Source organism: Camarhynchus parvulus, chromosome 2 (genome assembly GCF_901933205.1).
Source record: "Camarhynchus parvulus chromosome 2, STF_HiC, whole genome shotgun sequence".
Classification (NCBI taxonomy): domain Eukaryota; kingdom Metazoa; phylum Chordata; class Aves; order Passeriformes; family Thraupidae; genus Camarhynchus; species Camarhynchus parvulus.
This window is the reverse complement of record NC_044572.1, coordinates 57,789,534-57,999,243: the sequence shown is the minus strand read 5'-3', so window position 1 is coordinate 57,999,243 and position 209,710 is coordinate 57,789,534. Positions and strand designations below refer to the sequence as shown.

The following is a 209,710-nucleotide window of genomic DNA, read 5'->3' as shown; positions in this document are numbered from 1 at the left end:
CTGGGCCTTCCTCCTCCTCTCCTCCTCCTCCTCCTCCTCCTCCTCCTCCTCCTCCTCCTCCTCCTCCTCGGCCCGCCACCGGGCTCACTGCGGGCGCCCGTTCTGTGCTGCCAGGGCCGCAGGCATCCCACAGCCTTCATTCCCCCCGGCCCGTGGAGAGGCAGGGCCGTGCCCGGAGGGAGGACTCGGGCTCGGTCTGAAAAGAGGACTAAGGAGAGGAGAAGGGGGCACAGACTCGGTTAAATTAGTTTATTTCTATTTTTATATAGAACTTGAATTATTAGCATAATTCTAGACACCACTTTTAAAGCATTGGTTGCAGCCTTACAGTACTTAAGGGAGGCTTATGAAGAGAAGGGAGAGTGACTTCTTATTCAGGCAGATAGAGACAGGACAAAGCAGAACAATTTATCACTGAAAGAGCAGATATTTAGATTAGATATTCGGCAGAAATTCTTTACTCAGAGGGTGGTGCATTACTGGCACAGGTTGCCCAGAGGAGCTGTGGATGCCCCATCCCTGGCAGTGCTTGAGGCCAGGTTGGATGGGACTCCCAGCAACCTGGTCTAGTGAAAGGTGTCCCTGCCTGTGGCAGGGGGTTTGGAACAACACGGTCTGTAAGGTCCTTTCCAACCTAAGCCATTCTGTGATTTCTATGGCTGTAAAGCAACTTTATGGCAGCGTTTTCTGCTTGAAATTCCTTTGTATATCCAGTGGCTGTGAGGGAGAAGTGGTCTCACTGGCCCCAAGCACGGGCTGTGAAGGGGGACGGCCCCTGGGCTGGGAGGACAGAGGTGAGGAGGCTGTTGTGGCTACACCATGATGCTGATCCATCATTGGTGTCAGATTCAGTCCGCAGGGCGTACAATTAAAGAGTCTGTAACTGAAGAAGCCTCTGTACAGTAGGGCCACCACTGCAGTTTATTTTCCATGTAGAGATTAAGCTACTCGCCCCACCTTTTTTTTTTATTAAGTAAGAATTAAAGGGAATTGAAATGTAAGCTATCCAATGAAGTTAAAATGAATTTAAGTTACTGCTCGTGCAACTGCTTTACCTTGGTCATTCCAAGGTGAATGGATCAGCTTCTGACAACTCCAGGCTTTTTGGGTGAGCACCTAGCATCCCACTATCAGATTTTCTGGCAATAGTAAAACAGGAAAATTTTTAAGAATCCATGGAATTCAGTGTCCTACAAACTGCTTTTTCTTTTTCCAATCTAATATCCCAGTGAGCTCCTTCTCCAAAGACAAGCTACCAAGCTGTTAATGACTCCATCATCTTATATAGCCTGGACAACCCGTAGAAACCCTTTAATTCTAATATTAAGTTATAAATGGTCCAAAAAACAAACCAATGCAATACAGGAGAACAGCCCAATAAGTTGAAAAAGTTTTCTCTCTCTCTCTCTCTACACCAGTATAGAGTCATTAAAATGTATTACTTCTTTGTCGGCCAAAGCTGTAAAAAATAACAGTACAGTTAGTTCTACTTTAATTTGAAGTATTTTATTGCTATAATTCTTCAATTCAAGAAAGTGAAGTCTCGACTGTAACCTGATTACACAAAAATCTTTTCACACCAGGACAGAAATGATGCTGGTATGTAAGTGAGGTTACATGTCAATTAAATATCTGGGCTTTTCCCCAGCAATCCAAGGTTAACTTCTGCTGATTTTCTATCTTGGGACTTAAAATTCACGGCGAGTCCACGAGGCGGCAGCAGATCCCAAAGGAAAATCAGTACGACGGCTGAATTTGTGGGCTGGTTTAGATTCTCTGAAAATACCGGGGGCCTGAACAGTTTAGATGCGTTCTTCCCAGTAATGCTAAATGGTTTAATCTGGCTTGATTCTGGATGAGGGCGAACTGCTGTGCATCCCGCTTCCCTTGAGTGCCACTTATGTGCCAAGGCATTAGCAGCAGTAATTTCTCCCCCAGGCTAATAGGCAGGGAGAAGATGCGGGTGGGTCTGACAATTCAAAGGTCCTTCGTTGTCACTCCAAGTCACCTCTTCAGTTCCAGATGAAATATTTGAGACCACTGAAAGTATTTCCTTCACTTTAGAGCAGCAAACTGAACTTTGAAATAATATAAGCTTCTAATATTTGGCTTTCTGTAAGGGTGGTATGCAGTTTAAACTAATTGTTCTAGAAAGCAAAGACTTTTGTCCTTGAGAGTTTGGATGCTGAATCTGCAGGCTACTGTTTTCCACTTAAACCATGTGCATTGGCCTTTTCAAAGCAGCATCTGTTTGGAATTGAGTCCTACCCAGTATTTAAGAATGAGAAATGGAATTCTGGGGCTTGAAATAATTAAATGCCTCAGTGTAAAGCAGTTTGCTACAAGTATGCTGACAGCATAATTTTAAAGTCTGGTGGTAAGACAGAAATCGGTTTTCAGGTGTTATCTTGGTTTTTGATGCTCCTGTCAACTCCTAAGGGAGAAGGAATACTTTATTCTGTATTCTGTATTTCCTCTTGTCTAGAATAATGTCTGCTCATTCAGCTACACTTTTAGTATTACCTTGAATAATTAGTTCATTATATTTTGTGCTGAGTAGCATTTGGTCCTGCCTTCTTATCTAAAAATTGCTGAATGTTGCTCCATAGTTTATGTTGAAGTCTCCCTCAGCAATAGGTGAAGATTCTGATAGTCACTGTCTGAGTTACTGGTCCAAAACCACATTCTGCTGAAAAAGCTCTGACATGGTCAGGATCCTCCTCAGAACGTAAAATGATGCCACATTTTTCTTAAATCCAAATTGTCGGTGCGGCAAATCTCCGTGTGTTTGGGCAGAGCCCTTTGTGGACCGAAGAGAGCGTGCTGTGTTTGAACACACGTTGTGTCTCATTTGAGATGTGCCGCGTTGCTTTGCGGCAATTCTCAGCGTATCTACACCTTGCAATTGGAGAGGTGCTTACAACACTTGCGAGTTTACCCTAATTAGCATTAATTTGCCTAATCGGTGTATCAACAGCTAGATACCTGCATGATAAGCTAGTGCCAGCTCCCTAGCGGGAGTTGAATCGTTTTCCTGTGCTGGGGCTTGATGGGTTTCACCTCCAGGCTGTAACCAAGGCAGGGCTTTACAGCCGCCTCCGACGTGTCTCCGGGCAAACCGAGAGGAACCGTAGGAGCAGTCCTGGGGCTGTCCCGAACAAGCTGCTAGCTAGTAAGTCAGGCTGTTGGCTGTTTCTTCGGCCTAAGCACGGATTTCCACAACAAAGCCTCTTTCAAAGACATTTTTTGCTTAAACAGGCAAACCTTCTTGTTCAGGCAAAGCTTAGCGATTTTATATTTTCTCTGTTAGATCTCAGCCAGCATTTTCCACCTGACTTTCCAAATAATTAATATGAATAAGAAGATTATTTTCAAATTGCTGTTTTTTTGTTTTGATTTTTTTAACCCAGAAAACTAGATTTATATTAAGAGGAAAAATGTTAATATAAAAGGTGGGTTTGATGGCTGCTATTACACACATCAGAAGCAGTGTGAATTTATGCTGATAAAGACTGCTGTATATAAAGCAACACAGATGTGAAATTAAAGCCAGTTAAAGATGTACATCAATGCCAAATACAATGTCTGCAATTAATTTTGAGAAAGTTGAACATGTGGTGCATATTAGAGTTCATAAAATCTTGCCATAGGCAAATAATTAATGTTGCATACATCAAGTCTGGAAGGATAGTCAACTGAAAGCGATTAAATAATTGAAGAATATATAATTAATTAAAATTGCTGTGAAGGTAATAAAGAAGTAAATAAGATTGTGTCATCATCCGTGAGCGCAAGTTGAGAAACAATTCTATTGTTTCAGAAAGAAATTTGAAATGGATCTCATGTTTGCTCAGAGACAGTTTTGATGTTCATAAAGGTACTATAAGAAATCTGGCTCTGCTTCACGTTGTATAACTTGTCTCAGCAGAGCAAACCACCTGAAACTGAAGTTACCTGTCAGTCTAAATTTTAACCTGAAATCAGTTACACGGTTAGAGCCGTATCTGCTTCTCTTCAAATGAGAATGCTGAGTGAAGTAAAATACACTTCTTGGTAAGAGAACTTATGAAACGGATAATTTAAAACCAGGTTGTGCGCTGGTGGGAGCATCAAGACCATTCATTCTCTTTGACAGAGAAGAACTTCATCAGTGAAGTGTAATTACTATGTCCTTCCACGCTCTGTTTTTGAAAATGCTCTGTCACTTCTAAGTGTACGAGATGTAAGTACCGCTTGATAAAGAGCACTTCCCTCCTCCCCAGGTTTCATTTCATTAATGTATCTAGAAGGTGATGCTAAAAATAATGCCCAAAGAAATCACGAAGATACATGTCTGCTATTTGGTCAGATGCTTTTATCTCTCTATGCTGCTTTGTATGCTCTGCAGTCTCTGTGCTGTATACTCTTTGTAATGGAAATATGTATTAATGGATCTGTATTAATCTGCTGCCTTCCAGACCACTTCATTAGGGCCAGCGTTGCTAAAAAGTGTCTGGCGTACCTTAATGTAAAAGACCCTCTAACTGGACAGATAATTTCAAAATTATTTCTAGAATAACATTGAGGGATTGATAGGAAAAAAAAAAGCTGATTTTCAGTTTGAGAAGTTGGAAATGAGGGAGATTACACTGGCAGATCCTGGAGTTTGGAAGTGTGGGAAAAGAGTGTTTCGAATGGAATCATGTTCAGTTCAGTCAAATCCTTCAGCCATCCTAATTATCTAAATTTGAATCTAAACTCAAGCCTGGCACACCTGTACCATAGCAGAGATGGGCTGTTCTTATGCCAGTTGAAATTCTATCTTCTTGCTGGCCTTGGTTCACCATCCAAGGGGACAAATAACAGCATTTAGCTGGTGATGACACATCCATGTGTCATCTGTGTCTTTGGATACAGATAAAATGGATATTCATTTTGCTTTTCAACTCAGGCTTCTGTAGCAGCAATGCATCTGCCAGCATTTCATAAGCATGGGCTGGAGATAGAAAAGGATGTGTTGAAGAACACTGAGAATGCCATATGGAAATTCTTCTGTGGATTATCCCACTGAATCATCTAGTTGTGTATAGGATTAGTTACTTCTCCATATGGTGTTTAAGGACCAAATTGCTTCTGGAATGTTTTCCAAAGGTTATTTTTATATTTTTCTGTACTATGGAATTGAGTTCAAAATTACATCATAACCTGCACCTACAGTGAGATATTTTAAAGAATCCAAAGAGCCTTATTCATTTTATTCCATGTTTTAACAGCTATAATTCTCTCTCAAGTAGTAACCTTTGAAGGACTGTATATAATTCATTCGCTGCTATACATTTATTTCTATGTGAACAGTCTGTAAGCTTTGCAGAAAGGGGTGTGGGCGGTATGAGATCATTTATGCTGCTAATTGACAATTGTGCAGTTGCTTCTACTTTCAAACAGGAAAAAAATCAATGCAGACTGGCAGGTTAAATAAAAAAGGAAGGGGAAGGCAGAAAATTCCATTTTTTGCAACCAGTTTGTGTCATACTATTTAAATCAGTCTTAGTTAAACTTGCTAAAACTAATCAGTTTAGCTACAATGAAATTGTTTTATTCTTGCTATTCCATAAATTAGCTATCAAGTTCTGTCAAGATGACATTATAATTACATGAATTACAGATCAGTGCCTTTTCCCATTTCTACCTATGCTTGAGTGACATGAGTGAATTAGGGTAGAACTTTGGTAGTATGCATTAATCCTGAATACTTCTCAAAATGCTTTCATAAAAATGTTGAAAGGTGCTTTATTTATCCCATCTTATGTAGCTGTTTGTAATAAAAATATATATAGAGATGGGTAATTTACATATTAAGAGTGAAGGAAGTTATTTAGAGAACTCTGATGTCTTTGCTAGGAAAGGAGAAGCAACGTGTCTCTGAGAAGAGCGGAGAGAGGGAGTCGAGCATAGGGACAAGGCAGTGAGAGCAAGAGCTGTATAAGGAAACATAAAATTGAAACTGACTACTTGGAAACACTGCATATACTTCATGCTTCAGCTGCCTGAGTTCCTTCACCAGACACTTCTTCCTACATTCTTAGCTGTGCTGGTGGATTGCCATCCTCCAAAGCTCAGCTCTTCCAGTGGAGCTGAGGCAGATGTGGCTATCAACATACCAAAAGCTGTGAGCTCTCATCCTTCTGTGTGGCCACATTCTTCTCATGGAAAGCCTAAGAATAAGCAGCCTCTCAAAAAAATTATGAAGTCCATCACATAGCATCTTAAAATAGTAAAATTAAAGAGTAGCTTAGTTTAAAATTGTTCTTACTAGTGTCAAAAAGGAAAATCAAGTAATAACTTATTGATGTCGCCAATTAAATAAGTAATGTCCTTTGTGCATACCTGTATACCTTACATGCACTATTTGTTATGTTTTAATTCAGTAGGCAGCACATATGGAAGATACATTAATGAAATGAAACCTGGGGAGGAGGGAAGTGTTCTTTATCAAGCGGTACTTACATCTTGTACAATTAGAAGTGACAGAGCATTTTCAAAAACAGAACCAAAATTTTATCTTTAAAACCACTTACAGGGTCTGGAAGCTCTCTGGTGTGTTTTTTGCTGTTCTGTACCTCCTAGATTTGAAGATATGGGAAAAGTAGTGAAACACAATCCTAAGTGGTACTTAAAATTCTTCTGCAATTCCTAAAGAAAGAGCTGTTGTTAAATGAAAGTGTATTTATAGTAGCTAGAAATGGAGTTTCATGATGGAACAGAACAGAATGTGGGAGTGCAGCAGAGGGTGCAGCCTTAATGTAATGACCAAAGTATAATGATCTTAAGTGTAATGGCAGCCACCTGTTCTCACACAAGCAGCCCCTTTTATCCCCTTTCCCCTCTCTTTTCCTATGCTTGTTCCTTCCCTTCATCCCTTTCCCCACCTTTGGTTCCTCCCCTAAATGTGCTGTGGCAAGTCCAGCCGGAGGCCAGATGCAGAGATCCTCTCCAGCAGCATGGTCATCCACAGGGACTCACAGCTGGACAGCAAGGCTGGTGGCTTTCCCAGGGAAGCTTTGGGACAAGGGCTTCATTCCTGTTACTGGGCTACAAGGATTCCCCATCCTGCCTGTGTGCTTCTTGTATTTGTGGGGATGAACTGTTCCTCACAGCAGCCAACATTGGACCAAATAATACAATCCCCTCTTTGATCTCTCAAAGAGTTACCTGTAGGCCCAAGAAAACCAGGACACACAATCAGGTGGTTGTCTCTGCTTCACCAGCCTTTTGGTAACCAGGCTGACATCCTCTTCTTTTGTAAAGGACATGGGGGACTTTATAGTTATGCTGGAAAACCAAAATGGGGAAAAAATTATCATACTCATTAAAAGCTGCTCAGAGTATAACTTGAAGGACATATGCAACAATGGAAGTAAAACAAGTTAAGACCCCCAGTGAACAGAAAAAAACCCAACAACTGAAAGCAGACCACATGTCTAGAGCTAGTACACTTGCAGGGATTTTGCATTCCTTAACCTTCCTCCTGCATTCCCTGAATTTTTCTCTAAGGAGCGTATTATCAGTCATGTATCCCTGTGAAGCATGTGCAGTTTCTGAATATCTTACCTATGAGCAGAACACTGTGTGTTAAAGAACAATGTGAGACTTTGAAGGTACTATTTCTACAAAAGGCCTAAAGACTCCATCTTAGTCCTAAAGAGATGCAAAAGCAGCAAACAAAGCAAACTTACTCTTTCCAGAAGGCACCAAGGGCATGCTTCCAGGTGCAGTGCAGGTAAGAGAACAGAGGACTCAGGCACATGGGTTTTCTGGCTGGTTAAGTTAATGTTTGTTATTTTTATCCTGTTTATTATTGTGACACACAATTTTTGTATTAGTACTGCAATTCTAGTATTGCTACTTAGTCACTAGAGCACTGACAAGTGGCAAGGCATCCCTAGTTCTACTTACAGATTTAGAAAAGCTCAAATTTTCCTTTTTCTTTTTGACTCACCATTACTAAATGTTCTTGTTACTGCACATAGAATAAGAGCAAGTGCTCACATGCCAATGCGCTCACGTGCATTAAAGTCATCAGCCAAAACTGAGTTGTCCAGAAGTTTTGCCATGTACCATTTCCTGCCAAGTCTAGGATTGTTTCCAACATCTGATCAGTTCTTTGTACAGGAATGTGTAAATGCAAGGCCTGAAATTAAGGTAAATGTACTTCAAAATGAAAGTTTAATTCACATATATTTGAAGTAAGCATTATCACATTCAGTTGATCAGTATTATCTGTTTAATAGCAAATCAGAGACGTAGAAAGGCTGAAGTGCTACAGCAAAGCAGAAATGCTCTCACAGGAAGTGGCAGATTATTTCATCTGTGACATTATCACAGATTGGCTTTGGCTGAAAAGGACCACAAAAATTATGTAGCTCCAACTCCCAAATTCCTGGAAGTAATTAATTCCAAACTGTTGAAAGTAATTAATTCCAAACTTCTAGAAGTTGATAGCTATCTGACTGTATCACTCAGTGAGAAAAAATGAGACAAGTAGAGTGCTGTCTTCAGATTAGTTCAGGGTGGGTTGCTCATCACAGGAATTAAAAAGCCCAGCTGACGCAATGTTGGGACTTGATGTTATTTTGGTAGCTTCTGAATGATTGGGAATATACTGAAAGATTGGGATGGTGGGCAGTGATTCTTTTGAAGAGGAGCAAAGGAAAGAAATAAGAGTTTTTATACCAGTCATTTTATTTTGTTGTTAGGGGAAAAAAAATCCACCTTGAATCAGTCATCTGACATTATTTTTGATTAGCACCATGACAGCAAGCAAGAGTCAACAAGTATTTTGTTGCAGACGGGTTGTGGCATACATATGTTATTTTCCTTCACCAGAACAGAGGCAAAGAAAATCTGAGTTGGACAAAAAAGACTTTTCTAAAGATAAGGCTAGTGAAGTTTTGGAATGTATTGCCTAGGGAAGTTGAAGAATATCCACCAGAAACAATCTGGCAAATCTTTCAGAAATAGTCTATGTAAATGTTTACCAAGCACATGGGTATGGATTCTCTCCCCTGGGAGGAGTGTGAAAGCTTTGATGATTTCCAGAATTTTTTTCAGGCCTTTTTTCCTCCTGAATCTCCACACAGTCCTACAGGCTTTATATGGGGTCTTCACAAACAGGGCAGAGACTGCTGTAAGGGGCTTTTGTTTGGAGTCTGAAGTGCTCATGGACAAATCTGGAGCAGCTGGAAGCACCCTTCTTCTGGCTGGTCCTTTGCCAGTGACCACTTGTAAGTGTCTGCTGGAAGAGAAACCTAACAAATCGAGCTGCTAGATTTTTCAGCCTTTCTGGGCAAAAACCCAAAAGTTTAATTTTCAATCTCTGTATAAGACCTGATCACCTCAAAAGACAGCACAGACAAAACTGTTTCACCTCTAGTAAGTGGTCTTCATTTGAAGACATTTTCTAAATGTCAAGACCCATCTCCCACATTCAAAACCTCCTAGTTTTCATCCCTTTCTAGACAAAGTTCAAACTCCTTACCGCCTATCCAATTTTCTGTGTGACAACTTCTTGTATTTTAAGATGTAGTAGAAACAAACTGGGATTACATATCATAGGTGTTATGGCCTCAAATGCTTCCAAGGACACAGAAATTGAGGATGGTTTTTACCATGTATTTGCAGGAGAAATTCTGTTTGCTCTTGCCTTGGGCAGGCCCCCCATATGCTGCAGTGCTGTATCTACAACCACTGCTGCAACCTCTGACATCACCACTCTGCTCCACAAGGGTTTTTTTCAAGAAGAGCTAATGAAAACAGTCTGTTCTAGTAATCAGACACAGAGGAATTAGAGATACTATGAAAGAAGTGACAAATAACAGCAGATAATTAATTTCAAGAAAATTAGTTATATATCCCTTCCTTTCTCTGTTGCTGCTGCAGCTGCTTGAGTGTATGACTGACAAGAGTAAATCTTGGCAAAAATCTGTGCTTTGAGTATAGTTAAAGAGCTGTTTTCTTCAGAAGAACATATAACACAGGTCTGAGAAAGCACAGTGCAGAAAATACATAGTTGAATAAAATTATCTCAGTCTCAGAAAATATAATCTAATTAGAATTCCACACTTATGCAGTGGTTTATGTGTTTTAATGTAGGACATCACAAAATTAAATAATATTCCTTACTAATAATTACTACTACTATTGTACTATAGTAATAATTCCTTATTAGTAGTAGTAATTATTACTATAGTAATAATTCCTTACTAATATTTACTACTTACATTAATTATTTTATACAACTATTAAATTGTTTAAATTAAATAAAATAAATTTAAATACTTTTGTAACAATTTAAATTATTCTTAAAATGATTGTTCAATGATTTTATTATGTAGTCTTAAATGGCAAGAGGTGAAAATCAGGAAGGTTTTGAAAAAGCATCATGACTAAAGGCAGTTTAGGTTAAGAGTCTTTTCTAGTAATATTTATTATTTACTGAGAAGTTATCCTTGCTGGGTTTCTGCCTTGTTTCTGCATCATGGTTTTTATAATCAGCTCAGCCATCAGCACTTGTAATTAAAAAACTTACATTCTTTTGGGAAGTACAATGCAACAGAACAGACATTGAGGATTTCATCACAGTCTTTTTATTCTGTTTGGCCTTTTCCATGTACAAGGGAATTAATCATTAGCCACGTCTTATCAATTGTGAGGTGTTAGAGTTAAGGTGGTAGGACTCCTGATGAGATTGCTCTGTTATTCCTGAAATGAAATACCATTGAGTGTTTTGTACACAACGTGAGATGTCCAATAAATGTTACATATTCCTCACAGCAGATTTATTAACTTTGAGAGGAACAGGTTATTTTTAATTCAGAATTTGTCATTAAAATGATTATTTTTCAAGCAATCAACATTCCTTACTGAGGTCAGCAATGCAGTGGCACAATTAGGGAAGATATTTTTATTTTTAGCGCCTATGTGCTGTTGCCAGTTTACCCTCTGGTCCAAATAATTTAATATGTGGATAGACAAGACCACTAGCAACAAAAAGTAAAAAACTTAAAGAGTTATAAATTACCAACTGCATATACTTGAACAGTGACTCAGTTTTGTAGTAGTAAGGCTGAATTTCTACTGAAATTTCTTGATTCATTAACTTGTGTTACTATGCTTGAATTTGAAAATAATTTGATATAGCAGGGGTGGATTGGTAAACCTACCAGTAGAGCTACTAACTAACTCTTGTATTTTTTTAAGAAAAAAAAATCAAAGCACATTCCTTGTTCCGTGTGAAATGGTCTTTTTTAGGCCAATGACTGTGACTCATTGATCAGTAAGAGTTGCATTCTATGAAACAAATTCCTTCTTGGCGTTATTGTAAAGAGCACTTTTCTGTTTCAACAACTCTCTTGGTTTAGCCCCAGCCAGCAGCCACGCCCTACGGAGCCGCTTTCTCACTGCCCTACCAGCAGAACTGGGGAGAGACTTGGAAGGGTAAAAGCTGGAAAACTCATGGGTTGAAAGGATGACAGTTAAATAGGAACACCAAAAACCATGTGCTCAAACAAAGCAAAACAAGGAATTGATTCATTTCCCATGGGCGGGGAGGTGTTCAGCCATTCCCAGGAGAGCGGGGCCCCATCCCATGTCACAAGTTGGGAATACAAACACCATCGCTCCAAATGTCTCCCCTTCCTCATTCCTCCCTCCGCTTTATTTACTGACCATGATATCGTGTGGTCTGGAATATTCCTCTGGTCAGTTATGGTCACTTCACCTTTCCGGCTGTGTCTCCTCCCAAGCACCCCCACATTCATTGCCAGCATGGCAGTATGGAAAGCAGAAAAGGCCTTGGCTCTGTGCAAGTCCTGCTCAGCAAAAAAAAAACATCACTAAATTATCGACCCTGTGCTCAGCACAAATCCAAAACAGCCACACACCAGCCACTGTGAAGAAAATGAACTCTATCCCAGCCAAGCCAGCACAACAACTTATTAGGTAAAATTTGGTTTAATTAGGATTTAAGTAAGTGAATAAACAATGTAAATAATATTAGACAGCTTTGTAATGGATACTTTTCTCCAGTTCCATAACATATAAGGTAACCTGAATGTTTGTTGTTTTAATTTGAAAAAAAGAAAATTAAAAGCCTCTGTATCATATCACATGTTCTTTTCTAGCCTCTCCTTAAGCAACAGCAAGCAAAACCAGAGATAACTGTCTGAAAAGTTACAGACATGTAAGAAAAAATGTTTCAAAGCCATATAATTCAGATACTTCAAAAGTTATTTTCTCTATCAAAAATATCAAGTGAATTATAAACCTGAACAAAAATGAAGTACAACTGAACTCCCTTTCCCCCCTAGAGAGAACCTTAAAAGGACATGACTAAGATTTTCTCATTAAGAGATAAATATCTGAAAAATCAGCCCTTTTAACTTGGAATTAATGATACCAGGATACGCTCATGTTGAAGTAGTCTGGCACTAAAAATATCAACTTCTTTAAATTATGAGTTTTTGGATCTCTTGTAGAAAAGAATCTCACAGCAGCATTCTTCACTTGCCACTGAGCTTTTCAGCTTCTGCATTGTGGCCTCTTCTTAAAAAAGAAAAATAAAAGGAAAAAAAAGTGTTAAATGATGACAAATATTTCTTTTCAGGCCTGGGCACATTTTAAGTAGATATGTATTAAGGGCTTTGTTTATTATTGTCTACATTTTTTTAGCATTTTTAACAAGATTAAAGGCAGGAGATATTGTCAGGATTTTAAAATGAGTGTTCTGGACAGTAGATCATCTGGCTGCAGAACTGCAAGGGATTTTATAAACAAATTTACTGCTGTTCAGTTCTTAAGAAACAACATCTCTTTGATGCCTAAAGCAAAAACGTTTAGTTTTGGGGAAGAATAAGACTCATAAAAGGTATAGTTCCACTCTCAGTTAAAAGATTTATTGCTATCTGGTGTCTTTGATCTTCAGAATGGAAAGTAGAGCTGGCAACTGTTTTTTCTCATTCTCTCTTCCAACAGTGTTGATCTTATCCAAAAGATTTAATTCAATTGCAACAGAATAATTAATTAAAGTTGTTGGAAATATTGTTTTCATAGGTCTGAACAGGAAGCTCATAGAGTTGAGTGGTTCCCTAAACTGACTAGTAAGAATGCAAAAATGCAATGTGGTGTTTGTTATTGAGAAAAGCAAGCAAAAAACCTGAAAGTCCAACAGAAAAACTCTTTCTTTCTGTGGAAAGCATAGTATCACTCAGACTAGGGCCACCTTCTACTTCCATGAATTAAGTACAATAAATCAATCACACAATTATGTTCAGTAATCCCCTCTAGTCTGTTGGCAGCAATACATTGCTAAATACTTGAAAATTGAAGATGACTTGAGAAACTGAGATGGCCTCTAATACTGAACTGCAATTGTACATCATCTGTGGTATAGATGCAGGCAATATGAAAGACAGGAGACCTTACAGCACCTTCCATTACCTGAAGGGAACCTCCCTGGAGAGGGACTTTTTAGAAGGGCATGTAGTGACAGGACAAGGGGGAAATGGATTTAAGGTGAAAGAGAACAGGTTTAGTTCCGGTGTTGGGAAGAAAATACTTCCTGTCAGGGTGGTGAGGCACTGGCACAGGTTGTCCAGAGAAGCTTGTCCAGGATGCTCCATCCCTGGGAGTGTTCATGGGCAGGCTAGGTGGGGCTCTGAGCAACCTGGTCCAGTGCAAGGTGTCCGTGCCCATGGCAGGGGTTGGAACAAGGTGATCCTTAGGGTTCCTTCCAACCCAAGCCATGCTGACACTAACTACAAATACATGTAAGTGTGTACTGGCATGGCTGTTTTGGTGCCATACATAGGCAGATCGCTAAAACCAGCTGAGGAATTATCAAATCCAACCTTCCTTTCAGCAGAGTAAAAGAATAAAAGCATTTAAAGGCAGAATGATCTCACGTAACAAGATTTGTAAAATTTATAAATTCAGGTGTGAATGCTTCAGAAGTATAATGTAAGTTTTGACAACGTGTTTTGATTTGATGCTTTTACATTTTGCTGTAAGACATGATTAACTCTCAACCTATCTACATCTACTAGCATTTTGCAGTAGAAATAGCAGTGCTGAGCCACTTCCTGAGGTGCAAGAACAATCCTACAGTTCCTAAATGCAAGGGGAGATTTTTTCCCTCCATTTAAAACAAAGAAATCATTGAAATAAAGAGCAGCCTTTAAAAATTCTTGACTGGTAGCTCTTAAAATTGCTCTCTCCTCCCCTCTCAGTATTAAGAAAATCTTATTTTCCAAAAATCAATGAGATTTTGCAGTGAGTATTAAATGCAATATTTAGAAAAGAAATACCTTATTTTAGATGTTCAGCATTAATGTGTACATGTAATTGATGCATTTGAGTTTGATCCATTTTGTGACAGGCTTTGACAGCCAAAAATGACAGAATTAGCAGAGCTACAATAGGGCTTATGACAAATAAGAAAAGCATCAGTAGTGGATTGTATTGTATCACAGACAGAAATAAAAGAAAGCATATGGTCCGCTTCCATACCTGCTTTTACTTCACCTAACTTAAATTTCCTCCAGCTCCATAGAGGTATTGAAGTTTTAGAAGCTTGAGGATTTATTGCAAAGAAATTAATTGCCTCTGGTTGCAGCTTACCATGAAGCAGCCACATAAAATGGAGACAGACATCATTACATAGCGGCCTGTCTTGTTTCTTCCAGGTATCTGGAAGAATCTACCAGTGTGACTGTCAAGCTCATGACTTTGAAACTAAGGAAATAGAAAAATATGAGGACAGAGTCAACAAATAAATGTTGCCTGAACATGGCAGTCAAAGAAGAAAATTAAAATTGTGCCAATCTTTTACTATGTACATTGACAGAAAATTTCAGGTATTGCAGCCAGGAGAATAAAGCCATTTCAAAAAAAAAAAAGTTCAGCTACGACCTGATTTCTTGATCTGTTCTTCTTCTCTATAAACTTTTTAATTTATCAGTAAATAAGACACATACAAAACCAAGTGTGGGAGATGCCGAACTTCAAGCTTGTAAAGTGCAATAAAGAACTGGACTGAGACTAATAAAAATATTTTACAAGAAATGAATGCTTGTTATCACCTGCACAGAATGGTACTGTGTCTTTGTAGATAAGGAGATTTTTTGGCAAGGAAATATTCCATTTAGATCTAAATAGCACTGTCAGTTGTAATAAAACCAGAATTGAAATACCGAAAAACCTCGAGAGCATGAAGACAGCAAATCGTATGGCAGCCATGCCAAAAGACTTGCTGCATCCAGACAAGTTTGTAATTACACAACAAACATATGGAAAGTAGTTTCATATTTATTAGTTTGTATATTAATTACATTAACAAGAATAATAGAAATTAAAACACCTGTACTTGAAAATAGGGGCTTTTCACTGTTCTTCCCATTATGGTGGTGGCCATTACAAAATGCAACAACCTGACTTATGGAGAATGCAGTCCTGGACGGCATTTGTCCACTGGACAGGAGAGGACTGCGCCGTAAACCCAGGGAAAACACCAGTAGTGAGAGACCTCCTGGCAGAACAAGCTTCCCCTTCCCAAGAGATCCAAGTGTACTTTGCTGCGTTGCAGCCATGGTAAGACCGTGCATGCACAAAAATGTACCCGAATGGAAACCCACTTTTTCCAGCCTGAAACACATAAATGTTGCAGTGGGGAGTCTGGAATCATTAGCAATGCTGGAATTTTCCTGACTGCAGCAAATCTTTGTCCTACCTGCAGTGAGGGTCCTCACATTCCCTGATACACTACTTGGCTACATTTTCCCTGTGCATTTGTCCCACATGAATTAATGTGGTCCTTTCCTGAGTAACCGCAGGGCTAATCAGAGCATGCAGTGGGAGGCTAAAACGTGGACTGTATCTGCAGACAGAAAGGTTAACGCTGCCCAGCATTACTTGCTACAAGATAAAGTTATCTGTGGTGTGCTGTGAAAGCAAGGGAAGAAGCCCCGTCACAGACCAGGATGCCAAAGCTCACTGCTTTTTCTGGCTCCCATAAGCCATCAGCAAGATGCCTTTCACAGAATGGAATAATCTGGAGTAACTTTTCCCCCACATTCACAGCAGAAACATAATCTGCTACATCACTCTTCCAGTTCTATGTCCTTTCACTATAGATGTCTGACATATAGAAGGAGTCGTGGCATTCCTCCTGGATATGGAGTATGTTCTCCTTCAGTGGCTATCGTGTCACTCTTCTGTACTGGAGAGCTGAACTTGCTCTGTATCTCCGTGTTCCAACTGTCCAGATTACAACAAGCCATGTTTTCATGTGGTTTTGTTGCTGTAGTTCAAAGTCCATATAAAAACAAACTGATTCTGGGTTGATTTTCTGTATGAAAGATCAAAAATTACAGTACAGACAATGCACTACTTGTGTTATCTTCAACATTGCTTTCAAAATAGGATGTGTCAGCAAAATTCTGTCTAGCACCTCCTCGTATGCACAGATGGCATGAGAACTGTAGTGATACAGCTTTGTTTCTTTCTTTCTCACTTTCTTAGCCTTGAATTTTCATCCTTGATTTGTCATATCCATGTCTTTTAAATTTTTATTTCATCAGACCATGTCTGTGTGTTTGCATGGCTGTTTCTTTCTTAGACCTTTAAAAATACCTGTCTTATGTTCCTTGCTATTATGACTTTCTCTCTATAATTATTTTTATCTTGTCAGGTGACTCCCAAGCTTTCCTTAAGGAAGAGAGATGAGTCTTTTTCTCAGAGTGTGTGTTTCACTGTCTCACCTGTGAATACATGGATATTTGTCTACTTGAGTGGAGGTACTGGACCAGGTAAAAAGCCATCAATCCACACTAAATTGTGCCTAAGCAACACCAAGTGATGGAAAACTATGTCATCTCTTGTCTTCTCTGTGATCACCTCTGACTTCAGACAAGCCCTCCTTGCTTTTTAGGAAATTTTCCAATGCATTTCTTTGAGAACAGCTTGACATGAAAATCTTTGCTTAAGAATCAGCTTTGTTTTCTTCTCTCAATCTTGCAAAGTCCGAGAAAACTTTGAGAAAACTGAGATAAGCAGTGTCCCTTCAGCCTGACCACCTTTTTCAGGCCCACAGTCACCTACTTTGCAAGGACTTGTAGTTCCTACTTTCCAAATGTCAGGATTCATCTAGGGAGATAGTTTGAAAGAGGCTGACAGGGAGCCAGAAAAAGCACACAGGTCCGTATTTGAGGGATTGATTCACAAACTCATCAGTCACTCATAAGTAAAACGTCTGTAATAATTCATATAGTTCCTGCACTCCAGCTGAGACACAGTAAACAAGTCACTGGAGAGATGACACCTTCCTGAACTTTGGCCTATATACATCACCTCCAATTGTGCTCAAGACTTTAAGGAAAAACAACCACATGAAAACACACACCGCCCCCCTCAGTGACCAGACCCCTGCCAGAGCAGTTTTGCCTCAGGAATCAGTCACTCAGAGCTAGTCTTGGAAGCTCCTTAAACACCACTGCTTTTTCAGAAGTATGTCCTTGCCTTGAGCAGACCAGCTAATTTTTCCAGTATCACTTAGATAAGGCATGTGGCTGCAACTAAAACCTTCAAGAGTGCAGAAAAAAAAATTCAAATTTCTTCTAAATCTCTTTGCTTCCTGATCAAATATGAATCTTCAGGAGCTCAGTCACTATGTGTAAGAATTGTCATAACTCAGGACTGTATGAACCTCTAAATGAGAAATTCAAACCAACCCAGATCTATAAATATTTGAGTTTCTCATAAGTTTTATATTTATCCCAGGGTGTAGCTGCCTTAGTAATCATGTCTAACAGATGGACACTGAAGGAAACATGTTGGTATATATTGAAGTTGATGAGCTTCAAAGTGACATCACTGGTCTTTTGATTTGATTCTATTTTTACCTCTGTTCTTTTGGTTTCCCTAAGGGCTGTTGTAAACAAAGAATTCTTTAAAGCACAGATTTTAAGAATTCCAACCAGAACAGCTGTCTATCTTTTTACAGTTAAAATAGGGATAACATGGTAATGATCCTTTCACCCCAGATAACACCAAATGGTCTTTAGTCTTCTCTCTCCTTCCTTTTCCACTGAAGCAATTTCATTGGAAATGAAATTTTATCTAGGAATTTCATCTAGCTTGAGTTCAGATATTTTCCAGGATGGTATCATAAACAATACAGAGGTCTACTTCTGTAAGTCACCCCATGAATCTTGCAATCACAACTTATTTTGAACAGAAAATTATACAGAAGAAACAGAGCATTACAGTTTGCTGTATTTTACTGTACACTTTAGAACTGCTTAATGTGTAAAATTCTTGCAGAGGCTTTGAACATTAAGGATACTGGAGTCACAGTCCATACCAATAGAGATGTTTTATTCTGCAAACTTCAAGCACACAACAGAGATGTTTCACCCTGTAAACCTGGAGGAGTAAGAGGACAAAGCAAAAGCAAAACAACCTCGTGTGAAGTATTCTGTGTGCAGGGGTGCACAAGTTAGGCAGCTCATGTCAAGAGAGGTCTGTGAGAATTCTTCTCCCTTCATCCACAATCATGGTAGGAATTCAAGGAAGGGGAGATCCACTGCTGGGTAACATTTCTCAGTAAAGTCTCCAGTAAAGAGCCAGGCTGTACAAAAAGCAAGAAAACCTTGAGAAATTTCAGAAAAAAAGACCCTTTTCAAATCAACTAAACCAAAGCAACTGCCTCCAGCTTTCCAAGTGGCTTTCTGACATGGAGTAGGAAATGGAACTGTGGGGATAGAGGGAGAACTGAGTGCCAGTGACTCGGACCACATGACAGCAGGAAGAATTTTGCATTAGCTAAAACAGAGGGGTGAAGTAAGCAAGTCAGCAAGATGAGTGCTGGAATTGTCTTTCTCCATACAATAACACTAAATACACAGAAAGTGCAACACAGAAATACCAAGATAATTATTCCCAACAGAGAAGATCCACTGGATGAAAAAAATCCTCAAGCTGTCATTCAGCTTCTACAAATGAGCAGCATGATGTGAAAAACAGTGATATCTAAACATTTATCAGTTGAACCACAAATAAGTTTCTTTAACTTCATCCAGGTTTCAAATGGTCTAAAGAAAACATCTGTTCTTAATTTAAAGGGTATCAAAAATATACTGCCTTAGCATAAATTATTTCTTTTAAAAACAATTTAAAAGTATTTTCAGCTGCTGAATGCAACATCATTGGAAGAGGAAACAACAAAACACATCTGGCTACATGAAACTGCAAAAATGGCTGCAGCAACACATGATTTCGAAGGAAGACATCATTAAGAACCTAACCATTGCTTCTGAGCTAGAACTCAAAGACTAGCAGAATGATCAACAGAGACAAGTTACTTTCCTGGAAATGGTCTTTAAAATGGCTTACCTGTTTGTACATTTACACTGAGATTATCTGTATGCAAGCTCTCAGGTAAATTTTACCATATGAGTTTCCTCAGTATTGTACTTCAAGCCTCCTGCGACTGCAGCGACAGTAAAGGCAGCAAAGCATCCACCTCTCCTTCTCAAGTGCACTCTTATTTGAAGAACCAGAAGTGATGGACTTCAGGAGAGAGGCTGTGAGCATACTGCACATACTAATAACACAGCCTGAAGAAGTTAAAAAAATTGTAATATGCTTTTCTTTGCAATATTCCCTTCTTCTTCTTGAAGTTCACAGAATCACAGAATTCTTAGGGTTGAAAGGGACCTCTGAGATCTCCTAGCCCAAGCCCCCCACCAAGGCAGGGTCACTTAGAGCAGGTTACACAGGAATGTGTCCAGGTGGGTTTTGAGTGTCTCCAGTGAGGGAGAAGTTCAACAATCTTCCAAGGGTTTTGAGAAAGGGCCATGTTTATCAGCATGCTCTACCAGAAAAGATATGAGGCTTAGGAGGCTGCATGTCTGCAATCATGAGAGCCTCTGCACAAGGAGCCTTTGCAACAGATGGCAATAAGCAGTTTGACAATATTACTGCAGTGAAGAGACCAACAGTCCATGGACCTTTCAGACTTGGACAGATGGAAATGAAGATCTCTGCATGGGCTCAGGTCTCACAATACAAAAATTTAAAGCCTTCTATCATCTAGCGTGGGAAAGAGTTATCTTTGTGAAAAAAAGCATAGGCAAAGCTGTTTCCTGAACAAAGGTAAGAAAAAGGTAGCTCACTGCCATGAAGAATTGTCCAGAGACGTTCAGAACTGAGTCTCACTGGCCCTTCTGGTAACAGCAACAAAACTCTCTTCATGGAATATGTAGGTCAGAGAGTCCAAGCCACAGGAGGGCAAAACTGAAAGAAACACAGCTTGATTCCACTCTTTGGAAACACATAAGAATTAGCAACTGTAGTGTCACAGAATTCTTGCCATTCTTTACCCCATTCCTGTATTAATTAAGAATCTGAACAGTGGGACTACACACATATATTTCCCACGCCCAAAGCACAGAAGGAAATGGGAAAATTTCATTAATGCAAATTAGCAATAGTCCAGAGCAATAGATAAGTTATTACAACACAGAGTCAACTTGGAATTTATCACTAACTCTTGTTCTACACCTTTTCTTAAGACTTATTGCCTTTGCTTTCTAGGTTTTTAGATACTTAATTTAATACTGCAATAAAGTAGATGTTTTCTAGTCCCTGTGGGTTGATGACCAATGCCAAGAATCAAAACAGTGACGCCCAGTTCTGGATGTACAAACTTCTGTTGCCCAAGCTATAAGAGCCAGGCAAGCAATCTCAGGACTGGCCCAGTGCACTGGGCCACAAATCCTCATGGAAAACAAGTAACTGCTTGTCCACATTAGCAAGTAATGCAGAGCCACCAGAATATAAGTATAGATCAGAGCAGCCAACACTAAGGACCCCCACGTCTTCAGAGGCACAGACGTACACCCTGCAAGCAGCTGCCCCAATCCCAGTCTCACTGGCTCCAGTCCTGGGGCTCAGTCCCACTCCAGCCGCTGGTGCCTGGACCCACACCGCTGGCACTATGGACACGTGGGCATCTGTGACCTATGGTCACACTCCTGCTGCTGACACTCAAGTTTGCTCACTCTGGTCTTTCCCATTGCTTCTCCACAGACCCACAGGACCTCCCTGCTGTGCTCTGGCTCCAGCTGCTGTGCTCAGACAGCCCTGCAGCCCCAGAACTGAGTTCCTCAGGCAGGAAGGGATTTAAAAATAAAGGAAGAGGCTGTGCTGGGCACAGACAGACTGGCACACTAATTGGTCTGCTATTTATATATGACCCACTCTTTTTATCTCTTTATTCCTCTATTTTCCCATGCTCACTCCTCTCCAGGTCACCTAAACCTCTCCCTTTCCCTGTCCTTTTTCCTCCACTGTGCATCCCACAAGTCCTGCATCCTGCTTGGATTTAAAGGCATATTCCTATCTTCTTCACCCCTCATTTAAAAATCTACATAAATATATTTGATATTCTATAAAATTGAGTATCATGTGCCTGATTCTTCAACTGTTTACACAGATTTTCTGCTACTGGCAGGTGGGAGAGCTCTTCTCATTTTCCTAATTGAGCTAATTAGAAACACACTGTGAGGATGCAGACTCTTCATCTCTAGTGAGAAATCTTTTAATACCAATAAAACACTGCAATCATGCATAGGAACATATCACTATGGCTTTCTCTGGCTTTTTTTCTTCTTCTTCTCAAGAGAGGTAATGATTTCGGGTACCAATTCAGCTCAGAGACTGGGGATTTAAATCTTATTTTCAAGAAACTCTGAGGAAGACTTAAGGGGGTGGGTTTCTTGAGCACTACTGGATTTTATTTGCAGTCCAGGCAAGTTGACAATGGAAATGCTATGCCAACGTTTCTATTTTTTTCAAACCTAGAAAACATGGAACAACTCCAGCCACTCCAAGACAGAACTACGAGACTCAAAACCCCAGCAGCCCATCATGTTGGTAAGGGGGTTTGCAGTGTGAGATTCCAGTTACTCTTCTTCAGCAAAAAAATGAACACTGTTTGTTCAAGTTAAAACATTATGGCTTAGCTGGATAGATAAAAAAAGCTAGTAAGAGCACTGAGTGAGAGATTTGGAATTTCTGATTTCCAATTTAAAAGGAATATATTTTCTGCCAGGACCACACTTATGCTATACTACAAATTACTGGGTACACGAATGTGCATCAGTTACCAATGTCACAAAAATTGACAGAAGGAAATTTCTAGAACGTACTTGGTACTGCATAGAAGTGGTTTGTTTATATACTCTTAGTTATGCTGCACCTATAGAAAGTAGGTTTTGGATGCAGTGGGTATTAAAAACAATTTCTTTCAAAAGTCCCACACTTTAAAAATTAAAGATCAATTATACTGTGCAAAACAGCCAGCTGAAAGTCTGCCACTCTCTATGCTGACTTGCAATCCAAACCAGCACGCAGATCTCCCGAATTCAGTGTCTCCTCTAAAATGATCCTAACACATCCTCACATTTAAGTTACTTGTGGTAATTGTTTGTGGTTTATGAATTTTCAGTTGTTAGGCTCAGGCCCTCAAAGCTTGAAACAGAGAAAACTATGTCATGAAAACTAAGTTTGGTAGACAGCAACATTGCTATGTTAGTTCCAGGCCACCCATTTCCTCTACTACCAAATGCAGTAGAGGGATTCAGGATTTTACTGAGTTTGGGTTGCTTGCAGGGGTAGCAAAGGCTTTCCTTTAGCCACTCATGGGAGAGGGATGTGTTTTCACCAAAATAATCATAGCTCTTGTAAAAGCATTTGAAAGGAATGCAGTATTTTGGTGTAGCCATAAGCTTTATCTGGACACCCTATGGCTTCCCATTGTGGAGAAAATTTGCTGAAAGTAGTAATTTTTGGTAGTTCGGTCTGAGCCAAAACTGAAGGATGAAACTAAACTCAGACGAGGGCTAGATGTTCTATTTTTGTTTTGTCTAAATATCCACTTTCCTTCAGAAATGTAACACCAGCCTGAAACTGAGTTTTGCACAGAACCACTCCACTCCAACACAAGCAGATTTTACTTTCAGTTTTGGGATGCACTGAGGTGCTGAGCTGCCTAAACAGACTAAAATAGACTAAATGTTATTTTTATGCAAATATAGAGAGGGAACAATTTGTCATTACTAATTTTGTCCAGGAGATGAGAGAAGCAATGTTCCTGCACCAACATTACTGTAGGAGACAAGGAAGAGCAGGCACTTTAGCATTATGTACATATTGCACAGATGAGGTGGATTGCCTCAGCAGTAGCAAATCCTTTTAGCATTTTTGTACTAGAAGAAATTCCTTCTGAGGAAAGGAACTCACAATAAACACACATATTAGCAGGTAAGAACATCACACACAAACCTGTATCTACCTGCAACTTCTTGTTCTGAAAGACAACTCATGCATTTTGAAAAAAGTTATTTATTTTCACTGCTTTAATCTCTCTACTGTAGTGTTAGAACTTAACACAAGCATCCACTCTTCTACTGTCCTATTTACAATCAATTGAAATGTATACTCTACAAATACAATACATATTTTCAGAAATGTAAGGGAAATGCACAATTTGGTAAGGTTTAAAAAAGTGACACTCATCTGTACAGGATCCTCAAATTATCCAAAAAGTAAAATTTACAAGGCAGTATCCACACAGCTATGTAAGGGCATGTGCTACAGTGACAAAGCAGCAAACTTGCTAATACAATAAAATACAGAAAATAAAGAGTTTTGGGGCACCAGATAATACACTTAGTACCACTGAAGTTGTAAATTTAGCGATAACCATATTTCTAGAAACATGTAACTGCAAACCTGGAGAACATTCTGAAAAACATTAAACATTATATACACATGAGGTAAATGTACCTTGGTCTTTTAAGAGGTAATTTGAGTTTAAAGCAACGGATATGGTGAAGGGATTTTTTGTTTGCTTGTTTTTTAAACACAAAATGATTAACATCTTGCAATCATTTCAATGGCACAATATAAACAAGGAACTAACTAAAAAGTGAATTTCATGGCAATCACACTCAGAGCCATTACTGAAAAAATAAAATAGCCTCTTACTTCATTTGACACCTTCATGTCCCCATACAGTCGATACCAACGTCTTTACTTATATACAAAGTCTTTCTTAGGATTATAAGCAGAACCATAGGAGGGTGACAGTGTGTCATACTTGGAGAGTCTGCTTGAGAAACATCCCAGAATTCCAGCTTTTAAGGTTGGAGGGTCCCTGAAGAATTCCAGCATTTCAAAAATGACATTTCAGGCTTTTCAGCATCAGACTATTTCCAATGCTCCTTGTTCTCCATGTCCATATCCATCTGGTCACAAGTCTGTAAACCAAACTGAGGCTTCAATGCTACTAAAATGTAAAGTTGATTAAATCCACAAAACTTAAGTGAATGTGTAATGTATGTAATATTTACAATAAACATTTGCATCAATATTAATCAGAAACTGTTTTGGTATATACTTGAAATGATACAAAATTAATATTTTGAATGCTAAAATATTTTGGTCCCCCTGGATTTCCAAGAGCAGATCTGGTGATATTACAATCTTAGTTTAAAAAATACTTATGTGTACCTGTGTCCATCTATATAAGATATGATCTTACACAGGTAACATTTAAAGTTACATAATATATACAGACACAGCCTTTGTAAAAGGTGTTCAGTTCATATAATGGAAAAGAAGAACAAAGCTTGAAGTTGTGGTGTCAGAACTGAGGATACATATAGCTCTATTCAGAACTTTCCTGTTCTGCAGCCCAATAGGAATTATAAGGTTGTTCTAAAACACTGCTCCTTAGGTCATAACAGAGTATCAAGCATCCTTCTGTGCTTTGTTTTTGCAAGCTTCTATTACAAAGCTCAATCTTGAACAAAGTAAGAGCAATTCAGGAGAGTGAAGATTTGCAGGTGGTTGATACAATACAGCACATGGGTATATTGTTGACAGAATCATCTGCATGCCACGAGGCTGTCAGTTGCTGTACATGCTCTTTAAAATGCAACAGAACTGTTCTGTATAATTTAGGAAATTAAATGTTTTGCTGATAAGGTTTTGTGGGTGCTAAAAAGAGCCACTAAAAATTATTTGATTAATTATACTGTAAACACTTCTGTTACTACCAAAATTACTATAGAGATCTGAGGCACAACAGGAGCCTGATATTTCTGAAGTAGGAGCTATACCATTCGTATATGTGGTAAGGACCCCAGGACATCTATGAAAACTTGAAATGTAACAAAGTTACAAAACAGTAAAAGTTGAATAGCTAACTAGGAAGCCTTTGAAATTAGATGGAGACCCTGATCTATTTTCATGATGACCTGTTTTTTTAAAGTACCTGTACAGATACACAGAACTTGCTAGAGAGGCTGCCAAGAAGAAAGGCTTGGGAATTATGTTATATTAAATTTTTTTTTAACAGTTAATTGAAAAACTCTGTGGTGCACAACTGTCCATGCACACAAAGGCATATTTTATTTAAAATACCTACATGAAGTAATTTTTAATCCGGCTTTGATTGACAGAGGCCTGAAGACATAAGCCTCACTTGTCAGATAATGCCAAATATAAGCGTGACAGCTGCATGTATGTTTAAGCCTAATTGGTTTCTAAGAACCTCTCTTATTTTTCCCTTTTCTCCTGAATACTGTCTTCCAGTAAGAATAAACTAATCCATTTTGTTGTTGACAAAAGAATTTCATTATTTGCAGTTTGACCGCTGAAGGTCTGTAATTCTGACATAGTTTAAAGTCATCTCCAAGCAAGCAGTAAGAATACAGAAATAAACAAAACTTAATGGTTAAGGCTTTTCTTGGGTAAGGCTCGTGTCACCTGTGTAGCATCTTCTTCCTGGGCCTCATTCCTCTTTCTGCTTGAACTGCCACACATCACCATGGCACAGAACTCGACTGTGCTGCTGCCAGCAACCGCCCTGCCACTGCCACCCTCTTGGTAACAAACTCTCAGTGGGCTCTATGCCAAGGGATGAACGGGAAGCTGAGTTAAAGGTTGCCATGTGTGCTGTGTAATGACATGGGCACTATGTGTTCTGAAGAGTGGCAGGTTAGGCAGCATATTAATTACCAGACACATTTACATACTGAAATACTACTTTTTTGGACATTAACGAATCCAAAGGCCAACCAGACTCTTGCTAAAATTGCAATTAAAAAAACATCCTGGTAACAGCAAGTTTTTGTTGTACATTTGGGCAGGAAGCAATTTAATTTCTAAACAAGTTTGTGAAAATACTATGATACTCTTAAAAACTCAGGGAAATCTTGACTAAAGCCATGCATATTCTTCTGTGTTCTTATGACAACACAAGTCACCATAAGCTTTGTTCTTCTAACAATGAAGAGGATTGCTGGAATCCCCTGATATTTGTATCCAAAGACCTGCAGCTCACCACCTTCTCTAGCTCACCATTTTGTGTATGAGGCACACACAACATACATGCCCATAAAACATATAAGCAGCTTTGAACTGTCTAGTACAAAAGCCCAAATAACTTTTCTCTAATGACAGGTGCATTTAATCATTGTGTAATTGCAAATATTGTTCTTTGAGCCTTAAGACTCAGCAGAACTGCACAGAAAATATGGTTTTCATACTTATTTAATGAAGCAAAATCTCCCTTAACATTTTACTTTTCTTGCTACTTTTCTGAAGTAGATAGGTACTTCAAGCATTTTAGAAGTACCACTTGATAAAAAAAAATCTCCTACATAATTATGACTCATAACTTGACAATTACAAAATATGACAGTGAATTTACTAGCTTACACTATTTAAAACACCTACAGTGGTTTCAAGAGTCAGATTTCGGTAAAATTGAAGATATTTTATCAATTATGTACTCACTGCTGCAATGAGTGAGATTTAGCACTTAGCTAGGCAAAGGAACAACTTTTAACTTGTATTTTTGAAACCAAAAGTACCATAGGCTTTGTACATCCCTACTATTTTGCATTAAAAGACTCAAAAGTGGCACTTACTGGTGTAATACAATCTATTTTGAAGGCAATGTAATGTTCTGAAAAAGTGGAAAAAACCCAGTAATCACGTATAAAGTATAGTTGCATAAGTTATGTTCCCACAACTGAATGAGGTCAATTTGTAAGTCAAGGTAAGAGTCCAAAAGATGCACTACCTTAATAGCTAGCAAGGTATACTCCAATAGTACATTCACAATCTGAATCAAGGAATTGAGACAGTGGTTCAGAGTAGTCAATGTACCAGGCAGGAATAAAGTTGCTTTAAGAGCCATCAATGCACTGTAGAACAATATAGCGAACCAGTTTCATTTTAGAAGTGACCTCCTACTTTTAGCACAGTTAAGCGAAGACCAGCTATCAACTTCCCAAATGAAAAAATTATAGATTAATGAAACTAGAGTACATGATGTTTTGTAAATAACCTGGGAAAGAGGTTCATAGTGCACAGAAAGACCCAACACAATTGTTTAGCACATCCACAAAAATTCTAAGAAGTGACGTTCCTATGAAGTACTAAAAGGCAGCAATATCCTTCTGTTCCCCCAGTGAGGTAGAACAATTAACCTTCTTAGCACGCCACTCTGGTGCAGATAGGGATTTTTACAGTGCTCTTCGGTAGCAAAGCCAGGATTACATCTTGATCCCCTCCTGTTGACTAAGTTGTGATAATGTTTTCTTAATGCGCAAAGCTGTCAGCCGAGCGGCTCCGTTGGCATACCAGCATTCCCGCATAATTTTTGCCATCACTCGTAATGCCTGCAAAGGAAACACAAGTCATTAGATGCACTGCTGTTCCAGTGTAGCGCATGTAACTGCTGCTTGATCTTAGACTCTTCAGGCATTTTGGAAATCCATTACTAGTACTACAGGTGCATAGGAGAGTGTACTGTTTAAAAAAAAAAACAACAAAAAACTTACTTTATTTACAGAAAAGTAAAATTCTCTAAACACTGGAGAGCAAACCTGATGTTTTTCAGTAGACTTTGGCCCATGAAAATAATATTTTAATGAAAAATTATTAGCTTGTCTGTAACTGTTTTCTGAATTTTCACACCAGACAAAAATACACTCTTTTAAATTGTACTTGCAGTTCAAGAGTTACTTCAATGCACAGCAATTAAGTTCATGAGCTGTCTTCCTCAGATTGAAGCTCTGCAAGGATTCTAAAAATTTTTGAAGTATTTTTATCCTTCAGAGAGGCAGTCTTTGAAATCTGAGTCCTTCTACATGTTATTTGTAACAAGGCAAATAACAAAAACGGCAGATTAAATAAAGTAACAGCTCCAAAGTACCATGAAAGCTGTATTACCTTAGTCATTTTAATCCCAATAACTAGCTGTCTCACAGTTTGTAGGTGCATTCACCACCTTTCTCTCTTTCCTGTGCACTCTTGCCCAACTCTTAGCCATGCATTCATTCCACATCTGCCACAACCCAGGTTCCCTCCTCTATCCAAAGCACCCCATCCTTATCAGTCCCCCACTGCTCCTGCAGCACACTGAAGCTGTTGCCCCAAGCTGTGAGTCACTGGTTGTGACAGAGCAATGCTATGGAATATTCCCTCTGACTAGTTTGGGTCAGCTGTCCTGGCTCTGCTCCCTCTCATGCTCTTGTCCACACCCAACCTACCTGAGAAATGGAAAATGCCTTAAAGCTGGTAAGCACTGCTCAGCAACAGCTAAACCATCAGTGTGCTATCAGACTGTTTTGGCCACAAATCCAAAACACAGCATTATGCAGCCTGCTATGAAGGACGCTGACTCAATCCCAGCCAGACACAGTACAATTTATTTACAATGATGCTTCCAGCATAATGTAATTCAGACTAGCTGTAATTTATATTAGCATCATCTATGCTTCACAGGAAGGGATCCTAGAATCCCCCATGCAGAGTTAGCTATTAACTTTTATGAAATTACATTTAAATACTTATGTATAACCAAGGAACAATGCTTTTAATAAAACCATAATGATCAGAATGAAATTAATTAAGTTCTCCTAAAAGCAGCTCTTCTCCTTTCAACAATAAGCATGATTTTTAAGCCACTGAAATCACTAAAAGCTCTAGTGTCCATTAAAGCAGCTTTAGCAAGGTTAGTTAATACCTCACAGCTCTGCCATCTGTTTGGAATATTGGGCCTTAACTTCTGTTCACACACAACTTTCCTCATTTCTTCAACAGAAGGATCTGAAGGAACGAGGTCATAGTATGGCAACTGGTAATCTTCGTGGATTCCTGTAACAGGTTGAAAATAGCTTCATTTTAGCTAACACTGGATTATGTATTCTTCACTTTTTACTGTGTTCCTTATCAGTACCCTACCAGGTCTTGGTTTTCATTTTTAAAAGTTACATCACAACAACTGACAAATAAATAAATAAAAATCCTTAACCACACCTTAGAAGTGTTTAGATTACCCTTCAAGGATCTAAAATTTATAAAATTGGAAGAGATAGAAGCTACATCAAATCTTTCACATGCCATACTAAAAACATGCTTCTTCAGAGCACATGATAGATAACAGGATGCCTCATTTTAAATAAGATATAGATTTATCTGAACACATTATAGCTAGGTCTTGTGGTGTTTGCCTCTTGCTCGTAAGAGTATTAAATTTAACCCTTTTCTTCCCTCTATGTAAATATTTGGAAAAAAAGAAGAATATTTCCTATTTTCTTCAACAAGTATGGTCTGTCCATTTAGAAAGAGGTTGAATAGACCAGTTATCATTTACAGGATTAACAACTAGAAAGTCTGAGATCAACTGGCTATTACTTTGCACTGTTTTTTGAGCAAACTGTTTTCAGAACCTGAATAAGTGCCTCATATTTCCCTAATATGTCCCATTTTATAAAGATTGCCACATACCACCAATTGAACACCGCCGAGCTATTTCCCAAAACACTAATCCCATTGCATAGATGTCTGCTCGTTTGAATGACTCAAAATGTTTCATATTTATGGAATCATCTAGGACTTCAGGAGCCATGTACCTGTGTGGAAAAAAAAATATTTCATAAACACTTAAGAATATAAAAAATTCAGCACTACTGATCAGCTCAAATACAAAATAATGTATTTTTGTGGAAAAGGAGATAAAAGAAAACTCTGCTTCATTAAGATTATCCAATCAGAGACAATGCAATGTAAAGGGATAAGTAAACTGAGAGAAACAAGCAGAGAAATAGGGGGAATAAGTAAAACGTGAAACAATAAACTAGAGCTATAAATCTGATAGAAGAAGGCACAACTGAGACAGTGACAAAGACCAGAAGTCTCCAGTTCTTCACTGAGAGGCTATTAAGAAACTCCAGGCCTAACTTTATAGAGGTGCAGTCTGGACCTTGTGAGTGCTAATATGTGGGAAAGAAGAACACCACGAGGATTGAGGATATTGAAGGAAGGCCTGTGCAACTACACAATGCTTATCAAGGAATGTTCAGGACACAGGGAACAGAAATGTGGCAACAGATAGGAAAGGGTAGCAAAAGGGCCTGCTGCATAAAAGGTTGCCGGTCTGCACATGCTCATCAGCATATCCTATTTAATTAAATCTTAACTATTCTGTGCAATCTCACTGTCAAGCCCATGTGCACATGCTCTCTAAGAGCTGTGTGTCAACAGCTGGAGGCAGGCATGGGTCTGTTCAGGTCTAGCAACTGCAGCAGCATAAGGGATGAAGCTGAAACTACAGAGAAGGAATGGTCCAACATCAGTAGCTGGAAGGGGAACTACAGGTCCTAGGAGCACATCTGCATGTGGTAAGAGCACCTATCTGGAGCTAGTGGTCATTCTGTGAATGAATTCTGGGCCAGCAACTGTAGTCTGATAGAAGGTGAAGGAAACCCTGGTACCAGCAACTGGAACGAGTGGGTCTGCTTCAGCTACTGAAATAAAACCATGGATCACAGGCTTCAGGGTCACAGCTTACAGGCACCAGCTACAGCGGAGAAAGGGGATGAGAAAAACAGAGTAAGGGTCTCTCATCACCAGCAACTGGAGCAGGAGTCACAGGCTGCAAGGTCTGTGCGCCTGGGCACCAGCTGCTGGGCTAAGCAAAAAGATTTGCATTTCTCCAACCTTGCACAGCTGGTGTGCAGGACTGTAATTAACTAGCAACCTTCAAGCTGGTCTAGCCAGCATCCAGGCAGCCCAGGCAGGGATATTTGCCAGGACAAGAGCCCATGCTGATATTTGAGGGAATCCATGCAGGTAGGCATGCTTACAAATACATCAGCTGTTTGCTGCTGTGCATTAACCCAGCTGGTGAGTAGGAGATCCATGGAGGTCAGAGCATTAGACACAGCAAGCCTTGGATGGATGGTTGAGGGGCTCATAAACATGGAGTTTATGAGCCCCGCATGGAGTTGTGAGGCTGCAGAAGGGAGTATGTACTTTCATTAACGAAGTTCAATCCTGATCAGCTGAAGAGAAGGCAGGAGACTTGGCTGTCTATAGTTATGTTTTATACAAGTTCTGACAGTGTTTCACGTGGGTGTTGAAGACAGCACATGGTGCACAGCAATCTGTATAATCAGCCCTATCAGTACAATATGTGTCTGTGTATGACTGGTTGGATCCCAAGGAAGAAAGCAGCAGCCACATCCATGGGCCTCAGATGAACAGAGCCCTAGCCCTTTGGAACACACCAGCTGGGCTCCAAGGGTCAGGCTAGAGGAAGTCCCACTTCCTGTAATCTGAAAAAGTATAGCAGCCACTTAAAATATCCCCTAACAAGCCTAGAGCAGGAGTAGACAAGAAGTGCCGGTTAAGAAACTAGCACTGTTAAAAATTTCTTGACAAAGGCCCACTATCATTGCAGTACCCAATTTTTCATCATACAGTTTGCAAATCCCACCCTATACCATGCTTTTTTTAAAATTAGAAAGTTATGTGGGTTACAAATTAACAACTCTTCTCATCAATTTGGTTTACCCACATTTCCTGCAAGGAGAAACATCTGTAACAAAGTTTCTCTTAAGAAACAAGGCCTGAAACCCATCATGGCATCCAAGTGATTGTTACCTCGTTTAGTGAGTAAGTCTGAGGTGGGAACACCAAGCAAAACATCAGTGCAGACCTTACTGCAAGAGCTACTGACAGCAGCATCCCTGCTGGCTGCTGGAAAGAGTGAATGTTATTTGCTGCATCAAGTCAACATCAGTGGTAGCACTGCTCTCTCATTCTGATTGGGTTCTGGCAGCTAAATCCAGTATGTGATGTTTAGCAGAGTTCAGTGTGTTTCTCCACATCACCACCCCAGCAGTCTCAAGCTGACATACCAATGAAGCAGGCCAACAGTGGCACCTGGGCTTTGAAGAGCAGAAGTGAGTGGTAAAAAAGCAACAAGTGCAGAATACTGGAGGGGAATACAGTGCCAGGCAATAGGTCTACCTCTGGAACAGCCACAGAGGCCTAGACATGGTTTCATTTAATCAACAGCATTGTAGGATTTTCTTTTCCAGTATCAGGGATGGTAGGTAGAATGCAAGACACACTGCTTAAAAGAAATTTCAGGACTCCCTCAGTACTACAGAAATTCCTACAGAAATGACATAGATATAAGAAAGCAAGGGCTATCAAGATATGTAAAAAAATGCAACAAATAATTGCATTTGTTCTGAATTACCCAGAACTTCAACAAAATTTGCTGAGATCAGAGTTCTCCTAAGGCATACAAATTCCTCACAAGTAATAAACACAGCACAAGCAGAAGACAACTGTCTGAGTTGAGTGTAAGGTTTACTTTGACAGTATTTATTGAATGGAAGTGGAGTATTAAGTATTGTTGCAATCTTTGATATGCAGGCTCAAATTGTTCTGGTCCACCCATATCAAAGATGTTTTAATCAAGAATGGAAGATTGTGGTGAACACCTTAATGCTCTCCAAGGATTCTGCATTACAGGATACTCTTATGGTACTTCATGTGCTTGACACTAAGTGATTATCTTGGAGCCTAGCAGAAAGAATATTTGATCTATCTTAAGATGCCATGAGGATGAAAAGAGTGATGGACCTGAAAAAACAGTAACTAGGAACCCCAACCATGGTGCAAGATGTCAGCCGGAAACGCTAAACAAGCAGTAAAGGAGATTCTCTTGACTTCCGTGAACCATCCAAAGAACAAGGTTTTTAACAGGAAAGTCCACAAGAGGCCTGAATGTGGCAAAAAATCCCCCCCACCATGTGAGTTCCATTGGCAAATTGACCTCTTACCGTGGTCCTCCATCAATGCATTTAGATTGGCTTTGGCTTCCATGACACAGAATGGTGAATGACTGCTGAGAGATTATTGCTGGAACAAGCAAGGCAAAAGGCAAGGAGGTCACGTAGTGAGGTCAGCAGCTCAGCCATTTCATGGCTGTTACACAAAAGGGAGAGAAGCAGGCATTTCCTTGTCAGATTATGTGTTGGAAATGCATTGCCTGGCAGAAATGGTACCTTAGGTTCTGGAGAGAGCAACTCTGTTTCATAGAGTAACTCTGACCTGAGCAAGGTCTGCAGCTCAATATCATCCAAGAACAAAAGGATAAGTCTACAAAGAAGGGTATGAAGTGTGTTGAGCATGGTCTTGCCAAACTTTGGGTGCCTGCTGACCTCTTTCTCCCATCTCTTTTAGTCCAAAAGCCCAGTACTAGTTGTCTAAATTTCTTGTACAACATAAAGGGAGTTTTGTGTCATGAACTAGACCCATACACAAAATGTTGTGTGGCATCTCCTTTCATCAAGCCTATACTCTACAAGGTAGAATTCTGCCCATATTTTGTTTAGGTAAACTTCTAAGAAACACCCATGGTAAGAATTTGCTGCCAAACTTCTTTTAAAATGCAATGTATCTGAACTATCAAAAGTAATAGCTGAGCCACACTTCTAAAAAAATAGGAGGAGAATAAGGGTTTTTTACTTGCCTCAGGGAGTGAGAGAGAGATTCTATTTCCTTCTCAGTTTAAAGCTCACATTCCCTGTTTTATGTTGCAGGCTGAGCTGTGAAAGCACACAGTTCACCCCTCTGGTAAAGCTAAGCCTCTGAACAGAAAAGAAATAAAGTCAGAGAATTCAGTCAGAAAGAGGGATCATCAGTTTGACTCAACACCCCGATCACTCACACAAGAGTAAGTCTGCTTGCTCCCTAGACATACATTTTTACAACAATCATTAGAAAAACAGACTTCATCAAATCTCCCTGAACTTGTACACAAAGCTTCCATGTGCAGAAGAGGTACCAGCAGCGGCAATCAGTGGGAGTTAAAACTGTCACTAAACAGGTAAGACTTGAACTGTACTATGAAAAATTAATCAGAGGTGAAGTTACTTACCTAAGAATGCACAAAAGGAAGAAGGGTCTAAGCCTTTTACAAGAATGAGCAATTTTCAGAGAGGTAGAAATAAAAGGGGAAACAAATTTAGCCGTCCTGCTGCCCACTGCAGCAAGCAAGAGCTCCTACAGCTTTACCCTTGTGAAGAAGCATAAGACAGATGAACAAGCAAATTAATAATGCCTGTGCAAGAAAAGATCCGGTAAGTGGGATCCACAAACACAGCTGAAAGGATGCTTTCTCCACTGCCGAGACTAAAGAAAGTAACTGATTTGTATGTCATTTTCCTTTGCATGTAGGTGTAGTAGAAAATTCAAAAATCACACGTGGCATGCGCCCTGCATGCAGTCAAATTTGTAATGACGAATTCTGAAATAAGCCTGCTACCGGACACTTTGAGAAGGAATAATACTCAGATCCTTATAATTTAGAACTAGTTCAGAAAATAAATCTTGCCTGACCATTTGTGTGGTATTTTTAAAATTGGCAAAGGACTAGTAGAGCAGAGCTTTAGAACAAAGTAACTTCAGCAATGTACATGTCAGTAAAATAAATTTTCAGTACATGTTGTAAAAGCTTTAGTTAACTGAGCCTTAAAATAATGTTTAAGTGTTTTTTTTCCCTTCCACAAAGATACAGCTCAAGGGGCATCCTAGTTCACTGTAAAAACTCAATCAACCCCCCACCCCGCAGTATCGCTTGCTAAAGGGATATAGAAATAAAAGTGGTTTTGATGTATAAACTGGAGATTGGAGAACCTCAACACAATTTTTTCAAACACTGCTAAGCCATATGGGCTTGCTTAGCTGTCACATATTCAGTGCTGTGTCATACTCCAGCTTGACACAGCACTGAACCTATAGGCATTAGAAGAATGAAAAGCTGCCCACATCCAAAATGCTTGCTGTGGTTCACTGTTAGTGCTGCTACCTCTGTATGCTGTATAGCTGCATGGATTACTACAGGAAATTTATTTATAGCTTCCAGTTATTATTGCCTGAAGGTTCACCAATGATAAATTACTGACAGCAAGTTTTATTGCACTTGTGCTGACTCAGTTAAACAGCTCTCAATTCTTCTAGGGCAAGAAAAACCTGTATTTCCAAATTCAGAAAAAGTTTTTAAGAGAGACTATACTGACTCATCCACTTAAGATTCTATTTATGCATTAATGACAAAGATGACTGTTTTAACTTCTTGCATTTCTTTAAAAAATGTGATTCCAAGACAGCCCCATGTCCAAGACTTTGCACCTTGTATGTTCTTCCACACAGGCTTCACACTGACAACTGCAGCTTTTTACTGTCACTACCAATATCCTGTTTTACACTCCTGATTTCCATGCAATACATGGCAAGAAGGAGAAAGAGAGCACTGAAGTCTCTAAAATCATCAGTCATGAAATCTCTTAATTGTTTGAATTAATATTTGTGCCCTACAATACCTTAGCAAGTTTTCAGCATTTTACACAAGCCAACATTGAATGTGCCTTTTACGCGCCTACCATCTAGCTAAAATACCAGCTGACAAGGAAGTGACTAAGAACTCTATCTGCCATTACATGTTCTTGCTGCTTATATTTCTATCAACACAAATTTATATGGGACAAGAAAAACCAAAGCATTTTATCACAAAAGTCACCTGATACATTACATAAATGATTTTACCTTTTTGTTCCCACTCTGTGGTTTGGGGCAATGTCAATTGTGTCTGTAGCTGAATCGTGCCTAACCGCCAATCCTAGGTCTGCAATGCAGCATGTTCCATTCTTTTTCACCAATATGTTTTTTGATTTTAAATCTCTGTGGGCAATTGCTGGTTTGCCTGTAAAGGAAAAAAAATAGAATTTGTAAAAAAAACTCCAAACCAACCTCCTTTTATTCTAAGACTGGTGCAAGCTTCTGTTAGAAGGAACAGAATTCCTTCCAGTTCTGACACTTTATGTGCACCAGGGTACCTCCTGAAATCATTCACTGTAGATTGTCTGGCTGTTCAGGAAAGTGCCTTTCATGTTTACTGTATTACACCCCACTTGCTCCTTTCCCTCTTCCTGCAAGTATTTATTGCACACACATCCTACTCAAACATTGTCTCAACTCAAAGTTAAGAAGATGCTACATGCACCATTTCTTGGTGCCTTTTAACAGGTATTTTGTAGGAAGGATTGTTACATCACAATACCAGAGAAAAGAAGGCAAAAAGCCTTTCAAATTAAGAAGTTCTGTGAATTTGGAAATCATCACAGAGTAGAACGAGTTACTTATGTGTCATTAAAAAGCAACCAAAAAACCAACTAGCATTATCCACATGACAAGCAGAAGAGTTGTAAGATTACCTTGTGTGCCAACAATTTCCATGTGCAGATGAGCAAGACCACTGGCAGTGGACAAAGCTAATTTTATCATTCCTTCCACTGTTACTGTATACCTGTTCAGGTAATCAAAGAGTGATCCATGCTCATGATAGTCTGACACTAACCACAGCTGAGTCCATGTACCATTGTCTGCAAAATAAAACTGGCATGAATACCACACATACACACACATATATGACAAATAAACAATATGTTCCACTTCTATACAACACTTACGAAGTACAAATTATGGTCTGCAAGTAAACTCTGTAAATTAGACTCTTACTATTAGTCTTGTTTTTGAAAAGCTTAGTGAGTATTCTTGTATTTAAATTAAAACACAAACCATAGAAAACTGATGTCACTGTAATTCTGAGGTGTATATTCAGGGTGAACTGTTCAGGATATTAGCCAGGCCTTGCCTTTCCCTAGGTTTCCTACTAGAGTGGGACACAGAACAGTGCTGAATGCATCATCCAAGACGAATCCCATCACTATCAGTCTAGCACAATATTGTCCAGGCTAATCATAAAAAAAAAAAGTGTTTCAAACTTTGCTCCCTGATTCCTTCAGTCTTCCCATAACCTATCAGCTTGGGGGACAATTCCCACAGTGGATTTTTCCTCCTGGAGTAGAAGCTTACAAGCAGCAATCAGACACAAAGTTAAATCCCACCTCCAATGACCTCTAAATTGCTGGCCAAAATTGAGGTTTCCAGGAGGCACAAAGGTAAAGAAAGCAAAAAACACCGAGGAAATCAGTTTGTTTTGACTTTTGATTAACTATGACAAACAAGATGGGCCACAATACATTTGTAGCTATCTCAAGGCATACAAATGACATATAAGAACTTAATGGTTCACATTACTAAAGCAGTGACACAAAATACCTTAAAGTTTAAGCCACAGAAAGAAGACTGTCAAAGGAATTCAAATCAAGATGGGAGCAAAAGTATTTTTTACCTAAGAAGTAGAAATATACCTAGGAAAGAACAATCCTGCCACAGAATAGGTTTCCCAATTTTGTTGTGTTATAAAATCACCTCTCCTGTGGCAGACTTGAAAGTGTTTTTATAGCTGGCTAGTTTTACAGAAGAATCTTTCATCTCTTTAGAAGAGCAGTTATCCCATAAAAGACATCTGTCGGACTCCTAGCTTGAATTATATAGCCCCTATTCTCTCAGAACAAGTGAGAGCACTCAGCACAAATCAAAAAGATGTCTCATTATGTGATAGTCCCTAAAGATTGCTCAAGAATATGAAGAACATGAAAAAGGGAAAAAAGTTCAGAACTGATTTCCTATTGCAAGCATACTGAAAAAAATTTACTTTCTAAAGAACAGTCTTGTCTAGAAAAGCCAGAAGTACAAAATGCCTGCTCTAAAGATTGACAGAAACTACCTTTATAGAAACACTTGTGCTTATCTTTAACTTAACACTTTGGTGGGGGTGGGAAAACTTGCAAACATCCCTTTTATTTGGATGTTTTTAGGGAAGTCAGTGATGCCATTAAAAAGATCTAAAAATAAAATATAAAAATAAAAAAAAATCCACCAAAATTAAAAAGCCTCCAAATACTTCAGGGTAAGAAAAATACATTCAAACAATTCCCATAATGGAAAGAGAACTCTGGCTTGCCACATTTACAGAATAGTCTCAATGAAGTTGTTTAAACAGGTTAAAAAAAAAAAAATCAGTCACATACTCCAACCTGTACAAGAATGGTAAAGTGCACTACTGCTGCAGGAAGAGTCTTTGGGGATGCCTAAGTGCTGTTTTTTAAAAAGGAACACGGAAATTAAAGATTAAAAAGAAAATAAAATCTTAAGTTATTTTTTAGTTAGAACTGCTGCATCTCTTGCTACTTGGCAATATCCAAGCACAAACTCATAGAACTCAGCACAGTACTAAATGTGACTTTTTCCTAAGAGAACTGTGGTCTCTGAGGAATCAATCCAAGAGTATTGGCTTCACTAAACTAGCCTTAGAGAACCATTAGGAACAGGTATGAGTTCACAGGCACAGAAAAGATGCTCTTAAATACACAAAGAGCTGCAGAAGTGTTGCAGACATCTCTTTGTGAAAATCCTTTCTTAGGATTTTTCCTGCTGAAACTGAGAAGTTTCAGCAACAAGATGTAAACAATGGGTATCTGCTGCCGTGGAATGCAACAGGTCCATCTGGATTGGCCCATCTTGGATGTTTTTAATTAATGGCCAATCAAGGACCGAGCTATCTCGAACAGAGTCTGAGAGAGCTGCTTTTGTTATCATTCTTTCTTTTCTATTCTTAGCTTAGCCTTCTGAGGAAACCTTTTCTTCTTTTCTTTTTAGTATAGTTATAATGTAATATATATATCATAAAATAATAAATCAAGCCTTCTGAACATGGAGCCAACATTCTCATCTCTTCCCTCACCTGACAACCCCAGTGACCACTGTCACACAGAAGTTCCAAGTAAACTAACCTTATCATGTGAGAATATTTTCTTCACTCAGTTTTATTCTACTGCTTCATCAGTTATGACCCTACATTGCCTGAAATAATCCTCTCCTGGGCATTAACATCATACACATTCATTACTTAGTCCTGTATTTTATTTCTTCTCCTGTTTCTTAGGAGTGGGATACCTCAGCAGGTGTCTGTACTAGCCACCTAGCTGTAAGGAGGGAAATAAAACTAATTTATTTAGTCTACCAGACCTATTGTGTTTAAAAAGCTCTATAAAAGATGTCAGTTTCTGAAGAATTATCACAGCTTTGATTCAAGACTATAGCGCCTTTGCATAAAGCTCCTCCCCCCTTAACACTACATTTCCTCCTAAAAGGGGAATATGCTGCTGGTTACAGACTCTTCTATTCAGCTTTATCTTATGTATTACCTGCAAGTTTTAATATTCAAGCTCTAACTTCCTTCCAAAGAAGAAATATAAACTGGGCTTACCATCCAGTCTGAGAAGAATCATGATTCTTTCCTATTATGTGCCATATTTGTGACCCTTCAACCAGATTTTAAGAAGGGACAGTGCTACATCAAAATCAATTATATAAATAATTACAGGCAAGCTGCAATGCAGCAATAGGTCCAGTGTCCAGCTATCAGAAGGGACCTACTATGTTTGCCTTGCCTTGCTATATTTGACAAGCCATACATTTGTTTAGCACTCTAAGCAGAACATGTTACAATAAACTTAAGTCTTCTTATTCTGTTGACAGTAGTTGATTATTACCAAGTAATAATTGACCTGACCTGTAAAATACCTGAGTATTTTTAGCTGCACAGTAAACAGCATCTGCCATGAAGCTTTCAATCACAGGATTTGCATTATCAGGTAGGAAAAAGTGATTACACTCAATAGTAATTACATACAGTAGCCCAGCTTTCCATGACTAGGCAATCTAACTTATTTTATGAACTCACAATGATCAAGAATCTCAAATAATTTCAGAATATTCAAAATTTATAAAAAATTTACATGTGTTATTGGAAACATATCTAAGATTAATTATGGTTATTTCAGCTATTTCAGGACACCTGAAAGTATTTTATACCACCAAGGACACTCAGAAGTAAAAGATTTTAATTTTAAACTCCAAATAAACATTGAAATTCTGAGAAAAGAAGCTTTCAGATTTGTTGTCAGGAGACTGATTACAGTTTGGGAAAAACATTACTAATGTTCAAGCAAAATCCATCTTAGTAGAGCTGACTCATGAAGAAAGGAATTTATACAATTGCTATATCAAACATATAATCAAGTTTCAATTAAAATTCAATTGACTGGAATCACTTAAGTGAAAAATGTTTTTTTTTTTCCACATCAACACTAGCGAAACAAAAATGTTTTCTGTGGTGTTATGTAGCTAAGTGTTTCAAAGCAGATATTTAGTCTTTTTTGGCACATCGATAATGTAATATTAGAAAAAAAACCCAGGAAAAAGCAGTGAAAAAATCAGATTCAGATGGGATCTCCCACTAGAAGTCTCTTAGAAAGGAGATATTCAGGGAGATAGCACTTTTGTCAGTGACTAGAGCATGACTGGTGTCTTGTTAGCATAACAGCTTGACTCTATCGTGTTGACACAGTCATCTGACTCAATGATGAAAAGCACTTGAGCTGTGCAGATTCCCTCTCCTCAGGGTAAGGCCAGAGCTTCAAAAAGAATAAATGTCTGAAATATTACTTCTCAAGAGTCAGGAATTCTGCTCATTTCTTTGCAGCATATTGTTAAACATCACTTTTGGGCATCTACTTACCATGAAAGGTGTTCTGACTGAACCAAACTATCATACTGGGGAGTGTGCTTTCAGTTAAGGGGAAGGAATGGAGAAGTCAAGGTATTTTAGTGCATAAAGTTATCTGGAAGTGTGCAGTGCAAGACTTCATCTTATTTTAATCTGCCTACAGACAGTTAAGATTACAGTCAGCTAATGCAGAGAAACCTTTAGTACTGTGAACTGCTGTGACAGTGGTCACAAGGGTTCTTGAATTGGGGAAGAGACGAGAACGTTGACTCCATGTTCAGAAGGCTTGATTTATTATTTTATGATATGTATATTACATTATAACTATACTAAAAAGAAATAGAAGGAAAGATTTCCAGAAGCTGCTAAGCTAAGAATAGGAAAAAAAAGAATGATAACAAAAGCCGCTCTCTCGGCCTCTGGATTGGCCATTAATTAAAAACATCGAAGATGGGCCAATCCAGATGGAACTGTTGCATTCCACAGCAACAGATAACCTATTGTTTACGTTTGTTTCTGAGGCCACAGCTTCTCAGAAGGAAAAATCTTAAAGCAAAGATTTTTCACAAAGAGATGTCTGTGACAAACTGTGGTTGCTGACGCTACTCTTTTGCTACTAGAATAGTACAGTTAAGTAGTCCCCGATACTTTACCTTGAAGTAACTGGGTTAGAAAAAACAATACAAAAGACCATGCACAAAAACTGTGTGTTTAGATGGCACAAAACAAGACAACACATGGCCCTGAAAGTAACTTCCCTGACCCAGCAGAATTTGGAAGTTAGCACACACTTGCTATGCAAAGAGCTACCCAGAACACAGAAGTTGTCAGGCAGATCACAACTGCAGTTAAAACCATTCATTGCTTCTCAGCCCTCAAGCTGCATTAACTGTAGCGCTTATTTCCCAGTGAATTACAGGATGGGAAGCAGACAGATTGGACCAGCTCCTGTAGCCTTCTGAACATGATGCAGGTCTGGGGAAGCAGAAAAGAAGAATGTGCCATTAAGGCACATGGACAGTCTAAAGAGTGTAGTAGAAAAAGTAGTGAAAACAGCAGTTCAGTCACAAGCTCTAATCCAAACACACCCTCCTACCCAAAGGAACCCCTTCCACCAATTTTACACTAAACAGACAGCCAGATGTTCCTCAGCAGTTGTGAAAAACTGCAGTTGAGGTAAGAGGAAAGACCTCATTAATGCCTTCAGCAGCAGCAAGAACTGAAGCATGCCTTGGTTCTACAGCTCTTTTACTAGTCCTTTGCTAATTTTAAAATTACTAGTACTCCTGTATCCCGGCAGTCATCTTTGCAGTACCTCAGACACACAGATTCTTGCAGTCTAATGACTTTGCGCATTCCAGCCAGACTGTAGTAACTCCTGAATACATTCAAAAGTCAGCCCCACAGAGAAATGGATGCAAACTCTCCACAGACATTGCTGCTGTGAACGAATACATAATCTTGCACCTGGCACCACATGAACATTCATCAGTTAGCATCAGCATCTACAATGGAGGACTGTTCCTTAAGCCACTGCAACACTTAGGTGTTCTTAAGCCATTGTTCTCTGAAGCCATGCTGTGATACACCTTCTCCTTTTGGAGTACCATGATGGTGCACCTGCTAAACTGGGAGAGCTATCCCCATAATGGTCCCTCTATGTTCTCTCATTTAACGGGATACAGGTGGCCTGAAGTATTCTAAACAAGAGTTGAAGTTTTAACCTCCTTCAATATTCAGAACTGAATTCTTAGTCCAGGGAGCAAATTGTGTGTACATATTTCCTCACTGAGAGAATGCAGAAGGTAATACTATGAATTAATTCTGCACTGATGGGTTAAAAACAACAACACAGATTTCTGCATCTGCTCAGACAGCAATACTGTTAGAAAACACAGTCAAGAATAGTGGCATTTTCAAAACACATTTTTTATCTACTTTTCAAAAACCAGATACCAACCAGTTCTCATTAAAGTACAAGAGCCTTACTCTGAAGGCCCAAAACCTCAAACAGTGACATGACCTATCAGTTAAGGATTTCTTCTTTGTACATAAAGCATATTAACAGAAAAAAAATTCATATCACATTATGAGGAAACTAAAGATGACCAAGTCAAATGCTATAGCATCTGCAACACAAACCAGCAAGCAAGAAATTATCTAAAAAACCCACCCATTTAGGAAACCTTTCTCATACCTCCTCTTCACAGCAGTCAAATGTATTTTTGGGACAAACTACCTGGAGGTTTCAGGCAAAATGAGACACTGGTATACTTACAGAGGATTTTGTGAAAAGTTACATCTAAGGTATTGCAATATATCCTTTATGCTTTTAAATGAGAAATAGAAGCTAAAGCTTCTGCAGAGATAGCTCTTCATTTATGGCTTTAATGCAGCTGATCTAATTTTAAACCCAGGCTCCAGATACTCACTCCCCTAGGCCAATCAGAGCAAACTCCAACTCTTGCAGGTGCTGGTAATACCAAATACAATTATAGGCATGAAAATAAGACAGTTTCTCATGGTAAGCATAGTAAGCTGCAGGAAAAAGTTGCCTGGTATTGTGTTGATCTGCAAGCTCTTGGAGGATAAGAAGTTGCACAAACATCTGTTAGGAGCAAGTTAACTTACACAACCCTTTCCTGGAGAAGTGCTCTGCACAATCTCTTGGATTCTCTTCCTATTCTACAGATTTATATAGAAACTTGAAATTCATCTAATGGTAATTAAAAAGAACTTTACACATATACTTGACCCTCACTAAAACCATTTAGGAATTTCCCACAAAACTGAGAGCCTTTTAAAAATCCAGCATGTGTGTGAATTATTGACTCCTCGCTAATGTAACAGAATTTTCTGTTAATGCTTTCTCCACAAAGAAGTCAAATGCCATTTGTGGTGAAACATGCAATTTCAGATGAAAATAACTGAATGAAACAGCATCTTAATATTTTAGCTCCCCTTAATGAAAGAAACCCAAAACTTAGTTTTGTCAGATTCTTGGCTCTTTACTGGAATTGCAGGAAAATCCAAGAAACTTTAATCTGTCCAAAAATCACAGCAAATCAAAGTTGAAAAAATGGTTCCTCTAACTGGATGATTAAAGGCTTATCAGGAGAGCTTCAGGAAGCAGGTATAGTTTTTTACTACTAGAAACAAATAATTCCATTTTTGCAATAGATTTTCTAGTTGGATGTCTAAAAGAATAACATCTCATAACTCAGCCTTAAGAATAAATCTTCTACCTCCTACTTTATATGAGGACAACAGGATGAGACATGATCTCTTTCAGTCCCACACATCTATATTATTAGGCTATGAGGTACAAGTATTCAGCAGATGTGTGGGCTCACATGATAAGGCATCCCCTTTTTGATACCAAAGCATTTTAAACAAATTTAAACAAAGCATATTCTTCTGAAAAAAGAGACAATGTACTTTTTCCTTCATTAAACCTATGAAAAATGTGCCAAACCCTGAACTCCTGCAGTAACAAAACTATTTTTTGTTACTATTAAATGGATCCTCACATTTTTTTCCTTCATGCACTGCTTATTCTGACCAGATGCAGAATCAGCAAAACAAATTCATAGTGTCACCAACCTTTGTTGTCTGCAGCTATAAATCCAAGAATGTTTTCATGGCGTAGCATAACTGTCTGATAAATTTCTGCTTCTCGAAACCATGACCGTTCCTCTCTTGAAGAGAAGATCTTCACAGCAACCTCTTCTCCTCTCCATTTCCCCCGCCAGACTTCTCCAAAGCGACCCTTACCAATGCTTTCTTGAAGTACTATAGTTCTTGCGATTGTTCTTTGCACAAGTAAAGGTAAACCTAAAAAAAAGATTTTACACTTGCTTTAAATATGACTCTACAGAATTAGTACTTATCCCACACACTGAATATGAGACCTTATTTCTATTAGGGTATTTCTCTTAAAATCTTAGAGAGTATGTTCATTCTAACTGCTTGTTGAGGACTGCTAGCAAGCACATAGGTAAGATTCTGCCTTCACCCTTAAAAGGCCAGCTAACAAGTAAGTACTCATGGAGATTATGCTACAAACTACTTCTATAGTTGTCAAAAGCACAACACAAACTTCCTTTCAGTTGGGAATGCTGTCACTTGCTGAGCCATAAAGTTTTATTTAAATGCAGAAAAGAAGCAATGATGAGGCAGTCAGGACCAGGTTTAGGGGTTTTTTGGGGTTGCTTGTTAGTGATGAAAGTGTGTTTTTTTCTTTATTTTTGGAAAAAGGATCTGCCCATAACTCTGCTGGCAAAGTAATTTAAAAGCACTTCTGCTACTGGTTAATTTACTTGGCTTATCACTATATAGTCCATTTCTAAGTTAGTTAAACCACACTTATCAGCAACACCAACTGCTGAAAATCCACACTCATTTGGATTTTGGTGTGCCAATAGCATCTTAGTAATCCCAAGTCACTGTAAAATATGAAAACATCCTTGTAATGCAAGCTTCCTGATTTACAGGCCATTCTTCTGCATCTCACTGTAATTACAATAGAGAAAAATGTTTAGATTCATCAAGGTTTTATAGCTTTGGAACATTTACATGCTTTCAGCACAGAGTACCTCCTCAGTACACTTCTGTAATTTTATACAACAAGCAGCACTGGCATCCCTCAACCAGGCTGGATTTTTTGTTTATTTTAAATCTTTCCTGTTGTAACCGCAGGTCTTGTCACTGGATTCCACACTGATACCACACTGCAGGATGAAAACATCAGCCAGGTTATCTGCTTATGATAAGCTCTTTTGGTATAGGATTATTTCACTTTAACCAAACACTTTACAAAGTAATCTTTTATTCCATAATTGCTGCTCCAATATCTGACAGAACACCTGCATTTCCTTATGTTATAGAAAACAAATCCCAACTAATAGCTCAGATAATTAATTCTTGTCCACCTTTGGACAGTCTTTGCTAACAGCAGCACTAGAAGAACATCAGATCTGGTTGGAAGCATTGCCACACTTGTTTCTCAGTCTGAGTAGAGCAAATTAAAACACTGCAGTGTTCAGAACAGCCCCTCAAAAATTCTAGACCTACATGAATTCTCTGCATGGTCTATGCTGACCACATACCTACATGAAGACAGGAAGGAAAAAAAATGTACACTGTACCAGCAATTTAATCATTGTCAGGTGTTGTGATAATATCTATTGAGAAAGTTAAAACTTTTGCTGTAATAGTCCTCAGGTGAATTGTGCTGCATGCCCAAACTATAGAAGCTCTTCTGAAAAGCCTAACCTTCATTCCTTATGGACAGACTTTTGAAATGCATAAGAGGCCAGACGAAAACAACCACAGGACCAAACTGAACCCTGATAATGTAAAATTTTACTTGATTGGCCAGAGAAAGTTTCTTCCTTGGAATTTATGCACTACTGCAAAATCTACAGGCATATGTCAAGTACAAGCTGATTTTGTGTACCTGAAATGGGTGATAGGTCATAGAGTTGTATCAGAAAACTGTCTGTATATTCCCACTTTCAGATGCACTGCTTTCAACTTGCTGCACCTTCTATAGACATATCTTCTTATTTAACATATATGTCCAAGGATATCAGCTAAACATATACTAACCTCTAAACCTAGACAGAATGCATTTCAATTTAACATTACAAACTCCCATTCAGCACAGTAACATGTCACTGTAGGATAAAAACCTTACTGTGATCTATCCACTTACTCCTATATTTATTTTTACAATATTTACAAGATCCAACTTGCTTCTGTATGTCTGAAACTAATCTTTCCCTTACTACTGCTTCTTCTAGAAGACGGGAATACATATTTATCTTGCATTCATAGCAATTCATTACAGACTTTCTGTTGGAACTGAGCAATTTTCTCATTTTGCTATAGAAGACACACAGTTCTATATCACCAGGAACTTGAGCAACTGCTGTACTGTAAACCAGACTGCCTGAAAAGCATCTCACAGGGGACAGCTACAGCCTCAGGCTTTCACATACACATTGGGCACAACTGTACTCCATGCTCTTGGATACACCTCCTTTTAACTGTGCATGAAGAAAGATGATAGCCAGTTTGCTAAGCAGGAGAACAAGAAAATTTGAGCCTATATTAAATTAAACAGCAGCTCAGTGTCTGACACCTTGTATTTAGGTCATCGTCGACACCATGGCCACCCGACTTATTCCTGAAACCTTCATCATAATTTTCTTATATCATACAGTATCCTCAATCCTTCTAGAAATCTAACAAAAAAAGAAAGTTAATTTTCTTTTTCATATATTAAGCGCACTCTGATATGGTTTAGTGACTTTCTAATGCATAAGGAGTTTGTAACTAAATTGGATAATTGAGGAAGTAAATTCCAGAGCACTACAGCTAGCCAACAAAAGTAGCAGCTAGAATTTTGCTCTTATTCATAAGTCTCTACACATAAGACTTCCTCTGATGAGTAATAAAAAAAACAACATTCCATGAACTGTGAAAAATCTTATTCCCTTCAAGTTTGTATGAATTGCAAAATAGTTTTTAAGGAGTTTTATATTCACTTCAGCTGACTCAACTTTGCATTGATTTCTGTGACCCTTTAGATTTCTAAATAGCTTAAGTTCCTGCTGGAAGTCACCTACCAATACTATCCAGAGCTTCTCCTTGTTGTAGGCAATTCTTCCTACTCCCTTGTAACTAAGTGACTTCGTCATTTGTGAGTTAAGACAGTAACAGATGGGCGTCCCCATCTGTCTATACAATATGTAGTTGATATTTAGAGATCTGCATCATGATCTGAAAATCATTCTCAGCTCCAAGAGGCTTTCAAATCCTTCTCTTAGAAGCTGTAGCTTTGCCAGAAGGGTCTATTTCAGATGTTTCATTAATGCCTTTCATGGAGTATCTCCTTATTTCAGGTCTTGTTTGTCATGGAACAGGATGGCAACACTAATGTTAAGTCAAGACCGAATAATTAATAGCAGCTTACTCTTCATCATTGCAGCAAGTGAATCCTCCTCCCTTTTGGTCTGAATAGGAAGCTCATTTTTAGAGCTCTGATTATTTCTCTCTTTTATGCACTTCTCATCAGAGAATACTGAATTAACAAAATTGGTAGAATCCTTTTTATTTTACTATGAGCTCTTCTGGTCTCTCAGCATGAATTTAAGAGTAGAACATGGCTTTTGCATCACCAAACAAAACACTTCCTTAGCTGTGCCTCTTGGGTCCTTATTTTGCCTGTTTTGTACATTTCCATTGCGTTTTGGCAACCTCTTGTCCCAACACCATCCCTTTCAGACAGTTCAGTTTCTGACAGGGCTAAGCACCGTTTTAACTAGCAGTTCTGACTCTTCTCCCTTTGGAGACCCTTTTCTCTACCCCCAGTTTATTCCATAAAGATACAGTCTTCTCAACTTTAAATGTGCTATACCCAAAGTCTGGATTAAAATACACATTTAAATGAGATTCAAATGCTGTAGGCATACTTCAGGACACAGAAAAGTTATCAATTCAAGTACTAGGGCACTATGAATTTGTATAGTAATTGATTGACTAATTCTGAGGCAAAGTGACACAATTGATTGCAAATACTTTCTGTACTGTTTGTTAGCATTGTGGGCAAGTACCTGAAGCCTCTTCTATTTCACTGTCATAATCAAAGTGAAGTAGAGAACACTAAATAAGGCTAATACTGGTCTTACAAACAGCTCAATAACATGGAACTCACTGCAGCTGAAGTTAAAAGATTCCTTTTAAGGAAACATTCAGCCTGGTTTTACAGCCTTTCAAGCATAAAAGCAAATTAGTGAAGAGGCTCCCTTAGGGATAAGTCAAATTCAACCACATTTGCTGGTTTTGCCCCTTGGATGCATTCACCAGTAGCCAATGCTCAAATACCATAGTAGGTCAGATGCTCTGGGAGTCTAGACCAGCCTGAGTGCCCTGAATTCATCTGCGAAAGCTTAGCAATTCCCTAGCATGCTCCTTTTACTTAAAGAGTAATTTGCACATAGGCAAGGGAAGGGTCAGTAGTTTCTAGCCGTGTGCTCCAGAGGAATAATCATAAGTTTCTTCTAACTTGGATTCTCTGCTTTCCAAGAGCTTATTCTGAAGGAGTACTTCTAGAGTTCTCAAACAAAAAGAGAGGTTCAGAATCACCACAGGTAAGAAGGCCAAAAGAAAAAACAGAGGATTATTCCTGATAATGAATGAAAAGACCAATTAACAACTAAGTTTGAATTTTAATTAGAAATTGTTTTCAGCCTTCCTTAGGAAAAGTCTAGATCTGCAGACATTAAGTAAGAGTGTCACACTTCTAATAGTGTAACAATTATATATATCACATCTTTCTGGATTCCACAATATGTAAATCTGTCTCCTCCATATTATCTATATCTCTGACTACTGCCTATCCTTCCTAGAACAAACAAAACTGGAGACCTAAGTCCAGCATTTGCATTTATCAAGCTCTAGCCCAATATATTGGAAGTTCTATTAACCACTTTCATTATCTGACTTAGCTACTTCTGAAAGTAAATGAGAAAATTGATATGAACACAAATTACTAAAACTTCAGTTCTAACCAGAAAACAACTTACCCTTAACAGGATCAAATCTTATTGAACACACAAAAGCTTCCTCAGATGAAACATAATGACCTACACACCTAGCGCAAACCCACCTTCTTTAGAAAAGATATTACTAAAATGAGCTTTTGATCTAGATTTTAAACATGTTCACAAAGTTACAATAATTTTAGTTGACAAAACAATGGACTCTAAACAGTTGTACCAGTTACTGTCCTTGGAAAAGAAAAACAACCTAGATACTTGGGTTTTGTTGTTTAATTTTTTTCCAGTTCTGAGGAAAAAAAAGATGCAGCAATTGAGAATTGGAGTCTTTCTTTGTAGAAATGTTCTGAAAGGGCATCGTTGTTTCAACACATAGGTTTGAAGGTAGTAGGAAATATTTCAGTATTAAGTTACATAAATTTTATATAGTAGAAAGTTGGTAAAAGGTTGCAGTACACAAACTGCTGTCCTTCTCCCTAACATGGACCAAAGATCCATTAATTTATGCAATGATTTACCTGGCATATCATCCCCTAACAACACTAATTAAACTACAGTTTCATGTCAGAGACCACCATAATCCTGTAGGCAATTAATGGTCAGAGTTATAATAGCTGAAACGCTATGCAGTGAACAGACTAATGCTTCATCTTCCCAGAGCAACACCTCTTCAAGTCAGAATTAAAACAAAAAACCGCAAAATAAAGGGACAGACATTCATCAGACATGGTCTGCATACTGCATCCATTCTATATAGAGAAATGCTATTTGCAATTGAAAAATATCTTCTGTAAGGAAAGAACTGGCTAAAATATTAACTCAGAATATTCTTCATACACCAATAGCTACAATTTTTGTTTTCAATTTAAAGCTAAAAAATACCCTTCATAAAATTATCCAAAAACCACAGAAAATGGTTGTGTAGATAGGCTGTACAGAAAAAAAAAGGTAAGTGACAGCCTTACAGAACACAAAACATTTACGATAGATGACTGCGATATTCCCTGAATTATATAACATACAAATCAGATGTTGACTGAATGTACAGGAAGTTGCTTTTCTAGCATTTTCTCCAGTTAATTAGAAGTTTAAATAGATTTGACAATATTAAAAAAACTGAATGCCTTACAAGGCTCTTAAGCACAAAGTAATTACTACTAGAAGTGTCACATTACCTGACCCAGAACCTGAAGTTGTCATATCATAAATTAAATCCTTTAAAGTGGTTCCTTCTGATATAAAGGGACGATCCAATGAAGGGTCTTCTTCGCTTGGCACACGATGATGAATTACAGTACGATTATGACAAAGGTATAGAATCAACATCAGTGAAATGCAGACAAAACAGACAGGTCCAGCAATGACAGCAGCCAGTTCCACAGGTCCTAGGTTAGAAGCTGGTTTTTCTGGAGTAGGGCCTGAAAGTTAAAATAAAAGAAAATTATAAAAGCCATTAATTTCCATTTTTTTCTACTAAAGTTATAGTATCCCACGGTAATATTCCAATTATTTTAATGCATTTGTTAAAACTTTTGCACAGTAACTTTTTTCAGAATCAAAGTACTAAAAAGGACAAAAGCAATGTGCTTATTTACACTTTTTATTTAAGTCTTCAAAACTGTCCCTAACATCCGTATCCAGAAGATAACAACTCTTGCTCAAATATCATGAAATTGTCTTTACCGAATCTAAGGTGTACTTTAGGCCTTCAAATTTACCTACACTTCCACTCTTACAGAATTTTGTTTGAAAAAATTAAAAAAAATCAAACAAACAAAAAAGCAAAAATCCCAAATCCCTTACCTGGTGTTGGAATTGGAAGTTCTACTTTATTGCAGAGAGGCGTATTACAGCAATGAGACACAGTATGGACTCCATCTCTGGTGGAGGGGGAGCAAACAAATGGCCTGTCTCGGGGAATCAGATCAATTTCTGCTATACACATACTGTTGCGCATTATTTTGTCTGCAGTTCGTGTTACTGAGGCAAAACATACTCCATCTGTCATACATGTAAAGTTGTCTTTTGTACATAGCTGGCAGTAACACTCCAATTCTGTATTGAGAAAAAAGCATTAATGTTAGTATTGGTACACGTTCCGAGCTGAGAAGCAATTTGAATGACTAAAGAAATACAAATTCAGAGTGCTAGGAGGCTCTTTTGGTTACATAAACGCAGAACAGCAACACTAAACAACAATGCTACAAGGCCTTTTAGTGGGACAATAAAATTGGGAGATGAGCAGAAGAAAGTAAAATTTAGATCTGAAGTCATCTCTCTTTACATAGTAATGTATTAAAAGACAAAGGCTAAAATCCTAGCTGTTCCTCCAAGGTAAAGAAGCACCACTACAGTTTCTCCTACAAAAATTCTAGACTTTCAAAACAACACTGCATGAAAGTCTGCTATTTTCAAACCAAATACAAATAAATGCCATTTTTTTCGACAATAACCACAGGTACAGCTCAAGTAATTAACAAATCAGATGCTGCTAGTTACCCAGGATTAGTATGTTATGTATTACTTGATGGTTTCCATTTTGTGCTAAAAGGGCAAATACCAGCTTAATCCTCATTAAAAACCAAACCCTGCATGATCCTTTCACAGAAGCAGAGTGTGGTTTAGATTTGTTATTTATGAAGCCACAGGAAAACACTCTCTTACATTACTGAAGGTGGTGATAAAGCTATCAATTGCACTAGTAAAGGAGAGGGCATGGGGAAGGAAGCAGGAATGACAGGCTAATCCCCCTATGATGATCAGGTTTCATTCTTCACATTGCAGAAGTTCTTGGAGAAGGAAGACTACTACTTCTAAGCTCTTTCTGCACTCCTTCCTACATTTACAGCACCAAAGCCATGCAGAAAATAGTGCAGGAGCAACAACGAAAGTATCAATACATCCTGAGTCCACATGTTCAACCATGAAGAGCAAAAGCTGGCGTAGAACTTGTGTACATGCACACAGAAACATTAAAATAGAGAACTTAGACAAATTTAAAATCTTCAACATTTATGACTGAAAACCAAAAAATGTCCTGAGCCATAAAAATAGACTCTTTCAAGGCTACATACAAAAACTCACATCAAAAGAATGAGGATTAACAGGTGTCAATCAAAAGGTCCCCCAAATCTGAATTCTGGCATTTCACCTAAATTCAAGAGTTTAATATAATCACATGGATTGCCTTAGATTTTACAGCCCTCTCTGTCACTGGTTATCATGGATTTAAATAAATGGCAGTCTGATCTCAAACACATATGTATGTGATCTCAAAGTTTGAACCCCGAGAAACATTCTCGTAAAACATCCCCTTTCCCCAAGATTTTGAATCAAACCATATCACTGCCTATCATCTTCTACTATTACTGAAGAGATTTGATCAAATTCTCAGGACCCACTATAGAAAGATAACCCTGTTCCAGGGAGATTCACCAGCACACAGACCAGTCAGAAAAAGGGAGGAGGAAAACCCTACAAATGGGATTAGAATTTTTTTTTTTTTACTATGAAGACTATTGAAAAAAATAATTAGAAGCTAGATGAAATGAAAACTGGCATTCAGGAAGCTAAAGCTTAACAGCACCACTTTTTGCACATCTTTCCCTGCCTCATGAGGGAAGTAAGGAAAGTCTTATTATTCAGAGTTTAACTATAAGGAAATATAACATTTTCATATTGCTGGCCCTTTGGTAATTTTTGCCTGACAAATGTTCTTCAATCTATCCAAACCATTAAAGATTTCCTAAAATGTTTACACATAGTATTTCTTTCAACTTTTAAAGTGAGCACACCTTTATCTCACTTGCTTAATCCATGACTTTTTTCAACTTAAACAGTAATTGTTGCTCATCACAACAACACATGCATCTGAATGCCTACAGCAAGAGACCGATATTTGGTCAGATATATTTACATTGAGTCACTGTGCAGAGGCCAAGTTACTTGAAGTGAAAAATTACATTTGGGTTGCCCTTGTTACACTTATTCATCTTCCTCATCTTGTGAAGCTGTAGAGACGCACTGTTCCAACCATGACTAAAGAAAGCATTTTGTGCCCTATCTTCCTCATTCACTTTGTTCCCACCTCTCTCTTGCTAGAGAATTCCCACTTAGTAGCATCAAACCAGAACAAAAGTGTAAATTTTATCAAATTGCACTATCTTCTCGTCTCCTGACAAGACACAATTCACTGTCACACATATCGGAATGATTTCCTCGGCATAAATAAATCACTACTCCCTTCTGAAGCTACTCTCCCCCTCCCATAAGAGGGGAAAACAATGCCTAATCAGCTGAATAGCAAAGCTTCTAGCGACACAGGTTTTTGCTGCTCTCTAGTGGACACACTCTTAAAAAAAACCAAAAAACCAACTCGTTAAAAATGCTAAAGGCCCCTTCCTACTCTGGCCACTTAACTTTTCCTCATGCCTTCCAACTCGAGCAACTAACAGTAGAATTTCCACGTTTTAGTAAAAGGCAGACTAATTCAGCATCTTCAGCAACAATCCATACCAGGAGGCAAAAATAAGGAGTTGGAATATCCTTGCCCATGTCTCATTCTTCAGTTGTCTGTGTGTAAAGAACATAAACTACAACTACATGAACACATTATAGATGTTATTAAACATCAGCATGAGGAGTCAATGACCAACTACAGTTAAATCACTTAATTCCTATAAAGAAGTGTTTTCACTTATAACTGATATAAAAGAAAAAAGAATCCCATATTATTGTCCTCTTGGAGATAGAAAGTTTTGCTTTTCGACCAAGCAGTCTCTGATATTCTCAAAGAAATGTTACAGTAACTTTAAAAACTCAGATAGAAACCAGTCAGATCTCCACACTCACTTTAATGAATACAAACATTTCTAGTATGGAATGATAACAGAAAGGGATGAGAAACTGAGAACTGATATAAGCTAATCTTCCAGAGCCAGTAATCTCTCAGGTAAAACACATTTCAATGCATTTGGTAAACACCGTTTAAATCTACTACCACAAAGAGCACTTTCACAACTACTGAAGAAGCATAAAAAAGTTTTTAATCAAGCCTGTCCTCAGCAGAGAACTAATTTTTTTTTAATTATTGTAACAGTTTTTGGATGGAACTACTAGCATGAAACTCCACTACCAACTAGTGAAAGTTCATGTTTATTTAAATGATACAAGGTTGGGGAAATGACAGTACAAACAGCTAAACAAATGCACTGGAAGTCATACAGACAGTCAGGGACAGCCAAGAGCAGAAATTGGGTCAACACAGCAATGTAGTTCCTTGTGCATTGCATTTTGTCACTGCACCATTACCACTCTACATAGTAATGTCTGCTTTTTGAGACTAAATACCCTAAAAGAAACAGTGAGACAACACTGTTCTGAAAGTGGGGGTGTGTGCATTATGACATTATCATGTCATTCAAGTTATCAACAGCATATTTCTCATATCTCATACCACAAGATTAATATCTTGTGTTGAATGCCATTACCTGTGTAGTTGCTCAGACTCTGAGTTTGACAGTTTTGCCTTCCCTTTACCAAGGCTCTCTTACATGACTGTTGCAGTCTGGAAAGCCCCCAGTGAGGGTAAAGCAAGCTGGCTGCGTAAATGAAACCCTGAAATTATGCAGCTTGACAAGACTGAAAATCAGCTGGCTCTGAGCTCAGGTATTAATACTATATAGAAAATGTGAACAGAGAATTAAGTACACTCTAATCACTTAACTTTTACAAATCTGTATCAAAACCAGACTGTTACCTACTGAAACAGTCTTTTTTAGTATCTGCTGCCTTTCTGAAGACAGAAAATTGCAGAAAGACTTTTTTTAGTTACATAAAATGCTAAGAATCCCTATGCAACACTTGTTTACATCCTGCATCACTACTTCAACCAGACAGTTTAGCACAGAATAGCACCTTCAGCCAAAGAATTTTTAGTTGGAAATTGTAAGTTGAGACATCGTCTTCCAAAGGATGCTAACATGGAGGAGTACAGAAGTTAAAACTTGTGAGGTGCTCTAAAACCCCTCAAACTCACATCTTATTGCAAAAAATCAACAATTTCACAGTTAATACTTTAATAATATATATCTTTGCTTTACAAATTTAAAAAAACATAAATAGTCGCAACATCCAAAAGCAACATTTTGCTGAAAAGTCACTTCTCTTGGGATATTATAAATGTTCCTACATGGAAAATACAAATTTTGAAGAAAAATTTCACCAGAAAGTAGAACTTCATCAGAACAGCAATCACAATTCTTGGTTCCACAAGATGCAGAGGCTCAAGGGATAAAGGAGCAAGGCTATGATATGCAAGAGACAAAACCAGATTTTTAGGGATATGAGCAAGAGGGCTGTAATGCTCACTGGTAGTTCTTTCCCTGTCCAATAAAACATGCCAAAGGAAAAAAAGCATAATACATAACAGTGCAACAGTCAGCTTCTGAGTCTGTAATTCAGACAATCCCATCAAACAATACACCTGACTCATCTGTGAACTCTTTTAGCTCAAGATACAAAAAGGTTTGGTTCTTAAAATATCTGAGACATAGGTACAGTTTTCAAAACCACAATAGTTCATGACCTTCACTAACACATTCTTCCCACAAAGGCACTAAGTTTCACTGTTGTAAAGTAACAGCACTGGGTACCAAGTTTTCAGGAAAACTTTCATATAGATTTCATCCATGTTTTAAACAAAACTTCCTTCCTGCAAACAGCAGGTCTTGTCAAACAAAGTGATGCACTCAAGAAAACAGACAAACTACTATTAAGTACCCACAACTCACAAGTAATGATAGAACCTTGCGTAAAATCCCAACTTCAAAAAAGTGGTATTTTATTCCCTGCAAAAATGTAGGTGCCAAATGGCACTTTTAGTTTTCTTGCCCTCTCTCCAAAATACTACCGAGAGATATGTTCATCCCTCTTAGAGCATGACACGGTAACAATTTGTTTCCTCTTTGGTAGAAGAATACACTTAAAAAAAAAACAAACAACAAACTAACTGGAGAAAACTAAAATTAAAAGCCCAGAAAATAATTTCACAAGCATTATGAAAACAGAAAGATCTTTACTTGGACTTTTAAATTTATTCTACCATATCAAATCAGATTGCTATCTTTGTTTGCAGTTAGAAGCAATCGTCTGAATACAAGAGTTTCCAAGCGGCGACCTCCCAGAACTTCAGAAGACTAAAGACTATGGCCTACACAGCGAAAACCAGAAAGCTTATTTTCAGACTGTCTTAAAAATGAAGGCTGCTCTACTGTTCAGCTAGCTGCTGGGATTCACTACATGCCTGACCTCTGTATAAACCGTTTCGCAAGTCAACTCATCCACACAGTAACATCAGCACATTGCAGAACAGCCCCAGCAGAGGCAATCAGAAAATGCCCAACTTCTGTCAACCCACATTAAGAAGTGCCAGTAGCCAAATCATACCCTGAATTATTTTATCAACTTAGACCACAATGTTCAGGCAAATTAACTGCCTTACCCATACCAGGGCCTCTAGATGAGTTTTGGATCAGGAACCCTGGATTTCTCTCAATTCCATTGAACATACAGGATTTCTCTTTTTTTTAAACAAAAGGTAGTACACCATCACTTCCACCCATAAGGTTTTGTATGGAACTCTGTTGCCTTGTTTTCACACAAAGCTTTTAGACCTAAATTTCATGCCTCAGATTAAGGGAAAACTGTTGATTGATGGGAGGCATTAAAAGGGAAAAAGTTCAAAGCTCAAATGGAGCTAAAATTTCCTTCAACATCTAAACTGAATGCGTTATGTAAGAAAGCTTCAAATTATTAAAGCCTGCCACACCTTTTCAAGAATACAAGAGCAACCCATGGGTAACTTAAGCTTATTTCACTGCTTCCACATCAGAGAACTTGCACTGCCTTCAGTAAGAATATGGGTGATTAACACTACATCTTAGTATAGCAAGTGTTGCTTTAAGTAACTTTTTTTTTCAGCATGAGTACCATTTTAGATTGAATTATGTACAGCATGGTATAGATCCAGACTGAGGGATGTCTCAAAACTGTGACTGAAAAAGCTGTGGTGCTTCTCCACTTCCTCTTTAAAACCCAAAGCAATATACAATCCATTAGGCCATATGTCCCAAACTGCTAACCGCAGAATAACCTGAACATTTAAAAAAACCAAAACTAAAAAAGAAAACTACCAAAATCTTGCATTTATGAATGCTGTTAAGCACTCCAATATTTCATGCATTAGCTCTACAACAACACAGCTCTGATATCAAATCCCTCTCGCAAAAAAACACAGGTACAGGAGACTGGAGGAACACAACCGTTTCGCCGTCAATATTCACCCGAAGATTTAATTTCCACACGACTCGATCCTCGCCAAGCACACAGGCGAGGGAGTGCTGGACCAAAAGTTCACCTGTCCCCCCACCACCGCGACAGCGGCACACGCTGCTGCGGCGTGCAGCACAGCGGGGGCAGCCCCTTGTCACCTCCTCCGCGACGTGGGACACTCAAAGCGTCTCTGCGCCGGCCGCTCCTCCCGGGCACGGCTGCGAGCGCCCTGCGGCGGCCCGGGGGCTGCCGCTCCTGCCGCTACACCTCGCCCGGGAGCCGGGGCCTCTCAGGGGCTGGCGGACAGACAAACGGGGGAGCTCCACCAGCTCCAGGTACTTAAGTTGCCTTCGCGGGCCAAGGCCACACGCACCCACCCGCGAAGACATCGGGATAGAAAGTTACGCAGGGCAGACACCGCCCGAAGCGCTGCTCGGCGGGGGCGAAGAAGTAGCGGCGGGGGCCGAGGGAGCCCTCCCCGCCGCCCCTCCCGCGGAGCCGCCGCCGCTCTCGGCCAACAAAGGGCCGACCGGTCCCCGCCGGGCTCGGACACCGGGGGTGGGGGGGAGGTGACTCCGCCCCAGCCGGCCCCTCCGCCATGTTGTTGAAAGGAACCGGCGGGGACCCGCCGCCCCCCGCCGCTCTCCTCACGCACCCCCACACCCACCCCGGGCGCCACCGCCGCGCCCGCTGCCTCCCTCCGCTCCCGCGCCCCCCCGCGCACTCACCGCCCGCCGCGGAGCAGAGCAGCGCGGCCACAGCCAGGTACAGCAGGGCCCAGGGACGCCGCCGCGGCCGCTGAGCGGCCGCCGCCATGTCCCGGCCGCGACTCCCTGGAGCCGGGATCCGCCTCGCGAAGCGCGCCCGCTCCGCTCCGCCCGCCCAGGGACCGGCGCGGCGCTGGCGCTGCGTGCGCCCTCCCGGCCCGCTCCGGCCGGGAATGCCGCCGACGCGGCGGCGGCGGCGCCGCCTGATTGGTCGTCGCGCCCCGGCCCCGCCCCCCGGCGGCCGTGGGCAGCCCCGACAACAACAGGCGGCGGGAGTGGGGCGCGACCCGCGTGGCCACGGGGCAGCGGCGCCCCCTCCCGGCGGGGCGGGGCCGGGGGCGTCGCGGCGGGAGAGCGGCTGCTCCGTCTCCTCGGCGCGGATCCCGAAGGGACTCGGGTGGCGGGCTTGGAGCTGCCCTGTCTCTGGGCTTTCCGAGAGCGCTCGGGCGAGCGGCTGAGGCGCTGCCAGCAGCGGTGAGGGACCCGCTGGCAACCCTGCCTTGCGGAGCCCTGGGGGCACCGGCCCCGTTGGAGGGCAGGTGGAAGGAGGGTGCCTGTGGGCAGCCCTCGAGTTGTCTCCGGAGCGGAGGAGAGGAGCGGTAGCGGAGGAATTTCTCCTCTCGGGAGACACTACGGATGCGCAGGCGGAGCGCGCGGAGCCCCGGGCCGGTCGCTGCGGGGCCGCGGCACAGGGGCAGCGGCCGCTCCTTCCTTCCCCGCGCTCCCGGCTCCTTCCCCGCGCTCCCGGCTCCTTCCCCGCGCTCCCGGCGGCTCCCGGCGGCACGGGACAGCCCGACACTCCCGCGGCCAGTCCTGCGGCCGGTCCGCCATCCCGGAGCGGAGGGTTTGCCCTACCGCAGCAGCGGGCGCCTCAGCGCTGAGCCCACAGGCTTTGTCCCCGTGTGAGGGGGGAGCGGTGCCGGGCGACAGATGTAGCTGCCAGATTATGGCACAGTCTGCACGTAACTTCAGGAGTTAACTGGGAATTGGAAGCAAACTCGCGCAGTCCAAATACCTAAATACAGAGTTACACCTTGAATCTTGAAACATAGGGCAACTAGGATGTACCTCGTGAAGAAAACGACCGTGACTGATGTTGGTATTTCTACCCACAGCTTTATTAGCTTTGCATGGGTGGCAGAGCAGGAGGAGAGGCTTTCCACTTCCCTCTAGGGACCAGGTAACCACTCTCCCAGCAGTTACCTCTTGCTCTGCGAATCCACCCGCCGTGCCAGCTCCAATATCTGACTGTGGTGTCCAGATCCTGAATCAGTGTAGAGTCTCTCAGCATAAGCTTTTATACTCCCTTTGTGGCTTGTTTTGCATGCAGTGTGACCCTCCCGTCATAGGTCAATTCACGAAGATCAGAGAGATGTTTTTCCACGTTACTTGCAGTTGCTGTTGCAAGCCCTGTGCACTATCTCTGCCCGATGGTGCCTTCCCAGCTCACAGTGTTCAGGACAGCACTCTCCCTGCTCTCTAGAGCCATATTCACTGCCGTGGCACTCTGATCTCCTGCCTCTGTTTTACTAGCAGTTGTTCAGCCAACACTCCTTTTAGAAGAAGCCTTGTTTCTCCCACAGTACACTTCACCTGGATAAGAATCTTGATAATGTCATAGCTCAAAGTGAGGTAAATATTTTTTAAATAATTCTCTTCCCCTTTCTCTCCCAACAACGACCAGTGTCATACATAAACACATCCTAGTTATATTTTCTCTCACAAAATAACATTTTAATGACATGCACTTCATGACAGATGAACCAAATGTCTGGATTTGATATAGATTCATGCTGTAATGAACTACTGAAGCTGACAATACCAGGCAAACATGTTCTTAGTTATCCATATGTAGAAATACTTAGAGGGCTAATCCTCAAATAAATATATTAGCATCAGAAACACTGAAGCACTCAGTTAAATTGCTCAAATCCCAAGACACCTTTTAAATTCATGTAGAGCATTGAAACTATAAATTAAGGAAGTTATATGTTCAGGGGGAAAAAAATTCCACGATTCATTTCCCCATTGCAGATCTCCTGGATTTAAGAACAGGTCACAGACTATATCTCTGAAGGAAGGCAGGGAGCAGTAAGCAGAACATGGTGAAGGATTTTTTTTCAGGGCTCCAAGTTCAGTCCTATGGGGAACATTTTGAATTAACATCCTGAGTGACATTTGGCTGACAGACACAGAAAAATTAAAATAAATCAATAACTTGCAGGTAGCAACTCACCAGCTAAGATGGATTCAGGTCACTTCCAATACTGCCATTACAAAGGAAATGTTTTTTGCCAGGCCTCACTCTTTCTTTCATGTCACTCACGAGGTAAAGACAACTACAGAAGAAATATCTAAAATTATGTCATCCCCTGTCCTGATCCCTCAGTACCTCCCTCTGATCTTATGTAAGTTAGATTTAAAAGCCAAAGTAAATGTGGGCCAGAAGCAAAGCTACCGGAATGGGTTCTGCATGTCCAGAACCTCCCCTTTTCTTGCTATGCTTTCACGTGTCCAGATTCTTAGGACTGCAGCTTCTGGTCTTGATTAAAGTGGGGTCTAAGAACTTCTGATTATGATACAGACTCTTGATATTCATTGGGCTCCAGCAGACATCTGGGTCTTGTTCTTGTTGGCACCTTCCCCTATTAGCTCTCCCTTATCACTGTAAGATTCATCCTGGTGTTTTTCCATCATCTTTCTTCCACTGTTCTTCTGCTGTCAGTTCCCCTTTTCAACATTTAGTCCTTCCCCTTCCTTCTTATGAGCTTCATAACTGCATTTGGTGCAGCAGGGCATTTGCTCATCTGGGCAGTACCTGGCATCTTTAGGAGGGCTATAGGAGAGGTTGGATTCATTGGCTGAGGGGCAAAGTAATTCATGTTGCATGTCCTGTTTGGTAACAACAAAATCTGCCTTTGTTTTTGCTATACAAAATGGAGCAGTTAAATAAAGATTACAAAATAAAAATTATGGCCTGAAAATATTTAAATCATTATTTCTGCATACAAATTGAATGCCAATCCAAAGAAAGTGAGGAGATCTTGATGCTTGCATCTGATTATTTTCATCCTCTAAACATGCTAGTTAGTCAAGTGAGGCTAAGTCAGACAATGACACAGTCAGTAAAACAGTTTCCAAGATATGCCCTTCTCTACAGTGACATTTTGTTTAAGAAGAAAATAAGTGTTCTGTGATCACAGATTCTTCAAAATTGCAATAATTGCTTGGCCTTTTCCTGCAAAAATAGCATGAAAAAACAATTTCACAGTACAAATTTGCCAAGTTCAATAGAAAACAATGCATGACCATTGTATGTTTTTGACATTTTAACTGGATGAATGAAATATAATTTTTCAGTATTTCCTGTAAAGGAACCCTTAAAAGCACTTCTTACGGACTGCTCACTGAGGATGGAAATAATGTCATCAGTGGACATAAATGTAAAAGAACAGGCAACCCCCCCATTTTTCCTAGCTTCACTTTTCTAATAAACTAACGGATTTATGACATAATTATATTCCAATTATAGAAATATGCAACAAAAGCAATATTTTTTAATGCAAGGTAGAGAACAAAACAAGATGACACAGAAAAGCCAAACAATCTGGATTTATGAGATTTGTTTAAATCATCAAATTGGTTGGACAGATTTGAAAAATCCTTGCCTTTTAGATTGAGTAAATCAGGTTATTACACAGGGAATATCTGCAATTTAAACAATGATTAATTTCTTTCTTCTGTACTAGAATATGGCAGTCATACACATGTGCAGCACCCACAGGGAGAGAGAATGAAATAATTAATCTTTACCTAGTGCTACTTTTATTTCCTGCAAGAATTATTGTCAGTGTATGAACGCTACTTATGCCTTTCTTTTCTCTTCTGGAAGATGTAAAACAAAAGAATTGCAACTGCATGAAAATTTCAAATGGAATTCTGTACTACTAGAACTCTGTGCTCCACAAAGTAAGAAACTATGTAGGGCATTGAAATAAAAGACATTTTGGAAAGGGACAAGTGGATAGAGAGACAATTATATAAACCAATTTGTTCTATAGGTTAGTCTTTGAGACAGATCAAGGATATGAATATTCTTGTATTATAAGCTGATTTAGTTCCAAAAATGGAAACAAAAAATATTTTTCCTTAGGTTTTAAATTAAAAATATATGAAGTGTGATAGGAAATAGTATTAATGGTGATGACTAGAAGTTTTATTTGTCTTTCAGTGTAAGAGGTACTGTATCAGGGTAATAAAGAATCTTTCTCTCACAAACAGCATACGCACAATTAGTGCTAAAGCAATAAAAATAAAACCACCTTTATTTCTATTGCTTTAGCACTCATTGCTTTAGCACTAAACTCAGTTTTTACAGTTTTCTATCCATGCTGAGTAGCTAAATGTTATGCTTGTTTGGAAGAAGTGGACATGAGTCCATCAGTGCATCATGATACTTACAAATTACTTTCACCAAGGAACTCAGCAAGAGGAAAAATACTGAATGTAACATTTACTAAAACAGAGTAAGTTATTGAGAAAACCCCAACATTGTCCTCCCCACCTAGCCCTTGATTTTTCCAAACAGTTTTACTCAAACTGGGACAGAAAATATCAAAGTGCTTATTAGTGTGCAGTTTCTGTATGTACACAAACCAGACAGTTTCACAAAGACCTGTGATCTTTCTAAATCAGAGACAAGCAAAAGGAATCACTTTTTTGAAGTCACTGCTTTATAAAACATTCAGAATTACTCATTTTATAACCTTTATAAACATTGCCTGATTTGACTCATCAATGTTTCCAGAACTAAATGCTGTGAGATCTTAGTTATTGAACACCCAGTTAATCATCTCCTTTAACTGAAGGCCAGTTACAGCTTAAGATATATGAAGCCCTTTTTGCTTTTAATTCACTGTGGAACACTTTTTGTCCCAGAGCTATGAGCTGGGCAGCCCAGCAATGCACCATATAGGGAGGCAGCTGCTTGATCCCTGCAGCTAACACCCACCTTATTTCACAGGTAATGGATGTGTGGACATGGCATAGTGTCGTAAGTTCTTTAAGCAGATCTCAGTGACAACAATTAAACCCCTTAAACTTGGTGTTTCATTCCAGCTTGTAGAGTCCATCAGCTGCTGAGCTGATTTATTACATGTGTCCTAGTGCAGCTTCACTTGAAATATGTATGATCTATTCAAAGTGAGTGGTGTTGACTGTAAGTGTCCTTACAGAGAGGTCTGATTTATGCTGGAAGTAGGGAAGAAGTGTATAGTCTAAGACATGCTGCTAAACACAGCAGTGACTGGGGAGACTGGTAGCTTAGGGAGTGGTTGCCAGAAGCAAAAAGGCTGACATCAACCATGTCTGGAAATTACTTGAGACTGTTTGTTGTTATCTGTTTGAAGGCCTTACATTGCTGAAGTAACTCTGTAACTCTGGTAGCTCTGAAATGGCAGGGGCATCTCGCCTACAACTGCAGCAAAAGATACACGTGTTAAAGTAGCTTGCCTCTAATTAACAAAGGATATTTCCTTTCCTGGGGAGGTACAGCTGTTGCCTGCTTGGACACTACCCATTCCAGTTTGATGGTGCAAGTAATAATGCACATCATTCTGCTTATCAAGGAAAGTAATTTTCCTCCAGAGAATGGACTCAATTTTGCCTAGAGTGGGGAAGGAGCACCCTTTGTAACCTACCAAAAGTTAATGTCTTTCTGGCAATGCACAGATCATGATGTTTTCTTACTGTAATTCTCTGTGTACCCATTAGCAGGCTGGCATACTGTGGTGTTGACAAGCTTGATTTCTTCTTCCATGGAACAAAGGCTCATAGCAGACAAGACATTTCCTAGAGTAGGAAGTGGGAATTGTGGTGACAAGCTGCTAAGACCTCAAAATTAGTTTTGGGGATCTAGATCACAACTTGGATTAAATTTCAGTTATCCTGAAAAAAAATTTCAAGAAATGAAGTTTTTAAATAAATCTTTCACTTTGTTGTTCAAACAACATTTTGTTCAGTAGAGTATAAACTCAGAATAAAAATGAAATAAAAAAGAAAGAGATGAGAAAATAACAATTAATTAACTAGTTAAAATTAATAAAATAATATGTAATTCCTGACACTGATTTATTAACTCTGCAAACTGAAAATCAGAGAAAAGAGAGGTTCTTCTATAATGTGCTATAGGAACTGTTTACTTTGCTGCAGCTTTTCTAGGCTTGATACATGTTCCCCATCCACTCTCATTCTTCAGTGCATGTGGCTGTAGGCTGCCTGAGGTGATAGCATTAAACTTTCTATCACAGTTCAGGTTATACAAGGTTGTTTCAAAATCCTCTTGCTGTAGGCTCTCTAAGCAGTATTTTCTGTAAGTTTTCACTTGGTTATTTGCAATCAATAGCTAGAGTTCACTCTAAAGGTGCTGCACCTTGAGCAGTCCCAAGAAAATTGTAGGCAATTTTTTTTGTAATGTGTTCTAAAAAGCTGCTTTTTCCTTTAAATCAGGTAATGGAGTTTATACATACTCAGAAATAAAAACTGAAGAAAACAAAAATAGGCTAAAGGTTTATTTGAATAAAATGACAAATTATGCAGTGATGAGAAAGATGGTGGAAATAATTTGTAGAACTTCATTCTTTACCAGCTATTAAGTTTCTAACTATTTTCCAAGAATATGTAGTTTTGAGACTGTGCAAGTCTTTGGTTATTTTTACATTTCCAAGTGACATTATTAAGAGGGAAGATTTTGACACTGGACTGATATAAAAAAATAATTCATACTGTTTACAGGTCTGAATTAGCATGGGAATTCTGCTGAACAACATTTTTCTGGTTGCAGATAACAGTCACTTCATTCTGTTTCTCAGAATTCTGCTTCTCTAGTACAGTGATCATTTTCCATCAGCCATATCCCTTGAGTGTAATTCTAAAGGCTGACTTTTACCCAAGAAGTCTTAGCAGTCTGGATGCTAGCCTGCTGAAGAAACTCTCTCTCTTGAGAGTTTAAGCATGTTAAATTGAGATCCTAGATAAATTAATATCCTAGAACTTCTGCAGTAGTAGTGGCAAAAATACTTTCATCACACCCACACAACACAACTGCCTGTTGTCAGTGATATTTAAAAGCAACCGCTGCCAGAAAACAAGAGAAATGCATTCCTAATTTAAAGACAGGATAATATTAAAGGGAAAAAAAAGAGAACATTTTAAATGAAGATCACGAGGATGTCCATCATGGCACTGGTAGTTAGTATATATATTTATTTGATCTAAAGAAGAATAAAAGATGGGAAAGGAAAAGCCCTCTTTGGCAAGGGGATAGTTTCGGTTCAACTAACTGGTCATGGGACTATTCTGTCAATATTAGTGATTGTATTAAAGACAGAAAATGCAGAGCCCAAATAATGTTCAAAATTCAGTAGAGCAAAAGACTAGAGTGTATCTGTGTATCATTCTGTTGCTGTTTAGTTTTTTAGAGGGGGTTACTCCTTCTGTAGCTGTAGTTGAAGCCATGAGAAGTACAGATTTTCCTGAGAAGCTGAACACTATGTCTTTTTCCAGGATACATATTTTCTCAGAACTTTGCTGAAGGTCAAAGGACTGCATAAATTTACATTTTAGAGACTGGCTGGGACTCTTTTTTAATACAGTTTTAGTTTCCACTTGAATCAACTCTCAGAAATGGCTTGGCCCACAAACACACCAGTTTGTTCTTACAGCCTGGCTAAGAAGAGATGCATCCTAGCATTTGTAGGACAACTGTTCTCTGAGCCTGAGAGGCTGTGGGATTCTGCCCTCCCTTCTGCTGATGCTTGCCCATGTCTTAGCCACAGGAACCAAATCAAAGAGCAAAATCGGAAAGGAACAAGTATATTTTAGTTTGCAGGGTGTTTTTGATATACTGTGCTCTCATGATTTTCATGAGTTTCATGATTTTGAGGGTGGGCATAAGGAAGCACGCAGAACATGGAACATAAAGATGTTTGTGTCTGGTTGAATTGTCTTTAGTATATTTTAGCCTGGTACTGCATGTTGATCTACTCCACACTATCTGTCATCTACTCTAAAATGGACACATTTATGTGGAGCTTTTCCTCCATGAGTGAATCAGGGACGGAATTGCATTCCTTTGGGCACTGTTCTGTTGCCACAAACATGAGATCATCTTTTCTCTTGGGCCACACCATGCCTTAGTCATGCCTTGATGAGTAATCCTAATTCTCTGGATATTGCTTTCCTGTGAGCAAAATGAGGAAGAAAGCCTGTGAAGAGGAAACTGCCATAGACCACTTGAGCCTGAAATGTAGTGGGTGTTTGAACATTGCTATCAAAAACTGTAAAGGAATAATTGGGTCTCATCAGGCTCCTGTCCTGTTCTGTACTGTTCTAACTTCATCCTGTAGTTAACTTCTCAGTATGGTTCCAAGTTGGCTTGAAAGGGACAGTCACACTGCCACTGCATTTTACTGATAATAATGAAGGACGCTGACATATTTTCCTAGAAGTAGTGGAGTAGGTGGGTTGTTATCCTATTCTTCTCTTGCTTATGAACTAGGACTAACTTTGAAGCAGGCTCTAATTTTGTAAAAACAAAAGTCACTGCTCTACTTCTTATCTTGACCGGCCTTTGATTAAAATTCATTTCAGTAGTTTAGAAGTAACTTAATTTAGATTAAGCAGCTAAAGCTTGCCACTGCAGCTTTTTTATGGTTGAGTGCTTAAGTTCTCTGCACAATGTAGAGAGAGATACTTAAAAATTAACAGAACATTTTGAAACAAGGCTGCCTAAACTTCAATCCCTCCACATAGTTAACAGATTCTATCTAGAATCAGGGTATTCCTGCAGAAGTATTCCTGGGAGCTGTTACATTTTGGCACATTATTCTAGTGGAAAATCCAGGTTTAATGCCCATGTAATTTGTGCTCACAGACCTTATTTGCAAGACTAAGGATATTTGGAGTGCTACTCAGGGTCTTTTCTACTGGAGCTACTTCGACAGCTCTGGATTCCTGTTCATGAACTACGGAAAGATTCTTGCTCTTTAATAGCCTGATGTGTCAATGGCAGCACAGTTGCCCATGGATACCTTACCTGTGGCCAAGGAGAAATTAGAGGACCGCGAATCTTGGACATGGATACATAAATCCTTTTCATCACTGTGTATGACATCTATCAGATTCAATTGGGCTGCCCTTCACAACCACCTCCTCCTAGTTCAGTCTCCCCTTTATAGCTCTGACTGTAGCCAGTGTTGGTTACTGCCTTCATATTTGCTTTAATAGAGCCTATACAGAGCTGATAATTCCATATCTTCTTCTAGCTTCTCATTCATAGAGTTGACCACAACTTCAGGATATTATTATTCCTCCTCCCCATTCCTTTTGACTTGTCTTACCCTGCTCCCTTCCCACCTTATGTCTTACTGAGTGTACCAGTACAACAGGACACAGCTGTGACTATATTGATCCCTCCTCTAGATTATTCATCAGTTTCCCTGAGCTTTTCTCCTGGTGATGAGCAACTGGGTTTTTGTAAGAAAGATAACGTGATTCAGTAGCTTTGATGGAATGAGTAGCTTATTACCTGTCATTATATAGCCCTCAATTGAGAACAGGACTTTGCAAAGGTGTGCCCAAGGCTTGCAGTACCTTCTGATACATCATCAATAGCTAGGCTGGGAGAGTTGACATTCTTTAAAAAAAAAAAGCATGCACATTAGGAGGTGACTGAGTTAGATGCTGCTAACTCATCTTGCTTCTCTCCCTCAACCTTTCCTTTGTCAGAACAGAAATCTTCCATCAGGAGATAAATTTTGAGAGGCCCAGCCACAAATTTATTCTGACTTTGGTAGCAGTTACCTCTATCCATCAGCTGGCCACTTTCCTGACCTAACAGAAAAGAATCATGGCACAAAATACTGACTTGTGGCCTTCTCAAGATGGAGGCGTAGACATCTGAGCACCCTGCTGCACCTTCAGTTTGTTTGCTTGCAATTTGAGAAGAACAAGCTTTGAAGTTAGTTTAGCTGTACTTGGAGCAGGCGGTTGGATTAGATGACCTGCTGAGACCGTTTCCAATCTAAATTATTCTACTAGTCTCAGACATATCAAGCTACAGTAAAGTGAGGAGAGAGATAGTGAATAAACATTTAACTCGATGAATCTCGATGAATTCTGACTTTTAATAAGTATTTTTTAAGACTTCTGAATAGCTGCCTGTATGTCCATTTCTGATTCAGGTGGATTAATGCATAGCATCAGTTTTGGCTGGATTTTAAGCCTTTGCACAAATAGCAGTCCTATGTCTGCTCTTTTGAATTTCTGTAAGCTTTATTTGGATGAAAATGGAGATTGAGATGGGTATTCTGCATGATGATAACCCTCTTAAACCACCCCCTAAAGTTTAAGCTGTGTCAGTGGTTAATGTCTTAATTACTCAGATCATCTCTGCCATAGCAAATTGTAGTGTGCTCTTCCAAACTCTTGAGGCAATTAGCTTCTTATATTGGTTTTGGCTCCAGATATCTCAGCAAAAGAGGCAAACAGTCTCAGGATATGTTTAAAAGACCTTGGCTTATGAGTGTATGATGTCAAAATTGATGTGTCTTCCTGCTATAGACTACCTGCAAATCCTGAATGTTTGAGATCAAGAACAGAAAATGTCCAATATAAATTTGTGGTTTAAGAACAGCTTTGCTATAATGATAGAGAAACTTTGCCAAGTAATAGTATGGGAAAAAGCTGCTGAGAGCAAGTCAGTTTCTTACTCTGTAGGCAGAACTAATGGCAATGAAATACAGTAGTGAATATTTCAGAAACAATTTGTTCACAGATGTACCCTAGGGGCTTCCCAAACCCAGGAACTTGTGAAGGTTCAGAGCCCACTGGGTTAAACCTTCTTGGAAGGAAACTTCAACTTCAAAATAATGGGATTAACAAATTGGAAATTTCTTTGATGAAGCTGATGAACAATTCCCAATTCACTCAGCTGAAAAAAGGAAATGTAATATGACTTTGGCCTTGGTTTTGGTCAACATAACAATATGAATTTAGTCAACACAGGAGTTCAAACACACCTCTCACCCTATCCTAATATGGTGTAGGATCAAGGGATGCAGCCTCAACATTTCAAACTGTCAGGGGGGCTTCTCATAGGCTGGCTGAAAGGTTGTTGGGATGATTCTAGGAAGTCATGTTTTGTGTCTGAGGCAAACATAAGCACACCTCCAGACTCTGGGAAGTCACTGAGAGGACACTGCTGACCCTAGAATGGGAAGCTGTTCAGTAGTGCTAACAGGCAGGCTGTACACACAAACATGATGGCTGATCCACCAGCTGGGGTAAAGCACATAAACAAATGTCTTGTGTTGCCCTGTTTGCTATTGAAGGCATCATGGTAGTAGTTATCAGTCGTACAGGTTGACTCTATCAGTAGCCTTTAATTCTCAGGTATTTGAAACATCCCAGCTCTGTGAACAGCTAATCCATGCTCTAATCGATGTGCTCATCAGTGTTGAAAGAGATAATGGAATGGCACAATATATCTATATACAGCTTGAGAACGTTTGTGTAGGATAATGATGGCTTTAGGGGGTACCCTGAATGAGCAGTCTGGACATGGGGTTTACATGAGTGGAGAATGTTTGCGGAAGGAATATATATTATTAAATTTGGCAAGAAGACATAAAGAGCCATTGATGTGTGTTCTGTGGGCAATCAGACGTGCGTCCTGCAGTCCCTCTACAGGCTTTCAGTGGCATGAGGGCTCCAGTTAGCCCTGAGACCAAGCACAATGCTTAAGCACCTGTGAGTACAATTAAATCTTTCTATTCCAAAATAGGGTGGCTCTTTCAAACTATCTACAAGAGTAGCTCTTGGCCCATGCTCTCCCTGCAAAGTATCCCCTAAAGAAGTGGCTGGAAGGATTACAAATGACACTGACCAGAACTGTGCCAGGGGACAGTTCAGCTGTCAGTCAGATGTGATATTTCTGCTAATAGCTCTGCCTTGACTGTGATAATTTTCTAGTACAGTATTAGCCTTGGGGATGAGACTAGCCTTAGTCGAAACCTTGAGGCCTTCAATGTGAAAATATAAAGTAGAGGAAAGCTAAATACTGGCAAATCATTTTTTGGATGTTAAAACCAGCCCATCTAACTCAGTGGGGAGATAATGTTTTTCCTACAGTGAACACATTCAAAGTGCTTGTTACAAATTGTATCTTTCTTGCAGAGGCAATGTCATCATCATCCTGGCTTGAATTTGAATGTGATCTTAGGTACTTCTTGTAAGGTCCAGCAGGGCTGTCACCCCCTTTTCTGCTGAAGCATTACTAGTATCCTTGAGACAGACTGAGGGAAGGTCACCTCTGATCAACACCAGGGTGTGATGCTGAATTGATTTTGTATGTATGTTGTGGCTTAACCCTGACTGGCAGCTCAGCCCCACTCAGCTACTCACTTACTTCCCTCAGGGTGGCACAGGGGAGAGAACTGAAAGAGTAAAGATGAAACTCATGGGTTGGGTTTGATAGATAAACCAAACCACTCACGCAAGCAAAGCAAAACAAGGAATTAATTCACTGCTTCTCCCATTTTTGGGCACTGTTAAGCCATACCCAGGAAAGCAAGGCTGGAATGGAGTGATGACTTGGGATGACAAATGCCCTCGCTGGAATGATTCCCCTTTCCTGCTTTTCCCCCCCATTTTATAAGCAGAGCATGATGCCATCTGATATGGGATAGCCCTGTGGTGAGCTATCCCAGCTGCATCCACTCTCAACTTCTTGTGCACCCCCAGCTGCCTCGCTGGTAAGAGGCAGAAAAGGCCTTGGCTCTGTGTAAGCCCTGATGAGTAAGAACGAAAACAACTCTGTGTTAACAGCACTGTTGTCAGCATACAGCCAAAACAAAGCCCCATACCAGCTGCTGTGATGAAAATGAACTCTATCCCAGGCAAACTGGCACAATGTAGAAATTCCCACTGCCTCTGCTGACTGTAATTCCATTACTATCTTTTGCCCACCCAGGATGTAGAGATGGTCTGACTTTGTGTTCCCTCTCCCCCACACAAAGTCTACTGCTGGAGCTGAGACATCCACTCGAGGTACACTTCCAGGTTAGGTTGTGTGTACATAGAGCCATTAATTAGGAACATTAGGAGTAGAACAGGGTGGAGTTATGGTGTTTTGTGGTTTGTTATAATATAGATACACTGGAACGAATATGATAGGAAAAATTTTAGATTAACTAGTAACAGTGGAAATTGCACCAAGGTGCAGAATAGGCTTTTTAAGATGCAGCAAATAGCAGCCCTCTGACTGGTTAAAAAAAGAGAGGCCAGGTTCAGGTTAAAGTATCAAAGGAGTTAAGTAGATGTCCATCTAGAAGTATTTCTACCTCTGGGCAGCTACTGATTATGCATAAAGGAGAGACAGCAGGGAGGAACTATTAGAGTGCAGGCTTAAACTATGTATCAGATCAGCAAATAAAAGCTAAACCCCAATCAGATGTGTTTTCAAGATGCATACAAGGCATTAATTCCAGTATTTGAACACCAAAATGAAATTGCAATTCTAGTATCTAATTTTTTAAAAATCTAGAAGACAGGTTCTTTTCTCCAGGAGAGTACTGGAGTGAAAACAAGACTTGCAAGTATTAACACAGAAGTAATACCTAAATCTCAATGCCAAAGAAGAGGAACTGTGGAATCTTCCAGCCAGGACATACTGCAAGTCATTCTGTTTTCTTTCACTGCACAGCTCAGGAGCAAGGCTGGCAGTCTGTGGTTACACCAAAATGAGTTTTGTTAATTGCCAGTCCCTTGAGATGTATATGCTGCACAGCAGAAACTCACAGGTTTGCCTTGATTATAACAGCAATGGGAGGAGAAATTGCTCCTCTTGCTGCAGTTCCTCTGGGCAGAGCAGCATGCTACTGATAGATGGAAACATGACATGGTTTGTGATTGCCCAGAGAAAAGATCCCTGAACTGAGAAGGGTGAAAGACTGGCTGGTTACCTACTGCTACCAAAACCAATGGGCCAGATCAGGATATTGGAGTATTTACAATTCAGTACAATTCAGTCTGCCACATTGATTTCTTGTGCAGTTCCTGTTTTCAGTCTTTCTCTACGTGCTCTCTTGGCGATTACTTTGCCTTATACACAGTTTCTTACCTGAATTAGAAGAGGTTCTTCCTCAAGTGCAGCTGACCTTTGTATTCTAACTGTGCCGACAAAAGTACTCTCCTTTGATAGAGAAAGCTAATTTATTCTTAAGTACTGGGCTAATTTTTTTTCTCTGTTATATCCTTGATGAATATCATTTTTTCTTTTCACTTTTACTAGGGAATCTAAAGAACATCACTGCTTTTGAAAAAAAAGTGTGTGGTGTTGTTGTTTTCCCCAAGGGAAACATCATATTTCTAACAGGCCTCTCATGCCATTCTCCAGTAAAGGTGTCTCCCTTGGCGTGTGAGCAAGCCTGTGACCTCAGCACCACAGCAGCCCAGCTGGTGCACAGTTCATGATCTGTATTCAGTTAAATGGTGTGCAGTAAATTGCTGGAGCCTGCAGATTAATCTTAGAGGTGGGAAGCAAACATGGAGAGGTTTTTAGCAGCTTATTGATTGTGCTTAACCATTTCAGTTTCTTGTTAAGCTCTGTTCAGGATACAGAGATGGGTCAGCTCTGTGGAAGGACTGGTGCAAAGACCTCTGGATGCATTTTGCTGGACCCAACTTAAACTCTAGCTTAGTATCTCCTAAAACCTGCATGTTTTTATTAGTCTTCTCTCATCCCCCTTCACAGAGCTCTTCTGTGTGACCCCACGCCCCCCCTATCTCTTGTCACTGGAATTCCAGGCAAAGGGACAGCCAGCTTCCCGAGGGCTGCTTGAGCTCAGGAGAGGAAGGGCGGGGACTGATGTGAATGAGTGGCTGCAAGCAGAGACCCCACTGCCTGTAAAGGATTAAAAGTAGATGGCTCCTGCTTGAAGCAGGTAAAAACACTTTATTTTTCTCCCTTGATCCTTCGGTGACTCAGAGCAAAACCCTGCTGTACATAAATAACTCTTCCAGATCTGTGAACTGGAGGAATTTGGCCCAAGAATGGCTCAGTATTTTGGGAAGGCTGACCATAAATGAGTGCAGTGAATTGTTATGCATACATTTTAAATGTAACACAAATGGCTTTTGCCTTATTACCATGTTGTAATAATGGAGTAATTTACATTTTTGCTTTTCCAGAAAAAAAATGAAGATATCTTTCAGCTGATCATGGGAAATAAGTTTTTATAATAATTTGGAAAAATAAAGCTGCATTTCAAAATATTTAGTTGTATAATTATATAATTTTAGTATTGTACGTGTAGTTTGCTTTTGTCTGTTAACAAAAGCTGTGTAGTTATTTAGTACTCTATTTGTCAGCAAATGAACATGTATTTCCAACATGGATTCTCATTAAAATCTTAAAAATAGATAATGTGGAGTTTGACCTCCATAGTCACTGCCTGGTAAAACATAAGTAAATATGTTGTGAAAAGTATGCAGTAGACAAATATATCAGCAAAAGACTTCAGATATTATGGTGATACTGTTAGTGAAGAATATTACAATTTCCTGATCATGCCTATAATTGTTTCAGTTATTTTATATTAACAATTCTTTAATTATGTAAATGCCAGAAAGGTAAATTCACAAACAGGAAAATCACTTTACATATAACTTAGTGGGATAACAATGTGTAGGACCTATTTTAAAGAAACCACGAGAGATATATTTCATTCATCAGTCTGACACAAAAGGAAACTACTTCCTCTGACATGCAATGAAATAAATAAACGTCAGATGGTTCATTTGTCTGCATTTGCTTTGTTCAGTTCTACCAGTTAAACAGGATGTTTTCTATTAACATTGCTTTCAGGTTTCCTGGTAACAATAGCACCAAAATAAAGACCAGATTTTGTCAATGTGAAATTTACTCCTCCTGAATAAAGTCTTATGCCTAGAATCTGCAAAGAGAAAAGCTGAAATAAGATGTGGGAGCTGCTATATTTCTGTGTAAGCACCATGCTGAGATCCAAACAAGCTTACAGGAGTCAAGCACTCGGCTTCCACCAAAACTCAGAGGAGGAGAGTACCTTTGCTCTTAAAGCTTTGCTTTGCAAATGTGAGCTCTGTAAGGTAAAAAATGTCTCTCAGTATTCACTGTATACATGAGTATATATGAACGGTGCCTTGGGTGTCCAAAATCTATGCGAGTGAAAAGGAGAGCATGGAGCATGCAGCTTCTCAGCAGTGAAGCAGCAGCAGCAGCCTTGCTGAGCCACATCGCTTACGAGGCAGGCTACTGGATCTTCCTCACAGACCACACTTGGCTCATGCCTTTAGGTGACCTCCAGCTCAGGCAGAACATGAGTTAACTGCTGGCAAGCTTCAAACTGCATGGGGTTCAAGGGGAAGTAAAGGCTTTAAGCCAGTTGTGTGCACTGGATGTTCCACCTAGCTGGAATGTGGTTTGTGTTGAGGTATGTCTTCTTTGTCTATTTTTTTCCTGAAATGTGTAATTACAAAAATTAAAATATTTACATCATTACAAATGAAATTTCAATGTCAGTTTTTTCTGTCGTCAAATGGAATATTCCTATGTGCAGCAGGTGAATTATTGTCCTTGGGGATCAGAGACAAAACTGTTTTCAATACAGAGAACAATAAACTGATTATTACAGCTGTATACTTTCTGGTCAAGAAGTTTCCCTGTGTTCAGAGGCGATGCTTGTCCCATAGCTCCCATATCAGCTGTGTGCCAGGCTTCACAGTAGTTGCTAACCAGTCGGATCCCATTTGCAGTTGAACCATGCCATATTATTTTTTGAGGCCTGAAAGGTAATGTTAAGAAGTTATTTACTGGAAAAGTCTCTTTTGCTTTATTCAACTGCACACCTGTATGTGTGGTGATCTGCATTCCTTGTGCTTGAAACAAGGAGCAGTTAGGTAAAGATGAAGGCAGAAAGGAGAGAAAGAAAGGAGAACACAATCTGATATCCCATTTCTAGACTATCAGAAAAGAGAAAGAAAAATGGCATAAAAAAAGAGAAATTTGTATCACACGGCTAGTAGCTCAAGATACTGCTACTATTTCTTTTACTATCTGGCAAACGTAGAAAAAAATCCCTTACATGTAACATATAAATGGTAATGTCAACTCACCAAGATGAATCAGTCATGACATTCCTGCCATCAAAGGAGTATATTGGAACATGAATGTTGAATTGTCCACCATTTCCATCAAATATAGATTCCCAGTTACGGAAAAGGGTTTGTCCCTGTAAAAATTTCAAAGCCACTTTTACAAACAAACAAATCCCTTATCTACCTTCATAGACTTATCTGGAAATTGAAAATTTAATTTGCATTTAAGGACCCTTGTGATTTCATCTTTCACACAAGTTTCTGCATAATGTTCCTGAACAAACTTGTCTTGTCTGTCAACTCTATGCAAATAACAGTCTGGTCCATGCCTTTGCCTCAAAGTTGTCTCTCTGTTCTGCTGTCACTTCAAAAATTCAGCTTGATTATCCCCTGTCCTTTCCCTCCTAAGGCATTGTTTGAAAAATTGCTTATAACTACTGTAGCTGTAGAGAAAATATAGACATAAATTGTAGTGGAACTTCTGTTAAGGTCACAGTTTTGTGAAAATTTTTGCAAACATTCAGGGCAAAACCTTTGCATTTGGCTTCCTCTCAAATTGCTTTTGAGTTTTTCCAGTCAAGGTTGAAACAATATTGTCTTCACAAATTTCTCTCAAGGCTCTGTGTTTGCAGGCACTTCAGAACAGCATCTGTTCAACGTGTTCCAAGCATCATGTGTTATTCCTGTAGGTTTCTTTGGCCGCCTGTCCTGGGAGCCAGCCAATGCTACAAAGACATGGTTGGTTTTCCTCAGTTTTAGAGTGTGTCTGTTTATGTGAGACCACAAAATGACTCATGCTCTAGACTCTCCTCTCAGTTCCATTGGGGTATATCCAACATCATGCCTAAGCACAGAATTTGCATTTTTCTTTGACATGAGAAAAATAGGCATTTTATCCTATGATCACCCTAAAAGGTAGAACATAATAACTTCATCACTGCTTCTTTGTTTCTTGAGTCTGGCTGTGAAATATGAAGCAAAGCTGCTTCTTTATAAAATGCAGTTTGGGCTGAAACTTAGTGCTTTTGCTATTTTCCAAGATTTTTGGGGAACCTATGGCCTATCCTAAAAAAACAAGCACTAAGTACCCATTTATACCTGAAGGTTGACTACTGGCATATGGTGTCGGTCTGTTTTTCTGACAACTGTCACCAGATCTTGCAGGTGTGATGAGAGGAAGGCTCTGTAGGTGGATGTCAAACCAGCAAGCTGGGCCTGCCGAAAGCACTGAAAATCTGCTCGCATGTCACCAGACAATGGGAAGTTCAAAGCCACCAGATGCAACTGGAAGAAAAAAGAAGAAAGGGAACCATTTTTTAAAAGTTTATGACACAAGGAAGATACATCTTGGAAACAAAACAGTACCCTCTCCTCCTGCCAGCACAGAACACGTACCCTTCATAAAAAGTATGAAAGTTATTTGTTGCCATAACATTACATTTCTCAGAGCCATGGCACCCTTAGCAGAAATATCAATTCATCTTTCGATGTTAAGGAAACTATGAATATTATGTACTCCTAAAAATAAAAATCTTTTAGAAGCAGCTAATATTTTCAACTGAAAATCTTGGAGTTTTCACATTAACAAAATCACAAATCCTGCAAACATGGAAAAAAGTAGTAAGAAGTGACTAGGTACCATTTAAAAATAGAAGAAATAGCATTCTTAAGTCAAGCAGCACAGATGCAAGAAATAATCCACATTCTTCCTTTTCTTTTCTTTCTTTTTTAGATATGTCAGTTACCTTGCTTTTTTTGTCTAAACATTTTAAAGTCTTTTAAAGTCTTTTTAAATAGAGGCTTAAGTTCTAAAGTGTCCATCTAAGCCAAGCAGCACCACGAAGATTGAAAATATTGTAACAAATATTTTAATTATTTGTAGCACTATTGTTAGTTTAGAAGTTACTCTGTATTGCAGGTACAATCACTAAGTGAAGAGGTATTACCAACTCAGTAGTTTTTTTTTCCTTTGAGATGGGGAAGGGTTTGGGATGATGAAAACAGATCTGGAGGGAACAATTTCAACTTGTGTTTGAGATGTCTGAATAAATTAAAGAAGTGTATTTGTAAATTTCTGAAGTAAAATCTCTGAGTTTGAAGAGCAAATATCACAACTGTCCCTAAAGATGCAAACTGTCACATTACAAAGCATGGCTCTGCAGCTGCAATACAGATCTCATACTTACTGCTGGTTTTCCATTGTTCACATTTGATATTGGTCTCAGTGCTGGAATAGACTGAAATCCCTATATTCAAGCACAAGCAAAAAAAAAAAAGTTAAATATCAGAATTGTGCACACTCAGTAATTTTTTAAATAAAAATTTAATCACACGTGGAGTCCTGCATGAAAGCAGCCTGCTCTTGGTAGGAGCAGAAGAGCAGATGAGGAAAATCAAAACTGAAAGGGTAAGGAGGATGTGAAAACAGAAAATGTAATGGGTGGAAACACTTCTCAACCCTGTTAATTGTTTCAGGAGCAGCAAAGTTTTCTTCTCTAGTTATGGCAAATATGAGTAACAAACCACCAACTGGAGCAGATGGGAAACTAAGGTGGTGTCAGCTGGAGGCTGCAGAAAATTTCTTATAACTTGAGATCTAGACATTTTTCCAGTGTGCTAGGTGAATTCTCCCTGACCTTTTTTATTTGTTTCTGTCCATCTTCCTTCTTACTGCTCCCTCCTAGCACTCTCTTGCCCTTTCATTTTCTCAGCAGATCAATTACCTTGTCATCAAAAAACCTTCTCTCTTCCCTTTGCCATTTCTTGGTTTTCATCCTCCCACAATTTTTTGGGACAGACAGCATGTTCCCATGCAAGGTGGTACAATAACTTGCAGAATGGGGTCAGGCCCAAACTAACAATTGAGGCTTTAAAGAGCACCCTCTGTGGGATAAGCTACATTCAGGTGATGATTATGGTACACTGAATACAGGACTATAACCTTTCAAAGAAAATCTGCTTTTCAGAAACCCTTTTCGGACCTTCCTTGAAGGGGATGAGGGCTTGATATGACTGATTCCAGGCTTATGAAATAGTATTCTGTGGGTTTGTGGGTTTTTGTTTGGTTTTTCTTCTGTTTGTTTTTCGGTCTCTTTTGTTTTGTTTTGGGGGTTTTGTTTGTTTGTTTTGGTTGGTTGGTTTTTTGTTTGGTTTTTTTGGGATTTTTTTTTTGGTGGGCTGCTTACTTTATTCTGCTTTTTGTAAATGTTGCTTTGTGTCTTTAGTGTTTGGAATCTCAAAAGATACTGGAAACAGATTACTGTCCAAGCAAATAAATTTGCAAGCTTATGTAGTGGTAGGATGCTTATTTTGAACTGACAAATCTTGGTGGAAAATCACATTGTGCAGAGATCTGCATACTACTTCTGCCAAGTGTATCACACATCTAGACTCAGTTTTCCACAGTCCAGTATTTTGTACTTACATGGCTTGATATGGCTGGAGGAGGAAGGCTGTCAGCAGGGATAGGAATTAGCTCACCAAGCTGAAAGGACCAAAAAGGAGATTAGAACAAAAATGTATCATCAGGAGCTTCTGAACTAAAAATAAGGAGTCTTTGCACCCACACTTCTCTCCCTCTGTAAAAATATGTCCCTCACCTTCATTGTGAGGAAGGGAGTTGGAAAACATTAGAGTGTAGTGCAATAGTACCTGCAATTTTCTCCATCCTTTCTGAACACGGATAAAAACCTCACTGGTTTCCCTCAGATAGATTAGTGTACCTTCTGCTACATAATGAACTTTTTCCAACATGCCTTCAATGTTTTGGAATGTTGTAACCTGTCAAATGGGAAAGTGAAACATACTTCATCAGACACAAAAAACATTTTGCAAGTTAAATAGTCTCATTTGGATACATAAATGTCAAGGCTTCTTCTGCAGAAAAGGCTCAGTTTTATGTAATTTAATCCATAAAGTAATATGAATATCTTGCTACTTTGGCATACCAGCATCCTCATTCTGTGGATTGTAGTAGAATGACAGCAATTTTGTACTAATTTTGTGCAGAGTGAAGATTGTTGCGCTCCTACCATTTAGCATCCTGGATCAAAATGGCAGAGTTCAGAAGAGAACTGCAGTAGTTTTAAACATTTTTTTTCCCTCATTTCCTCATTGACAGAAGGCATATGAATGCTTTATAAATAATGCAGACCCTACTCCAGATTGTATTTTTTTATTAATCTTAAGTAAGCTCAGACCTTATTAATCTTAAATAATCTTAAATAAGCTCAGACCTTCTATCTGAGACAGTAGCTCCCAGCCTGCAACTACAGTCTTCTATCTTGGGGCATCAGTCTTTGAACAGTCTTTGTTTCTCCCCTGAGAATTGCAATGAATGCCCTCTGCTAGCTTGAGCAGGGCTTTTGGGGGTGGTTTTCTCAGGCTTTTTTGGTGTTTGTTTGTTTGTTTGTTTGTTTATTGGCTTTTTTTTTTACAGAAACGATGAGTTCTTAATTTAGAACCTACTGAGAATTCTGCCTTAGCTGGTTTTTTTCTTCATGGATATCTTACACCCAATTTTGATTAATTTAATAATATAAGAAAAGGACACAAATTTACATGTAGTCTCTGGCACAACAATTTTTAGAATTGCTGGGGAAATCTGCAGTTTGCATCTTAAAATTATGTGATTTATAAAATATTCTACTAAATAAAAACACAGGATGGAACTTTCACTCCTCTTTCAGTGCTACCAGTAACCACCAAAAGTTTTGAAGAAAATGTTCTATAGCAAACGTCCTTATTTTGCTCTCTTACCAGATTCCTGGTGGCAGGTGACCCTGGCTCTCCAGAAGGACCTGGTGGCCCAGGCATTGCAGCTGCTAAAAAAATAAGCATACAATACATGCTGAAGGTCATCTTTTTTGAGAGAAAGAAAGGACTTAGTGATGGTGTCCAGGAGCAGCAGAAGTTTTAAATAGCTGTAGTCATGTCCTTAATAGCTCAAGTCAACTACAGAAAATATATTCTAAGGATTTTTTTAGAAGCAATGATGGAACAGTCCTTTCTCTGTTTTTTTGGGAGGTTAGGGCCAAAAGATTGCAGTCTGTTGTAGAAACTGCAAATGAAGAACAAAACCCACTTAAATTGACCAGAATAATTGACAGAACCAGCTGTTCTGTCAGCTAGTGCACATGGAAGAGGAAGAACTTTTTGCTCCTGCCCATATAGATTTCGAGGGACCCATAACATCTTTTGCTCTAAAGACAAAGAAAAATTTACTTTTCCTTAGATGAAATATTCATGTGTGTAAGCTCAGCTTGTGTTACAAAGCAAAAAAGAAATTCTTCAGGAGTATGAACTTGGACTACTAAGGCTGCAGTCCACACCACCTGGTACCCAGAATCTGTCTATTCCAAACGTGAATTTCTTCATCTTGAGCTGTTTTCTGGAGTAAAAACTTCTTTCTTTTAAGATTGAAAGATATGGAAGACTAAAAGCATGCATTTTGTGCAAACGCATGTCATGATAATGGAACTTTGAAGTTGTTTGTAAGAGCTTCTACACAAGGATCTTGCTTGTTTGGTCTTGTGACTCCCAGAGGAACCTCGAAATCACCTTTTGCAAGAAGAATCTATGCACTGAGGCATTTGCAAGGATACTCCAGAGCAGGTCCTTCATGCCAATGGCAGGGGAAGGAGGTCAGCTCTCAGAAGTGTTTATAGCTATTTACCTACAGATAAGCTATTCCTCTTTCCCCATATTGCAATATGTGAACTTCATACTACAGTATGTGAACTCCATAATTACAGATAGTAATAGCTTTAAAAGAGAAAACTGAACCTCGAAGATAGGGAATAAATAAACATCTGTTCCGAACATTATTAAAATGTGTGCTGCCTAAAGAACCCTTTTACAAAGCAAAGAGGAAAATGTGTAGGAGGATGATGAAGACTAATGGCAGAGAGCATAAATATAGGGATGGAATACTAATAATAATTTGTTTTGTCTGACTGGGTCTCTTAGTTAATATCCAGAAGTACTTACTCCAAATTACACAGGAAAAGGCCTGAAGACCTTTATGGGCTTCATGGATGCTGCGGGTCTGTCTGTATCGTGATGGTCAGGGGCTGATTCACATGAAGCCCTTGTTCCAATGCTAAACATATTAAGGATTTTTTCTTTCTCAAATATTATTCAGAGGATGAATACTTCTGATAGACACTAAATTAATAGTAGCGACTGGATGAGAGATCGGAAGTCTCCCCTGCTGTATAAATGAGGCTGACCAGGTTTAAGAAATACCTGGAGAGAACAAACTGAAGAGAGGTATGTCTTCTCCCCAAACTAGCATACTGGAAGAACAGGTCTTGTGGGAAAACAGGCAAATTGTTTGTTCTCAGGAATGGAGAACTGTATTTGTTAGACCTGTCAAAACTTCAGGAAGAACAGATCTCTGTTACAGCATCTCTATTCAGGTAAAATCTCCCTTTCCACTAGTACACCATCTTCAGCTGAGGTTAAGGAATGCTCTGCTCAGGTTTCACCTGGCTGAATTCCCATCCTGGTCACAGATCCTAGAGGAAGGAATCAGTCATTTTCTCAGGCTTATCTGTCAAGTAATGTCAGAGGAGCCCAAGAACCCATCCACCAGAACCCAAGGCTGGATATTAACAGTATGAGGCTTGTCACTAAAAAATCTGTGACTCAAAAGGAGTCAAAAGCACAAATATCTTGTACTGTGACACCTGATTTCTAGCTACATACTCCCTTTGTTGTCACCTTGTTTGCAAAATTCCTCTCTTGATGTGACTAATTGTGGCACATTTTGCTCCTTTTCTAACCCAGTTGAAAACCATTAAAGGCAGAGTAAGCAATCTGAAGTTCCAATTCTATTCAGCATTTGCATAGCAACTAGTTTTTAGAAGCAGTTCTCCAGCAGTCTGATTCTAGACCTAAACTCTGCTATGGGTACTGCCTTTTCCCCAGAAAATCAGAGAAGAACTTCGGCTGGAAAAGACCCTTAAGATCATCACCTACACCTGCAACACCCAGAACTCCAAAGTCCGCTACTAAAACGTGCCTAAGTGCCATGGCTGTGCTTCCAGAGATGATGACTCAACCACTTTCCTGGGCAGCCTGTTCCAGTGGCAATCCTTTAGGTGAAAAAAAATTTCCTAATATCCAATTTAAACCTCCTCTGGTACAACTTGGGGCCATTTCCTCTTGTCCTGTTGCTTGTAACCTGGGAGAAGAGACTGCCCCTCCTGGCTACATCCACCTTTCAGGCAGTTGTAGAGTGATAAGGTCACCCCTGAGCCTCCTTTTCTCCAGGCTAAACACCCCCAGCTCCTTCAGCTGCTCCTCATTGGACTTGTGCTCCCGATCCTTCCCCAGCTCGACTGCCCTTCTCTGGACACGCTCCAGCACCTCAGTGTGCTGCATTCTTGTAGTGAGAGGCTCAAAACTGCTCACAGGATTCAAGGTGTGGCCTGACCAGTGCTGAGTACAGTGGGACAATCACTGCCCTGGTCCTGCTGGCCCCACTGTTGCTGATATAGACCAGGGCCATTGGCCTTCTTGGCTACCTGGGTACTGCTGGCTCAGGTTCAACAACTGCCAGCCAGCATCCCCCAGGTCCTTTTCTGCTGGGCAGCTTTCCAGCCAGTCTGCATGGGGTTGTTGTGACGCAAATGCAAATGCAGGACCTGGCACCTGGCCTTACTGACCCTCATACAGCTGACCTTGGCCCATTGGCTCAGTCTGTCCAGACCCATCTGTAGAACATTTCAGCAGATCAACCTTCCCAGCCAGTTTGGGGGCAAACTCACTAAAATGTGCATTTGATCCCCTAGCCCAGATAATTGATTGATATTAGATAGGTCTGGACTCAATACTGAGCCCTGGGAAAACCCCCTTGTGTTGGCCACCAGTTGGATTTAATTCCATTCCCCACAAGAGGAGGGTTTTGTCCCAAATTTAGCCAGCTGGTCAATTTGATGGATTTTGCACAGCTGTCAAGGTAACCTATCTCCACTATGCAGATTTCCTCCCAGCCACGTCCACAGCAAGATCCTTCGCACAATAGCACTTCCATGGTACTAGTCAGTGAAAACTGTCTGCAGAGAAATTGTCCCTTTTGTGCTCTCAGTTCCAACTTCTCCCCATGAGAAACTGGTGGAGGGCAGGGGGAGAGTGGGGAACAACCCGCTCAGGTATGCAGAGAGGGTGGGCAGGTGGGACAACCTGCCAGGTGTGAAAGAATTGGTCATGTGTGGGTTGTGAGCGTGTGGGTTGTGAGCATGTGGCTGTACACTTGCACGTACACTGAAAAGCTCACCTGAGCCATATATTGCAGGGGGGCCTGGTGGTCCAGGTGGTCCAGGTGGGCCAGGAGGTCCAATTTTTCCATAACCTGGTAAGCCAGGTAGGCCAGGTAACCCTGGAGGTCCTCTGGGTCCAACAACTGAGTCTCCTTTTGGTCCCTGTCAGTGATGAAAAGTATTTCCTTGAATGTATTTGTTTCACTGCTGCAGGGCCATCATCTCTGGTGGCAACATTTACCAGGTGCCTGCCACTACACCACCATTTAGACATGAGTCTGTATGTAATTTTCCCCAAGGAGGCATTTTCATTTTCATAATGGAAAATGAAAATTTTAACCATATACTGAAATAAAGTCAAGAATTTAAATTTCGGAAAGCTTTCTGAATAATCTCATACCTACCCCTGTGCAGCTGATACCTGAAAAACTCTCAACAGTGCTCTCAAAATCCTGGATCTCTACTCTGTTCATGCTGAGACTGCTTGCTTTGATGGGCTCAGAGAGTTTGTGGAAAACTTTAATGTAAAGTGTGTCTATGCAAGGTGTACACCTCATGATGAGTGCTGTCTTCTCCCTCCTGTGATCAAATGTTAGCCCTTAACCTCTCCAGCTGCCAGACTTGCAGAATAAAGAAGCTTCAACTCCCTTCATTTTCAGTTTAGCTGTGTGTCCTCAGCCTGACTGAGGAGGACTTCTGCTCCCTGTGCTCACACCATCCTGCAGACATGGAACACATTGGACCCTGGACAAGGAGAGCTCAGCTGTGCCAGTAGAACAGTTTCTAAACAGGGAGATGGTTCTCAGCAATGTGGAATAGAACTAGGGGGATTTTTAAGGGTGGTCTTGCTAACTTAGCACTTAACTCTCAGCTGTTTCATTCATGGTTCCTGACACAGACATGGAAACAGAGGAATGCAATGCATGTATTTGTTGCCAGATCCCAGGGATAAACTAGGTTCCAAAGAACTGGTGCATTTTATTCCAAAGCAGCTGTGGTGGCAATTGCCAGAAGATAAAATTTAAAGGTAGACAGTAGGCACTGGTTGAATTTTATAGAAATGGTCTAGATGGTTACACACTGGTCTTTTCAGTCGTGTTTTTGGATTACTAGGAAATTAGGATTAATTATTTAGATAGCCAGTAATTTTCAAGTCAGCCTCTAACTAACTTTATATGGCTTATTTTGGTATTATGGGGGTATAAGTAGTAGTATCACAAATTATACACATTGCTTTGATTTGTAATGCTGTTAATAGCATGATCTACATACTGGGGTAGCTATAAGAGGCGGCTGAGCACAACATTATGTCAGTAATTCTGTGCACAACAGTGAAGTGTCTGTGTTTACACTTAATGGCATTTTCTCCTATTCACCTAATGCTCAGCATGTAAGTTTTTATATAGTTCTAGCAATCCTGATGCTTGTCTCTTTTTAGTGCCTTCTAAATTCATTCTAAATGGGTAGTCACAAATATTGCCATTCTACAACTTGCATGACTTACAATTAATCCTGGTCTTCCTGGGGGTCCAGGAGGTCCTGTCAGGAAAAAGCCTCCATTTGGTTCTCCTTTTTCTCCTTTTACACCAGTGACTCCATTGTCTCCTTTTTCACCCTATGAAGAAAATGTATTTTAAAATGTTGAGCTGAAGTGAGACCAGAACACCATGCACTGACCTTTTAAATTTACCTGAAATCTCTGAGTTTGGTAAAGGAAAGCACTTGTTTGAATTTTTTTAACATCACTTTCTTTTGTCTTTTGTGATATGGGATGAAAAGGAATGGTTTCGCTATTGAGGCTGCAAGGCTCATGCAGGGCAAGGGCTAGGGGAGTTGGGGTTTGGTGGAGGCAGAGAAAATGCCTCTGTTTCTGTTTCCTGCTATTCTGCCCAGCAAAACCTTGTTCAGTGCTGTAGCTGGAGGCGAAGAGAGAGTTGGAGGAAGCATAAAAGCATGGCTTTGTGCTTTCCTCCATCACCAAGGAAAAACCAAAGCAAGATTGACATTGAATGGACAGCTATTTCAAAGTATTTGACAAAGTGAGCAGAGCATGGTGGGAGTGTGTACCAGGATAACAGAAGAGACACCACACAAAATTGCGGACACTTGAAACAGTGTGTCTTCTGTTCTGCATGGCTGATTATTAGTTAGTTTGGGAAACAAAGCAATAGGTAAGAAGCAGCATTTAATTACTACATTATTATATATCTGTGCAAGATGAGCCACAGCATTTATACATCCTCCTCACATTATTTTTTTCTGTTTGTCTGCTATTTTTCCCTTCAAGTTTTTTTTTGTTGACTTTTTCAGGTTTCTGAGAAATAAACCTGTGGATAGAAGAGGTAAATGGCAAAGCAAAAATGGCAGGTATCTGCAGACAGCCAGAGGACATGGCTATGTACAGCTCCTCCTCTGACTTTTAGTCTTTGTAGATTCCCAATAAATACGACTCAGAAGGTTTCTTTATTCCAGGCCATTTTGGGGAGTAGAAGGACTAGATGAAAAATGAATTCTTGGCAGCTAAATCTGTAAAGCTACAGACATTACACTGTAAAGTCAAAGAAACCCTACCAGCTTTGCCACATACATGGGACACCTTATACCATAGGAATAACTTGGGTGTACTCAGCCGAGCAGAAATAAAGTCCTAAAACCAGGCAGCATTAAGAGTCCTTACAAGAGTCTGTCAGCACAACACTTTTGATAGCATCATTAAATGATGATTTGATTTACATTTTATAAGTTCTTCTACTGATAAAGTCCTATTCACCTAAAAACATTTAAAAAAATATCATATTTTCATTAATTTTAGTCACTTGAAACAGTCAAGAGAATAATGGAACAGAGAGAGGCTAAACAAATTAAGATATGGGTATACTTTGCTGTAAGAGCTTCCAGGAAAAGTAGTTTTCATAATTTAATTTTATTCAGCATGCTTAAAAGATAAATAACATGACATGCAAGTGATTTCTACCCCCTTTCCCCTCACCCAGTGTTCTAGAAGCCCTTTAGGTAATGGATGTCTTTTACCTGAGCTGACATGGAAACAAAAGCATTCATTTAAGGCAGATATGTTAGGTAACAGTGAATTATGACTCACTTTAATACCACTGGGAAGGTAAAAAGCCTCAGTAATAAAGTTTCTTTCAAAAGTAATCTTTATAGACCTCTGACAACCACTATCTCTATAGCTGTAATACACTTGCCTACATAGCTAGAGTTTAAGAAATGAATATAATTTGCAATTGCTGATGCCTTTATATTTCTATATTTCACCATGTTGCACTGGTTTGTGCTTAATTTATAGTAAAGTACATTTTTAAAAAAGCTTAACAGAACTCAAACACAAATGGGATATAATTACCTTTATGCTATTAATAAAGTGGCTGAAATATGATGGAGGGAGAGGTGGACCTGAAAAATGAAGAAAATACAATAAAGTACAATAATTATCTGTAATTTTCCTTTTAAAAGCACTGCTTTTGGTATTACTGGTTTAGGAGTTTAAAGGAAAACTATTTACAATAATGGCATTAACCTTTATATCAAACATATTTTTAGTTTTGTTCCCTAACAAAGCAAGACTTACACAGCCTATCTTGTCTGTGCCTTGTCTGTCCCTCTTCCACCTTAAAAACATCTGATTCTGATTGGGATTTCAGAAAAATTAGAAGCAAAGAAGGCTCAAATACAAAAAATTCCTAATTTTCTGAAAACATAGCAGCTGGGAAGTGGAGTGAAAGAGAAGTATCCATGTTAACCTCTTTGATGAAAGCCAAGGTAAAAGAGAAGCTTTTCATATGTTTTGCGGGTAGTGGGGTGATCCATCAGTAGATGTGTGATCTTTCCTGCAAAGACAGTACCAGAGCTGACAAGAGCGAGATAGCCTTGCTGCTGTGCTGCAACAATTGTACAATAACTCTTCCTTGACATTTTTCTGCAATGAAAACCAATATCATGAAAACCAATAGAACAAGTGGCTATACCACTTGTGTTGTCTGCCAAAGTTTGTCAGCCAAAGTTGTCAAGCCAGCACAAAAGGTTCAAAAAGTCTTTACATATTATCTGCTTGATATACATTCGAAAAAAACCCCTACTTTGCAGCTTCCCGCAACAGTTCAGTGCATTTCCTTCAAATGTGTTTTGATTAAGTTTTGAGACTTTTGGGCCCAACCCTCTGCAAGCCCTAGGGCTCATTTCCCAGTGTGCCACCTCAGGTAAAACTAAATCGAGCAGACATTGTGGGGTAGAAAAGTATTCTCATTATGGCACCTGTTTGGATTTTATTCCAACCTTACCAATAACAGCTTGCAGCAGTTATCTGCTTGATGCTTGTGAGGGGAAGGTAATGGACTGGTGGAATGGAATGGCAGGCGTCCTTCTCAGATGTTGCTTAGTGTTAATGTCCACATGGAGCACTATCTGAGGTCTTTCTAGGATGACCAGCAAGTAGTCTAGGTCTGAATGAAGCCCATGTCTGTTGAGTTTGCTCTCATACTTTTTGTGTTGGCTTCATAATTTTGCATGTTATCAATTAATAGACCCTGTTTATAAGGTTGGAGAGGTGACCTTTTGTGAGAAGCAAAAATAAATCCACTGCACAGACAAATACCACAGTTCAAAAAGCTTTTCTGGTTCCTGGAACTCAGCAAATGTAGTGAAAAGGATTTCAGCCACCTTCCCTTCAGAAAAGGTTTTGAAAAATTTCCTGTACTTTAATTATGCAACTACTGGCTTGTACATTTTCCCTGTCAGTGGTTATGTGGACACCTGTGAGAACTAGAGAACTCATTCTTTGTATGAAAGAATATTTTAGCAACTACATCATTAAGCAAAAACCAAATAGGAATATTTTTTAAAGCAGCAACAGAATTGGTCTTAGTTAGCATGCTTCAACTTAAAGTTGAAGAAAATGTTGGAACCGGTTGATCTATTGGATCAAGTGAATGAATCTCTGTTATTTTAGGAGAAAAGTGAATTGAGTTTTCAGTTTAACCAGAATTGTTGTGTTATTTTCACCATCCTTTACCAGCTGCAGTTTTAGAGCAAAATCTTAAGAACAATCCTCATAATCTCCTTATGAAGCACCTGAAATCATCAGATACAGGTAAGAAAATACTTCCAAGACAATAATTTGCATTCAGTACAGAACCTGGAAAGGAACAGATATGTTCATGGTGGATAAGCCAGCACTGAAGAGAAAATTTTCTTATTTTCTGTTTAGAAAAGTTTTTCTTCTTCTTTTGACAAGTTTATTGATGACTGGAAATCACTAACTGCTTATTTTAAGATACTGGATCAGAATAAAAATTAATGAAGACAAGACAGGAAAATTCATTTTATCACAACAAGCAGGTGCTGTCTTCAAAATAACCAAAACGTCGTCTTTAGTCAGCAGAATTATGTCTTTGGAACAAAGACAGAAATATCCATGTAGACCTAGTGAGGGGTTAATACAGTTATTATATGGGGAGAATATAGTTATTATCAATGCATTAAAGGAAAATTCCTATTAATATGGTATAGCAACACTAATTCAATATATTGCATTTTCTATTTCAAAGCCTTATCTCAGTATATGAGATTTTAAAAAATATACAGAAAATTAAGTGCTTGTAATTACAATCTTTTCAAACAGATGCTTGTTTCTGTAACTCTTTTTGAATTTGTAAGAATTAGCAATGTGTATCCACTTTTTGATACAGAAAGCAAATCTTTAGGTGAGGAATAATTCCTACTGCTAGTGAATTGGAATTTTCAGTGCACACAGACTCTTCGTAATTTTCACAAATAAATCAGAAAACATTGAAAAATTGGTTGAAATGGAAATAATCTATTTCCACCTCCTGTTAGAAGTGGGACTCTCAGCAACAACTGACTGCCTTGAACTCAGAATGCACAGGTGTATCACCCTGAAATGTGAAGCACTGGATGTTAGCACAATTGGCTCAGAAAGACTGACAACAAAATGATATCTCAGGAAGTGCCCATTATGTCCTTCTAAAATGTCAGAAAATCTGTGACCAGCTACTTACATTTCAATATCTATTCTTATATTTAACACATTCCTAATGCTCACAAATGTGCAGTCTGTCTTTTCAGAAGACGTTTTGGATAACATTCTGAGCTTTGCTGCTCTGTGCGTCGGTTCATCAGTGAACACTGGTATAAATCTCTAGGGAGGTAAGGCAGCAGAGATAAGTATTCAAGTATCTTGCTGAATTGCTTTTCAAGTTAGACACATATTCCTCCACAGGATGTCAATGACATATTTAGATTTAGTATACCTGGTGGTCCTGGAGCACCTCTGTCTCCCTTCTCTCCTTTGAAGTGTGCTGAACTGTGCAGTCCCCAGGAATCTCTGTTTGCTTTAGCACCTGCCATAAACAGCATCACAAATTCATAAGAACTTGAAAACAGCAGAGACTGTAGCAGTGATAACCAAACCACTGAAAGTGGGAGCAGACTTTTCCATATATGTGGGGCATATGGTTCCTGTCCTTCGATGCCTCTCTCATTCATGGTCATTGAATGGCTGCCTGACTGTCCTCTCTTAGCAGCCCCAATACGTGCAAGACCATCTCATTGGGGTTGCGATGAATAAGGTTGGAGAAGATGTTGATGGTCGAATAGGCTCTTTGATAAATAGTTTTACTCCATCTGCTAGAGGTTGTAGGAGCCTGAAAGGGCCAACAATGTTTGGGCCCTTTCGGCCTTGTATGTAGCGTAGGATTTTGTGCTCTACTAGTGTAAGGAAGGCTACTGTGATTAAGATTAGAAGGGCATAGGAGTGGGCTATGATGAGGCTGATTAAGAGAGGGTAATTAGTCATGGTTTGGGTTAAGCTAGGGAGAGGATTTGAACCTCTGAGCTAAAGGACTTAAGCCTTTGGCATTTTCCGAGCTCTGCCACGCTAGCTACTATGCAGGCAAAAAAGAACCATTCGGCTACATGGGAATAGTATGAGCCATACTATCTATCGGGTTCCTAGGCTTTATCATCTGAGCCCGCCACATATTGACAGTAGGAATAGACGTTGATACTCGAGCATGCTTCACGTCCGCCACTATAATCATTGCTATTCCAACCGGCATCAAAGTATTCAGCTGATTAGCCATACTCCAGAGAGGCACAATCAAATGAGACCCCCCAATACTATGAGCCCTAGGATTCATCTTGCTATTCACCATCAGAGGACTAACAGGGATTGTCCTAGCAAACTCCTCACTAGACATTGCCCTACACGACACCTACTACGTGGTGGCCCACTTCCACTACGTACTGTCTATAGGAGCAGTATTTGCAATCCTGGCAGGCTTTACCCACTGATTCCCCCTATTTACTGGGTACACCCTCCACTCAACATGAGCTAAAGCACACTTCGGTGTAATGTTTGTAGGTGTAAACCTAACCTTCTTCCCTCAACACTTCTTAGGTCTAGCCAGTATGCCATGGCAATACTTATACTCCCTTTTCCCTAACCACCCAGCCTAAAACCCTCTGAACAGACCTGGTTCTATTTTTCCATTTGTGAATTTCACTGGAGCAGATGCAGAAACAGTTCTTGAATTTCCCTTCCCTTCCCTTCCCTTCCCTTCCCTTCCCTTCCCTTCCCTTCCCTTCCCTTCCCTTCCCTTCCCTTCCCTTCCCTTCCCTTCCCTTCCCTTCCCTTCCCTTCCCTTCCCTTCCCTTCCCTTCCCTTCCCTTCCCTTCCCTTCCCTTCCCTTCCCTTCCCTTCCCTTCCCTTCCCTTCCCTTCCCTTCCCTTCCCTTCCCTTCCCTCCTCCAATTATACCATAATCAAGAAAAAGCAAAGAGCTCTTAAGTATGAAAAACCCAACAAAAGAAAAAAACCCACCAAAAAACCCAAAAAACCCTCACCCCCCAAAAAGCCCCCCAAAAACCAAAACCAACATCCAAAAAAAAAAACCCCAAAAAAACCCCCAAAAAACCAAAACCAAAAAACCCTTATTTAAACCAAGGTACAAGGAAAGAATTACCCACCATGATCATCAAGAACTTCTTGATTCCCAGGATAGGGAGGGTTCACCTTCAGACAAAGAAATCCATTAAAAATCATCCATACATAATAATCAGTGGACATGCATTACTTAGTGTGACTGAAAAGCCTGGCAAGTTTGCATGCTAGTAAATGTTATAACAACACTCTGGGGTTATCTCCAGTTTGACAGGATCTGAGTATTAGCTGATCAAGTTTTATGAGGATTATGCTCTCTTTGACATGCAACATGCTTTCAGCAGAAAGGTAACATCATGCATTTTGGAGGCATCAGCAAATTCTACTCTTGGTTGTGCCAGAGAAACATCAGAAAACTCATTGTCCAAGAACAATTCTAAATTTACAATACTGTGTTTGGAAGCAGGATTTGATTTTTGACTGTGAGATGACAGCTTGTGTTTATAATTATCTTCATCAGACAAGGGCTATGTTATGTTTGATGTTAACCTGTGCTCCAGATGCATTGATACCACAGTGGGGAGACTGAAGCTATTTTACTCTATCCTCTTCTGCCACCAGCTACCTGTAACAGTGGGCACGCCACCTACTTCTGTGCCTGTCTTCAAACTAGGGACAATGCAGGAAATGAAATGTGGCACAGTGCTTGGAAATCTTGGTACTTTCTAGTACTGTTTATAGGAAACTAAGCAACTGTATGAAAAAATGGAAGTTGCTGCATCTGGCTAATCCTGTAGTATCAGCCCATAGAAGTCTTACTCACATTAACTCCATTAACTTCAGAAGTTCAGTCCCCATGAAGAAAAACTGCTGGGGTTCAGTCTGTAGTTCTTTATCGACACTCATCAATACAGGCATGAACAGCAGACTTCTTATCTATAAACTTGGATAGATTTAGCAGATTACTCACAAATGTAGGACAGATCTATCCAGCACACTCAGGTGCATGAAGAGATGTTTACAAGTACATGTTTCTATTACTTGTGCATGTTAAAATTAGTGCTATTTTTCACTGATTGTAACCTTCTGGAAAAGTGGCTATTATTATCTGAAATTCAGAGAAAATAGGCTTGTTTTGTTTGAATCATTCCACAAAGAATCAGAGGAGAGTGGAGTCTGGAAGGCATCTCTGGAGGTAGTGTAGCCCAAAGGAGGATCAACTACAGCAGGTTGTTCAGGTGTGAATCCAGTCAGGTTTCAGAAGTGAGGCTGACAAATATGTATGTGATTAAGGACATCTGTTATCAATGTACTACATTGTTATACAGTGGGAGTGAGAAGATTAAAGGGAGAAATTCATAGAGGTAAAAAAATGATGCATGGAGGTGGTAGGCCAAAACTGCAGAAATGGCAAATTACCATAGAGTAATGGCTATTTATCATTAATTCCTAAAAACATCACAAGTTGGGATACAACTTTTTTCAGCAGTAGGGTTAGGGTGATGATGAGTATCAATACATTTAGCATAGAGGAAGTCAGGAGCTGTTTCTCTGAAATCAGTGAAAAAGAACTGGAATGCAAAGTGGAGGAGAGGGCACACTATTGCTTGGAGCTTTTACAGCTGTTTAGCAGAAAAGTATAACCCTACACTATTCAGGGGTGGACTGTGGCTCCCAAAGACAGAATCCTTTCCAAATAAATACCCCACAGCTTAACAGTAGGATATTGCCCTAGGGAAAATACTTCCAGGACTGAACTACATTCACCAGTCATTCTAGGATGCAATTTCTGTAATTCATTAAAGAAAAATTGCACCAGGACATTCTGAAAATACGAAATAAATCTCCTCTCTTTTCATACTGTGTGTGACACTGCAGGTTCTTTGAAAGTGATGAAGGCTTTGTCATACTCTTTGAAAAGGAGGGGCAGATCTTCACCTGCTGCAATTCTATGCGGACAGAGTCCATTTGAGGGTCAAATAAAGAACATGATCTTTCTTTTCTGATGCATCTTTCATGCCACAATGAAACACATAACAAATCTTATTTTGGACAGGGAAATTAAAAACAGCTAGAGACATAACAACATGGGGACTGTATTTAGACATATATCTAAAAAATACGTGTACCTGTATGCATACACATTCAGGTCCTCAAAGCAACTCTTAAACTATGGAAACACAAGCTTTGAAAGGCATTTTAAGTATTAGAAAAAAACAAGTAATCAAAGTACTTTAAGCAAAAGAGTCTAGTGTTTCTAGTTCTGTTGTATATTTTATACATGGCTAAGTTTTCATAAATGGCTAAACACTTGAAAATCTGTTATCCTGAAGAACAAGTAAAACACATCCCTGGTGCAAAGCAAAAGGCAGGAGGGAGAAAAGCTGCAAGGTTATGGTGTTTAGGTGTACAGCTGCTTTGGTTATGTTCTGTCATGGCCATGCATCCTGCTAAGAGCAGATTCTGCATGTGTCACTTACTGGCATTTTGCAATGAGGCCTGGGAGGGACTGGGAAAACTGTCTATTGAAAACAGGAGGGAAATTACTTTGGTGAGCATAGGAATGATACAGCATGTAACACACCACATAAACCTAATAGTCATGATAAGGCTAAGCCTGGAAACAAAATCCCCACCTCCCTAGAAGAAAGCCCAGCTGGCTGCCAGTTCTGTCATCATGTCCCTCTCTCTGGGGCCATGGGGGCAGAACTCCTCCATGACAGTGGCTTTGGTTAAGAGATCTTTTTTCTCTGCACACAAGCAAGGTCACTCACAGTGACCTGTGTAGGCCGAAACCAGTTTTGATGTTTCCTTTTGCAGAGTGCTTCTAGAGCAGCACATTTCTGCTGCAAACCAGCCCCTGATGCCCAATGGCACTTACTCCTTTGATATAAAGTATTCGTCCTGGGGGTCCGGGGGGCCCTGGGGGCCCAGGCAAGCCAGGAAGGCCCTGGTAAGAGAAAGTGGGAGAAGGAAGATATCAGACAAAAAATAAACCCCAACTGCAAACTGGAGCACCTAAAGCACTGCTTATTGAAACAAATTAAAGAGTTTATCTCTCATCCAAGGAAGATTAGGTTTTCTACACTGATCTAGATCTCTCAAGACTGCTAAGATTCATAAATTTTCAAGTGCCAGTCAGATAGGTGCATGCTAATTAGTGATGCTGAGGAGCCCTGCTAGAGGGTATGACTGCCTTTTACAAAAAATAGACATCAGCTCTGAGCTGTGTAATTTGAAAACTTGGCACAAGGTTGTGTTCACCTTTCAGTCCACGTCAATGCAAGTTTCTGTATGGTGACATATGTCATCTCATCAATAATTAGAGATCCATTAGATTTCATCTTCCCTGAGCACTCCGGGAAGGACAACTTTCTTTACTTGTTTGCTTTAACCTGTCAGCCTGATGTACTTCATCTAGTTATACGTGCTACAATAGCTTTTGTATGGTTAAGGCAGACAATCCAGAAAATGAACATTAATATTTTTTGAAGATATGGAGAAAAGGAAAATCTACTCTTATATTTTCTCTCAGTTGGTAGTAATTTGTCCTGTTATTTTCTTCCAATTAGAATTTGTCTAATTTGTCTGTTTTCACTTTCTAGGAACTATATTTCTATTTATACCTTCTTCTAGGGGTGTAAGCCACATTCAGTACCTGGTCTTTTTTTACTGTGGAGATACCTAAATACTTACTAATTCTGCAAAGATACTTACGAATTCTCAGTCTCCCTGCTACTCACATAAAGCAGTATCATCTCACTTATATTTATTGTCTAGATGGACAAGACACTTATGCCTTGTAGTTTGTGTGCCATATTTTTTTTCTTTTGAGCAAACTAGAACCAGAGGCTTCTTATAACAGAATCCATTTACAAAAATTTCTCTAATGAAATACAGTAATACTGACTTTATGCTTGCACAGTAACATACCCTTGCAACTTTTATTCAGCATTATCTCTGATGCAGATGAAATAGCATTAGCTGCTGTTTTGGCGTGGGTACCAATTTTCCTAGCACAGATTGTCGCATGACATCAGAACAACCACACAAATGACTCTGCTGTTATGAAGCTTATTGTCTGTGCTCAGCAGTGCTAGCTCTTGTGCTGTCCAGTTTCAGTGTTTGTCATGAGACAACTTGTCTGAAATCTTTTCATGAGAACAGACTTGCAGCAACAGGAGCTTGCTTCATCACTTGTCATTCCACAATTACAGGCTGTAGGTGAGCATGAATATGCCATCACCTGTGCAGAGGTCATTGTTTTGGACACTTGCACATGGCAACCATAGCAGGTAGCAGGTATTAGTGAGTGTCTCCTTGATGGTAAGGTAGATACCACTTCCCTGTGATATGCTCAAGTGCTATTTGTATCTGGGCTAGAAAGGTCAGAGCCTGTGGGAGTATCTTCACATCATGCGAGGTCACACTGGTGGCCTGGATCAGGAACTTCTTGACACATATAAAAAAGTCTGGAATTCCAAATCTTTTGCTATTTGAAGGTGCAATGGTAGCAGTGAGTGTCACACATAACTGTTACACCTGGGAGCTGACACAACTATGTGTATCTGCAAGAACTGCCCAGACAGAGCCAGAAGCTGACTTATCAATGACTGCTGCTAGAGAGGAAAAGTAGCAGAAACATAATTATTTCTAGAACATTTCAGGTTTTAAGTCCCATCATCATTTGACAGGGATCAGTATAAATCAGACTTCAGATTTTAACACATTTTATTTTGCAACCAATTGAAATACAAAAACTTACATTAAATGCTTCACCTCGATCACCTTTCACACCTCTCAGTCCATTCAGTCCTGGACGGCCCTGAAATAAGTAGAAATAATTTATTATTATAAAGAATAAGAAATGTCATATATCTTGTCAGAAGCAAGATTTCCCACTTTATCCCACTTGAGAGCATAATACATACTGGGCGTCCTGGGAAGCCAAGTTCTCCTTTGGGTCCAGTAGGTCCTCTTGGTCCCTGGGAAAAAAAAAAGTAATTGCGGCCCATTTTGTTCACCTATATTTGATTATTAAAAATAAGAAACATAATTTTATATCTACATTAAAAATCAGTCTGTGATGGCCTGTGATTGCACAGAACATCCTCTCTGCTTGCTCTACTGAGTGATCTCAGAAGCTGAGGACTGCATGTAACAGCTCTGGTTTGGAAAAGACCACCTCTCTAAAATGAAGTTTGAATTCCCAGACCCTTGTAGGGCATGCAATTCAAAACTGACTCACCATCTATTGAAGAAAAATTAAATGCATCAGTCAGGAAAAGAAAAGAAAGTTAGAGATATATGCTTTGTTCATCTTCTTTTCCCCTCCCCCCTCCTTTTTTATTTGTAATTATTTTTTAATCAGGCTCTGTGAGGAAATATCTGCGGATTGGCCTAAGAATTCATGCAGTGCCAGGCTTCTACTTGCCTCTCACCAGCCTGGGTTTGTGGATTCATGCATCTGACAGTTGAAACAGAATTGTTCCTTCTTTATACAGGTTTGACTGACTCACCAGGCTCCACAAAGTAAAACAAGCCACTTCAAAAAGAGGGGACAAGTAGGCTGCCTGGGAAAGGTGGTCCAGGACTACAGATGGCCTATGATGGGGCATTTGCAAGCATGCAGCTTCTAGGCAGCCTGCAAGTGATCAACAAAAAGCAGCAAATCTGAGGATCTACAAACTTTCAACTGATGTCAGCTTCCTGAAACTCACCGAAACCACAAGGGTCTAGACAAACTCTTTACATTTGTGTCAGCCTTTCAGGTTTCATTTCCTTTTTTTAGTCCGCTGAAATGCTGAGATACTCCTTCTTGCATTACTTGTTAAATAATCTGTCTGTAGATCTCACACAGATACCACCTACATGAGACAGTGGATGTGTTTAACCCTTCACATGATATCTTTTCAGTGAAAAGTGATATGTACATTAATGAAAAATTCATCTGATGAAGAAGATAATTTCTCTTATCATCTAGCTGAAATTCATGTTGTAATTTTTCTCCTGCTGAAACTGAAAACTGGATTGGAAATTCATAAGCAGTTACCATATGAACATATTAATTTATAATGTCACCATTGTAATCAGAATTTAAAGCTCACTAATGTCAGCTGAAACTACTTGCAGCTGGTAAGACTTTTATTAATCTTCTATTTTATTTCCTGTTTGAAGGTAATTTCTACCCATGTGAACAAAGTTAATGCCTGTGTCTCAATCAGGCAAGAGATTGCTGGTGAATTTCAATATTGTGCCCCAAAATTTCAAAATTCACCTTTCCATGATACCACATCCAGTAATGAGGTTTGGGGGAAAAAAAAGGCAATCAAAAATATTTAAAAAAAAGCAATCCAAAAGCATTTTCCTATTTCAGTCTCTGGTACCTGAGCCTTTAAAGATCATGTAAATCTGAACTTTAATCAGCAGTGAGAACAACTAGAAACAGACTTTTTCAGTTTAAATAGGGAGCAGTGTCTGATCCCATGCTTTAACTGGGATTTCAAACATTAACAATGCGAGAGTTGATTCAGCTGGGGCCACCTTTATTATTTTCTTTAAGTGCCAGCCCAGTCTGTCAGGTGTTAGCAACTCCCTGAGAGAAGCCAGCAGTCACAGCTAGAAGTGAAAGAAGGAAGCATGGAAGCCACAGGAGTTTTGCTTACCACAAAAGTTTCTCTTACACCAGCACAATAGATCTGGACACTGAGGTTCTCACTAAGTGCTCTCCTTCAGTGATATGCAGCCATTTCCTTCACTCACAGGGAACAGCATAATCCAGCATGTAAAAGATCCTCATTTCTCTGGTGGCGGGAGCTCGGATTCAGTCTGTTGCTTCTGCTTTTGCTAACAATTGTACTGACCTCCTGATTATCCCTAGTTCTCATCTGCCAAACTACTACTTCTCTGTAGCTCCTTGTGCTCCAAGCTCCTGTGATCCTACCTTCTGTCCACCTGAAGTCTCAAAGAGGAGCAGAGCAATGGCTAGGGATTTGATTTTAAATTCTGGAAATCTGTATATGGGTCTAAAAGCAGAGAGGAACAATCAGAGTCCCCCACTGCCTCAAAGTTGTTCCTGGGCCAGAGACTCCCTTGGAGCAAAGTGGAACAGAGCTATTGCACTAAAACCTTGAATAAGTTATCTGTCAGGGTCTCTGACACAGCACTTGAAATCTGTACACTTTTGCTGCACAGGCCTCACACTAACTACAGATGATTTTTTTCTATGGGACAACACCAAATTGTACCACCCCATTAGCAGTGATGATCAAACCTGAGTTCTGCGCTCAGAAGAGAGCTGGCTGAGCAAAGCTTTGAGACAGGCTCCCTGTGCCAAACTTTACTGAAGTGTAACCATTCCCACCAGTGCTGGCAAGAACTTCTTTTTCTGCTTGCTGAACTGTATGAAGGCAGTATAAAAGGATATGTAAAACACAAAGCTTGGGGCTGAGAGGAAAAGGACCTGTCTGCTGGATGCAGGATGCACAGCAAGTAGCAGTGAACATTAGCCAGAACACGAGGAATTCCAAATAAATATAAGGACAATTTTTTTTACTTCAGAGTTTGTCAAATGTTTGGAATGTGCTGCCCAGAAAGGTTGTGGAATTTCTATCCTAAGAGTTGTTGAAAACTTCACTTGACACTTGACTTCCTGATTTAAAGAGACCTGCTCCAGGCAGTGATGTGCACAAGATCATCTCTGAAGTCCACTTTCATTCAAAGTTATTCTGTGTCAAGTCAAAAGGGTAGATCATCTTGCAGTCATACAAAGAGAAGGAACTGAACATCCCTTCTGGTAAATTAGGATAGCCTCCTCAGGGTGTTCTGATACACAGTAATTTAAAAAGCAGTTACTCAGCACACCCAGTTACCCCCTTTGGAAGGCTACAGAAACTGATGTAAAAATCTCCTATGCATCTCGGTGTGCAGAAATGTCAACACCCCACTAACATTCACTAAGGCACAACAGTGACCAGGCTATATGAAAAGCAGAAACAAAGAAATATCCTTGACATCCTTGATTTTTGGAATACTTGACTAGAAGAAATTGGCCCTCTAACACTGCTGAGTCTGGGCAACTGTTCTTATTTTATAACTAATTCATTGTGCTTTCTTACGACCTTCCATGTCTAGTCAAAAGTATCAGACCAAATACCTGAAAGAAGGCCTCTAAATCCTGATTTTGGTACGTGGTCCTACTCTGCTGCCTGGTGTACAGCTTTCTCGGAATCCAACACAGCTGCAATTTATTGGCATTGACAGAAATTGAGCCAATGCAATTAGTTGTTTTAATGTAAATCAGAGAATAATTTAGGTGGAAAGAGAGGGATCCTCTTGCACAACCCCTTGCTTACAAGACAAACTTGTATGTTAGGCTTGTAGGTTAGGTCATGCCACTCAACACCTTGTTCCAGAATCCATCATCTCCCTGGGCATCTATTTGTGTGTTTAATCACTTTTAACATGAATTTTTGCCTTTATATCTATATATGTCACAAGATCTTTGTTACTTGTCGTTTTCCTGTGCACCTCTGAGAAGGACCTGATTTTTTTTTATTATTCCCTTTCAGGTTGCAGCAGGGAGCAATTAGAGCTCCTCTTAGCCTTTTATCTTCAGAGCTAAAGAAACCCAGTTCACTCAGAGTCAAAAATCATCCAAATTTCTAGCTCTGATGATATTTCACGGTCAGCTCACACAGTAACAGATACATTTGTTCTACCAGAATTTAAGCTCTGCATAAGTCAGTAGTTACAGCGCCACATATGTAACAAGCACATTCTTTTCTGAAGGAACTGATGGCTCTGAAGAACAAATACTCCTTATCATCCCTACTCAGAAGGAAAGAAAAGCTAACCATGCTACCTTTACATTTACTAGTATTTGTAAGGCCAAAGCAAAATTAAAAAATAAAAAACCATTCATCTTTGGAATCATCTTACCATTGGTCCCACTGGTCCCATCACTCCAGCTTCGCCCTGTTGAGGACCAACACAGAGAGAGAGCAATGACAAGAAGAATTCCTGCAATGTCTAGCAGAGGTGGCTGGTAACACGGCCACCAAATAATTCTGAAAGAACACAACACAGTATTAGCTCACCTTCTCCCCTTTTCTTCCTAATAATTCAGTTAAAGATCCTTCAGCAGAAATGATAGCTCCTGGTTCTCCCTTTTCACCCTGCAATTATCAGAGTAATTACTGTTTACAAAGCAGTTCCCAGTGAATCAGAAGTCAAGGCAGCATTACTTTTGTTCGAGGCATGACAGATTAGTCATGCTGCAATATCAAACATAAAGTGATATCAGTATGAGTAGGGTGAATCTTGATTCTGGGGAAGAAAAGAGATGATCTTTCTAAAAACATAATAAAGTACACTAAAAATATCTCCATGAGAAGAATAAGTTCTTATTTTTCTAGAAAGAGTTAATTTGCTCTCCATAGAGTAAGTATGTGAAACATGCTGTGTTCACAAAAGGTCTCTGCCAAAGGCAAACAGGTTATTGTTGTCTTCTAGTGTACCATCAGCTTAATGGTCAGTAAACCCTGCTGGAAATGTCCCATCTTGATAGACCAGTAAATGTTCAGATTTTACTATCAGGAAAGCATGAATCATTCTCTCTATGTGCCTTGCATGATGCAACCTCATTAACTTTAGTGAAGGTCAAGTCCCAGTGCTCAAACTGTGACCCTCTGAAGTCCTGTTCCACCACCACAATATCACTTAGTGCTAAGTGCATGGTTCCCAGGCTGGGTCATTCATCTGTAACTTTCCACTTCCTACCTCATGCAGCTTGCTACAACATCTTTCCCAAGATGTCATGGAAGAAATCTAGCTTGAAGCTAGCAATAGCATTGCTGATTAAAGTGCGAGTCCGGGTTATAGACCTTTCATTGAACTCTAGGTGCTGTAACTCAGTTCTTCTCACAGGTTCTTAAACTATTGTGAGTCTTTGAAGTCTCCCTGAAGATACTTTGGATACTTTGGAGTCTCCCTAAGACTTGGTTGGCTTCACTGACTTTATCTTCTATGAGAATGTATGGACCTGAGGTTGAATTTCATGATCCTTTAAGTAAAGGTGTCTGTACATCTTCACTGGGGTTCCCAAACTTCATCACTCTTGAGCATAGCCTGGTGTTCACAGCTCAGAAACACCATCAGAGACATCACTATGTCTTTGGTGCATCCAAAATTAAATGCTTTCAAAGCTTTGAGTTCTTGCCAGTGCAGACACCAGAAGCAAAAAAAAAGAGCACCAACCAAAAAACAAAAGTACAACCTCCACAACCTAAACCAAAAATCACCCAACTAGTTCTAAGGTTGAGCTTGATCATTTAATGCATTTTGTATAAGAACAGGAAACCTTATGATAAGCAGGGACTGGTAAACATGGCTTGAAAGCTTTCCTTCTGAGCAATGACAATGCGGTTCATCTGCTACCCCATTTAAACCATAATGAACCATTTCCAAGTCTTCCTATTACTTGTGAGAAAGTGAGCTCAGCTAAGCAGAAAGTGGTTTTGTTTTTCTTTCTTGGTATCCCCAATATATTAGATGTTCCTCTCCCCTGCTTCCTGAAGGTTGATAAGAAGGGGAAGAAACTGGAAAAGCTGCATTATTTACAGAAGAACAGAGTCAGTCTTTAGTACCCTCTCAGCAGAGCTATAAAATACACACTTTTTGTGAAGAAACATGAGAAAGAATCCTAAGAAGAGAGTAACACAAGTCTTAAAATCCTAAACTTTGGGAATTGAAAATTGCAGTCCTCATTCTGTAGGCAAAGCTCTCTCTGGCATAGGAGGAGGAAAAGATCGATCTTTTTTTTTTATTTGGGCTTTTGGATAGGATCCCAGGGTGTCAGCACAACAATCAGCTGGCAAGAAGAGGTCACTTCATGTTTAATGTTTAAAGAGACTTAACCTGATAAGTGCATACTGCACTGATGAATTTCAACACTGGTGCAGGAAGATTAGCTCTTGGTAAGATTATGTCAGGGGAGGTCATTTAGCATTTTCACATTCCCCCTAGTACATTTTTCACATGAGCTTATTAAAATCCCAATTTCTACAAAAATTAGAATCATTGAACTTCTAATGTCACTAAGTACTTGTCATTTAACACATTTCTCAGTCTATACTTTCCCTTATGCATTTTTTCATACCTGTTGTCCTTTAGGTCCTTGTGATCCAGGCAAACCAGTATCACCCTTTGGACCCCGAGGGCCCTAGGCAAAAACAAGTACATAAATCCATAGTGATATTTGTGAACAATATGGAACTAGGCTATTTTACTAAATGTAATTTTAAATTACCGGCAAACTTGAACTTAAATCACTCTGGTTGCAATCTAAGAATTCTTACAAGACTAAATTGCTCTCTGAATAAAGTTATTCCCTAAACCAGATATCACATAAGGAAAGTCTTATAGAAAGACCAAAATGAAAAATACCTGATGTTTATCACAGTGTAGATGATACACACATTCACAAAGGGAAATATGCAAACATTAATAAGAGTGGAAATTCAACCTAAAATTCTCTATTTCTTCTGTATTCAATCCTCTCTCTTTCCATGATCATTTAGCCAGACTGATTTTCAACAGAATTTCTGAAGATGTATTTTTAACAGTATGTGAAAAAAAAGAAAAAAAAAAAGAAAAAAAAGAATATATGAAATAGAGTTTATCTATTTGAAAACAAGATTATTTCTTTATCTGCTTTGTGGGGAAAGCATTCCTATCAGATCATATTGTACTTTACAATCGTCCAAGAGCATTCAGAAGCATTCTTTTTGCTCACTAAGATCTAAACTCAAGTCTACATAATTTCTGCATTTGTCAAGAGATACATAAAAGACATGAGGTGAGATCAAGAACGGTATTTTCATGTCTGTAGAAATTCTATAAGGGACAGAGACCAAGAATTCATTTTATCATCTTCTAAATGTTATCAGCTCTTTTTCAAATGAAATGTATGTATGAGGAGTTTTTTCCCTCTTTCTTTGCAGTCCATGATATTCAGGACTCAGCAAGCAACCTTCTGTGGAATTTTGGGCAATTTGCCAGCATTTTGTTAACATCTTTTGTCAACTTTCCCAGTATTCTGCTTAATTGTTCTCAGGCAATAGACAAAGGATCCTGAGACCATATGCATGCGCTGAACTGTCAAACAATCATAACAAGGGAAAGTAATTCCATCCCATCACACAGAATATGAAGACAATAATTAGAACAATACTTTCTGAAGTCATAAGCTAAATAATCACAGAATCACAGAGTATTCTGGGTTGGAAGAGACCTACAAGGATCATCAAAGTCCAGCTCTTGGCTCTGCCCAGGACACCCCAAGAGTCACTCCATGTGCCTGAGAGCATTGTCTAAACTCTCATTGAGTTCTGTCAGGCTTGGTGCTGTGACCATTTCCCTGTGGAGCCTGTTCCAGTGCCCAACAAATCTGTGGTGAAGAACCTTTTCCTAATATCCAACCTTAGCCTCCCCATACACAACTTCAGGCCATTCCCTCAGGTCCTGTCACTGGTCAGCACAGAGAAGGGAGCAGTGTCTGCCCCTCCTCTTCCCCTCACAAGGAAGTTGACTGCAATGAGGTCTCCCCTCCATCTCCTCCTCCAGGCTGAACAGACCAAGTGCTCTCAGCTGCTCCTCACACAGCTTCCCTTCAAGGCCCTTCCCCATCTTCACAGGCCTCCTTTGGACACCCTCTAACAGTTTAATGTCTTTCTTATATTGTGGCACTCAAAACTGCCCCCAGCACTGGAGGTGAGGCTGCCCCAGCCCAGAGCAGCCCAGGACAACCCCCTCCCTTGCCTGGCTGGCCATGCTGCGCCTGATGTCCCCCAGGACGGGGCTGGCACTCCTGGCTGCCAGGGCACTGCTGACTCAGATTCACCCTAAGACCAACCAGGACTTCCAGGTCTTTTTCTCTGGCATTACTTTCCAGCATCTCATTCCCTGGTTTACATGCACAACAAGGGTGACCATCCCAGGCGCAGAATCTGCCCCTTTCCCTTGTTGAACATCATACAGCTGGTGATCCTTCAGCCCTCTGATTTATGTAGGTATCTCTGCAGGCTCTTTCTGCCTTGGAGGGAGTTAACAGCATCCCCCAGTTTTGTATTGTCCACGAAGCTGGTATCCTTCCAAGTCCCATGTCTAAGTCATCGATGAGGATGCTTATACGTGTTTGCATGGCAGTCTGAGCCCAATAGGTAAGTAGCACAGCAAAAGGCGCCTTTTGATACTATGGTTGTGAAATGCTTATATGATAGCCCTGGTATGTTATTATGAAAAATCATAAATATTTTCTAAAGAATAAAATAAAAAGGGAACATCTTATAGGGCTTTCCTGTATTCTGTAGTGGTGACAAAAAAGCCTGAGGAATAACACAGTTACGTATGTATACACACAGATAACATTTAGAATTCCATTTGTTCCATTTATTTCTCCTATACAGCGTAGGCCTTTCCTTAGGTAGTAATTTTCCATTAATTACACCCAGATTTAAACTACAGAACTGACACTGAGATGAGCCTAGCAGAATATACTTCGTTTCCAACAGAATAAATTTCTAGCTCAGTTGGTAACTTCCGAAGACCTACAGCATCCTCTATGAAAATTTATTAGACTTCATGCAAATTGTGTACAAGATACATTTAAAAAAATATTAAACTGTATTGAAAAATACTTAAAAATCCCAGGAAATACATTTAAATCCTAGGCAATTAACACTTACAGGAAATCCTGGTAGACCTGGCTTGCCATCTGGGCCCTGCAAAATTAAAAAACTCACACCCTTATAAACACATATTACAGACTTGCAAAACAGAATATGCATTTTTCATGTATTGTGTGATTTCTGAATATCAACTTATCTGCTACTGAATTAAGAACTTCATTCAGTTGACAGTAAAGGTGTGAACCTCCACAACACCCTATCTTCTAATTTAGCATTTACTCTCAAAAACTGGTGAGGCAGAGATCCAGAAAAGACTGAAAAAGGATGACATTTTCTACATATGAAAGGCATGCGACCATTATTCAGCCTCCTCTGAATCTTTTCCAGATGCCAGCACAGAGACCACAGCAGCCACTCAGCTTTCCCATTTTGGTCCTGGATGTCTTTGGATAGAAAACAGACTGTGTAATAGTCTGAGAATAGAATTACAGATTGGGATTTGTATTGGGCACATTTAAGATTGCCCTGCTCTGGTGACTGCAGAGACACACTTTAATTCTGGTTCAGATCAGCAGAATGTTTATTTCCCCATCCACTATGAGACTGCACCTGACAAGGGTTAGAGCTTTGAGACTGAGGTTCAAATCTTTCTGCCTGTAACGGCTCTTCAAGCTACAGAACCTGCTTCTTTTTTGTGGGAATGTGACTCTAACATCTATCACAAAAAAAGGTGTGAATTACCTGTGGCAAGTACTGTGGCAGAGCTCACGAAAGGGGACCCATACTGTCCCGGCGTCCTATTATGTCCAGGGATTAGGAGAACCAGGTCTTTGGGAAATACATGAAAGTACCCTTCCATGAAAACTGTTTTACTCATAAGCATGGCTGGATGGAGCCACAATAACATGAAGTTGTCCTAAGGTTTAACAAGTGGGAAAGAGCCATGCTAGGCTAGCAGAAAAAGGTTACAAGCTGCTGCTGGGGCTAATGCCCTTCTTCCCAGTTCAATGACACATTCTGTAAATATTTGTTTTGAGGCAGCTGTAACAATAAGATACAAAGTTTTTGCAAACTTTATGTAGAGTGAAATTCTTCTATTGGCTATGAACATTCTGACTTTCTTCGTTTCATCAGGGATTTAATGTGGAGGAGATCACTGTGCTCACCAACAAGAAAACAGACAAAATTGAATACACAAACTGGAATTCACAAATTAAACTAGCTGTAAAGAAAGGTTCTTAATTTGTGGTGGTTAAGTTTTTGCAAATTGCAACATGTTGTACACTTCTGGAAAAGTTTGAATAGACTCCATGACCGGAAAAGGTAGATTTCTCTTTGGATCCAGTGCTAGGAACTTCAAATCATTACCAAGGAGCATTCAGCATTTCAAGTATTTGACTGAACTATTTTGCAGCTAGAAGAGAACCTCAATTTCACATCTTTTGTTGTCTTATGAAATACCTAGTTTTTCATTCACAGATATAACTTGTGTGAGACTAAACTCATAGACAGGAGTCTAGCATTTCTAGTTGAAGTCTCAAGCAGAACTGAGCAAAATAGTTTTTATCCCAATACTTTGTAACTTGAAAAACAAGAAGGAAAAAAAAGTGGAAGAAATTTAAATCTTGGACTCTATTTCTGCAACAGTTCTACATTTCTATAATTCTGAGCATATAGTTCAGAATCAGAGATAAGCCAATTTATTTCATATAAATATGTAAAAGTAGTTTGTTCACAGAGAACTGAGTTCTGCCTGAAAGTACTTCCACAGAGTTTCGTGCTGAAGTTAGCAGAAACACAATCCTAAAGTATAGGAAACTCATCTCAAGTTGATACTCAAAAGAAGATGTTGAAGGTAGAGCAAATCTGAAGATTTAGTAAAGCAGCATATACTCACTGGAGGCCCAAACAGTCCTTTAATTTCAGTAAAATTAGAAATTCCATCTGTCTCATTGAGAAGTAACTGAAAAGGAGGTTAAGAAACAGGTTATTTCAAATGGTTTATCTAAGGCTCACACAAATTTTTAGAAAGGTAAATTATCTCTTTATAACTATGAAAAACCCCCAAAAATAAATAAGGTGACAGAAAAGGCTCTCTACTTCTAATTTTCTTTATACATCTGGAATAAAAAAATCCTAGAATTTCTTTTACATTTATTCTGTAAAGATCTCAGAATGCTTTTAGAAATTTAATTAACTGAGTCACGTTTTTAATTTGAAAGCTATGACACCAAATTTTGCAGCCTGAAGCCATTTCTCCTTAGTAAGATAAAGATCAAATTGAGGTTTTATGCTCCAGTGTGTCACTGGCATTCTAAGATGGTGAATCAGTCTGAGCACACTCATCCTCTGCTGCAGAGCTGAAGTTTTAATTATATTCTGGACATGTCTGCATCTCACCATGCAGCACCATGCTGTGATTCCTAAGTCAGCACTGGTCACACTGCTGTGTCTGAAACTAGCCCGGAACCCCAAACTGTGATGGTGAGCAGCTCCTGCACCACCCAGCACTGAGTCTCAGGATGCCTGAACAGCACAGTGTAATTGCACTGCTTCCTATCCAGGAATTGGTGAGCTCTCCATTAGCCCAGGCATTTCTGCATAATTCAATTACATAATCCTAATAATGAAGGTGGACAGGGACTTCAGAGCTCTGGTCCAGGACTCCTCAATGCCAGGACAGGGCATGCCTTCAGGTGGCAGGGATTTACTTAGCCCATGAATAAACACATTGTCACTGAGGTTTTGTGAGATTTGAATACCTCTTTTACTCGCTGCAACCATGTGTAGATCAACATGACCAGACCACAATATTTTACAACATTTGTTATGAATACATTATCCAGGAATTGAGTTTGAAACTCCATTGCTTTGAATAGGAGGTTTGACCACATGCCCTCCAGAGATCACTTCCAATACTCTTATGAGTCTCTGAATACTATTTTTTGAATCCAGATCACACATCCTATCCTATCCTATCCTATCCTATCCTATCCTATCCTATCCTATCCTATCCTATCCTATCCTATCCTATCCTATCCTATCCATTGTCATCTGAGTATGGCAGTGTATGGGCAGCTTTCTGTACTTTGAGTTCATGTTGAATAATTCATACAGCTAAAGCTTACTGCTTCTACTGGGTACTTCTTTCTACTCCCCGTCCTCATGTTCTACAAAAATCACCAGAGAAATTCTCAAGTAAAAATAGAGTTTAGATCCTACAGGCAGCACTCCATCTCCCAGACTGCATGAACTCTGCTGCACTCTTCAGGGATAGTATGATGCCCTTGGTCCCACTCTATTTCCAGTTTTACATGGCCCAGAAAAGGAACAGGACATGGGCTGCTACTTTAATGACAGTAATAAAAGAGTCTGCTGCTGCGATTGTTCTGCTTTATCTGGTGGCAGAAATCCAGGAGCCCTGGGTTTACATGGTCTTTTCATTGTGGAATCATTCATTATTCATTGTTTTTGGGCTCAATCCAAACTATATTGAAGTCAGTGAAAAGAATCCCGAAGGCTTTGCTGAGTTTGGGATCAGGCACATTGCATATTTTACACATACAGTTGATCTGCAAGTGGAAATTGTGATTGGAAGACAGAAAACTGTACATAATGCTGAAGAACATTTGAAAACAAAAGGTAGAAAAGTGATGACTAGAGGAAAAGATTGCACTCTTCACAACCTCCTCCAGGTATATAATTATTCCGCTTTGAGTTTGGATGTGCAAATAGCTTTAATTAACAACAATCCAGCTATATAACTCTTCAACACATTGAATTAGTTCAGAAAGTGCTAACTACAATAGTAAGGACAACATTGTTTTCCATATTTTCTTCACTGTTATATTTTAGGATGATGGTCTGGATTCGTTTCTAAGTAAACCTTCAGCTTTGCATCCAAAAGGCCTTGTCAGAATTATAGAAATTCTATAATATAGAAATTCCTTGTCAGAATTATAGAAATTCTGGCCTTATCAGAATAGAAAGAACAGGCTGAACAAAATCTTTTGACATCTGCTATACACCCTCAGCACTAACCATTCTTTGTGACTTTTGTTTCTTGTACCTAAACTATGGGTAAATAGTGCCAGCCAAAAGTAAAGGTTTGAAAGTTTGAAATTTAAATCCAATAACATTTCTCTATTCAAAATTACTTCTGTACTATACCAAACTAAATTTGTGTGATAAAATCATAGCAACAAATATTATGGTTTTCTGGTTATCATGATTCCACTCATGAAAATGCACTGAGTATCACCAACTATGCTCTGAAAGAGTGAAATAGCCAATATAGGATGAGAAATATTGATTTTAGTGTTTTGGAATATCAAGCAGCAGCAAACAGAGGAATACTTTTTTTAAAAACATGATGAGTCAGAGCAGACTTCCTGATCAATCACAGGAGGCAACAGAGCAGGCAGCAAGGACAGGAAGCCTCTGAGAGGCACATTGTTGGTGGGAACTGCAGAAGCCTGGAAATGGATAGGTTCCACTGCAGACCTCAGTTTTCCCCTAACACTTATTTTCATGGTATGAGAAGTGGTTCTCGAAGGAACCAAATCCCCTCCATTCACATAGGGGCCAGGTGAAATGAGAAGGAAACCAAGGTCCACTTTTCAGTGCAGCTCAATCAATGTGCTATCAGCCAGATGCTTACTGGTGAGGCCTGGCCCTGAGCCACAGCTGTCCTTGTAAGCTCCAAATATTTCAACAGTGCTGAAACTGAACTAACTCTTTATTTGCTTATATTTTTGTCAAGCAACATAAAGTTGGTTTAGTTGTAGCCACACAGCCCTTCTTAAGCAAACTTCCTTCCAACTCTGATGGATAAGTCCGTTGGACTTCTGTAGCCCAAGAAGTATTGTTCTTGGCTACACAATGGTTAAATGAATGACCCTGACCTGGAGAGTAATCTCTCTAAGTGCCCTGTGGTTCACTCAGATCACTGATCTCTGCTGCTCTAGCCACATCAAGCCAATATCCACATTACAACAGCTGGCAGTGTTATTTATTTTAGTTCTGCAATTCCAACTGCAATTGATAGGTCTGCTTGTAATAGTTCTTTTCCATATTTGAAGCTTACTATGAAAGATGAGAGACTGAGTCAACAAAACACACTTGGATAATTTAATGTCTATCTCAGCAAACTTACTGCAAACAAATGTCCTGCTCTTACACAAACATTTGTGAGATAGGAAGAATTCAATGTCGACGTATACTTCCCCACACGTTTCATGAACTGTATCAAAATCCAGTACACCAAGTTCTCAGAGAAATCTTCTGATTAACAATACAGAGCGTTTGACAGCTCTTGATGTACCTCCCAGAACACCTATATTACAAATGTATATAAAGCCATAAATGCTCTCAATTTTTTAAAAGAGCTTACTTCTAAAACCCAAAAGTACTTAGAGAAGGAAACGAGATTCTGTATGGACTTGTAATACACCTAATGCAATACAGATTCTACCAGGCTCTATACATTTCAGTAATACATGGTAAAAGTAATTCATACAGGGGATTAGGAGGATGCACTTTAGGTTTCTTCAGACGCAGCTACATGTTTGACAGGTGTGTGGACTGTGACCAGTGCACATAGGGAGCCATGCAGCCTCCAGCAAGCGTCATTAGTTTATGTCAGCTTCAATAATCTTTTTTTGTTCTTTATATGTACTGTTCCCCCTCTGAGGCTGTCATAGTGGGTTTTTTTTCAAGTATTAATGAGCTATGGAGCAACACATTGAGGTTCATTTTTTCTGCAAACGAAGCTGTTTAGTCACTGATAAGAATTAAGGTCCCACAGTGGCACCGTGGCAGGGCTGTGAGAAAGAACACGAATTTTTACATCAGCATTTCTATCACAGCTATTGAACAGTTCCCCAGGAACTCCAACAGAATTGAGATAAAGTGTAGAGCTGCTGACGGTCCCACTATGAGCAGGACTTTGACCACAACCAACCAACCAACCAACCAACCAACATTTCTATAATTCTAAGTCTATAATTCTGCTCATCCAAGATTCAGGATCCAAGATCCTGGTATTCTGCATGGATTCCCAGTAAAGTCAGTAAAGAAAAAACACTTCAGGTAGGATGGGTGAGACCAGTGATGTGGCCTATGGGATGAAAATTAATGCTATATTTGCTATTGGTAGCAGAATCCTAAGTGAAAGCCCAGTTGTTTCAGTCAAAAAAGGTTATGTGTAGTTCAGCTTTATGATAAAGATGGCATCAAGCTCTCCTTAACACAGATTTCTCAGCTGGGCATTTTCTCTTGCAGTTACAAAGCACTTCTTACTGCCCTTATATGTATTCCTGTGGGCATGTCTGGCTGTTTTAGGCACCTCCACCTCTCAGAGGTGAAGTTTCCTGCAGTCACTCAAAGTTCCTCCAGATCTTAATGTTACACCAGGCCAACTACTAAGATTTTTGTTGTCAGCTCCAAGTGAGGTTCATCCTAATCTCCAGCCTTCATTACTGCATATAGTACTGTTTTTGCAAGGGCTGATGCACACACAGCAAAACTAACTGAAAATATACCTGCATCTAAATCATACTGGAGACTTTTTATGGGCTTCTACTATTTTACCCTTTGTTTCTTCCAGAGTCAGTTCTCTGGTTTGTATAGTGGACAACTATCAGGAAATTACTCTGCCCCACATACTGCTGTGTCTCAGGTCCTATGCTGTGTTAAATATTCCCAGTTTTGTATTTCTCTGTTGGTTTCTATTTCATGTTCACAACTTCTACAGAATCACCTAAGGAGTTTGTGCCAGATGCTCAGTATGATCTCATAACTCTTGTAGTTAAGCTCTTTACCCACTTTCTTCCAATCTAACATTTTCAAAACTAAATAATTTCATACAGAGACATATTGAGATTCTTTTGTTTTGAGGAATAGACTTATGTCCTGAATGTGAGCAGCAGAATTGCCAGTGTGTTAATCACTTGCGCCCTCTTCTCTGTAAGGGGAGTTACAGACCTCAATGCTCAACATGCACACTTACCTCAGGTATTGCTATGACTGGTCCCGGTGGTCCTGGTGGTCCAGGCGGTCCCACAATACTGTTCCCATCCTGTCCTGGTTCACCCTGTTTCAAAAGCATTACATGTGGAAAACCCATACACTAAGCACTACATTTCACATAGGTTTCTCGAACAGAGTGAAATCCACACAATCTCACCTGAGGTCCTGGGTCACCCTTCTCTCCTTTTGGACCCTTCAGGTGATTAAAAAAAAAAAGAAAAAAAGAGCATAAGTGATGTAAAAGGGGAAATTATGAAATATGTTCTCTCTTGCTTCACAAAAAGCACAGCAGTGAATTTCATGTACAGAACGATCAATTCCCAGCTCTCTCAAAACACGCATGGGGCCAACTAGTTTCAACCCAGATCTTCTGAAGGTTTGATGGTTAAAAGTATTTCCCAGAACTCTGACAGAATTCACAGACGACTAGAAGCACAATGGGCACAAAACATTTCATTAGCTGGGAATTAATCCAGTGAACATTTCTTTCACTGCACTGAAATCAGCCATCTCTGGCTGTGCTGTCCTTTTCCAGCATCAACCACATCAGCTGTGCCCAGGATTTCCCAGGAGACCAGATAGGAAAAGACAGGGAAGCTAAACTGTCATCTTTCAGGCAGCTTATTTCTAAGCTTGATCAGCCCCTCTGTAGAACTCCCTGTGCTGGAAATGCAGACACTTGTCTGGCACAAGTGAGAGGAAAGTGCCAGGGGATGAGCCCTGGGACTTCCCAAGCAAAGCACGCTGTAATCCTTGAGGGTCTTAAGCATGAGAAATAGATTAAAATCACCAATGTGCCTGCTGGCTTTCCTCTAATTAAAGGCAGAGCTAATTTCTGAATAATTAAAAGCAGAAGGAGCATTGAGAAATCAGAACTAGCCTCTGGAGATGCCTGTATCTCTTCTGACTGATGAGGGAGGCATGGGCAAGGTACAGTCTGCTTCTGTGTTTTTTGTCTGAGGTAACTGCTCCAGGTTAAGCAGGACAAACACAGCCCCAGCTCTTCACACTCTGCGAGCAAGCGCTGATCCTGCTGACCTGTAAGAGGTAGGTTTGGGAGCCAGTGTGTGTCAGTGATCAGAGAGGATGACAACCCTACTTACCACATCTCCGGGATGCCCAGCAATGCCAGGAAAGCCTGGTTTTCCATCTGTGCCCGGCATCCCCTGCCACAAAGAATATACAGTTATTCTCTCTAAACTGCCTTCAGTTTCACACAAGCAGGAGGCTGCCACTGGGGAGGGTCACGATATGGCTCTGAACGGGCTGGTGGGCAGGTTTGGGGGAGACTCATTATCTCATTAGTCGTCTGCTCTCTCCACTCCTCCTGCTCTTTCCCCCTCTCCAGAGCAGGCTTATGGCTTTTTTCCCCCTGCAGCTTCAATCATTTTTCACTGCTTCCACCCCAGCTTAGCAAAAGGATGAATTTCATTGCTTTCCCTCAAAATACATTTGATGAGTTTTTTCCATCCTTCAGTTAAGTGACTCTCAAGCTAGAGGAAGAGAAGGGATGTAGACATTGGCATTGGATGTAGACAGGAGTCAGTATGTGGGGCAAAACCACCCCCTGCTGTATTTTGATACAGACCTGTATGTGACTGCTGAAGCCTGACAGCTACTCTGCTCTACGGGAAAAACTGATGCACTAAGGATAGTGCAGTTTGCCCTGAGAAAAATGGATAAAAGAAGGTTCTAAATTCTTAAAGGACCAGATAAACAGTGAGCTACGCTTTTTGCATCTGTTTTTCTCTGCATCATATGAAAGAGCAAAGGAAATGACACAGAGCAGCCTAATGATTCATCCGAAGGAACAATTACTCTTGTTAGCTTGTTTTTTTGGTGGGGTTTTTTTGGTGTCTGTTTTGTATGTGGTTTTGAGGGTTTTTTTGGTTTTTTTTTTTGGCTTTGAGGGTTTTTTTAATATGCTGGGGATTTTTTTGGTTCATTTTGGTTTTTGGAAAATACTGTTTTGTTTCCAACTTTTTGCTCTGTTTGAAGAAAATTTTTTTGGGTTTTAACAGTAGATAGTACTACCATAAGAGATTTAATGTGCCTGCTTCGTTAAGAAAGGATATTGGCACTGCTATTTCTGCTTTTGTCAGTAATCAGTGAGGCATGTGGGTCAGGAATAAAGTATGATTTCTGAAGTACTCTGTTCTTCATTTTATAAACAGTTTTATAGACAGGATAAAGGGTGTCTGACTGCTAATGGAATTTAGGCATCAAAGCAGCTACTGGATTTTGGTATCTGCGTGAGCAGTAACAATGGTACTTGGGACATAAGTTTCTCAAGTGCTTATGGAAAATTATAAGCATCTATCTGCAGCAAACGTAAATGGGCAGAGGAAATAACCTTGGAACAACAGCTACTCTGCAACTGAATGTTGTCATTTCAGGCACGTTGATACTTGCAGGATAGCTTCCTACCATTACAAATGATGAATAATTTCTCCCATTTGTTTTCCTAACGAAATTTAAATGGGAAGAAAAGATTCAGGATAGGTAAGATGTTTTAATGCAACTGATGTATCCAGAGACATCCTTCTTTCTAATTCCCATCATATTTTAAGAATGTAGCTTATTGCTCAGGTACAAGAGAACAAATATCTTTTTTAGTTTGAAGGTTAAAGGGATAAATTGCTTATTTTTAAAATAATCCTGTAGTCATTCCACTTAAAATACACACGTATTTCAAATGCACTCTCACATAAAACAATAATAATTAGTAGAAAAAGGACCTCAGAAGAAAGCACATGTAGGAATAATAAAGAAAATATTCTATAGTCTCAAACTGGTTAAGAGTTAAACTACAGTCCTGTATGTCAATGCATCAGCTTTAATTATCATGCTGACAAATATCTATGTGAAATGACAACATTCATAATATGCACAGCAGATGGAATTTATGGCAAGAAGAGTCCTGCTACATTGTTGGTATTTTTAAAAAATAAACAAGCAGATGCTGCTAGAAGACTGTGATAATACTCTTGTAAATACTTATCAAGCATAACTGCATTTATCTTGTTTCCTAGAGTAAATTTTGATTTCAGGGCTGTCCCAAATGCAGGAGAAGGATATTTCATTTCAATTTTTACTATTTTATTTTATTTTATTTTTATTTTATTTTATTTTATTTTATTTTATTTTATTATTTTGATTTTTAAAATTTTCTATGAGTCACATCAGCGCTCTCTGCTGGCTTATGGCTGCAAAAGACACTCAGGTCAGACAGGGACCAGAAAGGAGCAGCACAGTCCAAACAGGAGTTTTGGGGAGGGCTCCAAGAGGAGTCCAAAGCAGAACAGGCAGGGATTAAGACAGACATGAGCCTCCAACTGTAGCACAGACCTGTAGGGTGCTCTGGTGTGGGGTGAGAGCTACACACCACCATATGAAGGAACAGAGATACGTGGATGTTAGTTTTCTGTCTAAGCTTTGCTGATTTTTAATCTTCCTTCTGGTGAAAATGTGCAGGGCTTCGCAAGATGCCTTTGAAGACAAGCACCTTTTAGATGCAATTTTTAAACACAATTTTAACCACCACATTTTAGGCAGAAGTCGTAAGCACCAGGTTATACTGGCTCCTGATACTCATAATTCACCAGAGAAAGGGGTTTGTGAAGCCACCCTGGGCTTTAATGTGCTGACAGAGCAAGAGATGTTCATTAAGTGCATTCACTAAGTGCATGAAGAGATGAAAAGAAACAGAGGAAAGAAACAACTGAAGTTTTAGATCAGGTTAAATAAACTTCCCACCTTTGAACCTGGGAGACCTATATTGCCTCTTTCTCGCTGAAACAGAGACACAGAAGGGCTCTAGTATTAAAGTGAGCAGTAATTGCAAGGATTTTAAACATGTATGCTACTGTCCTTAAAAACAAAGGAACCCAATGGAGTAAAACAATCAGTAAAAATATGGCATATTTTTGGTAAAGTGATGCTTGGCATACATTTGTGATTTGGTTCTGAGGTTTTAATCACCCAGTTGCCACCCACATCTGAAGAGTTTGTGGTCACGACTCATTATTTTTGCTGAGCATTGACCAAGCCATGTTCCTGAAGCCTCATTCTGATGTTTGAAATCAGCTCATGGTAACATTCCCCAGTTCTACCACGGCAGCCATGACCTTGTGCCTCCACAAAGGACTAACCATCTGCCTCCAAGCCAGCTAACACAGTCCTCTCACACTGCTGCTCTCTCCACCTCCCCAGGCACTGCATCAAACCATGAGTGAAATAACGAACATTGCACTGTTCCACCTTTGGCACTGATTCTGCAGGATTTTAGCTCTAAATAGACACAGTTCCTCAATTTTTTAACAGACAGAGAACATCCAATTTAGTTTATTTCTTTGGAGATACAGAATATCAACTGGGATAATCAGCCATTGCCTCAAATGTTATGTTTATGCTTACCGCTTTTTGGGAGTTCATATATTCAAGAAGACTATAGACTGTTTTTTAACAAAAACTGCTTTTCATAATAATAAAAGTGAAAGCAGAATTTGGATTGATCCATGCTTACTTGCTAGGAAAGAGAAAAAATTTGATCATAGCTAGTCTTCTCTGACAGCTCTACTTGTCTGGGGTGTTTGAAGGATGAAAGATGCATGAAACAGAACTATACCTTCAATTCCTCGTGATGCATTAGCTCTTGGTTTTGGGAAGTGGGTGGTTGTTGTATTTTGCCACTGTTGCCTAGTGAAGTCATTTATAATCATGAAAAGTGGGTGTAAAATTCAACCCCATGAGAATGATAGTGTATTATAACCACTTTATATTAATTTTGCCATAGTATACCTGGTTTTGTAAGATGTCAGGCATGTTCCTTTCTGTTTCTCCTGTGTCTTGGGGAAGAATGACTCATGATTAAACCAAGGTGATGGTGAGGTCTCTTGGCCAAGGTTTATGACTATCTCTACTACTCCAACCCATTTCCTAAATCCTAGGAATTTTGCTGCCTCAATTTCTGAAGTCTTTGTGAAGCAGAATTTCTTAGACACAAAATTTCTAGCTAAGGGCAGAGAATAAGTTCTTAAAAATTTTTTTTCGGTCAGCGTGGAGACTCGGCACCTACACATGTGCACAGAGCAGCATCATGTGAGAGTACATCTATTCTTGCCAGTCCACTGCAGTATCACTCACCAACACGTGCTGTGCAAATTGTGTTCTTTTCACTCATAAGTAATGTGCTCCAGCAGCAGCAGGAGCAGTACACTATGGAGGGACTTTTTCAGCCCTAGAAGCTGAGCTTTACAGACTTTAGACAGAGGTGGCTGGCCAGATCTTTAGTGGCTGTTGTGCTATGAATTAGGTGTGGGCAGTTATTGCTGGCAATGGGCAGTCAGTGATTAGTGCTGCGTGTAAGTTCAGGTGAAAATTTCACAGTGAGAGGATGGGCGCTGCCACTTCTCATCTTCCACTTCCCGCTCTTTCAATGTTACTGTTCTTTCCCAGGGCAATGAATACCCTAAATTTCTTTAACTTCACATTTAAGGTGTTGTCATGCTGTACTGTTAACCTGAGTGGTAGTCGAGCTTTACATAGGAATAGGAAAAGCCTCTTCCTGTCTAGAGACCCATTCTGCAAATCTGCCCTTTTCTTCTGTGATTTTTCATCTCTCCATTTTTTTGCCTCATTGGTTACACAACCAGTAGCAGCATCAAAGTGCAAAAATTCAGGCACTTCTAAGCTCAAATAAAACCAAGGCAAAGTAGTCATTGCTCCTCCCTTCTTCCCCCCAGGGCCTTCCAGAATGTTTTCTTATCACTTCTGGGATCAGAAGGCCTCCTCATGCAGATTTCTCTTTCAACAGCATACAAGTAACCTCTCTGAGACCAGAGTGACATATAAATGAGCAACAAAGAGAAATTGCCAGATGTCCAAAAAAAATTTAACAAAGATGTGATGGAATGTAATAGCCCAGTTAGTATCTACTCACTGCTCTTGTTGGAGGTGAAATAATTGTAATACTATACATTCTGCATAGATATCCAGTGCAAATGGGAACAAAATTTGTCCCAGCTTAATCTGTATATGAATCTTAAAGGAAAGCTGCTATGTTTAGGCAAATTCTGATAATATAGAAATTTAAAAATATGAAAAAAATATACTAAAGCAATATAGGTTATCTTTCAATTATTTTTACCTTTGGTCCTAATGGTCCACGCTGTCCAGGTCTTCCTGCAGAACCCTATAAAAATTTACTTGTAAATCCACATGGCACTTCAAAATAATTTTTTTTCAGAAAAAAAATGTAACTCGCTACCATGACTGTTACAAAAACAATGCTGGAGACCTGTAGTGTTAATGGAGAGCAATAAAATGCACCTTTTCTTACAAATACAACTTTAGTGCTGTCACTGCATACAATACATATTTTTAGAAAATATTAGAAACAAATTTGTCCAAATTTAGCATTTGTTGTGATGTATTGCTTTCAACTGCTTACAGTTTTTGAATTTGCATTCTTGGCTAAAATTAAGATATGCTACCAGTTTAGAGGCAACACAGTCTTGCTAGGTTTAAAAGCAGTTTCCCAAAAGGTTTGTTTCAAAAATAATTTGGAAATTCAAATTCCTCTCATCTCTATATGGTGACATGGGTTGTAAAGAACAATTATGGCTCTTTGATGGTAAAATGGACAACAGTTCATTATTGGACATTGTAGAAAATAGAATGGAAGAGAAAGGAATTTGACAAAGTGATTGAATTGTTTTTATCTGGAACATGAAGGCAGATATAAACAGTATTACTAAATAATGAGAAAACACCAATGAAACTTTACACTGATCTGTGGAAGAAAAAAATAGAAACCCTGTAAACGAGAGCTGAGTTGTCAGAAAAAAAAATATATTTCTCCTTTAAAACCCAATTACTATTTTCTGATAAAAGATTAATAGAAATCTCAACAGATATGAAGACAGTGCCACTAAATGTAATTAATTTCTTAGCAGCTGTTTTGAGTTACAACCCCCTTTGAAGCAGATTCTCAGTTTTCACTTAAGCGCCACTGGGTACTCTGGAGTTGTGATAAGGTGTAAATGGCTGATAGTGCAGTACCAGTAAGTATGTAAAAGCATTTTCATAATTTCAGCAAAATTCTTATTTTTCTTATCTCCTTTTTCTCATCTCTCTTCTGTACTGACTCAAACTTTGCAGAGTAATTAAGCAGTAACAGGAAAATTTTGTTCAACTGCAACAAGACATTTTTTGAATATTTATAGCTGAGTGACTTGGAAACAATGCCTGTTATAAAACCAATGTGAGAGTAAGGCTGTGACTAAGGCAGGTCAGAATGTGAAATTTTGGCCCTGCTTGTGGATACCCACTTGTTTCAGCGAACAGATTCAATATTTATTTTTGTAACAGTATTTTTGTACTATTTTTAGTATCTAGGAAAAGACGTAAGAGGTGGCAAAGTTCTCTAAGCTATCAGCTACAGTTTCAGTGACTCACAATTACTAGTACTTTAAACCAACACAATAAAGAGCTGCTCAAAGTCACTCCTGCCTCCAGTGTTCTGTTGGTGTCTGATGATTCATGGACTCACAGGCATAGGATTGTACAGGCCTGTGGAGGCCATCTAACCCAATCACCCCCTGGAAGCAGAACTGTCGCCAGCTTCAGATCAGGTCAGCCGTGTTTCTGTCCAGCAAAGCCTCGATAACTCCAAGACCAGACCTTCTGCAACCTCCCTGGGCAACTGCTCCAACCTTCTAGTGAACAGCCATCTCCTAAGGCTTAGCCTGAACATCCCAACCTCCAAATTGTGACCACTGTCCCTTGCTGCACCATCTGGCACTACAAGGGACAGTTCAGCTTCATCATACTTGCAGCTGCCCCTCAGAGACTCATTAAATAGCTATGGGATGGTGCCTTTGTCTCCTTTTGTTGCCAGACTAAACCACTGGAACTCCTTCTATTGTTAAGAATGACAATAAATCCAAATGATCTGGTTGATACCAATAGATTATATTCCCATGTTCCCTACTTGATGACTGAAGTAGCCCACACTAGCAAAAAATCTCCTGAGACACAATGATGGAGAAAAAAGCATACCTTTTTTCTGTGACATTGCTTCCATATTACTGGGAAAAATTTTTTAGTTTAAAAGTGGCATGTTGTATTACGCACATTTGTTTGTCAAACTATAACATTTCAGTTTAATCTTCATATGTGTGAGTCACTTTCATATGAGAGAAAGGAATCTATTAGGGCGAAGGGAGAAACAAAGAGCTAGATAACATAAAACCCCTTATTTCACCCTTTGATATCTCAAAAATATACCAGAGCAGAATAAAAAAAAAAATCACTAGCTAATGAGGTGTCAGAGAAATGCCGTTCAGAGTTTTTGGAGGACACAGTTATTTAAATGACATTCTAGGGCAAGTGAATCCATTTCAATGTAGTGACTCTCAAACTATAGCTGACGGGGGCTATATGTTTCCAAAAAGCAGAATGGAGGAAACCTCTGTTTGGAAAAAAGCCCAAAACAAACCAAACAACTCAGTAACAATTTATACTCCCCTCCCTTAAAACATCCACTCACCTTTGGTTCCCTTGGTCTGGGAATTCTTGATTCACTTAACAGGTCGATGCTACCTGATCCTTCCATATCCTAATGGAAGAGACAAAATGCTACAGAAGTTAAGAATTTATCTTCTGGGTTTTTTTTCTGGTTGTGTTGTTTTGGTTTTTTTCCAACTGCTCTGTTTTCTGAAGTTCTGTAAAAACTGGAAACATACTGAGGCATAAATATTTTAATCTTTTCTCATTAACTTTTTTTTTCAGAGAAAAATGGATGATGTTCTGGAGATAGGCTTTGCTCAAATGTGATTAAAAACATGCTGGTCATCCTTACAGAAACTCTGGTCTTTACTGTCTTGCCAACTTGCCACCATTGCTCTAGCACTTCAGGCTGAAGAGCATCAAGCAGAAGTGAGACAGTTTGTACTGTGTTTAAGCACGCTTTTAAGCAGTATTTTTCTGTGTAGCATTTACCTGCCACCCAGCTACTGAAACACTAATGACTAGTAAGGGTTACCAAAACTGATTTATGTCAGGGAGAACTTGCAGTTTAAAGGCAGCAATCACTTTTCATCAATAGAGGTTCTTTCCAATTCTCACAGTCAAATATTGAACTCCTGCCTAAGATACTGCTTTCTGAAATTGAGCAGAAAAAAATTCCACCATCAAATTGTAGAATTAATTATGTTGAAGGGTCTCTCAGAGGCTGCCCGCCCCAACTTCCCGTCAAAAGCAATGTCAACACTGAATTCCAATCAAGTTGTTCAGGGCATTGGAAACTCAGGCCTTGGAACCTTCCAGAGATTAAGGTTAAGTGTTCTCCAGACTGAGCAAGCTCAGTTCCCTGAGGCTTTCATTACAGGTCATCTGCTCCAGCCCACTGTCCTTTTCCATTGCCCTCTGCTAACTTCAGAAATAAGTCTCTCTGTAGTGGGAGTCCATGAGAGGAGACTACCTATTATTTCCCATGGAGATTTTTTAGTAGTTTTCAAGGAAACGACACAGAAAGCAGAAGCCTCCCTCCAGCTTTCATTGTTCTATGACATTACAGATACATGGCAGAAGCAGGAGCTGCCAGTTCCAAAGTAGTAAAGAAATAAAATTGCAGCTGCCACAATTACTTGTTTCAGGCCCAGCACCTCTCATGTTCCTATCCCCTGGTTTGTGCCTAGTCCAAACTTGCAGACTGTTCTTCGAAACATCTGCATGAGCCATGCCAGCAGGGAACTGTTCACTTGGTTTTAGCTGCAGTTTTAGTTCCAGCTGTGCTGGCTTAATTGTTTCCTTTTTCTGAAAGAGAAAATCTTAATCTTTGTTTTATTTCCCTGCTCACAGCCATACAGTCTTCATTTGCAACATCAGCATCATGCGTTGAATCCCCTCACTTTCCTTTAGATGGTTAAAATGGCAGAAAATATGCTACTTTTGGGGTGCGAGTGTCCTCTAAAATTTTAGTAGATTAAATTGGCTTGTGGAAGAATTGATGGAATACTGAATGTGAGTGCATGCGAACGGTAGGAATGTGCCAGGAATGTCTGCAGATGGGGAAGGAAGAGGAGCAAAGGAGAACCTCCACCTCCTAGTGACAGCAAGCCCTTGTATCAGCTTACCATGTCTAGAGGACCCACTCCTGGCCCACTTAGATTTCTGCCAGTTAGTGACTTGAAATGGCCCAGCTTAGCCCAGCTGTGGTGCTCTCAGGAGATGGTGTAAGGGGAAGGGTGAGATCACTTTCAGCTACTACTGAATGACAGCTTAACACCAAAGGTATGGAAAACATAATCTGACCTGACTCCATTGAAAAAGAGAGATCTTGTTCTTCTGACCTTTTCTGCCAACTTCACAAGAGTAAGAGAAGCAGAAGGAATGCACAGCTGGAATCAAGTCCTTCCTTTTGGAGGACCAAGGTGAGAGACTTTTTGTGCAACTTCACCTGAGATTGATTTAATGTCATTCAGACTTTCATTCTGCTCCTCCATCAGCTATCAGTGTATCAAACACCAACAGAAAATCTACTCTTATTCTCTTTGGACTGTTTAAGCAAACTCTCGCTGTGGAGGGTAAACCACACTGTGTTTCTGGGCCCTTTCCCTTGACTGCATTATGCCAGTATGTTTTTCCCTTTAAGAGAGTGCTTGATGCCTGCTTTATATAACACGTCATCTCTTTTGACATCTGCATGTTTTTAATGGATTTACCAGGTACCTTCTGCAGCTCAAACTGTTCTTTTGGCAAGCATAAGTGCCAGCAAACACCATGCCATTTGGTTTTTGCACATAGCTGATCACAGATGCTAACAAGTGCTAACAGGAGTATTTTGCAGAAACAGCCTTACTGCAATAAACAGACTGCCAACCAAAAGGTAGTGTCACCCTAACAAACTGGCAGACCATGGTGCTGCCTCAACAGATGGCAGGGGTGGGCATCCAAAAGATCAGCTACAGCTAGCAAGCCTGTTTAAAGTAGTATTCCTCTCAGGGAAATGACAATCATACCGATTTTTTTGGACTACATAAAGTTCAAGATGAAGCCGGTCAAGATACTGTTACTGCAGTTAGGGCTCAAATCCTTCTGCATTTGCATCCATAAAAGTGGGGACTCCCAGTTTTCACCCTTCCCTGCTCATCTGCTAAGTTTTCTCCTCTGAGACTTAGGTTTTAAAAGTGGCAGAGCTTGATCCTCAGCACATAATTGCGAGAGAACTCTTTGGTGACATAATAAGGGCACATTAACTTTTACTCCAATAGTACTAATGGTGAAAAGTGGGGAATCTCTTAAAGAATGGGTCCTCAGAGGTCACAAAAGATGACTCTAAGTCAGAGAAGCTATCATTCTGGGCTAAAACTCAGACCAGGCCTGGGATGAAGATGTGGCTAGCCAGTGGTCCTTAACTCGTTCTGAGACACCTAGGTATTTATTCAGGCGAGACTGTGTACCAGTGTAGTGTGCCTAAGACAAGGCAAAGGACTGTTTGCTTAGACTTCAAGCTGCTTCTTGCTAACAGTTTCAGTGCTGGCAATTAAGAACTTGTGAACTGATAGAGAGATTTCTGTCCATTGAAATTCACTGACATCAGTGAGATTATTAACCAGTAGTGTATATAGTACAATATACTTTAATCAGATATCAGAAAGCAAATTAGGTCTCTAAACAAGCACTAGTGGTCACGTCTGTGGCACCTCAAAGTGTCTGTATAGTAAAGAAAAGAAAAATACAAAAGAGTTGGAGTAGATACTAAGAGAAATGTGTAGGAAAACTGGTATCTTTTAAACACCACCACTTTACTGCTGCTGCTCTACAGAGGGCCAGTAATTTTGGTCAAACATTCTTACTTCTCTGATGAGGCTACCCTGAGTTACTGTGCCAATTCGATTATATCCCATGACATAAAAACCTCTGGAAAGACTTTGCTGAGCCACACAGGTAAATTAGAATTGAAAACTGCATGGAAAATAAGGAAGAAAAAAGTGAAGACACAAATATGAATATTGGTAGTGACACTTTCTTGGCCTCTCTTCACAAAGATGTTAATGCAGCAGCTCTAATTCTTGAACCTGAGTGTTCTTCCCTTGCCTTTCTTTACTGAAAAACCACTTTCTGCTCCAACAACATTATCCAAATGAGCAGTTCTCAAATGATATGTAAAGCTCATCTTGAGCTGGCCTGATGTCATACTTTTGAGTGATGAAGCTATTATTATCAGAAGTAGAAAAAGTAACATCTGCAATTTTATATTTTAAATAGAACATTTTTGTCCTAAGTAGAACAGACCATGAGGTCAGAAATAAGCAATATGTGTCTCTGTATTTACACTCCTTGGCAAATTTCAAAGTAGAACAAATTACTTTGTCATCAATTCATACTTAAATACCTGTGAAATATACAGGTGATCACACTGTGTTTCTTCTGGAGGAAATATATCCATACTTACAACAAACTTCAGAATAGCAAAATACCTCAAATCCCAAGCTGTAACTTAGTCCTGGTGGTCCAGGAGGTCCAGGGGGTCCAGGAGGCCCAGGTGGTCCAGGCGGTCCAGGTTTTCCAGGAAACCCAATAGGGCCAGCTTCTCCTTTGGGGCCAATTGATCCAGTGACTCCAGTATCACCCTAAAATAAAAATTCAGACTATTGATATACGGAATATGTCTAAGCAAAGGCAAATAAGTAGTTTCACAGTTTCAATCCCTCTGCCATGGGCAGGGATACTTTCCACTAGACCAGGTAGCTCAAAACCGCATCCAATCTGGCCTTGAACATCCCCCAGAAGAGGTCATCCACCGATCATGTTCATGGCCCTCCCCTGGACTTGTTCCACAAGGTGCATGCCTTTCTTGTGCTGGGGGTCCCAGGGGTGGGCACTGCTCTCCAGATGGGTTCTCATGAGGGCAGAGTAGAGAGGGTGTATTCCCTCTCAACCTGCTGATCATGTGTATTGGTGCTGGTTGAGCTGGAGTTTCTTTTCCCCCCAGCAGCCCTCACAGTGCTGTGCTTTGCATTGGTAGCTGGAAAAGTGTTGATAATATACCAGTGTTTTGTCTGCTGCTGAGCAGCACTGGCACATCATCAGCACTGTCTCCTTAACAATTCTCTCATCCCCTCCTCCCATCAAGTGGGTTGGGAGTGGGCAATACCCTGGAAGGAGACCCAACTAGGTAAAAACAGCTGACCCAAGTTAACCAAAGGGGTATTCTGTACCATATGATGTCAGCTCAGATATAAAAGCTATGGGAGAGAGGAGGAATGGGGGGCATTTGTTGTTTTATAGTATTTGCCTTCCAGAGCAACTTCTTCCCAGGAAGTGGCTGAATATTACTCACTGATGGGAAGTAGAGATTAAACTTTTTTTCTCTTTGCTTATACACATGGAAATTTTCACTTCCTTTTGGTTTTAGTAAACACCACTTTATTTCAACCAGAAGCTGCTTTCTGTCTTATTCTCTCTCCCCAGTCGAATTTGGAAGGGGGTGATAGAGCCGTGTCCAGCCAAGGTTACCTGATTACAGGACACTTCATAGGGAAGCATGCTGGCCAGCTGAGAAACTTAGGTTACACAATAAGAGTCTCCAAGACTTCTCAGCCCTTTTCAGTAATGTGCTGTATCACAGTGGTACTGTCATTTTATAAAGACACTTTTTTGTTACCTTTGGACCAGCAGAACCAGGTAGACCTTGATCACCCTGTAAAAGAAAATAAATTGTGCATACTTATAATAAGACCATTATGCAACAAAAGCACATTTATGGTATTTTTCCTTAATATAAATGCTCACAGATTTCTGTGTTGTTCAATTTGATGTCCTTTACATGGAGCCCTTTATCTGAAACCTCAGACCTCTCAGTTAAAAAGTAAACAATCTGTAATTCAGGTGTTACAATAACACATTGATAGCTCTGGTCTGTTATGCTGACTGGACTCAATATTGTATTTCAATTATTGCTGCATATTTTAAGGATTTGGAGCACAGAGAATTAAACATTGCAGGTCACATCCTCCTGCTTCTGAACATAAGTGCCAAAATTCTTATGGGCTATAACAGAAATGGAAACTGGTCCTGCTCAAGTTGTACAGGTCACCCTTCTAAACACAGGATGTGATGACTAGGAATATTTTAAAGTTCCTCTGTTGCAATCAAGATTTCATCAATATTTGCTTTTATATACCTTACTTGCCTACTGTTTTTTTTCCATTTCTATTACACGGAACAGACAGAAAGACAATGCACGCTACTAATTATTTTCAGAATTGCTCTGGATCTAGTGGAATAATTTTTATGTTGGCAAGCTTCTGTCCTTACTCACTCAGCAGAAATATTTCTTGAGTAAAGTCTGAAAAGAAAAAGAGTAAGTACCAGGAGTAACATGATCTTTTTTTTTCTAAAAGCAATGGCTAAACTCCATGTTGAATGTCACTCAATGAACAAACGGAATTTACTTTCAGTGCATCCTGTTGTTTCTTTCTTGTTATCTTCTCTGGATTAATTTCGAATAAAGAACAAAACAGATACTACAATATAAAATAAATCAAGGCTTTCAGAAAAAAAGTAGTAAAAATTGAAAAATAGTCCTATTTGTATTGAACAGATGCAGACACATAGCGCTTCAATTCTAATGTAACTTTTATCAAATATACAGAATGCAGCAAACAGACTTAGTGAGGCAAAATATTGCAGCCCGTTTTTTAGAAGATTATGATTTTAAAAGAAAGTTAATTTCTCTTAAATTGCTTCTCTTTCCCCATCAATCTCCTCCTATAGTATGTGATTCCTGTTCTGCTTACTTCAGCTAGACTTCTTTCTGTTCTTAGGCTCCCCCATGTAAAACACACACCACTGATTACAATGGACACGGGTTTCAGGTGCCTGCTTTGCAATACACATACTGCACTTTCTGGATTGCTGCTGGTTCCCATGTGCGCTGCACTTTTACCAGCCTCAGACTTTTGATATCACAACTCAGAACCTCCAGCCTCCAGAGATAAAAATAAATCAATATTCTAGCCATTTAAGACTTGCCTTTTCATTTCTGTTACAGTATGTGAGCTTAAAATGTACACTTGGGAATTTACTTTCAATTTCTTGTGTGTAAGGTGTGCTGTTGAAGCTCACTAGGGGATGAAATTGTCTTGTAGTCTTTGTTTTCTTCACATCCTTCTTGAAGTGGGGTATAAAAAATGGTGCTCAAATGATGTTTTGATAAGCAATGGATTATATTAATTTCCCCAAGTCAAGCCTGTTTTGCATGTGACAGTAATTGCTGAGTGATCTTTCTGTCCTTATCTTGACTCATCAGCTTTTCACTGGTGGGCATCTGGTGCCCAGCCAGTGTAGGCCATGACTTTGTCTCTTGTTTGCCAATTTAAATGATCTGTCCTCCTTCAGACTCTTGTCCCCTGTCATATAATGTGCTGTCACTCTGTGCCAGGCTGGGCTAACTGGAGCCCTCCCTTTCCCCCTCCAGATTCACCTGTCTGAGCCCAGTCACTACTGGTTTTTGAGTGGCAAATCACAACAGAGTATTTCATACTGCATATCAAATATTGCATGCTTCAGAAAATGAGATAGTAGCCAATAGGAAATTCTGGATTTCTGAATATGCCTTTTGAGATGTGTTCTAATAAGCCATTAGTATCTGGATTTCATTAAAAAATACTGAAGCCAGATGCTATTGTGTTGCAGGGACAACTGCTTATGATTTTTACAGCCTAGAATTGACAAAGATTTGCACTGAATTAGGAGCAAGACAGACATTTAACTCACCTTTTCTCCCTTCCATCCTGGTGTGCCAGCCACTCCGTCACGGCCAGGAGGACCTTGAGGCCCCTGTAGATGACAGTAAATCTAAAGCAGGTGCCACTTGAGAGCTTGATTTCTAGAACATGTGTTTAAGTATTAGGGACCAACTGATGATACAGCATAATAAAAGACTAATGTGTAGCACCTCCCACCACTAAGATTTAACACTTTTATTTCTTTCTTCTGAGAGTTTGGCTTTGTATCAAACCAATATTTTAACGTATTTTAATAGAAAACTATATACAACAATCATAAATTATAAGCAAAAATAAACCCCAGCATATTGTAAAGATAACCTTAGCATGAGAGATTATGGTGCTATCCAAGCAGGTTTTGACAACAGTGTAAAAGACGCAATGGGGTTGAAATCCCCAGGCACCTCAGTTATCTACACTTCTGGCAATGTCAGTGCCAGATAAGATCCAGCTGAGGAAACTTTGGTATTGACAAAATCAAGGCCAGGGTTTCTGTGTGGTATAATCACTAAAAGCAGTTGTGATATGGAGGGAATGGTGTCAAACAGGAGACTTCTGTGCTGTCACTGCAAACAGAAAAGCCTGTAGGCTGACAGAGGTCTTGATCCATAAAACTCCAGTGATATCCTCCCTTGGGAACATTGAGGCTGGGCCTCAGCTTCCCACATGGGGCAGTCTGAATAAGCACTTGGATTTTTCAGACTCACTTTGCCAGGTGTCCCTGGGTAGCTGAACCTGGAGGTGCATTCCTACACTTTCAGGAGCAGTACTCCTAAAGAGTCCTTCTGCAGAAGAAAAGGTGGTGCCACTTTTCTTTGGTTGATGGTGCTCATGTTGTTCATGACACTTCACTTTAGTTTTGCCTTGAAAAGTGTATATTAAGTTCTGCACCCAGCTTCTGGTGTTGCATCCATGACTTTTATCCTGCATGCATTTGAGTGAGCAAGCAGGCTGAGACACACTGGTTTGTAGGGTCAACCAATAAATCTGGACAGATATTGAAGTCCAGCCCACAGTATCGAGACATGCATGAAATGTAACAGGCACATTTCACAGCCTACATTTTTAAAATTTGGCTCTGAAAGCCTTTGACTACATTTACAGGACTGTATTCTGGCCTTTGGGGATCTTTAATAATATTTATTTATTCATCTGTTTTGGGGAAGGATATAAATGGCTAGCAAAGCAGATAGAAAACACTGTTTCCCTCTGATGCTTTCAGAATTATTACAAAGCCTCATTTTTCTGGCTCTCTCTGTCCCCCCCCACCCTGCTTTTGCTCTTTGGATGCACTGTAAGTCATAGAGTAGGTAATGGATTTTTTTAATATTGAGAATAATCAGAAATATTTTTAGTATGTTTCAAACATTTTCATGTTGTATTTTGGCATAATAACATAGACAGAAGAGAGTAAGAAAAGAGCTTGAGCTAAGAGCAATAACTATTCTAAAGTTTACTGATTACTTCCACTCTACTGCTTGGCAATTTTAGGCTTCATTATGCTAAAATTCCTAATTTCCTCAAGAGCTTTGGAACAGTCTCTCTTATGTAGCTTGCAGGCAACGCTGGGATATTTGTTATTCTCGTCAGGGTATATTAATGCATTTGTGAGCTATCTCAAAATATTGTGATAGAAACTATCCCTATACAATGCTATGAGTCAATTTAACTTCATATAGCATTTAGAAAATGTGTATTTAATCAGATCAATACCATATCAGTATGAAATGCATTGTGAAGGAGTTTGTGTGGGGGTATTTCCCATTATAAAATGCAGACTTTACTGAAACATTTCTAAGACATGTTTGTAGAGAGAAGAGGTGCTACATTACAAAGTTCTTGATTTAGCAAGGACTTAAGCTTGTCCCCAACTTCAAGCGATTGGCTGGTCTTCTGGAATTAGAATTCACAGCTGGATACCCTTAATAACACAAATGTGTTAATGTGGTACTTAATGAGGATTCCCAACCAAAACATTTCTGTTGTGAATTGAGCTCACTTCATTTATTCAGAGTGTGCAAATGTGTGCAAATCTTTGAATAGCAGAATGACAGTTTCTTGGGTCATCTGAAATTGTGGGAATGCATGGGTCTCTGTTCTTAATATCTGGAGTTTTCCTTTAGCAGCCTGCAGATTTGTCCTGGATTGATTCTTCTGAAAATGTTCTTTAGTAATCTTATTAACATTTAGCTTCTACTTTTTTTAACAGATACGTTTCCCAGGAACTATCCTGAAACGATGATTTCTGTTGCACCGGAAAATTGACTGTCTACAAGTAGTTCATGCTATTGCCTGTGAAATCCCACATTACACAAGAGGGAATACACTCATTTTTAAAAATAAAAAAATGAATCAATACTTATTTCTCTATTTTCTTTTAATTCCTTTTTACATTATTCTTTTATGGCAAATTTTAGTACTATTTCCTAGACCATTTGAATTACTTCATATTCTAAGGATATGGAAACAGCCACAGTCATGAAAGTTGAAGGTACAGTTTGAATTGCAAAGAAGCTGTTATAAATAATCTTTTAATCTAACACTGCACTTCATCAAATGCAGTAAATGAAATATTAGGGTAACTGTCTTCTTTGTAAGACTTGCCAACGCATTTTCTTAAAATTACATTTTTAATCCTCAATACAAATTGATCCGTCTCGGATTCAGAAAATAAAAAGAGTGCTGTTGGGAGTTTAGCAATTAGATGAAATCTAGTCAGCATTTCAGACTTTTTTATTTTATACTGCCATCCATATAACAATCAGTAGATGCAGAGAATAATGGATTTCCTTGGCTTCCCATGCACTTGACTCTTGAATCCCATATTAAAGGCTTTCAGGTGCCTAATTTCTTTCTGCATAAAAGATGTTGCTTTCCACCTGGATGGCCAAACACTTTTTAGATTTTGTATCAACTCCCAAATTGATTATCCTCAAAAAAAAAACCCCTCCAAGAGAGCTGAGAAATAGTGAGATCTTTTTAACACCTGTCACCTGTACACTTCCTTGGTATATGCTAATGACACCTTGTCAGGTACAGAAATGGTTACTCACTTTGAGGGCTGTGTGGTGGACAGGAAAAATCTTGTCCTGAGAGCAACTGCTGCTGGCAGATGGTTGATAGGGAATAAGGGAACTATATTAGTAAATTTATGGAAACAGAGGTTGTTCTGAATTGGAAAGGATCATTGAGTGCAGCTCTTAGATGAATGGACAGCACAGAGATCAGACCCACAACCTTGGCTTTATTAGCACCATACTCCCAACAGCTGAGCTAATCTCATCATTCCAGAGAGGATGTTTAAAGCTGTTCAATGCTAAAAAAAATTATTTTCTTCACTGCAAAAAACACTTTACTGAGAATTTATTTGCAAGTCAAACTTTAGCAACATTTTTTACAGTAAAATTATATTTCACATGCCCAGAGGAATAAGTGTTTCTACCTAGCTGAAGAAAAGGATAGAAGAGGAAAGAGGAAAATTCAGTTTATTTTACAAATTCCCTGAAGATTATGTAAGTGATTTAGCAAAATTTATTTTCCTGAAAGCAAAAGCATTCTTAATTTTTATTTATTCTGGTCCAGATTCGCCAGTATCTGTCTGTCAAATGTACATTAGTGCTGTGCTTTGGTTAACAAGACTTTTTTTTGTATAAATTTGCATAAGATTCAAGCTTTGTGCACAAAAGGGTACTCACTTCAGGGCCTGGTTCCCCAGAAGCTCCATCTTCTCCTGATGACCCAGGAGGTCCTACATCTGAATCAGGTGCTGGGCTTCCTGGAAGACCAGGCAGTCCTGGAGGGCCTGGTGGCCCCGGAAGACCCTGGATAAATCAGCAGGAGTGTTAGAAATTATCCTAGCCTGGTTCATTTCTATATATGTGGAAGAGGGAAAAGCTCACATAGACTTTTCAGGCTCATAAAGCCATAAAACTCAGCTGGAGTTTCCACCCACATTCTGCTTCACTGAGAACCAGTCTTGGTTTCACAGATATGCCCTTACATAGGGTCACACTGACCTCCCTCACCTGTGCTCTCTGAACTCTGCCACCTCACATCATTGAAATAGAAACATTTAAAACAAAAAAAAATTGTGTCAGCTCTCTGTAACCCAGTAGAGATCTCAGATGTATCCCAAGGATCAATCTAATGATAAGAGACTTCACCATAAAGAAACCATCACTGTACAGAGGGCAGTGGTTGGTTTTTTCTCCTCTACCATTTCATAGGGTTTTTCCATGTTATTGCTGGAGCACTGAGAATCCCTACTCATGGTCCAGACCTACTTAGTGCTGTAAAACTGGCCTCTGCTCTAGAGATCTATCCTGCATGGACAGGAGCAGAGGTATTTAAATTAAACAAATGGAATAAAATTAGTGAAATGTTATTTTAGGAGGAACAGTACATTTGCAAATATTTCCTCCCATGTCCAAGTTCATCTGTGTTACTGGTTGCATTAGCAGGCAGAGACAGAGAGCTTGAAGTTTTGGGCCATGGCACTATAAGTGAGGAAATCTTTAGTTCTGACTTGAGGCCATGTACAGGATTCTATCTGGAAGAGGCTCATCTTGGATTTTCAGTGCACTGAACAGAGCCTTCTGCAGTGCACTCACCTGTCTTGTCACCTACAAAAGGTATCTGAAGAGGCTCCTAAATTAGGCAAGATTGCTAACTTTCAGCATGTGGCAACTGACTCCTGAAGGGCCTTGGGTATTAAGCACTTTTGAGTAAAAAGAAAGAAACAGAAGAGGACTCCTGAGGCAGAAACTAATCTGAGAGAATGAAAAATATCACTAGTTGTGCTACAAAGCAGAGGCCTCCAGTGTGCTAGAGCATTCTGGAGTTCATAGAAACCATAATGAACTCAGAAAGCTGCAGTGTTTCTGCTGTTCAGCTCACCAGAAAGCTGCACCATAAAGCATTTCATACAGACACACTTATTTTTTTTCAGAACAGATACTCCATATTGAAAAAAGCAAAGACTAGGGCCATATAATGCCTTCCACTGACTAAAAGGGGCTTGGTAGAGAGCAGGATAGGGGCTGTTTACAAGGGTCTGTGGTAACAGGATAGGGGGCAATGGCGTCAATCTGACAGAGGGTAGGTTTAGATTAGACATTAGGAAGAAATTCTTTACTCTGAGGGTGGTGAGGCGCTGGCACAGGTTGCCCAGAGAAGCTGTGGATGCCCCATCCCTGGAAATGTTCAAGGCCAGGTTGGATGGGGCCCTGAGCAACCTGGTCTGGTGCAAGGTTTCCCTGTACATGGAAGGGGGCTGGAACAAGATGTCATTTATGCCTTTCTATGATTCCATGAAGCTATGATTCCCATCGCTCTCCTCTTTACTGTCTTCTCATAGTCAGATTAAAAGCATTTTCTCATTTTGAAAAGTCCTCCTGCCATTATTTCTTTGCTGGCCACCTCCTGTCTCATATTTCTTCCCCTCTCACAAGCATTTAGGCCTTTTCTGACCTTGAAATGAAACCCTACAAATCCTTTCTAGATGTTGTAAATTAGGCATGTATAAAACTTGCATTATGAAAAAATCTACAACCTGCATGAGTAAAATAAAGCTCTTTATAATGAAAAATATCAATATTTGCTTACCCTTAAAATCTCAGTCTCTCTGTCAGTATCTCCAGAACCTGATTCTTCAGGTTCCAGTCTATTCTGAAATTAGGAGAGTTCCATTTTAAATTACTGCTTCTAAAGATGGAAATATCACTTGACATTAACTGAAAATACAGCTATCATCAATATCCTTACAGCAATCTGTCACCAGTAAAATAAATTATAAAAGAACAAAAACATTACACTTATGTTTCTGGTGTTTCATACCATCTTCTTTTGTAGTCACTGAGCACTGTACTTACCTGCAGGTGCTCTATGAGTACAGTGATAACTGTCCTGCAGGACACACATGCCATGAGACTGTTTAAGTGAACTGAAATAATATCTCAGACAAATTTTAACTTCAGAGAGGTATCTGTCAACATTAAGAATATCCTAAAATACAGATCTTACAAATAACCCCTGTTTCCTACAATGCATCCCTCCTTTAAAAAGCCCAGTTCTGAGATTACTACAACTGGAATTAAAAAGATGACTTTTATAAGGAGAAATCAATATACCGAAGCCATTTCTAAAACCTTCTGTTGAAAAAACACCTTAGTGTTTAGTCCTTGGTGAGTTTCATAGCTGTGTACATTTTGCAGACTACAAAGAAAAGCACCAAGAGAAGTACTACCTGAATAAATTATCATAGTACCAAAGCAAATGTTTCAAATGCTTGGGAATTAAGGATGCATTCCTTGGCTGCACTGAGACTTCTTCCACCTCACTACAGAATAAAAGGCCTTGAAACTTGCTGTCACAGAGAACAAGGAAGTAAAGGCAATGTAGGGCTTGGTGTTCCCTGCTACATTTGTAGAAGTGACCTTTGACTGGGTAAAACTTTTGGCCTGGAGCACCTTGTCCTAGGGATTTGGAGCTGCCCTGCTGGTCTCCTGAAGTCAGCATCAGGGCAGGCTCAGTAGTGCAACAGAACACTGTTAATCTGTTTTTATGCTGCAGAAATATATTGGCTTAATTTAGCAGACCCAAAATCAGGGGAGCACATAATCCATTTTGGCCAGTGGAATATGTTTCAAACTCTCTTGTTAAACACTCATGATATCCAGTGTGACATATGGTTTTGTGTAAAAGTCCAGGATTTCCACTGGTGTCAGTGGTGAACTATGTCTAAGCATAAAATCAGCTCTCACACCATGAACACAAAATTCAGGCCAGATTCCTTCTTTAGCTGCATGCACAAGTATCCTCATGGATATAGTGAGAAAAGTCCAAGTGCTGCAGTGAGATGGATCTGAAACTCATTCTTTAACATTACCTGAGTACTAAGCACTCAAAATACAAACACTGCCATCATGTTGGTATGTGTTCTAGTATTTAATGACAGCAAACATAACTGACTGTCAAACCAATTCTCTGTTCAGTAGCAGGAAGAAATTAATAATTTAAGTTTAGAATGCCTTTTTGTGGAAATTTTTGTATTCTCCCATATATTGTTGCTTTTCCACAGGAGAGCAGTCACATCCACTGACGTTTTAAAAAGTGAATACTGGGTGTTTATGTAGCTTACACTTCAGTCAGACATTTATTTGCATTTCTGCATGAATGTTTTAGAAAACATGATTATCTCTGTGGCAGTCAGGCTACTTTCCCAGAGAAAACCTCCTATTTAGTTCTGGATTTCTCTGTGGCAAGCTGAGCTCATTGACAGAGAGCTCCAAATACTCACTAATCCTCTGGAAGGAGCAGATGGTCCTGTGGGTCCTGGTAGTCCAGGGGGTCCTGGCAATCCCTCACCAGGATCACCCTGAAATGGGAATTAAGATAAGTCAGCAAGGATTTAACCATATAAAGACTATAAGCACTAGCTACAATCTCAATGGATTTCCAGTCACAAGAGTGGCTGCTTATGAGCAGGGTTGGACTTCGTTAATTTCTAAGACAAGCTCCCAAGGAACACCATCTTCACATTTGCAATGGAAGAAAGAACTCTTCCTTTTCCAACTTCTGCAATGAATTTGAAAATGTACAAGCAGCATTAACAGTGTTAGGAAGTGCATATGTCTTGCCAGAATGAGGTTTAACTGTGGATCTTGCATTTTTAGGGCATATTATACATGAACCCTCACCCCACCCAAAAAAAAAAAAAAACCAAAAAACAACACACCAAGCAAAACAAGAAAAACCAAACCAGAAAGAAATGTAGTCAGTGTGGTCACACCATGATATTCAATCTGCAAATATCTTGATTTTATTGCTAACCTCTCTAGTGCTTTTTTCAATACTACCACAGCATGATTTTTCTTCTGTGTGTTGACCTTTATCTACTGCCAACACAATGAAAGTTGCTGTTCAAATATGTGCCATTTTCTCTCAAAATTACTACCATTTCTTATAATTTGTCTTTCTTACATAATCTCTGACATTTTGGTGAAGTTAGTTTGAATTGCTTCGGCTTAAGATGTTTGTGGCTTTTAATATTTTTTCTCCTCAGGTCCAGTATTTTTCACTCGAGCCAAGAGTTGAGGTTTTGCCTCCACTGATCTGTGCTTTACCCTCTGACCTGCCAATTTGCTGTCTGGGCTTATGAGCATTTAAACTGTGTTCTATAAATTCACATATTTGGTTACATAGCAGGCAACACTGACTTTTAACTGTGTCTTGGTCACTTACTCTTTATGCTTGAGAGCTCATTAGATAAATGTATTCATTCAGTTCTTTGCTCCCTGCAGCTTTGTCAAATGGTTCCTATAGTGATACTTCAGTCATATTCGGAGAGAGTGTGTTTAATTAATTTGGGGCTATTTTCACTGTCTGCCAGCATGTTCAGTTACAGATGCTCTTCATTCATTTTAAAATGTCCTTGCTTTTTTCCAATGACTATTACATTAGTTCCTGGCAGCGCTTGTTTGGGGCTTGCTTTCATGCAATTTCTTCCACTTTGTGTGCACTGCAGGGAAGAAAAAACCTCAGATATCACATTTGGGCCATGGTCATTTTTAGGAAGCCTGACTGCATCCATTCCCAAGGAGCATCTCCTGGCTGTATTTCTACACAGAGCATTGACCATGGTAGAAAAGTGACAGCAGCTCCCCATTCTCCACTGATACGTAGTGCCCCATTCATTCTCGGCTTTCCATTTTCAGTTAGAAGAACCAGAAAGAGGAAGGTGGATCCCACTACTGTTCCTGAAATTTAGATATTGTTATACTGGAAAAGGTGCTGACTGTCTTTAGACAGCATAACAGTTATGAATTTTTGTGCATTCTTTAAGCTTTGGTCACCCCATCAACACAGCCAGGCCTACGAAATCATACTGATTAGGATATTGAAACAATTTGCTGAACAACTGATAACTTAAAAATAATTCATATGCATAAAAGAGGATCAGAACAGTGTCTTGTTTGTCCTGTTTTTACTGCAGGAATTGTCTGTTTAAAGTATTTCCAAGACAAAGCTATGCATATGAAGCAGTCAGCTTTCCTCAGTGCTCTTGAATATATCATTAGGATTTTTAGCACTCTTTTGCTAACTTCACAGTGTCTCTTTGAAGTGTCCCTTGAAAATATTCATCCAAATTTTTAAATGAAAAACTAAGCTTAAGAGGTCTTTACTAAAGTAGACATAAAAGTAATCAGGAATAGACCACTGGAGTATTTTCCTTTCCAATGTAACTTTTGCTCTCTACAGCTAAGCTGCTTCTCCTGCTGCTAGAATTTTCTCCTTCTGATGGCTATTCTGATCAATAAACTAAGGCTGGATGGCCTTTGGTTGTGAGGTCAGCTGGAACAGACTGGCTGGGCCCACAATCCTTAGGTACTTGACTCTGGGACTCCTTTTAGCCCTGCATGTTCAAAGCTAGTATTTTGAGCACTTTTTTTGTGCATTTTGCATTAAATAACTTTAGACATATACTGCCATCAGCATGAGTATTTGAAAGTTAAAAGCTTACTGTGATGGCACTGGAGGAGTACAGAGCCTATGCTCAGTCTCATCTTGCAGCGTGATGGGAGTAGTTAAAACTGATGGCCTGAGCATTGTCTGAGTGAGGTTTATTTGATACAGGCCAAAACATTGTCAGGCACCATGCCTGCAAGTCTGAACCATCAGCAAATCAGTTCCTGGGCCTGTTCCATTAGCCAGTGTAGGTGTAGCTCTTGTTGCTGAAGATTGGAATGGTCACCTAACAGAAGCTGCCACTATAGCAGCTGCAAAATAATCTTGGCATCTTTTCCATTTACTTTGTTTTCATTAAAAGAATCCTGACTGATTTTATGGTTTCCTACAGATGAATTATTTATGTCAGTACCAAGTACCCTAGAAATAACTCTGGTCACAAGAAGGACCAAAGCAGATTTGCAAGAAACCTAAAAAGCTAATTGTCAAACGACATTTATGTGCCTGTGATGCCTGCTGACAACTGACAGAATGTTTTAGTGATAATCTGCCTTCCCAGCCTATCTTTCCTGAAGGGCCTGTATCCATACACTGTAGCACTCCTGTTGTGAGTGATCCCACCGTGTCTCTGGAACCTCTGAGAGGTGGTCGCCCTGTGACTGTGCATGGACTTGTAAGTCCTCCTGTTTGTCTCCCACACTGCCTGGTCTGGTGAACACGTACCTGAGACAGGTGCCAGAGGAGAGCAAGAGTGTCTCCATCCTGATGTACCTGAGATGCTCCGTGACTGCCCCACATGCTTTCACTTCTCTACAGTTTATGAGAACACTCTGCTCAGAAAATTTCTATTACAGCTAGACATAGAGATAGGGGGTTGCCATGCAATCTCATTACCTGATTCCTGTACTGGAGAGTAATTTTACCTTTGAAATTATTCTGGATAATTTCAAACTAATCTGAATAGATGAGATTTATATGGGTCATGTTTGTGAATTTATGAAGTCTGTGTTGTTTTTTTAAACAGATGAAAGGAATTATTAATTTGACACTTAGACTTACTATCTGTATGTCAATTTTGTGTACAACATGTACTTTAATAATAGATGAATCCATTACATCTCACTTGATCTCAGAAGAGATACAAGCTGTTACTTCAGATGGTTTAAGTCTTACTTCAATTATGTTCATTTCCTAAGGGTAACATGATTATACTGCCTCTGTTAAATCACTTACCCAGTAGAGTAAGTTGCTTGGAGCAGTTATATACAACAATTGACTTTTCTTTATTAAGTGTTCAATATATCTTCTTTAGCTCTTCTGTGAAAGCCCAACTTTTTCTACTGCTGATGTTTATTCACATCCTTGAAAAATACTTATTCTGGTGTGGTGCCATCCAGCCATTCATGAATGAACAGTAGGATGTTTAAATTCTTCCTGTGATTCCGTATTTTATGCCTCTCTCAGACTGTACCAAATTAATACATATCTAAGAATAAATTGTATCTGATTGATTGTTGGGGATTAATGGGACACATACCTTTTCACCTTTTGGGCCTGCTTTTCCTTTCTGTCCTGGCAACCCCTGAGGTCCATTTTTGCCCTAAAAGGAAATAATTTTTTTTAATTAGATATTTTCTTTCATGTAGGTTGAACAGGCTGTACACTTAGCAGCAGAGGCTGGATTTAATGGTGCTAGGTTCTTTCTAACTCTTGGTTTGTACAGTGGGAGGAAGTAAGAGACTTGGCATAGAATGCCCCTGGCAGTGCCCAAAAAATGTGCCTACTCTTCCCACAGAGAGGAGAAGCCTATTTGGGGGATTCTGATGGAAACACCTGCAGGCTGCATTTGGATTTGACAGTGTGCCAACAGGACTGCCACAGCACTGATGGCAAGGATTTTTAAAACTGTAATATTGGTTACACACTACTACCAGCTGCTTCTCTGAGTGCACAAAATCATACCATTAACTTAAGCCTGCTCCCTCCATCTACGAAAACTTTTTTTTCCTTAACCAACTTGAATCTATTCAACTTCTACAAACTAGTATCCTTCCTGAAGATGCCTCTGACTGGCAATGTGGTATACTAGATAGAATTTCACCCCATTTTCCATTCTAAACTTCACCAGTCAAATGAATTCCAAATTACTCTTTACATCTTCAGCTTCATATCACCTCCATACAATATGCATAGAGGCTCATTCATTGGCTAGAAAGAACTCCACCAGCTTTAAAGTCAGTGCTCTTATAAAATGGGGCTGCTTATAAATTCAGTTAGGACACTCAACACAATATTCAGAAGGGAAATAAATAACTTTCCGACTATTCTGGCATTTTGGGAATCAGAGCAGCTGTGGTTATAGACTCTACTGGACAAGTTTTAGGACTGCCCTAATTTTAAAGATGGGTTATATAAAGTCATTAGGGAGAAAAATGTATCTCTAAGGCTGAAGGATGGTTTTTTTCCTGTGATGATTTTTTCTGTAGAGAAACTGGCAGCAGGTTCATAGAAAAGTAGCAAACACATTACCGACATAAATGTAGAACACACTAATTCCATTGATGAGTGAAGCCCCATCAAACCAAAAGTAAAGTTGCATGGGTGTATGTAAGACTGGAAACCAGATGCACATGGACAAAAGAGCAACTACAAAAATATAAGACACCGTCACAAAATGTCTATAATAGAAATTGGGATTGTGTTCACAAGGAGAAGACAATTGGTTTTGAAGCATTTGAATTACATTTGAAGAATTTTCTCTAAGATATACTGGTTTAATAGAATTTTCTTTGAAGATATGCTGCATGAAAGTAGTCAGACTTCTGTTAATACATAAAAAATAAACTTCTTATCCAAAAACACCCTAATGGCACAAAACCTGAGTTTTGGCTAAATGTTTGCAAACCTAGCTATATTTCTTTAAACATACCAGTGTTTGAAGGCAGCATTCAGGAAGCAGCACAATAATGCACCCCATGAATGACCACTGAATTATTTTTTTAATATCTTAAAACACACCAGTTTCATTTGAGGTTCAGTTGCAGGGGGCAGGAAGGGTCAGGAAGCTCCTGGCACTGGCACATGTTAGAATAGAAAAAGAGGAGCAGGCATGGAATGGTGACAGCTTCTGGGTGGTAAGGTCCTGGAGAGGGAAGGATGCACAAAGTGGCAGTGACAAACAAATGAGAAAGGAAACAAAGAAGCCAGGCAGCAGAACATCAGTGGAGGACAGATACAGAACAGCAGCTGAGACGCGCATGGAGTGTGACAGCTACAGGTTTGTTTTTGTGTGTGTTGCTGGGCAATACCTCACACAGAGGATGCATGTGCTGGCTATCAGCTGCTGGAGGTGGACTGACCCAGGGCTGGGAGTTATCTGGAGAAGCTGGAAAGGAACACCCCAGGAAGAGGACAGCAAATGTCAGCAAATGACAGAGAAGTGTAAAGTAGAGGAACTCAGAGAAAGGAAAGCAGGAATGATGAATAGAAGATGCAGTTGAATTACTGCACAAGATTAAAGGGGTGAGAGGTACATTTCAATTAACTCAAAAGTACTCTCAATTAACTACAAAGTTAATTGCAGCCGAGGTTAGGATCGGGCGACATGGAAGCATGTGTCTATGGAGGGTCAATGAAGCACCCCTCTAGAAAGGGTCTGAGTATGTCCCCTTTTGAAATTCCCCTCTGCAAAAAAAGCCAGCCTCACCACAGCTGAATTCCTGGTACAGCTGCTTATGCAATACCATGCCTCTTACTTTCTTTGCAACTGGGAAATCATAAATTTCTCTTAGAAACCAGAATTTTGCTCTCTTAACAACCTGAGGGTGTCAATTATGGCACCAGAACTGTCTTCTGAAGAGAGGAGATGAAGAAAACACTTTGCTGCTTAAGCCTCAATGTAGCAGATCCTCATTAAAAATGTTGTGTTTTTATCAATTCAGCTAACAAAAATATGTATAAAAAATACTTATGGGTGACCCATTTTTACCAAGAATGCCCTAAAATAGAAAATCTTTGTTAGAAAGATAAATAAAACACTGTAACATAGAAGTAACAAAAGATAAAAGCAATTAATTAAATTGCAATGTGCCATGAAGTGACAAAATGACAAACCAGAACTGTATCAAGGACAGTGCAATGTTTTGGTCCTCTCTTTAATCTCATGCATCTTGTGCTGATGGTTCACAAGGATTTGAAGTGTGAAACATCCTGGATATAGAGAAGCCACAGAAGGAGGCCTGTGAGTCCTGCACCTTTGTCCGCACTCAAACATGACAGCTGGGAGGGTGCTGCAGTGCTGCCCAAGGAGTTGGTGGAATTGCTGCTCTGAGAACATTTCTGTGTCAGCACAGCAGCTGTTTGCCTTTGCTTTCTGATGGCTGCCACCAGGCCCCTGTCCCCTGGCAAGTGTGCAATGCAGGCAGGATCCTCCTGAGCTGCTGGGCTAAAACCCATCTCACAGAAGTGTAACAGGTGACAGTGTGCAAGGCTGTGCAGTTCCAGCTCTCCATGCATGTGTGATGGATCACTATTACCCTTTCTAAAATACATGTTCTCTTTCAACAGAGACAAAATACTCACAGGCTGCCCAAGCTGCCCAAGTTTCCCTGAAGATCCAGGAGGTCCTTGATCTTTATTTTCCACATCTTCTGTTCCTGATCCTCCTAGAGACTCTGCGGACCCGTCCTCTACTTCCTGACCTTTCTGGCCCTGAGTAATCAAAATGTGAAATATGAAAAATGTGTTGTCCCCCTCCCCACCCCTTCCCTTTCTCCTCCAACTCTTGGTTTGTTCTATGCAGCCAGAACCTGACAGGCATCATATAAACTGTATATTGCATTCTGCAAAGGCAATCCATGTTGAAGATCATTCATTTCAATTTTAAATAAATTGCTCTCCGAGCTGGTTACCTAGATGCAAATGACCATGATCTAATTTCATATCCACATAAATCTGCATAGTCTAAGTCAATAGTGTAGGTTTGAAAAAATACAGTTTTCACCTACTCAGTCTGCCAGGGAAAAAGTTGCAAGAGTTAAGATAGACATGTTTTGGAGTGTTTTAGCCAACTTCCCCAAGATCCAGGACTCTAACAAAGGAGGGTTACATGTTGGTTAAAAAGTGGCAGAAGATGAAACAATAATAACAAAGAGCGAAAATGGACAGAAAGACTAAAATATTGCTAAACATTAGTATTCGGTCAAGAGAAAGTAATAACAACAAAAGGAATAATTAAAGTATTCCAGGAACAAAACAAAACCTTCCAGGAATGAAGCTTAGACGTTAATACACATTTAAACGAAAAGCAAGTACACAGAACAAAACACGTAGGTCAGTATTGTATTTTGAAAGAAGCACTAGAATTTACTCACATTTTAAAACACCAATTAAATATTTTGAGTTCCATTAGCAGCTAATGAAACTAGGAGGGATGAAATATAATAAGTCTCAAAGCATTTTCAAGTTAACAGGATGACAGCTTTCAGCAAAGGAACAGTAAGATAATTTTTTAAAAGACCTTTCTGGGTTTTGCCAAAAGGAAAGGTCCCAAAGACCAGGATTTTTTTTTAATCTGGACTAATTACAGAATTTTTTTCCATCTGGAAAAAAAAACGAGAAGAGAATCTATTTAGTTAAACTGTGGGTAGGGATCAAAGCCTGAATGAGACAACAGGATTCTTGATTCAGTGTTAGAGTACTGAAGGAGGTAGCAGATGGTATGGCAGGACCCCTCTCAATCATCTTCCAAAGCTCTTGAGAGTCTGGGCAGGTTCCTGTTGACTGGATCATAATCAGTGTTATTCCAGTCTACAAAAAGGGTGTAAGGGAAGATACAGAACTACAGATCTGTCAGGCTAAACTCAAGATAGATTAAGGAGAAGATTATACTGAGTACCACTGAAAAGCATTTAAAGAACACTGCACTTATCAAGAACACTCAGCCTGGGTTCACAAAGCAAAATCCTGTTTAACTGGTTTGCTTTCTTTCTGTGGTGAAGTCACCCACATGAAGGATGAAGAGACAGAGGTAGATGTAATTTCCCTAGGTTTTCATAAAGTTTTTGATGCTGTCCATCACAGCATCCTTTGGGGCAGACTTTCGAGCTGTGGGATGAGTGAGCTCATGATGCACTGGGTGAAGATCTGGCTGAAGGACAGAGCTTAAGAGTTGCAGTGAACAGGGCCACATCTGGCTCGTGGCTGGTCACCAGTGGTGTTCCTTGGGGCTCCATTCTTGGGCTGGTTCTGTTCAATATACCTCTCAGTGATCTGGATGCAGAAATTGAATGCACCATGAGCAAGTTTGCTGATGATTCCAAACTGGGAGGTGCTGGTGGCCCTCCTGAAGGACAGGAGGCCTTGCAAAGAGAGAGATTGGAGCATTAAGCAGTGATTAATAGCATGAAACAAAGCAAAAACTGAGAGAGAAGTGGCAGTAACAACTCTTTAAAGTTATTATTTTCTAAATGATCGGTCATTATTATAATATATAATCCTCTTGGGTATCTGTGTAATGAAAAATATGTAGAAATTGAAATAAAGTTAAGGAAATCTTATGAAGAACAGTAAGTAGCAAAACTACTTGTCACAACAGATTTAAGCTTAATGTGGCACAGTTCCTAAATCAAGACTGAATTTTTATTTAAGAAAAATAGTCCAAAATGGAAAAAAAAAATGGTAATAGTTCATCTGATATTTGGTTTATTTATTTATATAAACTAATACTAGAATTGCTGATTTAAAAATATGTGAATGCAGGCATGAAAATGTTAGACGAATTATATTTGCGAGCTCTCCAACAAATACTAAAACTTCTTTATGTCAGCTCCAATGGATGATCCTTAACTTAATGTTTCACCACTTGCTATATTTTACTGCAGTAAACACAGGAACACAAGAAGACCCTGCAAGGAGCAGTCTTAAACACTTGAACTAAACACACACGATGTGGAAATTTAATTCTATATTTCTGTCATTTATGACACCGCGTGTTTGCTGGCAAAAAGAAGCCGTCATGACTGTAGTTTCAAGCAATAAAAAGAATGAACTTCTGGTGTGGGAGTCTCAAGGCAAGAGGAAGGAAAGGTCGTTATTTATTTTTTGCTTAGAAAAATCTGTGGTGGCTGTTGAAGTAGGAATGTTAATCAATAAAAAATGTACTGCCAGATGATTCTTTTGAAACATACCAACAAATAGGGCAAGTATTCCAGTAGCTCACAGGACTGCAAATGGGTGACCTATGTGATTCTAATTTGTAGAATCGCACAGAATTCAGGTTACACACTGCCTTACAAATGCTATTTGTTTCAAAGCCCAGATTTTTATGTTCTTGGGACTAAAAGATTAGGCATGTGAGCCACCCGTTATACAGACCTCTCTGCTTACTCCTGGCAAAACACCAGCACCAGAGCCATCTTCTTCTCTTAACATTTTCTGTGTGGCAGTGGTAGACTCACTGTTGTCTTGTCCAGTTTCTATGACATCTAAATCTAAATAAAACAATCACTTATTAATGAGAGAGCAAAACAAAACCTGCTCAGACAGATGCTACTAGTTTTATGAAAAAACAAATTATTCATATTATGACTAAAATACATTCCAAAGACTAATATTAGTAATTTTACAACTCTGAAAATTTTAAAAGAAAAGAAAAAAAAGAGAAAGATGAGAGTATTATTACAAAACATGTCTATTTTAATGTCCAGAACTGTATTGCATCATCATGTTTTCCTCAAGCTCTAGTCTAATGGTTGCCTATTTTTCATCCATGTAACACAGACAAATGAGAGTTAATTACAACAGGTACTACCTGAAGTATGTGTGGAGTTAAAATAGCAACATTGTCTTTGGCCTTATTAATATATTTAGCTTTTTTTTTGTTTTCTAGGAGTGTCCTGAAGTTGTCCTAGCAACGGAGAACAGGATTCCTCACTGCATTATGCCTTGCTGTCATTGCTTTGCTGCCTACTCTTGCACCCAAAACACCCCACTGGTGCATTAGGCACATTCACATCCTTTGGAGACAACAGAAGTAGTAAATAGTTGTTTATTCCTTGGCAGGATTCAGTTTTACTAAAAGGCTGTGCTTTACTGTACCAAGTCGTCAAATAAATATCCATCTGAGATCCCTTTTAAAGGTGCCATGTGGTTTTAGAGCCAGCAGGAGGGTTTGCAGAGGTAGGACTCAAGGGGTGCCATGCTTCTCACCAACCTGAGCAGAACGAAGATGATTTTTCTCCTTTCATTCCCTTTGCCTAACACTTGCATTTTTAATTTTTTTTTTAGTAGATTGTCACAGCAGTTCCTCAGGTCAGTTTCTTAGTTTTATCCAACTAATTTTTTTTAAAGATTTTAAAATATTAACTACAATTCTGTAAATGCAACTTCCACGCTATAGAAGGATAAATCCATTCTCTGCAAGTTTAACAATGAGTCTGGGATAAACCCCTATATGGAGGGAGAAGTGAGAGATGTTTTGAACAGTGGTTGTAGTTGCTACCACTTACCTTTGCTGCTACTAATAAATTGCAGTTTAACAGATTGCACTTTCAAAGACCAAATGTTTGATGTGCCAATTCTTTTCTAGCACACAGGATGTCCAAAACCATAGGATTTTTCTTTCCTGGCAGCACTCAAAATATGACAGTGGCTTTCCATACACAGGGAAATGACAGACTCAAAACCTGAGAATGTAAGTGACCCCACCCACCCCCCCACCCCCCAAAAAAAGGCCCCAAGACTTGAGGCAGTGCCTTGTTCTTTAAATTTAGCTGCTTCTGAGGTTTCTTCTGATCTGTGATTTCCAGAGAAATCATTCTCTTCCAAATAAGCCAATATGGTTGGGGGGGCTTCCACTGGCTCAGCCAACGAATCTTCAGGCTAAAAAAAAATCCCAAAGAACGGTTTTAGAGTAAAGGCTTATCACATGTTTTAAAGGAAGAATCACTAGATTACCTTCCTCAAAGCACAGTAATCATAACTACCATATCTGTGAAGCAAATCATAATTCTGACAAAAAATAGTGTAGTACCTTTGGACTCCATTCCTCCAAAGCAAGGGATGTACACTTGAGAAACCCATAGAGAGGGAGGAAACCACAAGCAATATACACTTGTCAGAGACTGTATTTTGAGGTAGGACCTTTGGCTTGGTTCATTCCAGCTTGGCTTAGTATTGCTTTGCCTGCTAAAGTGTCTTTATTTCAACCCATGAGTTTTCTGAGCTCTCTTCCAATTCTTTCCCCTCCCATTGGTGGGGCAATGAGGAAATGGCTGTGTGGTGCTCAGTGGCCAGCTGGGATTGAATTACATCTTTCATAAGGAGGAAGAAAAGCCAAAAAATTCTACTACTGCTGTGCGTAATTTTGAATAGTGCAGTAATTATGAAGATTCTTAAATAGAATCTAAAAACAATAGCTAAAAGAATTCATATTTTTCTGGATAGAGAAGCTAGACATATTTCCTGAATGAGCTATAGTTTTATCCAAATGAGAAAAAGTCAAGACACAGTAAGATTTCCTGGATTAAATTTTGTGGTGTGATGTAAAATGCAGAGGAGTCACCAAGCACTGGGGTGATTTTGCTGCCATTTGGAAAAACCCTACCTGGCTGCAAAAATTCAGGAAAAGTAAAGTGCAAATCCTGCATCCAGTGAGGAATTACCCACGTAGCAGTACCAGCTGCGGCCAGCTGCCTGTCTTTTGATCACTCGGAGAAAGATGAGAGAGGAAGGACTGCCTCAAGAAGGCTCAGAACTATCCTATCAATGTGTAGAAGATCTTCACAAGAGGAAGAACCAGATCCTTCTCTGTAGCCAATGAAGGGAAAAGAGACAATGGGCACACATTGAAATACAAGAAATTCAGGCTCTGTGGCAGAAAAAAACCTCCATTGAAACAGAGAGGCTGTGGGGTCTCCATTCTTGAAGAAATCCAAAAACCAACTGGCACTGAACAAGCTGCTTACTGACCAACCTGCTGTATTTGCCTCTGCTTTGAAAAGGGAATTGGAGAGGGCAATTTTCAAAGGTCCCTTTCAAACTCAACTAGTCTGTGATTCTGTGCAAAGCACAAGGCAGGCCAAAATGAGTTTGTTGAGCTATATGTAAAAGGCAAAAAAGTAATAAAATTTTATTCAAACACATCAGGAGCAGGAGGCTGGGTCAATACTTAATAAAGTTATAAAAAGAGTGATCAGAGAATTTGAAGTCTATAATAGAAAAAAATAAAGTTTTCTTTCATTCATGACCCTGGAAGAGCTAAAATTCCTGCAGAAAAGTATTCTTAGGAAACTCAGCAGTGAATATGACTAAAATGGAAGTCTTTGTACGAAAAGGGTTGGAAACAGAGTAAGTGAATGACAGGACATCACAACCAAAAAGTGTTTGCCCTTGGGTTCTGTAAGATTCAATAGTGAATTAGCTGAAGCATGTACAATATCAGACAAATGTGAGCATAGTTTCTGTGAAGACATTTCTCAGAAATCAACTGATTTTCTCTAAAGGAACCAATGAGAACTTATATTTAAAAAAAAAAAAAGAATGCTTGACAAAAGAAGCATGGAAAGCTTGATTGTGAGGAATGGACTAGAATATTTAAGCCTTAATAAAACAAAGGCCTTAAGCCTTCGTACCTTAATATTTAAGGTACAAAAAGTGAGGCGGACACAATGTGTTGGAAAACTCTAAAAATGGTAAGAAACAGCTGTTTACTCTGTTATCCAGTCAATTAACCACCAAATGAGAGCTGCAGTCAGCGTGTTCAGAAGGGCAAGGAAAAGGTGCACGTCCTTCACAAAACATGTCATTAAATTGGCTAAGGAATTATGCAGCAGGAATCAGAGGGTGGTAAAATTCTCATGTGTTAAAAAAATCCCAAACAACAAAGCAAGAAATTCAAGGATGAATAACTCTGCTGAGTTCTACTAACCACATATAATCTTGGCACAGGCATTTCCTGAGATAAAAATTGGTGCAGAGTAAGAGTGTTCCAGAAAGTGTGGTATGTATTTTCCCGATCTTGTATTACACTCTTCCCAAGATCTTGGGATCTCTTACCAAGATCTGGTTGCTGATTGTTATCAAATATACCAGATCTTTTATCTGGCAGTGTGCCATCATTCTCATGGATGGGTGCACATTGTTCTGTAGGAGCCTTGGAAATTGCCAATTATGAAAGCTATTCATCAAATCCAGAACCCACCCTTTAAAAGAGTAATATTAAACCAGAGTTTTAAAGTAGATAAGTCAAATAAATTCACCCTTATGGGAAGATGAGAAGGTGCCAGAGCTTCTTGTGCCTCAGAACTGTCATGTTCTTGAATGCTGCCATTGCCACTGCTGTCCCCTGAAGCCTGTGCAAAACCAAATTATTGGGAAGAAGTTCATAAAAGTCAGGGAAAAAAGCATGATCTCCAAGGAACTGACTATTTAAATGCAGAAAAATGCTCCTTTTTTGGCTGGTGAAGCCTCAGTGTCATCATGATGTTAACTTATTTCAGTACTTACGGTATTCCGTGAAAATGACCCTTCAGAAAAATGAAAGCCACAGTTCATTTCTTGAAAGGTCTTTTAGACAAAACAAAATTATACTTTCTGAAAAAATAGGTTTGGGGGTTGTACAGGAAACAAAATCCACCCCACAGATCATTTTAAGTATGATACAATGTTTCCAAGAAAAAAAATCCACATTTAGTGTTATGAAAGATGTCAAATGGAAATTTACTTTGAAGTCTCTGAGGCACTGAGGTGGTGCTTATAAGAATACTTACATAAGGGTCATCATCTTCACAATGATCTTCAGTAGCCCTTGCATCAGATTTGATTGTCAGATGTTGAATCGAGCCCTACATGGAACACCAAAAAACATTTCAAGGAAGTAATATTTTCAGTAGCATTTGTGAAGGGGAGTGAGGGTGGAGGGGTGGGAATTAAATAAAGCAACAAAATTCCCCAAATTGTGTTCTGATTTACTTGGAAAATGGTCTAAAGTATAAAATTTCATGACAATAATCCAAATTTAAGATATAAATATGTTCACAAATTTTTTTTGCAAAATGTAGAGCAAACGGAAGCTGCCAGAATATAATGACTGTCATGTCCCAATGACACTGTGATCACCACACTGCATTGTTAGTGCCCCAGCTGAAGAATCTAGTCCTGGATTATGTCACACACGCTGTAAAAAACTCTGGTTTTTAGGTAAGAAGTGCACTGCAGCTCCAGAAGTGGTATGTGAAAACCCTAAAAATTGAGACAAAGGATGGGAAGGGAATACCAATAAGTGACAAAGTGAGCCAGGAAGAAACCAGTTAAAAACTTTCCAGAATGGAAATAAAGGAGATGGATTTTCTAATAATAAATGTTTATTTTTTCAGAGTCACAAACTGTACTTCTCAGTCTGACATGCTGAAGGAGCAGTAACAATTTCATTTAAAACATTTAACTATTTTTTCTGCAAAGACTCACAGTGCTTTAAGAAATGTGGGGGATGTTTCCTTATTACAAGATCTCACATGATGCACAATAGGGCAGAAAGATATTCAAGTCAAGAACATGTTTCTATATAACACACAACCTAGAATATTTCAGAAAATAATAAAATTTTTGATTCTATCTTTAAAAATCCTCTAATTTATCTGCCTTTGAAGATTATGAAACTCATGTGCTTGGTGCCTCCTGAGTTTGCTAGACTTCTGCAGCAATAGCTCTGTAATCTCAACATCCCATTTCTCTCAAAACTTAATAGGCAACTCAGATATTGAATGATGTCAGACTGACTGAACAGTTCACTGAAAAATCATACATGGAAGGAGGCACAACCAATTAAGCAGCCTCCTGGAAGTGATCTTTTTTTTTCACAGTACAAGTGAATCACATTTGGAGAACACATTTTTCTCCTTTTGCTCTAATCTGTAGCCCTGGATGATAAAGAAAGTGAAATGGAGAGCTCTAATGTTTCCCAAGTGTTATTGCCAGTCAATTCCTCCAACTAGGAAAATCATGGACCAGTCTGCATGAGAGGAGTGGTAGGTATGTGATATTTACTCCCTGTCTGGGTCTTATAGCTGCTGCTGCCTTCCCTGTGAAAACTGGTTTGCAGCATCTGGCATCATCACTGATTCAGCTATACTTGGCTGTTGTCTGGTTTCTACTTTTCTTTACAAGCATCAGGGCTAGATTTTCCTTTGGTTTCAATAAAACTTATGATAGTTATGTCCTTTTGTGTCTGACAACTACAGCCTTAGACACATGAATTCCCATTAGCCAGAGCAAACCAACATCTGACATCTATTCATTTGCACAATCTGCTATGATTTGTTTCTGTTTTGGGCAATTAATGTAAACAGTTCTTGGCATAGAAACAGAGTTTGAGTGAGGTTCAAGCATTCAGTTTTTCTACTCAAAAGCAATTGCGACATATGATGCAAGAAGAAATAAAGGCACGGGAGCCTAGACTACAAGTCACAATTAGTGCTAATGAAGCACTCAGAGTATTGGCTGAAATTTATGCACTCAATATAGCATACAGAACAGCCTGTTTCGTGGAAATGCATTACAGTGTCATCCACCATGCATTTCTGTCATCGCATTTACAGATTTATTGGTGATCATCTCAGCAAGTGATCACCACATGTGTTTTCCAGGTGGGATGATGTCCTGGGTTGCCAGATGTGGGTGGGGGTGTGTATTCTATCGGCATCTGTTAGAGGTGGGGCAGTTATCTTCTGTTAATTGGGCAGTTTTTCTTTATCTCTTCCAGAAAACAATCGTCCCTCTGGGGAGATACCCTCTGTTGATGGCCCATTGAATCTCACTGCATGACTGATAAAATGACATCATCCTATTGTGAGATGCTCCACCCAGGGGGAGGAGCCAAGCACTCCTACCGGGATATAATCTGAGATTTGAAGCGCCAGAGTCAGCTCCCCTGGATTCCCAGAGGAGCAGTTTTCTTCTCCTCTGTGTTCCCAGAGGAAGACCAGGCCCATCTACACCACCACTGGATCTTCAGAGGAAGACTACACCCTTCTACAAGATCCCTGCTCCAACAGAACCACATCTGTCACTCCAGGAGGACTGCAGCCGCCATTTCAATTGGACTGCTACCAACACTCTGACCAACAGGGTGTCCGGTCATATTCTGACTCTGTCAGTGTTGTTTTGTATTACTGGCTTGTTTATTTTATTTTTTATTTTCTTCCCTAGTAAAGAACTGTTATTCCTGCTCCCATATCTTTGCCTGGGAGCCCCTTAATTTCAAAATTATAACAATTCAGAGGGAGGGGCTTTAAATTTTTCTTTTCAGGGGAAGCTCCTGCCTTCCTTAGCAGACACCACAGATACCAAAGTGGTTTCCTTTTCTTGAATGTTTCTCAATCCTACTTAGTGGTCAGGCATTCACAATGCTCCGGTCCTCCTATTTGCCTAAGAAAGGTAGCACCAACATGCAGTTTTCCTACATATCACTTTCCACCCTTTATTTCCTGATAATCCATATAGTTCTGTGATTCTAGATGCTTAGACTAGTCAGACAAATGATAAAAGTACATTAAACTTGCTGCTTACCAGGTGGAGTTCACAACCTGCCAGTACGCCTGAATTTTGGAAAGAACGTCTTTATTCCCTAAAGAAAAGGATCCGCTCTGTTTTGTGCTGCTGCTTGACAAATTTAGAGGAGATATTAATCTCACAAAACACAGTACAAGTTCTGAAGTACAGGAAATACAAAAATAAGACAGACAAAGTGTGACATTTTCCTTTCCATTTGACAGAATTGATCTCAGACATAGTGTCTGCTCTTAGTGGCTGAGAATTTCAGTCAGGATGCAGCAGAAAGGATGCTTGCACTCAATCTAAGAAGGCTTGAGAGCCTTGTAGTAGAGGTTTTGGTACATTCTATTTCCTAAAGCACCTGATAAGCTTCAAACAACAAATGAATTTTTAAAATACACCCTTATCTTCCAACTATCTTTACGTTTGTTGACATCATTCTCCTTCTGATGTTGAATATGAATACCTAACTAATAAGAATTTAAATCATTGGCTTAATAGTATTCTCAAAAATGAAGAAAAGTAATTCTCTGAAATCTTCCCTTCTTAGAAAGGCTATAAAAAATTATGTGACATATTTACTTTGAAATTTCTAATATTCAAACTGAAGATTTGGCTTAATATCTGGACTATTAATAAAATTCTGATGCAGTGTTCAATGGTTTGTTCCAATTCCCCCATTTCATGTTCTGTTAATGGTTCTGTCCCAAGTTCTCCTTCCCGCGCTTTCCAATGTTCAGTACCTGTCAGACATGCAATTAATTGGCTCTCCTTGTACCCCTCCCCAGTTTCCATGGTAGTTAATTGGTTCCCCCTGCACACCTCCCCGCCCCCCCGGTAGCCATAATAACTAATTGGTTTTCCCCTTCCAGTACCCTGTCAGTCACTCTCTGACCCTGCCTGTATTCCTAGAACCTTCTACCCAGGGCAGAGGGTGATTGGTTTAGGAGCTGGAATCCCTCCCTTACTTTGTTATTATAGGTTTATCTATTATGTCTATTATCTGTAGTTTGTATTTGATTTGTCCGAGGATGGGTGCTTCCCCTACCCCTTTAAAACCCACCTGCACCCGCCCCTCGGTGCCCTTTTTCTGTTGCACCCCTTTGGATTACAATAAACCTGGACTTTGCCACAGATTGAGGGTCCCTTCTTTTCCTTGTTGGCCGCAGTGGACTCTAGTCCTGTCCCAAGGAGATGTCTCGCCACTATAATGTGGAGGATCTCCTTAGGCACTGTCCCATGAGCTGAGGCTCCCACGAGTGGGACAGTGTCCCAACAGGCTGCTGGCAGAGCTGGCTGCTAGCCGGCACGCTTGACTGTTAGGCAAGCACTGCTGCATTCTGAGGCTCTCAGAACATTTGTATGTTAAATCAGAGGTTATATAACTTCACTGTCCAAACCCTAGCTAGGTATGGAAAATACAAGCTGTATGATTTGACCCGTACTTGGGATATAACCACATCAAGCAGGACTTCTTGGGTGGCGAGTACATGCATTAAACACCGAGGCACGTGGATTTATCAGACAGCACTTACTGTGAACTTTTCAAGTCCTGTGGCTCCTGCATTGCCAACAAATATGCCAGAGCCAGATTCAAATAGCAAGGTTCGAGCAGGCCTTTGAAACTGAAGCCTCTGATACTCTTCACAGTCCATGAACAAAGCAATATCATTTCCCTCAACAGTCACTGTAAATTTATTCCACCTGTTAGTCATCACAGGCACTTTAAAGGAGGCAGCCTCTCGGGAAATATGGGATCCAGGCTCTGTGTAGTACATGATTATTCTCTGGGTACTGTCATCAACTGGAGAAATCCTCAGTCCTAGGTATATTGTCTTCTGGAAGGCATCTGTTATTGCAAAGAGCACTCCTCCACGATCACTGTTTGGTTTCACGGTAGCCTCAATAGCGAAGTCTCTGTAGAAAGGCGATGGTATGATAGCGCTGGTCAGCCGGCCGATGTTGGAATCAGGACCAAAGCTGTAAGCTGGGAACCCTCCATAGCCCGTGACAAAGTAGACAGAAGGAGGAAGAGGGACTCCTATTAACTCTGTGAGGTCAAGGTGTCCTTTCGAGCCTCGTTCTGTACATGAGAAAAAAAGTGTTATTTGTCCTTGAGGTACACAGCCCATTTGATTCACATGATTTAAGAAAGGCCTGAAAGATTGAAATGCAGTGTTGTTCTACCAGGGACATACTTCTGATACTTCAGGCCACAGTCCAGGTAGTGCTTAAACACATCTAGTGTATGTACACACATCATTATTTGTCCTTTGACTAACAGAGATTACTCGTATGCTAAAGGAAGGCACATGTAAACATTTGGTGAAATTGAATGGCAAAAAGTATTTCCTGCAACACATATTTACTTCAGCTGTCCATAAACTGCAAAAAATGCTGAATGTGCTTGCATAGTGAATTCAGTGGAAAACGAGAAACATTTGATTTCTTAAATATATTGAGATCCTTTTTGCTCAAAAAACCAGCAATATTTCTCTACAAACAGCATGGCACAGTTTCACAAAACAGGATAAAATTTACAGTAGGTTTGCTTTATCCCTTGCAGTTACCTATTTCTACGACAGAGGTTAGATTTTATTTATGCCCTATTTTCATGTTTACCTCCTAAATTGCACTGCATATATAACAAATACTGTTCAGCAAACAAAACTCAGTTTTGAAAGGAGAGTATTTATGCTTTGGCAAAAAGGCAGAATTATGTATCTCTGCCAAACATGCCCAGAGAGACAACTCCTACCAGGTAATACGGAAGCAATGACAATAGCTAAATATCTGCACCCAATTTTAACTAGAAATTTGGGGAGGCACACTCTAGCAACATCAGAAACACAACTACCAATTTTCTTCTTCTAAGAAGTAAAAGCAAGCAAGAAAAGAAAACATTTTCAATCATAATGACCAATTCAGATCTGAATCTATACAGAAATCCTCTTTCAATTCTTAAATTTACTCAGTTACCTGTGACTATAACAGCTATGTAGGGTGAATAAATCCAAATAGATCATTAATGGAAAAGGTGTTACAGTCCATCTGAACACCATAAGCAAAATGAACTGAAAAACTGCTTAAAATACCTGATTAAAATCAGGCAAAATAAAAGAATCTTACTCTTTGCTCTGTAAACTGGCAAGCTGGTTCTAATGAAAAGATAGAGTTTCTTCAGCTGCAATGTACTTCTGTTATTCATTGCTCATGTGCAATACCAGCCTGGAATACGCATGGCAAAGTGTCTTCCATTGTACTAGTGGCTTTGCAAAGAAATTGTAAAGTGTTCTTCCTCTGCCAAAGATGCTATAGCACAGTCGAAATAAATCCTAATCTATTTTATTCTCTGTACTTTATAATCATAGAATCAAAAAAGTTGGAAAAGACCTCCCAGATCATTGAGTCCAAATGGTAATCCAACCCCACCATGTTCACCACTAAACCATGTCCACAACTGCCACATCCACACACCTTTTGAACACTTCCAAGGGGAGCTCATTAACTGAAAAAAGGCTGATGTGCTTCATACAGAAACAATTGCCCTGAAATATTTTTGAAAGTATAGATGTTTTGTTTAGAAAAACTAGCTCCTCATCCAGAAACCAAATCCCTTTGGCACTTTTAAATGCTTTGCCAGATAGATTTCCCCCCCCCTTCCCAACAGCTTAAAAAGTGGATATACTTATTTTCTGGCCAAACACAGCTAACAATATTTTGATTGTGAGTCTCATAATGGATCATGTTTCCTATTCACACATACAAACACATAAAGAAACCTGCACTACAAACAAAATACATAAGCCATTACACAAGGGTAAGAAGGTAAGGAAAATAGTGATCTTGAGGGATAATATAGGAACTGTACACTGATACCAAAGCTACATCCAAAGAGTCATGGTAAAGTGACCAAGAAAAGGGATGGGCCATATCTAAGATGTTCAGCAATCAGGCTTGGACAGTAGGATGCATCCTCGGAGAGAAATCAATAAATACAACTGTAGTTTTCACATTTCCCATTCTCAAGGGAAGTTCTAGTGATTGGAAAGGAGCCATTCATTCTCCCCACACAATGTGCGGATCTGCAGTCTCGTTGCAGTTTCCCAGTCACTCGCCCAACAGTAACAGACAGAGCCCCAAACACAAGCTCTTTCAGCCTCTGAGACAAACAAAATGTGTTTGCAAAAGGTGGCAGCAAAGACAGCAAAGAGTCAGGATTTTCATTTGAGTAAAATAAGTCAGAAGGCCCAGGAAGAGTCTGCACCTCAGTTGAGGTTGGGGTAGAAGCTTGTACCTATCCACTGCAGAAAATCAAAACGGAACAAGAAGTGTCCAGCCAAATTCCATACTTACAGCTCATACCCAGCTCTTAATGGATTTATGAGGACCTAGAGACACAGTTAAAAGCAGAATTCAGACCTACAGCCACAGGTTTTCAATTATGTATGACAAAATAATGTGTCCCTAATGCTCCATTTATTAATGTTAGAATAAAAATACTCTCTTATTCCCTTACATAAATAGGTAAATGCCATGCTATTTTAAGTACCTGTAAGCCAGCAGAGAACTATGTTGCATCAGAATAGTTTTGTTTCAAACACTACTAAGACACTGGATATTGGGGAGCATCCAGAATTCATCTAATTTATATCCATGCTTCCTAGACCTTGGGGACTGGAAGTTGTACTACAGAAGCAGCTTTAACATTAGCTATATGTTAGCTCAACAAGCATAACCCCTTAAATTGGGATGGTACTTTTATAATTTAGAGCTATGAGCTGTACTTTTAATTTGTTACTATTTGTTAGTGTATGTCATAGTTGGAATTGTTATGGAATTTGCTGATAGCTAGCCATTCCCACTGAGTAGCTTCAGGGACCGTTTGAGAAGCACCAATATGTAGTAAAAATCATCCGGTAAGTCAGTATATGGAGTGTTTCAAGACTGCAGACTACAATAGTAGGGGTTAGGTTGTTGGTTTTTTTTCTTTTATTCCAATTTTTGGATGTAATTACTTAGGCAGGGTGGAATTTCAAATCTGTGGGATCTAAAATGCTTTTTCACTGCTTACAAGGGATTAAGTAGAGGAAAGAAAAAAACCCCACCTGCTTGGACCCCATTACATTTGTTTTAGATGTTGAGGCACAAACACAATATTTATATATATTAAAAGGGAATGGAGGCAGAGAAAGGTCCACACTCATATAATTTAATTGTTACACTGTGACTTTTTGATTAGGAGCCTCCTTTCAGATGCAGTTTCTGGCACCCACAGCACAGCCTCTGGACTATGCACATGTGTTATGTCATCCTGGTTGCCTCCTCCTCATGTTTTCCCTCATGGAGCAGGGTAGCCCCAGTGCTAGGCCTGATGCAAAACGCTTGGATGATCAAGCTGCATAATGGAATCATAGAATTCTTTGGGTTGGAAAGGACCTTCAAAGTCAAGTATTTCCAGTCCCTCTGCCATGGGCACAGACACCTGGACCAGGATGTTCAGAGCCCCATCCAACCTGACCTTGAACACTTCCAGGGATGAGGCATCCAAGGCTTCTCTGGGCAACCTGTGCCACTGCCTCACCACCCTTCTAAGTGGGGAATATCTTCCTAACATCTAATCTAAACCTACCCTTCAGTTTATGTGTCTGACCACTACATGCCCTTGGGAAAAGTCCCTCTCCAGCTCTCTTGTAGGCCCCTTTAGGTACTGGAACTTGCTATAAAGTCTCCTGAAAGATTTCTCTTCTCCAGAGAAGATGCTGTCAGGATGCTCCATTAAAAGCTACTCTAGAAATCCAGCTAACTAGAATCAAGAATTTTCTTACAAATAGTAATTTACAGATAAGGACGCTGTTTGTCAGTCTACTTTTATCCACGGTTTCACCACTAGAAAATAGAAGCAGAGTTCAAAGGCAAGGCCCTCACCTCTGACACAGACAGAATTACCCATCTCAACCTAATTTTAAAATATGCAATTCCCATGTTCCAAGTCTGAAAAAAAGGGAGTATTGACAAGTCCTTTGAGCAAAAGAACATGATTGGCAGTGGTATGGTCAGATCAACCCAAATCACACTGCTGCAAGACAAACACACTGCTGTTGTCTTCCTCACTGTGAGAAGATGCTCGAGCTGGACTATCTCAACTATATGAATACAAAGATTGAAATTACAGATGTTTGTTGTATTTGGTCCCAACCACTTACACTTTAGCAGTAATATTCATTCAGCTGATATTTTAAGGATTGTCCCATTTAGGTTTTCTATTACGTTTTTAGCTAGAAATGCCTGTTAAAAATTATTCATTTAGCCCAATTCTGCTCCAGGTTAATGAACCGTGACAGGTACATAAGGGTCAGAATAACATGCTCTAGAGTGTTGCTATTTGCTAAATATAAAAAGTCAAGCACCCTGTGCTAAGACTATGACAGCTGGTTTTAACTCACTCAAGGGAGGGCTTGGGTGGCTCCACACAGATGGGAGTGGGATGGGTGCTGGCTTTTGAATGAAATTATTATTATTTTACCTTTGTTTCTATCTTAACTTCACCTTGTGTTTCCCCCTGTTCCTCTTCAGACACTTTTATTTAAGCTGCCCCTGGCCCATGCCTGTGAAACTCCATTCACTCCAAGGTTATTGACTCTCATCCTGTGTAACAACAGCTCATTCCACTGCGATCCACTCCTGCATGAGCCTTGCTGGCAGCTCCTCTCCCTGTTCTTTTAAGGACATGAGATAAAAGCAGTATTCTACTGAGGCTTTCATAACCAAACCAAGCTCAGAGCAGCCAAGGTCAGGCATTTCTCTTGTCTGTAAACTTGAGCCAAGGTGATCTTGCTTCTCTGTCCTCTTCCCATCCAAATAATCATAACTCCAGGCTGTAAGCTCCCTTTCCAGCAGCATAAAGAAACCATCTCTCTCTCAGTGGTGCAGTGCCTCTGCTGTCCCTACTCTGCATTCAAAGAGATGCTCTAACTTTAACAGAACATTATTTTGTACAGAATGCAGTTACTACGTGCTGTAAAAGAATTACTTCTTCCCTGCTGCCAAAGTGCTCTTATTTTGAACTAACAAGAAATATTCATAGCAATACCATTAAGCAGAGAATGATTTCCACATCTACCAAATAAATAAAATTTAATCAAGTACTGCAGAGATAAAAAGAAGAGGAATATTGTAACACAGTCCCAGATGTGCTGCATGAAATGGAAGAGGCCAGCATCATTGCTGCTAGCAGGAAAAAACAGCATTAACTTTGCTTGAACACATTTTTAGCTGCCATTAATACACTGTTGGCAAACATGGATAGAATATGTTGGTATTAAAGGCTGCAGCATTTCCTTCCAGATGCCTCAGGAAATCTCAGTAGCGCTTTCTGGTGGTGTTGCACACCTGGAAGTCAGACTGCAGCCAGCAGGGGTTGGGGTATTCACTGACACGCCAGGGCAGGGCGGGCACTCCTTTGAGAAAACCGCTTTCCAACTCTTTCCGCCGGCTCCTGCTTTAACGTCATTGTCATTCTGCCCTCTACTGGGTGAAAGAGCTTAAATATAGACAATTAAATAAACATCTATTTTGCACAAAATACTGTTTGGGGGCTCTCCCCAATCCCCGTTTTATCTTGTTTGAGAAACTATATTTCATTTCAATGCTTTCAAACTAACCACCACCACCACCAACATAGTGTCTTCCATACAATCAGTTTTTCTTGTTTTCTTTTTTTTCCCTCTGATCTAATACTGCACTATTTTCTTATTGTTTTGTCAGTTGTTCTACTAGGAGACCTTCTACATGTTTTTGAGAACCTTTTTTTAATGCATAAACCCAAGGCTTTTTAATGTGTACTCAATGAACTGTTCTCTTATAATGACAAAAATCTATTTTTTAAACACACTGGTTTCCTTGAGCCACAGCAGTAGATAATAAAAAATACAGCATATACACTAAATATTCATTGTCCTTCTTTCCTTACAAACAGACAAGAGGAAAAAGTGGGAAATATTTAGCCATTCAACTCCAGTAGTGAGGCAAAGCTAACTGAGCTGTTAACCAGGTCAAGAGACTGAAAGCACTGTCTGGAAACTCAGAGTCCTTTTTCTCTTTCTGAGTTTGCAGCCACTTGACATGTGTGTGGGTTTGCTCTACTCTTACCATGCAAGGTTCACACTCTACCTATGAGGCCTTTAGAGCCATTTAATTACCTGTGAAAGGCATCCTTTTTTTCATGCTAATCTCTTGGGGATGTACCAGGCCCATCAATTTCAAGACATTATTCTTTACAGTTGCACATATTCCATATATTCCATATTTTCCATATGCATTAGTGGAAAAAACAAGGACAAATAGCGCAGAAGCCCTTCATGGAAAAAGATTTCCAGGCTTGCTAGGACATCCAGACTCCTAAAGATAGCTCAACAAAACAAACCTGTGTAAGAATTACAGAGTCTGCATCAAATATTGCAGCTGTTCTATAGCAGGCACCTGTGACCAGGTTGGACACTGACTTTATGAAATAAAGTCTGTGGTGATGCACACGTGTAGCTGTGAGTGAGCAGTCGGATTGCCAGCTAGAGAGACAAGTAGCCCTTAATGACTGCAGGAGAGCAGGAGTTTTTGCATTTCACCACTAGGAAGCAACACAGCACTTCATAAATCAGATGGGGACTTTGGCTGAAGAGAACATTGCTTATGAATCACCAGTGTCAGTGTCTGCTGTGCAAGCTCTTTTACAACATCTAAGCTAGGATGTTTTAATTTCCATTATGTGTCTAACAAAGCAGTTGTGAATTATCACGCGACCCTTCTTCTTTCACAATGACCTTGAAAATCAAAGTACATTGTCTTCTGTGTATTTTCTTGGGGGGGTTGGGGGGGATATATTGGATATATTGCTGTTCTTATTTTCTCTTTCCCTCTCTCTTTTTTATCTTGAATTTTAAGGGAGAAAATGATCAACACCCTCATTGCAAAAAAAAAAAAAAAAAAAGTATTTCTAAGATGATGAAGACAGTTCGCTTTCAAAATTCTGGCAGAGGGAGCTGATGCTCTTAGATTTAACAGTTGTACATGCCAGCAGAGAGTCTCTGCCCAAATGTGGAAAAACAGACACTGGCATAGTCTGGCACACTGACCTGAATATAAATTCTCATCCCATATAAAGAGATTGAATGGGAAGCAAGGATAGGGAACACTTAGTCAGCAGCTCCTGCAGTTGCCCCTGCTGTCTTTGCCAGACCGTCTTCACTACAAGGGTCTGTCATAGAACAGGGGCATAAGAAGGACAGGGACAGGTGGGATTTGTGAGTTACAATTTGCTCAATGAAAATTAGAAACCTTTAGCCAGAAATGCGCCTTTGCTCCTCACACCTGAATGACCTGAACACTGCCTTCTCCCTGTGTTTCCCATGAGTATCGTGCCTTCCTGCTTCTCCTCTGGCACTGAATGACCCAGAAAGCTCTCTCTCATCGGAAAATCCTGCTCCTGGCAATCATGTACATAGTCAGTGCCTGTGTAAGAAGACAGATGCCATGCTCCCTGCCCACACCACTGTCAGGACATCTGTTTTATCACAGCAGTAAAAGTCTGTAAGTTCAGTGAGCCTTCAGGCCAACTTTGTAGGCTGTGTGCGGTTTGGTCTTGCAAGCAGACTCTACCCAAGAGCACCCAAGGACAAGCATTATCTCCAGTATGGCTGGAAAGGGTGCCTGCAGGGAGTTTTTGAGTGGAACATGAAAGAAACAAAGTGCTGATAGATATTTTTGTAGCTTCTACGGTCTATCATGGTCTCTGTGTTATAGAGGCTGATACATTTATAACACAGCATCAGACCTTTAGGCACAGCATTATAAAACCTTGCTTACACAGCTAAACTGAGAGTAGAAAATCACCTCATTCCAGTTCAGACTAGGTGAGAACAGAAAAAGATAAATATTGCTGCAATAATTGAGGTTATGTTTTGGACTTCTTGTTTTGGTCTTTGTTGTTTTGGGGTTTTGTTATTGTTGTTTTTTATTTTTAAAGATTAAGGGGCTATAAACCCCTTAGGTAATGAAAAATAGAGGATTTTTTATGCATCCTTGACTCTTCCACAGCACTTTGAGACCTGGTGGACAGTGTGTCTCTCTCAGATGACTAAGCTATCCATTCTTTTAAGCTAAGCAACAGAAGTCGATATTCTGTTACTAATGTTTCATTTTCAAGTCCCTAGGAGGACTTCTATTGTCTTCCAGAAGCATCCCTTTCATAAATGTTCTTAAATTTATGCACCTGATATTTACAATTTCTTTTTATCCTTCTAAATGTATTCTCATGTATTCTTTACACTATTGGATTTAGTAGCTAATAGATTTGATTTATAAAAAGCCAGGATTCAGAGAAGATTGTGAGGTAGATGATATGGGAACAGTAAATGCTAGAAGTGTCTTGTGTTGAACACTAACATTTCTGACAGCTAAATGCTTTTATAGCATGAATGCACCAGTAAAAACGTAGAAATAAAATCTAGCCAACATAGTCCTTCTTTTTCCGTCTTCCTATTTCCCAAGAATTTCATTTCCCAAGAGCTGTGTTACAGTACTTTTATATCTTAGTATAAATCACATATGCTTTTATTATGCTCCTAGTTTTTTGCTTTTCCCCAGTGAACACACTGAATTTTTAAAAAAAGTTGATTGATTTTAAACAAGGTGTCATAAAAATGTCATCTCTAGTCAAAAAGCTCTAGGCTGAAATCCTGGCTAAAGTCCTAAGTGAAAGACCTTCTGGTTTTACAATGATTACTTGATATAAATTCCTAGAATTTTGTGTTATGATTGGATTCTGTTGCTAGGAAAGGGTAAGCACTCACTAAAGCTTTTCCAGCATTTAAGGCCTCTTATGCAAATATGTTGTTTTTTCAAACAGTCCCTCTCTAAGTGGAGGCACAAGGATGTTTCCCACCCTTCCTCTGTTCCTGATTCATGAGGTTTGTAAGGATTTAATGGCCATCAGGCATTTGTGTCTTTGTCAAATTTGGTGCATAGAAGTTCAGGCTCAAAGCACACTCAGAAATCATTGCACAGACACGTGGTGCAATAATATGTGCATTATTTCCTAGTGAAACCAAGTTAAACTCAAAGCATCACTGTAATACCTGCCTACAGATATCCTTTTAAACGCAAATATAATGGGTTCTTTCTTTCAGCTCAGTGGAGTAACTACTTTGCTCCTTACAAACCACAGATTTCCCACTAGGGACCTCACACATGGTCCCATGCAACAGTAAACTAAGCAAGTCTGGTTTCAGCTACCTGACTTCATAAAAAAATATTTTGTCAAGTATCTTTTAGAGGAATTGCTATCTTTATTAAGAAGAACATAGAAGTTTCCTTTAGAAGACAAATGAAGTAAAAAATGAGATGCTGGATATAGGTATTTTACCCCCTTCATATGCATGAAGAATGCAGTGCAGTGACTTTACTTTCACACGGCTTCAAATGTGCACAGTCTCATACATTACACTATCCATGTTTTTGGGACTTTTTCACAACCAGAAACTCTGGAAGTTCAGATAAAATCCTCAGATAAAGACCTACTACTCACTGCTGTATTTTCAAATACTTCAAAAAGTGTCAATCAGTTCTACAAACAAGATTCATAATTTTTTTTTATTTTCACTGACATACTACCATGGAACACCAATAAACTGCTAACTTTTTTCCAAAAAAGCATCATGAAGAAAGTGACCATGCTATGAAATGTGTTATTCTATGTAGATGATGACCAGGAGTCTTTCCTTATGGTGTAGCTGGATTTTCAGGCATGTGTTCCCCCTTTTCACTCCATCCTTGTCTGCCTATCATCACAAGACCCAAAATGCTGTCTCAACCAGTGGCTTGAGAAACTTGAGAGAGATGAAACAACCTTTCACCCTGATTCAAAGCTGCATTTCTCTTGTGTATTTCCATGGAAATATGGCAGGAACCATGTGGCAACATTGGAACAGCCCCATTGATAAGACCTTTTAGCAATGCAGTTCACTGTTTTAATCAGGATCAAGCATGTAAATAAGACCTTTTATGTACACATGTGTGCATCAAATCTTGAGTTATCTAGCTATGACATCATTGATCACTGCCTGATGACTAAATCAGAGACCAGATTGCCAGACCACAATTAACCATAAGAACACTGACTCAAAGGGAAGTAGAAGATAATACATTTTCCAGCTTGGTAACAATAATTTTAACAGGTCTACTATCATGCAGAATTGTTGAACTAATTTTGATGTTACTAATTACTGAACTAATTCCGTGTGCAGCTTATTGCCTTCATGAGCAGTTCTCCACTGCTTGTATACAATGTGAATTAATCAATATCTTCTGTCTAGAATAACTGAAACTTCTGTTATATTTTATTCAGGATTTAAAGCTGTATGAACAAAGCGGGAAAATGAATATTTTTTTTTAATTACACAGAGAATATATTATGTTTTACATATGCATGGCCAAAAATAATTTCATTTCCTCCAGAGTGTTTAGAGAATAGATGAAGTCTTAGTCTTGGTAAATACTATATTTTTAGTTCACTCAAATGTTATTTGAGACGAGAACTGAAAATAGAGAAAGAGATAAAAGTAGCATACATCAGTAATTAGTTCTTGATACTTGATATACAGTTGAAAGTCTTTCCCAGAGAAGTCTCAAGTGCATGCTGTTCCTAACTTGGAAAATATAGCTGATTTACATCTGATCCAATATTTATAAATCCATTTAAAATGTGTTGGCATATTGGCCTTCTGCTTTTAAAAAGTTGGTTGGCACAAAATGTTATTCTTTTGGCTTAAATTTCAAAGGTTACTTTCTCAAGGCCATTAGTGTTGTGATAAGAATAAGAAAGAGTGATGTTCTCAGAATTATTGTGTTTTTCTTAATGCTCGTTTGAACCGAAGATTCAGAAAGTCAAAAAAAGAAACTCACATAATAAACAACAAAGCACAATGCTATTGGCATTTTTTGCCTTTGATTATATGCTTTGCTCTCTACTTTCACTGTCTGAGCCCTCATTTGTATTTTAAGACTCTGGTTTCACCAATTTCACTCATGATAAGCACAGCTGTGTGTTAGTAATAGGACAACTATGTTGCGTAAAATTTTAATTAGGTCTGAATTAAAGCATGCCTTTTGATGGGTCAGACTCCAACAGAAGTCTCCAGGTACTGGAAATTACAGCATCATGCAGCCTAAAGGCTGTGTTTTCCATGTTCTGAGCAGTAAGGTCTCCAGACCTTTCGGTTGTCTGCTCTCACCTCCTTTTTCTTCCACCATCAGCCGGAATCACATTCCTCCTCCAGCATTCCCTATATAGTCAAATACCACCTCATCTGTGTTCTTTGTTTAGCAGCTTCTTGGCAAAACCACTGGACAAAGACATGCCATCCCAACGTGCTGAGCTGCAGTTTCAGGAGGCATTTTTCCAACTGCAAGCTTTATGACAAATCTTAGAGGCAGTGCTGTCGCCCTTTTCCCTGAGAGCGTACCACAGCTTAATCTTGTTCTCTGGCACATGCAGCACATACTGCCAGACCTGTGAGCAGCAATGAGCTTGTAGGAGCCAACAGGCACCAAAGTCTTCACTCTCTTCTGAGTCTGTCAACATTCTTGTCAACAAAAAAGTCACAGTAACCCTCCAAACCTCCCCTCCCTGTGTCCCATTCCCTACTTACATTTGCAGACCTATCAAGAAAATTTAAGATGAACAGGATCTAACTATCCTCCCCCTTATCAGTCTTTGAAAAGAATATTAATCTTATATGGTTTATTCTTTTTGTTTTTTGCCAACTAGTCTAGTCATTGAATAGTAACACCAACATATCCTTTTTTAGGTATGTGGCAATTAACATGACTGCTCTGGAATCATAGAGATAACCTGTCCACAGGTCACAAATGCTGCCAACAAAAACCTCAATATATTCAGGTTCATTCCCTGGAAGCTGAACATTAGGGCTTCAGTTTACATTCAGGGAGCTTTGACCTTCTCTGTACATGCTACTCTGTGCACAAAATTCAGCAGGAATAAAAAGTATTCAAAGACCAGCAGAATCATGCTGTAGTAGGTTACACCGGAAACAGTTATGAAAATTGAGGAAAAGACATTGCTGTTAAATAGCTTTTTTGATTCTCAGGAGCTCTGTACATACAGCCAAAAAAAGAAGTGTAAGTAATTTTCACATGGGATGAATCATGGTAGTTCTGCTGCTTTTAGTACAGCAATTATAATTTTTACATAATACAGCAGCCACTCTCAATACCCAGATTGAGACTGCAAGTGTGGAAACACATGGTTGATGGCAAACCCAAACTTGTAGGCATCAGTTATGTCATCACTTTCGTATTTAATCATCACTCTCTTGTTAAAATGCTAAGTATGTTCCATAGAAACACAAATTACAATTTGGCATGATCACAGCAGCTGAATGCAGGGGGTATAAACAGAACATTGAAATTTGCAATGTAGAGATTGAAAGATCAATCCTCAAGAAATTTTCCATGTGGATTAGCTTCCTTGTGAGCCAGGTCAGTTCCCAGTGGTCTGTCTGGCAGCTGCATTGCTTGCTTTGGAGCAACACCAGGGAACTAGCTGATACAGCCTGTGAGGTCATATGTAGGGGCTTTTCTGTTATTTTGAAGTAAGGAAAAGAATCACAAAATTATTTTGGCTTATAGAATGCAAATACAGGACTTCAGACTCAATGGGGCAAGAGGTTTATCTTGGATCTAACAGGATGTCTCTTTCTGCAGCTGAAATTTTGTGGTTCCGTTACATGACAACATAGCCAAAGTCACACAGATATTAATGTATTTGGCTACACTCTCATATCTGGAATCTGAACATCTGCAGTGGCCTGAAGTAACCTAGTGAATTCTGGTAGGCCAGAAAATAAAGACAGGTTTTAAAAACCCCTTAGTAGATATCTAGAACTGTGTCCCAGCAGAGGTTCTGTGCCAGACTGAAAGGGAACAAACAGAAAGATACACATTCTGATCAGCAGGAAAAACAGTGTTCAAAAGAAATACCAGAAATACTGCCAGTATCTTTATTACATGCATCTTACTTGGCAATTTTTGCTGCTTAATAGTAACTGCTATTAATTACAAAAAGTAATATCTACTTAGAAACACAGTTAATGGCAGATCTGCTAGTAACAAACAATCTACTTATGAAGTTGTGCTGTATTTGAATGACAACATGATACGTGTAGATATAAAAGAATGGATGTTTTCACCATTGCCCTTCCTTTTATGACTTGTCCTTTTCTTCATAAACACTTTTGGAGAAAGTGGTACCCTCATCCACTGGTTTGATCACAGTGTCAAAGACTTCAGGATGTAGCAAAGAACTCCTTGTAATCAAAGGAGGAATGATCTGTAAAGAACCTGACAGAGCTTCTTTATATATATTCATATTTTTACACGCACTCACACATATGTTTTCCAGAGGAAATGTGGCTGGAGAAAAGAGAGCTTGGATCCTTTGAAGTCTCTTATGTTTGTAGCTATTAGAGGCAACTTTCTTTAAAAAGTGCCAATGATCTGACACACAGATCTGACTTATTATTATAGTCTTACTAATTTATATAAAAACATGAAGCGAGGATGGAAAGAGGATGGAGCCAAACTCTTTTCAGTGGTGCTCATGGATTGGAAAAGAGGTGATGGGCACAAACTGAAACACAGAAAACCCTCTGACATGAGGGAACCCCTTCTCACCCTGAGGATGACTAAGCACTGACACAGGTCATGCAGGGAATTTGTGGAATCTTCTTTCTTGAAGATATTACAAAATGTTCTGGACATGATGCTGGGCAACAGGTGAGCAGGGAGACTAGACCACATGACTTCCAGAGGTCCCCTTCAACCTATAAATGGACTACATTTATTTTCCCCAATTTTTTTTGTCCTTTACTTCCAATGTTTTTCATAGTGAAAAGACCCACTGATTGACTTCCCACTTCGAAGCGTCACTTCATTAACATAATTATTATGTTATTTAACATAATGTGCCACTAAGGAGAAATTGTCTAAAAACCAAAGACTGAATAATCTTGCTGTGCAAACAGCCAGACTGCCCAGGCAGTTAACCATGATAGCAGGTGATGCACCAAAAGCCTACAAGCCTGAACTCTCCTGTTGATCAAAGCTGCTGAGGTACATGTGTGTACAGACATGTTTCTACATAAAAATACACTTTTATAAAAAATTAACTTATCAAGTTGTCACTATATAATGATAAAAAATTTCTTTGTGCGGCTACAAGAAACAAAACATGGAAGAGTGACAAATTAATTCAAATTATGCAACCACTCTGGAATTCCCATAAACATTAAAACAGTATGTGGTAGCAGATTTTTTTTTTTTAACAAGAGCTGCTGAGTCTAGTTTTGAAGCAGTTGGTGAAGTGTTTGGTAACAGCAGGGCCTTATGCTGCTTGATCCAGTTTTGCCTATGTGGCAGCTACAGATATTCCATACTGAAAATCAGATATCTATTGCTCATTCATTTCCACTGAGACAAGTCTGAAATGGTCCTTGTATTTGTACTTAGTCCAGTAGTGGAAGAGAATAAAAACAAAAGCCTAATTCTGTGGCATACTTCCTGTACTTAAATGCAACAAACATGAAGATGTGGAGCTCTTCAAGTAGGAATGGTTGTGGTTTTCTCTCCTGAAAAAAAACCCAAGCCAACCACAAATAGTGGGCACAAGGCAGAGAGATAACATGCTGAAAAGTGAAAAACAAAGCACATACCCCCCACAGAAAAAAAAACTGGGAAAAACCATGCTTCCTTTGAAAATTTATTTTACTGTTGGGTAATTAACAGCTAACAGGACTGAAGCATTTTCTTACTGCAATCACCAATAAAATTACCTGACTGTGCCATTTTTGAGTAAAAAGGAGACTTTGTTGAGGCCAAAGAAAATCCTTCAAGAGGGATTAGAAATACTTTGTGGACTGTGATTATTTTCATGCACCCATTTTGCATTTGCTTTACAACTTTTTTAATTAGCCTTTTTTAATTGATGAAATCAGTGCAACACAATTCTTATTACACAGAAATAATTATTTTAATGGATGCATTGATATAAATTATCTCATTGTAAAATAATACGTGAAGCCATGCCAAACATCTTTGGATTATAATTCTGGCATGGTTTAACCATACAATAAATTTAGATTCCAAGGTTTCTGCAATTGTATAAAAATATCCTCGTCTCCTAATGTTAAGGCAGAAATTTCCAGTTTAGCTTTGTAGAGTCTGCCTTTACAGTTTGCCCGGAATTGTTTGTCTCCTTGCTGGTACCATAAAGCCAATATGATGGGATTGAGTCTTGAGCTCAGTTAATGAGCTTAATGTTCAAATGTGTTTCAAATTAATGTTTAAATTTGGATATTCCTGGGTTGCCCAAGTCTGCAACCTACTTCTAGGTGAAATTATAACTCCTTCAGCTCTTTCAGAGGATTGGGTCTTCACTGCTGAAGTTATTCTACTTGGCTAACAGATTTTCAGTCTTTTCTTTCAATTTATTTTCTTTTGGAAACTGTGAAATATAACCAAATCCACAGGAGATTTTTATAGTGCATATATTACTCCATTATTTATACTTCCCAGAGTTAATTCTCTTCAGTGAACTAAACATTCTCCACTACAGAAAAGTACAGTGCTTTACAGAACACATTTCCTTTCAACTTTTAACAATTTAGAGCCAGAGAAAGGTAAATTGAAATGACTATTGAATATTTGTCACATTTTTTTATTTAGTTTCCAAGAGGATCCCAAGCTGAAAGAGGAAGCAAGTTAACTGGATACCAAAACATAATCCTGCTTCACTTTTTTATTCATGTCTTTATAATTTCATCATACATATTTATGGTAGCCATGCTCCTGACAACCAGTTTTAAAATTAATTTCTCAGTTTTCAGTTTGATGGTAAAAATGGATGGGAATTTATTCTTTAGCTTGTGAATCACATTAACTTATGACAAACTGTGTTTTAGCTCAAAAAATGATGCCCAGCAAAGTATCATCTGGTAAACATATCATCTAAATGTTAAATGCCTCAATCAACCTCACATCCAAATCATGATTGCAAGAAAATGGGACTTTTTTCAAAGCACACACTGCTTGACTGTTTTCTTTCTACAAAGTGCTCCAGTAGCTACCTTCCTCTTTCTAGAGTTTCCTACATTCCATAGGAATTTCTTCCATTCCTTACATTGATCAATGGAGTTACTGTTTGATTTACAGCAGTCTGGCTTCACAGTTTGTGAAATATGTTTTTCTAGGTGCAGATCTGTTAAAAAAAGGAGCCACTGCCATGTTTTAAATATTTTTTTGTGAAGAGACACTTCATTTGTCCCCAGCATGCTAAGGGTGATAAGAGGCTGTGAGGAGCAAAACTATTTATTTTAGAATCACATTTAATAGCTCAGATTTTTAAGCACAGATTTTGCAAATTGTATTTAGAAGCAGTCAGAATTTTGTGCTTATTTAATATACTCTCCATGCACACATTTCACAACAAATTGTTTTCTAATGCCAGTGAAATAAGTATATAATGTAGAAATATTTGATTACAGAATAAAAGTAACTTCTCTTGAAATAATTACCTCATTTATGTATCTAAAATGCAAGTTCATCTTTCATTCCCATTTCTTAAATGCTGACCCTGGAACTGCTTAAGATAATAAAACCAGATACTTCTTCCTTGGCCTTAGAGTACAAACCCAACTAACACAGACTGGAATCCAGTGTTATATCAAGGTGGAATGGAGCAACAGTGTACACAGGAGAGGATGACATTGCCAGTGCTGCTTTGCAGGATCACCTACCCAAGAAACATGATATTTTGCTTTCAATTGCCAGGCTATAGGGAGTGCCATGTATATTAACCCATTAGAAGGGTTAAAATACTGGTCTCCAAGTAGCCCTATCACATCTAGGAAGTTCAAGGCTAACCAGGCTAAGCCATAGCTGATTTGATCTAGTATTAATAATCATAATTTGAATGGAAAGTTGGAATAGATGATCTTCAGAGTTCCTTTCCTTCCAACCTACATTTCCATTATTTTGTTTTACAGGTAGAAAATAATCTTTTGTAGCTGCCATTACTCACTGATAGGTCACTGTGAATATTACTGGGATTTTCTCCACTATGAGAATGCTGAGACCATATTTCACAAACTTTAATGCACACACTTGAGCCTGCTCTATCAATTTGCTAAGGATGTAACAAGACTTTAGAAAAATCTTGGTGGAGCAGAAGAGTTGTAGACAGAATTTCTTTTGAAGAAACCTTTACAAAACTGTTATAGGGATGCATGTGGAGATGAGAAGGAGCTGCAAGCAACAAATGCTAGGAAGTGGGGTGAATAGGGATTGCAGTAAAGGAAACCTGGAAGATGTTGCAGTCTCCTGGAGTTCTGTGAAAATCCAGGCATGGTAAATGCCAAGGCTACTAACACCTAAACATTCATATGGCTCTGCTTGCCAGGTATTTTCCCTCCTAATAATTAATATGAACACAATCCTGGAACATATAGAAGAGCAGCTTGCCAAGTTCTACTTCTATCAGTTTCAGAAGATACTGAATATTTTCAAGCATCATCTCAAGGTATCAGTAGGCTGCAGGATGGCGTTTTTTAGACTGGTTCAGAACGGTACTTAGGGACGTACCTTTTGGGACATTACCTCACAGATGTGAGTACTTATGTTTCTAAAAGCAGAGACATACTCAAATACTCTCCTGAGCTGTGGCTGTGCCTGTCTTCTTATTAATGATTATCTCATTATTAGAAAAGTAATGTGAAAGTTCCAGAACAAGTCTTGGACAATCAAAACTCATGGTGTATTTAAAAGGCTGAGCATCTTTGTGCTTTTAAAAAGATGAAAAACTTCTCCTTTGTTGTCTGGTGATATCCTCACTGTTCCTGACAACACAGTTTTGTATTTTCTGGTTAAATTTATGTTAAGTTCACATCTCACGAAGCTTCTCATAGCTACAGCAAAATAATCCTATCCAATACCATTACTGTGACAAGTTAACAGACATCCTACTGATAGGCAGCAGGAACTCCCTCATAAGTAAAGCTAAGGGCTAAAAGATTTTTTATTTTAAATGGAAAGAAAAAGCACCTTTGTGTGAAGAGTTACTGAAATAGTTACCTGTCTTAGACACAGACAGGTTGTCCAGCTCTGTGATACTGGCTAATAGTGAATCTAGTTGTTACTCTGCTTCTTACAGAACTGATTTATCCTTGTGTAATTCTTTAATCTGACTGCAACCAGTAGGAAATCAGACTTTTATTTCACCACTCATCCTACACACTGTGGAATAGATCATATAATGGAAAATATTTTCCATGCTGCAGGGAGGGTTTTTTATAATTAACATGCTCGATATGGCTGTATATACTAACAGCACTCTAAGTGATGTAGTCCAGAACATTTTGCAGAAGCAAATCATGACAGACTTTAATAGCATTTATGTTAGCTTTCCTTTCACAAATATTATTATTTTAGAAGGACTGTGGAGTAAAATTTTTCTGTTATCTTGTTGACAGTTTATCAAGCAACTCATCAACATTAGATTTACTACATGATATGGGATTTTTGCTGGTATACAAGAGATAGACTTGGAGAAGTATGATCTCAAAAGCCTCAGAATAGATAACCCTCTGTCACCTGTAATAGATAAAATAAAGATGAGCAGATGACCAAGCAAATACTTTTAAAGAAAACTATAAATGTTTTAATCCTTGAAACAGCATTAAAGAAAGAACATAGAGAATGTGGAGGAAGAAAATTATACAACTGAGGCAAACCTTACAGAAATAAATACATGCCCTTAAACTAGTAACTCCAGAAATCCTTCAGAATCTTACTGAAAACATTGCAAAGTATTTTTCCAAACAAGTCTTGATGTTACAATACTCTGACTACTTTTGCACTTTAAGCATATGTTGTCATTTTTGAAAAGCCAGCAGTGAGCCTAGCAAATGTATAGCAAAACTACTTGGCAAGAATTTACCTTCTTGAGATAAACCAAACTGCATGTCAGCACCCATCCCTGAGCTACTAGGATTTACTATGGAACTTAGCATATGGCAAGGGAGAGACAGGGGCTCTGTGAAATGTCTCAGTGTCTGACTGTGGTATGATTTTTTTAAAATTTATTTTTATACAGTTCAGAGGCAGAATATCATAGAATCATGGAATGGTTTTGTCTGGAAGGAACGTTAAAGATCATCTAGTTCCAAACCTCCTGCTGTAGACAGGGGCACCTTCCACTAGACCAGGCTGCTCAAAGCCCAATCCAACCTGGCCTTGAACACTTCCAGGGATGGGGCATCCAAGGCTTCTCTGGGCAACCTGTGCCAGTGCTTCACCATCACCAGAGAGCAGAATTTCTTCCTGATATATAATCTAAACCTACCCTCTTTTAGCTTAAAGCCATTCACCATGTCCCAAAATGAAATGCATTTGTAAAAAGTCACTCTTCAGCTCTCTTTTAAGCCTCCTCAAGGTAGTGGAAGGTGCCATAAAAGCTTCTCTGTTCCCCAGGCTGAACAGCCTCAATTCTCCATCAGTCCTCATAGGAGAAGTGCTCCATCCCTCTGATCACCTTCATGGTCCTCTTCAGGGCACACTCAAGAAGTTCTATGTCTTTCTCATACTCAATTTTTTTACTTTTGAGTATTCTGATTGACTGTAGACTGTGATGAAATGGTTGAAACACTGACAGTGGTATGCCTTTGATCCATGTATTTTCTGTCTACTTTTTCATCATCATAGGAATGTTTTGCCTTTGATTATCTGCTTTATTTATAACTTCTTTTAACAAAGACAGCAATAGCAACATCCAAACATCCTGTCCAGGCTTTCTGAATCAAGCTCTATTGCCATTATATTATTAAAGAAAAAAAGATATGTAATTTGCAGTATATTACATATTTATCTAATTTGAATGCAATTAAAATTGTTTGTACAACTTCTTACATAATGTAGAAAGACAAATCAGCTCTTAATTTTTCCAGTTATTTCACACTTCCCATATAAGTCAGCTAAGGGAGACAGACAATGACATCTTACAGACTTTTGGTCGTGGTTTGAGAGGAAGTAGGTTTTCTAGGATATGTTGTGGTCACCAATAGGTGTTCAGATTTTAATATTGGCACCTGGTATGGCCACTGGGGACATTGGATACGCCTCTGAGTACACAGGGGTTAAAAGCAGAGCACTCCCGAGGGAAGCTCCTTTTGGGTTCTGGTGAGGAAAGAGTTCGGATCTGTCCCCCTCCAGCTGCTGGCCGGGCGGGGGAGGAGCAGCCATGCGGCCTGGTGAGGTAGGCTGGGGCTTGGACAGAGATGGGAGGTGAAGAGGTGCCCGAGGATGGAAGGGTGGGAGAAGTACCAGGAGGCATTGGGCAGCTCTGCCCCCGCCAGAGAGAGAGAGAGAGAGAGTACAGCCTGTGCCTGCACTTGAAACTTGTGCTACCTTGAAACTTGATAATATGTGCCAGCAGCACAGCCGAGAAGGAGAAGAAGGGGGGAGTGCAGGGAGAAGGTGTCCGGCTGCTTGTGGGAGCTTTTAACCCTTTTTTTGGACAATGAAAACTTTGCAGAACACTAACCTTTCCTAGAAGAGAGATAGAGATGAAATGGAAGAAGGAAATGTGCAAGTGTGAAGGTCTGGGCAAGTGAAAGATGCGGAAGAGAAGAGAAGAATGTTAGGTGGGAAGAGATGATGGAGTGGCTTAGCTGGACTCTTCTTGTTACAGCTATGGACAGAACCATGTTTCCTGTGACACACAGACTGCATCCAGGGGGAGGCAATGGCTCAGAACCAAGAGGGTTCAGTGTTGGTACCCCTCGGCCCCAGGGCGAGGAATCTGGGGGGGACAGGTGTCCCAAAGGTGAGACTGTGCTCTTTTTGGAATGAGACAAAGCATCCTTAAAAGGACAACCCTAGAAGCAGCTCTGGTCCATGTTCAGTGGTGAGAGCACTGGACATGGAGGGAAGAGGTCACGATGGCAGATGTACTCCGGGCGGTGCCATGAGTTACATGGAAACACGCGAGGTTTCAATGGTGTTTTCAGGGGAAGCCTATAGCACAAGAAGGACTCCTCTCCTCTTGATGAACTGAGAATTGATTATCTAAAGGGTGGTGATGGACTGAGAGTTGGTGATTTGGGGGATGGATGTATTGGAATTTGGTGGGGGGGGAGGAAAAGTTTTTGGAAGGTTTTCATTTTCCCTGTGTGTTTTCTTTTTACTTAGAGTTGTAGTTTAGTTAATAAAGTTTTCTTTTCTTTATTTCTAAGTGCGAGCCTGCTTTGCTTATTCCTGGTCACATCTCATAGCAGACACCAGGGAGAAGGTATTTTCATGGGGGCACTGGCATTGTGCCAGCCTCAAACCATGACATTTTTATGCTTATTATTAATAAAACACAAATAATCACTTACTTGGCAAATTTCATGAGGTCATTTTACATTGCAGATTATAGAAATAGAAAAATTCAAGACTGGTCAAATAAAATTCCTCTCAAATATTTATAAAATTTTTCATTTAAGACAATTTTTCTCCTTTCTTCCTCAAGGTTCAAACTTTTATCAGAATTTCTGAAAACAAAATTTAGCAACAAATTCACAATCTCTCCACATAGATAGTTGAAAATGTTTTCTCTAATTTATATATTTTATGAAAATCCTTTTGATCTTAACAATATTCATAAGGTTCCCAGCCATTAAAAAAAATGTGGCCTCTGTTCAAAAATTTGTATGTGTTTGATGTAGCAGGGAATCCATATTCACCCATGGAATTAATAGCAATTTTTATGAAGCACTCATAATTATGTTGGACAACACTAATCGTTGTGCAATGAAGCCATCTTCCAAAGTGTCTTGACACAAATTTTGTCAACACCATTCCAGTGTCTACTGAACTTTTCCAGCTCAAACACAGAATGACTGAACCACTCATTAGTCATAGATTGCAACAGTTTGATCATATCACAGTCACTAATTGGCAAAGCTGGAAAGAAAATTGGCAGCATTCAGTAAATCCCATCTGCCCTTATTCTTTTCTCTGGCAGTTTATGTTTTCAAGGCAGTGCTGGGTCTCCATGATGCTACTTTGGCTTTATCACACAGTGTGCTGGTTTAGGATCCAAGCTTGCAGAAAACAGCAAAGATTTCAAGCCCTCTGGTTCCAGTTTTCCATTGCTTTTGTATTCATTTCAGCATGCAGCTGGCCTGAATTTTCATCTCCCACAGTAAATACCACATAGACTACTCCTGTTATTCAGGTCCATAGCTCTGATTTCTTTTCCCTAATTGTTCTGAGGAGGATTTTCATAATGAAGCAAGTTTTTTAAAAAGCCTACTGATTAAAGATTTTAGAAAACATGCGAGTGCCAATGAACTTCTGCCAAAACACAGTCATGCTTCATTAGATGGGTCTGGCCTGCTATGTAAAATCAAGCACAAAATTGTAACTGATTTTTTCAATTCACATGGATATCTCAAGTTCAAGGCTTCAGGACAGTTCCATAATACAGAAATCTCTCTTTTGCGGCTGACACAGAGGTAGGAGTTAGACTCTCTGGAACCACAAATGAACTGGGAGGTGTTGGAACACATTTCCAAGGGTTAGTAAAATTTCATATCTTACAGAATAAGTGGGGGAAAATTGTTGAGAAAATGTCAATGTTTCACTTTACATTAAAAAGAAACACAAATTATTATTGCTATTGTAATTTTTAAGAGTATCAGAAATGCCTAAGAAAAGCAAATGTAGACTTTATCTAGAGCTCAATCTATAGAAAGAATACTCTGCACCTTAGTCTCACTTCTGCAGCCTTCCTGTAGTGAAACCCATAAGTGGGGAAAGCATAAACCTTTTTAAGGAAGGCAAAGGTACAAGTTAAAACCCCTTATTATGTTTAATCATAGCAGGTTTCCCTTGGCTTTGGCACAGTTTCAAATGTAGGCTATATCCAGCAGCAATTGGACCAAATTTGGACTACAGTGGAAGTGAAAGACGTAAATAAAATCCTTAGCACAGCCCCAGCAGGTGCCAGCTGTTTTTCTGCACAATGTGAGCCATACTCTGTCAGCAACAAAGAAGGCACCCTCTTACTACCTCACAAGACATCTGTTTGCTTCAGTCTTCAGTGGTGGCTGGTGCCCAAGGCAGAGCACAAGAAAATGAGTAATTATGGAATAGACTGTCCACTGGGAAAATTAATCCTTTAAATCTTGCAGAATCCTTACATCTTTTTACTGGTCAGCTTGTTCCTGGAGGAACAAGAGCTGTATTCTTCCCATGTTTTAAATGAAGTCCTTGTTTAAAAAAAAAAAAGGCCTTAAAAAAATTCATGCTGTTGCATGAATTTTAGCATCTAGTTTATCCAAATTAATGTTCATTTCGTTTAGTAGTAACCCAAGACCATCTGCTGCAATGAAAAATTTCTAGAAGTTGACAGATATCCAAAGGCAGTTTGCCCTCATTAATCTCTGTAGATCAACGGCTGCCCTCTGTGTCAGACTTGTGTATCTTCACTCAGGGTACATGGAGCACCTCCCCTCACAAATGTGCTGATTTATGGCCAGGGGTCAGAGGCGTTACAGAAATGCTTAAGGAAATAAAACTACTTTCTCCATACAACACATTGCAATCAACTTTTCTGGAGAAGAGCTACATTCAACTACTGCAAAACTGCCTTCACTTGGCAGAAATTAAAGTCAATCAGGGGAAAAAGAAGCCAGTAACAATACTCAGTTCAGAAAGCAGAGGACAGCATGTTATGAAATGATCCAGACTTCAAAGTGTCAGTGTTCTACATACACAGAACTATATGTTTGAACAGTTGGCTGTAGCATGAAATGCTTTAATACAGAGAAAGAGCAAGCTGGAAGCAGTTACAAACAGCAATTTCTCTCTGAACAATGTGGCCATTCCCATATGCTCTTCCTAATGTACAGTTTAATAAATGACAGTTACAATGGATTTGGTCAGTACCCTTGGCACGAAAAAAAGACAGCATGAACACAGACAAAACTGATCTCTGAAATACGTCAGGTTTTGCAGTTGCCACAAGGCCACTGGGTTCTGTCAGACAGAGTAAAGAGAATTTCAAACCACCTTTATTTTTCTTGTCTGCCTAGAAAGGAGGTTCTCAAGGAACACACGCTACTGCATCTCTCAAATTTCTACTGTTGGCCATATTAAAACAACAGATGCAAGGCAGCAAAACTAAAACCAAATTATTGTTAATAAGAAGGCAACATGGTTTTCTCTGCACAAAATATCATGCATCTAAGGGTAAGCTATGGTACCCCAAAGTCATTATGAGCTGCACACAGGTCTCTCTAGGTTTTCTTGTTGGAAGTTATCATATTAGTTACCACATTAATTATTAATTTTAATCACTGAAATGGCATTGCAAATTCAGAAAATATCTAGTTCTCTGCTTTGGCAAATAGGTATATTTTTTTCTCAGTGTATAAGCAGAAATAGTCCTGTAAAAGTATGATGGAGCAGGGAATCCCAGGACCCAGAAAGATTTCATATCATCATCATCACATTCATCATCATCACCATCATCATCATCATCATCACCAGTGACAGAATAACTTCTGACTGTGTAAAAGAGGGCATTTTGTATAGTGACTTCTCTAAGCTTTTCAATCTTCAAATCATAAACTGCCTGTGCTACAGTGGGGCTTTGCCCTGAACCACAAACCCTCTCAAACCTTCCTCCATACCCAGGTGAGAGGTACAAGCAGTACAAAGTTCAAAATGCTTCAGGAATATCTTATAGGACCATCTGTTAGGGCTTATATTCAACCCTTCTGCCATTTCCATCTGACAAGAATTGCTGCTGGCACCATTGCTTCTCTGCAACAAAGGCACATGCCAGGCACAGATTAATAATAAGGCAACATCCTGAAGTGAAAGTCTGAATCAGAAGATCTTGCAGTGTAAGTACTGTTCTCTCTGAGACAATTTTAGACACCATCCAGTAAGTAATCACTTCAGCTGTAGTAAAAGCCAGGAGGACCTTTTTTATTCTGTGTCCAGACAGGAAACCAAGACAGTGCTCTCCACTATAATGTTAAAATCTGAAGATAAGTCAGTAACAAAGAGTTTCACCTCCAGAGCAGGTCAGAAACTTCATTGCTCTGTGACAGTGTAGGTTTTGTGCATTTAACCTTCCCTGTAAAAACAGTTCGAAGAAGCCACAGCAGGGCTTTCCCTCACTCCTTCTTTTGGCAGTTTCCTTTAAACTGAGGATCTTGCCTTTGGTCTGTGCCTGTGTTATGTTGCAGCTGGCTAGTCCATGTCCAGCCAGCCATGAGTCCTGCTGACTCAGACCCAGGGCTTTACCCAAAAACTTGTATTCCTGGCTTGACTTTCTGGCCTCCTCATCACTTGGACTTGTGCAATGATAAAGACTCTTGGCTGAACTTGGCTGCCATCAACAAACTACTCTGATAATTTTGCTTTCTTTCTGTGGAACCGTGTCCTTGCTGGTGAGGTCACTTGTTCAGAGGTTTGGCTTCCCGCTCCCTGACCACTGCAGAGCAGCCTGCCTTTGGTGCTCTCTGACAGTCTACACCTGCTATCAAGACAATGAAAACTACAGTAACATCTTCCCAAGTATATATTTAGAGCGTACATATATTCATGACACAGCTTCAAAATTAAGAAAAACTATGAATGAAAAAATATATTCATGTAATAGAGCGGCAAAACTTTCTTGTATCTAGAGAAACACGTAATGTGTAATCAGATTAATAAGAAGACACAAAGAATTTTTAATTGCAGTAATTAGTAGTCTTCAAAGACAAAATTCAGCCAACTAATTCTTTGTAAGGTGGCATGTCTGTAAAACTTTATATAATGAGAAATACACATAAGAATTGATTAGTGATTTATATCACAACTAATCCAGACCCAAGTCTCTTCCAGCAGAATGATTTCCAGTTAAAGAAGAACAGATGTATTTGTTTCTGAGTTAAAATGAGGAGAAAGCAATGACAGTATAGACAATGACAGTACAACTGAGCGAAGTTTTACTGCATTTTATGAATTTTGGCCTCTAAGGGAAGAAATATGTGTTTGCTTTCTTGATCTTGCAGCATACTCTTTTTTGTTTATTCAAGCCTTGACCCTACAGGGCTGAGATTAGCTTTTAAGAGCTAAATAAAGCACCAGTTTAAGCAAGGACACATTGTTGGTTTTAAGTTTAAAATATCCATTAATATTGCAGGTAGAAACCCTTCATAACGTTCAGTGATTACCCGAAACTAGAATGCTACTTTCTGTGACATGCATATAGCAGGAATAACACAGAATAAGAATAATAAATCCCAGCTTAGCTCACAGAGTCACTAATATTTTAGGACTCTGGCCCATTTAGGACAGTCTTCTGGGTCTGATATTTTTTTTAAATTTGAGGTAAGCCTATCAGATAGAATAGGATAGTTTAAATTACTAACTCCAGGTAACAAATTAGGTCCTTGAGTTAGACAGAGGGGAAATTCTCCTCCATACTCTTCTGTATTGCAAAAATCAAAATATATGTAAACAGGACATCAAACAAATGCAATTGGTCCTATGTACTATATTGGTCTTGCTAGTCATATAGTTAATATAACAGCTTTTCATTTTCTGTCCTGAGACACGTGTCCATGCTCACGTCTGTTTTGGTTTGAGAAGTATTTCTTGAAATCAGAGACTTTTTATACTGAGAGTTTATCTAGTGCATTAGTAGAAGGACAATAACTCAGGAGCAAATGCCATCACAGTCATGACAATAACAGGTTTGCTTGAGTTAATGCAGAGGTACAGTCTGCCTCTGTCCCAAACAGCTGAAGTTTGTGACTAAAGCACTGTGATGGGATCCTTCTGATACTGAGTGCAAACAGCTGCAGAGAAGGATGGACCACAGAGTTTGTGGACAGTGTAGCCTGCCTTACCACGAGTCCCTGAAAGGTCAGAGAGCAAGAAGGCACATAAATTTCAAAAATCTTTCATCTCTACTCTCTTGGAAAGGGAGGACAAGAGCATTGTTTAAAGAGCCTCATGATCAGCAGAACCATGAGGAAAGATGAGAAATCATAAGGTTACAGTAACATATTCCTGTGTTCTGCTCCAAGAGTATTTTCCCAAAAGCATTCTACAGAATTTCAAAACAAAACAAAATGAGAAACAGAAGTGGAAATTAAAAGGGAGGAGAAAGAGGAAAATGGAGAAATAAAAACAGAGAAAGGGGAAAAGGAAAGGGAAAAGAGAAAAGGGGAAAAGGGAAAAAGGAAAAGGCAAAAAATGGATAATGAAAAGGGTATATCCTTTGACCTATCTTAGGACAAGCATATAAAGTGGAAAAGGCTAATTTGATTCCATATGGTTGTTGGGTATAAGTATTAACAGCCTATCAGGTCTCTGATTATTCTAACAAGGCTCACAAACAGCAAGGGATTAAGACAGCCAAGCACAATCCAGGTCTTTTAGTATTAACTATATTCACTTTCTTCATCTTTGACTGCCCTTTTCTGCAATCACATCACTGAGAATGAGGCTCAGAAATAAATTAATTATGCAAAACCCAATTTTAAGTTCCCTTTTAAAAAATCCCAGGTAAAAATAGTTGTCAAGAGCCCTGCAAAAGTCATCTAATCCAGTGTGCTGCTTAATGCAGGGCTATCCTGAAGAATAATGTTGTCAAGAGCTCTATCTAGTCAAGTTTAGAATGCTTGTAAGAATGGAGATTCCACAAACCCTCTCACCAACTTCTTCCAGGACTTAACTGCTGCCACAGTGAAGATTTTTTTTCCCTACTTGTTCAATCAAAATTTCCTTTGTTGCATCTTTTGGCTTCTACTTATTCTTTTGCTCTGTTTTATTCTCTAAAAAGAGGTTGCCTCTGTTGTTTCTACCACCATTCAAACAGAGATGATGAGGACCATGTCATCACCTTGCCCAAGAGTGGAAACTTCTTGAGGTACAGGGTAGCTGAAGTTGTTAAGAAAGACACCTAGGATCTACAAGTCAACAATAATAGAATATTGAATAGGAGCAGCTGACAAAATGGTGATACACCAATGAAGTGAGAGAGAGAAAGCCTGTCAGAAAAATGTGCTGTACACTGCAGGCTATTCTAGCTGCTTAACAAAAAAGCTTCATCTTCAGATGAATAATGCCTTAAGTTTCTAAACTTCAGCAAGACAGGCTCCTTTTGGGAAACCCACAGATAATGTGAATATGACCCTCAATCTTGAGGCTTTCCCTACACCTTATGAGATGTATTTTAAGTAAACTGGCAGTTGAGAACTCTTTGTTTCATGTCCATTACAGAGGTAGAGAACCATCTGAAGCCTGTCAAACTGATCCACTTTCGCTTCAGGACAGATAAAGTGTTATGACCAAGTTCCTCTCCGATCCTTGTGCAGATGCAAGAGGATGAGGAGACAAGTGCTGAGTGTCTCCCTGCCTCTTCTGATTTCAAAATGCAAAGTTTGCTCCTTCTACATACTGTGAATCAAAAATGGAAAGGCTGAAAGAAGTTGGAGGCACACAGTTGTCACAGCCTCCTCAGTGAGGAAATTAATACCACTTGTCAACCACTTTGATGATGGTGTCATTCTAACAGACTGTTCCACATGAATTTTCCTTCATGATTTCAGTCTGCATTGCTTGTGTTACACTGATGTAGGTTTAGAAATTCATCCATGAAGAAAACACAGCAGAGCTAAGTATTCAGACACAGGAAAACCTTTTGTTCATATCAGATAAACATATCACACACAGATAACAGGGATAGTTAATATTTCCAAAATACTTCAATGTATGGCTACGGTACTGTAATTACACACAGAACAGAGGACAAGACAAGGTATTCATGTAGATAGTCTTGCTTTCCCCATAGTTGTTTCAGGCATTTGTACCAGATCATGTATTTACTATTATTTGGCTGACTGTATAGGAGCTAAATGAGACAGTAGCTTCTTTTGAATGCTCTTAATGGAAATTCTGCAACGTGTCTGGAAACAATATGTCTTGGAATAGGACACTTAAAATATGAGTAGCTTCAGTGTATCAGAGGGCTTGTAAGAAAGTATTCATTTAACATTCATACTATAAATACTTGGGAGTCTGTGTTAGCTCCTAGTTGGAGCAGCAGTTTTAACCCCACTTCCTTTTTTAAATGAAAACTTCTTTGTTGAACAAATCAAAGCTCATGTGGGCAAAGCAGTAACAGAGTTGCCACAATTCCATCCTGTCTTTTGGAATTCTGTAAGAGAAGTATAAAAAAGGAGCTACAATACTCAGATCACTTTTTCCACTGAGAAAGCATTCTTGAAATTTTATTAATGTTTACACTTACACTAAACATCACTCCTACTCCCCAACTCATCATATCTCTGGACTAGGATGTTGCCATGTGGTACTCATTTCTCAGATCTGCATCTTGTGATAGATTTAAGTCTCACTTTAAGTGCATCAGAAAAAAAGCATCCACCCCCCAAACCCCCTGAAAACCCAACATACAAAAAACCAAACAAAAATAGATGTAGAATCAAAGCCTTGATTATAATATAAGGCCACCTTAAGCAGTACTTTGAGTTCAGTCAAGTATTGTTTGGTAAAAACAAACAGAACTATACACGAATATGACATACTTTATAGAACACTGAAAACTAAAACTCTTTTAGGTTAGTGTTTTTACATTAATACCATTTCACTACAATAACTAATAGATTATTTTGATCAAGATCTAGATTTTTTCAGCTGAGACAACTTTCAAAACTAGTATGTGTTTTATACCTTTCCTGTAATTGCATGTGAAAGCAACTAAAGACAGAAACTAAAAAAAAATCAAACCATGTGGGTTAAACCACATTTATGGCTAGCTTGAACAGGATGAAATGTTTGCTTGTTTTTTACTGTGAAAAGCATGAAAGGGTTCGAGTCATGTATACCCACACCCACAAGCACCACAAAGTGGCAGCATTACTGTGGAGCATTCATTACAGATGAGTGGTTCCGCCTTACCAAGTCAAGAGCTGTGCTGGCTTGGCAGAGTGTTGAAACAGATGGAACTGGAACAGCCTTTGGAAAGTTGAAGGCTAAGAAAAGCTAAGACTTTGGCCCTCTGAGAATAAAAAAGCATCACATTCACAGAAGTGATGCAGTGTATTAAGTTGGTCCATAGCTAACCAAAGCAGGATGGCAGAAGTAAAAATCCTTACTGTGGGGAGACACTGCTCCCTCACAACTCCCTCTGTGAGGTAGCCAAAGCACTGGCAAGAAGGATTCCTGATCAATGGATATTTTGGTGTTAAGAATTCCAAAAATGAGAGGATTCCTAGAAAAGCCTTAGCTTTTGCATAATTTTCCCACAGTTTGCTTTGTAGACCACTATGTACATATTAATGCCTACCAGCACATTTGTTTTAATTATCCACAACAACTTTTTTACACCTGAAGATTTACCTTCTCATGCAACATAACAGTGCTGAGACAGACATTTTCTGTGGGACAGAAAGAAACACAGGGACAAGCATCGACAACTCTAAATTCATATATTTCAAGAAATGTTGTACCTGCAGTGTGTGTTTGACAGCTGTTAGTTATCAAATTAAGACATCAAAAATACAATGATACAGTGAATACGCATAATGGTGGGAAAAAAAGATACATAGATACAAGATCTGATCTTGATACATACTGTCATCTGGTTCCATTTCTTTGGTACGGTCAAAGAGGAGAAAATAATAAATTTAGAAAAGCTCTCTTCCAACCCCAAACAGATCCACTCTTTCTAGTTGCCTGTTTTTTCCCATTGGATGGCTCATAGCTCAAGTGTTGTGGTTCAAATTCATTCTATTGATTCCTTGTTAAGTGGTTCATTCTGTTGTACCCCCATGTTCTCCCCAAGTTGGTTTACCCCTGGTTTTACCCTCCCTCAAAGCTGTCCCTCATGCCATTCCCCACCCCTTGTTCCAGCTCTTTCCCTGCCTGTCAAGGCACCCCAGCCCCTTTTGTTCCCTAACCCTCCCAGCCACTTAAACCTCGGGCCAATTCCTGTCTGCAACAACCCTTTGGTCCTGGAAGCCCCATTGGTCCATGTGACCCATCCTCTCCACCCTCCTACCCCAGTTGGCCCGACACTTGATGTAATCCCCTCATTCCTCCCCTGAGGATTCCCTATTGGTTAGCTGTTTGTATCCACCTCCTGACTTGCGTCTGAACAAAACCACTTGCACAGGAGTGCCCGGGCCTGTTTGCTGCTGATGGCTTTATTTGGGATGAGCCCTTTCTTGTGGACTCTCAAGATCGAGAACCTCCTCCTTTCTCCTCTGCCTGGTCCCTTGGCTTGTGTCTGGCATCTTAGAGCAAGTGGTTCTAAAGGTTCTGCCTCTGGTAAATCCCCATACCGAGGCAGTTCCCCACTCCTGGCATTGAGCTGGAGTTCTAAGAGCCAGCCTGGGCTCCGAGAGACACGGCACTGAAGTTGTAACATTTTTGAAGGGATCGCTCTTGATTTCAAGACCGGGTTCTACCTGAGCTGCTCAGGGTTCAGCCTATCACATAATCCACGTTGTGAATGAAGATGTTAAGGAGTGTTGGGCTCAGAATGCACCACAGAGCAGTACACTGATGGAGAGGTAACTGGCACCCATTAACTGCACTTCATACCACTGGTTACACCCCTTCAAGCACATGTAGGTCAGGCTGTTGTCAACTGCTCACTCATCTCATCCTTCCTTAAAGAGTTTATTTGCATAGAAGTTACAGGAGACAGTGCTGAAAGTCTTACTCAAGACCACAAATATCAGCTGTCTTTTCCTCACACACTGAGCTGGTCATTTCATTACTTAAGGCTATGAGATTCCCAGGCAAGATTTTCCCTTTCCCACTTTTGTGCTGACTATTCCTAATCACCTTGTTCTTACTAAAATGTCTTCCACAATTGTGTGCTCCCACACCTTCCCAGGAATGGAGGTCAGCTGTTCAGCCTGCAGATCCCCAGGTCCTGCTCCTTGCTCTTGAAAACAGGAGTGACACTGGATTTTTTCCATTCATAGGATCTTCTGATCACTGCAATCTTTCAACGATTGTATTTCAAAGTTCTATCACAGTGATATCAGCCAGTTTGATGAGCCCTCATGGATGTGTCTCAAGAAGTGCTGTAAACTTGCAGATACCCAACTGATTTCAATGTCCCTTCTCTCAGTCTGCCTCAATGGAGGACTTGAATTCATGCCTTCAGACTTTCCCAGTGGGCTCAGGGGCTTGGTTTCCTGGGGGAATCTTAGTAGTAAAAAAGTGAGGCAAGGAAGGCATTGAGTACCTGGGTTGTTTCCATGCCCCATCACCAGATTTGTTGCCCCATTTAATTTTGCAGCAGATCCACATTTTCTCCTTTTCCTGACCTCATTCCCATGCTCTCAGACAGTGTCTATATTTTTCCCTTGCTACCTGACACTGTTTCCAACTTTCATGTGTTTAATTTTGCTGTTTGAGTGTACTTACATGAAATATCACCAGAGATGAATCAGAGCTTGGATGTCACACAGGTTTATGTTCTGAAACTGTTTTTCAGCAAACTCCAGTTACAGGCTATTCAAAATATCCCCAGCTTATAGGAAATTTTGAAGCATGTCTTGGAGCACTATTCTTTTCCCTCAAGAGTCATCAACTTACTCTTTAGCAGGCAGCACAAAATTTAAAGTTATTTCTAGGTGGGTTCTGTTCTCCTTGAGCTAGGTTATGTGTGTCATTTGTAAGAAGGGCAATGATTATAAAATGCAATGAGTAATGATAGATACTATAATGCCCTCTTGGTCACCAACCACCAAAAAAGTACAGGGAAAACCAAAAGCTATATTCAGCTTTCCAAAGAAGCAGAGCCAGACATCATGACTATGTATGGAACTCTCATTTCACAGTTCAGAGGAAGATATGTCACAAATAGGACTGGAAGTTAATGCTACCTGAGCAGTTATAAGTTACTGCAGTAACTCTTCACAGCAAGAAGTGGATTCAGTAGCAGAGAAGAGGTAGACCCAGTGTCATAAGATCCAAGAGGTTCCCAAATAAAGAATGAACTGGCTGAAGCACTTGTTAATATTTTGTCTTCTGTACTAAAGGTGAAGTGAAAGACCATGAGTGATGGGGCAGTTCATATTCAAATCTCATTGCTGAATCACTGTTACCAGATTTAGGCTTCCAGCAATTGAATGTTTGGAATAAAACACACATGAGTGCCTCCAGAAAACCCTGGTTCTTCTCAGAACCATTCAGGAAAACTTGGTACAGACTCCAGTTCTTCTCAGACTGGGCTGTAAGGCAGCTACAAATCATTTAAAACACTCCAGTTCTTTTTTCAGGATACATTAATCTCTGCCAGTTGCTTTTTCCAAGGTTTTCTGACCAGAAAGTATCCTGAATAATACATCTGTCATTTCACGCTGCTCATATGCAAATACATTAAAACTGAGGTTTGCTCATTTTACTCATTCTTTGGGAGAATTCTACCTGTATTTGACTCTCTGCAACCTTTATGAAATTTTAGGTTTGGGAGCAGGAGCTGCTAGAGATGGGAAGGTTTCATGAAGAGAATTAACCAGAGTCTAAATTGCTGTTTGATTTTGTTGTTTTATGAACCTGCTGTAATCGTGTGAGTTGGCCAAATGGCAAAAGATTGTTTGAGGACTTAAATTAATGATGATAAATAGACATACTCTCTTAAATAGTTACCATTAATGACAGCCTAAATAAAGCAATCAGAATTCACTGAACTGTAAAATTTACTGTCTTTCTAGACAAGGCTCTCTTGCATAAATTGGCAGAGGTACTGCATGAATTTGGTCAAATGTGAGACACCACTACAAGAAAAACCAAACTGATCCATGGCTAACACAGCAAAGGGAAGAGGAGGAAATCACAACCAAGGGACAGACATCCTCCAAAACAAGCATTTGATCTCATAATTAACATGTTCTTTGGAATAAGAAATATGTTCTTTGGAACCCTTTGAATATACCAAACATAATACAGTCAAATCTTTCCTCCTGATTCTCATTTATTGAAATGATGCTTCAAATCTAAATGCAAGTGGTAAATGCAAGCACAAATGTGATTTTGAGTTGAATTCAAGATCATGGAAACAACTGCTTACTCCAGACTTCTAGTGTGCCCAAGGACACCTTCAGAGAGGAAATGAAGACTGTCATTATAACACTATATCCACCCCAGCTGGTATCCTCTTCTGAGGCGTCAAAAAAAAAGCTAAAAAATGTCTTCTGTTGCCTGGTAGAGTTGCTTAGGAAGCATGTCGTTTATAGTCCAAGAGAATTAACATGTAGAGAGCGTTACATAGAAAAAGAATCCATTTAGAAAAGTGACAGAATGGAACAAATTTTCTAAATCAGGTTCGTTCTACTGGTGTTATCAATCTCTTCAGCTACTGAAAGAGATGACCCCAACTGAAACAAAGTGATTTTCTATTGTAAATTACTGTGTTTTGCATGGAAAGGCTTTTTATCAACTATGAAATCAGGCTCAGCTCCACATTGAAAACATGCACAACAGCTGGTAACAGCTTGAAGACGTGCCTGAGGGATCACAGTGGCTCATTCAATTTAGACTCAATTGCAGTTTGATGATGTCCAAATGCTCATTCTGGTACAAGAGAATTGCAATGCCATCTGAGTTCTCTTTAAGGAGGCCTGTGCTTTATTATCACTGTAGTTGTGTCCTGTCTTTGGAAAGAATGGACTGAGCCATCCCCATGACACGTGTGATTGCACACATTTGACACTCAGAGCACGTAAAGTAATTACTTGGTAGAAACAAGATTTTGTTTCTAACTCATAATGTCAGTTTGCTGTGAAGACAAGTTCCGTTTTTCTGCTTGTAAGAATCACACCAGCTGATCATCAGCCAATGAGAGTCAATAATTCACAATTCCTCCATTAAACCGAGCAGGTCAGGAGTGCAAAGTTTATGTCAACAGCCCAATGACAGCCTTTCTGTGTACAGAGGGCCAATGAAAGAGACAAATATTTACTTTATGTAAACTATAGCTAAGCATGTTACTTAGGCCAAGAAAGAGCTGTTCAGCTTGGCTAATAATAAAACCCAGATGTCAATGAGAAATTTGTAAAGCTTCTTTTAGCCCTCATAAACATAACATTAACTGCACATTTAAACATTTTGAAAATATTTTTTTAAAATGCAGACACTGATTTGACTGTAAAGAACTGAGAAACACTGATAAATGCCTAGATAGCCTAGAAGAATAAATGTCACTTCCGCAAGGAGCTAGAGGAAGTCATAGGGAGGAGTCTATCGCTCAAACTTCAGCAAGGCTAGCATTGAGATTTTCTAACTTTATGTCTGTCCACAGTTTGGGTGCCAGCATGTTTAAGGCTTTGCTCTGAGTACCTTCAGTTCACTAACTTATTTTGTTGTTGAAGAAGCAAAACATGTTAAAAGCAGCCAGGGTAATTAGTGTAAATCAAGATACATTATCAGTCATCATTGAGGGCCAAGTAGATGCACTGCAAGGCAGTACCAGATAAATAAGACAGACCACACTTTTATGAACAGATAGATACATGCTTATTTGTCAATTGAACAAAAGAGAAGTGATGAAGTAATTAATTAAGATACTAACATATCTTCAGTCCTCCTGCACAGACCCAAGAAGAATAGGGCACTGTATTTGCAAAATGTTTGTGAACACAAGAAAAAACTGCAAAAGGTCCCCATGGTTCAAATAACACAACTTATGGGTGAAGAGGAAGAAAGCATTTCCTTCTTTACCTATTTGCACATGTGCAGTGCTAGCTGCAATGAAATGGACTGAAAACTTTCAACTGAGATAGAAAAATTCATCATTCTAACTCAGAGAAACTGCTGAGATGTCAGAACTCCTGTTCAGTTTCACTCTGAAGCAAGGTGACATTATTTCTTCAAAGTTTTGTTGAAGTGATAACCAAATCCCATCAATTTGCAGACCATGCAACTGAATTTTAAAGTTCTGAACTAAATATTTCAAAATTTTAAATATTTGGTTTACAACTAGTAGTTTATTACTTCAAATATAAGTTTTTAGGTACTTTCTTTTTTTTATTTGCTGTTTTATTTTACCATGAAAGCAGTCACCAGAAATTCTAGGACTTGGAAATGAAAGCAACACTTCTAGTAAAAGGCCCAACATCTCACAAGTTTACTAAAAAGTTAGACTAGAGCCTAGAAGTTCTCAAACAATTTCAAAGACTGTCATCTGAATGACAACTTCCCATCATTCTTTCCCCCCCTCCTTTTTCTACGTAGGAAATAATCATAAGTACACAATTTCCTCAAGAGAAACAAGACTTGGTCAAAACATTGTTCCTGATAGGAAATCTTTTAAAAGAATTAAAAATTTTCCAGTCTTTCTAGTATCTCTCACAAAGTCATAAAAGAACTCAAGCCCTCTGCTGGACATCTGCTGAGGCTTTTGCTTTATTCAGCACCCTCAACCCTGCTCCACAATTCAGTGCTCCCCTGGGGAAGGCAAGAGGACAAAGACGGTGAAGGCAAGGATGGCAAATTTTTCTAAAATCTGAGAGTCACGGCTTTGTTTTCAGGTTTGTAAAAAATAAGTTACCCCTTCCCCATCCCTCAGTGAATGGTTAAATCCCTGAACAGTTTTCTTGCCATTATTTAACCGACTGGAGAACATCTGAAGGTATTTTTTCCTTTTTGCATGTAGCCTGCACAATTGTACAACCAGAAGGCACCTGTGCTGTTCCTCTAAACTGCACTTACTCATTCACAGTTTCTCTTTCATTCAAATGAATTTAGAGATACCCATCTGTGCTATGGGTAGATGGAGTAGAGTGTGGGTCAGAAAAGCAGTACAGCATTATTCACAGGGCTGGAGAATCCTGGAAAGCAGTAACCTAGAAGGAGACAGTAACCAAAAGGACACAGGATAAAGCATACATTTAGCAGCAAAAGGCCTGAATACCGGAGAGCCAATTCATCACTCTGTGTCTCCAAGCATTTTCATCTTAAATACAGTTTATTTCTGTGCACTTTACTGCTGAAAGGAACTGTGAGAAAGGAAAATGAGGTTATTTCGCCAGAAGCTAGATTGAGAGATTTAAAGTATGAAACTCTTCTCTTCAGTTACAGGTAGAACTTCTATTAGTCATGTATTTGCAGCACCAGAAGGAAAGGAATATTATTCCTGTCTCTGGCATTCAACACCTGTTTTCAGAAGATGAAATAATTTAAGTCAAGCATTAGGAAAAGGTGCTGTGTAATAGAAAGCATGAGACCTCCATTATATCAAGCACTTAAAAATCAGATGTGAAAATATTTAGTAAACATTTGGGAACAGAAACTTCTGTATTAACTGACAAATGAGTAGGGAATATAAGGCCAAGACAATCATGATGAAACATATTCCCAGAGCAGTGTCTAGGTCTCCAGTGATCTTAAGACACTTCCATAACCTCACTTGATCTTCATTCATGGTAAGGTTAGGAGACCTTCCAGCAGCAGTAAAATTCTGCACTGGAAGAAACTGTCCAGAAACAATAGTGATTATCTTTCCTACTTCTGACATCTGATCTGACTTTCACAGGTAGAAGATTTAAAAAAAAACCCAGATCTTCAGGTAATGGAAACAAGCATAGATCCACCAAAAAGAAGTTGTGTGTCAAATAAATATTTGCAGGTTTTGTCACTTTACTTGCTGCTGTAATGATCCTCTGATTATTTACTTGTGCGTGCCAAAATTTGGTTCTCTCCTGTCCAGACCTCTCTCATGCACTATCATTCATCAGCTCAAGAAAAACATTTTTACCTGATGCAACAGATCTGCCTCCAGTGGATAAACAATATATTATATATCAGTCACCATTTAGATATACAGTTCTTAATTCTAAGAGCTGGTTTCTGTTTATTTCCTTAATTAATTACATGTACAACATTACATATTTCTCATCTGTACCTATAGCATTTTTTAGTGATAACTAATCTGTGGCTTTTTCTCCTACTGAAATAACTGCCTGGGGCTTTGGCTTTTAGATGCCAAAGTGTCAGTGATCTATGTCAATTAGTGTCAATTAAAAGGGAAAAACCATTGAGTAACATTAAAGTCTTCACATGTGGTATCTACTTCCCATCAATACTTCCTAATGCTCCTATCACACAGTTATCTAGAGATCATTTACATAACAAATGCCAACTAGTTTTGCAAGACAGTTCAAAAAGCTTTTTGGTGTAAATATCACCATTCCTAATGGCAAGGTAATATGTGAAAGTTTTTTCTCAAAGTTACATGTAAACTTTTAAATCAGTGTTCTCTCTCACTAGTTAAATGTAAGGCTGTGCCTTGCAGAGATGCTGAGGAATTTGGCTGTGTTACAAGAACGTATGATCTGAAATTACAAAAAGACTTTTCACTGAAAGTCCATGAAGACTGGCCTGGTAAAATGAAACATTTAACTCAAGAGATTAGAAAATCTCAATTTGTTCAGACTTTTACCAGGAGAAATCTCTATGCACTAGAAGGAGCATCACATCTATGTCTGCACTCACACCATGCCTGGCACATTCCTGGTGTGCCCACATTGACACATCTATCGATCCTAATTGTAAAAACATGCCATATTCTGAATTCCTTACAGTACTTTCTGGTAATGATTGCACTCTGAAGATATATTGTGAAAGCTGTCATGATAGGCTGCCTTAGAGCTGGAGAACCAATATATTTATTTACCCTCATCCAGAATGAATGGGAGTTTAAGCTCCTAACTCACAGCAGCTTTCCTATATGAAATGATAAAGCAGTAAGCAGTAAGCAGCAGATAAAATGAAGATCTGAAATGGTAGAGTCTCTTTCCATATTAGGAAAGCAAATCTTAAAATCCACACTTACTCTCAAATGATAAACATGATTTGGAGAAGCCTTACCTTCTATGATCTGAGCTGCTGTACCAGCATGGATTGACAAGCCAAAGAGCAGTAGCGACAAGTCCCAGGTCCACCAGGCATGCCTGGAGCAGGTGTGCCAAAAAAAAGGGGGGTGGGGGAAGAATGAGACCAAAGAGTGTAACACAGAAACACATGGGGGGAAAAAAAGAAAAAGTAAAATTTAGAAGCAAGAGTTCTTACCATGAGAGCATTTTCTGAAAGTCAGTGGAAAGAACTTAAGTGAGAAAAAAGTACAGTGCACATGAGTTTTATGCTTATGAAAAGAAGAAGTTAATTAAAACTGGAGCCTGCTGTTTCGCCTCCAACGTTCAGACACAAGTGGAACAAAGGCAGCACTCAGGCTCTCTGTGTGACTCACTGCAATTCACTGCTCCAGCTCTGAAATCTGACTCCGTGTAGACTTTCCTGTCAGACCACTGCCGAAAACTTCCTACTGTATTTATGGATGGACACCCCTTACTGCTGTACACCATCCCAGCCCTGTCATTACCCAGCCCTGTCTTTAACTGCTGTGTACCCTGACAGGCAGCAGCACAGCGTCTCCAGCTTCCCCTCCCGCCTGCTCACAACCTCCACTTATTGAATAAAATACGACCTCCAACATCCTTCCATCCAGCGTTACACAGGCAGTGACACAAATTCCTACACAGAAGGGACATTTCTGCTGCCATTTTAGCCAAACTTTATCAGAAGCAAGTTTGAAGATATGAGCAGGACAGAGCAGCAGTTAAATGGCAAGCAATGCCTGGGATTCACACCTGCACTGTCTTACAGATTTTGTCACCTACAGAGACATTTTGAAGTACACCCTTTTCTCTGACAAGCTCTCTAAGTTTAATCCTCATATTTACAGAGATTTACACCCTGCGTGTAGTTTGAGAGTGTGTCCCTACCTCAGCAGCTGCACATATGTGTCTCCTATAGAGATCCCATAGCTGAGCATTTCTAATAGTTTCCATTAAAAGTGTTACTTCACTCCTCCCTCCTAACTCAATGAAAAGCATTTTTTTCCACTTGTAGTTCTACAAAGCTAGCACTTGCCCAAGGAAGAAATTCTGCAAGGATATGCTTGAAAATAATCTGACAATTTTTAAGTCATCAGATGTTTAACAAAGGCTGCAATTGTTACTTTTTGACTGGGGCAGGAGAGAGCTTGGAAAGTTCTCTGTATGGAAAGAGACCAGATGGGCTTTTGGTAGATCTAGGCTGAAAAGTGCTGAAGATCACCTTAGGAGAATCAAAACTAAAAATGGATCTACCTAGGATGGGAAGCAGAAGGCAGAGAGGAGCAAAGTTTTTTGCAGTAATGAAAGAACAATCCCAATCAATAAACAAAATTAAGAAAAATTTCATTTTACTCTGAATAAAATGTTTGAGTTTGGAGGTGGTGGTATTTAGTTGGCTATTTTGGGGGGAGGTTTGTTACTGGGTTATTGTAGTGGCTTTTGTTGTTGCTGTTGTTGGGGTTTTTTGATTGCTAGTTTATTTATTTACATTTTGTTAAATAGGAAATACAGAGGTTAGAGCTTAAAAATCTAGGATATTGATTCTACTCCAGACTCCTCTTTTTGGTTAGAAACCACAACAGGTCAGGTCTCTCCAGGTATAATTTAAACTAAGCTGCAGACCAGTATTATTTGCTATCCACCTTCTCCATAATGACAAGGAATGAAGATATCAAATTATCTTTAATCAAGTGTCTTAATATAAACACACACAGTTTTATCTTCTTCAGAGGACCAAAAAACCCCTGTTTTCAGGCCCATAGTACTGTATCAGGGCTGAAAAAACGTTTCATCATTCACCTTTTCTACTTGAGGCTGTCATAATTCTGTTTTCTCTCTCCATGAAATTTTTCCCTTGTTACCACCAGCCAGACTGCTTACAGGAACAGTGTTTGTAACATTTGATCAAATCATACTTTGTGCCTTTATCTTGCACACTATATAAATGTTATCCTAAAAGAAAATACTGAGGTTTTAAGCATTCATGGAAAATCTCTTTATATATGCATGTAAGTATGTATGTGTGTAAGCCTGGCTTACTTTTCCATTTTTTTCCATTTTTTTTTCCAGTTTAATATTTAGCAATAGCTACCAAGAGCCATTGTTAGTCCTGTTGAACTATTTTTTAACTCAGTTCCTTCCTTTGATAGGAAAAAAGGAACTTTCTGTCTCTCTATCCACAAAATGTCAGTGGCTTACCTGCATAATCCTTCCTGTTGCAATAGAGTTTTTAATCCAGTATATATGGCAAACATATGTCTGTCTTGGTATCTTACAGTAGACTAACATATTTAAGAGACAAATATAGAAGCAGTCTCCAGATTTATAAAACTTGTAATGAATTTTTACAGTATACACAGGAAAGACTTACTGGATGGATTTTTCCTCCAATTTTAGAAAACCCATAGAAATGAAGGAAGTAATAGGGTATTCATGCAAACCATCTACATGAAACGCTGCTGATAGTGCCTTTAGTTTCTGCTGAACATTTTAACATGGATATCTGGTGAATGCTCAACATCATTATCCAATACTGGATAAAGGAAAACAAGACAGAGTATGTTCTTGACCTCTGCAGTCCATTAGTTTTGAATGGGTGGCTGTGGAGGAATCCCTAAGTACAAACAGTTTATTCCCCCACTGCTGTAGGTCACTGGGATTTCCTGCGCATCTAGTGCTTATTTGAAGGCTCAAGAATTACTGAAGTACAGGCTTTCTATGTCTGCTATATCCATCTACCCATATATATCTTTCTCCCCACAAGGGCAGTGACATTTGTACACATCCACTCAGTTTTAACCTTGCTGTTTGTCTTGTCTTTTTCAAACACAGCAGGACTCCTTTGAATTAGGACATCTGTGCTTTCCTTCAGTACTGTGTCCAGCTGTCTTCAACTAAACTGGTGTTTTCCTTCTTGCTAAAAATCTCCATTTTCCAGGCAGAAGTTTTGTTTATTTCCCCTAGCTCTGTCAACTGATTACACTCCTTAAGACTCCAAATGGCAGGCCACAATTCTGCTATTGCAGTTCTTAGCCGTTCACTGAGTTAGGCTGGCTGGCTGTTGTTATATTTCTTATCAGAGGGTGTTTCTTTCTTTCCTGCTGACTGCAACACAAATTTCTTAGCTGCACTTTTCTATCCCCTGTAATTGTAGGATATAAGACTCATAGGAGTGTTCTTGTGCGAAGTTAGGGTCAGAGAAGCAGTCTGGACCAAGGCCTGAGTGAGTTAAGAACCATACTAGAAAAGACTAAAAGATTTATCTTTTGATTAGACTTCGCCTGAGCATGGACAGATAGTTGGCATTTACCATAGCCTCTGGAAGGGAGGTTCACAGCTCAGTTGTGTATTTCATGAAGTCTCTGCTTCTTTGGTTTTCAGCTTAGGTGGTGCTGATGTTCTTTGATGTCTCTGAGTTCTTGTACTGAATAGGGTTCACAAAATCCATGACCACCCTTTTTTCTCCATGCCATTTCAACTTTAGAAGCCTCTTTTATATACCCTTCCTACTTGTCTTCTTTCTGCACCAAGGGTGAACTTACTTGGTTGTTTCTTGTAGTGCAACCATTCCACACCTCTTGCTATCTTTTTAGTCTTTCTCACAGTTTCTGAGTTCTAGGACATAACTTTTGATCTCTGGTGAAGTCAAGAGAATCATAACTGCACACAATGCAGGTGATCCCAAGATTTTGTGAGTGACATAGCAATGTACTCTCTCCTTTATCTGATGAGGAAGACAACTGATGTACTTTCTTGACTGCAGCCAAGATGACATCTTCATGGAACTCTCATAAGCTCAATAATTTGCACTTTAAAGGTATTTTATGTGCAGTTGGGATTTTCCTCCTTCTGAATAAACTTAAATGGTAGAAATTAATGTAATCTATCATTTAATTCTACAGTTATTCCCTCTTAGAAGATCGTTTTGGAATTCTTTACAATCTATCCCATCCTTATTTTAAAAAACTCTCATCAGTAAAGTTCACTGCACAGTACTCATGTGACTGCCTGCCCTCACTTAATCTCACAAGAAAGATGGAGAGAGGCTACAAGTACATTTAATGACAGGACAAGGAGGAATGACTTCCCACTGACAGAGAGAACATTTAGATATTAGAAAGAAAGTTTTTACTGTCAGGGCAGTGAGGCACCGCAACAGGTTGCCCAGAGAAGCTGTGGATGCCCCATCCCTGGAAGGGTTCAAGGCCAGGCTGGATGAAGCTCTAAGAGTTGTCCCTGCCTATGGCAGGGGTTTGGAATGAGACGGTCTTTAAGGTCCCTTCCAACCCAAACCACTCTGTGGTTCTATGATAAGGCAGGCAGTACGGTATATGAACAATTTCAGTGGTGACAAACCTCTACTATATGGGCTGTCTCTATATTCCTGAAATTTTGTCTCTCTTTTAACAAGTTGTTCACTCACAGACTCATTTCTTGTGCCTTGGCTTCCTGAAAAGCCAGCCATTCTGATACTCATTTAGGATTACTGCAGGGTATATCAATTTATCCAGAAACTCTGAATGACATTTTGGCTTTGAATATGATCAGCTGCTAAACAGCTAATTTCACAGTGGTTTGGCAGTACACTTTCAGAAGCTTAACAGATGATTCAGTATCTGTTTTTCTGCATTTTTCTCCTTTAAACAAAGCACCTTAGGAAAAAGAAATCTATAAATGCATATTTTAATACATACTTATGAAAGAATAAGAGTGTATATTTATGTACCTGAAGACAGGGCTGTAGTAAACCCTACAGATGGGTACAAATTAAGGCCATATAGCCCAAGAATTCTGGCATTTACTGGCTCTTTAGTACTTAATTTCAATTAATTTCATTTTCTGCCTACTCTATCCCTCCCTCACAGTACTATAAAAAGCATTGGAAAAAAATGTTAAATCTTTCACATAGCTGGGGCTGATTGGCAAAGAAGAATCAGGGACCTGAAGCTTGCAATGGAAATCCTAGAAAGGAAGGAATCTCCCATCAATACCTACATTGGGAGATGATTTTTGAAAAGGAAGAGACAAGCTCTATTGGGCACATAGGTGAGTGGGAAAGTGGGTGTATAATACAGAAAAAAAAAGGAGAGTAAGACTGAGTGAAAAGCCTGGGATAACAAGCTGAGGAGAGGTGAGCACAAAGCTAAGATGACTGGAAGCCAGTTGGGCAGCAGAAGGAAAGGGTAGAGTTCGTATGTTACCTGACACTAGGTAGCAAATACACCAAAGAGAAATGTTTAGGCATATATATTTCTCCTCAACAAACTCTGACTCAGTTTTTTTTGCCAGGCAGCATGAAAAGAAGAAGGAAAACTCTGTGATACTTCTGTTATAAGTAAGCATCCATGAAACCTACCGGCAAAACATGACTTGTGTAATACTCTAATATTTCAAGCAGTTTATGCTGTGAAAAAGGATGTTTCAGTACTTCTGGTGGCACTTGCAAGTGTTAGTATGCTCCTATCCATTTTTGAGTTTGTGTTCTAAAGTGAAAAACCATTTAACTATTAACCAATTATTTGACAGACTCATAAAAAATTGTAATTTCCAGAATTGGCAGAACTGTTTCTGGTGAAGTTTCTGGTATTAACATGAGACACTAAGTCAGTGTTTACAAACTGTTTAAGCAATTGAAATTATTCAACAGAGTATGTTAGACAACTCTAAAACCAAGCATAAATAGATGTTCTGCTTGTAATTTAAACTCATGTTCATGGCAACACTGATCCTATTAGTATACTAAATTAATTTATCATGAACAGAAGGGTACATAGTTTTAAAGCATATTTTAAAAAAATGAGTCTTAACCATATTAAGTACATGCATTGCACTGAAAGACTCCATTCAGTCTAAATGTCACACATTCCTTTTATATGAATAAATCCAGAAAGAATTATATGCAGCACTTTTGCTGTCTGTGTCCATGTGCAGCTGAGCTGAAGCAACATTTTCTCCTCGACACACATACTCATATGACCTGTCACAGGGGGTAGAAAGCAAAACCTTCACCAGAATCCCTCTCCCCTTCTGTGCAAGCTAACTTGACTCAAATATTTGCCTTGTAAAAATACTTATAGAGCTTGACCCGATGAGTGACCTTAGTGATGACTTTTGACACTGTTTTGAGATAAACTTGTACAAATCCTGTTCTTCTATACTGGGACAAACCTCTTTTCCCACTGGCTTATATGAAATAGGGTTTTCAGAAAAGTAAAATCCTACTTTTTAAGCCAACCACAAGATGATGCAAATGTCAAATCTTTAATCACATTAGATTATTTTCTCAAATTTCTGCTTTGCAAATCATCACAATAACATGGACAGGATAAGTCAAGAGCAACTCTGATGTCATCTACTTGTACTTGGGCAAAGCACCTGACCCTGTCCTGCATGATGTCCATGTCTCTAAACTGGAGAGACATGGATTTGATGGATCAGTAGATGAGGAATTGGTTGGATGGTCACACCCAAATAGATGGTCAGTGGTTCAATGTCCAGGTGGAGACCAGTGACAAGTAGCATCCCTCAGGGGTCAATGCTGGGACTGGAGCTATGCAACATCTGGATCAGTGACATGGACAGTGGGATCGAGTGCACTCTCAAGGATTTGAACTAGGAATGACAATGGAGGGACAGTTACCAGCAGTCCTGTGAGACTCAGGGGGATAGGGCAGATTAGCAAAAGGCATGGGGTGATGTTGTCACGAAAGCAGAAAACAAGACTTAAATAGGGACACCTCCAGAATTTGCTTGTGACCAAAGCAACATCACTGGAAAAATCCAGGCCTTTGGGTTCTAGGATGCTCTCTGCAGTGCACGTACATAACACAGGGAATAAACATGATGAATTAGAGGTCTCTGTGCATCTGCAGCGCTACAATGGAGACATTGTGGGATGGCCTTCAGGCCATTCCTGCTGCTAGCAGGTTGACAGAAGCAGCCCCTCTGCCCAGCTCTGGTGAGGTCACACAAGGAATGCCATGTCCAGTTCTGGGCTCCCCAGTGCAAAAGTGATGTGACCATCGTGGAGAAAGGCTAATGAAGAGCCACAAAAAGGGAGGGTGAAGGGACTGATGGAACTGATTCCTTCCCAGATCCCTTCCCCCCTCAACCATCTGTGCTTTTGGGATTGTTAATATGATGGGATCTTTAACAGTCTAATTGAAGGATCACCATTAGTCTTCATCTAATTATTGCAGGAAAAGAAAGAAAAATAAAGTAGCTAGAGTACTAATATACAGGAAAAGATGCAGTAATTGCAGCAACACCATTAAAAATTGAACACACACAATTTTCTTAGCTTCTAACCCTTTTCTGATGTTATGCTCATCCTTTCACTGTCTCTCTGGGTGCTGGTCTTGGTGGTTTCACTCTGGTGTTGGCCATGGGGACAAGGTCTTAGAGCAAGTTCGCAGCATCTTGACACCTTTACTGGATGGAATACTATATTTGTGCTGATTGCTTCTTCTTCCTCTAACCTAATATAAATTTGCTTTGAATTTAGGAATTTTTAGAAATTGTAAGCAAAATCCAGGACATGAAAGATAAAAATAAGACATTAAGTGTAACTAAGCTATTAATTAAAACTAATATCTATTCAGAAAATTCCCAACACATATTGAGATAAAATTTTCAAATAATAGAGGTGTCAGAACAGAAGTTTCTGATTTCATTAAGTTTAACCAGTGCAGCTCTCACCAGCTGTCAGTGGAAAAAAGCCAGTCAAGGCCACTGTGTATGGTGCTCTCAGTGTGATGGCTACATTTGCTGGCAGGATGATCTATTAATATTTGTGTCTACAAAAAATATTTCTGATGAACACAAAATTTCACTTTCAAAGTGACAAGACTCCATGTTACAGGGAGGTAGCTTTATTTGCCAACACAGCATAGCAGTGTCAAAGATCTTTGAAAGAGATTTCTCTTCTCTCTTCAAATCTCCTTTATCCAATAGCTCAGCTGCCATTATATTACTCAGAGAAAATTAAGGTATCCAACTATCTTAAAATTGGAAGAAATTTGTAAAGATTAGGAGAACTGATTATACTCAAAAGTAGAAAATATCAAAACATTTTCAAATAATCTTTAAATGGTTTTGTTGGTAAATTATTTTTTAAAATGTTTAGAAAATCCTTACTATCCATTCTTGAGACTAAAGGGCCATTAAAAATGTTCAAAGCAAAGCACAATTTTAATAAAAATTAAATTTTTGTTTCTTAAGTTTCACTTTTCAATTTAGAGAATGGAATTTTCAGCAAGAATAGTGTTATTTGAGATATTAATCTGTCAAAGAACTTTAAGGACAGTATATGACCACTTTAGTCTGGCATCAAATTTTACAGATAAATTCATTCTTTTATCCAAGCATGTCTGTTTCTGCTTCATCCATGTATTTTTGGAAAATGCATTCCAAGTGGCAGATTATTTTCACTCAATTTTGTGAACTGTTCTCCCTCTCTTCTCAAAATACAGTAAATTCTGCCTTCAATATTGCCAGTCCTGTCGTTACCAGTTGAGATTTTTCTTCTCCTGATCACTTTCTGTGTGAGACCTCTGGAATGCCTGTTCAAGAGAAGGCAGCAGAGGATAAAACTGAAATTTGCCCACAGGTAGTGAGATTGCTCATTAAGGGAGCAGGGGAGAGAAAAGCTGGGCATTTAAATACTGCAAGAAGGAAACACACAATGCCAGCAGGACACAAAGTGTGTTTATGCCATGTATGACTTTTACAGGATAGCTACCACCCACATTTTGAGACAGAAATAAACACATTACCCACACATGTACTTGACTCTTTAACCAAAATTTAAAATGCAGTTATTGCTATGTCTTTAAAAATATGGTGTGGGCAAAACAAGCTTCGAGCAACACCATGTTGAAAGTCTGACTTTATTTCATTGTTTCTGTTTTAGGAAGAGATGTTTGACACACAAACACACCCAGTGATGCTTTACACAAAACTACTCAAAAGTAAAAAGAGACCCTCTTCCACAAGTTAAACAAACAGATGACTTCTGACACAGCAGCAAGGATTGTTCAACACTGACAGAAATATTCACACAGACAAGGTTTATGACTGGAGGTGTATCAGCAATGCACTGATAACAACAGGATTGGAAAGGGTAGTGGGAAGAGACCAGGGAGCAGAGAAACCTGGCTGCATTCATGTGCAGTTCTTCATGTAATGAAGAGACTTCATAGAATAAAGACTCCTAAGGGTCTTTGTCAAAACAGACTCAAAGCTATCACCACCAAACTTAAAATTAAAATGTTATTTTCACCTACTACCTCTTGAAATGAAATTTCATTGTCAAAGGTTTAATCACAGATTAAGAAGAAGAAATTACCAGTGACAAAGCAGTTCCGTGCTTTAGCCAGGTAAATGATGTAGTCCCTAATACATATTCGAATAAATAAGAATACATTTATTTACCTTACTGTCTTCAGACAGATGCAGAGCATGGTTCCTGATTTCCTGGAGATTTGCATCATATATCCTCTAACTGATCAACTCATATCCTGCACATGCCACTTCCCAGCATACCTTCTGCCTGGTCTGCTGTGCTGCAGCAGCTCTCTGAGCAGTGTTGGTGCCCTGATGGGCCTGCCTATGTTCAGAAGAGACACTGAGTGCAGTTCTGCTGCATTCATAGCAATAGGAGCACTAGCCTAGTGGGATGGAGGCTCTCATTCCCCCAAAAGCCATGAGAAGAGCTATGGACATAGGAATGTTCTATCTTTGACAAGCTCTACTCTATTAATTTTGGCTGACATTAGCCAAGGAGATCTAATTTGTTTTGCCTGTGCATCAAGACTCCTACTTCTACTAATTGCTATGGTTGTTGTTAGTGAATCAGCTTAGAAGTTCATATTCTTTTTTCTCCCTTAGCTGCTGAGATGCCATGAGCTTCACTTTGTTCATGGGTTGAAAACAAACAACTGTAAAAGCTTAGCTTGCATTTTGATAATACAAATTTCTTTTTGCCAGATGCATAGTTTGCTTCCTAAATAATAAACTCCAAAAATTTGCTTAGCAATAGTAAATTAATTAATGCTGTGCCAATATTCTCTGGCTTTTTGGTTCTACTTATGATGGCTTTTATCTACAAAATATTTTATCATTATTTTCTTCCTTGCTTAACACACAAATCAGGATGTGCTAACTAACTCACCCTGTATTTTACCCCTAGCTAACAGAGAGTCTTGTAATACCTGAACACCAATTATGTGAACAGTAAGTCTATTCTGAATTGCCTGTGTTCGCACCTCATTGCTCCAGAAACCAGCTGAGCAGTGCAGACAAGCATGTATTAATTTCCCACAGCCCTGAGTCTCACCCACCTTTCCCACTCCATCACTGTAACACCTAATTATAAGCATATTTTTCTTTCAGGTCCCAGTCCCTGCCTGTCTCTCCATATTCTTACAAGCTGTAAGCCCAGTTTCTATCCCACTTCATTCCTTTCAACAATTTTTTTATCAGACTTTGTAGAATTATTTTAGCCTTCTGGATAACAGAACCCAGGGAGGACAACCTGGGTAGGAAATAGTAGTAGTTAATTAAACAAAGCTGAACAAATACAAATAATTTAAGGACATGAGCCAGTACTCTGAATGCCAAGTGCACCAACATGCACTTCTCTGCAGCACACACATAGCACATCCCTCAAGCCCTTCTAGAAGTCTAGTCACCTCCCAAGTGGTATCATTCCCTTTCAGTGTTTTCTTTTTATCAGTTTTAAATTAACATGCTTCAAGTTTCTACTTGTAAAAGTTCACATGTTTATGTGAACAAGTTTCTACTTGTTCACATAAACATGTGATAGGACTAAATGAACAGAGGCCTGATGATGATAGGACTAAATGAAAGAAGGCCTGAGATACACCTGAGATACACCTGAGATACACTTGGCAATGTGGTCCTTCTGCCACACTGTGATACCTCCTACTCTGGTAGAAAGTGAGTGTTAATGTATTAGCAGTGTCAGTCACTCCTCAAGACATCAAACATTATTCCCATCAAACATACCCCTATAAGGATAAGCTAACCTGTTCATATTGTTACCTAGTCAAGATCTCTGACAACACTTCTGTTTTTACCATCCCTGAAGGATATGTAATAGAGCTTCTACTTGGGTTTCAGGGTTTTTTCTAACTGCCTCACCCAGCTGGAGCAGCCACAAAGCCCCGATCTTCCTCAATGACTATGTAAAACCCACTTCCTTGGTGTGCTGGTTACCCAAAAACACCAACAAAAGGAAAGGAAAAGCCTTCTGATTGTATGGTTTGCAAAGAGGAAGTCAAAGAGGTAAAAATATATTTTTGCTCACATTACTTTTACATCAGTCAGGATCATGCATGAGATATTGCACTGTGCAGCAATAGAGAAAGAGAGAAGATATTTTTCTTCTCTCTTTTACTGAAGGTAATCTCAAAGTTTTTAAAAATAAACAGCAGTTTAAAGTGATATAAGTAACAATCAATCAAACAAAACAAGGAAAATTTATTTTGAAAAAAAAAAAACAGCTGAAGATAATTTTCTGAATAATAGCTGTAAGTGAAACAGGGAGAAGTGACTCTTAGATTTTGGATTTTCCAAAATTGAAGCATGGCAGTTATTTATAATTCTGCTTCTTGGAAGAGAACAAAACAAGACAAACGAAAAAGCAGAAGACTTACTTAACAACCACAAACTGCTAGTTTTTCAGACTTTCATACTTCTGTCCTCCATGCCCAGCTTCTATGTTTTCTTGAGTATTGCCCAAAAAAAAGGAGCAGTATGTATCACCTAGCTACATCTGCAAAGGCAAAAATAACAGTGTGGGAGATGCCCAGACTAGAAGTGGGAACTTACAAAAGTAGTTAAGAATTTACTTTGAGACCATTTTGTTTGCTGGTAATAAACCAGTAAAGAAAAAAATCTTGGTTGGATTTTTTGTCATACAGGTGAACATTCAAATAGCAGGAAAAGCTAAATTTTTAATTTAAAACTGAGTGCATTTGGTAAGGTGTGACCAGTACGAAAGTGATAGAGAGTCTGTGCAGGCTTATGAAGTCCTTACACGATCAAGGCTTTGTTTTGGTCACAGAGTTTCTGCTCTGTTGCTGAGAAATTTTCTTTCTTTCCTTTAGAAGTGCTACAAACAGCAGGAGAGAGGGCACTGAGTCAGTTGATTCCTGGCTAGAACAGCTGCTGCTGCAGAGCAGAGGGATCTTTCAAGAAAGTTTGTGTTTACAGAGGTGACTTGTCAAAAAACACCTGAAGTTTTGCATTGTTTCATTTTTGTAACCAGCCGTGATGTTACCATATATTCAAAAGTTATTTTACAAGCACTTGTTTGCACTGATGAAGAAACTTGTGTTTCCCTGGCTCCAAGAAAGCATAAACAAAGGAGAAATGGAAAAAACAAGTAAGATTAACAGACTCATTTTAGCTTTCCTGAAGGAGTATAATCCAATGCAGATGTTCATTTGCCTCATTCTTGGCAACTGTGTTAGATGAACTTCCTCTCCCCAGTAACATTTTCTCAGGGATTTATTGTCTCTTTGTTAGTCTGCCCTTAAATTGCTCATTCCTTTCATGTGACAGTGAAAACCCAAAACGGTGACAAATCAAGCTAAACACATGAAAGAGCTACAAGAATATAGTAACATTATGTAAAAGTAAATGCAATATTGAAATGATTTAAGTACCAAGTACAATGACCTCTGCTTTTGTTTTATCATTTCTGATAGTGGAGATGATAGTGGTAATGAGTTATTTAGTAAGTCAAAATAAACCAAATAATTACATAAGAAAATTAGAGAGATGAAGCAGTAGAAATAAACCAAGTGACGTGGACAAGGATTACAGTTAGTAACAAATGTATATAAATGTGCTTTCTCAGATTTTTTTAAAATAGTCTAAAGCATTAGGTTCTCAGATAAATGATTTTTACTCACAACATGAGTATGCAGCTTCTGATAATATGAGTGTGGAGGAGAAGGCAGTACTGCCAAGTTCTTTAGCATTCAAGTTGTTCTTTTAGTTGAAAACTTTCCCTTTGCTTTGATGCAGAAACGTTACAGATGGTCAAAGCTTTGAGTGAACCAATAGTATTAATCATACTAAAATCCTCATTAGGGACCTTCACTCTCACTGTTCCAGGAGCTCTATCAAAGATCAGGGGGTTTCATTCTCTGGGCTGCAGTGCAGATGTAGCTATTTGTGCTCCTATTCCTGTTACTACCTTGACTCCAGAAAACCTGTGCTATTTTATCACAATTCTATCTCCATTAGCACTAGCTGAAAATGTGTCAAAGAATTTTAAAAATGTGTATGTTAGGCTATTTTAGGGAAATACCTGCTTTGGGGAAGTTCAGTTGGAGAAAAACTGAATTGAAAAACTGAAAAATTAGGAATCACCAATTCTCCTTATGCTAAAAACAGTTTAATCAAGCCCTGATTTTATGAAACTCTAAAAGGAAAACATTTTACATTAAGCAATCTTTATATTACCTTTTTTTTTTCTTGAAAATACTAACTGGAGTCCTGAATCCCAGGCTCTTATCTCCTATCTCCTCCTTTAAAAGGGATTGAGAAAAAATCAGTTCACGTTGTGACCATTCTGGGAGTTTAATATAATGAATGTCTGTCAGGGGTTGCCAGATCAGGCCCAAGAGAGGCAGAAGAGCCATCTCCCCAGGTCCTGCCTGTGGTGAGGCTGAGCAAGTATTCCCCACAACACACAAACATACACAATATTGGAGTACGCCTGGCCAGCCACACAGACCAACACGGACAGAGCACAAAGCACTCCCAAAGAGCACCATCCTGTTCCTTCCTGTGACTGATTAGGCTGGAAGCCCACCCTAACATGCAGCCTGTCCAGCTGCTGTCCCCTTCATCCTCTGGCCTTTCAGCTGCCTCTCACTTAGGGACACACACATGCAAACAATTCTCTCCAACAGCTGGTCCAGTTCTGTGGCTCTGCCAACAGCCAATCCCCAGCCCCACCTTCTGCTCACTCCAGGAGCCAACTCACACACCCTCTGGTCTCTCCAGCATCCAGCTCAGACTTAACAGTCTCAAGTCCATTTCCTGCCACCTAAACCTCCAGACACTCTCATCCACACAGACTGACTGCATTAACCAGGAGAAAGACATGGCCAGGAAAACAGACAGACCAGACATCTATTTACACATGACTGGTCCCTTTTTTCTGCCTTATCCGGCTATTTTCCCATGACTGTTCCTCCCCAAACTGTTGTGAGTGCCCCACCTATCTCCACCTTCTGTTTTTCCCTTTACCAATCCCAATAATTAGTCCCACACAGCTGTTGGGCACTGACTTCCTCCACTCCAGCTTAAAGCACATTTCATAAGGAATGGTTGACAGGAGTCAAAGGCTAAAAGTATGAGATGGAGGCTAGTGGTGGCATTACATGGCTGTGCCAGAAATGCAGCTTCCTTTGTAGACAATGTCTGCTCCAGGATTCCTGCACTGACACATAGTTCGAATGTAGCATAAGCAGTGCCTGCAGTCACTCAAACTAAAATATTTTTAAAGTGTGGTTGCGGCTGTCTCACTTGTAAGTTCATTACACTGTTGAATATAAACCAGACTTAAACAGGTCTAGGAGTGCCTGCATGAAGATGTTTATCATTTTAGGAAAAATAATTTTAACAAACTTCTTGTGTGGAACTAATGAGAATGCTTGTCAAGAGTAAGACTCATTTGTCATTCCAATATTTATGTGTTCCTACATGCTTTGGCCCTCAACACTAACGAGACATCCTGAGAGGGATGGATGATGCTCTCCATTATATAGAAATCACTATCAGTACTTCAGTACTTCCTTTTATTTTATTTTTCATTTGTTTTTGTGTGTGTGTGTGTGTGTGTGGTTTTGTTCAGTTGGTTGGTTTGGTTTGTGGGTTTTTTATTTTCTTTTTGGTTTGGTTTGGGTTTTTTGGGGAGGCAGTGTTGGGTTGTTTTTTAGTTTTGTTTTGTAGTTGTTGCTGTTTTGAAGAAGAATTCCGATTTCTGAACAATTACCTCTCATGAAACTGTTGTGCTGCAAAAACTAGAAACCCATTCTTGTTTAATCTTGAAAATTTACCATTTCTGATCTGAAAAGGGTGACACAAAAATATGGAAAATCTGCTCTACACAAAATCTGCTCTACACAAAATCTGCACAAAAAAGCACAATCCAAAAACTGAACTGGCAAACAAATTAGTCATGTTAATCATAACATAGAAAATGTACCAGTAATTAATTGCTGGTATGAAAATCTATATTCTTTCTTACCTGGGGGAGTTCCAAAGTAATGACTCTGGATCAGTTTTGGTTTTTTTAACACTTTTATCTGATGCCTAAAGTATTAACCAAAGCAGGAGTACTCTTCAGTCTAATTTCCTGTCAGCAGAAGAGGATTCCCCAAAATATATTTACAGTGTGGGATTTTGTGGCAGTTCTAACTGTACCAAAAATAAACTTTGCATTGCTTATTCCACAATCTGATACCCTTTGGCTGTGACTCCCATCTCACATTGAAAGTTTTGATTCAAGTAACCAACACCATTTTACATTGACTAAAACTAGTGAGCAAAAATTTTCTAGATAAAGTAAGATCTTCACATACAGTTGCCTTGTTATTTTACTGGGCAATGTGAAAGATGATGTGAGAGCACTGTGAAAGCAAAAGGATAATACTAGGGTCAGGACTAGGGCCACTGCTGACTCGCATCAGTGAGAGGTATGGGTAGCCCTAGTGACCTCTCTCTTGTGGCTGTGGAAGAGACCATGGCTCCAGTGACACCCCATTTTTTCACCTGTTACACAGAAAAAGTACACAGACGTGTATGAAACATCTGGTTCATGCCTCATAAGGAGGTATTCAGAACCCTGGTAAACTTTTGTTTCATTAAAATAAGGGGAGAAGTTAAATTAACTTTATGAAGCCTTTTAAATAAGCTCTGCGCTGGCAGAGGAATTACTTGCAGGGGATTAATTTGCTTTCCACTGAAAACAAAAGTGGTTGTTACCTTTTAGTGAACCTTTTTTTTTTTAATTAAGGAAAGAAATAGCAAAAATTTTCATAGAGTTTAATGAGCACATTCAGAGCTATATCCTGGGAAAAGACAAGCTGGCACACAAAA

The 209,710-nt window shown here is 39.4% G+C and overlaps 2 protein-coding genes across 2 annotated transcripts; both read right to left on the bottom strand.

Moving 5' to 3' along the window:
* Nucleotides 1-23,423: 23,423 nt before the first annotated feature.
* On the bottom strand, nucleotides 23,424-58,779 carry TGFBR1 (transforming growth factor beta receptor 1). Its single transcript, XM_030967981.1, has 9 exons — nucleotides 58,575-58,779; nucleotides 51,319-51,570; nucleotides 50,691-50,933; nucleotides 44,555-44,785; nucleotides 36,690-36,857; nucleotides 36,022-36,178; nucleotides 29,905-30,029; nucleotides 29,141-29,271; nucleotides 23,424-27,791 (listed from the first exon to the last, which is right to left on the bottom strand). Exons 1-9 carry the CDS (start codon nucleotides 58,660-58,662, stop codon nucleotides 27,666-27,668), a joined length of 1,521 nt encoding a protein of 506 aa, XP_030823841.1. The 5' UTR covers nucleotides 58,663-58,779; the 3' UTR covers nucleotides 23,424-27,665.
* A 14,827-nt stretch (nucleotides 58,780-73,606) lies between these two features.
* COL15A1 (collagen type XV alpha 1 chain) lies at nucleotides 73,607-193,963 on the bottom strand. Its single transcript, XM_030971734.1, has 41 exons — nucleotides 193,743-193,963; nucleotides 193,542-193,624; nucleotides 154,052-154,599; nucleotides 149,735-149,809; nucleotides 149,225-149,317; nucleotides 146,720-146,846; nucleotides 145,341-145,456; nucleotides 142,548-142,676; nucleotides 139,504-139,566; nucleotides 135,799-135,876; nucleotides 134,106-134,168; nucleotides 132,197-132,322; nucleotides 128,491-128,553; nucleotides 126,377-126,412; nucleotides 125,190-125,342; nucleotides 121,256-121,324; nucleotides 118,853-118,897; nucleotides 113,808-113,870; nucleotides 112,862-112,897; nucleotides 112,685-112,768; nucleotides 107,573-107,638; nucleotides 105,733-105,768; nucleotides 103,146-103,208; nucleotides 101,086-101,163; nucleotides 100,928-100,963; nucleotides 96,919-96,972; nucleotides 96,753-96,812; nucleotides 94,869-94,937; nucleotides 94,468-94,509; nucleotides 92,074-92,119; nucleotides 90,358-90,447; nucleotides 87,435-87,484; nucleotides 85,575-85,685; nucleotides 84,088-84,232; nucleotides 80,565-80,629; nucleotides 79,458-79,586; nucleotides 79,231-79,290; nucleotides 77,993-78,052; nucleotides 76,905-77,090; nucleotides 75,825-75,940; nucleotides 73,607-75,493 (listed from the first exon to the last, which is right to left on the bottom strand). Exons 1-41 carry the CDS (start codon nucleotides 193,751-193,753, stop codon nucleotides 75,277-75,279), a joined length of 3,840 nt encoding a protein of 1,279 aa, XP_030827594.1. The 5' UTR covers nucleotides 193,754-193,963; the 3' UTR covers nucleotides 73,607-75,276.
* Nucleotides 193,964-209,710: the final 15,747 nt, after the last annotated feature.

Coding starts and splice junctions, on each gene's coding strand:
- TGFBR1 (XM_030967981.1), bottom strand. CDS start 58,662: ATGGCGGCGGCCGCTCAGCGGCCGCGGCGGCGTCCCTGGGCCCTGCTG. Junction 51,571..58,574: donor GCTCTGCTCCGCGGCGGGCG/GTGAGTGCGCGG, acceptor TTCTCAATACAG/AATTGGAGTGTTACTGCCAG. Junction 29,272..29,904: donor TCGGCGGTGTTCAATTGGTG/GTATGTGGCAAT, acceptor AACCTGTTACAG/GAATCCACGAAGATTACCAG.
- COL15A1 (XM_030971734.1), bottom strand. Junction 145,457..146,719: donor AGCTAAATTTAAAGAACAAG/GCACTGCCTCAA, acceptor TGTTTTATTTAG/ATTTAGATGTCATAGAAACT. Junction 100,964..101,085: donor TAGGAAGAAAAGGGGAGAAG/GTGAGCTAATAC, acceptor GGTCCTCAACAG/GGCGAAGCTGGAGTGATGGG.